The sequence below is a fragment of the Procambarus clarkii genome, chromosome 59 (assembly GCF_040958095.1).
Source record: "Procambarus clarkii isolate CNS0578487 chromosome 59, FALCON_Pclarkii_2.0, whole genome shotgun sequence".
NCBI classification, from domain to species: domain Eukaryota; kingdom Metazoa; phylum Arthropoda; class Malacostraca; order Decapoda; family Cambaridae; genus Procambarus; species Procambarus clarkii.
The window spans coordinates 25,217,756-25,490,531 of record NC_091208.1 but is presented as its reverse complement, the minus strand read 5'-3'; the positions used below and the strand labels follow the sequence as shown (position 1 = coordinate 25,490,531).

General features: G+C 45.8%; 2 protein-coding genes across 5 annotated transcripts; one reads left to right on the top strand and one right to left on the bottom strand.

Moving 5' to 3' along the window:
- Positions 1 to 29,752: 29,752 nt before the first annotated feature.
- On the top strand, positions 29,753 to 176,701 carry LOC123768263 (pentatricopeptide repeat-containing protein 2, mitochondrial). Of its 3 annotated transcripts, none has more exons than XM_069307051.1 (8): positions 29,753 to 29,910; positions 68,535 to 68,766; positions 86,151 to 86,253; positions 110,409 to 110,603; positions 133,276 to 133,461; positions 143,730 to 143,852; positions 158,138 to 158,245; positions 176,207 to 176,701. In XM_069307051.1, the coding sequence occupies exons 1-8, from the start codon at positions 29,805 to 29,807 to the stop codon at positions 176,369 to 176,371; spliced, it is 1,218 nt and encodes a 405-aa protein (XP_069163152.1). In that variant the 5' UTR covers positions 29,753 to 29,804; the 3' UTR covers positions 176,372 to 176,701. The 3 variants fall into 3 exon arrangements, with proteins under 3 accessions (XP_069163152.1, XP_069163154.1, XP_069163153.1); XM_069307052.1 differs by lacking the exon at positions 29,753 to 29,910 and adding an exon at positions 48,518 to 48,724; XM_069307053.1 differs by lacking the exon at positions 68,535 to 68,766 and having other exon boundaries at positions 29,757 to 29,910.
- Positions 176,702 to 183,306: 6,605 nt separating this feature from the next.
- Positions 183,307 to 259,378, bottom strand: Usp7 (Ubiquitin-specific protease 7). 2 transcript variants are annotated; one of them, XM_045758694.2, is made up of 22 exons: positions 258,901 to 259,378; positions 253,217 to 253,480; positions 250,784 to 251,059; positions 250,541 to 250,659; positions 250,241 to 250,384; positions 247,504 to 247,689; positions 236,983 to 237,063; positions 236,713 to 236,803; positions 236,268 to 236,460; positions 233,433 to 233,586; positions 232,863 to 233,144; positions 232,011 to 232,145; positions 217,292 to 217,402; positions 212,751 to 212,934; positions 211,095 to 211,219; positions 207,302 to 207,424; positions 205,508 to 205,653; positions 201,419 to 201,572; positions 195,562 to 195,698; positions 195,172 to 195,460; positions 191,123 to 191,216; positions 183,307 to 186,043 (listed from the first exon to the last, which is right to left on the bottom strand). In XM_045758694.2, the coding sequence occupies exons 1-22, from the start codon at positions 258,962 to 258,964 to the stop codon at positions 185,937 to 185,939; spliced, it is 3,459 nt and encodes a 1,152-aa protein (XP_045614650.2). In that variant the 5' UTR covers positions 258,965 to 259,378; the 3' UTR covers positions 183,307 to 185,936. The 2 variants fall into 2 exon arrangements, with proteins under 2 accessions (XP_045614650.2, XP_045614651.2); XM_045758695.2 differs by having other exon boundaries at positions 183,307 to 186,040; positions 258,901 to 259,377.
- Positions 259,379 to 272,776: the final 13,398 nt, after the last annotated feature.

Here is a 272,776-nt window from a genome sequence, read left to right as displayed (position 1 = left end):
GTGGGAGGAGATGGGAGGGAGGAGGCGGGAGGGAGGAGACGGGAGGGAGGAGGCGGGAGGGAGGAGACGGGAGGGAGGAGGTGGGAGGGAGGAGGCGGGAGGGAGGAGGCGGGAGGGAGGAGGCGGGAGGGAGGAGGTGGGAGGGAGGAGACGGGAGGGAGGAGGCGGGAGGGAGGAGACGGGAGGGAGGAGGCGGGAGGGAGGAGGCGGGAGGGAGGAGGCGGGAGGGAGGAGGTGGGTGGGAGGAGACGGGAGGGAGGAGGCGGGAGGGAGGAGACGGGAGGGAGGAGGTGGGAGGGAAGAGGCGGGAGGGAGGAAGCGGGAGGGAGGAGGTGGGAGGGAGGAGACGGGAGGGAGGAGGCAGGAGGGAGGAGGTGGGTGGGAGGAGACGGGAGGGAGGAGGCGGGAGGGAGGAGACGGGAGGGAGGAGGCGGAAGGGAGGAGGTGGGTGGGAGGAGACGGGAGGGATGAAGCTGGAGGGAGGAGGTGGGAGGGAGGAGGCGGGAGGGAGGAGGCAGGAGGGAGGAGGCAGGAGGGAGGAGGCAGGAGGGAGGAGGTGGGTGGGAGGAGATGGGAGGGAGGAGGCGGGAGGGAGGAGACGGGAGGGAGGAGGTGGGAGGGAGGAGGCGGGAGGGATGAAGCTGGAGGGAGGAGGTGGGAGGGAGGAGGCGGAAGGGAGGAGACGGGAGGGACGAAGCGGGAGGGAGAAGACGGGAGGGAGGAAGCGGGAGGGAGGAGGTGGGAGGGAGGAGGCAGGAGGGAGGAGGCGGGAGGGAGGAGGTGGGTGGGAGGAGACGGGAGGGAGGAGGTGGGAGGGAGGAGACGGGAGGGAGAAGACTGGAAGGAGGAAGCGGGAGGGAGGAGGTGGGAGGGAGGATACAGGAGGGAGGAAGCGGGAGGGAGGAGACGGGAAGGATGAAGCGGGAGGGAGGTTATCTTGAGATGATTTCGGGGCTTTAGTGTCCCCGCGGCCCGGTCCTCAACCAGGCCTCCACCCCCAGGAAGCAGCCCGTGACAGCTGACTAACACCCAGGTACCTATTTACTGCTAGGTAACAGGGGCATAGGGTGAAAGAAACTCTGCCCATTGTTTCTTGCCGGCGTCACAGGATCACAAGTCCAGCGTGCTGTCCGCTCGACCGACCGGCTCCCTCGGAGGAGGCGGGAGGGAGGAGACGGGAGGGAGGAGGCGGGAGGGAGGAGACGGGAGGGAGGAGGCACGAGGGACGAGACGGGAGGGAGGAGGTGGGAGGGAGGAGACGGGAGGGAGGAGATGGGAGGGAGGAGGCGGGACGGAAGAAGCCTGGAGGGAGGAGGCGAGAGGGAGGTGGGAAGGAGGAGACGGGAGGGAGGAGACGGGAGGGAGGAGGCGGGTCGAGGGAGGAGACGGAGGGAGGAGGTGGGTGGGAGGAGGTGGGAGGGAGGAGACGGGAGGGAGGAGACGGGAGGGAGGAGGCGGGTCGAGGGAGAAGACGGGAGGGAGGAGGCGGGAGGGAGGAGGTGGGAGGGAGGAGACGGGAGGGAGGAGACGGGAGGGAGGAGGCGGGAGGGAGGATACGGGAGGGAGGAGGTGGGTGGGAGGAGGTGGGAGGGAGGTGGCGGGAGGGAGGAAGCGGGAGGGAGTTGACGGGAAGGAGGGAGCGAGAGGGAGGAGCCGGGAGGGAGGTGGGAGGGTGGAGACGGGAGGGAGGAGACGGGAGGGAGGACGCGGGAGGGAGGAGGTGGGAGGGAGGAGGTGGGAGGGAGGAAGCGAAAGGGAGGAAGCGGGAGGGAGGAAGCGGGAGGGAGGAGACGGGAAGGAGGGAGCGAGAGGGAGGAGCCGGGAGGGAGGTGGGAGGGAGGAGACGGGAGGGAGGAGACGGGACGGAGGACGCGGGAGGGAGGAGGTGGGAGGGAGGAAGCGGGAGGGAGGAAGCGGAGGAAGGAGATGGGATTGAGGAAGCGGGTGGAGGAGACAGGAGGGAGGAAGCGGGAGGAAGGAGACGGGAGGAAGGAGACGGGAGGGAGGAGGCGGGAGGGAGATGACGGGAAGGAGGAGACAGGAGGGAGGAGACGGGAGGGAGGGAGGCGGGAGGGAGGAAGTGGGAGGGAGGAGGTGGGAGGGAGGAGACAAGAGGGAGGAAGCGGGAGGAAGGAGACGGGAGGGAGGAGGCGGGAGGGAGGAGGCGGGAGGGAGGAGACGGGAAGGAGGAGACGGGAGGGAGGAGACGGGAGAGAGGAGGCGGGACAGAAGAAGCCTGGAGGGAGGAGGCGAGAGGGAGAAGGCGGGAGGGAGGAGGTAGGAGGAAGAGACGGGAGGGAGGAGACGGAGGGAGGAGGCAGGAGGGAGGAGACGGGAGGGACGAGGTGGGAGGGAGGAGGTGGGAGGGACGAGACGGGAGGGAGGAGGTGGGAGGGAGGAGGTGGGAGGGAGGAGGTGGGAGGGAGGTGGCGGGAGGGAGGAAGCGGGAGGAGGAGACGGGAAGGAGGGAGCGAGAGGGAGGAGCCGGGAGGGAGGTGGGAGGGAGGAGACGGGAGGGAGGAGACGGGAGGGAGGACGCGGGAGGGAGGAGGTGGGAGGGAGGAGGTAGGAGGGAGGAGCCGGGAGGGACGAGATGGGAGGGAGGAGGTGGGAGGGAGTAGGTGGGAGGGACGAGACGTAAGGGAAGAGGTGGGAGGGAGGAGGTGGGAGGGAGGAGGTGGGAGGGAGAAGACTGGAGGGAGGAAGCGGGGGGGGAGGAGGTGGGAGGGAGGAGGTGGAGGGAGGAGGCGGGAGGGAGGAAGCGGGAGGGAGGAGACGGGAGGGAGGAGACGGGAGGGAAGAGGCGGGAGGGAGGGAGGAGGCGAGAGGGAGGAGACGGGAGGGAGGAGACGGGAGGGAGGAGACGGGAGGGAGGAGGCGGGAGGGAGGGAGGCGGAGGAAGGAGACGGGAGGGAGGAGACGGGAAGGAGGGAGCGAAAGGGAGGAGCCGGGAGGGAGGTGGGAGGGAGGAGACGGGAGGGAGGAGACGGGAGGGAGGACGCGGGTGGGAGGAGGTGGGAGGGACGAGATGGGAGGGAGGAGGTGGGAGGGAGGAGGTGGGAGGGTCGAGACGGGAGGGAGGAGGTGGGAGGGAGGAGGTGGGAGGGAGTGGCGGGAGGGAGGAAGCGGGAGGGAGGAGACGGGAGGGAGGAGACGGGACGGAAGAAGAATGGAGGGAGGAGGCGAGAGGGAGGAGACGGGAGGGAGGAGACGGGAGGGAGGAGACGGGAGGGAGGAGGCGGGAGGGAGGGAGGCGGAGGAAGGAGACGGGAGGGAGGAGACGGGAAGGAGGGAGCGAAAGGGAGGAGCCGGGAGGGAGGTGGGAGGGAGGAGACGGGAGGGAGGAGACGGGAGGGAGGACGAGGGTGGGAGGAGGTGGGAGGGACGAGATGGGAGGGAGGAGGTGGGAGGGAGGAGGTGGGAGGGACGAGACGGGAGGGAGGAGGTGGGAGGGAGGAGGTGGGAGGGAGGAGGCGGGAGGGAGGAAGCGGGAGGGAGGAGACGGGAGGGAGGAGACGGGAGGGAGGAGGCGGGAAGGAGGAGACGGGAAGGAGGAGACGGGAGGGAGGAGGCGGGACGGAAGAAGAATGGAGGGAGGAGGCGAGAGGGAGGAGACGGGAGGGAGCAGACGGGAGGGAGGAGGCGGGAGGGAGGAAGCGGGAGGGAGGAGACGGGAGGGAGGAGACGGGAGGGAAGAGGCGGGAAGGAGGAGACGGGAAGGAGGAGACGGGAGGGAGGAGGCGGGACGGAAGAAGAACGGAGGGAGGAGGCGAGAGGGAGGAGACGGGAGGGAGGAGACGGGAGGGAGGAGACGGGAGGGAGGAGGCGGGAGGGAGGGAGGCGGAGGAAGGAGACGGGAGGGAGGAGACGGGAAGGAGGGAGCGAAAGGGAGGAGCCGGGAGGGAGGTGGCAGGGAGGAGACGGGAGGGAGGAGACGGGAGGGAGGTACGCGGGTGGGAGGAGGTGGGAGGGAGGAGGTGGGAGGGAGGAGCCGGGAGGGAGGAGGTGGGAGGGAGGAGACGGGAGGGAGGAGACGGGAGGGAGGAGGCGGGAGGGAGGAGGTGGGAGGGAGGAGACGGGAGGGAGGAGACGGGAAGGAGGAGACGGGAGGGAGGAGACGGGAGGGAGGAGACGGGAGGGAGGAGGCGGGACGGAAGAAGACGGGAGAGAGGAGGCGGGAGGGAGGAGGTGGGAGGGAGGAGACGGGAGGGAGGAGACAGGAGGGAGGAAGCGGGAGGAAAAAGACGCGAGGGAGGAAGAGGGAGGGAGGAGACGGGAAGGATGAGACGGGAGGGAGTAGACGGGAGGGAGGAGGCGGGAGGGAGGAGACGGGAGGGAGGAGGCGGGACGGAAGAAGCCTGGAGGGAGGAGGCGAGAGGGAGGAGGCGGGAGGGAGGAGGCGGGAGGGAGGAGGTTGGAGGGAGGAGACGGGAGGGAGGAGACGGGAGGGAGAAGACGAGAGGGAGGAAGCGGGAGGGAGGAGGTGGGAGGGAGGATACGGGAGGGAGGAAGCGGAGGAAGGAGATGGGAGGGAGGAAGCGGGAGGGAGGAGACAGGAGGGAGGAAGCGGGAGGAAGGAGACGGGAGGGAGGAGGCGGGAGGGAGGAGACGGGAAGGAGGAGACGGGAGGGAGGAGACGGGAGGGAGAAGACGGGAGGGAGGAAGCGGGACGGAAGAAGGCTGGAGGGAGGAGGCGAGAGGGAGGAGGCGGGAGGGAGGAGGTGGGACGGAAGAAGCCTGGAGGGAGGAGGCGAGAGGGAGGAGGTGGGAGGGACGATACGGGAGGGAGGAAGCGGAGGAAGGAGACGGGAGGGAGGAGGCGGGAGGGAGGAGGCGGGTCGAAGGAGGAGACGGGAGGGAGAAGACGGGAGAGAGGAGGCGGGAGGGAGGAGGTGGGAGGGAGGAGACGGGAGGGAGGAGGCGGGAGGGAGGAGACGGGAGGGAGGAGACGGGAGGGAGGAGGCGGGAGGGAGGAGGCGGGAGGGAGGATACGGGAGGGAGAAGACTGGAGGGAGGGAGCGGGAGGGAGGAGGTGGGAGGGACGATACGGGATGGAGGAAGCGGAGGAAGGAGACGGGAGGGAGGAAGCGGGAGGGAAGAGACAGGAGGGAGGAAGCGGGAGGAAGGAGACGGGAGGGAGTAAGCGGGAGGGAGGAAGCGGGAGGGAGATCGTGAGAAAAGTCACTAAGAGAGGGAGATCAGGAAGGAGGCGCCGATGGTGGTCCAGGGAGGATTGTAGAGACTTTTGGAGGCGGTGTGTAGGGTCACCTGCACCTGGCACCATCCCTTGTTGCTCCCCTGCTCTCTCTCTGTCCTCCCACTCTCTGTCCTCCCACTCTTTGTCCTCCCACTCTCTGTCCTCCCACTCTTTGTCCTCCCACTCTTTGTCCTCCTTTGGTGACCACCACGGTCACCAGCAAGGTCTGCACCACCACCACCACGGTCACCAGCAAGGTCTGCACCACCACCACCACGGTCACCAGCAAGGTCTGCACCACCAACAACACCACGGTCACCAGCAAGGTCTGCACCACCACCACCACGGTCACCAGCAAGGTCTGCACCACCACCACCACCACGGTCACCAGCAAGGTCTGCACCACCAACAACACCACGGTCACCAGCAAGGTCTGCACCACCACCACCACCACGGTCACCAGCAAGGTCTGCACCACCAACAACACCACGGTCACCAGCAAGGTCTGCACCACCACCACCACCACGGTCACCAGCAAGGTCTGCACCACCACCACCACGGTCACCAGCAAGGTCTGCACCACCACCACCACCACGGTCACCAGCAAGGTCTGCACCACCAACAACACCACGGTCACCAGCAAGGTCTGCACCACCACCACCACCACGGTCACCAGCAAGGTCTGCACCACCAACACCACGGTCACCAGCAAGGTCTGCACCACCACCACCACCACGGTCACCAGCAAGGTCTGCACCACCACCAACACCACGGTCACCAGCAAGGTCTGCACCACCACCACCACCACGGTCACCAGCAAGGTCTGCACCACCACCAACACCACGGTCACCAGCAAGGTCTGCACCACCACCACCACCACGGTCACCAGCAAGGTCTGCACCACCAACACCACGGTCACCAGCAAGGTCTGCACCACCACCACCACGGTCACCAGCAAGGTCTGCACCACCACCAACACCACGGTCACCAGCAAGGTCTGCACCACCACCACCACCACGGTCACCAGCAAGGTCTGCACCACCACCACCACGGTCACCAGCAAGGTCTGCACCACCACCAACACCACGGTCACCAGCAAGGTCTGCACCACCACCACCACCACGGTCACCAGCAAGGTCTGCACCACCACCACCACCACGGTCACCAGCAAGGTCTGCACCACCACCACCACGGTCACCAGCAAGGTCTGCACCACCACCACCACCACGGTCACCAGCAAGGTCTGCACCACCACCACCACGGTCACCAGCAAGGTCTGCACCACCACCACCACGGTCACCAGCAAGGTCTGCACCACCACCACAACCACGGTCACCAGCAAGGTCTGCACCACCACCACCACGGTCACCAGCAAGGACTGCACCACCACCACCACCACCACGGTCACCAGCAAAGTCTGCACCACCACCACCATGGTCACCAGCAAGGTCTGCACCACCACCACCACCATGGTCACCAGCAAGGTCTGCACCACCACCACCACCACGGTCACCAGCAAGGTCTGCACCACCACCACCACCACCCACGGTCACCAGCAAAGTCTGCACCACCACCACCATGGTCACCAGCAAGGTCTGCACCACCACCACCACCATGGTCACCAGCAAGGTCTGCACCACCACCACCACGGTCACCAGCAAGGTCTGCACCACCACCACAACCACGGTCACCAGCAAGGTCTGCACCACCACCACCACGGTCACCAGCAAGGTCTGCACCACCACCACCACGGTCACCAGCAAGGTCTGCACCACCACCACCACCACGGTCACCAGCAAGGTCTGCACCACCACCACCACGGTCACCAGCAAGGACTGCACCACCACCACCATGGTCACCAGCAAGGTCTGCACCACCACCACCACGGTCACCAGCAAAGTCTGCACCACCACCACCATGGTCACCAGCAAGGTCTGCACCACCACCACCACCACGGTCACCAGCAAGGTCTGCACCACCACCACAACCACGGTCACCAGCAAGGTCTGCACCACCACCCACCACGGTCACCAGCAAGGTCTGCACCACCACCACCATGGTCACCAGCAAGGTCTGCACCACCACCACCACCACGGTCACCAGCAAGGTCTGCACCACCACCACCATGGTCACCAGCAAGGTCTGCACCACCACCACCACCACCACGGTCACCAGCAAGGTCTGCACCACCACCACCATGGTCACCAGCAAGGTCTGCACCACCACCACCACCACGGTCACCAGCAAGGTCTGCACCACCACCACCACCACGGTCACCAGCAAGGTCTGCACCACCACCACCACGGTCACCAGCAAGGTCTGCACCACCACCACGGTCACCAGCAAGGTCTGCACCACCAACACCACGGTCACCAGCAAGGACTGCACCACCACCACCATGGTCACCAGCAAGGTCTGCACCACCACCCACCACGGTCACCAGCAAGGTCTGCACCACCACCACCACGGTCACCAGCAAGGTCTGCACCACCACCACCACCACGGTCACCAGCAAGGTCTGCACCACCACCACCACGGTCACCAGCAAGGACTGCACCACCACCACCATGGTCACCAGCAAGGTCTGCACCAGACCACCAGCAAGGTCTGCACCACCACCACAACCACGGTCACCAGCAAGGTCTGCACCACCACCACCACCACGGTCACCAGCAAGGTCTGCACCACCACCACCACGGTCACCAGCAAGGTCTGCACCACCACCACCACCACCACGGTCACCAGCAAGGTCTGCACCACCACCACCATGGTCACCAGCAAGGTCTGCACCACCACCACCACCATGGTCACCAGCAAGGTCTGCACCACCACCACCACGGTCACCAGCAAGGTCTGCACCATCACCACCACGGTCACCAGCAAGGTCTGCACCACCACCACCACCACGGTCACCAGCAAGGTCTGCACCACCACCACCATGGTCACCAGCAAGGTCTGCACCACCACCACCACCACGGTCACCAGCAAGGTCTGCACCACCACCACCACCACGGTCACCAGCAAGGTCTGCACCACCACCACCACCACGGTCACTAGCAAGGTCTGCACCACCACCACCACGGTCACCAGCAAGGTCTGCACCACCACCACCACCACGGTCACCAGCAAGGTCTGCACCACCACCACCACCACGGTCACCAGCAAGGTCTGCACCACCACCACCACGGTCATCAGCAAGGTCTGCACCACCACCACCACCACCACGGTCACCAGCAAGGTCTGCACCACCACCACCATGGTCACCAGCAAGGTCTGCACCACCACCACCACCATGGTCACCAGCAAGGTCTGCACCACCACCACCACCACGGTCACCAGCAAGGTCTGCACCACCACCACCACCACGGTCACCAGCAAGGTCTGCACCACCACCACCACCACGGTCACCAGCTAGGTCTGCACCACCACCACCACCACGGTCACCAGCAAGGTCTGCACCACCACCACCACGGTCACCAGCAAGGTCTGCACCACCAACACCACGGTCACCAGCAAGGTCTGCACCACCAACACCACCACCACGGTCACCAGCAAGGTCTGCACCACCACCACCACCACGGTCACCAGCAAGGTCTGCACCACCACCACCACGGTCACCAGCAAGGTCTGCACCACCAACACCAAGGTCACCAGCAAGGTCTGCACCACCACCAACACCACGGTCACCAGCAAGGTCTGCACCACCAACACCACGGTCACCAGCAAGGTCTGCACCACCACCACCACCACGGTCACCAGCAAGGTCTGCACCACCACCACCACGGTCACCAGCAAGGTCTGCACCACCACCACCACGGTCACCAGCAAAGTCTGCACCACCACCACCACGGTCACCAGCAAGGTCTGCACCACCACCACCATGGTCACCAGCAAGGTCTGCACCACCACCACCACGGTCACCAGCAAGGTCTGCACCACCACCACCACGGTCACCAGCAAGGTCTGCACCACCACCACCACGGTCACCAGCAAGGTCTGCACCACCACCACCACCACGGTCACCAGCAAGGTCTGCACCACCACCACCACGGTCACCAGCAAGGTCTGCACCACCAACACCACCACGGTCACCAGCAAGGTCTGCACCACCAACACCACGGTCACCAGCAAGGTCAGCACCACCACCACCACCACGGTCACCAGCAAGGTCTGCACCACCACCACCACGGTCACCAGCAAGGACTGCACCACCACCACCACCACGGTCACCAGCAAGGTCTGCACCACCACCACCACGGTCACCAGCAAGGTCTCCACCACCACCACCACGGTCACCAGCAAGGACTGCACCACCACCACCACCACGGTCACCAGCAAGGTCTGCACCACCAACACCACGGTCACCAGCAAGGTCTGCACCACCAACACCACGGTCACCAGCAAGGTCTGCACCACCACCACCACCACGGTCACCAGCAAGGTCTGCACCACCACCACCACGGTCACCAGCAAGGTCTGCACCACCAACACCACGGTCACCAGCAAGGTCTGCACCACCACCAACACCACGGTCACCAGCAAGGTCTGCACCACCAACAACACCACGGTCACCAGCAAGGTCTGCACCACCACCAACACTAGCAGCTGGTGTCCTGGATCACACACACTGGCTGATGGTGAACACTCCACCTTCCAACACTTAGGTTGAAGAACACTCCACCTTCCAACACTTAGGTTGAAGAACACTCCACCTTCCAACACTTAGGTTGAAGAACACTCCACCGTCCAACACTTAGGTTGAAGAACACTCCACCTTCCAACACTTAGGTTGAAGAACACTCCACCTTCCAACACTTAGGTTGAAGGACACTCCACCTTCCAACACTTAGGTTGAAGAACACTCCACCTTCCAACACTTAGGTTGAAGAACACTCCACCGTCCAACACTTAGGTTGAAGAACACTCCACCTTCCAACACTTAGGTTGAAGAACACTCCACCTTCCAACACTTAGGTTGAAGGACACTCCACCTTCCAACACTTAGGTTGAAGAACACTCCACCTTCCAACACTTAGGTTGAAGAACACTCCACCTTCCAACACTTAGGTTGAAGAACACTCCACCTTCCAACTCTTATATGGAAGAATGCTCCACCTTTCAACACTTAGATGGAAGAACTCGCACTTTCCTACACTTAGATTTACCTATTTATTTAGCTATTTAAATGCAAAAAGGTACTTTGGGATGGAAGAACACCACTTTCCAACACTTTGAGGATAGAAAATTCTACTTTCCAACACTTGGGGGGGGGGGAAGAACACTCCACTTTCCAACAATTTGAGGGAAGAACACTCCACTTGCCAACACTTGCACTGAAGAACTCCCCACTTTCCAACATGTAGACAGACGCTGATCGGACATGCAAATCTTCTCCCAATTTCTCTTAATCCCCAGATATTCTACTGGAAGAGGACAGGCAATCTTAATTGGATGTTCCCCTTGGGGGATTATGTATTTTTACATTTGGACTTTTTAGACTCTTGATTTTGCGCCGTATTTTACTAACGGGGGAACAAGGAGTTATGGGGAGGCTGCCTAGATGCCTTCACAGTCTTTTAAAATTTATAGGACCTTCCTAATGACGAGACCCTGATCCAGGTGGCTCAGAGAGCTTCAAGCTTATCCTCTGACCCAGGTGGATCAGAGGGCTTCAAGCTTATGCTCTGACCCAGGTGGATCAGAGAGCTTCAAGCTTATGCTCTGACCCAGGTGGATCAGAGAGCTTCAAGCTTATGCTCTGACCCAGGTGGATCAGAGAGCTTCAGGCTTATCCTCTGACCCAGGTGGATCAGAGAGCTTCAGGCTTATGCTCTGACCCAGGTGGATCAGAGAGCTTCAAGCTTATGCTCTCACCCAGGTGGATCAGAGAGCTTCAAGCTTATGCTCTGACCCAGGTGGATCAGAGAGCTTCAAGCTTATGCTCTCACCCAGGTGGATCAGAGAGCTCCAAGCTTATGCTCTGACCCAGGTGGATCAGAGAGCTCGAAGCTTATGCTCTGACCCAGGTGGATCAGAGAGCTTCAAGCTTATGCTCAGCTTCAGGTGGCTCTGTAGAGCTTCAAGCTTATGCTCTGACTCAGGTGGCTCAGTAGAGCTCCAAGCATATGTTCTGAGCCAGATGGATCAGTAGAGCTCCAAGCTTATGCTCAGCTTCAGGTGGCTCTGTAGAGCTTCAAGCTTATGCTCTGATGCAGGTGGATCAATAGAGCTTCAAGCTTATGCTCTGATCCAGGTGGATCAATAGAGCTTCAAGCTTATGCTCTGATTCATGTGGATCAGTAGAGCTTCAAGCTTATGCTCTGATCCAGGTGGATCAATAGAGCTTCAAGCTTATGCTCTGATTCATGTGGATCAGTAGAGTTTCAAGCTTATGCTCTGGTAAATGTGGCTCTGTATAACTTCAAGCTTATGCTCTGATCCAGATGGATCAGTAGAGTGCCAAGCTTATGCTCTTTTCCCCTGAGAAAGGTCATTAGTGGTTTGTTTCGTCTGTGTCAGGGACAAATGGTTCACTAGAGGGGTGTCGTGATAATCCCAGTGGTACCTGCAGCATCCCAATAGTACCGTTGGAACTTGGGTGCTGATGCTGTACCACTGACGGTGCCTTGAATGACGCTGAGGCCGACTCCTGAGGCAAATATTTAAAAGGTGGTTGTTGTTGTTTAAGATTCGCTACTCAGAACAATAAGTTTCAGTAGCACGGGCTATGGTGAGCCCGTACCCATAATTTAAAAGGGGAGCCCTCGGTATCTACCTGTCTGTCCTCTAGTTCACATGACTTTGAGCTCGTTGATGAGCAAGCTTCCATCTGACTGACTGACTCTACCCCTGTAACAATTTCATGGGCCTGATCCATCAATGCATTACTTTGCTTCGGCTCTGAACTCATTCGTCAATGATTTGAAATGGCAATGGGGTCTGCAACTAGTCCTGCTCTGGTGAATTTAATCACAAAATTGCTCAAAGTAATTCACGAAGTAATTATCCTCTTTAAATAAAGTTGGTAATTATGCAGTATTGGAACCCGTGCAACAAGCTCAGAACTGGTACACCTTAAGCAGCGCTGAACACACCGTCTTAATAATTAATCTCTGGAGTGCCTGGTTCCTTGGATGTCGGCGGCGTCAATCTGCGGATAGTGGTACTCGCTCACCATCAAAGGCGGAATGTCGCGCAGGAGGCGGCTCATGTTCCAGCTGGTCACCCGAATACCTTGCCTTAATATACACATCAGTCAAGGGACCTGAGCGGGAGATGCCTTGAGCCAACTGCTCCATTTACCGAAGCCTGACCTAAGAGGCCTTCTGGGTGTCCCCTATACTAAGTGAGGCAAGTATGTGGCACCCTACTCCACAAAGCTGTTCTGTGATGCGTTGGTCAGACCACACCTGGAGGGCGCTCTTCACTTTAGGATACAGAGTAGAACAACTATATTAATTCCATCGTTAAGACAACTCATATGAACATGAACTGATATATTTACATTTATTTTCCTTCAACAAGTGTAGATTATAGTGAGACCAAATATAAATCTTTCAGATAAATAATCTGGATCAACATCAGCGTGAAGAACTTTACGTAATGAAGGCGGGTTTGACTTGGAGAAAGAATGAGGCTCCCCACCCTGGCTGATGGCTCCCCACCCTGGCTGATGGCTCCCCACCCTGGCTGATGGCTCCCCACCCTGGCTGATGGCTCCCCACCCTGGCTGATGGCTCCCCACCCTGGCTGATGGCTCCCCACCCTGGCTGATGGCCCCCCACCCTGGCTGATGGCTCCCCACCCTGACTGATGGCTCCCCATCCTGACTGATGGCTCCCCCACCCTGACTGATGGCTCCCCCCACCCTGGCTGATGGCTCCCCACCCAGCCTGATGGCTCCCCACCCTGGCTGATGGCTCCCCACCCTGGCTGATGGCTCCCCACACAGTCTGATGGCTCCCCACCCTGGCTGATAGCTCCCCACACAGTCTGATGGTTCCCGCACCCTGGCTGATGGCTTCCCACCCTGGCTGATGGCTCCCACCCTGGCTGATGGCTCCCCACACAGTCTGATGGCTCCCCACACAGTCTGATGGCTCCCCACACAGTCTGATGGCTCCTCCCCACACAGCCTGATGGCTCCCCACACAGCCTGATGGCTCCCCACCCAGCCTGATGGCTCCCCACACAGTCTGATGGCGCCCCACACAGTCTGATGGCTCCTCCCCACACAGCCTGATGGCTCCCCACACAGCCTGGTGGCTCCCCACACAGTCTGATGGCTCCCCACACAGACTGAGGGTTCCCCACGCAGCCTGATGGCTCCCCACACAGTCTGATGGCTCCCCACACAGCCTGATGGCTCCCCACCTAGCCTGATGGCTCCCCACCCAGCCTGATGGCTCCCCACCCAGCCTGATGGCTCCCCACCCAGCCTGATGGCTCCCCACCCAGGCTAATGGCTCCCCACACAGCCTGATGGCTCCTCACCCAGTCTTATGGCTCCACACACAGTCTGATGGCTCCCCACACAGGCTGATGGCTGCCCACTTAGCCTGATGGCTCCCCACGCAGCCTGATGGCTCCCCACCCAGGCTGATGGCTCCCTACCTAGTCTGATGGCTCCCCCACCCTGGCTGATGGCTCCCTAGCCTGGCTGATGGTTCCCACCCTGGCTGATGGCTCCCCACCCTGGCTGATGGCTCCCCCACCCTAGCTGATGGCTCTCTACCCTGGCTGATGGCTCCCCACCCTGGCTGATGGCTCCCTACACAGTCTGATGGCTCCCCACACAGCTTGATGGCTCCCCACCCAGCCTGATGGCTCCCCACACATTCTGATGGCTCACCACACATTCTGATGGCTCCCCACACAGCTTGATGGCTCCCCACCCAGCCTGATGGCTCCCCACTCAGCCTGATGGCTCCCCACCCTAGCTGATGGCTCCCCACCCTGGCTGATGGTTCCCGCACCCTGGCTGATGGCTCCGCAAACAGTCTGATGGCTCACCACACATTCTGATGGCTCCCCACACAGCTTGATGGCTCCCCACCCAGCCTGATGGCTCCCCACTCAGCCTGATGGCTCCCCACCCTAGCTGATGGCTCCCCACCCTGGCTGATGGCTCCCCCACCCTGGCTGATGGCTCTCCACACAGTCTGATGGCTCCCCACACAGTCTGATGGCTCCCCACACAGCCTGATGGCTCCCCACACAGCCTGATGGCTCCCCACCCAGCCTGGTGGCTGCCCACACAGTCTGATGGCTCCCCACCCTGGCTGATGGCTCCCCACCCTGGCTGATGGCTCCCCCACCCTGGCTGATGGCTCCCCACCCTGGCTGATGGCTCCCCACACAGTCTGATGCCTCCCCACACAGCTTGATGGCTCCCCACACAGTCTGATGGCTCCCCACCCAGCCTGATGGCTCCCCACCCTGGCTGATGGTTCCCCACCCTGGCTGATGGCTCCCCACAAAGTCTGACGGCTCCCCACCCAGCCTGATGGCTCCCCACCCTGGCTGATGGCTCCCCACCCTGGTTGATGGCTCCCCACACAGTCTGATGGCTCCCCACCCAGCCTGATGGCACCCCACCCTGGCTGATGGCTCCCCACCCTGGCTGATGGCTCCCCACCCAGCCTGATGGCTCCCCACCCTGGCTGATGGCTCCCCAACCTGGCTGATGGCTCCCCACCCTGACTGATGGCTCTCCACCCTGGCTGATGGCTCCTCACACAGTCTGATGGCTCCCCACCCTGGCTGATGGCTCCCCACCCTGGCTGATGGTTCCCGCACCCTGGCTGATGGCTCCCAACCCTGGCTGATGGCTCCCACCCTGGCTGATGGCTCCCCACCCTGGCTGATGGCTCCCACCCTGGCTGATGGCTCCCCACACAGTCTGATGGCTCCCCACACAGTCTGATGGCTCCCCACACAGTCTGATGGCTCCTCCCCACACGGCCTGATGGCTCCCCACACAGCCTGATGGTTCCCCACACAGCCTGGTGGCTCCCTACACAGTCTGATGGCTCCTCCCCACACGGCCTGATGGCTCCCCACACAGCCTGATGGTTCCCCACCCAGCCTGGTGGCTCCCTACACAGTCTGATGGCTCCCCACACAGACTAAGGGTTCCCCACGCAGCCTGATGGCTCCCCACACAGTCTGATGGCTCCCCACACACCCTGATGGCTCCCCACACAGCCTGATGGCTCCCCACCCAGCCTGATGGCTCCCCACCCAACCTGATGGCTCCCCACCCAACCTGATGGCTCCCCACCCAGCCTGATGGCTCCCCACACAGCCTGATGGCTCCCTACCCAGTCTTATGGTTCCCCACACAGTCTCATGGCTCCCCACACAGGCTGATGGCTGCCCACGTAGCCTTATAACACCCCACGCAGCCTGATGGCTCCCCACCCAGGCTGATGGCTCCCTACCTAGTCTGATGGCTCCCCCACCCTGACTGATGGCTCCCCACCCTGGCTGATGGCTCCCCACCCTGGCTGATGGCTCCCCACCCTGGCTGATGGCTCCCCCACCCTGGCAGATGGCTCCCCACCCTGGCTGATGGCTCCCCACCCTGGCTGATGGCTCCCCACACAGTCTGATGGCTCCCCACACAGCTTGATGGCTCCCCATCCAGCCTGATGGCTTCCCACACAGTCTGATGGCTCCCCACACAGTCTGGTGGCTCCCCACCCAGCCTGATGGCTCCCCACCCTGGCTGATGTCTCCCCACCCTGGCTGATGGCTCCCCACACAGTCTGATGGCTCCCCACCCAGCCTGATGGCTCCCCACCCTGGCTGATGGCTCCCCACCCTGGCTGATGGCTCCCCACCAAGCCTGATGGCTCCCCATCCAGCCTGATGGCTCCCCACACAGTCTGATGGCTCCCCACACAGCCTGATGGCTCCCCACCTAGTCTGATGGCTCCCCACCCAGCCTGATGGCTCCCTACACAGCCTGATGGCTCCCCACCCAGCCTGATGACTCCCCACACAGCCTGATGGCTCCCCACACAGTCTGATGGTTCCCCACACAGTCTGATGGCTCCCCACACAGTCTGATGGCTCCCCACACAGTCTTATGGCTCCCACACAGGCTGATGGATGCCCACTTAGCCTGATGGCTCCCCACGCAGCCTGATGGCTCCCCACCCAGGCTGATGGCTCCCTACCTAGTCTGATGGCTCCCCCACCCTGGCTGATGGCTCCCCACCCTGGCTGATGGCTCCCCACCCTGGCTGATGGCTCCCCACCCTGGCTGATGGCTCCCCCACCCTGGCTGATGGCTCCCCACACAGTCTGATGGCTCCCCACACAGTCTGATGGCTCCTCACCCTGGCTGATGGCTCCCCACCCTGGCTGATGGCTCCCCACCCTGGCTGATGGCTCCCCACACTGGCGGATGACTCCCCACCCTGGCTGATGGCTCCCCCACCCTGGCTGATGGCTCTCCACACAGTCTGATGGCTCCCCACACAGTCTGATGGCTCCCCACACAGCCTGATGGCACCCCACACAGCCTGATGGCTCCCCACTTAGCCTGGTGGCTGCCCACACAGTCTGATGGCTCCCCACCCTGGCTGATGGCTCCCCACCCTGGCTGATGGCTCCCCCACCAGGGCTGATGGCTCCCCACCCTGGCTGATGGCTCCCCACACAGTCTGATGGCTCCCCACACAGCTTGATGGCTCCCCACACAGTCTGATGGCTCCCCACCCAGCCTGAAGGCTCCCCACCCTGGCTGATGGCTCCCCACCCTGGCTGATGGCTCCCCACAAAGTCTGACGGCTCCCCACCCAGCCTGATGGCTCCCCACCCTGGCTGATGGCTCCCCACACAGTCTGATGGCTCCCCCACAAAGCTTGATAGCTCCCCACCCTGGCTGAGGCTCCCCACACAGACTGATGGCTCCCCACACAGCTTGATAGCTCCCCACCCAGCCTGATGGCTCCCCACACAGTCTGATGGCTCCCCACACAGTCTGATGGCTCCCCACCCAGCCTGATGGCTCCCCACCTAGCCTGATGGCTCCCCACCCTGGCTGATGGCTCCCCACCCTGGTTGATGGCTCCCCACACAGTCTGATGGCTCCCCACCCAGCCTGATTGCTCCCCACCCTGGCTGATGGCTCCCCACCCAGCCTGATGGCTCCCCACCCTGGCTGATGGCTCCCCAACCTGGCTGATGGCTCCCCACCCTGACTGATGGCTCTCCACCCTGGCTGATGGCTCCTCACACAGTCTGATGGCTCCCCACCCTGGCTGATGGCTCCCCACCCTGGCTGATGGTTCCCGCACCCTGGCTGATGGCTCCCAACCCTGGCTGATGGCTCCCACCCTAGCTGATGGCTCCCCACCCTGGCTGATGGCTCCCACCCTGGCTGATGGCTCCCCACACAGTCTGATGGCTCCCCACACAGTCTGATGGCTCCCCACACAGTCTGATGGCTCCCCACACAGTCTGATGGCTCCTCCCCACACGGCCTGATGGCTCCCCACACAGCCTGATGGTTCCCCACACAGCCTGGTGGCTCCCTACACAGTCTGATGGCTCCTCCCCACACGGCCTGATGGCTCCCCACACAGCCTGATGGTTCCCCACCCAGCCTGGTGGCTCCCTACACAGTCTGATGGCTCCCCACACAGACTAAGGGTTCCCCACGCAGCCTGATGGCTCCCCACACAGTCTGATGGCTCCCCACACACCCTGATGGCTCCCCACACAGCCTGATGGCTCCCCACCCAGCCTGATGGCTCCCCACCCAACCTGATGGCTCCCCACCCAACCTGATGGCTCCCCACCCAGCCTGATGGCTCCCCACACAGCCTGATGGCTCCCTACCCAGTCTTATGGTTCCCCACACAGTCTCATGGCTCCCCACACAGGCTGATGGCTGCCCACGTAGCCTGATAACTCCCCACGCAGCCTGATGGCTCCCCACCCAGGCTGATGGCTCCCTACCTAGTCTGATGGCTCCCCCACCCTGACCGATGGCTCCCCACCCTGGCTAATGGCTCCCCACCCTGGCTGATGGCTCCCCACCCTGGCTGATGGCTCCCCCACCCTGGCAGATGGCTCCCCACCCTGGCTGATGGCTCCCCACCCTGGCTGATGGCTCCCCACACAGTCTGATGGCTCCCCACACAGCTTGATGGCTCCCCATCCAGCCTGATGGCATCCCACACAGTCTGATGGCTCCCCACACTGTCTGATAGCTCCCCACCCAGCCTGATGGCTCCCCACCCTGGCTGATGTCTCCCCACCCTGGCTGATGGCTCCCCACACAGTCTGATGGCTCCCCACCCAGCCTGATGGCTCCCCACCCTGGCTGATGGCTCCCCACCCTGGCTGATGGCTCCCCACCAAGCCTGATGGCTCCCCACCCAGCCTTATGGCTCCCCACACAGTCTGATGGCTCCCCACACCGCCTGATGGCTCCCCACCTAGCCTGATGGCTCCCCACCCAGCCTGATGGCTCCCTACACAGCCTGATGGCTCCCCACCCACCCTGATGACTCCCCACACAGCCTGATGGCTCCCCACACAGTCTGATGGTTCCCCACACAGTCTGATGGCTCCCCACACAGTCTGATGGCTCCCCACACAGTCTTATGGCTCCCCACACAGGCTGATGGATGCCCACTTAGCCTGATGGCTCCCCACGCAGCCTGATGGCTCCCCACCCAGGCTGATGGCTCTCTACCTAGTCTGATGGCTCCCCCACCCTGGCTGATGGCTCCCCACCCTGGCTGATGGCTCCCCACCCTGGCTGATGGCTCCCCACCCTGGCTGATGGCTCCCCCACCCTGGCTGATGGCTCCCCACACAGTCTGATGGCTCCCCACACAGTCTGATGGCTCCTCACCCTGGCTGATGGCTCCCCACCCTGGCTGATGGCTCCCCACCCTGGCTGATGGCTCCCCACACAGTCTGATGGCTCCCCACACAGCTTGATGGCTCCCCACCCAGCCTGATGGCTCCCCACACAGTCTGATGGCTCCCCACACAGTCTGATGGCTCCCCACCCAGCCTGATGGCTCCCCTCACACAGCTTGATGGCTCCCCACCCTGGCTGATGGCTCCCCACACAGTCTGATGGCTCCCCACACAGCTTGATAGCTCCCCACCCAGCCTGATGGCTCCCCACACAGTCTGATGGCTCCCCACACAGTCTGATGGCTCCCCACCCAGCCTGATGGCTCCTCACCCAGCCTGATGGCTCCCCACCCTGGCTGATGGCTCCCCACCCTGGTTGATGGCTCCCCACACAGTCTGATGGCTCCCCACCCAGCCTGATGGCTCCCCACCCTGGCTGATGGCTCCCCACCCTGACTGATGGCTCCCCACCCAGCCTGATTCCTCCCCACCCTGGCTGATGTCTCCCCACCCTGGCTTATGGCTCCCCACACAGTCTGATGGCTCCCCACCCAGCCTGATGGCTCCCCACCCTGGCTGATGGCTCCCCACCCTGGCTGATGGCTCCCCACCAAGCCTGATGGCTCCCCACCCAGCCTGATGGCTCCCCACACAGTCTGATGGCTACCCACACAGCCTGATGGCTCCCCACCTAGCCTGATGGCTCCCCACCCAGCCTGATGGCTCCCAACACAGCCTGATGGCTCCCCACCCAGCCTGATGACTCCCCACACAGCCTGATGGCTCCCCACACAGTCTGATGGCTCCCCACACAGTCTGATGGCTCCCCACACAGTCTGATGGCTCCCAACACAGTCTTATGGTTCCCCACACAGGCTGATGGATGCCCACTTAGCCTGATGGCTCCCCACGCAGCCTGATGGCTCCCCACCCAGGCTGATGGCTCCCTACCTAGTCTGATGGCTCCCCCACCCTGGCTGATGGCTCCCCACCCTGGCTGTTGGCTCCCCACCCAGGCTGATGGCTCCCCACCCTGGCTGATGGCTCCCCCACCCTGGCTGATGGCTCCCCACACAGTCTGATGGCTCCCCACACAGTCTGATGGCTCCTCACCCTGGCTGATGGCTCCCCACCCTGGCTGATCGCTCCCCACCCTGGCTGATGGCTCCCCACACAGTCTGATGGCTCCCCACACAGCTTGATGGCTCCCCACCCTGCCTGATGGCTCCCCACACAGTCTGATGGCTCCCCACACAGTCTGATGGCTCCCCACCCAGCCTGATGGCTCCCCCACACAGCTTGATGGCTCCCCACCCTGGCTGATGGCTCCCCACACAGCTTGATATTCCCCCACCCAGCCTGATGGCTCCGCACACAGTCTGATGGCTCCCCACCCAGCCTGATGGCTCCTCACTCAGCCTGATGGCTCCCCACCCTGGCTGATGGCTCCCCACCCTGGTTGATGGCTCCCCACACAGTCTGATGGCTCCCCACCCAGCCTGATGGCTCCCCACCCTGGCTGATGGCTCCCCACCCGGCTGATGACTCCCCACCCAGCCTGATGGCTCCACACCCTGGCTGATGGCTCCCCACCCTGGCTGATGGCTCCCCATCCTGACTGATGGCTCTCCACCCTGGCTGACGGCTCCTCACACAGTCTGATGGCTCCCCACCCTGGCTGATGGCTCCCCACCCTGGCTGATGGTTCCCGCACCCTGGCTGATGGCTCCCAACCCTGGCTGATGGCTCCCACCCTGGCTGATGGCTCCCCACCCAGCCTGATGGCTCCCCACCCAGCCGGATGGCTCCCCACCCTGGCTGATGGCTCCCCACCCTGGCTGATGGTTCCCGCACCCTGGCTGATGGCTCCCCACACAGTCTGATGGCTCCCCACCCTGGCTCATGGCTCCCCACCCTGACTGATGGCTCCCCCATCCTGGCTGATTGCTCCCCACACAGTCTGATGGCTCCCCACACAGTCTGATGGCTCCCCACACAGCCTGATGGCTCCCCATACAGCCTGATGGCTCCCCACCCAGCCTGGTGGCTCCCCACACAGTCTGATGGCTCCCCACCCTGGCTGATGGTTCCCGCACCCTGGCTGATGGCTCCCCACCCTGGCTGATGGCTCCCCACCCTGGCTGATGGCTCCCCACAGTCTGATGGCTCCTCACCCAGCCTGATGGCTCCCCACCCTGGGTGATGGCTCCCCACCCAGCCTGATGGCTCCCCATCCAGCCTGATGGCTCCCCACCCAGCCTGATGGCTCCCCACCCAGCCTGATGGCTCCCCACCCCCTGCGGATGGCTCCCCACCCTGGCTGATGGCTCCCCACCCTTGCTGATGGCTCCCCACCCAGTCTGATGGCTCCCCATCCTGGCTGATGGCTCCCCCACCCTGGCTGATGGCTCCCCCACCCTGGTTGATGGCTCCCCACCCTGGCTGATGGCTCCCCACCCTTGCTGATGGCTCCCTACCCAGCCTGATGGCTCCCCACCCTGGCTGATGGCTCCCCACCCTGGCTGATGGCTCCCCCACCGTGGCTGATGGCTCCCCACCCTGGCTGATGGCTCCCCCACCCTGGCTGATGGCTCCCCACCCTGGCTGATGGCTCCCCACCCTGGCTGATGGCTCCCTACCCTGGCTGATGGCTCCCCACCCTGGCTAATGGCTCCCCACCCTGGCTGATGGCTCCCCACCCTTGCTGATGGCTCCCTACCCAGCCTGATGGCTCCCCACCCTGGCTGACGGCTCCCCACTCTGGCTGATGGCTCCCCCACCCTGGCTGATGGCTCCCCACCCTGGCTGATGGCTCTCCACCCTGGCTGATGGCTCCCCACCCTGGCTGATGGCTCCCCACCCTGGCTAATGGCTCCCCACCCTGGCTGATGGCTCCCCACCTCTTGAGGGAAGTAAACAGGGTAATGATAATGTATGGACATAAATTACGTGAACAGGAAAAGTCACTTATTGATGGAGGAAGCCTTGTGTTGGTAGAGAGGCGAGCGGCCGCACGCGGCGAGGAGTCGACGGACAACACGCCAAGCGCAGGCAGACCAACACCTGTAGTATTAACAGCAGTTCAACACCTGTAGTATTAACTCTATTCAGTCCAACACCTGTAGTATTAACATCAAGCAGACCAACACCTGTAGTGTTAATAACAGGCAGACCAACACCTGTAGTGTTAATAACAGGCAGTCCAACACCTGTAGTGTTAATAACAGGCAGACCAACACCTGTAGTGTTAATAACAGGCAGTCCAACACCTGTAGTGTTAATAACAGGCAGTCCAACACCTGTAGTGTTAATAACAGGCAGTCCAACACCTGTAGTGTTAATAACAGGCAGACCAACACCTGTAGTGTTAATAACAGGCAGACCAACACCTGTACTGTTAATAACAGGCAGTCCAACACCTGTAGTGTTAATAACAGGCAGTCCAACACCTGTAGTGTTAATAACAGGCAGTCCAACACCTGTAGTGTTAATAACAGGCAGTCCAACACCTGTAGTGTTAATAACAGGCAGTCCAACACCTGTAGTGTTAATAACAGGCAGTCCAACAGCTGTAGTGTTAATAACAGGCAGTCCAACACCTGTAGTGTTAATAACAGGCAGTCCAACACCTGTAGTGTTAATAACAGGCAGTCCAACACCTGTAGTGTTAATAACAGGCAGTCCAACACCTGTAGTGTTAATAACAGGCAGTCCAACACCTGTAGTATTAACAGCAGGCAGTCCAACACCTGTAGTATTAACAACAGGCAGACCAACACCTGTAGTGTTAATAACAGGCAGTCCAACACCTGTAGTATTAACAGCAGGCAGTCCAACACCTGTAGTATTAACAGCAGGCAGTCCAACACCTGTAGTATTAACAACAGGCAGACCAACACCTGTAGTATTAACAACAGGCAGACCAACACCTGTAGTATTAACAGCAGGCAGTCCAACACCTGTAGTATTAACAACAGGCAGACCAACACCTGTAGTATTAACAACAGGCAGTCCAACACCTGTAGTATTAACAGCAGGCAGTCCAACACCTGTAGTATTAACAGCAGGCAGTCCAACACCTGTAGTATTAACAACAGGCAGACCAACACCTGTAGTATTAACAACAGGCAGACCAACACCTGTAGTATTAACAGCAGGCAGTCCAACACCTGTAGTGTTAATAACAGGCAGACCAACACCTGTAGTATTAACAGCAGGCAGTCCAAAACCTGTAGTATTAACAACAGGCAGACCAACACCTGTAGTATTAACAACAGGCAGTCCAACACCTGTAGTATTAACAGCAGGCAGTCCAACACCTGTAGTATTAACAGCAGGCAGTCCAACACCTGTAGTATTAACAACAGGCAGACCAACACCTGTAGTATTAACAACAGGCAGACCAACACCTGTAGTATTAACAGCAGGCAGTCCAACACCTGTAGTATTAACAACAGGCAGACCAACACCTGTAGTATTAACAGCAGGCAGTCCAACACCTGTAGTATTAACAACAGGCAGTCCAACACCTGTAGTATTAACAGCAGTTCAACACTTGTAGTATTAACTATAGGCAGTCCAACACCTGTAGTATTAACAGCAGGCAGTCCAACACCTGTAGTATTAACAGCAGGCAGACCAACAGCTGTAGTATTAACATCAAGCAGTCCAACAGCTGTAGTATTTACAGCGTAACAACAGGCAGTCCAACAGCTGTAGTATTTACAGCGTAACAACAGGCAGTCCAACAGCTGTAGTATTTACAGCGTAACAACAGGCAGTCCAACAGCTGTAGTATTTACAGCGTAACAACAGGCAGTCCAACAGCTGTAGTATTTACAGCGAAACAACAGGCAGTCCAACAGCTGTAGTATTAACAGCGTAACAACAGGCAGTCCAACAGCTGTAGTATTTACAGCATAACAACAGGCGGTCCAACAGCTGTAGTATTAACAGCGTAACAACAGGCAGTCCAACAGCTGTAGTATTAACAGCGTAACAACAGGCAGTCCAACACCTGTAGTATTAACAGCGTAACAACAGGCGGTCCAACAGCTGTAGTATTAACAGCGTAACAACAGGCAGTCCAACAGCTGTAGTATTAACAGCGTAACAACAGGCAGTCCAACACCTGTAGTATTAACAGCGTAACAACAGGCGGTCCAACAGCTGTAGTATTAACAGCATAACAACAGGCGGTCCAACAGCTGTAGTATTAACAGCGTAACAACAGGCGGTCCAACAGCTGTAGTATTAACAGCGTAACAACAGGCGGTCTAACAGCTGTAGTATTAACAGCGTAACAACAGGCAGTCCAACACCTGTAGTATTAACAGCGTAACAACAGGCGGTCCAACACCTGTAGTATTAACAGCGTAACAACAGGCTGTCCAACAGCTGTAGTATTAACAGCGTAACAACAGGCAGTCCAACAGCTGTAGTATTAACAGCGTAACAACAGGCAGTCCAACAGCTGTAGTATTAACAGCGTAACAACAGGCGGTCCAACAGCTGTAGTATTAACAGCGTAACAACAGGCAGTCCAACAGCTGCAGTATTAACAGCGTAACAACAGGCAGTCCAACAGCTGTAGTATTAACAGCGTAACAACAGGCGGTCCAACAGCTGCAGTATTAACAGCGTAACAACAGGCAGTCCAACAGCTGCAGTATTAACAGCGTAACAACAGGCGGTCCAACAGCTGCAGTATTAACAGCATAACAACAGGCGGTCCAACAGCTGTAGTATTAACAGCGTAACAACAGGCGGTCCAACAGCTGTAGTATTAACAGCGTAACAACAGGCGGTCCAACAGCTGTAGTATTAACAGCGTAACAACAGGCGGTCCAACAGCTGTAGTATTAACAGCGTAACAACAGGCGGTCCAACAGCTGTAGTATTAACAGCGTAACAACAGGTGGTCCAACAGCTGTAGTATTAACAGCGTAACAACAGGCGGTCCAACAGCTGTAGTATTAACAGCGTAACAACAGGCGGTCCAACAGCTGTAGTATTAACAGCGTAACAACAGGCGGTCCAACAGCTGTAGTATTAACAGCGTAACAACAGGCAGTCCAACAGCTGCAGTATTAACAGCGTAACAACAGGCGGTCCAACAGCTGTAGTATTAACAGCGTAACAACAGGCGGTCCAACAGCTGTAGTATTAACAGCGTAACAACAGGCAGTCCAACAGCTGTAGTATTAACAGCGTAACAACAGGCGGTCCAACAGCTGTAGTATTAACAGCGTAACAACAGGCGGTCCAACAGCTGTAGTATTAACAGCGTAACAACAGGCGGTCCAACAGCTGTAGTATTAACAGTGTAACAACAGGCAGTCCAACAGCTGTAGTATTAACAGCGTAACAACAGGCGGTCCAAAAGCTGTAGTATTAACAGCGTAACAACAGGCGGTCCAACAGCTGTAGTATTAACAGCGTAACAACAGGCGGTCCAACAGCTGTAGTATTAACAGCGTAACAACAGGCAGTCCAACAGCTGTAGTATTAACAGCGTAACAACAGGCAGTCCAACAGCTGTAGTATTAACAGCGTAACAACAGGCGGTCCAACAGCTGTAGTATTAACAGCGTAACAACAGGCGGTCCAACAGCTGTAGTATTAACAGTGTAACAACAGGCAGTCCAACAGCTGTAGTATTAACAGCGTAACAACAGGCGGTCCAAAAGCTGTAGTATTAACAGCGTAACAACAGGCGGTCCAACAGCTGTAGTATTAACAGCGTAACAACAGGCGGTCCAACAGCTGTAGTATTAACAGCGTAACAACAGGCAGTCCAACAGCTGCAGTATTAACAGCGTAACAACAGGCGGTCCAACAGCTGTAGTATTAACAGCGTAACAACAGGCAGTCCAACAGCTGCAGTATTAACAGCGTAACAACAGGCGGTCCAACAGCTGTAGTATTAACAGCGTAACAACAGGCGGTCCAACAGCTGTAGTATTAACAGCGTAACAACAGGCAGTCCAACAGCTGTAGTATTAACAGCGTAACAACAGGCAGTCCAACAGCTGTAGTATTAACAGCGTAACAACAGGCGGTCCAACAGCTGTAGTATTAACAGCGTAACAACAGGCGGTCCAACAGCTGTAGTATTAACAGCGTAACAACAGGCAGTCCAACAGCTGCAGTATTAACAGCGTAACAACAGGCAGTCCAACACCTGTAGTATTAACAGCGTAACAACAGGCAGTCCAACAGCTGTAGTATTAACAGTGTAACAACAGGCAGTCCAACAGCTGTAGTATTAACAGCGTAACAACAGGCAGTCCAACACCTGTAGTATTAACAGCGTAACAACAGGCAGTCCAACAGCTGTAGTATTAACAGCGTAACAACAGGCAGTCCAACAGCTGTAGTATTAACAGCGTAACAACAGGCAGTCCAACAGCTGTAGTATTAACAGCGTAACAACAGGCAGTCCAACAGCTGTAGTATTAACAGCGTAACAACAGGCGGTCCAACAGCTGTAGTATTAACAGCGTAACAACAGGCAGTCCAACAGCTGCAGTAAATAGCTTATCAAGATTATAACTTGTTTAACTAAATTAATTTTAAGGTTCAGTTCGTGAGCCCATTATGTGCCTCTAACTTTTCCCACTACTGCCCCTGGGATGGGTATGGGGTGCATAATAGATCCTCGGGAACAATGGTCGGATCTTTGACAAGCCGCCGGTTTCCTGTCTCCGTCGAGGCCACTCTTGAGATCGTGGCCCTCAGTAGCACAGTTGGGTTCGTTCCAGACTCACAATCGGGAACCCGGGATTCTGTTTGTATTAACTGTAGTAAGAATCCCTTTAATGAGTCTAGGGATGAGTTATGTTAGTCCAGATGTGGTCAATGGTGGTGGCAGCTGTGTCAGTTGACCAGACCACACACTAGAAGGTGAAGGGACGACTACGTTTCGGTCCGTCCTGGACCATTCACAATCGACTTGAGAATGGTCCAGGACGGACCGAAACGTCGTCGTCCCTTCACCTTCTATAGTGTGTGGTCTGGTCAACATACTTTAGCCACGTTATTATGACTCATCGCCTGCAGCTGTTTCAGTAATTTTCGTTGGGTTAGTAATCACGAGCGAAAACCTACAGGAGTTCATACAGTTGAAGAAGCTGGCAACAAATGAGTTATCAAGTTGATGTAAGTCAGTATTAAAGTATCCAGTTAATATTAGTTGATTTTTATTAACCTTGTCCCTCAGTATTAAGTTTCTAAAATTGGAGTTTCAACTAGTCCAGTGTTATTAATTGTGTAGACTGCTCTCAGAATTAAGTTGGCGTTCAAGCCCTTCATTTTGAACTGGGAAAATATATACCCTTCATGGTTGCACCTAATTTCATCGTCATAGTTTCCTACTTAGTGCTTTAAACTCGCACTGTATCTTGTGCTACCCAATCCCCTTAATATATGTACCTAAACCATACAACTTTATCATTGTAATCATTACTATCACCTTATATCATGGTTGTTATATTGAACGCATATTTTACTGCATTATACCTTGAAATAATACTCAAATTATGATACAATGTATCCGTTGATAAACTTTAAATTTGACTTTAATGTACCTACTAATCTTTGTCAAATTTTCTTACAATGTACCTTTAAACATTTTTTCAATTTTGCTAGAAATTACCTACTTAAAATTATCTGTTAGATTATGGACCTTCCCTATGGTGTTAGTGGCTTTACAAGAATGTAAAAACTTCCATGCTATGTTCTCTCATAAACCCAATGTACCTTCTTGCATATAAATAAATAAATAAATAAATAAATAAATAAATAAATAAATAAATAAATAAATAAATAAATAAATGGTTTACATGCTGAGTGTAGTATAATTTTATATGTTGATTGTAATGTATTGCTTTATATTATTATTATTATTATTTTATTTATATATATACAACAAGGTACATTGGGATTGTGAGGATACATAGCATAATAATTACATTCTTGTAAAGTCACTAATACGCGCAGCGTTTCGGGCAGGTCCTTAATCTAAGAAACTATATTGTATTGTATTGTATTGTATTGACACTGTCAACCACCAAAACCTTCTTCTTAAATTACATCATTATGGAGTCAGAGGACACTCCCTGCAATACCTCAAGTCTTACCTTATTGACAGGCTCCAGTATGTTTCTGTGAATAATTCAATTTCTCCCACCCTACCCATCAACATTGGTGTTCCTCAGGGCAGCATACTTGGCCCTCTCCTCTTTCTCATCTACATTAATGACCTTCCAAATGCCTCCCAACACCTCAAACCAATTTTATTTGCTGACGACACAACCTTCATTTACTCCAGTCCTGACCCCCTTGTTCTAAATGCCACAGTGAATACTGAGCTAAATAAAGTCCATCTTTGGCTAACTGCCAACAAACTCACCCTTAACATTGACAAAACTTTCTATATTCTGTTTGGCAATAAATCCTCTAATCAAATAAATCTCAGGATAAACAATACCCAAATTTGTAACCAAATAGATGGCAAATTCCTACGCGTTCTCATTGACCACAAGCTGAAATTCCAGGGACACATTCTAAATATATCAAAAAAAGTTTCAAAAACTGTTGGCATTCTTTCTAAGATCAGATATTATGTACCTCGCCACACCCTGGTGACGCTCTATTACTCCCTCATCTATCCATATCTCAACTATGGTATTTGTACTTGGGGTTCTACTGCCCAAAATCCTTTACGTCCTCTAATTACTCAACACAAAGCTTCTATTAGGACAATATCCAACTCTGGCCCCAGACATCACTCGGTACCCCTACTCAAATCTCTGAATATGTTAGATATTAAGTCACTGCACATTCTCTCATGTGTATTATACATATATAAAACGCTGAACTGTAATGCCAATCCTGACCTCAAAAGATTCCTAGAAGGTTGTAACAGAACCCATGAGCACCACACCAGAAATAAATACAGTTTTGATATTCCTAGAGTACGACTTAATCAAACTAGAAATGCTCTACAAATCAAGGGACCCAGAATGTGGATTGACCTTCCCAATCATGTTAAAGACTGTACCTCTTTCAACCAGTTTAAGATAAAAACTAATCACTACCTAATAAATTCCCTGTAACCTACCTTACCCCTATATTGTCAACCCAGTCTGTTTTTTTAAACAATGCTGTTTGTCGACCTAATTGTTATTTGTGCTGCTTTTTCTGCCAGGTTCCCCCTTTTTTATTTTTATTTGTTCTCAACACATTTTATACTTTAATCTCAAATAGTATTAAGTTTTAGTCTTTAATGTCTTTCCTGCCCGAAGGGCTTTGCGTAATAGTGGCTTTAGGCATTGTATGTACTAGCTCTATCTATAAATCTATCAATTTTTGTAAAACCTCTTGTATGTATGTACGTTACCGGAATAAACATTTATTTATTTTTTATTTATTTATTTATATTTATATTTGTATTGTATTGTATTGTATTGTATTGTATTGTATTGTATTGTATTGTATTGTATTGTATTGTATTGTATTGCATCTTAGGTTGACCTAGAGTGGCCTCGAAAGGTCTATTAACTGGTTTAATTACTATCCCGACAGTTAGAAACCAATCTAACTAATATTTATCCACCCAAGAATCCGGGTCGCTGTGACGAGTTGAGAATCCGGATTCAGCTGATGAACTCTGTGTCAACAACAACCCGAAGATAGCAGCTCAGTGAAGAAGACCGGGATGGCTGTGTCAGGTGTTTCAGGTGTTTCTAATATATGGCGAGCAATATTGACCGGTACGCCAACGCTATGTGGCTCAAGAGTAGCAAATTTGATCAGACCATCAGGTAAATCTTTGGAATGATTAAGTTGTGACTTATAAGTTAATGTCAGGCTGAGAGATGTGATTAATGAATTATTTTTCTCTTAGTTTTACTTAAAGGAACATGGGCAGGATACAGTGTAAGCATAATAGTACAATTCAAGGTTTCGTATCTAAAATTTCCTGCAGTTTATGTATAATTGTATTTTTATTTTGTATGGCAGGCCTAGATATGCAATGCCTATATGCCTATGGAGGTAAGGAGATAGAACTGGGCCATACAATAATTAATTATATTAATAATTAATTTTGACAGGAACAGGCGACCACTTTATATCTACAGTACATGTTAGGCTTATATCGAGGTCCCCTTCCTTCCCTGGGTCGAATTAATTAATAATAATTTTGTCGGGGGACAGGAATCCAGAAAATACACGTTTGGCTTTTATCATGGTCTCCCCCCCTCCCCCTAAGGATGAATTACTGATCCTGCCCTGGATACAACCCCACAACAAGTTGACTAACTCCTGAGTACCTACTCACTGCTAAGGGAACAGATGCATTAGGTGAAAGGAAATGTACCCATCCATTTCTGTCTCGCCCGGGATTTGAACCCGGAATTTTCTATTGTGTGTTGAGAACGAATCCGACTATACTACCGGGACCCCAGTAATTACTGACCCAGGATGCAACCTCACAACAAGCTGACTAACTCCTGGGTACCCATTTACAGCTAGGTGGACAGGGGGTATTTTGTTTCTCTTTTATTTATAATACAAAAATGCAATATTTATATTACAATAAAGTGAGGAAATATCCTCATCTACAGCTGAGAAAATCCCAAGCACAATTAATCTCAAACAATATTTACATACAATAATTTCAGGGGGTTTAGGTGGTAAGAAATGCACCCCCAACCATTTCTCTCCCGCCTGGGATTCAAACCCGAAATACTCTATTGTGAGTCAAAAAAGAACCCAACTATACTACCAGGACCCTTATGATGGATCCTGGTAGTACAGTGATGGCATTACATGAATACTAAATTACATTTCTTTATATAGATGCTGTGTTTAGGCTTTGATTTGTTATGGGTTAGAGTTGCTGGCACCCTAGGTGAGGTAAGTTTTGTGCCTCACCTGTATCAACCACATTAGAGATACAGTAATGTAAGGTTAGGTTAGCAGTCATTTATGTAGCAGCCATTTAAATTATCCCCAAGCTGTTCAATACTACAAGAAAATCTATCCCAAGCATTTAAAAGTTCCCAACAAACCCCATACAGTAATTGCTAATGAGACATGCAACCATACTCACTATCCAATTAATAAACCTGTAGAAAAAATTTCCATGAAATGTTTAGGACAGCCGAAATTAGCCAACAAGTTTCCCATCAGACCAAATGATGATAAGCCTGCCAAATAAGAAAGAAAACAGGGTACAACACAGTCAGGTGAACAGATATCTTCACAGTCACTGAAGACATAGAATAGTCAGTCTAGTTCCAACTCTTACACCAGATGCTACAAGCCTCTCAACAGAGCAGACAGCCAATCCCAGCCTTAATTGAGCTTTCCACTCTCACCCCCTCATTCGAGCCCTGCACTCTCACCCCTTATCTGAGTTCTCCACTCCCACCCTCGTTCAAGCTCTCTGCTCTTTCCCTCCTTCGAGCCCTCTACCCCAGGGCACTGGAAGCTCTCTGCTTCCAGCAACCTTCAGCACCAACCTGACTCCACCAGCAGCACATAAAAAGCATCTTTGTCTTAAGCTATTTCAACGCTGTTGTACCATTTCTAACATCTAACTGCTGTAATCAAACTACATTAAATATAAGAAAACACCATACTCTTTAGTCACCCAAGATTGTATGGTACATGCCCTAGGACTTAAGTTTGTTTAAATTGAGGTGCCTAATTTCCTTCGAACATTCACTAGTTCTATTGCATCGATGCTATCTGGCCGGTTTTCTCTAGTTTTGTGATTAACTTCAGGTCCCCTTCACCTTGTAGAGTGAGCCATATTCTGGTTGTGGCTCTCTATAGGCACTGGATGGATCTTGGAGGCCTGATTTGTTAAGCTAAGACTGGCTTCGGCTAGAAACATTGCTCGAGAAACCACTGGAGACCCACCAGAAAAAAGGCTTTCATTATTTTAAACACTTTATTGAGGTTTTTACCTTTGATGGTGTATATGATGATGATCATATATCATCATTTACTGTGTGTGTGTGTGTGTGTGTGTGTGTGTGTGTGTAATTACCTAAGTGTAGTTACAGGATGAGAGCTACGCTCGTGGTGTCCCGTCTTCCAAACACTCTTTGTCATATAACGCTTTGAAACTACTGACGGTCTTGGTCTCCACCACCTTCTCACCTAACTTATTCCAACCGTCTACCACTCTGTTTGTGAAAGTGAATTTTCTGATATTTCTTTGGCATCTGTGTTTAGCTAGTTTAAATCTATGACCTCTTGTTCTTGAAGTTCCAGGTCTCGGGAAATCTTCCCGAGACCTTGAAGTCTCGTATACATTGAAGTCTCTATACATTGAAGAAAAAATTGACTTTTTCACATTGTATCTATGTCCTGAAAAATAAAATTTTGTGAAAAAGTCAATTTTTTCTTCAATGTATCTAAGAGCTCTTCGAGTTGTGAGTCCAGAATTCTTAGACGAAGAGTTTAAGAATATTGATTCGATTGGTCTTAAGCTTTGTTACCCACTGAATTTTTTGGAAGTTTGCCGTAACAAAGCACGTCGTACATATTATAATAATGTATGCAGTGAAAGGATTCGCCCAAAGAATGTGTTATGTTTACCATATTTCTCTGGGTTTGAGAATATTGTCAAGGCCTTGAAACTTTTTAATATAGATGTAATGTTTAGCTACGAAAACACTGTTGGTAAGCTATTAGTTAGGAACAGCCCTCGTAGTGATAATTGTGTCATTTATAAAATACCTTGTAAAGAATGTAATAAGTTCTATGTTGGGCAAACATCTAAAGATTTAAAATGTAGAATATCGCAACATAAATACTCTGTAAGACATGGCCAATTGTCTAATGCTTTGTTTGTTCATTTGTTAGAAAATGCTCACCAAATTGATTGGGAGAGTGCTTCTTCAATAACAAATTGTAAAAGCACCTATAACAGAAACATAATTGAATCTGCTTTGATACAGATCACAAAAGAAAGTAATTTGAATATTAGCAGTGGTCTATATAACTTAGATCCATTTTTAATAGATCAGTTAAAGGGCGATTTAAGTAGGATCATTGAAAAACATTTGTCTCACTAATTCATTGTATATATTTACCACTTTATGCTATAATTATCTATGTATTGTGCCTGTGTATGTTTGCTGTATCAGATGGGCCATTGGGCTACATCGGTTGGGCCAATTGGCTGCATCTGATGGGCCAATGGGCCGTCTGCGCTGTCCACGTATTGTACCTCACCTCACTTCACCATTCTCTCCTGCCTATTTATACCCATCTCTCGATCTGTAAAATCACTCCTTCTGAAGATGTATTAATATACGAAAGTACTTAAGGAAATTCCTGTTTCATTTTTCCTCCGTGGTCTGACATTGTCACATTTTTAATCACGTGTTTATTTTCGTGATATACACACACACACACACACACACACACACATATATATATATATATATATATATATATATATATATATATATATATATATATATATATATATATATATATATATATATATATATATATATATATATATGTCGTACCTAGTAGCCAGAACTCACTTCTCAGCCTACTATGCAAGGCCTAATTTGCCTAATAAGCCAAGTTTTCATGAATTAATTGTTTTTCGACTACCTAACCTACCTAACCTAACCTAACTTAACTTTTTCGGCTACCTAACCTAACCTAATCTATAAAGATAGGTTAGGTTAGGTTAGGTAGGGTTGGTTAGGTTCGGTCATATATCTACGTTAATTTTAACTCCAATAAAAAAAAATTGACCTCATACAGTATGAAATGGGTAGCTTTATCATTTCATAAGAAAAAAATTAGAGAAAATATATTAATTCATAAAAACTTGGCTTATTAGGCAAATCGGGCCTTGCATAGTAGGCCGAGAAGTGTGTTCTGGCTACTAGGTACGACATATATATATATATATATATATATATATATATATATATTTTATTAAATATGACCGAAAAAGTAAGATTAATAATTCTAACACGAATTTTCTCAATCTTTCGTACATTATGCTTCACTGTTGGAGGTAAATCAAAAATCACTTCTCCAAAATTCATTTTTATTTCTAGTCTGACGCGACACGGGCGCGTTTCGTAAAACTTATTACATTTTCAAAGACTTCACAAATACACAACTGATTAGAACTTGCGTTTCCCTGATTTTATATCTACATTTGAGTGAGGTGGGAAGGGTGATGTGGCATTACATTTGAGTAAGGTGGGAAGGATGATGTGGCATTAGAGGATATTAATAGGGTATTAAAAGTATCAACACAAGACAGAACACGAAACAATGGATATTGAATAGAAGTGTTTGTAGAAAGCCTATTGGTCCATATTTCTTGATGCTTCTATATTGGAGCGGAGTCTTGAGGTGGGTAGAATATAGTTGTGCAATAATTGGCTGTTGATTGCTGGTGTTGACTTCTTGATGTGTAGTGCCTCGCAAACGTCGAGCCGCCTGCTATCGCTGTATCTATCGATGATTTCTGTGTTGTTTACTAGGATTTCTCTGGCGATGGTTTGGTTATGGGAAGAGATTATATGTTCCTTAATGGAGCCCTGTTGTTTATGCATCGTTAAACGCCTAGAAAGAGATGTTGTTGTCTTGCCTATATACTGGGTTTTTTGGAGCTTACAGTCCCCAAGTGGGCATTTGAAGGCATAGACGACGTTAGTCTCTTTTAAAGCGTTCTGTTTCGTGTCTGGAGAGTTTCTCATGAGTAGGCTGGCCGTTTTTCTGGTTTTATAGTAAATCGTCAGTTGTATCCTCTGATTTTTGTCTGTAGGGATAACGTTTCTATTAACAATATCTTTCAGGACCCTTTCCTCTGTTTTATGAGCTGTGGAAAAGAAGTTCCTGTAAAATAGTCTAATAGGGGGTATAGGTGTTGTGTTAGTTGTCTCTTCGGAGGTTGCATGGCTTTTCACTTTCCTTCTTATGATGTCTTCGATGAAACCATTGGAGAAGCCGTTATTGACTAGAACCTGCCTTACCCTACAGAGTTCTTCGTCGACTTGCTTCCATTCTGAGCTGTGGCTGAGAGCACGGTCGACGTATGCGTTAACAACACTCCTCTTGTACCTGTCAGGGCAGTCGCTGTTGGCATTTAGGCACATTCCTATGTTTGTTTCCTTTGTGTAGACTGCAGTGTGGAAACCTCCGCCCTTTTCCATGACTGTTACATCTAGAAAAGGCAGCTTCCCATCCTTTTCCGTCTCGTAAGTGAAACGCAGCACGGAACTCTGCTCAAATGCCTCCTTCAGCTCCTGCAGATGTCTGACATCAGGTACCTGTGTAAAAATGTCGTCAACATACCTGCAGTATATGGCCGGTTTCAAGTTCATGTCGACTAAGACTTTTTGCTCGATGGTACCCATGTAGAAGTTTGCAAACAGGACACCTAGGGGAGAACCCATAGCGACCCCATCTACTTGCTTATACATGTGCCCATCCGGGCTCAAGAAGGGTGCCTCTTTAGTACAAGCTTGGAGTAGTTTCCTCAGAATACTTTCTGGCATGTCAAGAGGAGTACAGGCTGGATCACGATACACTCTGTCGGCTATCATTCCGATTGTCTCGTCCACAGGTACGTTGGTAAACAGCGATTCTACGTCCAACGAGGCTCTTATCCCTGTGGCCCGTGCGCCCCGCAGTAAGTCCACAAATTCCTTTGGAGACTTCAGGCTGAAGGCGCAAGGAACATAAGGAGTCAGTAGGCCGTTGAGTCGCTTCGCCAATCTGTACGTGGGTGTGGGTATCTGGCTAATGATTGGCCGAAGTGGGTTTCCAGGCTTGTGCGTCTTGACATTTCCATACGCATATCCAGGTTTATATTCCCCAATGATCTTTGGCAGGTGGAGTCCGGATTTCTTGGCGTTCACAGTTTCGATCAGTTTGTTGACCTTTGCTTTTAATTCGGCTGTAGTGTCCTTCGTTACCCTTTGGAACTTAGTTTGGTCAGAGAGTATGATGTTCATTTTCGCCAGATATTCGTCTTTTTTAAGAATGACATATATTGGCGACTTGTCACCTCTCCTGACAACTATCTCCTTGTTCTCACGAAGGCTTTTAGCTGCCGCTCTAAGCTCGGGGGACAGTATGGTGCTTCTGTAGTTGCCTCGATTCTTTCCTCCTTCTACAATAAGTTCTGCTTGTAAGGTATCTTTGGTAGTGACCTTCTTTTGTGTCTCGAGGTCGAATATGTCGTCCAACAGAATTTCCAACTCCACTTTCCGGGCCATTTCACTCGGTCTGGACATAACATGACAGTTTATGCCCAGATTTAGGAGAGTGACTTGGTCCTCAGTGAGGTTAATTCCTGCAAGGTTCAGGAAGCCATCTCTTGGTCGTGGAATTGCCATAGGTCCTCCATATAATGTTGTTAGTTTCTTGATAATCCTTGTTTCAGTGCTGAGGTGATGTTGGTCTGTGAGGATGTCGAGGTGTTGTTCAATGCGGGTACGGATACTATGGTCGATGTTGCTATTTCTCCACTCGTTTGTAGCATGAAGTAGTTGCGTTTTTTTGTCTTTGATTTCATTCTCTGCCTTGTATATCTGATCACGAATCAGATCCTGGCGATATTTTATCGTGAAGGCTTGATTCCTTGCTGCTGGGTCGTGCACTTTAACATTAGTATATTTTGGTAGCAGTCTTTCCTGTAGACATATTTTATTAAATATGACCGAAAAAGTAAGATTAATAATTCTAACACGAATTTTCTCAATCTTTCGTACATTATGCTTCACTGTTGGAGGTAAATCAAAAATCACTTCTCCAAAATTCATTTTTATTTCTAGTCTGACGCGACACGGGCGCGTTTCGTAAAACTTATTACATTTTCAAAGACTTCACAAATACACAACTGATTAGAACTTGCGTTTCCCTGATTTTATATCTACATTTGAGTGAGGTGGGAAGGGTGATGTGGCATTACATTTGAGTAAGGTGGGAAGGATGATGTGGCATTAGAGGATATTAATAGGGTATTAAAAGTATCAACACAAGACAGAACACGAAACAAGAAGGAGGAAAGAATCGAGGCAACTACAGAAGCACCATACTGTCCCCCGAGCTTAGAGCGGCAGCTAAAAGCCTTCGTGAGAACAAGGAGATAGTTGTCAGGAGAGGTGACAAGTCGCCAATATATGTCATTCTTAAAAAAGACGAATATCTGGCGAAAATGAACATCATACTCTCTGACCAAACTAAGTTCCAAAGGGTAACGAAGGACACTACAGCCGAATTAAAAGCAAAGGTCAACAAACTGATCGAAACTGTGAACGCCAAGAAATCCGGACTCCACCTGCCAAAGATCATTGGGGAATATAAACCTGGATATGCGTATGGAAATGTCAAGACGCACAAGCCTGGAAACCCACTTCGGCCAATCATTAGCCAGATACCCACACCCACGTACAGATTGGCGAAGCGACTCAACGGCCTACTGACTCCTTATGTTCCTTGCGCCTTCAGCCTGAAGTCTCCAAAGGAATTTGTGGACTTACTGCGGGGCGCACGGGCCACAGGGATAAGAGCCTCGTTGGACGTAGAATCGCTGTTTACCAACGTACCTGTGGACGAGACAATCGGAATGATAGCCGACAGAGTGTATCGTGATCCAGCCTGTACTCCTCTTGACATGCCAGAAAGTATTCTGAGGAAACTACTCCAAGCTTGTACTAAAGAGGCACCCTTCTTGAGCCCGGATGGGCACATGTATAAGCAAGTAGATGGGGTCGCTATGGGTTCTCCCCTAGGTGTCCTGTTTGCAAACTTCTACATGGGTACCATCGAGCAAAAAGTCTTAGTCGACATGAACTTGAAACCGGCCATATACTGCAGGTATGTTGACGACATTTTTACACAGGTACCTGATGTCAGACATCTGCAGGAGCTGAAGGAGGCATTTGAGCAGAGTTCCGTGCTGCGTTTCACTTACGAGACGGAAAAGGATGGGAAGCTGCCTTTTCTAGATGTAACAGTCATGGAAAAGGGCGGAGGTTTCCACACTGCAGTCTACACAAAGGAAACAAACATAGGAATGTGCCTAAATGCCAACAGCGACTGCCCTGACAGGTACAAGAGGAGTGTTGTTAACGCATACGTCGACCGTGCTCTCAGCCACAGCTCAGAATGGAAGCAAGTCGACGAAGAACTCTGTAGGGTAAGGCAGGTTCTAGTCAATAACGGCTTCTCCAATGGTTTCATCGAAGACATCATAAGAAGGAAAGTGAAAAGCCATGCAACCTCCGAAGAGACAACTAACACAACACCTATACCCCCTATTAGACTATTTTACAGGAACTTCTTTTCCACAGCTCATAAAACAGAGGAAAGGGTCCTGAAAGATATTGTTAATAGAAACGTTATCCCTACAGACAAAAATCAGAGGATACAACTGACGATTTACTATAAAACCAGAAAAACGGCCAGCCTACTCATGAGAAACTCTCCAGACACGAAACAGAACGCTTTAAAAGAGACTAACGTCGTCTATGCCTTCAAATGCCCACTTGGGGACTGTAAGCTCCAAAAAACCCAGTATATAGGCAAGACAACAACATCTCTTTCTAGGCGTTTAACGATGCATAAACAACAGGGCTCCATTAAGGAACATATAATCTCTTCCCATAACCAAACCATCGCCAGAGAAATCCTAGTAAACAACACAGAAATCATCGATAGATACAGCGATAGCAGGCGGCTCGACGTTTGCGAGGCACTACACATCAAGAAGTCAACACCAGCAATCAACAGCCAATTATTGCACAACTATATTCTACCCACCTCAAGACTCCGCTCCAATATAGAAGCATCAAGAAATATGGACCAATAGGCTTTCTACAAACACTTCTATTCAATATCCATTGTTTCGTGTTCTGTCTTGTGTTGATACTTTTAATACCCTATTAATATCCTCTAATGCCACATCATCCTTCCCACCTTACTCAAATGTAATGCCACATCACCCTTCCCACCTCACTCAAATGTAGATATAAAATCAGGGAAACGCAAGTTCTAATCAGTTGTGTATTTGTGAAGTCTTTGAAAATGTAATAAGTTTTACGAAACGCGCCCGTGTCGCGTCAGACTAGAAATAAAAATGAATTTTGGAGAAGTGATTTTTGATTTACCTCCAACAGTGAAGCATAATGTACGAAAGATTGAGAAAATTCGTGTTAGAATTATTAATCTTACTTTTTCGGTCATATTTAATAAAATATGTCTACAGGAAAGACTGCTACCAAAATATACTAATATATATATATATATATATATATATGTATATATATATATATATATATATATATATATATGTATATATAATATACATAATATATACATAATATATATATATATATATATATATATATATATATATATATATATATATATATATATATATGTCGTACCTAGTAGCCAGAACGCACTTCTCAGCCTACTATGCAAGGCCCGATTTGCCTAATAAGCCAAGTTTTCATGAATTAGTTGTTTTTCGACTACCTAACCTACCTAACCTAACCTAACTTTTTTGGTTACCTAACCTAACCTAACCTATAAAGATAGGTTAGGTTAGGTTAGGTAGGGTTGGTTAGGTTCGGTCATATATCTACGTTCATTTTAACTCCAATAAAAAAAATTAACCTCATACATAATGAAATGGGTAGCTTTATCATTCCATAAGAAAAAAAAATAGAGAAAATATATAAATTCAGGAAAACTTGGCTTATTAGGCAAATCGGGCCTTACATAGTAGGCTGAGAAGTGCGTTCTGGCTACTAGGTACGACACATATATATATATATATATATATATATATATATATATATATATATATATATATATATATATATATATATATATATATATATATATAATATATATAATATATGTATGTATGTTGCACCTAGTAGCCAGAACATCATACTTGACCTACTATGCAAGGCCCGATTTGCCTAATAAGCCAATTTTTCTGGAACTTATATATTTTTTTCCAAATTTTTTCTTATGAAATGATAAATCTGTCCATTTCATTATGTATAAGTTAATTTGTTTAAATTTGAGTTTAAACTAACGTAGATATATGACCAAACCTAACCAACCCTACTTAATCTAACCTAACCTAAACTAACACAACTAAGTCAGTAATTTATGTTCTTATTATAACATAATAAAAATAATTCAAATAAACTAATTGGAAACAATATATTGAAAATACTGTAAAGAAAATCACTCGGCCTATTAGGCAAATTGGGCCTTGCATAGTAGGCCGAGAAGTGCGTTCTGGCTACTAGGTACGACATACAGTATCCACTCAATTTAACGGCCTCTTTTATACCGATCTGCCGGTATTAACGACCGGTTTGGGAGATCGGTATCTGGAGCCTGCTATACCGGTCTGCGGTCGATATTACCGACGGTCGGTATTGGGTTTGTTGTGGCATCAGCGTCCCCTCGCATGGCGACCAGGCCACCGACCTGGATCGTCCAGAGTCATATATTACATCTTAATTTTCTTTTAAAATGATTCACTTTAATGAAGAAAATTGTAAATTATTATTAATAAAATATTTTGAAACAGTTTTTATTAAGCAAAAGTCTTTGTTTTCTTATTAAATACCTTTTATAGTATAGGCACTAGGTATTTTTTTTCCCACGGACCTAGAATGTACTCCGCCGGGCCATGCGTTCCTATTGTTTACCGTGAACTCGCGCGGCTAGCTTCAATTGTGAAGGATATTACTGTACTGTAATTGTGATCTTCTTTTTAATTTACAAAATGCCAAAAGTTACCCAAAGGAAGCGCCTGACGGTTGCACAGAAGCTGGAGTTAATTAAGAAACTTGATAAAGGATATTCTCATGCACGAGCAGCAGCAGAGTTTAACATCGGGAAAAGTACAGTAAGTGACATCAAGAAACAGAAGGATACTCTATTAAAATATGTGAGCACAACAGAGTGTGCTACTTCTGGTGCTGCATGTTCGAGAAAAACAGTAAAGTCTGGTCAGTATCCACAATTGGATGCTGCAGTGTATAAGTGGTTTATTCAGCACCACACAATTGGCATGGCAATAAGATTTGAAGAGCTTAAAGTTGCAGCAAGTAAACTTGCCATTCAATTAGGTGTAAAAGATTTCAATGCAAGTGATGGGTGGGTTGGAAGATTTAAGGCTCGGCATAACATTTCAAACACCAAAAAAATTTCTGGTGAGGCGTCAAGTGCTGATCCCACTAATGTTGATTCATTCAAGGCTAAAATAAACGAGTACATTGTCAGTAATAATTTAAGCAAATATCAAGTATATAATGCTGACGAGACTGGGTTTATGTGGCGAGCTGTACCAAGTACATCCTTAACCAGTAGGATGCAGGAAAATATTCCTGGACGAAAGATAAGCAAGGAACGGCTCTCAGTCTTGCTCTGTGCTAATGCTGATGCCTCTCACAGGACAAAATGTGCCGTGGTAGGCAAGTCTAAAAATCCTCGAGCCTTAAAAAATATAATGCAGGCATTACCTGTAATATATTACAATTCTAAAAAATCATGGTTTAATCAAACAATATTTACGGACTGGTTTGAAAACCACTTTTGCAAAGAAGTCAGAGAATTCCAGATCAACAAATGTGGAATAAAGGCCAGTGAGGTTAAGGCATTGTTGCTGCTAGATAATGCTCCTGCTCATCCCATTAACAAGTTAATTTCAAGGGATGGCAGAATAAAATGCATGGCACTTCCACCAAACACAACATCCTTGATCCAGCCCATGGACCAAGGTGTTATCCTTGCTGCTAAACGTATGTACCAAACAGCAATGCTTGAAGATGTTTTAGTTGTTTTACCTAGCGAGGAAGATGAATTGACAGGAAAGGATACAAGGGCTCAAAGAACACTAGAAAATCTAAAAAAAGTATGTTACGGACCCGAATCCAGCGTCCGAGCCTGGAGCAGTGACGACCACACCATCTGTGGGTCAGCTCCCAAAACCCCCTCCAAATGGACGACGACACCTGGTGAGGACGAGGTGTACTGGCCACAAGGGCTAGTTTCCAGTCCTGATTAGCTTGTAACACAGCCGCTGCTGACCTCTGGTGAGGTGGAGCTTAGACAGCAACGCCATCTATGGAATGGATACGTCGGGCGTTTGTGTCTAAGCCGGTAAGTGAGGTGCTTTAGTGTGTCCCTGTTACTGATGACGTGTCTGATTACAGAGTCGACCTGGGACTGCTGTAATGGAAGTTGAGTCAGTCTACCCAAGGCAGTCGTCTCGTCTCCAAGTGTTTGCTGCAGCAGCTGTGAGTCGTCCCCGGATGAACACTGTGGTGTTGACCTGCCTGTGAAGTGGCAGTTGAGGGATTGTCATATCCGGGACTGACTGGAGGAGACGCTTAACCACTGGGGAGTTGTGGCAAGGAGAGTGATCAGTGGTATCACACGAGGCTCCTGACTAAGGGTTCGCGACCTTAGTATCGATCGTGGAGTGGCCTAGCCAGCGTCGCTGATTTGGAACCTGCCAGCTATCTGCTGGACTTGTGGTTGACGGCCTCCACGACGGTGCCCCCAGTGGATCTGTGCTTTGGCTGCCCTGTGGCCGGGGTAGACTCAAGATTCTCGAAGGATTAATCGTGAGGCCACAAGAGCACCAAGAACTTGGCATCGTGAACACCGTGAAGATCCAGAGTCTTCAGAAGAAGACAACAGTGTAGATAATAGTGTTTATACCCCCCCCCCCCGTGTAATCTTTATATTATTTATGGTGATGGTGTTAATTATATTATTAAGTTTTTGCCTTTATTTCCCTTCCCCTTTTATTTTACTTGCGTTACGGATCACATCCCTTGAAAGCCATTACTAGCTTGGGGCCGGATACCCTACCTCTAACAACATCAGAGAAAGAACCCGGTTGCGACCCAAGAGGGCCGTAACATAATTGGCATCCCCAGCGGGATCCGACCCCTTGTCAAGTATGTTTGACAGGGGTGGTGAAGTGGCGTAATCCCTGTAAATAATTCCCCCTGTGTGTGACTATTAGGACGTTATACGTCCTGTGCGGTGCTCGGAGTGACTAAGTGCAATATTGTGTAGTGCGGTGCTCGGTGTGATTCAGTGCAATATTGTAGAGCGAGGTGCTCGCTGTGATTAAGTGCAATATTGTGTAGCGCGGTGCCCGGCGTAATTATGTGCAATATTGGCAAGTGAGGCGCTAGGTGCGATAAAGTGCAATATTGACGTAGAACAGTGCTCGGTGCGTTAAGTGCTAATGTGAAAGTGGTGTGTTAAGTGCTAGTTAAGTGCTTCCATCTCAGTGACAATGGCAGAAATATCGACCGTCGACGATCTGGACAATGTTCAGGCTTTTCTGAACAGGGAGGACTGTCTTGCCAGATTAAAGTATCTGAGCAAACAAGAACTCGTACTGGTGAGTGCCTACCTGGAGATCAAGATCCGTGCCAGTGATTCCCGTGTGGAGATCTTGTCCAAGGTTCACCGGCATTTGAAGGCCGAAGAAAAACAGGAAGATGAGGCACAAGGTATAAAAGAAAGTGAAGAAGTAGCTTCCACTGAAAAGGAAGATAAAGGCAGTGACATTGACAGCGATGCAGGTGAGCTGAATATAAGTTTACTTACCGTAAAAATGCGTGCCTTGGAAATTAATCGTGAGATAGAATGGAAGAAATTAGAAATCGAAAGAGAGAGACAAGATAAAGAATTAGAGATGAGGCATTTAGAATTAGAAGAAAGGAAGGCAGAAAGAGAAAGAGAAGAGAAACGAGAAAGAGAAAGAGAAGAACGAGAAAGAGAAGAGAAACGAGAGAGAGAAGAACGAGAAAGAGAAAGAGAAGAACGAGAAAGAGAAGAGAAACGAGAGAGAGAGAAGAACGAGAGAGAGAAAGAGAAGAGCGAGAAAGGGAAGAGAAACAGCGAGAGAGAGAAGAAAAAGAACGACAGAGACAACATGAACTAGAAGTATTGCGGTTAGGTGGTCGGAGGCCAACAACGGAAACCAGTGGTTTCGATCCGGTGAGGAACATCAAAATGGTCCCAAAATTCAACGAAAAGGAAGTTTCGAAGTTCTTCGCAGCCTTCGAGAAAGTTGCTGCCTCTTTGGAGTGGCCAAGGGAGAATTGGGCCATCATGATACAGTCAGTCTTGACTGGGAAGGCCCAAATCGCCTACTCCACATTATCCCTTGATGACTCTGGCGACTATGACAAGGTGAAGAAGGTCGTGCTCATGGCGTACCAATTGGTACCTGAGGCTTACAGGCAGAAGTTCAGGAACCTGAAAAAGACCTCAGAGCACACTTTCACCGAATTTGCCACTATCAAGGAGCGACTTTTCCAGGAATGGTGTGCCTCTCGGAAGGTGGAGACCAAAGAAGACCTCGAGCAGCTCATACTGTTAGAGGACTTCAAGGACTGTCTGTCTGGAGATCTGAAGACATACCTAGAGGAACAGCAGGTAGAGACCTTGAGTGCGGCAGCCACCATGGCTGAGGAATACATCCTGACGCATAGGCCTTCTGCTAAGTACGTCCCGAGGAATTACCAATGCCGGTTTGACAAACCTCATGACGAAGAGGAGACCCCCGTCCCACGAAGCGCTAAGAAGACGCCCCCAAGCAGCCCTCGAAGGACCAGTCCTAACAGTCCGAAACACCGGAGTCCGAGGAGGAATGTGGTGTGCTGGACTTGTGGGCAGAAAGGGCATGTAGCTGCTATGTGCCGAGGCAGAAGAGGTAGCGGCGCACGTCGGGAGGTGATGTTGATGAGCTGTGTAACACCACCAGCAGGAAGCCACTCTACGATTACTCAGGAAGGACCAAGATTGTTTTCCCCTCACACTTCAAGCGGGTATGTAACGAGTGATCATACTGGTAGATCAGTCGTAGTGCTCAGAGATAGTGGAGCAGCCCAGTCCCTGATCGTGAGAGACTCGTTACCCGAGGGAGTGAGAGTAGACGGGAGACCGAAGGTTGTCCTGGTTGGGTTTCCTAGGACGCAGTATGTTGCCCCCTTAGTGCCGGTACATCTCGACTCGCCTTACTTTAGCGGCACATGTACGTTGGCAGTAGTCGATACCTTGCCTATAGCTGGGATTGACGTGGTACTAGCCAACGACTTGGTGACAGATTGGAGCACCAATCATCCCAAGATTGTGGACGAGTCGGCTGGAACAGCAAGGTCTGAGGTAACAACAGGCAGTGGTAATGTCCAGGTACAGTCAGACCCGGAATCAGATAACATGTTTAATCCTTCCTCTCGCCTACAGATTAACGACAGAGTCTACAACATTCTAGCAGTCTCTCTTGATTCTTCTCCCGATAAGGAACATGAGGTTACGATGGCAGAGGCAACTGAGCAAGAAGAGAGGTCTAGTGTGCAAGCACCCACGGATACCCCAGAGTCTGGAGTGAAGGCGGATGTGTACTTGCGGTATGGCAAGGTACAGCGTTCATTGAACCGGCCAGAGATTCCCCAAACGTCAGAGGTATGTGAGGTATGTTCGAAAGGTCTAGTGCCCTCTTTGGTCCAAACCAGGCTAGTGGATATTGCCGGCTATGGACATGACAGGCTCAGGAAGCTTATCCCTAGGTTAGCCAAATGTTTCTTAGCGGTGTTTTGTTTTGTTCTCGTATGTGTTCTCAGTAAGGACCAGTGGACGATCCGACAGATGATGGCTCCCATGAACATCGTGAAGAGGTCCCAGGGATTGGAGACGTGCACAGTGAGTGTTGCAGTCGAAGAAGGGATCTGGAAGGTGATGGTAGATACAGGAGGTACGAGATATGATATTATGAGTGACTGTTTCCGACAGGTTGACACCCCCCGCGTGCTTGCTGAGCCTAAATGCAGCGTTATACGGAACGTTGGTCGACCTGATGGTGGCAGAGTGAATGCCATCCTCGATGTACGAGCAGCCCTGTTGGAACTAGGTGTGAGCCTAGTAGAGGAGTATGCTGTAAGTACTGTTTTACCCGCTGTCGCTGTCACTCTAAATTATCAGACCCCTGTATTCCAGGTGCCCGTCTCCCTGAAGGACCGCCGGACCGGTACTAGAAATACCGTCTGTGACCAGCCATCATCGGTGCCACGACACAGGGAAGTGTTGAATCGCCCCAGGTCGTGTTTATATCGATCCTTACTCGAGAAATGTGAGATTATGCCCCTGCTTGACATCGCAGTGGAGAGGTGGAAGATTACATCAGACAGATTATCGTCTTCCATCTTAAAGTTTCCTTTGTGCCAGAGTTCCCCAGTAGTACAGTTCTGTGGACAAGACAGCCTCACCATTCCAGTTAATAGTGTACGTGAATCTGTGTGGAGTTGTATCCACGTACTAATTTGGTTTGTCTTTTCTGTTATAGAACCCCAAACCAAATTCTTTTTGGTGGGGAGGTGTTACGGACCCGAATCCAGCGTCCGAGCCTGGAGCAGTGACGACCACGCCATCTGTGGGTCAGCTCCTGAAACCCCCTCCAAATGGACGACGACACCTGGTGAGGACGAGGTGTACTGGCCTCAAGGGCTAGTTTCCAGTCATGATTAGCTCGTAACACAGCCGCTGCTGACCTCTGGTGAGGTGGAGCTTAGACAGCAACGCTATCTATGGAATGGGTACGTCGGGCGTTTGTGTCTAAGCCGGTAAGTGAGGTGCTTTAGTGTGTCCCTGTTACTGATGACGTGTCTGATTACAGAGTCGACCTGGGACTGCTGTAATGGAAGTTGAGTCAGTCTACCCAAGGCAGTCGTCTCGTCTCCAAGTGTTTGCTGCAGCAGCTGTGAGTCGCCCCCGGATGAACACTGTGGTGTTGACCTGCCTGTGAAGTGGCAGTTGAGGGATTGTCATATCCGGGACTGACTGGAGGAGACGCTTAACCACTGGGGAGTTGTGGCAAGGAGAGTGATCTGTGGTATCACACGAGGCTCCTGACTAAGGGTTCGCGACCTTAGTATCGATCGTGGAGTGGCCTAGCCAGCGTCGCTGATTTGGAACCTGCCAGCTATCTGCTGGACTTGTGGTTGACGGCCTCCACGACGGTGCCCCCAGTGGATCTGTGCTTTGGCTGCCCTGTGGCCGGGGTAGACTCAAGATTCTCGAAGGATTAATCGTGAGGCCACAAGAGCACCAAGAACTTGGCATCGTGAACACCGTGAAGATCCAGAGTCTTCAGAAGAAGACAACAGTGTAGATAATAGTGTTTATACCCCCCCCCCCGTGTAATCTTTATATTATTTATGGTGATGGTGTTAATTATATTATTAAGTTTTTGCCTTTATTTCCCTTCCCCTTTTATTTTACTTGCGTTACGGATCACATCCCTTGAAAGCCACTACTAGCTTGGGGCCGGATACCCTACCTCTAACAACATCAGAGAAAGAACCCGGTTGCGACCCGAGAGGACCGTAACAAAGTACACAATCAGGGAAGCAATATTCCACTGGGCTAGGCTTTGGAATAAAGTGAAAGAAACCACACTAACAAATTCATGGAAGAAACTGTTAACAGAGAGGCCTAGATGTGAAGCAGCAGTATCTGATAGTGAATTCGAAGGTTTTGAAAATGAAGCCAATGATTTTGAAGGGTTTGAAGAAACGATCCGAACAATGTTGCTCCAAGCTGGTCAGGGTGTACAAGTGAATGATATCAATGAATGGTTAGAAAATGATTACGATCCTGGTTATGAATTGTTAACTGAAGAACAGATTGCGCAAAGTGTTCTCGGAAATGACTCTGATGACTCTGATGATGACTCGGACGATGTTGGTGAGGCTCTGCCTAGAGGTGTCGGATATCAGAAAAGATTGGAACAAGTTGAGGAACTCATTGAATATTCAATAAAAAGTAAACATGAGGTTATTGGAAATTTTTATGTACACCTTACAGCCTTAAAGCAATGTCTCAGAACGTTAGCCAGAGAAAATCAGATTCAGACAAAAATAGATAAATTCATGATTTCAACGGTTCGTGAAAAATCTTCGTCGACAAGCGATGCTGCACCCGTCGATGCTGAATTACCATCGACAAGTCGTGGAGCATCCGCCAGCAATGAATGCTCTGCAAGCGATGCTGCACCCGCCAATGCTGAATTCCCATCGACAAGACGTGGAGCATCCGCCAGCAATGAATGCTCTGCAAGCGATGCTGCACCCGCCGATGCTGAATTCCCATCGACAAGACGTGGAACATCCGCCAGCAATGAATGCTCTACAAGCCATGCTGCACCCGCCGATGCTGAATTCCCACCAACAAGTCATGACAAGTCATCCACTAACGATATAAAATATGATTGAAAGGCATATAAATTAGTGTAAAAAGTGTTGATAGAGTACAGTATTGTAAGTGTTAATGATTAATTAAGCCTAGACAAAAAGATACTGTACAGTGTAAATATACAGTAGAAATAATTGTCAATAGTGAAGTAGAATTAGAACTCATGTGAATTAGTAGTAAGGCTAGCTGTTGTGTGAAGTGAGTTCCTGAAAATAAGTGTACATACAGTATGTACCCTGTATACAATATAAACAATATAAAACAAGCGCTGCAGAGGATGACGTAATCATCACAGCTTCGTAATCTTCAGCTTCATTAAAAGTAAGTCAATTTACCAATTTTATTATAGTATTACAAGATATTAATTGTTTTTTTTCAACAAAAGCTACATATTAGTCTCTGCAAATGTATATTCTATCGTCAGCAGAGAAAAGGTGAGCTCAAAATATTTCGTCTTGGCTAGCTCTCAGTGACAAGGCTCGATCGCCATTGTTATGGCATGGCCGCCACAGCCTGTGTTGTAACATTAAAAGTAAGTCAATTTACCAATTTTATTATAGTATTACAAGATATTAATTGTTTTTTTTTTCAACAAAAGCTACATATTAGTCTCTGCAAATGTATATTCTATCGTCAGCAGAGAAAAGGTGAGCTCAAAATATTTCGTCTTGGCTAGCTCTCAGTGACAAGGCTCGACCGCCATTGTTATGGCATGGCCGCCATACCCTGTGTCGTAACATTAAAAATACATTACCTGCACTGTTCAGGGTAAATCAAAACACATCTCTAAAATTTTATTAAGACAATATTAACTCACTGATTGATACATGAAATATTTTGCAATACAAAGGAATGAATCAATTTTTTCCCACCCATCTGGACTTGATCAGAGCGTGTTCACACATCATCCATGCAGCAGCCAGCAACTGGCTTAATCGTCGGCCGTGCACTAAATTGGAATGCAATTACACAATGAACTTTATTTAATTTTAGTTATACAGTATAAAATATATCCTACCTGAATGTTACTTGAAAAATTACCCGACCCGACTTCGGAAATAACAGAGCTCCGGAAATAACGACTAGGGTACAGCCCCATATAGGCCGTTAAATTGAGTGGATACTGTATATATATATATATATATATATATATATATATATATATATATATATATATATATATATATGTCGTACCTAGTAGCCAGAACTCACTTTTTAGCCTACTATGCAAGGCCCGATTTGCCTAATAAGCCAAGTTTTCCTGAATTAATATATTTTCTCTAATTTTTTTCTTATGAAATGATAAAGCTACCCATTTCATTATGTATGAGGTCAATTGTTTTTTAATTGGAGATAAAATTAAAGTAGATATATGACCGAACCTAACCAACCCTACCTAACCTAACCTAACCTATCTTTATAGGTTAGGTTAGGTTAGGTAGCCGAAAAAGTTAGGTTAGATTAGGTTAGGTAGGTTAGGTAGTCGAAAAACAATTAATTCATGAAAACTTGGCTTATTAGGGAAATCAGGCCTTGCATAGTAGGCTGAAAAGTGAGTTCTGGCTACTAGGTACGACATATATATATATATATATATATATATATATATATATATATATATATATATATATATATATATATATATATATATATATATATATATTTTGTTATGGTTTTGGTCAGACAATCTTCGTCCACATGGTTTTTATTCTCCGCCAGTAACCACAACAAAACATTATCAGGTACATGAAATATTAACTCCGTAATATTAAAATAATATTAATTATTAACTTAATATTAGCAGTCTCCGTGGTGTAGTGGTAAGACACTCGCCTGGCGTTCCGCGAGCGCTATGTCATGGGTTCGTATCCTGGCCGGGGAGGATTTACTGGGCGCAATTCCTTAACTGTAGCCTCTGTTTAACGCAACAGTAAAATGTGTACTTGGATGAAAAAACGATTCTTCGCGGCAGGGGATCGTATTCCAGGGACCGTAGGATTAAGGACTTGCCCGAAACGCTACGCGTACTAGTGGCTGTACAAGAATGTAACAACTCTTGTATATATCTCAAAAAAAAAAAAAAAAAAAAAAAAAAAAAAAAAAAAAATTATTAACAAGATCATAAACAAAAGAGCATTTGCTCCAAACATGCTACCTCCAACATCTGTAGTACTCAATCCCAACATTCCTCCCCTTTTAAATAAACTATATCCCTACAGGTTAAGTCTATCAGGCGGTCATATGACTCTTCCTGATTTTCTCAACTGGAAGTCCTGACCTGTTACTTCTGGGAAACATTCTTCTGAATTACTCCTTGTAGAGTCCATAGGGTTAACTGTATCCCCATTACCCTCTACTGCCCCTTGCTCTGCCTCCCGGTCTCCTGCAGGTGCTGCTATCCCTTCATTATAAGGATGGATATCACTAGTTGCCCCACCCCCCACCTGAAGGGTCTTCAAAATTCCCTGTGAACCTTGGCATGAGCTGATCGGCATGCCTTTTCCAATTAATGTTCCCAAAACTCTGCACTTGCACAGTGAAGTTCCTGCGGCCCAGGACCTCCCTAATTTTCCCTTCCACCCAGGGCTTTCCACTTCCAAAATTCCTTGCATATACGGCATCCCCCTCATTAAACAACAATTCCTCTCCCTGAGCCAACTGACTGGCCAAGCTAGTTACCGATTTCTCTTTATTGGGATCTGTCTTTACTGCTTCCATGTGCTCTTTAAAGTGTCTATTAAACAGTAATTCAGAAGGAGATTTACCAGTAGTAGAATGAACAGTTTTCCTTTGATTATATAAAAATCTACAAAGTCTTGTATTAATAGTACCTTCCGTAAACTGCTTTAACCCTTCTTTCAAGGATCTCACTGCTCTCTCTGCTAGACCATTTGAAGAAGGATTATAGGGGGCAGGTGTTACATGTTTAATACCATTTTTCCTAAAAAAATCCTCCATTTCCACAGAAACAAAATAAGGAGCATTGTCTGAGACAATTATGTCTGGCAATCCAAAATTACAAAATGTTTTCCTTAGTAATTCACAAGTTACAGATGATGTGGTGGAATTACACACATGCACATCCAGAAATTTGGTGTATGAATCCACCACCACTAGGTAATATTTATTATCCATAGGTCCCGCATAATCTACATGAAGTCTAGACCAGGGTTTTCCAGTGCATGGCCAAGAAAGTACTGGGGCCTGGGGTTTCTGATAATTCTTAAAGCAAATATGACAATTTTTTGTTACCTCAGCAATATCCTGGTCTATTTTTGGCCACCAAACCCAACTTCTAGCTTCTGCTTTCATAGCATTTATGCCATTATGGCCTACATGCAGCTGTTCCAAAATCTTACATCTCAGTTCCCCAGGCACCACCACTCTATTCCTATACAAGAGTACATCCTGGTGAATACTAAGGTCAGCCTTCACTGCAGCATACTCTGACAATAACAAATTATCATTCCAACCATATTTGACATTTTTCAACAACAGACTTAATTTAGGATCTCTACCAGTTGCCTTCCTAATAGTCTGGAATGAAATATCCTCAAAAGACATAGATTCCACCAGGTTAACATACTCCACTGGAATACTGGAATTTAATTCTTCTGTCACAGGCAATCTACTTAATGCATCAGCTACTACATTATCCTTGCCTGGCTTAAACTCTAAATCATACTCAAACTGAGAGAGTAGTAATGCCCATCTTTGAATTCTAGCATTGGCATTAACTGGAATCTGCTTACCTCTGCCAAACAATCCTAGCAGGGGTTTATGATCTGTTCTAGCAAGAAATTTCCTCCCCAGCAGAAAATACCTCAGTTTTCTTACAGCATATACCAAAGCTAAGGCTTCTTTATCTAACTGAGAATAATTCTGTTCCGCAGGAGATAATTTCTTGCTAGCAAAATATACTACTTTATCCTGACCATCTACTTCCTGTAATAATACACACCCCACTCCTACTGGGGAAGCATCTACCTCCAGTTTTAACGGGAGTCTACCTGTAAAATTAGTGAGCACTGGAGAATTGATCAATTCCTGCTTAATATTCCTGAATGCATTTTCCTCTCTTACTGCCCACTTAAATCTAGCCCCTTTTTTCAACAATTCATACAAGGGTGCTAATTTTGTTGAAAAGTTCTTCACGAACTTACAAAAATATTTAACCATCCTATTAGGGAGGTCCTCAGTTGGCTCAGGGAGAGGAATTGTTGTTTAATGAGGGGGATGCAGTATATGCAAGGAATTTTGGAAGTGGAAAGCCCTGGGTAAAAGGGAAAATTAGGGAGGTCCTAGGCCGCAGGAACTTCACTGTGCAAGTGCAGAGTTTTGGGAACATTAATTGGAAAAGGCATGCCGATCAGCTCATGCCAAGGTTCACAGGGAATTTTGAAGACCCTTCAGGTGGGGGTGGGGCAACTAGTGATATCCATCCTTATAATGAAGGGATAGCAGCACCTGCAGGAGACTGGGAGGCAGAGCAAGGGGCAGTAGAGGGTAATGGGGATACAGTTAACCCTATGGACTCTACAAGGAGCAATTCAGAAGAATGTTTCCTGAGTAGAAGTCTTACTTCCAAAAGCCCTTTCCAGGTTCAATATCTTCTCGAGCACCGTCCATGAAGTCATCGATTGTAGATCCAAATTTTCTGCCACCAGGTTAGGGAAATAATTCTCCTTTTCCACTGCCATGAACAACTGGTCCCTAACCCTGCTGTCCAACTGTGCTCCGAAATTGCAGTGGTTAGCCAAAGCCTTCAATTCCGCAAATAAATCCTGTACGGATTCCTGCTGCTTTTTCGTCCTCTTCTGGAAATCCATCAAACTCCTGTGATATGATGGTTTCACCACATACTGACGTTTAAGCAAAGCAATCAAGTCTACATAGGTCTTCGTATGCAGTAGCTCAGGTGCACACAAATTTCCGAGAACACTATATGCTTCAGAACCCAGTGAAACTAAGAGTACCGCTTTCGTGGTGGCGTCCTCCTTAATCTCCCGGTACTGAAAGTTTGCTTCCAGCAGGCTGAGCCACAGGTCCAACAAGATCTTGGCCGTGTTTAACGGCTCGATTGACATGGTAGCCATGGCCACAGTGTAGCACACTCCACTGTTATATGCGAAGCGTCCACTCGTCCACACGACGTACCCTGCACTGTCTTGATCCTCACACCACGTCTCGTACCCAGGCTCTCTGCCAGCGATGTTTAATTCTCGTCGCCACTGTTATGGTTTTGGTCAGACAAACAATCTTCGTCCACATGGTTTTTATTCTCCGCCAGTAACCACAACAAAACATTATCAGGTACATGAAATATTATTAACAAGATCATAAACAAAAGAGCATCTGCTCCAAACATGCTACCTCCAACATCTGTAGTACTCAATCCCAACATATATATATATATATATATATATATATATATATATATATATATATATATATATATATATATATATATATATATATATATATATATATGTCGTACCTAATAGCCAGAACGCACTTCTCAGCCTACTATTCAAGGCCCGATTTGCCTAATAAGCCAAGTTTTCATGAATTAATGTTTTTTCGTCTACCTAACCTACCTAACCTAACCTAACCTAGCTTTTTTTGGCTACCTAGCCTAACCTTACCTATAAATATAGGTTAGGTTAGGTTAGGTAGGGTTGGTTAGGTTCGGTCATATATCTACGTTAATTTTAACTCCAATAAAAAAAAATTGACCTCATACATAGAGAAAAGGGTTGCTTTATCATTTCATAAGAAAAAAATTATAGTAAATATATTAATTCAGGAAAACTTGGCTTATTAGGCAAATCGGGCCTTGAATAGTAGGCTGAGAAGTGAGTTCTGGCTACTAGGTACGACATATATATATATATATATATATATATATATATATAATAAAATATACACACACACACATACCTGTTTGATACCTGTTTGATGGGGTTCTGGAAGTTCTTCTTCTCCCCAAGCCCGGCTTGACTTGTGAGAGTTTGGTCCACCAGGCTGTTGCTTGGAGCGGCCCGCAGGCCCACATACCCACCACAGCCCGGTTGGTCCGGCACTCCTTGGAGGAATAAATCTAGTTTCCTCTTGAAAATGTCCACGGTTGTTCCGGCAATATTTCTTATGCTTGCTGGGAGGACGTTGAACAACCGCGGACCTCTGATGTTTATACAGTGTTCTCTGGCTGTGCCTATGGCACCTCTGCTCTTCACTGGTTCTATTCTACATTTTCTTCCATATCGTTCACTCCAGTACGTTGTTATTTTACTGTGTAGATCTGGTACTTGGCCCTCCAGTATCTTCCAGGTGTATATTATTTGATATCTCTCTCGTCTTCTTTCTAGTGAGTACATTTGGAGGGCTTTGAGACGATCCCAATAATTTAGGTGCTTTATTGCGTCTATGCGTGCCGTATATGTTCTCTGTATTCCCTCTATTTCAGCATACACTCACTCTCTCACTCACTCACTGAGGCAAAACTTGAAGATGTTATTTTAAATAAGGTCATATTCCCAAGGGGCTACTCAATTTGGAGACAGGACAGAAAAATTAAGAATGGCAGTGGCCTTGCTGTGCTGGTGAAAGAACACCTAAAGGTGAACGAAATAATGACTGCCAGTCCACAAGAAGTTGACATAATAGCACTAGAGATCTGCCATGAGGATGATAAACTAATGATCATAAATGCATATTGTCCACCGCTAAGCAGCACATGGTCAAAGGAGGAGCTAGATAGTAAATGAGAAGGTCTTATAACAATAATGAGAGAGATCATAGCGAGAGCGGATAACGATAGTTCACGACTGTTGATAGTCGGCGTCTTCAACTTGAAATCCATAGACTGGGAAGCATATGAAGCTAAAACAGAAGTTTTTTGGACCTATAAATTTGTAGACCTCATCCTGGAAACATTCTTGTATCAACATGTTAAACAAGCTACGAGGATGAGGGAAGGGGACGTTCCCTCCATGCTAGATTTGATATTTACCAGGAAGGAGGAAGAAATATTTGACATTCAGTACCTTCCTCCCTTGGGTAAAAGTGACCATGTCTTTGTAAAGAGAGGTATTCGTAAGCCGAGGTGTCACTGTATACATATATATATATATTATATTTATTTATTTATTTAGTTATTTATCTATATATTTATATACATACAGGTACCTGTATCTATATATAAGAATAAAGGTTGCAGGAACACACAACCTATAAATCACTAAGAATTAATGTGGTCCATGCTGAGTTTACGAATGTGAAGAAAGACTGCAGCCTTTCTTCATATTTGTAGACTCGGCACAGCCCATGCATGTGCCAGGATTTGATGAAAAATGGTACCCAAATGGATCCATGAGTGTCAGTGGTAGTTGGTCAGTCGTGAAGCCTAGTTAATAAGCACCAGGACTGACCAATACTTGTAGACAATCATATGATGTAGTGGTCATGATATCATGTCCGTTTAGGGGTGATCCTGGACATTGCGGGTTTGAATCCTGGTCGGATCATTTAGAGTTCTTAGTGATATTTATATTTATATATATTCAGTATTTATATCTCAAATGATAAACATGAATAGTACACATGCCTTACTTTAACCCTTAACATGCTAGGGGTATAATATCCTTTCTTCCTCACAGGCGCATGTAATTTTGAAAAAAAAAAAAAAAAATTCTTCCTAACCTGTTAATTTGTGTTCACTGATCACGGGAAAAATAATTAAAAAATCGTAAGTGGCATATATTGCCCGCTATAGGGCGGGGAAGTCTGGCAAAAAATAGGCGCTGACTCAGCGTGCGTCCCAGGCGGTCTGTTGATCGCCAGCTGTCTAACCTAATTATTTCAATGTCTCTGATTGATTTTTCATATTTTTTGCTGTAATATTATTCAATAGTGTGTAGTTTGATATATTTATATAATTAAATGAGTGAATCATCGCTGTACTCAAAAATATGGTGTGCATATTGTTGATTCAATTATGGTCATCAATCAGTGAACAAATACTTTGTCGGCTATTACACTATAAGCACAGGTTATATATAAGTATCTGCATGTTTTGTTCACCATAACGAACCACTAAGTAGCTATTATGAGTCAAAAAGTAACGAGGAGTGACCGCCATGTACCAGCCAGCCACTCACGCCCTCCCTCAAGTCATCTGACTCACCCACATTCTCCACCCACCATACTGTTTTTGCTTTTATATGCAGACGTTATATATAAGTATTTACATGTTTTGTTCACCATAACTGTACATCTAAGCTTGAATGCTGAGTAAAGGCACAAAGACGTAGGACCTCACACAGTCAGCTGATGGCTGCCACCCTCAAGGCCAGACGCACTAATATTTCTCCAACAACAATACTGTTTGTGGTGTTATTACGCTATATACACACATTATATATAAATATCTACCTGTTTTATTCACCATACTTGTACAAGTAAACTGGTATGGTGCCCAAAGACCACCGTGGTAACCAGTAAACAACACCGTCTTCTGCACGGTGGCGTTGTGCAGACGACGCCACCGCCCTCACCAAAATGGCGGCTCCCAACCTTCTCCTCTTGCTGTTTATACAATCTATACACACGTTATATATAAGTATCTACATTTGTGTTCACCATAGCGAACCACTAAGCTGGTATGGTGAGTGCAGTCAATAAAAGGTGGCCACACACAGTCAGAAGACATCGCCACCACCCTCCTTCCCACAGCATTATTCCTCCCTCCATGGAGCACAGCGCTAAATATCACCACAATCCTGCTATTATCAGAACCCTGGTCAGTTTTATCAGTCAGGGGTCTTCTGTAATAATATCATCGCTACATAATAGCATGAACAAGTATATTATGGCTTTTCTGGGGGGAGCCCCGTCGGCTCCCCGGAGCTTTACCGGCTGATATGCTAATGTCAGACTTTGGCATCAGTCATGTGTATGGAGTTCTAGGGCCTACCGGGGACCACGGCCAGAACCTGGCCCCCTCAGAGAGGCAAGGGGAGCAGTGGCCTATAGAAACCCCCGTGTGGTTGGAAGCATTCTATGTCTGCCATCGACCGGGTCAAGCATCCAGAAAGGTAAGCATTCCAAAACAAACCCTTATTCTGGTGAAAATTGCTACCTAAAGCCGAACTAGTGGATAGAACTCTTCAACAGAAAACAAGGAAACTAGTATGACGTCATAGGTCACCGCGCCGCTGTCTGCGCAGCTCCCCCCTCCCCGGGAGGGGGAAGGGGGAGCCCCAGACCTCCCACGCCGGCTATCCACCTATCAGTTCTTCGGCTGATGCTATAGGGAACGGTTATGTGCTCCGGCTCCAGTGGTTGTTTCAGCACTGTATGTAGAGTGTGGTGTCTGTTTTCTAGGTGGTGCGTGAGCCGGGAGTGATTCTCCAGTACTCGGGCTGCATGCGCCTAGGGTTCCCTTCCCTAGGTGCCCTGTAAGTACTGCCCTTGGGGCTTGGGGCCACCTTCCACAAGTTCCTTGGGTCCTGTCCCTGCTTGGCCGTTTACTGCTTGGTTTTCGGCCGCTCTTTGTGTGCTCGGGTGTTCTGTCTCCCTTGTTCGCCTTAGAGTAAGGGGCAGTTTTTGCACTGGTGGGGCGCAGGGTACTGTGCAGCTTGTCTTTACCAATCATAGAGGCCGGCTCTGTTCCGCTTGGGTACGCTGTGCTCTTGCGGGGTTTTCTTTTTCTTTTTGCTTATCTACCTGGTGGGTGGGTCTGCCTTCGTTCTTGCCCCTTGTGTCCCTTGTGTTCTGAGTATTTTCTGGTGGTACCCCCTGCTTGGTCCCCGTGAGTGTACACGTCCCGGGGGTTCAGCTCTTAGAAAGTTGTTTGGTAGCTTTGGGTGCCGGTTAGCAGTACCCTGCCTGGGATTACCTGAGCGTGAGTCCTCTTATAGTAAACGCTCGGGACCCTGGGAAACCCCTGGGGGCGCACGGGTCCGATGGATGTGACCCCAGAGTCCCCCCCTCGCTTCCAGCGAGTTTGAGGGTTGCTCTCACCCTTTGTCTCTGGGTGACTCTCTGTTTTGCCTCCGTCTGCTGCCTGTGGGGTCGGTGACACCTTCGACCCGGAGTCCTGCGAGTTTGGTTGCTCGTTGGGCTCGGTTAGCCAGTTGTGCTGACAAAGCGGGTGCAGGCAGCAGGGGCGTTGCGCTTGAGCCTTGGTGGTAATTACCTAAGTGTAATTACCTAAGTGTAGTTACAGGATGAGAGCTACGCTCGTGGTGTCCCATCTTCCCAGCATTCTTTGTCATATAACGCTTTGAAACTACTGACGGTCTTGGCCTCCACCACCTTCTCACTTAACTTGTTCCAACCGTCTACCACTCTATTTGCGAAGGTGAATTTTCTTATATTTCTTCGGCATCTGTGTTTAGCTAGTTTAGATCTATGACCTCTTGTTCTTGAAGTGCCAGGTGTCAGGAAATCTTCCCTGTCGATTTTATCAATTCCTGTTACTATTTTGTATGTAGTGATCATATCACCTCTTTTTCTTCTGTCTTCAAGTTTTGGCATGTTTAATGCTTCTAACCTCTCCTCGTAGCTCTTACCCTTCAGTTCTGGGAGCCACTTAGTAGCATGTCTTTGCACCTTTTCCAGTTTGTTGATGTGCTTCTTAAGATATGGGCACCACACAACAGCTGCATATTCTAGCTTTGGCCTAACAAAAGTCATGAACAATTTCTTTAGTATATCGCCATCCATGTATTTAAATGCAATTCTGAAGTTAGAAAGCATAGCATAGGCTCCTTGCACAATATTCTTTATGTGGTCCTCAGGTGATAGTTTTCTATCTAGAACCACCCCTAAATCTCTTTCTTTATCAGAATTCTTTAAAGATTTCTCACATAATATATAGGTTGTGTGGGGTCTATGTTCTCCTATTCCACATTCCATAACATGACATTTATTAACATTAAATTCCATTTGCCAAGTGGTGCTCCATCTACTTATTTTGTCCAGGTCTCCTTGAGGGCATGACAATCATCTAAATTTCTTATCCTTCCTATTATCTTAGCATCATCAGCAAACATGTTCATATAATTCTGTATACCAACTGGTAGATCATTTATGTACACAATAAACATCACTGGTGCAAGAACTGAACCCTGTGGTACTCCACTTGTGACATTTCTCCATTCCGATACATTGCCTCTGATTACTGCCCTCATTTTTCTATCAGTCAGAAAATTTTTCATCCATGATAGAAGCTTACCTGTCACCCCTCCAATATTTTCCAGTTTCCAGAACAACCTCTTATGTGGAACTCTGTCGAAAGCCTTTTTTAGGTCCAGATAGATGCAGTCAACCCAACCATCTCTTTCCTGTAATATCTCTGTGGCTCGATCATAGAAACTGAGTAAATTCGATACACAGGATCTTCCAGATCGAAAACCATACTGTCTGTCTGATATTATATCATTTCTCTCTAGGTGTTCTACCCATTTAGTTTTGATTAGTTTTTCCAATACTTTCACTATTACACACTTGTCAATGATACAGGTCTATAATTGAGGGGGTCTTCCCTGCTGCCACTTTTGTAGATTGGAACTATGTTAGCCTGTTTCCACCCGTCTGCTACGATTCCTGTACACAGGGATGCCTGAAAGATCAGGTGAAGTGGAATGCTGAGCTCAGATGCACATTCTCTCAGAACCCATGGTGAAACGCCATCTGGGCCAGCTGCTTTGTTGTTTGTTGGTGGCAACGTTCTCGTGGTTTCCTCCCCTTGAGCCCCGGGGCTGCCCCGTTGTAGTTCGTTTTGGGACTTGGGGGTGTTGGTTGCTTCGGTTCCATCCACGCCCCCTTGTCTTTCCCTTCCTGCCTGCATCCGGTTCCTTACCGTCTGTAGGTTCGGGGCGGGGTTTTTGATGGTGTTGAGACTCGGGCAGTCTCGGGGAATTCCCCTTCCGGGGTAGTGACGGGGGTATTTGAGCCTGTTCCTCCAGCCGTGTTGTACGAGTCTGCCAGTGGGCTCCCTTCCTTAGTGTTTTCACGGCTGCCCCGGTTTTCTGGTATGGCCGGGGCTTTGGGGGAACGGCTTGGCCCCGGGGCCTGTCGTGTAGGTTCCCGGGGCTGGGGAGGGGCTGACTTGGGAGGCCTTGGCCCCGTTGGACCCCGTGGGTTTTTTTTATCCCCCTCTAGGCGGGGCTTGTGGTTACGCGGAGTGGGGTCTTTCCTCCCCACTCGCCGTACGTGCTGTTGGGCGTCGGCCCCTCCCCGGGCTCGGTTCCTTGGCCTTTGAGTCGGTTGGTTCCGTACTGTGGGTGGATGTTTCCTCCCACCCCTTTTTGGGACGGTGTTTTTGTCATGTTTCCCCGTTCGATGGGGTTCTGCGTGACTTCTGATCTCGGGTGCGCCAGCACCTTTGTGTGCCTTCGGGACTAGTGTTGGCTTCTGTGTTCTCGAGGGTACGGGAAGGTTTTTCGCTACTTCCCGCATTATTGGAACGTCTGTCGGCTCCTCGTCCTTGTTGCCCTGTTGGGCTACTTGTCGCCCTGTTGGGCTACTTGTCGCCCTGTTGGGCTACTTGTCGCCTTGTTGGGCTACTTGTCACCCTGTTGGGCTACTTGTCGCCCTGTTGGGCTACTTGTCGCCCTGTTGGGCTACTTGTCGCCCGGTTGGGCTACTTGTCGCCCGGTTGGGCTACTTGTCGCCCGGTTGGGCTACTTGTCGCCCGGTTGGGCTACTTGTCGCCCGGTTGGGCTACTTGTCGCCCGGTTGGGCTACTTGTCGCCCGGTTGGGCTACTTGTCGCCCGGTTGGGCTACTTGTCGCCCGGTTGGGCTACTTGTCGCCCGGTTGGGTTCCTTTTTGGGCTCTTTGTTTCTTTGGCCGGTTTTATTGTTCCTGCTTCCTCTTTTGGCTACTTTTCTCGTGCAGTAGTCCTGGCTGGCGCCTTCCCGCGGAGAGGGTGTGCGGTTCGGTCAGCGTGTTATGCGCATGCGCCGTGGAGTTTGTTTTGGTCTGGGCGGTGTTTCAGTGCTGGTGTTTTGCGCCCTTTTTGCTACAGTGCTTCGCCTCTCGTTCTTCTCCCTGGCTGCGGTATGTGCCCCTTCGCGCCGGGGGTGTCCTGGTTCCCGGTTGTGGGGAAGGACACCTTGGTTTTCCCTGTCATGGGTGTGGACCGCCTCCTTCGCCTCTCCCTGCTCTCCTGCGGGTTCGGCAGGGTCCGGCAGGGTCCGGCGCTGGCGTCTTCACTTGGCGGTGCTCCCAGGTTCTTCTGGGCACGGTTGAGTCGTCAAGTTTGTGCCACCGTTCGCCAGGTGAGTTTCTGCGGTCTGGCGTCTTTTGGCCGGGCGCTGGATGCGGAGTTGTTTATATACCTGTCTTTATTTAGGTATATTTTTGTACGACTGAGACCGTTCGCACACCAGTGACTGTCCCTTTTTCAACCCTTCCTGTCCCCCTCATGTGCATGTCCAACCCATGCTGGAGTCATTCAGGGGACCCTCCTTTTTTTAATGTTGTGAGGTGTGGGGGTTGTAGGGTTGGTTCTGTACTCACCTGGTAAGGCTCTTGGCTGTGCTTGCAGGGTTTGAGCTCTGGCTCTTGGGTCCCGCCTATCTGGTAGAACTTGCGGGATAGTACCAGTGGAGTGCAGTGGTGCTATTGGCACAATTGGGGAACACTGTATTACCATCAGAGGTCTGTACTTGTTACACGACCTACTTGCGAGCATAAGCCTTCTTGCTGGTTCGTCCGTGGACTTTCAGGGCGCACTAGCCTGTTTTCGTATGGCAGTTCCGGCCCGTCCTGGTTGTGGGGGTATGTGGGCCGGTAGACTGCTCCTTGCAGCTGCCTGGTGGGCCGCCCTCTGGCCAATCTAGCCTGGCCTTGGGCCGGGCTTGAGGTGTAACAGAGCTCCCAGTACCTCATCCAGCAGGTATCGAGTGGGGTTTCTCCGTCGTCGCCTGGTGCAGGTTTCTGGGCCTGCGGGGTTTTGTCGTGTCTCCGTTGGCCCTGTCTGGGGTCTGCCTGCTCCGTTCTCTGCCTTTGCAGAAGGGAGTTACTATTTACATGTTGCATGTTGCAGTGGTGCCTGTTGCTGCTGCTGCACGTGTGCATTGGTACCGTGTTTCACGGTGGCGTGTCCTTGTTCCTGTGTCCGGTTGTGGAGTGGCACTTTGCTGCCGTTTTGTGCCTGGGGATTGCGTGGTTTTTTTTTCTGTCCCTGCCTGATTGTCCACCCCTGGTTGTTATCCTGGGGTTTTTTGTGCTTCTACTCTTTCTTCCTGCCTCCTCTGCAGCAGGGGTGTTCTGCGTGTGTTCTTAGGCGTTTGTCAGCCTGTGTCCTGTGATGTGCTTCTTTGTCTCGGTCTATTGCAGTTGTTCGTACCCCTTGGTTCGGGTACTGTTCTGGCGGCGACCCTTCCGCCTTCTTTGGTTTCCTAGCTTGCCCTGCCAGTTGGTTTTTTTTTTGGGGTCTTGCGATGTCTCGCGTCGACCCGTCGTTTCTGAACTCCTGGCGGGCTTGCATGCTTTGGGGAGTTTTTCTGTTCGGCAGACGTTCCATCTCCTTGTGCCGCCTGGGTTTCGGTGGTTGCGCCTGAGATCTTCCCGCGGCTCCGCCTTTTCCTGGGCTCGGAGAGGACTAGTCGGGGCTGCTTATGTTCTGCCTCGCGGTCTCGCCTCCGGTTGGTGGTCGGGTGGCTTTGTGGTAAGTGTCCCACCTGTGTGCTTCTCTTGGCAGCAGTATGGGGTATTTTGGCGGTCCTTCCTTTTCCTGTCCCTTCTTAGGTGGTTACTCTTGTTAGCTTGGTTTACTCTCGGCTTGGTTTTCTGGTGGGGGTTGGGGGCCGTCGTCTTGCCACATACTGTCGCCTCTTTTCGTGCGGCGCGGGCGGAGCCGCTTCAGCTTGCTTTCGGTCTTGGTGTTGCTTCTGCACTGTTAGTCAGCTGTCTTGTGCGTCGTTTCACCTCCGGCCTGTTCGTGCGCCGCTTGCACCATCCTGGTCTCTGGTCAGCGTGCTCTGTCTTCTCCTCGGTTGGTAGTGCCCCTTCGGTTCCGGTGTGTTTTTTCGTCGGCTCTTTCCTTTTGGCCTTTGCCTCTGGGGGTCAAGTCGCTGAGTTTTCTTGCTTCTTCGGTTTTAGCGTTTTGGTTGTTTGGTGGCAGCAGTGTCCATCTTTTCTGGCGCGGGGTGGGGCTGCTGCGTTCTGGAGGGGTCCAAGGTTTGTTGGTGCTTCGTTGGTCGGGCCGGGGCTGTGTTGTTCTTTGTGTTCAGTGGCGGCCCTCCGCTGTTGTTTGCATGCCACGGCGTTTGGGTCCGGAGCGCGTTTTGCGTTGATCCGGTTCTGTTCTTCCCGGTTTGCGGGTGATAGTGTCCCGGGTGGTCAGCCGTGTTCTTGCGGCTAAGCTGCCTGTGTTCTTCCCTCATGCCTGTGGCGTTCGTGGCTTCGCTGCTCTCGCTGCCGTCTGGGCGACGTGGCCTTGCGGTCTTTTTGGCATGGATTTTTGGTGTTCGTGCAGGGGCCTTGCTGCTCGTTGTTCTCGTGTTGTTCCCGGGACTTTTCGGGGCTGTGGCGCCTTGGGTTGGCGTTTGCTGCCGGTTGTCTCGCCTCCTTGGGGGGTGAGTGGTGTCCGCCTCCCGGTTCTGTCCCTTTGACCTTCCTCTGTGGGTAATTAGCTCCGGGGAGCCGATGGGGCTCCCCCCAGAAAACCAGCGTTGAATGTAATGAAACGCCATTTTCTGGGTGAGACCCGGAGGCTCCCCGGCAACCCTCCCTCCCTCCGGTCAGCGTTTTTTTCGCGTGTTTTGACATCCAGCCTCAGAACTGATGGGTGGATAGCCGGCGTGGGAGGTCTGGGGCTCCCTCTTTCTCCTCCCTGGGAGGGGGGAGCTGCGCAGACAGCGGCGCGGTGACGTATGACGTCATACTAGTTTCCTTGTTTTCTGTTGAAGAGTTGTATCCACTAGTTCGGCTTTAGGTAGCAATTTTCACCAGAATAGGGGTTTGTTTTGGAATGCTTACCTTTCTGGATGCTTGACCCGGTCGATGGCAGACATAGAATGCTTCCAACCACACAGGGGGTTTCTATAGGCCATTGCTTCCCTTGCCTCTCTGAGGGGGCCAGGTTCTGGCTGTGGTCCCCGGTAGGCCCTAGAACTCCATACACATGACTGATGCCAAAGTCTGACATTAGCATATCAGCCTGGTAAAGCTCCGGGGAGCCTCCGGGTCTCACCCAGAAAATGGCGTTTCATTACATTCAACGCTGGTTTTTTAGGCGATGCTGTGGTCACAAGCTGAACAGCAGTGCTGTTAGCTCATGCTGCGTTCGTCAGGCTTGGTAGCTCACTCAATACTGAGGCCAATAACACCCGGGAGTTTGGCCCACGATTGAAAAAAAAATGGCGTCTGTTTACAAGTGCCCTGATGAAGGTGTGGTGAACCCCGTGTATCCGCGGGCCGTTTAAATCTTGCGTAGTATTCCAACACGTCATATGACGTGATGCGCAGTTGACTGGAACAACGTCATACACGTCATATGACGTGATGCGCACTTTAAGGGTTAAATACTGGAAAGAATGTCTGTCTGTCCGTCTGTTTTTCCAAAGATGGAGGCCAAATGCCTTGACCAAATTTGCAGGGGAAATGGTCTGGGGTATGGGATGGACATGGTCTTGTTTGGTCGAAGTTAAGTGCTTTAACCCTCAAACCGTGCATATCATATATAAATGATATCAGTGACAAAACCGAAACCGCGCACATCATTTATATATGATTTCGTGTCTAGCGCTATAATTTAAACTCCCCGCCTGGGATAGGGGCAGCTATAGTACAGCCACGACCGATAGTTGCCAGATGCCACCTAGAAAAAAAATCCAGGCCAACAATCTTGGGTGTTACAGCGTCAGTATTGAGCAAGCCACCAAGGCTGGCACACGCAGCACGAGCTCACAGCACCGCTGTTCAGCTTGTGACCACAGCATCGCCTACAAATACCATAATATATATGATACTGCTATTATTTAGCAGTGATAGTATTACTGAAGCCCCCTGACTGTGATAAAACTGACCAGGATTCTGATAATAGCAAGATTGTGGTGATATTTAGCGCTGTGCTCCATGGAGGGAGGCGTAAGGCTGTGCGAGGGAGGGCTGTGGCGTTGTCTTCTGACTGTGTGTGGCCACCATTTATTGACTGCACTCACCATACCAGCTTAGTGGTTCGATATGGTGAACACAAATGTAGATACTTATATATAACGTGTGTATAGAGTGTGATAACAGCGAGAGGAGTAGGTTGGGAGCCGCCATTTTGGTGAGGGAAGAGCGTTGTCTGCACGTCTTGGCATGGCGTTTACTGATAGCCACTATGGTCTTTGGGCACCATACCAGCTTATTTCTTCAGGTGTGGTGAATAAAACAGGTAGATACTTATATATAATATGTGTATATAGCGTAATAACACCACAAACAATATTGTTGAAGGACAAATATTAGTGCGTCTGGCCTTGAGGGCGGCCGCCGATCAGCAGACTGTGTGAGTAGCTACGTCTTTGTGGCCTTTACTCACCATACAAGCTTAGATGTACAGTTATGGTGAACAAAACATGTAAATACGTATATATAACGTCTGTGTATAGTGAATAAATACAGAAAGAGTATTGTAGGAGGTGAATGAGGGTGAGTGAGGTGGTGTTGAGGGAGGGAGTGGCAGTGAGTGGCTCGCTGGTGTTTGGCGGTCACTCCTCGTTGCTTTTTGACTCACAAGACCAACTTAGTAGTTCGTTATGGTGTACAAAACATGCAAATACTTATATATAACCTGTGTATATAGTGTAACAACAGCAAAACTATTTGTTTATTGTTTTATGAACATAATAATTGAATCACTAATATGCACACCATAATTTTGAGTACAGCGATAGTTCACACATTTTATAATATAAATATACCACAATTCACTGTATGGAATAATATTACTGCAAAAGAACTAAGAAAAAATCAGAGACATTGAAATAATTAGGTAATAATATATTTGTGGCAACTGCTGTCTGACAGCTCGGGCGGAGTAGACCTCATCTGGCGAAGGCTCTGCCAACGCCCCTTTTTTGCCACACTTCCCTACCCTATTGCGGCTAAAATATGCCACCTACGATTTTTTTGTTATTTTTTCCGTGATCAGGGAACAAAAATGAACACTTCTATAAGACGAAAGAATTTTTTGGATTTTTTTTTTTTGTTGCGCCTGTGGGTGTGAATTCCATTTGGGCCCCTAGCGGTTTGAGGGTTAACCCTTACACTGCTCAGGGGTCCTTGGGACATTTACACCCCTGTGCGCAAGAAAAAAACAAATTCAAAAATTTTTTTTCGTCTTCTAAACATGTTAATTTGTGTCCCCTGAGCACGGAAAAAAAAAAAATCGTAGGTGACATTTTGGGCGCAATTGACCGATGAAGTCTGGCAAAAAGTGGGCGTTGACAGAGCGGTCGTCAGACCTCGTCAGCGTCACCCGCGCTGACAGATGGGAGTTGCCACAAAGATATTATTACCTAATTGTTTCAATGTCTCCGATTGAATTTTTCTTAGTTTTTTTGCAGTAATATTATTCAATAGTGTGTATTGTAATATATTTATATAATAAAAGTGGTGAATAATCGCTATACTCAAAAGTATGATGTGCATATTAGTGATTCAATTATTATGTATATAAAACAATAAACAAATAGTTTTGCTGCTATTTCACTCTATACACAGGTTATATATAAGTATCTGCATGTTTTGGTCACCATAACGAACCACTAAGTTGGTATTGAGAGTCGAAAAGCAACGAAGAGTTACCGCCACACACCAGCCAGCCACTCGCTGCCACTCCCTCAACACACGCACTAAACTTTCTTCCCCAACAATACCATTTGTGGTGTTATTACACTATATACAGACGTTATATATAAGTATGTATATATTTTGTTCACCACAACTGTACAGCTAAGCTGATATAGTTAGTTCAGGCACTAACAGTCGTCGCTATACACAGATGGCGGCTGGCGGCTCCCTCACTCTTTCAAGGTCACACGCACTAAACTTTCTCCCCCAACAATACCTTTTGCAGTGTTATTACCCTATATACACATATTATATATAAATATCTACATGTTTTATGCACCGTAACTGTACACCTAAGCTTGTAGTGCGCCCAAAGAGCATAGTGGCCACCCTCTAAACAGCTAGACAAATCGTGCAGACGACGTCACCTCCGTCACCCATATGGCTCCTCCCAGCATAATCCTTTTGCTGTTATTACACTAATACACACATTATATATAAGTATCTACATTTGTGTTCACCATAGAGAACCACTGAGCTGGTATGGTGAATGCAAACAATAACAGCTAGCCACACAGTCAGTAAACGATGCTGTCTCCCTCCATCTCTCAGCATCACTCCTCCCACAGCCCTAATTATTACAACAATCCTGCTATTATCACAACCCTGGTTATTTATATCACAGTCATGGGTCATCTGTAATATTGTCATCGCTAAATAATAACAATTATATATTTATTTTCACATTTTTCGGCGATGCTGTGGTCACAAGCTGAACCGCAATGCTGTTCGCTCATGCTGCGTGCGCCGGCCTTGGTTGCTCCAACAGTACTGTGCCTCTCACACCTGAGAATATTGCCCACGATTTTTTTTTTAAATGGCATCTGTTTACAAGAGCCCTGAGGAAGCTACTGTGAACCCCGTGTAGCCGCGGGCCATTTGAATGAGGCCTGGCACCCTATTGTGTATATATACGCCATGCGCATCATGGGACATGTTACTCAGGGCGTATATATACGCCATGCGCAGTTTAAGGGTTAAGAAATATTAGCATTTATGCCAAGTTAATTGAAGAACACTGAGTGATCTTCAGTTCTTCTGCAGTCTCAAACCTTGCCTTAATCTTTTTATAATATACTAATACTGTATCTTTATGCATATGATGGGAAGATTTTCTGTTTCTCACACTTCTCCACAAGTAATTTTTCTAATTTTCAAACTGCAATTTGTGCCTAGAAAGTGGGGTTTGATGATAATTATTGGCTTGATAAGAAATTTTTTTGTTTCCCTGTTATTCCATTGATTTGTTTTGCTACATTTTCTTAATTTCTCAGGCTGTTGTCACCTCTTCGCACCATCTGCCTTGGGAATTGATAATTATATATCTGGTAGAGAGAGAACTGCTATTCATTATGAAGATAAGACAGAAAAGTTCAAAAAGCAAATGAGAGAGTCAATGAGTTCGAAAGATAGAGTTATGGTCTTCACAGAAGATCTGAAGAATGCAATACATCTAACAGAAGCCTCGGAGGAGGATCTTTCTCTCGTATCAGAAATGATAAAGAAGTAAGTTAACCTTTGTGTTGCTAAGAGCTATTTGGCCTTTGTCACCCACAGGCACATAACAAAAAAAAAAATCTTAACCTGTTAATTTGTGTTCCCTGATCACAGGAAAAATAATAAAAAAATCGTAAGAGACCTATTTTGGCAGCAACGGGTCTGCATCAATAGGTTGGGGAAGTCTGGCAAAAAAAAGTCGCTGACTCGGCAAGCGTCGGGGAAGTTCTGCTTTGCCGGAGCTGTCAGGGGGGGTTGCCACAAAGATAGAATTACCTAATTATTTCAATGTCTCTGATTTTTTCTCCGTTTTTTTGCTGTAATATTATTCAGTAGTGTGTAATGTGATATATTTATATAATAAGATGTTTGAATCATTGCTGTACTCAAAATTAAGGTGTGCATATTATTAATTCAATTATTATGTTCATAAAACAGTGAACAAATGCTTTGTCGGTTATTACACTATATACACAGGTTATATACAAGTATCTGCATGTTTTGTTTGTTCACCATAACGAACCACTAAGTTGATAATGCCAGTCAAAAAGCAATGAGGAGTGGCCACATCTGCCAGCCAGCCACTCGCCACCACTCCTTCAAAAACTCCTCACTCGCCAAATTCCTCCTCCCACCATACTGTTTTTCTGGGGGGAGCCCTGTTGGCTCCCCGGAGCTTTACCAGGCTGATATGCTAATGTCAGACTTTGGCATCAGTCATGTGTATGGAGTTCTAGGGCCTACCGGAGACCACGGCCAGAACCTGGCCCCCTCAGAGAGGCAAGGGGAGCAATGGCCTATAGAAACCCCCGTGTAGTTGGAAGCATTCTATGTCTGCCATCGACCAGGTCAAGCATCCAGAAAGGTAAGCATTCCAAAACAAACCCCTATTCTGGTGAAAATTGCTACCTAAAGCCGAACTAGTGGATAGAACTCTCCAACAGAAAACAAGCAAACTAGTATGACGTCACACGTCACCGCGCCGCTATCTGCGTAGCTCCTCCCTCCCTGGGAGGGTGAAGGGGGAGCCCCAGACCTCCCACGCTGGCTATCCACCCATCAGTTCTTCGGCTGATGCTATAGGCACCGGTTGTGTGCTCCGGCTCCAGTAGTTGTTTCAGCACTGTACCTAGAGTGTGGTGTCTGTCTTCTAGGTGGTGCGTGAGCCGGGAGTGTGTCTCCAGTACTCGGGCTGCATGCGCCTAGGGTTCCCTTCTCTAGGTGCCCTGTAAGTATTGCCCTTGGGGCTTGAGGCCACCTTCCACAAGTTCCTTGGGTCCTGCCCCTGCTAGGCCATTTACTGCTTGGTTTTCGGCCGCTCTTTGTGTGCTCGGGTGTTCTGTCTCCCTTGTTCGCCTTAGGGTAAGGGGCAGTTTTGCACTGGTGGGGCGCAGGGTACTGTGCAGCTTGTCTTTACCAATCATGGCAGCCGGCTCTGTTCTGCTTGGGTACGTTGTCCTCTTGCGGGGTTTTCTTTTTCTTTTTGTTTATCTACCTGGTGGGGGGGGGGGGTCTGCCTTCGTTCTTGCCCCTTGTGTCCCTTGTGGTCTGAGTATTTTCTGGTGGTACCCCCTGCTTGGTCCCCGTGAGTGTACATGTCCCGGGGGTTCAGCTTTTAGAAAGTTGTTTGGTAGCTTTGGGCGCCGGTTAGCAGTACCCTGCCTGGGATTACCTGAGCGCGAGTCCTCTTATAGTAAACGCTCGGGACCCTGGGAAACCCCTGAAGGCGTGTGGGTCCGATGGATGTGACCCCAGAGTCCCCCCTCGCTTCCAGCGAGTTTGAGGGTTGCTCTCACCCTTTGTCTCTGGGTGACTCTCTGTTTTGCCTCCGTCTGCTGCCTGTGGGGTCGGTGACACCTTCGGCACGGAGTCCTGCGAGTTTTGTTGCTCGTTGTGGCTCAGTTACCCAGTTGTGCTGACTAAGCGGGTGCGGGCAGCAGGGGCGTTGCAAATTGAGCCTTGGTGGTGGCAACGCTCTCGTGGTTTACTCCCCGGGAGCCCCGGGGCTGCTTCGTTTTGGTTCGTGTTGGGACTTGGGGGTGTTGGTTGCTTTGGTTCCTTCCACGCCCCCTTGTCTTTCCCCTGGATCCCCCTTCCTGCCTGCATCCAGTTCCTTACCGTCTGTAGGATCGAGGCGGGGTTTGATGGTGTTGAGACTCGGGCAGTTTCGGGGAATTCCCCTTCTGGGGCAGTGACGGGGGCATTGAGCCTGTTCCTCCAGCCGTGTTGTAAGAGTCTGCCAGTGGGCTCCCTTCCTTAGTGTTTTCGCGGCTGCCCCGGTTTTCTGGTACGGCCAGGGCTTTAGGGGGCGGCTCGGCCCCGGGTCCTGTCGTGTCGGTTCCCGGGGCTGGGGAGGGGCTGACTTGGGGGGCCCTTGGCCCCATAGGACCCCGTGGTTTTTTTTTCTCCCCCTCTAGGTGGGGCTTGTGGTTATGCAGAGTGGAGTCTTTCCTCCCCACTCGTTGTACGTGCTGTTGGGCGTCGGCCTCTCCCCGGGCTCGGTTCCTTGGCCTTTGAGTCGGTTGGTTCCGTCCTGTGGGTGGATGCTTCCCCCCCCCCCTTTTTGGGGCGGTGTCTTCGTCATGTTTCCTTGTTCTTGGGGTTCTACGTGACTTCTGGTCTCGGGTGCGCCTGTGCCTTTGTGTGCCTTCGGGACTAGTGTTGGATTCTGTGTTCTCGAGGGTTCGGGAAGGTTTTCGCTACTTCCCGCATTAATGGAACGTCTGTCGGCTCTTCGTCCGGGTCGCCATTTTGGGCTACTTGTAGCCCGGTTGGGCTGCTTGTGGCCCAGTTGGGCTGCTTGTGGCCCAGTTGGGCTGCTTGTGGCCAGTGGCCCGGTTGGGCTACTTGTGGCCCTGTTGGGCTACTTGTCACCCTGTTGGGCTACTTGTGGCCCTGTTGGGCTACTTGTGGCCCTGTTGGGCTACTTGTGGCCCTGTTGGGCTACTTGTGGGCCGGTTGGGCTACTTGTAGCCCTGTTAGGCTACTTGTGGCCCGGTTGTTTTGTGGTACCTTTTTGGGCTCTGTCTTTGCTTCGTTGGCCGGTTTTGTTGTTCCTGCTTCCTCTTTTGGCTACTTTTCTAGTGCAGTTGTCCTGGTTGGCGCCTTCCCGCAGAGAGGGTTGTGCAGTTCGGCCAGCGTGTCATGTGCACGCGCCGTGGAGTTTGTTTTGGTCTGGGCGGTGTGTTTCAGTGCTGGTATTTTGCGCCGTTTTTTCTCAGGTGCTTTGCCTCTCGCTCTTCTCCCTTGCTGTGGTATGTGCTCCTTCGCTCCGGGGGTGTCCTGGTTTCCAGCTGTGGGGAGAATGCCGAGGTTTTCCTTGTGTCTTGGGTGTGGGCCGCCTCCTTCGCCTCTACCCTGCTCTCCTGCAGGTCCGGCTCTGGCGTCTTCACCTCGCGGTTCTCCCAGGATCTTCTGGGCACTGTTGGGTTGTCACGTTCGTGCCTCCGTTCGACAGGTGAGTTTCTGCGGTCTAGCGTCTTTCGGCCGGGCGCTGGATGCGGAGATGTTTATATACCTGTCTTTATTTAGGTATATTGTACGACTGAGACCGTTTGCACACCAGTGACTGTCCCTTTTTCAACCCTTCCAGTCCCACTCATGTGCATGTCCAACCCATGCTACAGTCATTCCGGGGACCCACCTTTTTTCGTGTTATGAGGTGTGTGGGTTGTGGTGCTGGTTATGTACTCACCTGGTAGGGCTCTCCTGGTTGTGCTTGCAGAGTTTGAGCTCTGGCTCTTGGGTCCTGCCTATCCGGAAGAACTTGCCGGATAGTACCAGTGGAGTGCAGTGGTGCTATAGGCACAACTGGGAAACACTGTATAACCATCAGAGGTCTGCGGTTGTTACACGACCTACTTGCGAGCATACGCCATATTGCCGGTACGTCCGTGGACTTCCAGGGCACACTAGCCTGTTTTCGACTAGAAGTTCCGGCCCATCCTGGTTGTGGGGGGGTATGTAGGCCTGCGGGCCGCTCCAAGCAGCTGCCTGGTGAGCCACCCTCTGGCCGGTCTAGCCTAGCCTCGGGCCGGGCTTGGGGTGTAAATGAGTTTCCAGTACCCCCATCCAGCAGGTATCGAGCGGGGTTCTCCGCCATCGGTCGCCTGGTGTGCAGGTTTCTGGGCCTGCTGGGTTCTGTTGTGTCTCCGTTGGCCCTGTCTGGGGTCTGCCTGCTCCATTCTCTGCCTTTGCAGAAGAGAGTGACTACTTACATGTTGCATGTTGCGGTGGTGCTTGTTGCTGCTGCTGCACGTGTGCATTGGTACCGTGTTTCGCGGTGGCGTGTCCTTGTTCCTGTGTCCGGTTGTGGTGTGGCACTTTGCGGCTGTTTTGTGCCTAGGGTTTGCGTATGGGGGTTTGCTTGTTGTTTTTTTGTGGTCTTCGGGTCCCTGGTTTGGCCCTCTCATGTGCGTGGGGTTTTTCTGTCCCTGCCTGATTGTCCACCCGTGGTTGTTTTCCTGGGGTTTTTGTGCTTCAGCTCTTTCATCCTGCCTCTCCCCAGTCGTTTTCCTGGCATCTCCTTTGGTCGGTTTCCACAGCTTCATTCCCTTGTTTCCTCCTCGGGGTGCTTCTTTGTCTCGGTCTGTTGCAGTTGCTCGTGCCCCTTGGTGCGGGTACTATTCTGGCGGCAACCCTTCTGCCTTCTTTGGTTTCCTAGCTAGCCCTGCCGGTTGGTTTTTCGGGGTCTTGCGATGTCTCACGTCGGACCCGTCGTTTCTGAACTCCTGGCAGGCTTGCTTCCTCTGGGGAGTTTTTTCTGTTCGGCAGATGTTCCATCTCCTTGTGCCGCCTGGGTTTCGGTGGTCGCGCCCGAGATCTTCCGCGGCTCCGCCTTTTCCTGGGCTCGGAGGGGCCTTGTTGGGGCTGCTTACATTCTGCCTCGCGGTCTCGCCTCCGGGTGGTGGTCAGGTGGCTTCGTGGTAAGTGTCCCACCTGCGTCCTTCTCTTGGCAGCAGTATGGGGTATTTTGGCGGTCCTTTCTTTTCCTGTCCCTTCTTAGGTGGCTACTCTTGTTAGTGTCGGCTTGGTTTTCTGGTGGGGGTTGGGGGCCGTCGTCTTGCCGCATACTGTCGCCTCTTTTTGTGCGGCGCTGGCGGAGCCGCTTCGGCTTGCTTTCGGTCTTGGTGTTGCTTTTGCACTGTTGGTAAGCTGTCTCGTGCGTCGTTTCACCTCCGGCCTGTTCGTGCGCTGCTTGCACCATCCTGGTCTCTGGTCAGCGTGCTCTGTCTTCTCCTCGGTTGGTGGTGCCCCTTCGGTTCCGGTTTGTTTTTTCGTCGGCTCTTTTTCCTTTTGGCATTTGCCTCTGGGGGTCGGGTCGCTGAGTTTTCTTGCTCCTTCGGTTTTAGCGTTTTGGTTGTTCGATGGCAGCAGTGTCCATCTTTTCTGGTGCGGGGTGGGGCTGCTGCGTTCTGGAGGGGTCCATGGTTTGTTGGTGCTTGGTGGGTCGGGCTGGGGGTGTGTCGTGTTTTGTGTTCAGTGGCGGCCCTCCGCTGTTGTTTGCTTGCCATGGCATCTGTGTCCGGGGCGCGTTTTGCATTGATCTGGTTCTGTTCTTCCCGGTTCGCGGGTGATGGTGTCCCGGGTTGTCAGCCATGTTCTTGCGGCTCAGCTGCCTGTGTTCTTCCTTCATGCCCGTGGCTTTCGTGGCTTCGCTGCTCTCGCTGCTGTCTGAGTGACGTGTCCTTGCGGTCATTTGGGCATAGATCTTTGGTGTTCGTACGGGGGCCTTGCTGCTCGTTCTCGTGTTGTTCCCGGAACTTTTCAGGGCTGTGACGCCTTGGGTTGGCGTTTGCTGCTGGTTGTCTCGCTTCCGTGGGGGGTGCGTGGTGTCCGCCTCCCGGTTCCGTCCCTTTGACCTTCCTCTGTGGGTAGTTAGCTCCAGGGAGCCGACGGGGCTCCCCCCAGAAAACCAGCGTTGAATGTAATGAAACGCCATTTTCTGGTTGAGACCCGGAGGCTCCCCAGCAACCCTCCCTCCCTCCGGTCGGCGGTTTTTGCGTGTTTTGACATCCAGCCTCAGAACTGATGGGTGGATGATAGCCGGCGTGGCAGGTCTGGGGTTCCCCCTTCCCCCTCCCGGGGAGGGGGGAGCTGCACAGACAGCGGCACTGTGACGTGTGACATCATACTAGTTTGCTTGTTTTCTGTTGGGGAATTCTATCCACTAGTTCGGCTTTAGGTAGCAATTTTCACCAGAATAGGGGTTTGTTTTGGAATGCTTACCTTTCTGAATGCTTGACCCGGTCGATGGCAGACATAGAATGCTTCCAACCACACGGGGGTTTCTATAGGGCATTGCTCCCCTTGCCTCTCTGAGGGGGCTAGGTTCTGACTGTGGTCCCCGGTAGGCCCTAGAACTCCATACACATGACTGATGCCAAAGTCTGACATTAGCATATCAGCCGGTAAAGCTCCGGGGAGCCTCCGGGTCTCGCCCAGAAAATGGCGTTCCATTACATTCGACGCTGTTTTTTTTCTTTTATTTGTTATATACAGACATTATGCAGTATATAAGTATCTACATGTTCTGTTCACCATAACTATTCATCTAAGCTGGTATAGTGCACAAAGAGCATAGTGCCTCACCAAAATGGCTTCTCCCAACACTCCTTTTGCTTGTATTACACTATATATATACACGTTATATGTAAGTATCTACATTTAGTGGTTCGCTATGGTGAACACAATCTTGTATGGTGACGGCAGTGTGTGTGTGTCACCTGTTACTGGTGACAGGTGATGCCACCTCCCTCGAACCATTAAGTTGGTGTTACTGGTCACACACAACTCATGCTTCCTCCTTCCCTCCCACCCTCACTCGTTCAAGGCCAGACGCACTAACATTCCTCTTTCAGGTATACTGTATGTGGTGTTATTACCCTATATACACACATTATATATATCTACATGTTTTGTTTACCATAACTGTTTAACTAAGCTGGTATAGTGCCCAAAGAGCATAGTGGCCTCCCTTACCCAGCATGACAAGTCATGCAGATGTCGCCACCTCCCTCACCAAAATGGCTTCTCCCAACACTCGTTTTGCTGTCATTACACTATAGATACACGTTATGTATAAGTATCTACATTTGTGTTCATCATAATGAACCACTAAGTTGGTATGCTGAGTGGCAGTGGCAGTGGCAGCCGGTGGCAGCCCGCCACTGGCTGCCACTGGCTGCCACTGGCTGCCACTCCCTCCCTCCCTCCCTCATCTCACTTAACTCGCCAACATTCTTCTCCCACCATACTGTTTTTTGCTTTTATTCACTATATGGACATTATATATAAGTATCTGCATGTTTTGTTCAACATAGCAAACCACTAACCTAGTATAGTGAGTCCAGACAGTAAAACGTGGTCACACAGTCAGCAGACAACGCTACCTACCTCCCCACCAAGATTACTCCTCCCACTACAGTGCTAATTATCACAACAATCCTGCTATTATCAGAATCCTGGACATTTTTATCACAGTCAGGGGTCTTCTGTAATACTATCGCTAAATAATAGCATGTACATATATATTTTGACATTTTTAGCGATGCTGTGGTCACAAGCTGAACAGCAGTGCAGTGAGCTTATGCTGCATGCACCAGCCTTGGTGGCTCACTCAGTACTGAGGCCCTAACACCCAGGAATGTTGCCCACGATTTTTTTTTTTAAATGGCGTTTGTTTACTAGAGCCCTGATGAAGGTGAGGTAAACCCCGTGTATCCACAGGCCATTTAAATCTTGCGTAGTACTCTAACACGTCATATGACGTGTTGCGCAGTTTAACCCTTAAACTGTGCATGGTGTATATATACACCATAGGGTGCCAGGCACGATTCAAATGGCCTGCGGCTACATGGGGATCACACCAGCTTCTTCAGGGTTCTTGTAAACAAACGGTGGAACAAATAAACAGACGAGAGGGAGCCGGTGGCTGAGAGGACAGAACACTGGACGTGTGATCCTGTGGTCCCATGTTCGGTCCCGGGCTCCGGCGAGAAACTATGGGCAGAGTTTATTTCACCCTGATGCTCCTGTTACCTAGCAGTAAATAGGTACCTGGGAGTTAGTCAGCTGTCACGGGCTGCTTCCTGGGGGTGGAGGCCTGGTTGAGGACCGAGCAGTGGGGACACTAAGCCCCGAAATCATCTCAAGATAATCTCAAAATAATCAATACGCCATGTTTAAAAAAAAACCTGGGCAATATTCTCCGGTGTAAGAGCCACAGTACTGTGGGAGCAACGAAGGCTGGTGCACGCAGCATGTGCTAACAGCATTGCTGTTCAGCTTGTGACCACAGCATTGCCTAAAAATGTCAAAATAAATATGTAACTGCTATTATTTAGAGATGACAGTATTACAGATGACCCCTGACTGTGATAAAAATGACCAGGATTGTGATGATAGCAGGATTGTTGTGATAATTAGGGCTGTGTGGGAGTAGTAATGCTATGGGACGGAGGGGGAGAGCATCGTTTACTGACTGTGTGGCCACCTGTTATTGTCTGCATTCACCATACCAGCTCGGAAGTTCTCTATGGTGAACACAAATGTAGATACTTATATATAATGTGTGTATTAGTATAATGACAGCAAAAGCCGCCGCCTGCTGACTGTGTGTGTATCGATGTCTCTTAGTGCCTGAACTAACTATATCGGCTGTGTTGTACAGTTGTGGTGAACAAAACATGTAGATATTTATATATAATGTGTGTGTATATAGTGTAATAATATCAAAACTATTTGTTTATTGTTTTATGAACGTAATAATTGAATCACTAATATGAACACCATACTTTTGAGTATAGCGATGGTTCAAACATTTTATTATATAAATCTATCACACTACACACTGTTGAATAATATTACTGCAAAGAAACTAAAAAAATCAATCAGAGACATTGAAATAATTAGGTAATAACATCTTTGTGGCAACTCCCACCTGACAGCTCGGGTGATGCTGACCGCCTCTGACGACTGCTCTGTCAACGTCCACATTTTGTCAGACTTCCTCGGCCTATTGCACCCAAAATATGTCACCTGCGATTTTTTTTTCCCGTGTTCGGGGAACACAAATTAATTAATTACATCATCACTGCCAGGTTCTAGAGGTCCAATTGTCTCCAGAACCTGGAGGCAATCTCCAGAGTCTATTCAGGTGATGTAGTCACTCCATTGCAGTCCCGGTAGCGTAGTGGTAAGACTATCGCGAGTGATTTGGCCTGGGTTCGTATCCTGGCTAGGGAGGATTTACTGGGTGCCAGTCCTTAATTGTAGCCTCTGTTTATCCAAGAGTAAAATGGGTGCCTGGTTGTTAAACGATTTGGCGAATCATATTCCAGGGAATATTAGAATTAAAGACTTGCCCGAAATGCTATGCGTGCTAGTGGCTTTACAAGAATGTAAGTACAGTGGTACCTCGCATAACGATCGCCCCAAAAGACGAACATTTTGGGTAACGAACGGCCCGATCGGCGTCAAATCGTCCCGTATGACGAACGCTGATTTGAGTAACGTCAACACCACATGGTGGGGTCGCGCTGCTTCTTGCACATTCTTAGACGCCTCCGATGATGCACATAAATTATGTTGTTCTTGTTTAAAGATGCTAATGATGCTGGGATATAAAGGGGTGACTGCTGAGATGTTGCAAAGCATTGACGTTTTTGTAGGAAAAAAGAAATGAAATGTCTGATATACAACAAATGTCAAAAAGGTGTGTTCGGTGTTCGGCAGGTAGGCTGCTCCATTATAACAATCTTGCTTTGTTTCAAATGTGTTCCATTTGTTTTGTATTTGTCATTTACGTCGCAATAATGGAGCAGCCTACCTTACATATACACTCAACAAACCATTATGACATTTTCCTTTCTTCAAATGTGTTCAATATTTATTTTTCATTTGTCTTATAGCAAAAGGTTCGTTCGGTGGTCGGCAGGTAGGCTGCTCCATGCTTCTTACATACAAAAAACGTAGATAATAAAAAAATTAAGAATTTTGAAAACCAGTACAAATGTCAAAAAGGTTCGTTCGGTGGTCTACAGGTCGGTTGCTCCATGTTTCTTAAATAAAAAAAATAAAAGAACTGTTGAAACAATTTGAAAAATGGACAAATGCCATAAAGGTTCGTTCAGTGTTTGTCGGGTAGGCTGCTCCATTATTGAGACGTAAGTGACAAATACAAAACAAATGGAACACATTTGAAACAAAGAAAAATTGTCATAATGGAGCAGCCTACCCAACAAACACTGAACGAACCTTTTGCTATAACGAATATGAAAGACTAGGGCTGCTGGCTGGGTTAGTACTGCGTGAGCAACCATTTGTGGCACACGTGCCTCTGGCTCTCAAACACCTGTCCGACACGATGTTGAAAGACTGTGCTCAGTCGGTGAAATTCAGACCCTATTGTTTGAAGAACATATGGGTCATAACATTGGTGAAGCTAGGCGCAATAAGGGCTTAACACAACGGTCGGATGCCAGTGATACAGCACCTATGAGGATAATACAGCGAGCGTCTCCAGTTGTAGCTCTGAGCCCCACCCTTGCCATCTCCAATTTATACAGATGATGCATAGATGAATCGTTTTCTGCGTTCAGTGATGATGCATCTGATACAAGTAGCATACAAGTGATACAAAATGACAGGTTGGATAACAAGAACTTTTCACACTAGAGATGCTATACCGATGATGATACTTTTCAAAACGCTTGTGCTCTCTAGAGCGGAGTACTGCTGCACAATGACAGCCCCTTTCAAAGCTGGAGAAATTGCTGACCTGGAGAGCGTGCAGAGATCCTTTACTGCTAGAATCCACTCAGTAAAGCATCTAAACTATTGGGACCGACTAAAGAGCCTAAAACTGTACTCCCTTGAGCGCAGGCGGGAGAGGTACATAATAATTTACATGTGGAAAATATTAGAGGGGCTGGTCCCAAACCTGCACAGAAATAACATCACATGTTATTCATCTCTCTCATTTATTATTATGAGATTTAAAATTTAAAATTTAAAATAAATTTATTAAATAAATTTAATTTAAAATATTTGATTTAAAATAAATTTATTATTTATTATTTATGGGATGTTATTCACATCTCACGGAGACAAAACTTGAAGATGTAATTTTAAATGAGGTCATATTCCCAAGGGGCTACTCAATTTGGAGACGGGACAGAAAAATTAGGAAAGGCGGTGGCGTTGCTGTGCTGGTAAAAGAACACCTAAAGGTGAAGGAAATAATGACTGCCAATCCACAAGAAGTTGACATAATAGCACTAGAGATCTGCTATGAGGATGATAAACTAATGAAGATAAATGCATATAGTCCACCGCCAAGCAGCACATGGTCAAAGGAGGAGCTAGATAGTAAACGTGAAGGTCTTATAACAATAATGAGAGAGATTATAGCGAGAGCGGATAACGATAGATCACGACTGTTGATAGTCGGTGACTTCAACTTGAAATCCATAGACTGGGAAGCATATGAAGCTAAAACAGAAGATTTTTGGACCTGTAAATTTGTAGACCTCATCCTGGAAACATTCTTGTATCAACATGTTAAACAAGCTACGAGGATGAGGGAAGGGGACGTTCCCTCCATGCTAGATTTGATATTTACCAGGAAGGAGGAAGAGATATTTGACATTCAGTACCTTCCTCCCTTGGGTAAAAGTGACCATGTCTTTTTGGGAATAAAGTATGCAATGCGTTATAAGCTGGAAGAAAATAAGGAGGTTGAAGCAGTTGAAAAACCAGACTTCAGGAGAGGACATTATGGTGACCTTAGAAATTTTTTTAGTGAGTATAATTGGACAGACTTGATGCTAGGCAAGGAAGTGAATGAGATGTATGGCAAGTTTTGTGAAATATATGATAAAGGCACAAAAAAATTTATACCAAAACAGAGATGCAGAACTAGGAAACAGGATTGGTTCAATAGAAATTGCGAGAGGGCTAGAGACCGAAAGACACAAAAATGGAATCAATACAGGAAGAGGCCGAACCCCCAAACATACCAGCGATACAAAGATGCGAGAAACAACTACACGGCAGTGAGGAGAGAGGCAGAAAGAAATTTTGAAAAAGGGATTGCGGACAAATGTAAAACAGAACCAGGTCTATTCTATAAATTCATAAACAACAAATTGCAGGTAAAGGATAATATTCAGAGGTTGAAAATGGGAAATAGATTCACGGAAGATGAAAAGGAAATGTGTGAAACACTAAACGAAAAGTTCCAAAGTGTGTTTGTACAAAATGAAATCTTTAGGGAACCAGATACAATAAGAATTCCAGAGAACAACATAGAACACATAGAGGTGTCTAGAGACGAAGTGGAAAAAATGCTCAAGGAGCTCGGTAAGAACAAAGCAGCTGGCCCAGATGGCGTTTCACCATGGGTTCTGAGAGAATGTGCATCTGAGCTCAGCATTCCACTTCACCTGATCTTTCAGGCATCCCTGTGTACAGGAATCGTAGCAGACGGGTGGAAACAGGCTAACATAGTTCCAATCTACAAAAGTGGCAGCAGGGAAGACCCCCTCAATTATAGACCTGTATCATTGACAAGTATAATAGTGAAAGTATTGGAAAAACTAATCAAAACTAAATGGGTAGAACACCTAGAGAGAAATGATATAATATCAGACAGACAGTATGGTTTTCGATCTGGAAGATCCTGTGTATCGAATTTACTCAGTTTCTATGATCGAGCCACAGAGATATTACAGGAAAGAGATGGTTGGGTTGACTGCATCTATCTGGACCTAAAAAAGGCTTTCGACAGAGTTCCACATAAGAGGTTGTTCTGGAAACTGGAAAATATTGGAGGGGTGACAGGTAAGCTTCTATCATGGATGAAAAATTTTCTGACTGATAGAAAAATGAGGGCAGTAATCAGAGGCAATGTATCAGAATGGAGAAATGTCACAAGTGGAGTACCACAGGGTTCAGTTCTTGCACCAGTGATGTTTATTGTGTACATAAATGATCTACCAGTTGGTATACAGAATTATATGAACATGTTTGCTGATGATGCTAAGATAATAGGAAGGATAAGAAATTTAGATGACTGTCATGCCCTTCAAGAAGACCTGGACAAAATAAGTATATGGAGCACCACTTGGCAAATGGAATTTAATGTTAATAAATGTCATGTTATGGAATGTGGAATAGGAGAACATAGACCCCACACAACCTATATATTATGTGAGAAATCTTTAAAGAATTCTGATAAAGAAAGAGATCTAGGAGTGGTTCTAGATAGAAAACTATCACCTGAGGACCACATAAAGAATATTGTGCAAGGAGCCTATGCTATGCTTTCTAACTTCAGAATTGCATTTAAATACATGGATAGCGATATACTAAAGAAATTGTTCATGACTTTTGTTATGCCAAAGCTAGAATATGCAGCTGTTGTGTGGTGCCCATATCTTAAGAAGCACATCAACAAACTGGAAAAGGTGCAAAGACATGCTACTAAGTGGCTCCCAGAACTGAAGGGCAAGAGCTACGAGGAGAGGTTAGAAGCATTAAATATGCCAAAACTAGAAGACAGAAGAAAAAGAGGTGATATGATCACTACATACAAAATAGTTACAGGAATTGATAAAATCGACAGGGAAGACTTCCTGAGACCTGGAATTTCAAGAACAAGAGGTCATAGATTTAAACTAGCTAAACACAGATGCCGAAGAAATATAAGAAAATTCACCTTCGCAAATAGAGTGGTAGACGGTTGGAACAAGTTAAGTGAGAAGGTGGTGGAGGCCAAGACCGTCAGTAGTTTCAAAGCGTTATATGACAAAGAGTGCTGGGAAGACGGGACACCACGAGCGTAGCTCTCATCCTGTAACTACACTTAGGTAATTACACTTAGGTAATTACATGAGACCAGAAGACATAGGAGGATGTGCAGAATACCCCCGTTGAAAAGCAGAGGTGCAACAGGTACTCTGAGAGAGAACTCAGAGGCCCGAGACTGTTTAACATGCTTCCACTACACATAAGGGGCATAACTGGCCGACCCCTCACAGTGTTCAAGAGAGAACTGGATAAGCACCTCCAAAGGATACCTGATCAACCAGGCTGTGACTCATACGTAGGCTGCGAGCAGCCGCGTCCAACAGCCTGGTTGATCAGTCCGGCAACCAGGAGGCCTGGTCAACGACCGGGCCATGGGGACGCTAAGCCCCGGAAGCACCTCAAGGTAACCTCAAGGTAAGGTAGCATAGATGAACAGTGTTAGCGGCTTCCATGGTAGTGTTGTTCATAGATATTTTCAAGAATACCTGAATCTCTTCCTGACTGATGGACACTCTTTGAGGCTAGCTGAATCTCTTCCAGTGTGGGACCTTACAAAGTGATCTTTTCAAGACTACCTTACAATGTGAGCTTTTCCTATAATCGTTTCAATACTACCTTATGCTTTACAAGCTTGGCTACATACCACCTACAAGTACTAAAGCCAAGGGTGCATGCGAGTGCGTTATTTGCAAGCACACAGAACGATGAAACAGGAAACGAAAATCTATCTGTAGCTGGTGCAAGGAGAGCAAAGTCGCGCTGTGTACCATGGACTACTTCGTTGACTATTCCGCACCTCCAAAGTACTGAGTGTGTAATACCGTGTGTTACTGTGTAAATAGTATGTGAAACTGTACATATTGTAATTTTAGTGAATTTTTACCACATAATATTGTGACAATAAACATTTATTGTGGACACATTACTGACACATGTATCACAGTTCCATGGAAAATTATGAACATTCTACTGTATACATATTGTAAAGGTCACAAATATGCATCATATACAATAAAGGAAACAAATAAAACCGCATTGGAAATGCATAGAAAAAATATTTGAAAATATATTTGTGGCAACACGCGGTGCTTGAATGGCCCGCGCGGCCATCATCTGGGTGCTTCACACACGGGCGACCAGGCCCTGATGACATCACAGCGCACCTTGTCCACGCCCTCACAGCCAAAGTAAGTGGAATTTGGTAATTATTTTTACATAGACATTTTCAGGGACGGTAATTTATCATTTTACAAAGAAAAATTATGTTTTGGGGAACATTTGATGTCATGCACACTGGAGGAATTTCACAATAAACACAGTGCATCACACTGGTTACATGGGGGACACTCGTTTTGTATGACGTCCGTTTCACATGACGAACATGGAACGGATTAAATTCGTTACTCGAGGTACCACTGTACTCTTGTATATATATATAAGTAAAGTAAAGTGAATATTGCCTCAAAAGGATTTTCATTGATACATCATGCCAGTATGATTTCATTGTGCATTATTATTATTATTTAAATGACTCAATTTAATTTTCTATTTTCTATGGTCATTGATGTATTGGGGTGCCATTAATGGTATTTGTTGTTCATATATAAAACATATTGTACTAATGTACTGTGCAGATATATGTTCATTACTGTCTTTATGCACCATTCACTCTACAGTATTTACTTGCATCATAACTTATATGAGTAAGTCTCATAATTGCACTTCACTGTAATATTACAAGCTAATACTGTTTATTCATAAATATCACTTATTTGCTGTCTTTGGGGTTTCTTGAGAGTGGCAGTCTTGGAAACTGCCAGTGATTCACAGCACAACACCACACTCCATACATATGGCAATTCTTGCCAATTTGCATTTCTATTTTCTGCATGGTTACCACAATGAAAGGAAGAGGTGGAAGAACTGCCAAACCAAATCATACTGTGGTGGCAAAGAAAGCTGCAAAAGATGTAAATATGAATCCATGAGACCCACTATCAGACTCCCATACATGTGACTATACACTAGACCTAGAAAGTCCACATACAAAGATTGGTGGAGAGTCTCGAACCATTTATGAAGTTCGTGTTGCCAATCCTGTAGGAGAGTAGTAGTTTTGGAACAGGAAGGGGGGTTGGGATAATATTTGAGAAAAGCCAATAACCAATGCTGAGTAAGCAACATGGGAGCCAACAGAAATTCTGGCTTATGAAAAGGTGTTTGAGGTCCTGTTAAGAAAGCCAAGACCCAGCTGGAACAGGACTGACTGAGGGAGTGAAAGGGAAGTCATCCCAATATCCCATACTAGGCCTAGCCAAGTCAGAACATGTAAAGGCACCAATGAGGATTTCTGCTAGTTGACTAAAATTGGAAGCAAGCCAACTAAGGAAGGAACTAGATCCCTGGCAAGCAGACAATTTGAATGACTTCGAGACCAAACCAGCTAGTCATTATGGCAGGCCAGAATGCAGATTCCTAGAAGACAAAGACAATAAAAAAATATGTTAATCAATCTGGTGATGATCCTGGGAGTCAGCACTACACCGTCGCCAGGACATATCACAAAAGGATGGGAGGGGAAAATCCCAGCCAACTACCAAACCCAAGTTGAATGCTGACATTGAGCCCTACCTATGGTGCTGCCTGGTGTTTGAGGTTTGGCCCGTGTCTAACACAGGCCAAGTTACACACCCCAGGATGGCTAACACCCTTGGATCCCTACCCCAGCCATGCCCACAAGAAGGGTGGACACTGAACTGCCTCAAAGATGGGACCAAAGCTACTAGCCAATAAACCTGGCTGAGCAGCTGAAAGAATGCACCCATGGTCAGTTAAAACCAGTGAAACAACTATTTCATGGAAAAGGAGAGAAGAAAATAGGGTAGAGAACAGGAAGGAGATCCATTAAGCAGATTACTAGAGAGAATCTAACACTGAACAAAAATTGGACACCTAACTGCATAGAAATAGACAACCACATCTTTCAAGGACAGCACAAACAACGGGTAAAACGGCATCCTCAGTCACAGTATGAGAACACAGCATAAGTGGAAAGACTGTAAATGGGACAGAGATAATTTTGGAACTGTTTGGAGAAAATCTCTTGCACTAGAAAAGAGCAGAAGATCTCTGCTAAACTACCACCACCAGTGTCTCAGATTGTAACTGGCAGCTGGTCAGGACTTGGAATGACCTGAGGGTCACCCATAGTAGCAATCAGTTGTTGTATTTGCCTCAGGGTTCATTTCTTTCTTTCAAGTAATTGCTCGTTTTGTTTTGCCTAACTTTTAGATTTGATTCATCTCAGTTTCGGGTAGATCTGTGATGCCCAAGCTGCCCCTCACCTCATCGAGAGTGCTAAATTTTGGTCCTGGCTCAATGGAGGTCAGCATGGGTCTCTGAGGTCTGGTGTGATTCTGAAGGCTTGACTATGCCTGTGCCTAAGTTGCTGGGAGACACTGAGGGGCCCACTTAACAAGGGCACTTCATTATATTATAAGCTTGATTTATGCTTTACCATTTTACACCTGTATTCTTTCACATGTTGCACTAGTGTGTTTAAATGTCCATTTCCTTTTCAGGTTTAATCAGCAGCATCAAGGTCTTCGTTTTGGAGCATTTGTATTTGGGCCAGTGGTAATGCGAATGTATTATTACCTAAACCAACCTGATGCAGCTTTGGCGGTAGGTGTTAAATGATGAAGATTCATTTGTATGTTAGCAAGTTAACACTTTAGCTGTAGCAGTTGTTGATTGTACCAAGATTCATGATATTTTCCTTACTCTTTAGATACATAGTGTATACAGTTTTTATGCATTGAAACAGTCTGGAGAATTGAGCTTTGTGCTATGAGTTGAAAGACAATCCTTATTGTAAAGGTAAAATAAGTGTTGATCACTAATTAATTGGTTAAACTGATAACATGTTTCATCATGTTTTAGATGTTAGTGAGTATTAGATGGCTGTAGTTCAAGGTGCAACTCATTCTTAAAACAGCTCAAATTTATTCAGTGTGGTAGTCATTTTCCTTTTTTCATGTGAAGTGTAGTTCTCATGACACAAGTTAAACAACTACATTCAAGCTTCTCAAAAATAGCTTGTCTTACTTTCAAGTAATCAAAATGTATTCTTCAGAATGATTAACACTTCAGACATGTAATTATGCAGCTTGAAATGAGGCTATGATCAAAGGCACCTCTCTACATGTGTGCAAAAAAAATAACGGCATTGAATGTAATGAAACGCCTCTCTCTGGTAAAGCCAAGATGGCTTCATACTACTGAGTCACATCAGTTGCAGGAGTCCTATTTGGTCTACTGGAGAGCAGAGCCAGAACCTAGCACCCTCAATGGCAAAGAGAAAATCATTATAATAATTATAATATATCATTATTATAATCAGGATTATAATAAACTGGATTATTATAATCAGCCTCACCATGAAAGCATTCAGAAAGTCAGCAAAGCACGACAGACAATCGCAAGATTCATAGAAAACAAAGCATCAGTTTTTAGTCAAAATACTCAACAAACAATTCAAAACAATCTGTTCACTCGAAACTAGCTCAGACTCATTAGTACCAATGACCACCACTTGGCAGCCTAAAGCCATTGACCTACAGCTAACTCCCAGGTAGTTCAGAGCTGATGCATGATGAACCAATGAATCTAATAGGGAGTGAGGGAGTCAAGGAGCCACTGAGGCTCAACCAGAAAGAGGTAATTCATTACATTCAACACGTGTTTTCTGGGCAAGTCCCTTGGTGGTGTAACCCTAAAGCTAACTAACTACAGAAAAGTAGTAAACATGGAACTTACCAGGCATGAGGAGAGAGGCATGTTCTAGATTGAAGAATAGATGGTGGGTCGGGACCGACTGGGACCAAGAACATTAACCACTGTGTTGTGCCGGCTTTAACCCTTAGACTGCGCAATACATATATAGATGATTTGAGTAACATTACTGATACCGCGCAATACATTAATAGCTGTTTTAGTGTCTAGCGATTTAATTTAAACGCCCCGCGAGGTATAGGGGCAGCTATAGTGCAGCCACAACCGATAGTTGGCAGATGCTGCTTAGAAAAAAAATCGTGGCAACATTCCTGGGTGTGAGAGCCTCAGTACTGAGCGAGCCACCAAGGCTGACGCACGCAGCATGAGCTCACAGCACCGCTGTTCAGCTTGTGACCACAGCATCGCCTAAAAAATGTCAAAATATATATGTACATGCTTTTATTTAGCGATGATAGTATTACAGAAGACCCTTGACTGATAAAACTGACCAAGATTCTGATAATAGCAGGATTGTGGTGATATTTAGCACTGTGCTCTATGGTGGGAAGAGTAATGCTGAGGGAGGAAGGGTGGTGGTGTCGTCTTCTGACTGTGCGTGGCCATCTTTTATTGACTGGACTCACCATACCAGCTTAGTGGTTTGCTGTGGTGAACACAAATGTAGATACTTATATATAATGTGTGTATAGTGTAATAACAGCAATAGGAGTATGTTGAGGTGAGGGAGGTGCGTCGTCTGCACAACTTATGTTGTTTACTGGTGGCCTCTATGGTCTTTGGGCACCATATCAGCTTATTTGTACAGGTATGGTGAATAAAACAGGTAGATACTTACATATAATGTGTATATATATAGTGTAATAACACCACAAACAGTATAGTTGGAGGAGAAATATTAGTGCGTCTGGCCTTGAACCAGTGACGGCAACAGCCACAAGCTGACTGTGTGTCTCTTATTGCTTGAATTCGCCATACAAGCTTAGATGTACAGTTATGGTGAACAAAACATGTAGATACTTATATTTAACATCTGTGTATAGTGAATGAAAGCAAAAACAGTATAGTCGGAAGAGTATGTTGGTGAGTGAGGAGGTGAGTGAGGGAGTAATGGCGAGCGGCTGACTGGCTGGTGAGTGCAGGCCACTCTTCATTGCGTTTTGACTCACAATAACAACTTAGTGGTTCGTTATGGTGAACAGAACATGCAGATACGTATATATAACCTATGTATATAGTGTAATAACAGCAAAACTATTTATTTATTGTTTTATGAACATAATTGAATCACTAATATGAACACAATAATTTTGAGTACAGTGATGGTTCACACATTTTATTATATAAATATATCACAATACACACTATTGAATAATATTACTGCAAAAAAAAAACAAAGAAAAAATCAATCAGACCTTGAAATAATTAGGTGATAATATCTTTGTGGGAACCCCCGCCTGACAGCTCGAGCAGAGCAGACCTCGTCTGGCGACTGCTCTGTCAATGCCTCTTTTCTGGGGGGAGACCCCCTACAACTCCCCGGAGCTTACTAAGCTGATATGCTAATGTCAGACTTTGGCATCAGTCATGTGTATGGAGTTCTTAAGGGCCTACCGGAGACCACGAGCCAGAACCTGTCCCCCTCTAGAGAGGCAAGGGGAGCAATGGCCTATAGAAACCCCCGTGTGATTGGAAGCATTCTATGTCTTCCATCGACTGGGTTAGGCACCCAGTCTCGGGCAACCTCGGGGAATGCCCCAGCCAGTGTGGCAACGGAGGCATTAGAGTCTCCTTCCCCTGCCGAAGCCTCTGGGTCTGGCCAGTGGGCCTCATTCTATCCGGCTTCTACGGCTGCGCTGGCCTTGTAATTACCTAAGTGTAGTTACAAGATGAGAGCTACGCTGGTGGTGTCCAGTGCCCCACCAGACAGTGACTGCCGTCACTGTCTGGTGGGGTCGGTGCTTGGGAGGAGGACTTGGCCCAGGGTCCTGCGGAGGAGGACCCTGGGGTTGGGGAGGGGCTGACTTGGTGACCTTGGGCCCAGCTGGACCCCGCCTGGGTTTTTCTGCCCTCTGAGCAGGGCTTACTGTTCTCTAAGCAGGGCTTACTGTTACAAGGAGTGGGGTTTTCTTTTCACCCCTCTGCGTATGAGTTGGACTTGGTGTCTGCCCCTCCCGTGGTTCGGTTCTGTGTTTCCCCCGAGTGCTTTGGTTCCGTCTTTTCGGAGGTTTACGGCTTATCGCATCCAACCTGCTGCGGTGCGGGCGGCCCTTGTGGCAAACCTCCTGCATGAACCAGATTATGCCTCGGCACTGGATCCCTTGGTTTTCAGGTTTGGGACTTCGTTCCCTTTCTCGCTCTGTTACGAGATTCCGGAGTCGTCCTGGCTGGCAGACTGTCCTGTCTTTGCCTTGGATGCTTGGCACTCCTTCTGCCGTTCCCGCACGCTTGAGTGGTTCAAGGCTTCGACGGTGCTTCAGGTTTTCCTGGGGGGCGACCTTGAGCACCTCAATGAGTGCTTGTTTGCTCCTGCCCTTCCCCGGGATGTTGGTGTCATTCAGCTCCATGTGCAGGTTCCTTCCCTTTCGGCGGTGCAGGTGGCGGAGGACTTGCGCGCTCGGGGCCTTTTGGTTGTGGCCTTGCACTTCTTTTCCCTCCTGGAGCTGTCTTTTGAATGGCTCACGGAGATGTGGGGGCGCTTGGGTCTGTTCCTGGGTCTGGCGCCTTGGCCTCGGCAGCTTGCTTGTGGGCTGCCTTGCTGAAGCTTTTAGCGCCGATCTTGCAGGATGCGTTTGCTCTGTTTTATGCTTCCCAGCTCGCGTGTTGGCAGACGGTGCTTGCCTCCTCTGTGGAATCTGCTTGGGCTTTGGCTCTTAGGATGTCTTCCTCTTTTGTCCTGTCTTGTTTGAGGCTTTCGCCGTTGCGCAGTCAGTATCCACTCAATTTAACGGCCTATATGGGGTTGTACCCTGGTCGTTATTTCCGGAGCTCCGTTATTACCGAAGTTAAGTCGGGTCGGGTAATTTTTCAAGTAACATTCAGGTAGGATATATTTTATACTGTATAACTAAAATGAAATAAAGTTCATTGTGTAATTGCGTTCCAATTTAGTGCCACATCGATGATTAAGCCAGCTGGTGGCTGCTGCATGGATGATGTGTGAACATGGTCTGATCAAGTCCAGATGGGTGGGAAAAAATTGATTCATTCCTTTGTATTGCAAAATATTTCATGTATCAATCAGTGATTGTTAATATTTTCTCAATAAAATTTTAGAGATGTGTTTTGTTTTACCCTGAACAGTGCAGGTAATGTATTTTCACAGGCTGTGGCAGCCAGGCCATACAATGGCGATCGAGCCTTGTCACTATGTAACTGAGAGCTAGCCAATATGAAATATTTTGAGCTCACCTTTTCTCTGCTAACGGTAGAATATACATTTGCAGAGACTAATATGTAGCTTCTGTTGAAAAAACAATTAATATGTTGTAATACTATAATAAAATTGGTAAACTGACCTACTTTTAATGAAGCTGAAGATTACGTCATCCTCTGCAGCGCTTGTTTTATATTGTTTATATTGTATACAGGGTACATACAGTATGTACACTTATTTTCAAGCATTCACTTCACACAACAGTTAGGCTTACTACTAATTCACATGAGTTCTAATTCTACTTCACTAGTGAAAATTATTTCTACTGTTTATTTACACTGTACAGTATCTTTTTGTCAAGGCTTAATTAATCATTAACACTTACAATACTGTACTCTATCAACACTTTTTACACTAATTTATATGCCTTTCAATCATATTTTATATCGTTAGTGGATGACTTGTTACGACTTGTCGATGGGAATTCAGCATCGGCGGGTGCAACATGGCTTGTAGAGCATTTGTTGTCGGCGGATGCTCCACGACTTGTCGATGGGAATTCAGCATCGGCGAGTGCAGCATGGCTTGTAGAGCATTCGTTGCGGCGGATGCTCCACGACTTGTCGATGGGAATTTAGTATCGGCGGGTGCAGCATGGCTTGTAGAGCATTCGTTGCGGCGGATGCTCCACGACTTGTCGATGGGAATTTAGTATCGGCGGGTGCAGCATGGCTTGTAGAGCATTCGTTGCCGGCGGAGGCTGCGTGACTTGTTGATGGGAATTGTGCATCGGCGGGTGCAGGATGGCTTGTCGACAAAGATTTTTCACGAACTGTTGAAATCATGAATTTATATATTTTTTATCTGAATCTGATTTTCTCTGGCTAACGTTCTGAGACATTGCTTAAAGGCTGTAAAGTGTACATAAAAATATCCAACAACCTCATGTTTACTTTTTCTTGAATATTCAATGAGTTCCTCAATTTGTTCCAATCTTTTCTGATATCCAACACCTCTAGGCAGAGCCTCACCAACATCGTCTGAGTCATCATTAGAGTCATCATCAGAGTCATCAGAATCATTTCCGAGAACACTTTGCGCAATCTGTTCTTCAGTTAACAATTCATAACCAGGATCGTAATCATTTTCTAACCATTTATTGATATCATTCACTTGTACACCCTGACCAGCTTGGAGCAACATTATACGGATTGTTTCTTCAAACCCTTCAAAATCACTGGCTTCTTTTTCAAAACCTTCGAATTCACTATCAGATACTACTGAGTCACATCTAGGCCTCTCTGTTAACAGTTTCTTCCATGAATTTGTTAGTGTGGTTTCATTCACTTTATTCCAAAGCCTAGCCCAATGAAATATTGCTTCCCTGATTGTGTACTTTTTTAGATTTTTTGTGTTCTTTGAGCCCTTGTATCCTTTCCTGTCAATTCATCTTCCTCGCTAGGTAAACAACTAAAACATATTCAAGTATTGCTGTTTGGTACATACGTTTAGCAGCAAGGATGACACCTTGGTCCATGGGCTGGATCAAGGATGTTGTGTTTGGTGGAAGTGCCATGCATTTTATTCTGCCATCCCTTGAAATCTTGGTCCTGGCTCCGGTTTTTCTTTGTTCCTTTTCCGAAACGGGTGTGTTTGCTTTCCTGCAGTTCACGTCCTGCGTAGTTCTTTTCTTGGATGCCTGAGGGATGCGTGCGTCTTTCTTCCCTGCTGGAGTTGGTTACGTTGCTCCTTTGAGGTTGCGTTTTTTTTGCTGTTCTCTGCGTATCTTGGCCTTTAGGGTCATGGACGTGTTTTGGTTGTTCACGTTCCCTTCTTCTCTCGTTCCTGTTTGGGGGTTTGGGTCTGCAGGGTCTTTGTTTCGTCTGTGGTCTTGGTTTTTTAGGTTAGGGCGCGTGGCATCCGCCTCCTGGAGTCTTCCCTATTTTCCTTATCTGTGGTGAGGTAGCTCCTGGGAGCTGACGGGGCTCCCAACAGAAAACCAGTGTTGAATGTAATGAAATGCCATTTTCTGGGTGAGTCCCGGAGGCTCCCCGGCATCCCTCCCTCCCTCCGGTCGGCGGCGTTTTCTGGGGGGAGCCCCGTCGGCTCCCCGGAGCTATCCCAGGCTGATATGCTAATGTCAGACTTTGGCATCAGTCATGTGTATGGAGTTCTTAGGCCTACCGGGGACCACGGCCAGAACCGGGCCCCCTCAGAGAGGCAAGGGGAGCAATGGCCTATAGAAGCCCCCGTGTAGTTGGAAGCATTCTATGTCTGCCATTGACCGGAACAGGCACCCAGAAAGGTAAGCGCCCCAAAACAAACCCCTATTCTGGTTAAAATTGCTACCTAAAACCGAACTAGTGGATAGAACTCCCCAACCGAAAACAAGCAAACTAGTGTGACGTCACACACTGCCGCGCCGCTGTCTGCGCAGCTCCCCCCTCCCCGGGAGGGGGAAGGGGGAGCCCCAGACCCCCCGCGCCGGCTACCCACACCTTAGTTCTTGAGGCTGATGCTATAGGCGATGGTCGTGTGCTCTGGCTCCGGTGTCGCTACTGCACTGTGCTTTGCGTGTGGTGTTAGTTTTGTGGGTGCGAGAGCCAGGAGTTATCTTCAGTACTCGGGCTGTATGCGCCTAGGGCTGCCTTCCCTAGGTGCCCTGTAAGTACTGCCCTTGGGGCTTGGGGCCACCTTCCACAGGCTCCTCGGGGTCTGCCTCTGCTGGTCCGTTTTACCTTTCGGTTTTTCGGCCGCCTGTTGGGCTCTTGGGTGTTCTGTTCTCCCTTGTTACCGGCAGGTAAGAGGCAGTTTGCACTGGTAGGGGCGCAGGGTGCTGCTCAGCTTGTATTTCCCGACATCGCGGCCGGCTCTGTTCCTTGGGGTTCGCTGTCCTCTTGCGGGGTTTTGTTTTTCTTTTTGTTTTTGCCTGGTGGGGGGTTCTGTCATTTTATTCAGTTTGTTTTTGCCCTTCCACTGTTCTCCTCGATGGCGCCCCCTGCTAGGTCCCCGTGAGTGTACACGTCCCTGGGGTTTAGCTTTAGAAGTTTGCTTGGTAGTTTTGGGCGCCGGTTTGCAGCACCCTGCCTGGGACTACCTGAGCGCGAGTCCTCTTAAAGTAAACGCTCAGGACCCTGGGAATCCCCTAGGGGGCGCGTGGGTCCGATGGATGTGACCCCGGAGTCCCCACTCGTTGTGTGCGAGTTTGAGGGTTGCTCGGTCCCCTTGTCTCAGGGTGACCCTCATTGTTTTTGCCTCTGCCACACTGCCTGTTGGGTCGGTGATACTTTCGACCCTGAGTCCTGTGAGTGTTGCTGCTTGCTTGTGACTCAATTTACCCAATCCTCTGATGATTCTATTCGGGTACGGGCGGCACGTGCGTTGCAGTCTAGGTTTCGTCTGTTGCAACGCGCTCGGTTGGTTGCTTCCCCGGATGCCCCGGGGCTGCCCCGCTTTGCTTTTCGAGACCCGGACTTGGGGGTGGGGCTCGCTTCGATCCTGGTTCAGTCCGCACCTCCTCGTCCTTCCCCTTCTGTTCGTTCTGGTCCCCCGCCCCTGCTTCCGGCCCCGAAGCGTCTGAGGGTTTCGGGGTCGGAGCAGGGGTTACTTGATCTCGAGACTCGGGCAGCTTCGGGGGTTGCCCCTTCCGGGGGGGCGGCAGAGGCATTCGAGTCTTGTCTCCCGGCCGAAGCTTCAGGGTCTGACCAGTGGGCCCACCTTCCTCCAGCTTTTCCGGCTGCTCCGTCCTTGTCTTGTGGGGTCGGGGCTTGGGGAGAGGACTCAGCCTCGGGTCCTGTGGTGACGGACCTCGAGGCTGGGGAGGGGCTGACTTGGGGGCCTTGGGCCCCGCTGGACCCCGCCTGGGTTTTTCTTCCCACTGAGCGGGGCTTATTGTTACAAGGAGTGGGGTTTTCTTTTCCCCCCCTCTGCGTACGAGTTGGATTTGGTGTCGGCCCCTCCCCGGGTTCGGTTCCGTGTTCCCCCGGGTACGTCGGTTCCGTCCTTCCGGAGGTTTTCGGCTTATCGCATCCAACCTGGTGTGGTGCGAGCGACCTTTGCAGCTTACCTCCTGCGTGACCCGGATTATGCCTCGGAAATGGATCCGTCCACGTTCAGGTTTGGGACTTCGTTCCCTTTCTGGCTCCGTTACGAGGTTCCGGAGTCGTCCTGGCTAGCAGACTGCCCCTTGTTTGGTCTGGATTCCTGGCATTCCTTCTGTCGTTCCCGCACGCTGGAGTGGCGGGAAGCTTCCACGGTGCTTCAGGTTTTCCTGGGGGGTGAACTTGAGTACCTGAATGAGTGCTTGTTTGCCCCTGCCCTTCCCCGCGATGTGGGCGTTCTTCAGCTCCATGTGCAGGTTCCCTCCCTTTCGGCGGCGCTCGTTGCGGAGGACTTGCGCGCCCGGGGCCTTTTGTGTTCGGCTTTGCGGTTCTTTTCCCTCCTGGAGCTGTCTTCGGATTGGCTCGTGGAGGATGTGGGGACGCTTGGGTCCGTCCCGGGGTCCGGCACCTTGTCCTCGGCTGCGCGTTCGTCGGCTGCCTTGTTGAAGCTGTTCACGCCGATTTTGCGGGATGCGGTTTCCCTGTTCTATGCTTCCCGTCTCGCGTGTCGGCAGGCGGTGCTGGGTTCCTCCGTGGAATCTGCTTGGGCTCTGGCTCTTAGGCGTTCTTCACCTTTTTGTCCTCTCCTGTTTGGGGAGTCGGCCGTGGCGCAGTTTATTCAGGCTGCGTCGGCGGCTTGTCGTCCGATGTCGGACTTGTTGGTTTTCCGGGGGTCCCGGGGTGGGTCTTCCCGGAAAGGTCGTGCCAGGGCTCGGGGTTCCTCTCGTCGTGGTAGGCCTCTGGTGTCAGGTTTGGGGTTGGCTCCTCCTGCGGACCCTCCCTCGTCTGGTCGGCGCGGTGTTCGCGCTGTGCGGGGTTCTGGGTCTCGTAAGGGTCGCCGGCCCTTTCGCGGTTTGCCCCCTTGACGGGGCGATGGGGGGGCGGCTTGCGCTGTTCGCCCGCGCCTGGTCCCACGATTCGTGGGCCTTTCGGGTCGTGTCTCGCGGCCTGCGGTGGCGTTGGGTGGCCCCTCCCCCCTTTGGGGGGTCGGGGCTGGCAGGGCAGGCTTCTTCCCCTGCGCTCTGTCGAGTCGTCTTGGAGTGGGTACGCTTGGGCGTCGTCGAAACGACGTCGTCCCTCAGATGGGTTTCCCGTCTGTTTCCGGTTCCGAAACGGGACTGCGCGGACCTGCGGTTCATTCTGGACTTGTCCTGTCTGAACCCCTGGGTTCATTGCCCCTCCTTTCGGATGACTACGCTGTCTCAGGTTCAGCTCCTCTTGGAGCCGGGAGCTTGGATGGTGTCCCTGGACCTCCGGGACGCTTATTGGCATGTCCCGATTCATCCGCGGTTCAGGGACTGGCTCGGTTTTGTAGTGGGGCGTCTGAGTTACCGTTTTCGTTGTCTCCCGTTCGGGTTGAACCTGGCACCTCGCGTGTTCACACGCCTTACACGGGTTGTGGTGGCTCGTTGCGTCTCCTAGGTGTTCGGGTGTTGGCCTACCTCGACGACTGGCTGGTTTGGGCTCCCAGCCAGTCAGCTTGCTTGCTAGCCAGGGATTTGGTTCTTTCCCAGCTCGCCGGGTTCGGGTTCTTGGTGAACTGGAGGAAGTCCCATCTGGTTCCCTCTCAGGTTCGGACTTGGCTGGGTCTCGTGTGGGACTCTCGAACCGCCTCCTTGTCTCTCCCTCCGGAGTCTCTCCTGCGGCTGCGGTCCCGCCTTCGTCTGTTTCTGGAGGGCCCTCGGGTCACCCGGCGGTTGCTCGAGGGGCTGTGCGGGAGCCTGAACTTCGCGATGGTGGTCTACCCGCCGGGTCGGGTTTGGCTTCGACGGCTGTTCTGGTTCCTTCGGGGTTCCCCCTTCCGCCTCTCTCGCGATCGCAGAGTTCGACCCCCGGGGGACTTGCGTCGGTTGCTGCGTCACCGGCTTCCTCTTCGGGTTTTTCGGGGTTCAGTGCCTTGGCGCCTACCCGAGCCCTCGCTCGTTGTGTACACGGATGCGTCGTCTCTCGGCTGGGTTTTGTGACCAGTGCTCACCAGGCCGGCCAGGGGCGTTGGGATCCGTCCTTCCGTCGAGCTCACAGTACGGTGCGGGAGTTCGCGGCGGTGTGGTTTGCTCTGGGGAGGATTCGGGTGGCCCGCGGATCGACGATTCGGCTCCATTCGGACTGCTCTCCGGTGGTTCATTGCCTGAACCGCGGGGGTTCGATGCGGTCCTTGTCTCTTTGGGGTTGGTCGCTTTGGGTGACTCGTCTGCTGAGTTCTCGGGGTTTGGCTCTCCTGGCGGTTCACGTACGGGGCGTGTCCAACGTCTTGGCCGACGCCCTGTCTCGCTTCGTTCCCCTCTCCACGGAGTGGACGGTCGACGACGAGTCCTTCCGTTGGCTTTGCCAGACGTTCGGGCGCCTCGAAGTGGACTTCTTCGCGTCGGTGTGGTCACGGCGTCTTCCCGTTTATGCGGCGCCCTTCCCCGATTGCGAGGCTGTCGGGGTCGATGCCTTTCGGCTAGACTGGTCGAGGTGGGGGTTCCTGTACCTCTTTCCCCCGGTTCGGCTGTTGCTCCAGGTCCTGACTCGCTTAGAGACTTACCGGGGGAGAGTTGTCCTTCTGGCCCCTTGGTGGCCGGCCCAGCCTTGGTTTCAGGCGCTGGTTGCTCGGTGTCCGAACCCGAGGGTTTTCCCGCGGCTCCGCCTCTTCCAGCAGATCGGGCCGGTACGTCACGTAGCTGGTTCGATCTTCTCCTCGAGTCTTCGCGTATGGTTTTTTTGACTCGAGTCTATCATCATCTCTGGTGATCAGGTGGCCTCCTTGTTGGTGTCCCACCTGAGGGCTTCTTCTCGGCGGCAGTATGAAGTTTCCTGGCGGTCCTTCCGTTTCTTTTTGCGTCTTCGTCGTGTTAGCTCCTTGTCTGTTCGGGTGGTCTTGTCCTTCCTCTCGTGGTTGTTTCAGGACTGTCATCTTATGCCTAACACTGTCGCTTCGTATCGTGCGGCGCTGGCGGAGCCGCTTCAGCTTGCTTTCGGTATCGGTGTTACGTCTGCGCCGTTTCGCAAGCTGTCTCGTGCATTGTTTCACCTCCGGCCTGCTCATGCGTCGCCTGAGCCGTCCTGGTCTTTGGACAGAGTGCTCGCTTTCCTTTCATCTCCTCGTTTCGTTGTGGCCCCTTCGGTCCAGGATTGTTTTTCCAAGGCACTTTTCTTGTTGGCTTTGGCCTCTGGGGGTCGGGTAGGGGAGCTTCATGCTCTCCTCCGGCGCAGGGGTTTCTGCTCTTTTGGTCGTGGTGATAGTGTTGTTCGTTTGCAGCCGTCTCCTTCTTTTCTGGCGAAGAATGAGACTGCTGCGTTCCGGAGGGGTCCATGGGTGGTTGATGCTTGGTTGGTCAGGCCGGGGGTGCATCATGTTTTGTGTCCGGTTGCGGCGCTTCGCCGTTATTTGCGCGCCACAGCTTCTGTGTCCGGGGACGCGCTGTGGGTTGATCCGGTTTCCCTTCTTCCCTGTTCGCGGGTTCGGGTCTCTCAGGTCGTCCGCAGGGTTATTAGGTCCAGCCAGCCTGCGGTCTATCCCCGTGCCCATGACGTTCGTAAGTTCGCGGCTCTTGCTGCCGTCTTTGGGAATATGTCTTGGTCTGATATTCGGGCGCGGGGATTTTGGCGGTCGACCAGGGTCCTGGCTGCGCGTTACCTTGTGAATGTCCCTGGGCCTCGTCGGGCCTGTGTTGCTTTGGGTCGGCGGTTGCAGCCAGTTGTCTCGGCTTCGAGTTGAGGGGTGTGCGACGACCGCCTCCCGGGTAAGTCCCTCTTTTTCTGTCTGTGGGTAGTTAGCTCCGGGGAGCCGACGGGGCTCCCCCCAGAAAACCAGCGTTGAATGTAATGAAACGCCATTTTCTGGGTGAGTCCCGGAGGCTTCCCGGCATCCCTCCCTCCCTCCGGTCGGCGGTTTTTCGCGTTTTTGACATCCAGCCTCAAGAACTGAGGTGTGGGTAGCCGGCGCGGGGGGTCTGGGGCTCCCCCTTCCCCCTCCCGGGGAGGGGGGAGCTGCGCAGACAGCGGCGCGGCAGTGTGTGACGTCACACTAGTTTGCTTGTTTTCGGTTGGGGAGTTCTATCCACTAGTTCGGTTTTAGGTAGCAATTTTAACCAGAATAGGGGTTTGTTTTGGGGCGCTTACCTTTCTGGGTGCCTGTTCCGGTCGATGGCAGACATAGAATGCTTCCAACTACACGGGGGCTTCTATAGGCCATTGCTCCCCTTGCCTCTCTGAGGGGGCCCGGTTCTGGCCGTGGTCCCCGGTAGGCCTAAGAACTCCATACACATGACTGATGCCAAAGTCTGACATTAGCATATCAGCCTGGGATAGCTCCGGGGAGCCTCCGGGACTCACCCAGAAAATGGCGTTTCATTACATTCAACGCTGGTTTTTTGCGTATTTTGACATCCAGCCTAAGATCTGCCAGTTGGATCGCTGGTACGAAGGGTCTGGGGCTCCCCCTTCCCCCTCCCCGGGAAGGGGTGATTGCGCAGACGGTGGCGCAGCGACGTGATAACGTCATGCTAGTTTGATAATTTTGTTTGGGGAGTTCTGTTCACTCGTTCGGCTTTCGGTAGTAATATTTTCACCAGAATAGGGGTTTGTTTTGGGGCGCCTACTTTTCTGGGTGCCTTTCCTGGTCGATGGCAGACATAGAATGCTCCCAACGACAAAGGGGTTTCTATAGGCCATTGCTCCTCGTGCCTCTCTGAGGGGGCCAGGTTCTGGCTCGTGGTCCCCAGTAGGCAAGAACTCCTAGCACTTTGACTGATGCCAGAAAGTTACACATATCCATTCAGCCTGGATAGCTCTGGGGAGCCTCCGAGATTGACCCAGAAAATGGCGTTTCATTACATTCAATGCTGGTTTTTTATGATCGTATATGATGCATAATTGTGTCCTTTACATTACCTATATAGTAGAACGTTCATAATGTTCCATGGAACTATGATACATGTGTCAGTAATGTGTCCACAATAAATGTTTATTGTTGCAATATTACTTGTTCAAAATTCATTAAAATTATAATATGTATAGTTTCACACACACTTTCTGGGGGATCCCCTTTGGTTCCCCGGAGGTATCTGGGGCTGATATGAATGTATTAAACCCTGGCATCAGTCAAAGTGAATGGAGTTCTTAGGCCTACTGGGGATCACGAGCCAGAACCTGGGCCCCCCCTTCCCCCTCAGAGAGGCACGAGAAACAAATGTTCTATAGAAACTCCTGTGTGGCCCTGGAAAACCCCACTGGGGCTCAGTGGTCCGATAAATACATTCTTCTGGGTACCATCTCTCTTTGTGCGAGTTTGAAGGTTGCTCTGTCCCCTTGTCTAAGGGGTGACGATCACCTGTTTTGCCTCCTGCATGCTGCCTGTTGGGTTGGTGACATCTTCTACCCCTGAGTCCTGCGAGTGGTGTTGCTTGCTTGCTTGTTCTCTAGATCACCCAGTCCACTGATATTGATCTTCGAGTGCTGGCAGCTTCGGCGTTGCATGCATGTTATAAGTTGCTGCAGCGTGCTAGACTGGTTGCTCACCCGGATGCCCCGAGACTGTTCCGTTTTGGTTATAAGGACCAGGACTTGAGTGTGTGTTAGTAGCTTTGTCTGTGGTTTCGTCCGTGCCCTAGGTCCTTTCCATGTTGTTGTTTGTAAGTATTCTTCTGTTTCGAATAGGGTTGTCTTGTCCTTCCTGTCTTGGATGTTTCAGGACTGTCAAGCCGAATACTGTCGCCTCATATTGTGCAACGCTGGCAGAGCCCCTGCAGCTTGCGTTCGGGGTGGAAGTTACTTCTGTTCCATTCCGCAAGCTGTCTTGTGTGTCGTTTCACCTCCGGCCTGCTCATGCGCTGCCTGAGCCGTTCTGGTGTTTAGACCGTTGTTGTCTTTTCTCTCTCCTCCTTGGTTTGTTGTGGCCCCTTCGGTTCAAGATTGTTTTGTGAAGGCTCTTTTTTCCTGTTGGCATTGGCCTCTGGGGGTTGTGTTGGGGAGCTTCATGCTCTCCTCTGGTGCAAGGGTTTCTGATCTTTTGGTCCTGTTAGTAGGCATGCTTGTTTGCATCCATCTCCTCCTTTTCTGGCAAAGAATGAGACTGTTGCTTTCCAGAGGGGTCCTTGGGTTGTAGATGTTTGGCCGAGGGGGCGGGGATCATGTGTTGTGTCCGGTTGCAGCTCTTCGCCTTTACTTGCGCGCCACGGCCTCGGTGGCCAGGGATGAGCTTTGGGTTTCGACCCAGTTTCCCTTTTTCCCTGTTCTAGGGCTCGGGTCTCCCATGTTGCTCGCAGGGTTATTCGGTCCAGCCAGCCTGCGGTCTATCTTTATGCCCTATCCTGCGTAAATTTGCTGCGTTGTTGGCTGTCGTCTTCGGTAAAATGTCTTGAGCTGACAATCGGGCACAGGGTTTTTGGAGGTCGAACAAGGTCATGGCCACTCACTATCTTGTCAACGTTCCTGGCCACTCGCTACCTTTTCAACGTTCCCGGCCGCTCGCTACCTTGTCAACGTTCCTGGCCCTAGTCAGGCATGTGCTGCATTGGGTCGGCAGTTGCAGCCAGTTGTCTCGACTTCGAGTTGAGGAGTGAGTGGGGACCGCCTCCCGGGTAAGTCCCTCTTGTTTTATCTTTGGTTAGGTTGCTCCGGGAAGCCAAAGGGGCTTCCCCCCAGAAAACCAGCGTTGAATGTAATGAAACACCATACCCTATTGCTTTTGGAGGTACTCCACTAGGCCCCCGTGAGTGTACACGTCCCGGGGATGCAGCTTTTAGCAGTTTGATTAGTAATTTTGGGGCGCCGGTTAGCTGTACAGTACAACCTCGATTCAACGTACTATATGGGACCAACCCCAGTACGTTGGATGCGTTGCAAGAGGTGACCTTCAGGAGGCGTTTGCGTCAGTGTCTTTTTCTTGTACATGATAAAAATGCATTATCATATATACTGTACCTATATAATATTACTCTTACTATAAAATACTATGTTACATTTGTTATTTACCTTATTGTTGGAGTTATGTCTATCTTGAAGTCTCATGGAGTTGTGACTGCTGTACAGTAAATACGTACTGCAGTGTATTATACTGTTAACACTGTTGATTAAGTAGTTCTGCTGTATGTTGAGTACTACAATACAGTTTATGAAAACTATTGTACACTAAAATTAGTGCAACTTTAATTTTAACACTATGTACACACTTAAATTTAACACTTGTTCTAACTGTTCACACCACACACGATGTTTTTAGATGTTTGCATCAGCTTTGATGTTGTACCAGTGCTGGGTACAGCTGTGCTCGTACTGGGTACGTCTGTTCTTGTGCTGGGTACGGCTGTGCTCGTGCTGGTTGATTTTCTGCTACAAGTTCTTGCAAAATATTGCTTCATTTTTGGCATTAATAAGGCACTATTAGTAAGCCCCTGAGACATTTTGTTGTACAGGTATAACAATACAGCTGTAGTCAAAAATGGTAAATTCCATAATTATTCTTCCACCGGCGGTTAAATACTGTACGTCAATCACAGACAAAGCTATGGGCACTGGGTGCATACTGTACGAACGCAGACTAGGTCTATACGTACACCCTACAGTAGGCTGGTGTTTAAGCCAGATCCAGTAACATAAATTTCTCTCAAATATTCGATTTATATCAAATTATATAATTTTGGGTTATATATTTAGTTTAGCAACGTTATTAGGATAATAAGAGCTATGAAAAATACTTATTTCAGAACTGATTTATTATTTTTATTACAGTGGCACCTCAACTTACGATTACCCCTACTTACGATAATTTCGAGTTACGATGTAAATTTCATCGAAAAATGCGACTCGACATCCGATGGTGTCGTAGACTTAGGATATTTGTTGGTACACGTTCGGGTCGACCGAGCTCGTGGTTCTCGGTCATGCGGCCGACCTGCCTCAGTTTACTACAGCTGTCCGCTTAGTGACGATCGCGCCTATAAGAAATTTCACTTTTGTGGTGATTTTTTGCATTTTGAACATTAAAGTAATTATTACATATCACGCCATGAGTCCCAGGAAAGTCAGTGGTAAGGCTCAACATATGAGATCCCATGTAAGGATGATCATAGAGCAGAAACAAGAGATCATTCGTAAATATGAAGATGGTGTGCGGGCTGTTGGACTGGCTAGGCAGTACAACAAATCTCAGTCAACGATATCCACCATACTGGCTAAGAAAAAGGACATTATGGGAGCTAAAGTGATGCATCATTACAGACAAATGTTAAAACGAAGGGAAAAACAAATGTCTCTTGACAAATTTGTAGTGAGACAAACAAGCACTGAACCACAACCAGGTCCTAGTGTGGCATTCAGGCAAAACGTAGGAGAGAGAGAGAGTACCCCAGAGAAAACATCACTGCTTGATGTGATAATGGAAGGGGATTCCCCTTCCAAACAGTAACAACTCTCCTTCTCCCCCCTCATCACCATCTTCCATATGCCATCACGAGCCCTCCATAAAGGTAAGATAAACTTAGGTACTGTATTGTAGTTAGAAAAAAACATTGTATTCAGTATAAAATATATTTGTATCTTTATATTTTGGAGGGTGGGGAACGGATTAATTCAAGTTCCTTTATTTCTTATGTGAAAAATCACTTCGACTTACGATCCATCTCTGGGAACGGATTAGCGTTGTAAGTCGAGGCCCCATTGTATTTTGAAGCCATAGGTCACTGAACTGTGGCGACGAAATCGAACAAAACGCGCATGGTGTTGTGTTTAATTTCCAATAACATAAATTTCTCTCAAATATTGGATTTACATCAAATTATATATTTTTGGGTTATATATTTAGTTTAGCAACATTATTACAATAATAAGAGCCATGAAAATACTTATTTTAGAACTGATTTATTAATTTTATTATTTTGAAGCCATAGGTCACTGAACTATGGCGATGAAATCGAACAAAACAAGCATGGTGTTGTGTGCACACGGATTAGACCTGTCCACTCGCGCTGGACTTGTGAGCCGCCAAATACGTGAATAATTTCTCAAATAGCAGATATCAATCATATTACAGTATATTTTTGGTTTTATTTAGTTTGGTTTAATTAGGATAATAAAGAGTTATTAAACACCAGTTTTAGAAATGATTTATTAATCTGAAACATTCAAAGTCATGGGTTACTGAACTATGATGACACAGACGAAAGTGAGTGAAACCTCACTGTAAAGTGAGGCTTACAGTACAGTATTCCCTTATCTGTCCACCCTCACTCATCTTGTTTCATCACAGAAAATTTATATAAGAAGATTTCAACACATTAGCTAGCTATTCACGCTTCAGCCTTTAAATTAATTTACAAAGATACGTGTGCCACAAATCAGTGAACGAAAATCATTGAAACTCAGTCGTTCACTTGTGTGGACCACTCTGGCTGGTGTTTGGTTGATATGCTTTACTTGTTGTGTAGACCATTTGTGTGATCCAGCTTGTCTTATGAAGGAATTATTAATTGTAGATAGAATGAGACAATTTTCCACCACTCTGTGAACTCTGTCCCAACATCATAAGCTTGTGGACCACTTGTGGTCCACTTGAGTGATTCAACTTGTCATATGAAGGAATTATTAATTGTAACCTGTGATGGAATGGAAAAGTTTTTCACCACTCTGTGAACTCTGTCCCAACATCGTAAACTTGTGGACCACTTGTGGACCACTTGTGCAGTCCACTTGTGGACCACTTGTGCAGTCCACTTGTGTGGTCCACTTGTGTAATCGAACTTGTCATATGAGCAAATTATTAAGTGTAATCTGTGATAGAATGGGAAAGTTTTCCACCAGTCTGTGAACTCTGTTTCGACATCGTAAGCAAATCCGAACATCCCCAGCTTCGGCGAACCATTGTTCGTCGAACCGGGTGAGTAAGTCTGGCCTGAAAAGTGTGTGAACTAGCCGGAGATTCGTTGAATTGGGGTACGTTGAATCGAGGTTGTACTGTACTCTGCCTGAGCTTCTCTTTACGTGTTACCAAGGCTAAGGGCCCTGGAAAACCCCGCTGGGGCTCCATGGTCTGATCGATGCGACTCCCTGAGTCCCATCTCGCTTCGTGCAAGGTTGATGGTTGCTCTGTTCCCTTGTCTCAGGATGACAATCTCCAGTTGTGCCTCCGCCATGCTGCCTGTAGTGTTGGTGATTCTTTTGACCCGGAGTCGTGTGACATTTGTTGTTTGTATGTGCTCCACTTCACCCAAGCTACTATATGCAGGTACGGGTAGCTGAGTCATTGCATGCTAGGTTTAAGTTGCTGCAATGCAATAGGTCGGCTTTCCTGGATGCCCCAAGACTGCCTCATTTTCATTATACGGACCCAGACTAGGGGGTGGGAGTCTCTTCGACTTTGGTTCTGTCCATCCCTCCTTGTCCTTCACCTTCGGTGCTTCATCCAGTTCCTCCCCCCTTGCTTCTGGCTCCGAAACATCTGAGGGTTTCGGAGTCGGGGCATGGTCTAGTTGGTGTTGAGACTCGGGTGGTCTTGGGAAAGTCCCCTTCTGGGGTGGCGGTGGAGGTATTCGAGCCTGGTTCTCCAGCTGGAGCTTCTGGATCTGACCAGTGGGCCCCCTTCGTTCCTGCTTTTTTGGCTGCTCCTGCCTTATCTGTAGAGGCAGGGGGGGTGGAGTGGGGGTTGGAAGACGACTCGGCCCCAGTTCCTCGGGGTGAGGTTCTCAGGGCGAGGGAGAGGTTGACTTGGGGGCCTTGGTCCCCATTGGACCCCGCCTGGGTTTTTACACCCTCGGAACAGGACTTGATGTTACAAGGAGAGGTTGTTCTCTTTCGCTCCTTTCTCGTATGAATTGGATTTGGGTTCTACCCCTCCCCGGGTTTGGTTCCATGATCCCGTCTTTCCGGAAGTTTTCGGCTTCCCGTGTCCCATCTCATGTGGTGTGGGAAGTCCTCGCTGCTTGCCTCCTGTGCGACCTGGATTATGCTTTCATAATGGATCCGCGTTCCTTCGTGTATGGCTCTTCGTGTCCTTACTGGGTTTGTTACGAAGTTTCGGAGTCTTCCTGGTTAGCAGACTGCCCTCATTTCTCATTGGAGGTTTGGCATACATTCTGTCGATCTCGCACACTTCCGTTCATTGAGGTCGACCACAGGTGTCAGGTTTGGTGCCGGTGCCGCCTGCAATCCTGCCTGTGCCGGGTCGGCGCGGTGTTCACTCTGCATGCTGGTCGGGTTCTTGTAAGGGGCAGTGGCCCTCTCGCGGTTTGCCCCATTGATGGGGCGGGGGGGGGGGAGGCTTGTTCTGTTCACTCACGCCTGGTCTCATGATTTGTGGGCTTTTCGGGTTATTTCTCTCGGCCTGAGGTGGTATTGGGTGCCTCCTCCTCCTTTGGGGGGTTCGGGGCTGACGGGGCAGGCTTCCTCTCCTGCGCTCTGTCGGGTCATCTTGGAGTGGGTGCGCTTCGGCGTGGTCGAAATGATGACGTCTCTCAGGTGGGTTTCCTGCCTGTTCCCAGTTCTGAAACGGGACTGTGTGGACCTGCGGTTCATTCTAGACTTGTCCCGTCTAAACCCTTGGGTTTCTTGCCCCTCGTTTCGGATGACCACTCTGTCCCAGGTCCGGCTTCTGTTGGAGCTGGGCGCTTGGATGGTGTCCCTGGACCTCAAGGACTCGTATTGGGACGTCCCTATTCATCTGGGGGTTCAGGGACTGGCTCGGTTTTGTTGTGGGGCGTCAGGCTTACTGCTTTTGTTGTCTTCCTTTCGGGTTGAATCTGGCACCTCGGGTGTTTACACGCCTTACCCGGGTCATGGTGGCCCGTCTGCATCTGGTAAGTGTTCGGGTGTTGGCTTACCTCGATGAATGGCTAGTTTGGGCTCCCAGTCAATCTGCGTGTCTGCTATCCAGGGATTTGGTGCTTTCCCAGTTCGCCGGGTTTGGGTTCCTGGTGAACTGGAGGAAGTCCTATCTGGTTCCCTCCCAGGTTCGGGCCTGGCTGGGTCTTGTGTGGGACTCTCGGACCGCTTCCTTATCTCTTCCTCCGGCGTCTCTCCTTTGGCTGTGGTCTCGCCTGTGCTTGTTTCTGAGGGGCTCCCGGGGTCACCTGGTGGTTGCTCGAGGGTCTGTGCGGGAGCTTGAACTTTGCGATGTTGGTCTACCCTCCGGGTCGGGTTTGGCTTCGTCGGCTGTTCTGGTTCCTTCAGGGACGTCCCTTCCGCCTCTCTCAAGATCGCTGTGTTCGTCCCCCGGGGGCTTTGTGTCAGCTGCTGCGTCGCCAGCTTCCTCTAAGGGTTTTTTGGGGTTCTATGCTTTGGTGCCTTCCCGAGCCCTCCCTTGATGTATTCACAGATGCGCCGTCTCTCGCCTGGGACTTTGTGACCGACTCACCAGGCCGGCCAGGGGCGGTGGTGTCTGTTCTTCCGTTGGGTCCACAGCACAGTGTGGGAGTTCGCGACGGTGTGGTTTGCGCTTCGGAGGGTTCGGGTCGCATGTGGATTGACGATCCGGCTCCATTCGGACTGCTCCCTGGTGGTTCATTGCCTAAACCGAGGGGGTTCGATGCGGTCCTTGGCTCTTTGGGGTTGGTAACTTCGGGTGACTCATCTGCTGAGTTCTCGAGGTTTGGCTCTCCTGGTGGTTCATGTCCAGGGGGTGTTCAATGTCCTGGTGGACAACCTATCTCGTTTTCTTTCTTCCCCTTTCCATGGAATAGACGTCGACGCCGACTCCTTCAGTTGGCTCTGCCAGACGTTCGGGCGCCCGGAGGTGGACCTCTTTGCATCGGCATGGTCGAGGCGTCTTCCGGTATATGTGGCGCCCTTCCCCGACTGCGAGGATGTCTGGATCGACTCCTTTCGGCAGGACTGGTCGAGGTGGGGGGGTTCCTGTACCTCTTTCCCCGGTTTGGTTGTTGCTCCAGGTCCTGGCTCGCTTGGAGACCTACCAGGGTAGAGTAGTCTTCTTGGCCCCATGGTGGCCGGCCCAGTCGTGGTTTCAGGCACTGCTTGTCCGATGTTCAAGCCCGTAGATTTTTCCTCGGCTCCGCTTCTTTCAGGAGATTGGCCCGGTTTGGTATGAGACGGGTTCGCTCTTCTCCTCGAGTCTTTGTATTTGGTGTTTTTGACTCGTGTTCTTCATGTGTTGTGTCCGGTTACGGTCCTCCGCCGTTATATGTGCGCTACGGCTACTGTGTCCAGGGACGTGCTTTGGGTTGATCTGGTTTCCCTTCTTCCCTGTTCGTGGGTTTGGGACTCTCAGGTTGTCCGCAGGGTAATTAAATCCAGCCAGCCTGCTGTCTATCCCTGTGCCCATGATGTTTGTAAGTTTGCTGCTCTTGCTACCATCTTTGGCAATATGTCGTGGGCTGACATTCGGGCATGGGGTTTTTGGCGGTCATACAGGGTCCTGGCAGCACGCTACCTTGTGAACGTTCCTGGGCCCAGTCGGGCCTGTGTTGCTTTGGGTCGGTAGTTGCAGCCCGTTGTCTCAACTTCGAGTTGAGGAGTAGAGCACCGACTGCCTCCTGGGTAAGTCCCCTTTTTTCTTTTGTTGTCTTTTGTGAAGTAGCTCCGGGGGGCCGTAGGGGCTCCCCCCAGAAAACCAGCGTTGAATGTAATGAAACATCATTTTCTGGGTGAATCCCAGAGGCTTCCCGGCAACCCTCCCTCCCTGCAGTCGGCGTTTTTTTCATGGGTTTTGATATCCAACCTCTGAACTGGGATGGGGGATTGCCGGCGCGAGGGGTCTGGGGCTTCCCCTTTGAGGGGGAAGCTGCGCAGACATGCGGCGCGGCTCGTGTGATGTCATGCTTGTTTGTTCGTTTTTCTTTTGGGGAGTTCCGTCCACTCGTTTGACGATTTTCGTTGTTAACCAGAATAGGGGTTTGTTTTGTGGCGCTTACCTTTCTGGGTGCCTGTCCCGGTCGATGGCAGATATAGAATGCTCCAAATCACTTGCATTTCTATGGGCCATTGCTCCTCGTGCCTCTGTGAGGCAGCCAGATTCTGGCTCGTGGTCTCCGGTATGCCTAGAACTCCACCCACATCGATTGATGCAAAATAGTTAGGGGTATCCTATCAGCCATGGATAGCTCCGGGGAGTCTCCGGGACGCACCCAGAAAATGGTGTTTCATTACATTAAACGCTGTTTTTTTTCAGTTGGCGCAGTAATGGGCAAACAAGTTTTCTCGGCCGGCGCAGCACAGTGGTTAAGAGGCAACAGTATTAGGCATAAAATGCTGATTCTAAAATAACCAAGAGAAAAATTATGAAACCACTAGAACAAACACTGAAGAGAGAGAGAGAAAATGACAGTAATGGGCAAACGAGTTTTCTCGGCCGGTGCAGCACAGTGGTTAAGAGGCGACAGTATTAGGCATAAAATGCTGATTCTAAAATAACCAAAAGAAAAATTATGGAACCACTAGAACAAACACTGAAGAGAGAGAAAATGACAGAAAGAGGTGAAATGAGTGCCAAGCAACTTCGTTCTGCTGCAGCTGTGAAGTAGGATGCAGGTGGGACACTGATAACCCAGCCACCTGCTCTACGGAAGAGAGAATGGAAAAACATAGAGAATGTAGCGATAAATGGGGAACAAAACCAGACAAAACATTTGCTGAAATAACTTACGAATTAGAGTAAAAGCAAATCATTAAAGCAACAGTAATATTTTGTATAAAAAGCCAGTTGCTGTTAAATGTACAAGTCAGGAGTTGGAGAGGATAATAGCAGTAATCTATAATCAGCTAGAGTCAGAGGGGAAGACATGGCAAATTATTGGGGAATTTGATTCATCATAAAGTCCCCATCACTTGAGAAAAAATGGGGACAAGAAGATTACAGATTTGAGATTACATGAATTCTCTGCTAAATACAGGCTAGTGAGGCAACCAGGGAAATTGAACATTACTGAAGGCTTATGTTCCAAATGGGATGGAATTAACCAGTGAGTTATCTTTCAGAACATTACTCCAGCGAAATATATGCCGGCTGAAAAGTGGAAATTGAACGTGGCCTTTTCAAATATGTCTTGGGCTGATATTCAGGCTCATGGGCTTTGGAGGCCTATCAGGGTCCTATTGGGTCATTTCATGATCCACTAGGGTTTTCGAATAACTTGTTTGTGAGGTCATTCTGTTTTGCCTACTTTCTGGATGTTTCCTTTGCGAGGGTGATCATAACTGTCCGCTGTTCCCTGCAAATCTGTATGAGGGGAAGACCAGGTTTCGACTCTGGTCTCTGGTAAACAATCCAGACTCCTAGGGTTGATGTGACTCATGTTTGTAGAGCTAGCTCAGCAAGCTAGCTTCACGGCAGCCATCGAGGCCCAACCAGAAAGAGGCATTTCATAACATTGAGTGCTGTCAATGTCTGATGTCTGGAAGCCATCTGAGGCTGGATTGAGACATCTTCACTATCTATCTAGCATCAGAATGACTCGGTGACAGTTTGAAGACCTTCCTACTGTGCTGGTGCAAATTGTTAATGCACCATCGCATGCACCAAATCAAATCAATCATCTCAAGATAACCATAACTAAGTCCATAACTAAGTTTAGACCTGTCCTGGGGCCAGGAGGTTCTGTGGCCTTATTGTTTTCCATTAACTGTATTACTATATTTTTCAGGCATTACAAGCCAAGGAAATGGAAGGCTTTTTTGACCAGATGGCATCTTACCAAATTGCAATGAGTCTGTTGTACAAGAATGAGAAATACCAGGAGGTATTGGATGTGTTTGAATTACTACAAGAAAAACGAATTGGAGGAATAAGATACCCCAAGAATTGCTTCACTATTGCCGTAGCCACTTTATACAAGTTGGTAAGTATTTATCAGACATGTGATGCAGTCCTAAATAGAAGGCTAAATATCATTAGTGTAAATTATTCATTGTTTGAAATTTAAAGATCAATGTTGTAAATAAAGCATCATTGAGGTTACTCCCAATCCTGTGTGGGTGTTTATCCAAGTATACCCCCACATAGGTCTGTGCAAAATAGAATCTTCTAGGAAAAATTTAACTCCTTGCTCAATTAAAAATTTGATTGCATGAAAAATATGATATATTTTGTAGAATAAAAATGCTCTCAGCTCTTACCAATACCCTTCATCCACTTGATGTAAAACCAGTGTTGAATGTAATGAAACGCCAATTTCTGGGTGAGCCCCGGAGGCTCCCTGGAGCTATTGAACTGATATACGCTATATTAGTCTGGGGCATCAGTCAATGTAGTTTTGTCTACTGGGGACCACTAGCCAGAACCTGGCCCTCTCAGAGAGACACAGGGAGCAATGGCCTATGGAAACCCCCATGGGTTTGGGAGCATTCCATGTCTGCCATCGACCAGAGTTAAGCACCCAGAAAGGTAGGCATAACAATGCAGACCCCAACTGGTAAGAAATTGCAACCGAAGACCAAACAGACAACTCCCCCCAAAAAAACATAAGGAAAGAAGCAAACAAGCAAACGTCATTCCCTGCTGCAGCTCTCCTTGTCCGTACTGCCCTCCCCTCTCCTGGAAGGGGAGAGGGGATCCCCGGTTCCCCAGCACCGGCTACTCACACCTTCAGTTCGGAGGCTGAGCATCAAAAGCAAAATGAAACCACCGATCGGAAGGTGCCAGGGAGTCAGGGAGCTAGCGGGGCTCAGAAAATGGCATTTTATTACATTCAACAGTGGTTTTCTGTGGGGAGCCCCTTCGGCTCCCTGGAGCTACCTAACCAAAGACAAGTAAAAGAGGGACTCGCCCAGGAGGCGGCTGCCACGCACACATCAACTTCAAAACGAGACAACTGGCTGCAACCTGCGACTCAAAGCCTCACACAAACTAACGAGACCACGAAGAGTGACCAGACAACAGGCAGCCAGTACCCTGTTCGACCTCCAAAACCCCCGTGCCCAAATGTCAGCCCGAGACATGTTGCCAAACACAGCAACCAAAGCAGCAAACTTACGAACATCATGGGCACGAGGGTAGACTGCAGGCTGGCTAGATTTAATAACCCTGCAGACAACCTGGGAGATCCGAGCCATGGAAAAGGGAACGAGGGAAATCGGATCAACACAAAGCGCGCAGATAACGGTGAAGAGCTGCAACCAGACACAACACAATATGCACTCCCTGGCCTGACCAACCAAGCAACAATGACCCAAGGGCCTTTCCAGAAGACCGCCGTCTTGTTCTTTGCCAGAATATGAACTCCCTGGATATGAACCGCACAGTGTGCCAAACCCAGAGAATTCAGTAGACGAGTCACTCAAAGAGACCAGCCCCAAAGAGCCAAGGACCGAAGAGAACACCCATGGTTCAGACAATGAATCACCGCAGAGCAGTCCGACTGCTCTGACGAGGCCGCTTGCAGAAACTGAGTGCCAGAAGGTTCTGCAAACAGCAACGGACAAAAAAGGGGATGAAAACCGAAGAGCCAGGTTCCAAGCGGATTCTAAGGAGAGAGCAAGCACGGCTTGGCAGCACGCGAGGCGAGAAGCAAAGAACAGAGCCACCGCCTCCCTGAGAATAAGCATAAATAGCTTCAACAGGGCGGACGACGCTGCAGCCTCCGAGGCCAGCACCCCAGCCGCCAAGGCCAGTGCTTCAGCCACTGAGGCCAGAGCCCCAGACGAAGGCCCGGTATTCAACACCTCCACATCCTCCACAAGCCAGTCCGAAGACAACTCAAGAAGGGAAAAGAAACGCAAGACCAAGGCCAAATGCCCGCGAGCTCACAAGTCGCCGCCAAGGACGCCAAAAGAGTAAGAACCAGCACATGCAGCTGGACAAGGTCAAAATCCCAAGGAAGCACAGAGGCAGACAAGCACATGTGAAGGCGCTCAAACTTGCCCCCACAGGTAAACCTGCAAAATGGTAGCAGCCTTCCACCAATCAAGCATGTGGGGTCCGACAAAACCCATGCAACGCTTAGGATGCATGCAAGGTGGGATGCGAAAAGCAGGAGGAGGAGCCGAGGAACCCAAGGGAGTTCAGAAATGAACCTAGGGAGTAGCCAACCCGAAATCATACTCATACAGGGAAGGAAGGGGGAGGGGTAAAAACCTCCCCCTGCAACTACAAACCCTGCGAAGAGGGCACCAAAACCCAAGCGGGATCAAAGGAGGCCCAAGCCCCCCTATCTGCATCTGAACAGAGCCAAAGAACTCACCCCAAAAGAAAACAAATAAATAAGCATATTGTCATTCAACTAGCACTCTCGCTCGTTAGTATCCCCCCCCTCCCCCGACAGGGGAAAGAGGGGGCCCGCTCAGGTGAGCTGGCAACTCACCACTCCAGTTCTTGACTGATGTGCACTGGGGGGCACACGTTACCTCTGGCCTCTCTTTCCTGTCTGGATTTTTCCCTGTGTGGTTGTACCAGCTGTGTGGGGTGGTTGTGGTGACCAGGTGTTCTGTATGCAGGGCTGCATGTATCTAGGGCTAGCTTTCCTAGACGCCCTGTAAGTACTACCCTTGCGTATTCAGGATTCTCTTCCCTGGGGCGTTCGAGACTCTCCCGTTGGGTTCTCCATCGCTTCGCAATGACCATGCACTTGGGGTTGAGCTGGGGTTATAGTGCTTTCCATCTTGCCCTGCGTAGGGAATGATTGCTGCTGAGTGGGGCACAGTGTGTGGTCAGCGCAGCCTGCGCACACTCAGCGGATGCGATTCTCTCTGGCTACCGCATTGTTTGTTTGTGGGATTTTGGGGGGTTTGCTTTATTTCTTGTTTGGCTGGAGGAGGTCTGCCTAGCTTCCCATTAGGTCTGCCTAGGATGTGTTTGGTGGTCCTCCTCGGGTGCCCAGGAGGTTTTACGACTGCTACTGGGGGGTCAGTTTGCCTGGTAATAGACAGGGTTCAACCGGCTTTGCTGGCCCCAGTGCCTGGGTTCCCTGTAGGGTTACTGACCTCTGCGGGCCCTGGAAAACCCCTTAGGGCTCAGGGTGACTCAGTGTGTCCCTTCCGAGTCCTCTCTCGCCTTGTGCGAGATTGAAGGTTGCTCGTTGCCCCTGTCTCAGGGTGATTATCATCTGTGCTGCCACTGTCATGTTGCCTGTTGGGTTGATGACACCTTCGATCCAGAGTCTTGTGAGATTTGTTCTCCACTCATGATCCAGTTTACCCATTCTTTGTCTGAATATCTTAGGGGTCAGGTGGCAGCTGCAATTGCATGCTAGGTATTCTTTGTTGCAACGAGCTAGGTAGGTTACCTGGTTGGAAGCCCCAGAACTGCCCGCTTGGGTTTTAGGGACCAGGATTTGGGGGCGTTAGTCGCATCGACTTTTTTGTCTGCGCCTCTGCTGCCGGTTCCCAAACTTCTGAGAGTTTCGGAGTTGGGGCAGGATTTAGCTCAGGATGAGTCTCGGGTGATTTTGGGGAATGCCCCTTCAAATTCGGGTACGGAGCCCAATGTCCCCTGGACTCCGACATTTCTTCAGGGGTGGTGGGCGTGGATGAAGGTTCTGCCCCAGGGCCTGTGTCCGGGATTCCCAGGGCGCATGGGGAGTCCGCTTGGAGCGAGTGGTCTCCTTTTGACCCCGCTTGGGCCTTGGTGCCTTTGGGGCAGGGGTTATTGCTGCAGGGGCGGGGTGTTCTTATCTACCTTCGCTGTATGCATTTGAGTTGGATTCCCCCCCCCCCCCCCAGGTTCGTTTCTGGGTACCTTTGGGTTCTTCGAATTCGTCCTTCCAGAGGTTCTCTGCCTCTTGGATTTTCCCTGCAGAGGTTCGGGAGGCTCTGGGTGCTTACCTCCTGCGAGACCCGGGTTACGCCTCCATAATGAATCCGGCTTTGTTTGATTTCAGTTCTTCTTAACCGTATTGGCTGTGTTATGAGGTTCTGGAGTCTTCCTGGCTAGCAGACTGCCCTTTCTTTTTGCTTGGAGTTTGGCATGGGTTTTGTTGTACCCCACATGCTTGAGTGGAGTGAGGTTACCTCAGTGTTGCAGGTATTCTTGGGGGCTCAATGGAGTTCCTCAATGAGAGAGGTGGGTTTGCTACAATTACATGCTCAGTTTCCCACTCGGTTTCATTGGCAGCAAATGACCATTGAGCTTGCGATCTTTTGGCCTCGGTCTTGTGCTTCTTTAGCCTTCTGGAGCTGTCCTCGGACTGGCTTTCAAAGGATGTGGGGGCACTGAGCTTCGACTGAGGTTCTGGCTTCAGCTACAGAGATGTCAGATGCCATGATAAAGCTGTTTGCGCTGATCCTCTGAGAAGCGGTGTCCGTTTTTTGCCTCTCGGCTCACGTGTCGGCAGGCCATCCTTGCTCTTTCTCTTGATCCCGCTTGGGCTCTGGCTCTTCAGTCTTCATCTCCGTTCTGTAATTTGTTATTTCCTGAGGACTGTATAGCTCAGTTTTTGTTGGGGGCTTCTGCCAGTTGCCACCCCATTTCGGATTTGTTGGTGCTCCAGGAGGGATTGTTCTTGGGGTGGTCGTGCCAGGGCTCGGGTTTCGATTGGTCGAGGTGGGTCGTTGGTGCCAGTTTCTGAGCCTGTGTCTTCTGGGGGCCTTCTTCATCTGGTCGGCGCGGTGGTCGCTCTGTACAGAACTTGGCTTCTCGGTGGTTGCATTGGCCGTTTTGCGGGTTACCCTGTTGACGGGGAGATGGAGGAAGGTGGAGCTGGCTTTCTTTACCAATGCTTGGTCCCACAATTTGTGAGCTAATCAGGTCATCTCTACCAGACTGTGGTGGCATTGGGTGGCTCCTCCTTTGTTGGTCGGTTCGGGGCTGGTAGATCAAGCTTTTTCCTTGTCTCTGTCGAGTCATCTTGGAGTGGGTTCGCTTTGGCATGGTCTAAACGACTTCGTCCCTCAAGTGGGTTTCCTGCTCGATTCCAGTTCTGAAACAGGACTGTGTGGATCTTTGGTTCATTCTGGACTTGTCCCATCTGAACCATGTGATTCCTTGCCCTTCGTTTCGGATGACCACATTGTCCCAGGTCCTGCTTCTTCTCAAGCCAGGTGCTTGGACAATTTCTCTGGACCTCAAGATGCTTATTGGCATGTTGCTATTCACCTGGGGTTCAAGGATTGGTTGGGGTTCGTGGTTGAGCGACAGGCTTACTGCTTTCGTTGCCTTCCATTCGATCTGAATCTGGCATCTCGCATTTTTACACGCTCAACCAGGGTTGTAATTACCTAAGTGAAATTACCTAAGTGTAGTTACAGGATGAGAGCTACGCTCGTGGTGTCCCGTCTTCCCAGCACTCTGTCATATAACGCTTTGAAACTACTGACGGTCTTGGCCTCCACCACCTTCTCACTTAACTTGTTCCAACTGTCTACCACTCTATTTGCGAAGGTGAATTTTCTTATATTTCTTCGGCATCTGTGTTTAGCTAGTTTAAATCTATGATCTCTTGTTCTTGAAGTGCCAGGTCTCAGGAAATCTTCCCTGTCGATTTTATCAATTCCTGTTACTATTTTGTATGTAGTGATCATATCACCTCTTTTTCTTCTGTCTTCTAGTTTTGGCATGTTTAATGCTTCTAACCTCTCCTCGTAGCTCTTACCCTTCAGTTCTGGGAGCCACTTAGTAGCATGTCTTTGCACCTTTTCTAGTTTGTTGATGTGCTTCTTAAGATATGGGCACCACACAACAGCTGCATATTCTAGCTTTGGCCTAACAAAAGTCATGAACAATTTCTTTAGTATATCGCCATCCATGTATTTAAATGCAATTCTGAAGTTAGAAAGCATAGCATAGGCTCCTTGCACAATATTCTTTATGTGGTCCTCAGGTGATAGTTTTCTATCTAGAACCACCCCTAGATCTTTCTTTATCAGATTTTTTTTTTTTTTTTTTTTTTTTTTAGATATATACAAGAGTTGTTACATTCTTGTACAGCCACTAGTACGCGTAGCGTTTCGGGCAAGTCCTTAATCCTATGGTCCCTGGAATACGATCCCCTGCCGCGAAGAATCGTTTTTTCATCCAAGTACACATTTTACTGTTCCGTTAAACAGAGGCTACAGTTAAGGAATTGCGCCCAGTAAATCCTCCCCGGCCAGGATACGAACCCATGACATAGCGCTCGCGGAACGCCAGGCGAGTGTCTTACCACTACACCACGGAGACTGCTAAAGACTGAATTCTTTAAAGATTTCTCACATAATATATAGGTTGTGTGGGGTCTATGTTCTCCTATTCCACATTCAATAACATGACATTTATTAACATTAAATTCCATTTGCCAAGTGGTGCTCCATCTACTTATTTTGTCCAGGTCTTCTTGAAGGGCATGACAATCATCTAAATTTCTTATCCTTCCTATTATCTTAGCATCATCAGCATACATGTTCATATAATTCTGTATACCAACTGGTAGATCATTTATGTAGACAATAAACATCACTGGTGCAAGAACTGAACCCTGTGGTACTCCACTTGTGACATTTCTCCATTCCGATACATTGCCTCTGATTACTGCCCTCATTTTTCTATCCGTCAGAAAATTTTTCATCCATGATAGAAGCTTACCTGTCACCCCTCCAATATTTTCCAGTTTCCAGAACAACCTCTTATGTGGAACTCTGTCGAAAGCCTCTTTTAGGTCCAGATAGATGCAGTCAACCCAACCATCTCTTTCCTGTAATATCTTTGTGGCTCGATCATAGAAACTGAGTAAATTTGATACACAGGATCTTCCAGATCAAAAACCATACTGTCTGTCTGATATTATATCATTTCTCTCTAGGTGTTCTACCCATTTAGTTTTGATTAGTTTTTCCAATACTTTCACTATTACACTTGTCAATGATACAGGTCTTCCCTGAGGGGGTCTTCCCTGCTGCCACTTTTGTAGATTGGAACTATGTTAGCCTGTTTCCACACGTCTGCTACGATTCCTGTACACAGGGATGCCTGAAAGATTAGGTGAAGTGGAATGCTGAGCTCAGATGCACATTCTCTCAGAACCCATGGTGAAACGCCATCTGGGCCAGCTGCTTTGTTCTTACCGAGCTCCTTGAGCATTTTTTTCACTTCGTCTCTAGACACCTTTATGTGCTCTATGTTGTTCTCTGGAATTCTTATTGTATCTGGTTCCCTAAAGATTTCATTTTGTACAAACACACTTTGGAAATTTTCGTTTAGTGTTTCACACATTTCCTTTTCATCTTCCGTGAATCTATTTCCCATTTTCAACCTCTGAATATTATCCTTTACTTGCAATTTGTTGTTTATGAATTTATAGAATAGACCTGGTTCTGTTTTACATTTGTTTGCAATCCCTTGTTCAAAATTTCTTTCTGCCTCTCTCCTGACTGCCGTGTAGTTGTTTCTCGCATCTTTGTATCGCTGGTGTGTTTGGGGGTTCGGCCTCTTCCTGTATTGATTCCATTTTTGTGTCTTTTGGTCTCTAGCCCTCTCGCAATTTCTATTGAACCAATCCTGTTTCCTAGTTCTGCATCTCTGTTTTGGTATAAATATTTTTGTGCCTTTTATCATATATTTCACAAAACTTGATATACATCTCATTCACTTCCTTGCCTAGCATCAAGTCTGTCCAATTATACTCACTAAAAAAATTTCTAAGGTCACCATAATGTCCTCTCCTGAAGTCTGGTTTTTCAACTGCTTCAACCTCCTTATTTTCTTCCAGCTTATAACGCATTGCATACTTTATTCCCAAAAAGACATGGTCACTTTTACCCAAGGGAGGAAGGTACTGAATGTCAAATATCTCTTCCTCCTTCCTGGTAAATATCAAATCTAGCATGGAGGGAACGTCCCCTTCCCTCATCCTCGTAGCTTGTTTAACATGTTGATACAAGAATGTTTCCAGGATGAGGTCTACAAATTTACAGGTCCAAAAATCTTCTGTTTTAGCTTCATATGCTTCCCAGTCTATGGATTTTAAGTTGAAGTCACCGACTATCAACAGTCGTGATCTATCGTTATCCGCTCTCGCTATAATCTCTCTCATTATTGTTATAAGACCTTCACGTTTACTATCTAGCTCCTCCTTTGACCATGTGCTGCTTGGCGGTGGACTATATGCATTTATTATCATTAGTTTATCATCCTCATGGCAGATCTCTAGTGCTATTATGTCAACTTCTTGTGGATTGGCAGTCATTATTTCCTTCACCTTTAGGTGTTCTTTTACCAGCACAGCAACGCCACCGCCTTTCCTAATTTTTCTGTCCCGTCTCCAAATTGAGTAGCCCCTTGGGAATATGACCTCATTTAAAATTACATCTTCAAGTTTTGTCTCCGTGAGTGCAACAATGTCTGGTGTCTGCAGCTGTATTACATCACTTAACTCCAGTATCTTCGATCTCACTCCATCTATGTTGGTGTATGCAATCTTCAGGAACTTGTTCCCCCTCTCCTTATTCTTCACTCCCCCTCTCTCTATTGATTTTGTTAGTTTGCCTTTATGTACCACTTTACTGGTTTGCCTACCCCTATCACTTTGTTGAAAAAAAGAATTTATTTCTTCTTCATTCCTGCTCTCATTTAAATGTTTTGCCTCGGCGAGGTTCAGTTTCAGCTTCTCTCTATCTTCTTTTGAAAGATCTCGTCTTAACGACCACCCTTTCCCATCCTCATCCCTTTGCAATTTTCTAGCATTCCTTAGTACTTCTTCCATCTGTTTGGCACCGTTTAGGGTGATCCTCAAAGGTCGATCTTTCCCTTTTACGTACCTGCCTATTCTCCTGTAGTCGCACACATTCTCTCTGGTTGTAAGACCTTCCACGAGGCCAACAATTTTATCTACTACTTTCGCTTCTTCTACAGCTCTTTCTGACCTAGATGTTATCGCCTTTTCTTTGCAGCCAAAAATGATCAGGGACTTACTCCGATCAACTGTGTTTTGCACCAACTTCGGGTTAGATGCCAATTCTTTTCTCACTTCCAGCCTAATGTTTGTTTTATCTTGGTTGCTGCAGTGTTTGACTTCCTTTACTGCTTCTTCTATATTTTCCTTCTCCTTGGCCACTTGTGCATAAGTGAGTTGCATATCTTTCTTGCACTGTTCTATTCCCTGTGTAACTTCCTCCATCTGTGCTGACAAAAGCTGTTTCTCCTGTTGAATTTCCTTGCCTAACCTATTGTAGTCATTTATGTTTAAATTTACTTTAACTTCTTCCAAAGCTATTTTTAAGAGTTTATTTTCTTCTTCCATGGCTTTGCAATTTGTTTCCAATTGATTCTTATCCTTGCGCAAGTCTTTCACTAAACCTTCAAGACATAAAACTTTGCTATTCAAATGGTGATTACTTTCTTTCAATTTACTAATTATTTCTACATGAGAGTTCACTATAGTATCTAAATTTACCAACTTGTTATGTAGACTGCTAATATCAATGCTTTCTTCATTGAATCCCTCAAAATCAAGCTCTGTTTTGTTTTTCCCCTTGCCAGTGGCCATCTTGAATGTTCTTCTCTGCACTGTAAACACTAGGGCAACTTTTTCTCATCCGATTTTTCACTTCCCTTAGCACTTTCCTGTTGTCTCACCTATTTTTCAAGAGCACTATACCTTTATGTTCTCTGGGACACCACTCACTACCATCAACCTGTACTACAATACTTAGGATTGTTGAAATATGCTGGAGCTCCTCTGCTGCAAGTGTTGACCCTAGGGGTGTCACCTTTTCAATCCCAATCAAGTTGTGGTGAACCATCTTCGTTTGTTAGGTCTTCGGGTTCTGGCCTACCTCGACGACTGGTTGTGTGGGCTCCCATTCGGTCTGCGTGTCTGCTCGCCAGGGATATGTTTCTTTCCTAGCATGCCGGTTTTGGGTTCCTGGTGAATTGGAGGAAGTCCCATTTGGTTCCATCCCAGGTTCGGATTTGGCTGGGCCTCGTGTGAGATTCTCGGATAGTGTCCATCTCTCTTCCCCTACATTTTTGCTAAGCTGCAATCTCGCTTTCTGCCATTTTTGGGGGGAGCCCTGTCGGCTCCCCAGAGCTATCCAAGCTGAATGGATATGTATATCTTCTGGCATCAGTCAATGCATGGAGTTCTTGTCTACCGGGGACTACGAGCCAGAACCTGGCCCCCTCTAGAGAGTCACGGGGAGCAATAGCCTATAGAGATCTCCCTGTAGTTGGGAGCATTCTATGTCTGCCATTTACCGGAACAGGCACCCAGAAAGGTAGGCGCCTCTAAACAAACCCCTATTCTGGTAAAACTATTGCGACCGAAGGCCAAACAAGTGGACAGAACTCCCCAAATAAAAATTAGCAAACTAGCATGACGTCATGTCGCCTCGCCACTGTCTGCACAACCCCCCTTCCCTGGGAGGGGGAAGGGGGACCCTCAGACCCACCCGCCGGCGACCCAACCTTCAGTTCTTGGCTGATGGGAGCCTGGTGCAGTCATGCCTCTGGCTCCACTTTTTGTTTCAGTTCTGTGCCTTGTGGTTTGGGCTGTCTCTTCCGGGGGTGCGTTAGCCAGGAGACGTATTCCACGTTATTCAGGCTGCATGCGCCTATGGTGCCCTTTCTTAGGTGCCCTGTAAGTACTGCCCTTGGGGCTTGGGGCCACCTTCCACAAATCACCTCGGGATCTACCTCCGCTGTACCGCTTACTGCTCGGTATTTGGCCGCCCCTGGGGTCAGCTGGGGTTTTTCTTACTTTTGTTTGTCTCTGGGTAGGGGGTAGCTTTCATCACTGGCAGGGGCACGGGGTACTGCACAGCTAGGTTTCACCCATAACAGCGACCCACTCTATTCCACCTGGGTACGTTGTCCTCTTGCAGGGTTTTCTTTTATTTTTGTTTTTCTGCCTAGGGGGGTCTGCCTTTGTGGTCCCCCATTGCTGTTCTTGGGGTATATATATATATCTATATATCTATATTTCTGTGTTTGGTGGTCCTCCCCACATGGCCCCCGCGAGTGGACACGTCCCGCGGGTTCAGCTTTAGAAATTTGTTTGGTAGACTTGGGCGCCGGTTTGCAATACCCTGCCTGGGCTTCCCATAGCGTGTAACCAAGGCTAAGGACCCTGGGAAACCCCATGAGGGCTAAGTGGTCTGATAGAAGTGATCCCTGAGTCCCCCCCTTCACGTCCTGTGAGTTTGAAGGTTGCTCTGTCCCCTTGTCTCAGGGTGATATTCACCGGTTTTGCTTCCGCCATGCTGCCTGTTGGGTCGATGATTGTTTTGACCCGAAGTCATGCGACGTGTGTTGTCTGTACTGTACATGCTTCAATTCACCCAAGCCACTGATAATGATATGCGGGTACAGGCAGCTACGGTGTTGCATGCTAGATTTAGGTTGCTGCAATGCGCTAGGTTGGTTGTGGTCCCGGATGCCCCAAAATTGCCCAGTTTTGCTTATAGGGACCCGGACTTGGGGGTGGGAGTCATTTCGGCTCTGGTTCCGTCCACCCCTCCTAGTCCTTTCCCCTCTGTTGTTCATCCGGTTCCCCCCCCCCCTCCCCCTTGCTTCAGGCTCCGAAGCGTCTGAGGGTTTTGGAGTCGGGGCAGGGTCTAGTTGGTGTTGAGACTTGGGCGGTCACGGGGGTGCCCCATTCTGGGGTTGTGGTGGAGGCATTCGAGTCTGGTCCTTCAGCCGGAGCTTCTGGGTCTAGCCAGTGGGCCCCCTTTGTTCCTGCTTTTTCAGTGGCTCTCGCTTTTTCTTTGGAAGCGGGGATTTTGGAAGCGGGGATTTTGGAAGCGGGGATTTTGGAAGCTGGCTCGGCCCCGGGTCCTCAGGGAGAGGTTCCCAGGGCTGGGGAGGGGTTGACTTGGGGCCTTGGGCCCCGTTGGACCCCGCCTGGGTTTTTTCTGCCCTCAGAGCAGGGCTTAGTGTTACAAGGAGAAGGGAGTTCTCTTTCTCTCCCTCCGCGTACGAATTGGATTTGGTGGGTTCTGAGATCCCGCGGGTTCCTCGGTTCAGTTTTTCCGGAGGTTTTCGGCTTCCTACATTTTGTCTTCTGAGGTGCAGGAAGCCCTTGTGGCTTACCTCATTATTTTTTTTTTTTTTTTTGTGATATATACAAGAGTTGTTACATTCTTGTACAGCCACTAGTACGCGTAGCGTTTCGGGCAAGTCCTTAATCCTATGGTCCCTGGAATACGATCCCCTGCCGCGAAGAATCGTTTTTTCATCCAATTACACATTTTACTGTTGCGTTAAACAGAGGCTACAGTTAAGGAATTGTGCCCAGTAAATCCTCCCCGGCCAGGATACGAACCCATGACATAGCGCTCGCGGAACGCCAGGCGAGTGTCTTACCACTACACCACGGAGACTGCTTTATTACGATTATGCTTTCGTGATGGAACCTCGTTCCAGTGTGCACGGTTCGTTTTGTCTGTACTGGGTTCGTTTTGAAATTCCCGGACTGTCCTCTTTTTTCGTTGGAGGCTTGGCACACTCAGGCAGGGAGCCGGTGGCCGAGCGGACAGCACGCTGGACACGTGATTCTGTGGTCCCGGGTTTGATCCCGGGCGCCGACGAGAAACGATGGGCAGAGTTTCTTTCATCCTATGCCCCTGTTACCTAGCAGTAAATAGGTACCTGGGAGTTAGTCAACTGTCACGGGCTGCTTCTTGGGGTGTGTGTGTGTAGTGTGGAGAAAAAAATAGTAGTAGTAGAAACAGTTGATTGACAGTTGAGAGGTGGGCCGAAAGAGCAGATCTCAACCCCCGCAAGAACAACTAGGTGAATTCATGTTCTGTCGATCCCACGCGCTTGACTGGTGGGAGACTCAGACGGCATTTCAGGTTTTCCTGCGGGGGCAACTTCGAGCACCTCAATGCTTGTTTGTTCGCCCCTGCCCTTCCACGGGATGTTGGTGTTGTGCAGCTTCACATGCAGCTTCCTTCCCTTTTGGCTGCCTTGGTCGGTTGCAGAGGATTTGCATACTCGTGGCCTGCTTGCTTCGGCCCTGCACTTCTTTTTCTCCTCCTTGAACTGTCCTCGGATTGGCTTGAGTTGGATGTGGCGGAGCTTGGAGCCACTGCTGGGTCTGGGGTGCTGCCCTCTGCGGTGCAGGCGTTGTCTGCTTTGTTGAAGCTCTTCACACCATTCCTGCGGGATGCGATTTCGCGGTTCTATGCTTCTCGCCTCGTGTGTCAACAGGCGGTGCTTGCTTCTTCCTTGGAATCCGCTTGGGCTCTGGCTCTTCGCTTGTCTTCGCCTTTTTGTCCTTTGCTGTTTGCAGAGTCTGCGGTGGTGCAGTACCTCCAGGCGGCTTAAGTTAGTTGTCGACCTATGTCTAACTTGATGGTGCTCCGGGGGGCTCGTGGGGTTCCTTTCCAGAAGGGTCGTGCCAGGGCTCGGGGTTCCGTTTGTTGTGGTAGGCCAATGGTGCCAGATTCTGGGCAGGTGCAGCCATCGGTTCTGTCTGTTTCTGGTCGGCACGGGGTTCACCCTGTCCACCGCTCAGGATCTCGTAAGGTGCATTGGCCCTTTCGCGGTTCGTCCCACTTACGGGGCAATGGGGGGGGGGGAGGCTCGCCCTATTTGCTCGTGTCTGTTCCCATGATTGGTGGGCCTTTGTTTCGTGCAGCCTGTGGTGGCGGTTCAGGGACTGACTTGATTTTGTTGTAGGGCGTCCAGTTTACCCTTTCGTTGTCTTCCTTTCGGGTTGAATCTGGCGCCTCGCATTTTCACGCGCCTTACTCGGGTCGTGGTGTCCTGCCTGCGTCTGTTAGGTGTTTGGGTTCTAGCCTACCTCGACAACTGGCTAGTTTGGGCTCCCAGCCAGTCTGCGTGTCTGCTCGCCAGGGTTTTGGTTCTTTCCCAGCTCGCCGGCTTCCTCCAGTTCTTGGTGAACTGGAGGAAGTCCCATCTGGTTCCCTCTCAGGTTTGGGCTTGGCTGGGTCTGGTTTGGGACGCTCGCACCACTTCCTTGTCTTTGCCTCCGGCGGCTCTGCTCCGTCTGCGTTCCCGCCTTCGTCTGTTCCTGAGGGGCTTCCGGGTCATGAGGCGGTTGCTCGAGAGTTTGTGCAGAAGCCTGAACTTTGCCATGATCGGATGTGGCTTCGTCAGCTGTTCTGGTTCCTTCAGAGACGGCCCTTCCGCCTTTCTCGAGATCATTGGGTTTGGCCTCCGGGGGCTTTGTGTAGGTTGCTGTGTCGCTGTCTTCCTCATCGGGTTTTTCGGGGTTCAATGCCTTGGCGCCTACCCGAGCCCTTGCTTGATGTATACACGGACGTGTCGTCTCTTGGCTGGGGCTTTGTGACCAGTGCTCATCAAGCCGGCCAGGGGCAGTGAGATCCATCCTTCTGTCGGGTGGATCTATCCTTCAGTCCGGATCGTCACAGATCGACGATCCGGACTGCTTCCCAGTTATTCATTGTCTGAACCGAGGGGGGAGTTCATTGCAATCCTTGGCTTTTTCGGGCTGGTCGCTTCGGGTGACTCGTCTGCTGAGTTTTCTGGGTTTGACTCTCCTGGCAATTCACATCTGGGGAGTGTCCAACAGCCTGTCTTATTTCCTTCCCCCTTTCCACGGAATGGACAGTCGACGCTGACTCCTTCAGTTGGCTCTGCCAGACGTTCGGGACTTCGGACGTGGATCTCTTTACATCCAACATCCTAGCAAACAGTCAGTCACACTTCCTTCCTCTTTCCACGAAGTGGACGGTTGATGACGCCTCCTTCCTTTGGCTTTGCCGGACGTTCAGGTGCCCGGAGGTGGACCTCTTTGTGTCAGCGTAGTCCCAGCGTCTCCCATTATACGTGGCGCTGTTCCCCGACTGTGAGGCCGTCATGGGCTCACTAAAGGTACAGGCTCGGGGTTCCTGTACCTTTATCCCCTGGTCCAGCTGTTGCTCCGGGTGTTGGCTTGGCTGGAATAGTAAAGGGAGTGGTGCTTCTCCTGGCCCCATGATGGCTGCCCCAGCCTTGGTTTTAGGCGATGCTTACTCGGTGTCTGAACTTGAGAGTTTTTCTACGGCTCTTTCAGCAGGTTGGGCCGGTAAGGTACTTCACTGGTTTGTTCTACTCTTCTGCTCTTTGCATCCGGTCTTTTTCATGTATGGTGATCAGGTTGTTTCCTTGATAATGTCCCACCTGCGGTCTTCCTCTCAGCGACAGTATGAAGTCTCCTGGCGGTCATTCTGCCATTTCCTTTTCCTTCTTCGGGTCTCGTCGATTTTGGTTCGGGTTGTTTTGTTCTTTCTTCGCTTTTTCAGGATCGGCATCTTATGCTGAATACTGTCACTTTTTATTATGCGGCGTTGGCAGAGCTGCTCCAGCTTGCATTTGGGGTGGATCTCTCTCTTGCTCTGTCCTGTAAGATCTCTCGTGCGTTTTTTCACCTCCAGCCTGCTCATGCAGCGCCGCCTGAGTCTTGTTGGTCATTAGATCGAGTTCTCTCATTTCTCTCCTCTCCTTAGTTTGTTGTGGCCCCTTCAGTCCGTGAATGTTTTATGAAAACTTTGTTTTTGTTGACTTTAGCTTCATGCTCTTCTCCTGCACAGAGGGTTCTGCTCCTTTGGTCCTAGGAATCATTTTGTTCAATTGCAGCCCTCTCCTTCTTTTCTGGCGTAGAATGAGACGGCGGGCTTCCGGAGGGTTCCGTGAGTTGTTGATGCTTAGTTGGGTAGGCCGAGGATGCATCATGTTTTGTGTCCAGTTGCGGCTTTACGTCGCTACCTGCGTTCAGTGACAGTGATACTGGTTCAGTGACAGTGGATGTACTCAGGGTTGATCCGGTTTCCTTGGTTCCCTGTTCCAGGGCTCGTGTCTCTCAGGTTGTCCGCAGGGTCATCAAGTCTACCCTCATGCCCATGATGTGAGGAAATATGCTGCTCTCGTTGCTGTATTTGGGAATGTGTCTTGGCTTGGCATTCGGGCACGGGGGTTTTAGAAATAGAACAGGGTCCTGGCCGCCCATTATCTTGTTGATGTTCCAGGCCCTCTGCGGCCTTATGCTGCTTTGGGACGTCTGTTGTGGCCTGTTGTCTCTTCTTTGTCTTGATACATGCGGTGCTGCTGCCTCCCGGGTAAGTCCCTGTTTTTGCTTCTCTGTGGGTAGATAGCTTTTGGGACCCGACGGGGCTCCTCGCAGAAAACCAGAATTGAATGTAATGAAATGCCATTTTCTGGGCGAGCCCCGGAAGCTCTCTAACACTCTCCCTCCCTCTGGTCGGCAGTTTTCATCATTATACGAACTGGAGTGGTGAGCTGCCGGCTCGCCTGAGTGGGCTTCCCCTTCCCTCTGTAGGGGGGGGGAGAGGGGCACACTAACGGGCAGGCGCACTAGTTGCATGATGATTTGCTTGTTTATTTGTTTTCTTTTTGGGGGAATTGTTTGGCCCTGTTCGGATGTAGGTTGTAATTTTTACCAGTTGGAGGTTTGTATTGTCATGCCTACCTTTCTGGGGGTATTCCCTGGTCGATGGCAGATATGACATACTCTAAATGTAAAGTACTCATATGGTCATTGCTCCCTGCGCCTCTCTGAGGGGGCCAGATTCTGGCTCGTGGTCCCCGGTATGCAAGAACTCCCGTAACTGATGTCCCCAAACTAATATAGCACATGTCAGTCTTCATAGCTTCAGGGAGCTTCTGGGGCTCGCCCAGAAAATGGCATTTCATTACATTTAATGCTGGGTTTTTTTATGCATCAAATATTCCTTCATCCTCTGTAATTTCATCGTGGAATTGTTTTGTTTTCTGTGCAGTTTGTTTCGTATTAATATCACACTTTCCAGCTAACTCGGTTGCTTCATTCTCAATCTATTTGAAATTGAGATTCATACTCATTTCACATGTTTTTCAAATCTTTCTGGGAGGAGCCCCTTCGGCTCCCCGGAGCTTTACCGGCTGATATGCTAATGTCAGACTTTGGCATCAGTCATGTGTATGGAGTTCTAGGGCCTACCGGGGACCACGAGCCAGAACCTGGCCCCCCTCAGAGAGGCAAGGGGAGCAATGGCCTATAGAAACCCCCGTGTGGTTGGAAGCATTCTATGTCTGCCATCGACCGGGTCAAGCATCCAGAAAGGTAAGCATTCCAAAACAAACCCCTATTCTGGTGAAAATTGCTACCTAAGCCGAACTAGTGGATAGAACTCTTCAACAGAAAACAAGGAAACTAGTATGACGTCATACGTCACCGCGCCGCTGTCTGCGCAGCTCCCCCCTCCCCGGGAGGGGGAAGGGGGAGCCCCAGACCTCCCACACCGGCTATCCACCCATCAGTTCTTCGGCTGATGCTATAGGCAAAGGTTATGTGCTCCGGCTCCAGTGGTTGTTTCAGCACTGTACCTAGAGTGTGGTGTCTGTTTTCTAGGTGGTGCGTGAGCCCGGAGTGATTCTTCAGTACTCGGGCTGCATGCGCCTAGGGTTCCCTTCCCTAGGTGCCCTGTAAGTACTGCCCTTGGGGCTTGGGGCCACCTTCCACAAGTTCCTTGGGTCCTGCCCCTGCTTGGCCGTTTACTGCTTGGTTTTCGGCCGCTCTTTGTGTGCTCGGGTGTTCTGTCTCCCTTGTTCGCCTTAGAGTAAGGGGCAGTGTTTGCACTGGTGGGGCGTGGGGTACTGTGCAGCTTGTCTTTACCAATCATAGCGGCCGGCTCTGTTCCGCTTGGGTACGCTGTCCTCTTGCGGGGTTTTCTTTTTCTTTTTGTTTATCTACCTGGTGGGGGGGTCTGCCTTCGTTCTTGCCCCTTGTGTCCCTTGTGTTCTGAGTATTTTCTGGTGGTACCCCCTGCTAGGTCCCCGTGAGTGTACACGTCCCGGGGGTTCAGCTCTTAGAAAGTTGTTTGGTAGCTTTGGGTGCCGGTTAGCAGTACCCTGCCTGGGATTACCTGAGCGCGAGTCCTCTTAAAGTAAACGCTCGGGACCCTGGGAAACCCCTGGGGGCGCGCGGGTCCGATGGATGTGACCCCAGAGTCCCCCCCCTCGCTTCCAGCGAGTTTGAGGGTTGCTCTCACCTTTTGTCTCTGGGTGACTCTGTTTTGCCTCCGTCTGCTGCCTGTGGGTCGGTGACACCTTCGACCCGGAGTCCTGCGAGTTTGGTTGCTCGTTGTGGCTCGGTTACCCAGTTGTGCTAACAAAGCGGGTGCGGGCAGCAGAGGCGTTGCACTTGAGCCTTGGTGGTGGCAACGTTCTCGTGGTTTCATCCCCGGGAGCCCCGGGGCTGCCCCGTGGTAGTTCGTTTTGGGACTTGGGGGTGATGGTTGCTTCGGTTCCATCCACGCCCCCTTGTCTTTCCCCTGGTTCACCCTTCCTGCCTGCATCCAGTTCCTTACCGTCTGTAGGTTCGGGGCGGGGTTTTTGGTGGTGTTGAGACTCGGGCAGTCTCGGGGAATTCCCCTTCCGGGGTAGTGACGGGGGCATTTGGGCCTGTTCCTCCAGCCGTGTTGTATGAGTCTGCCAGTGGGCTCCCTTCCTTAGTGTTTTCACGGCTGCCCCGGTTTTCTGGTACGGCCGGGGCTTTGGGGGAACGGCTCGGCCCCGGGGCCTGTCGTGTAGGTTCCTGGGGCTGGGGAGGGGCTGACTTTGGGGGGCCTTGGCCCCGTTAGACCCCGGGGTTTTTTTTTATCCCCCTCTAGGCGGGGCTTGTGGTTACGCGGAGTGGGGTCTTTCCTCCCCACTCGCCGTACGTGCTGTTGGACGTCGGCCCCTCCCCGGGCTTGGTTCCTTGGCCTTTGAGTCGGTTGGTTCCGTCCTGTGGGTGGATGTTTCCTCCCCCCCCTTTTTGGGACGGTGTTTTTGTCATTTTTCCCCATTCGATGGGGTTCTGCGTGACTTCTGATCTCGGGTGCGCCTGCGCCTTCGTGTGCCTTCGGGACTAGTGTTGGCTTCTGTGTTCTCGAGGGTACGGGAAGGTTTTTCGCTACTTCCCGCATTATTGGAACGTCTGTCGGCTCCTCGTACTTGTCGCTCTGTTGGGCTTCTTGTCGCCCGGTTGGGCTACTTGTTGCCCGGTTGGGCTACTTGTTGCCCGGTTGGGCTACTTGTCGCCCGGTTGGGTTTCTTTTTGGGCTCTTTGCTTCTTTGGCCGGTTTTATTGTTCCTGCTTCCTCTTTTGGCTACTTTTCTCGTGCAGTAGTCCTGGCTGGCGCCTTCCCGCAGGGAGGGTGTGCGGTTCGGCCAGCGTGTTATGCGCGTGCGCCGTGGAGTTTGTTTTGGTCTGGGCGGTGTTTCAGTGCTGGGGTTTTGCGCCCTTTTTTGCTACAGTGCTTCGCTTCTCATTCTTCTCCCTGGCTGCGGTATGTGCCCCTTCGTGCCGGGGGTGTCCTGGTTCCCAGTTGTGGGGAGGACACCGCTGTTTTCCCTGTGTCATGGGTGTGGACCGCCTCCTTCGCCTCTCCCTGTTCTCCTGCGGGTCCGGCAGGGTCCGGCTCTGGCGTCTTCACCTGGCGGTGCTCCCAAGTTCTTCTGGGCACGGTTGAGTCGTGTCAAGTTCGTGCCACCATTCGCCAGGTGAGTTTCTGCGGTCTGGCGTCTTTTGGCCGGGCGCTGGATGCGGCGGTGTTTATATACCTGTCTTTATTTAGGTATATTTTTGTACGACTGAGACCGTTCGCACACCAGTGACTGTCCCTTTATCACCCCTTCCTGTCCCCCTCATGTGCATGTCCAACCCATGCTGGAGTCATTCAGGGGACCCTCCTTTTTTTTTAATGTTGTGAGGTGTGGGGGTTGTAGGGTTGGTTCTGTACTCACCTGGTGAGACTCCTGGCTGTGCTTGCAGGATTTGAGCTCTGGCTCTTGGGTCCCGCCTATCTGGTAGAACTTGCGGGATAGTACCAGTGGAGTGCAGTGGTGCTATTGGCACTTTTGGGGAACACTGTATTACCATCAGTGGTCTGTGCTTGTTACACGACCTACTTGCGAGCATAAGCCTTCTTGCTGGTTCGTCCGTGGACTTCCAGGGCACACTGGCCTGTTTTCGTATGGCAGTTCCGGCCCGTCCTGGTTGTGGGGGTATGTGGGCCGGTGGACTGCTCCTAGCAGCTGCCTGGTGGGCCATCCTCTGGCCGGTCTGGCCTGACCTTGGGCCGGGCTTCAGGTGTAAAAGAGCTCCCAGTACCTCATCCAGCAGGTATCGAGCGGGGTTTCTCCGCCGTCGGTCGCCTGGTGCAGGTTTCTGGGCCTGCAGGGTTTTGCCGTGTCTCCGTTGGCCCTGTCTGGGGCCTGCCTGCTCCGTTCTCTCCTTTCCAGAGGGGAGTTGCTATTTACATGTTGCATGTTGCAGTGGTGCCTGTTGCTGCTGCTGCACGTGTGCATTGGTATCGTGTTTCACGGTGGCGTGTCCTTGTTCCTGTGTCCGGTTGTGGAGTGGCACTTTGCTGCTGTTTTGTGCCTGGGGATTGCGTGGGGTTTTTGTCCCTGCCTGATTGTCCACCCCTGGTTGTTCTCCTGGGGTTTTTTGTGCTTCTGCTCTTTCTTCCTGCCTCCTCTGCAGCAGGGATGTTCTGCGTGTGTTCTTAGGCGTTGGTCAGCCTGTGTCCTGTGATGTGCTTCTTTGTCTCGGTCTATTGCAGTTGTTCGTGCCCCTTGGTTCGGGTCCTGTTCTGGCGGCGACCCTTCCGCCTTCTTTGGTTTTCCTAGCTTGCCCTGCCGGTTGTTGTTTTTTTTTTGGGGGGGGGGGGGGGTTTCTTGCGATGTCTCGCGTCGGACCCGTCGTTTCTGAACTCCTGGCGGGCTTGCATGCTTTGGGGAGTTTTTCTGTTCGGCAGACGTTCCATCTCCTTGTGCCGCCTGGGTTTCGGTGGTTGGCCCCGAGATCTTCTCGCGGCTCCGCCTTTTTCCTGGGCTCGGGGGGGCCTTGTCGGGGCTGCTTATGTTCTGCCTCGTGGTCTCGCCTCCGGTTGGTGGTCGGGTGGCTTCGTGGTAGGTGTCCCACCTGCGTGCTTCTCTTGGCGGCAGTATGGGTATTTTGGCGGTCCTTCCTTTTCCTGTCCCTTCTTAGGTGGTTACTCTTGTTAGCTTGGTTTACTCTCGGCTTGGTTTTCTAGTGGGGGTTGGGGGCCGTCGTCTTGCCACATACTGTCGCCTCTTTTCGTGCGGCGCAGGCGGAGCCGCTTCAGCTTGCTTTCGGTCTTGGTGTTGCTTCTGCACCGTTAGTCAGCTGTCTTGTGCGTCGTTTCACCTCCGGCCTGTTCGTGCGCCGCTTGCACCATCCTGGTCTCTGGTCAGCGTGCTCTATCTTCTCGGTTGGTAGTGCCCCTTCGGTTCCGGTGTGTTTTTTCGTCGGCTCTTTCCTTTGGGCCTTTCCCTCTGGGGGTCGGTTCGCTGAGTTTTCTTGCTCCTTCGGTTTTAGCGTTTTGGTTGTTTGATGGCAGCAGTCTCCATCTTTTCTGGCGCGGGGTGGGCCTGCTGCATTCTGGAGGGGTCCAGGGTTTGTTGGTTCTTCGTTGGTCGGGCCGGGGGGTGTCGTTTTTGTGTTCAGTAGCGGCCCTCCGCTGTTGTTTGCGTGCCACGGCGTTTGGGTCCGGAGCGCGTTTTGCGTTGATCTGGTTCTGTTCTTCCCGGTTCGCGGGTGATGGTGTCCCGGGTGGTCAGCCGTGTTCTTGCGGCTAAGCTGCCTGTGTTCTTCCCTCATGCCTGTGGCGTTCGTGGCTTCGCTGCTCTCGCTGCCGTCTGGGCGACGTGGCGTTGCAGTCTTTCGGGCATGGGTTTTTGGTGTTCGTGCAGGGGCCTTGCTGCTCATGGTTCTCGTGTTGTTCCCGGGATTTTCGGGGCTGTGGCGCCTTGGGTTGGCGTTTGCTGCCGGTTGTCTCGCCTCCTTGGGGGGTGCGTGGTGTCCGCCTCCCGGTTTTGTCCCTTTGACCTTCCTCTGTGGGTAGTTAGCTCCGGGGAGCCGAAGGGGCTCCCCCCAGAAAACTAGCGTTGAATGTAATGAAACGCCATTTTCTGGGTGAGACCCGGAGGCTCCCCGGCAACCCTCCCTCCCTCCGGTCGGCGTTTTTCGCGTGTTTTGACATCCAGCCTCAGAACTGATGGGTGCATAGCCGGCGTGGGAGGTCTGGGGCTCCCCCTTCCCCCTCCCGGGGAGGGGGGAGCTGCGCAGACAGCGGCGCGGTGACGTATGACGTCATACTAGTTTCCTTGTTTTCTGTTGAAGAGTTCTATCCACTAGTTCGGCTTAGGTAGCAATTTTCACCAGAATAGGGGTTTGTTTTGGAATGCTTACCTTTCTGGATGCTTGACCCGGTCGATGGCAGACATAGAATGCTTCCAACCACACGGGGGTTTCTATAGGCCATTGCTCCCCTTGCCTCTCTGAGGGGGCCAGGTTCTGGCTCGTGGTCCCCGGTAGGCCCTAGAACTCCATACACATGACTGATGCCAAAGTCTGACATTAGCATATCAGCCGGTAAAGCTCCGGGGAGCCTCCGGGTCTCACCCAGAAAATGGCGTTTCATTACATTCAACGCTGGTTTTTTAAAAATGTTGAATCAAATGAGAAGCCATTACCAGATCTAGCCTACTTTTTTGTAAACATATACTGTATTGAAAACTAAATGAGCCTTGTCTAGTGCTTTACACTAGAATATAAGCGCAACTAAGAATTCTTAAGTACTGAGTGTTTCCAGTATGCCCACAGAAACCAACAATAATTTCTGTTGCAGAATACACAGGAGAGCCTAACAAAAGTGTTGAAATTGTTCGAACATGCAGAGGAGTATGGTATGTTTATCAACCGCCGCCTCATCATATTCGCAGCAGCACTCGCCCTCAAGCAAAACCATCCTCATATTGCCTTGGAATTGTTATCAAAATCAACTGTTACTCATATATCAGTTTGCTCTATAAAAGTAAGTTGTGCTATAATTGGGCTGCATGATTACTTTGCAGAAGCTGTTATTTTAGACTTATTCACACAATGAATTCTAAATACAATACTGTACCAATGTCTGATGTCCTTTTTTTTCCTGAGAAACCTCTCAAAGCCCTCTCTGTCATAATCTGTATTGTGGTATAGTGACAACTTAAATTATGATTACGCCTACCTACGAATTTTTCAAGTTATGATGTAAATTTCGTCGGAAAATGCGACTTGACTTACGACTGTGTCATCGACTAACGTCATTTGTTGAGACCGAGTGTGTGTTCCTGGTGGCACAGCCGACCCAGCCTCAGCTTACCAGAGCCTCCTGCTTAGTGACAATCTCCCTTGTAAAGAATTTCAGTATTTTTGTGCTTTTCTGTGGAGAGCCACCTTGGCTCCCCGGAGCTATACCGGACTGATGTGTATATATTACACCGTGACAACAGTCAATCAAAGGAGTTCTAAGCCTACCAGGGACCAGAGCCAGAACCTGGCCCCCCTCAAGAGAGGCACGAGGAGCAATGGCCTAAAGACACCCCTCGTGTAATTGGAAGCAGTCTTTGTCAGTCAATCGAAGGAGTTCAAAGCCTACCGGGGACCAGAGCCAGAACCTGGGCCCCCTCAAGAGAGGCACGAGGAGCAATGACCTAAAGACACCCCTCGTGTAATTGGAAGCAGTCTTTGTCTGCCATCTACCAGGTCAGGCACCCAGAAAGGTAGGAATTTCAAAACAAACTACAGTACTGCTGGCCTAAAAATTGCAAACCGAATGCCGAAAAAGTAAACAGAACTCCCCAATCAAAAAAAGGGAGACAAACATGACGTCACCACAACCGCCGTGCATCCGTCTGCGCAACCCGCTCCTCCCCAGGAGGGGGGACAAGGAGGTCCCAGACTTCCACTCCGGCAACTCTCACCAGTTCAAAGGCTGTTGTGATAGTGAACGGTCGATCGCTCTGGCTCCACTCTTTGCAGTGCTGCAGTGCGGTTTTGTTGTTCTGTATTGGTGGTGTGAGAGCCAGGAGTAACACAAGAGTACTGGTGCTGCATGCACCTAGGGCTACCGTCCCTAGGCGCCTCGTAAGTACTTCCTTTGTGGCTTCAGGGTTATCTTCCATGAGCCGTTCAGGAGCAGCTACCTCCATGTGGTTCTGTCGCTGCTCGGTGACTGCCTGCCCTTGGGGGTTCAGCTGGGGAGGTTCTTACTCCTGTTTGTCCTTGGGTAGGAGGTAGTTTCGTCGCTGACTGGGGCGCGAGGTACTGTGCTGCTGCCTGATATACGCATAGCGACCGGTTCTGTTCACCTCGAGACGTTGTGCTTTTGCGGGGTTTTTTTGCGGCTGGCACCACCTTCGGAACCATCTTCATATGGTCGGCTTGGTGTTCGTGGTGCGAAGCTCGGGTTCTCATAAGGGAACGCAGGTGGACATGGTGGATAAGGTGGGAGGCCAGGTGAGAATGCCCCTTCATAAAGTGATGTTGGACTCTGATTATGGCTACAAGACCCTAATGGTAGAGGTTTGTGCCTCACTACTGAGGATGGAAGCTCAAGTGATCTTGGGGAACGACTATTGTGGGGGGGGGTTGTTCATCATCAAGAGTGAAGAGTGCTTGGAGCCCTATAGACGTAGTGGTTAATTGGCAAATACAGAGGGAGATGCAACGGGGATCGAGAGGGTGGCGTTCGCTGTGTGTTTGTCGTTATTGTGGGATGGGGCGTTGAGGACGAATCGAGTGGGTCTCGTCAACAGGAGGGAATATGCCAGTTGACCTGGGCCTCGATTGTCTGTTCGAGGAGGAAACCAGACAACTGAAGGTGTTGGGGAGAGAGGGCCCGGAACAAGGTATCCAGGTGACCCTCATCAATTCTCTCAAAGTGGATCGCACTCAGTTGAGTGAACTGCAGAGTGAGAGAGTTTCCTGAGTTGGTACGAGAGGCCAAAGGGGGGCCCTCGCTGGACCCGAGTCTGATGTACAGTACAGTACTTCTATTTGTACGAAGGAATGCTTATAAGGCATTGGAGACCAGTACATATGGAGATGGATGATGAGTTAGGAGTAAGACACCAAGTGGTGTTGCCATCAAGTTACAGGCATACAGTTATCTTGAGGTTATCTTGAGATGATTTCGGGGCTTTTTTTAGTGTCCCCGCAGCCCAGTCCTCGACCAGGCCTCCACCCCCAGGAAGCAGCCCGTGACAGCTGACTAACACCCAGGTACCTATTTTACTGCTAGGTAACAGGGGCATAGGGTGAAAGAAACTCTGCTCATTGTTTCTCGCCGGCGCCTGGGATCGAACCCAGGACCACTGGATCACAAGTCCAGTGTGCTGTCTGCTCGGCCGACCGGCTCCCCCGGCAGTGCTCAAACTTGTGCACTTGGTGCACACCGCAGGTCACCAAGGGGGGAACCAAGACTCTTAACCAGATCAGGGATCATTTCTGTTGGCTGGGAATGGATGCAGATGCGAGGCATTATTGCAAGACGTGTTTTCCTTCTCAGAGAGCAGGAAAAAACGTTCCGGCTATACCCAAGGCTCCTCTGGTTCCTGTCCCCACTTTCAGACAAGCGTTCAAGCATCTGCTCATAGACGATGTAGACCCTTGCCCCCAGATGTAAAGTACCAGTAGCGAGAGCACTCAGCGTAATATGGAGAAAGAGCCTGGATACAGGGGAGATACCAGCAGCACTTAAATCTGCAGATATAGCTCCGTTGCACAAGGGGGGGAGTAAAGCCTTGGTAAAAAATTATAGGCCAGTTGCACTAACATCACACATAATAAAAGCGTTTGAAAGAGTGATTGGGAATCAAATTTCTAGTTTTATGGAAAACAATGAATTGCACAACCCAGGACAACATGGATTTAGAGCGGGAAGATCCTGTCTGTCACACTTACTCAACCACTATGACAAAATCACAGAAGCCCTAGAAGAAAAGCAAAATGCAGATGTTGTATACACAGACTTTGCAAAGGTGTTCGCCAAATGTGACCATGGGGTGATAGCTCACAAAGTGAGGTCAATGGGAATAACTGGAAAAGTAGGACGCTGGATACTCAATTTCCTGTCGAACAGAACACAAAGAGAAACAGTCAATCAAATAAAATCAAGTCCAAGCGATGTTAAAAGCTCTGTACCTCAAGGTACAGTCCTTGCACTGCTACTGTTCCTTATTCTCATATCAGATATGGACAAAAATACACGTCACAGCTTCGTGTCGTCCTTTGCAGATGACACAAAAATCAGCATGAAAATTACCTCTGCTGAAGACATTGAAAAACTACAAGCAGATGTCAACAAAGTTTTCGATTTGGCAGCAGTAAATAACATGATGTTTAACAGTGATAAATTTCAGGTACTCAGGTACGGCAAAAATGAGGATCTGAAACATAATACAGGGTACAAAACACAATCGAATCTTCCCATAGTAGAAAAATAGCATGTCAAGGATTTGGGAATAACGATGTCCGACGATCTAACGTTTAGGGAGCATAACCAAGCAAATATTGCGTCAGCCAGAAAAATAGTCGGATGGATTACGAGAACTTTCAAATCCAGGGATCCCATCACAATGGTTGTACTCTTCAAGTCACTTGTGTTGTCCCGTCTCGAGTACTGCTCAGTACTCACTCTCCCCTTCAGAGCAGGAGAGAATGCTGAAATAGAGGGAATACAGAGAACATATACTGCACGCATAGACGAGATAAAACACCTAAATTATTGGGATCATCTCAAAGCTCTCCAAATGTACTCTCTAGAAAGGAGACGAGAGAGATACCAAATAATATACACATGGAAAATACTGGAGGGCCAGGTCCCGAATCTACAAAGTAAAATAACAACGTACTGGAGTGAACGATATGGAAGAAAATGCAAGATTGAACCAGTGAAGAGCAGAGGTGCCATAGGCACAATCAGAGAGCACTGTATAAACATCAGAGGTCCGCGGTTGTTCAACGTCCTCCCAGCGACTATAAGAAATATTGCCGGAACAGCCGTGGACATCTTCAAGAGAAAACTGGACTGTTTTCTAAGAGAAGTTCTGGATCAGCCGGGCTGTGGTGGGTATGTAGCCCTGTGGGCCGCTCCAAGCAACAGCCTGGTGGACCAAACTCTCACAAGTCGAGCCTGGCCTCGGGCCGGGCTTGGGGAATAGAAGAACTCCCAGAACCCCATCAAGCAGGATGAAGAAGTGAAACAACTACCTATTAATGATCATGTGCGCTTCTACTAGATTTCCTGAAGCTATTTTGGTGCACCAGTTAACATCAAAAGGAATTCTGAGACACCTGCAGCAGTTTTTCTCTTGGGGTAGGAATTCCCAAGTAGATTTTTGTGTGTGCAGTGCAGGGGTTAAAGATTTTTCTTTGTTTTTTCTGTTCTTCCCAGTCACATGTTTGTATTTACTTTGCTTTGCCGTACAATACTTTAGAACACTGTGTGTATTAATGCGGACTTAGATGGGTGTGATGTAACCTTGTGTTTATATTTTTTGCACCTCTGAAATTTTATTTTACAAACTTTTCTGGGGGGAGCCCCGTCGGCTCCCAGGAGCTTTACCGGCTGATATGCTAATGTCAGACTTTGGCATCAGTCATGTGTATGGAGTTCTAGGGCCTACCGGGGACCACGGCCAGAACCTGGCCCCCTCAGAGAGGCAAGGGGAGCAATGGCCTATAGAAACCCCCGTGTGGTTGGAAGCATTCTATGTCTGCCATCGACCGGGTCAAGCATCCAGAAAGGTAAGCATTCCAAAACAAACCCCTATTCTGGTGAAAATTGCTACCTAAAGCCGAACTAGTGGATAGAACTCTTCAACAGAAAACAAGGAAACTAGTATGACGTCATACGTCACCGCGCCGCTGTCTGCGCAGCTCCCCCCTCCCTGGGAGGGGGGAAGGGGGAGCCCCAGACCTCCCACGCCGGCTATCCACCCACCAGCTCTTCGGCTGATGCTATAGGCAACGGTTATGTGCTCCGGCTCCAGTGGTTGTTTCAGCACTGTACCTAGAGTGTGGTGTCTGTTTTCTAGGTGGTGCGTGAGCCGGGAGTGATTCTCCAGTACTCGGGCTGCATGCGCCTAGGGTTCCCTTCCCTAGGTGCCCTGTAAGTACTGCCCTTGGGGCTTGGGGCCACCTTCCACAAGTTCCTTGGGTCCTGCCCCTGCTTGGCCGTTTACTGCTTGGTTTTCGGCCGCTCTTTGTGTGCTCGGGTGTTCTGTCTCCCTTGTTCGCCTTAGAGTAAGGGGCAGTTTTTGCACTGGTGGGGCGCAGGGTACTGTGCAGCTTGTCTTTACCAATCATAGCGGCCGGCTCTGTTCCGCTTGGGTACGCTGTCCTCTTGCGGGGTTTTCTTTTTCTTTTTGTTTATCTACCTGGTGGGGGGGGTCTGCCTTCGTTCTTGCCCCTTGTGTCCCTTGTGTTCCGAGTATTTTCTGGTGGTACCCCCTGCTAGGTCCCCGTGAGTGTACACGTCCCGGGGGTTCAGCTCTTAGAAAGTTGTTTGGTAGCTTTGGGTGCCGGTTAGCAGTACCCTGCCTGGGATTACCTGAGCGCGAGTCCTCTTATAGTAAACGCTCGGGACCCTGGGAAACCCCTGGGGGCGCGCGGGTCCGATGGATGTGACCCCAGAGTCCCCCCCCCTCGCTTCCAGCGAGTTTGAGGGTTGCTCTCACCCTTTGTCTCTGGGTGACTCTCTGTTTTGCCTCCGTCTGCTGCCTGTGGGGTCGGTGACACCTTCGACCCGGAGTCCTGCGAGTTTGGTTGCTCGTTGTGGCTCGGTTACCCAGTTGTGCTAACAAAGCGGGTGCGGGCAGCAGGGGCGTTGCACTTGAGCCTTGGTGGTGGCAACGTTCTCGTGGTTTCCTCCCCGGCTGCCCCATTGTAGTTCGTTTTGGGACTTGGGGGTGTTGGTTGCTTCGGTTCCATCCACACCCCCTTGTCTTTTCCCTGGATCACCCTGCCTGCACCCGGTTCCTTACCGTCTGTAGGTTCGGGGCGGGGTTTTTGATGGTGTTGAGACTCGGGCAGTCTCGGGGAATTCCCCTTCCGGGGTAGTGACGGGGGCATTTGAGCCTGTTCCTCCAGCCGTGTTGTATGAGTCTGCCAGTGGGCTCCCTTTCTTAGTGTTTTCACGGCTGCCCCAGTTTTCTGGTACGGCCGGGGCTTTGGGGGAACGGCTCGGCCCCGGGGCCTGTCGTGTAGGTTCCCGGGGCTGGGGAGGGGCTGGCTTGGGGGGCCTTGGCCCCGTTGGACCCCGTGGGTTTTTTTATCCCCCTCTAGGCGGAGCTTGTGGTTACGCGGAGTGGGGTCTTTCCTCCCCACTCGCCGTACGTTCTGTTGGGCGTCAGCCCCTCCCCGGGCTCGGTTCCTTGGCCTTTGAGTCGGTTGGTTCCGTCCTGTGGGTGGATGTTTCCTCCCACCCCTTTTTGGGTCGGTGTTTTCGTCATGTTTTCCCGTTCGATGGGGTTCTGCGTGACTTCTGATCTCGGGTGCCCCTGCGCCTTCGTGTGCCTTCGGGACTAGGGTTGGCTTCTGTGTTCTCGAGGGTACGGGAAGGTTTTTCGCTACTTCCCGCATTATTGGAACGTCTGTCGGCTCCTCGTCCTTGTTGTCCTGTTGGGCTACTTGTCGCCCTGTTGGGCAACTTGTCGCCCTATTGGGCTACTTGTTGCCCTGTTGGGCTACTTGTTGCCCTGTTGGGCTACTTGTCGCCGGGTTGGGCTACTTGTCGCCGGGTTGGGCTACTTGTCGCCCGGTTGAGTTCCTTTTTGGGCTCTTTGCTTCTTTGGCCAGTTTTATTGTTCCTGCTTCCTCTTTTGGCTACTTTTCTCGTGCAGTAGTCCTGGCTGGCGCCTTCCCGCAGAGAGGGTGTGCGGTTTGGCCGGCGTGTTATGCACATGCGCCGTGGAGTTTGTTTTGGTCTGGGCGGTGTTTCAGTGCTGGTGTTTTGCACTCTTTTTGCTACAGTGCTTCGCCTCTCGTTCTTCTCCCTGGCTGCGGTATGTGCCCCTTCACGCCGGGGGTGTCCTGGTTCCCAGTTGTGGGGAGGACACCGCGGTTTTCCCTGTGTCATGGGTGTGGACCGCCTCCTTCGCCTCTTCCTGCTCTCCTGCGGGTCCGGCAGGGGTCCGGCTCTGGCGTCTTCACCTGGCGGTGCTCCCAGGTTCTTCTGGGCACGGTTGAGTCGTGTCAAGTTCGTGCCACCGTTCGCCAGGTGAGTTTCTGCGGTCTGGCGTCTATTGGCCGGGCGCTGGATGCGGAGTTGTTTATATACCTGTCTTTATTTAGGTATATTTTTGTACGACTGAGACCGTTCGCACACCAGTGACTGTCCCTTTTTCATCCCTTCCTGTCCCCCTCATGTGCATGTCCAACCCATGCTGGAGTCATTCAGGGGACCCCTCCTTTTTTTAATGTTGTGAGGTGTGGGGGTTGTAGGGTTGGTTCTGTACTCACCTGGTAAGGCTCCTGGCTGTGCTTGCAGGATTTGAGCTCTGGCTCTTGGGTCCCGCCTATCTGGTAGAACTTGCGGGATAGTACCAGTGGAGTGCAGTGGTGCTATTGGCACATTTGGGGAACACTGTATTACCATCAGAGGTCTGTGCTTGTTACACGACCTACTTGCGAGCATAAGCCTTCTTGCTGGTTCGTCCAAGGACTTCCAGGGCGCACTAGCCTGTTTTCGTATGGCAGTTCCGGCCCGTCCTGGTTGTGGGGGTATGTGGGCTGGTGGACTGCTCCTAGCAGCTGCCTGGTGGGCCACCCTCTGGCCGGTCTAGCCTGGCCTTAGGCCAGGCTTGAGGTGTAAAACAGCTCCCAGTACCTCATCCAGCAGGTATCGAGCGGGGTTTCTCCGCCGTCGGTCGCCTGGTGCAGGTTTCTGGGCTTGCGGGGTTTTGTCGTGTCTCCGTTGGCCCTGTCTGGGGTCTGCCTGCTCCATTCTCTGCCTTTGCAGAAGGGAGTTGCTATTCCTGCATGTTACATGTTGCAGTGGTGCCTGTTGCTGCTGCTGCACGTGAGCATTGGTACCGTGTTTCACGGTGGCGTGTCCTGGTTCCTGTGTCCGGTTGTGGAGTGGCACTTTGCTGCCGTTTTGTGCCTGGGGATTGCGTGGGTTTTTTTCTGTCCCTGCCTGATTGTCCACCCCTGGTTGTTATCCTGGGGTTTTTGTGCTTCTGCTCTTTCTTCCTGCCTCCTCTGCAGCAGGGGTGTTCTGCGTGTGTTCTTAGGCGTTTGTCAGCCTGTGTCCTGTGATGTGCTTCTTTGTCTCGGTCTATTGCAGTTGTTCGTACCCCTTGGTTCGGGTACTGTTCTGGCGGCGACCCTTCCGCCTTCTTTGGTTTCCTACCTTGCCCTGCCGGTTGTTTTTTTTTTTTTGGGGGGGGGGGGGGTCTTGCGATGTTACGCGTCGGACCCGTCGTTTTTGAACTCCTGGTGGGCTTGCATGCTTTGGGGAGTTTTTCTGTTCAGCAGATGTTCCATCTCCTTGTGCCGCCTGGGTTTCGGTGGTCGCGCCCGAGATCTTCCCGCGGCTCCGCCTTTTCCTGGGCTCGGAGGGGCCTTGTCGGGGCTGCTTATGTTCTGCCTCGCGGTCTCGCCTCCGGTTGGTGGTCGGGTGGCTTCGTGGTAGGTGTCCTACCTGCGTGCTTCTCTTGGCAGCAGTATGGGGTATTTTGGCGGTCCTTCCTTTTCCTGTCCCTTCTTAGGTGGTTACTCTTGTTACCTTGGTTTACTCTCGGCTTGGTTTTCTGGTGGGGGTTGGGGGCCGTCGTCTTGCCACATACTGTCGCCTCTTTTCGTGCGGCGCTGGCGGAGCCGCTTCAGCTTGCTTTCGGTCTTGGTGTTGCTTCTGCACCGTTAGTCAGCTGTCTTGTGCGTCATTTCACCTCCGGCCTTTTCATGCGCCGCTTGCACCATCCTGATCTCTGGTCAGCGTGCTCTGTCTTCTCCTCGGTTGGTAGTGCCCTTCGGTTCCGGTGTGTTTTTTCGTCGGCTCTTTCCTTTTGGCCTTTGCCTCTGGGGGTTGAGTCGCTGAGTTTTCTTGCTCCTTCGGTTTTAGTGTTTTGGTTGTTCGGCGGCAGCAGTCTCCATCTTTTCTGGCACGGGGTGGGGCTGCTGCGTTCTGGAGGGGTCCAGGGTTTGTTGGTGCTTCGTTGGTCGGGCCGGGGGTGTATCGTTTTTTGTGTTCAGTGGCGGCCCTCCGCTGTTGTTTGCGTGCCACGGCGTTTGGGTCCGGAGCGCGTTTTGCGTTGATCCGGTTCTGTTCTTCCCGGTTCGCGGGTGATAGTGTCCCGGGTGGTCAGCCGTGTTCTTGCGGCTAAGCTGCCTGTGTTCTTCCCTCATGCCTGTGGCGTTCGTGGCTTCGCTGCTCTCGCTGCCATCTGGGCGACGTGGCCTTGTGGTCTTTCGGGCATGGATTTTTGGTGTTCGTGCAGGGGCCTTGCTGCTCGTTGTTCTCGTGTTGTTCCCGGGACTTTTCCGGGCTGTGGCGCCTTGGGTTGGCGTTTGCTGCCGGTTGTCTTGCCTCCTTGGGGGGTGCGTGGTGTCCGCCTCCCGGTTCTGTCCCTTTGACCTTCCTCTGTGGGTAGTTAGCTCCGGGGAGCCGACGGGGCTCCCCCCAGAAAACCAGCGTTGAATGTAATGAAACGCCATTTTCTGGGTGAGACTCGGAGGCTCCCCGGCAACCCTCCCTCCCTCCGGTCGGCGGTTTTTCGCGTGTTTTGACATCCAGGCTCAGAACTGATGGGTGGATAGCCGGCGTGGGTGGTCTGGGGCTCCCCCTTCCCCCTTCTGGGGAGGGGGGAGCTGCGCAGACAGCGGCGCGGTGACATATGACGTCATACTAGTTTCCTTGTTTTCTGTTGAAGAGTTCTATCCACTAGTTCGGCTTTAGGTAGCAATTTTCACCAGAATAGGGGTTTGTTTTGGAATGCTTACCTTTCTGGATGCTTGACCCGGTCAATGGCAGACATAGAATGCTTCCAACCACACGGGGGTTTCTATAGGCCATTGCTCCCCTTGCCTCTTTGAGGGGGCCAGGTTCTGGCCGTGGTCCCCGGTAGGCCCTAGAACTCCATACACATGACTGATGCCAAAGTCTGACATTAGCATATGAGCCTGGTAAAGCTCCGGGGAGCCTCCGGGTCTCACTCAGAAAATGGCGTTTCATTACATTCAACACTGGTTTTTTTTTTATATTTTTTTGTCTTTATAATATTTCATAATACTACTCAAAGTGTTGTTTGTGTACAGGTAATGGCTTTGTGTGAGCAAGATCAAGTTGAGGTTGCACTCCCACTCTTGCGGTCATTGATACAGATAGATCTTCCCAACACAAGCAAGCCAGAGAAGAGTTTTCGCATTCTCTCTGAGGCGGTAAGCTTTCCTATATCATTAACTGTCTATAATAGAGTTTTGTTCTGCACAATTTAATTGATTTTGGGAGAATGTTAGATATTTAGATACTATGGGGTTTTCTGCTTTTTATCCTGCAAATGCTTGCAACCTCACCAATGTGCACATGACAGACGCTTCACAAAGCTGTCGGAATCCAGCAAAATATGAGAGCAAGTGTACAGGGCCTGGGAGCACGATCGAGTAAGAGTCCTGTGTGGTCTTTTCTCAAACTTGTTTCACCTGGTCCTGATCCACGTTGGTCGTGGGAATCTCCTCAATGCAATTTAAGGTACTCCTAGGGTCCTCATCACATTTATAATTTAGTGATTAATAGGCAACTTGGTGTTGAAAACACCTGGGACTGAGGGCTTAATTAAGAGTAATTGCACTACCAGTATTTAGAAATGATTCAACAGAAACACCGAATAATGCTTAACAATAGTTTATTTACACTTAACCACTAATACAATGGGTGCTTGATTTACTTTAGATTGGCATCAGCAAGGCTCTTATTGCATTAGTGAGACGCTTGATGTCTAACTAATCGATTCCGATCCACTTGTGGACAAAACCTAACTTAACACGGCATACCTAACAGTACCGGTGTGCAAAGGGTCACAGGAGTTCCAAACAGGATACTCGGGCAATAATCATGCACAATAAATCAACAATGGGACAGGCAATAATCATGCATAATACAGTGGTACCTCGGTTTAAGAGTTTAATCCGTTTCTGGAGACAGCTCGTATTCCAAAAACTCGTAATCCGAAGCTAATTTCCCCTTTCCGAAGCATTATTTCAAAGAAATAATGGGAAATGAATTAATCCGTTACTGACTACCCAAAAACCTCACTGCAAACTAAATTTTATACCTAATTCATCTAAATAAACCTACAAAACTATGTTCAAGTTATTACTTACCCTTGCTGATGACTGCTGTTGGCATATGGAAGATGGTGAGGAGGAGGGAGGAGGAGAGGTGTTATTGTTTGGAAGGGGTCCTCACTGCCCTCACTGAACCTGTACACCTGTGGTCCTCACTCACAGGTGTACAGGTTCCCGAGCCTATTGGGCTCTATCATATCTACACTTGAAACTGTGTATGGAGTGAGCCTCAACCACATCACTTCCAAAGGCGATGTGTGTGTGTGTGTGTAATTACCTAAGTGTAGTTACAGGATGAGAGCTACACTCTCATCCTGTCCCGTCTTCCCAACACTCTTTGTCATATAACGCTTTGAAACTACTGTACTGACTAAAACTGAAAACTCACACCCCAGAAGTGACTCGAACCCATACTGCCAGGAGCACTATGCATCTGGCATACAGGACACCTTAACACAGGTTAAGACACACAGGTGTGTGTGTGTGTGTGTGTGTGTGTGTGTGTGTGTGTGTGTGTGTGTGTGTGTGTGTGTGTGTGTGTGTGTGTGTGTGTGTGTGTAATTACCTAAGTGTAATTGTGTAATTACCTAAGCGTAGTTACAGGATGAGAGCTACGCTCGTGGTGTCCCGTTTTCCCAGCACTCTTTGTCATATAATGCTTTGAAACTATTGACGGTCTTGGCCTCCACCACCTTCTCACCTAACTTGTTCCAACCCTCTACTACTCTGTTTGTGAAAGTGAATTTTCTTATATTTCTTCGGCATCTGTGTTTAGCTAGTTTAAATCTATGACCTCTTGTTCTTAAAGTTCCAGGTCTCAGGAAATCTTCCCTATCGATTTTATCAATTCCTGTTACTATTTTGTATGTAGTGATCATATCACCTCTTTTCCTTCTGTCTTCTAGTTTTGGCATATTTAATGCCTCTATCTCTCCTTGTAGCTCTTGCCCTTCAGTTCTGGGAGCCACTTAGTAGCATGTCTTTGCACCTTTTCCAGTTTGTTGATGTGCTTCTTAATATATGGGCACCACACAACTGCTGCATATTCTAGCTTTGGCCTAACAAAAGTCGTGAACAATTTCTTTAGTATATCGCCATCCATGTATTTAAAAGCAATTCTGAAGTTAGAAAGCGTGGCATAGGCTCCTCGCACAATATTCTTTATGTGGTCCTCAGGTGATAGTTTTCTATCTAGAACCACCCCTAGATCTCTTTCTTTATCAGAATTCTTTAAAGATTTCTCATATAATATATAGGTTGTGTGGGGTCTGTGTTCTCATATTCCACATTCCATAACATGGCATTTTTTAACATTAAATTCCATTTGCCAAGTGGTGCTCCATATACTTATTTTGTCCAGGTCTTCTTGAAGGGCATGACAGTCATCTAAATTTCTTATCCTTCCTATTATCTTAGCATCATCAGCAAACATGTTCATATAATTCTGTATACCAACTGGTAGATCATTTATGTAGACAATAAACATCATTGGTGCAAGAACTGAACCCTGTGGTACTCCACTTGTGACATTTCTCCAGTCCGATACATTGCCTCTGATTACTGCCTTCATTTTTCTATCAGTCAGAAAATTTTTCATCCATGTTAGAAGCTTACCTGTCACCCCTTTAATATTTTCTAGTTTCCAGAACAACCTCTTATGTGGAACTCTGTCAAAAGCCTTTTTTAGGTCAAGATAGATGCAGTCAACCCAACCATCTCTTTCCTGTAATATCTCTGTGGCTCGATCATAGAAACTGAGTACAGGGATACCTCTGTTTAAGAGTTTAATCCGTTCTTGGAGACAACTCGTATTCCGAAAACTCGTATTCCAAAGCTAATTTCCCCATAAGAAATAATGGGAAATAAATTAATCCGTTCCTGACTACCCCAAAAATCCCACATCAAACTAAATTTTTATACCTAATTCATCTAAATAAACCTACAAAACTATGTTCAAGTTATTACTTACCTTGCTGTTGAATGCTGTAGGCATATGGAAGATGGTGAGGAGGGGGGGAGGAGGGGGGAGGAGGAGAGGAGTTACTGTTTGGAAGGGGAGTCCCCTTTCATTATCACATCAGGCAGTGAAGACCTTTCTGGTGTGCACTCCCTGGCACGTTTTATCTGAGTGCCACTAGGTCCTGGTTGTGGCTCACTGCTCGATTTTCTCACCACAAATCTGTCCATGGAAGCTTGTTTTTCCCTTCTTCGCAAGCTGTCTCTGTAGTAAGGCATCACATTGTCATTGAAAAGATTAAGGCAACGGCCTACTACAGCTTTCTCTGGGTGAGTCTTTTCAATAATTGTTTGAATCTCTTCCCACATCTGACACACCTTCCTAATTTCTGCAGAAGGGACATTCGCTACTGCCTCATCCTCCTCCACTGTAGAATCATCAGCTGCGTTGTCTTGCTGTTCCTGTTGAAGAGCTTGGAGTTCTTCGGTGGTCAGTTCTTCGTTGTGTTCTTCCACCAACTCCTCCACATCATCATCATCCAATTCCAAGCCCATTTGCCGGCCCAGAGTAACAATTTCGTCAACAATAGGCGCATCATTTACAGGCTCAAACTCCTCAAAGTCGTTTTGTCACACATTCAGGTCACAATTTTCTCCAGCCAGAGATCAGGGTTCTTTGAGTCACTTCTTGCCAGGCTTTGTCAACGAGTTTTAAAGCACTACAAATGTTAAAATGGTGTTTCCAGAACTCTTTGAGGGTGAGGTTTGTGGCTTCAGTCACTTCAAAACATTTCCGGAACAGTGTCCTTTCATAAAGTTTCTTAAAATTCGCTATGATTTTCTGGTCCATAGGCTGAATTAGAGGAGTGGTGTTAGGAGGAAGGAATTTAACTGTGAGGAATTTATTGTATCTGGGCAACAAATCATCTTCCAAACCTGGAGGATGAGCAGGAGCATTGCCGAGGAGAAGCACGGCTTTGAGTGGCATATGTTTCTCCTGCAGATATTTTTCTATGGCAGGGCACAGCACTTCATTCACCCACTCCGAAAAAATAAGCCTAGTCACCCATGCTTTTTTATTAGCCTTCCACATCACACACAAATGGGTTTTCTGCACTTTATACTGTTTGAAAACCCTTGGATTTTCAGAATGATACACTAGCAAGGGTTTAATTTTCAAATCACCACTCGCATTTGAACACAGCACAAGCGTAAACCTATCTTTCATAGGCTTGTGTCCGGGCAAGGATTTTTCCTCCTTGGTAATGTATGTCCTCTTAGGCATTCTTTTCCAAAACAGTCCTGTTTCATCACAATTAAACACTTGTTGCAGTAGGTATCCCTCAGCCTCTGCAAACTCTTTAAATTCCTCAATAAATCGTCCAGCGGCTGGTTTGTCTGAGCTGGCTGCCTCCCCATGCCTCACAACACTATGGATACCACTTCTTTTTCTAAATTTTTCAAACCAGCCCCGCTTGCCTTAAACTCTTTCGTATCTGCATCACTCGTTGCAGGGGTTTTCTTTAGAAGGTCTTCGTGCAATACCCTGGCTTTCTCACAAATGATGGCCTCCGAAACACTATCACCCCTATTTCCTTGTCGTGTATACAAATTAATAACAAACTTTTCCACTTCAAGTATTTGTGGTCTTTGTTTCGTCATTGTTCTTACTCCTTTTGCCACTTTAGCACTCATAATCTCAATTTTCTTCTTAAGTATAGTGCATATTGTTGATGTGGCTTTGTTGTACTGCCTACAAAGTTCAACAACACATGTACCATTCTCATGCTTCCGAATGATCTCTTGTTTCTCCTCTATTGTCATCCTCACATGGGCTTTCTTGCCTTGATCCTTACCACTGGCTTTCTTGAGACCCATGGTGAGATATATAATAACAAATTGTATAGTCAAATGACCAAAAATCCAACAAAACACTGAAAATCCGGGTGAAGAATTGATGTGGGATAGTCACTGGGCGCGAGACAAGGGTAAACTGAGGGGCAGAGGGGCGACGATCGCTGTACCACCACGCGCTAGGTCGGCCTGAACGCGTATCAACAAACTCGCGTTCCGAGGAAATCCTGCTCGTATTCCGAAAAACTTGTATACAGGGACACTCGTATTCCGAGGTACCACTGTAAACTCGATACACAGGATCTTCCAGATCGAAAACCATACTGTCTGTCTGATATTATATCATTTCTCTTCAGGTGTTCTACCCATTTAGTTTTGATTAGTTTTTCCAATACTTTCACTATTACTCTTGTCAATGATACAGGTCTATACTGTAATTGAGTGGGTCTTCCCTGCTGCCACTTTTGTAGATTGGAACTATGTTAGCCTGTTTCCACACGTCTGCTACGATTCCTGTATACAGGGATGCCTGAAAGATCAGGTGAAGTGGAATGCTGAGCTCAGATGCACATTCCCTTAGAACCCATGGTGAAACTCCATCTGGGCCAGCTGCTTTGTTCTTACTGAGCTCCTTTAGCATATTTTCCACTTCATCTCTAGACACCTCTATCCGCTCTATGTTGTTCTCTGGAATTCTTATTGTGTCTGGTTCTCTGAAGATTTAATTTTGTACAAACACACTTTGGAACTTTTCATTTAATGTTTCACACATTTCCTTTTCATTTTCCGTGAATCTGTTTCCCATTTTCAACCTCTGGATATTATCCTTTACCTGCAATTTGTTGTTTATGAATTTGTAGAATAGGCCCAGTTCTGTTTTACATTTATCTTGCATCTTTGTATCGCTGGTATGTTTGGGGGTTTGGCCTCTTCCTATACTTATTCCATTTTTGTGTCTTTTGGTCTCTGGCCCTCTCACAATTTCTGTTGAACCAATCCTGTTTCCTAATTCTGCATCTCTGTTTTGGTATAAATTTGTTTGTGCCTTTATCATATATTTCACAAAACTTGACATACATCTCATTCACTTCCTTGCCTAGCAACAAGTCTGTTCAATTATACTCACTAAAAATTTTTCTAAGATTGCCATAATGTCTTCTCCTAAAGTCAGGTTTTTCAATTGCATCAACCTTCATATTTTCTTCCAGATTATAACGCATTATATTATTATATATTATTGTGTTGTGCTAGCTAAGTGTCAGGGGTTGTAATAGTTCGGATGTTACCTCACCCCTCTTGTTACACCTTATTGTGTGGTTTCGTATGTGCTGCTTGACACCTACTGCTGCCTTGCTTCTACCGTGCAGGGTTTCCGGGGCTTGGCGTCCCCATGGCCCAGTCGTCGACAGGGCCTCCTTGTTGTTGGTCTGGTCGCCGCTGCTGAGTGCAGCCTGACGTATTACTTTCTGCCTGGTTGTTCCGTTATCCTTTGGAGGTGTTGCACCAGTTTTCTCTTGGTCACTGTGAGGGGACGGCCTGTTTTGCCCCTTATGTGTCATGGAGGCGTGTTGAACAGTCTCGGGCCTTTGATGTTGCTGGAGTTCTCTCAGAGTTAGGGGCTCGGTTGGACTTTGTCCATATTCTGTTCCCTGCTTTTGCATCGCCCGTGTTTAGTAATTCCCGGCTTGCCAGGTTTAGGTTCCTGTTTTCCTGGCTTACCCTGCCACTTGACATTTTCCGGATCTTGTGGTGTCACTTCTCACAAGTCTCGCATCGGGACCACAGTGTGTCTGATCTCCTGGCGAGCTCGCTGGCATTTGGGAAGTTTTCTGTGTGGTAGACGTTCCTTCTCATTCCTTGCCAGCTTGGGTTCTGGCTCTGCTTGCTCTGTGGTCGCACCCGAGGTTTCCCCGTGGCTCCACTTCTTCCAATACTCGATTGGTCCATGGCGGGACTGGTTCGATTCTGCCTCTGCACCTTCTTTGATGGTGTCCCACCTGCGTGCTTCGTCTTGGTGGCGGTGTAGAGTTTTCCTTGGCAGTCCTTCCTTTTTCTGTCTGTCCCTTCGTCAGTTTGCTATGTTTTCTTGGCATGGTCTTGTCCTTCTCTTATGGAGGTTTGGGGCCGTCATCTTGCCACATGCTGCTGCCTTGTCTCGTGCGGCGCTGGCGGAGCCGCTCCGGGTTGCTTCGGTTTTGGAAGTTGCCTCGGCACCGCTTCGCAAGCTGTCTCTGGCATGGTTTCCCTCCGGCCTGCTCTTGCGCCGCTTGAGCCGTCCTGGTTCTTGGATTGCGTGCTCTTTTCTCTTCTCGGGTTTGTGGGGGCCCTTTCGGTTCCGGGTTGTTTTCCGGGGCTCTTGTTGGAGTTGGCCTCTGAGGGTTGGGTTGGTGTGCTTCATGCCCTCCTCCGGCGCCTGGGTTTTGGCTCTTTTGGTTCTCATGATAGGTTTGTTTGCTTGTGGCCGTCTCCCTTTTTTTCTCCACCTCCCAGTTTAGGTTACTCTTGTTTTCATCTATGGGTAGGTAGCTCCAGGGGGCTGACGGGGCTTCCCCCAGAAAACCAGCGTTGAATGTAATTAAACGCCATTTTCTGGGTGAGACCTGGAGGCTCCCCGGCATCCCTTCCTCCCTCCAGTCGGCATTTTTTTTTCGTGTCTTTTGACATCCAGCCTCAGAACTGAAGGGTGGATAGCCAGCCCGGGGAGCTGCTCAGAGAGCGGAGTGGCGACGTGTGACGTCATTCTCATTTGCTTGTTTCTTTTTGGGGAGTTCTATCCACTTGTTCGGCTTTTGGTAGCAATTTTCAGCAGAATAGGGGTTTGTTTTGGGACGCTTACCTTTCTGGGTGCCTGACCCGGTCGATGGCAGACATAGAATGCTTCCAACCACACTGAGGTTTCTATAGGCCATTGCTTCCCATGCCTCTCTGAGGGGGCCAGGTTCTGGCTTGTGGTCCTTGGTAGGCCCACAGAACTCCATACACATGACTGATGCCAAAGTCTGACATTAGCATATCAGCCTGGATAAGTTCCGTGGAGCCTCCAAATCTCGCCCAGAAAAATGGCGTTTCATTACATTCAACGCTGGTTTTTTTTTTGCAACTTCCCCGACCTATTGCGGCCAAAATATGCCACTTACGATATTTTTTTATGTGATCAGGGAATACAAATTAACAGGTTAACCCTTAAACTGCGCAACACGTCATATGACATGTTGGAGTACTACGCAAGATTTAAACGGCCCGCGGATACACGGGGTTCACCACACCTATAACAGGAACATAACAGGAACAGGAGATAACAGGAAAGTGCTAAGGGAAGTGAAAAATCGGATGAGAAAAAGTTGCCCTAGTGTTTACAATGCAGAGAAGAACATTCAAGATGGCCACTGGCAAGGGGAAAAACAAAACAGAGCTTGATTTTGAGGGATTCAATGAAGAAAGCATTGATATTAGTAGTCTACATAACAAGTTGGTAAATTTAGATACTATAGTGAACTCTCATGTAGAAATAATTAGTAAATTGAAAGAAAGTAATGACCATTTGAATAGCAAAGTTTTATGTCTTGAGGGTTTAGTGAAAGATTTGCGCAAGGATAAGAATCAATTGGAAACAAATTGCAAAGCCATGGAAGAAGAAAATAAACTCTTAAAAATAGCTTTGGAAGAAGTTAAAGTAAATTTAAACATAAATGACTACAATAGGTTAGGCAAGGAAATTCAACAGGAGAAACAGCTTTTGTCAGCACAGATGGAGGAAGTTACACAGGGAATAGAACAGTGCAAGAAAGATATGCAACTCACTTATGCACAAGTGGCCAAGGAGAAGGAAAAAATAGAAGAAGCAGTAAAGGAAGTCAAACACTGCAGCAACCAAGATAAAACAAACATTAGGCTAGAAGTGAGGAAAGAATTGGCATCTAACCCGAAGTTGGTGCAAAACACAGTTGATCGGAGTAAGTCCCTGATCATTTTTGGCTGCAAAGAAAAGGCGATAACATCTAGGTCAGAAAGAGCTGTAGAAGAAGCTAAAGTAGTAGATAAAATTGTTGGCCTCGTGGAAGGTCTTACAAACAGAGAGAATGTGTGCGACTACAGGAGAATAGGCAGGTACGTAAAAGGGAAAGATCGACCTTTGAGGATCACCCTAAACGGTGCCAAACAGATGGAAGAAGTACTAAGGAATGCTAGAAAATTGCAAAGGGATGAGGATGGGAAAGGGTGGTCGTTAAGACGAGATCTTTCAAAAGAAGATAGAGAGAAGCTGAAACTGAACCTCGCCGAGGCAAAACATTTAAATGAGAGCAGCAATGAAGAAGAAATAAATTCTTTTTTCTACAAAGTGATAGGGGTAGGCAAACCAGTAAAGTGGTACATAAAGGCAAACCAACAAAATCAATAGAGAGAGGGGGAGTGAAGAATAAGGAGAGGGGGAACAAGTTCCTGAAGATTGCATACACCAACATAGATGGAGTGAGATCGAAGATACTGGAGTTAAGTGATGTAATACAGCTGCAGACACCAGACATTGTTGCACTCACGGAGACAAAACTTGAAGATGTAATTTTAAATGAGGTCATATTCCCAAGGGGCTACTCAATTTGGAGACGGGACAGAAAAATTAGGAAAGGCGGTGGCGTTGCTGTGCTGGTAAAAGAACACCTAAAGGTGAAGGAAATAATGACTGCCAATCCACAAGAAGTTGACATAATAGCACTAGAGATCTGCTATGAGGATGATAAACTAATGATGATAAATGCATATAGTCCACCGCCAAGCAGAACATGGTCAAAGGAGGAGCTAGATAGTAAACGTGAAGGTCTTATAACAATAATGAGAGAGATTATAGCGAGAGCGGATAACGATAGATCACGACTGTTGATAGTCGGTGACTTCAACTTGAAATCCATAGACTGGGAAGCATATGAAGCTAAAACAGAAGATTTTTGGACCTGTAAATTTGTAGACCTCATCCTGGAAACATTCTTGTATCAACATGTTAAACAAGCTACGAGGATGAGGGAAGGGGACGTTCCCTCCATGCTAGATTTGATATTTACCAGGAAGGAGGAAGAGATATTTGACATTCAGTACCTTCCTCCCTTGGGTAAAAGTGACCATGTCTTTTTGGGAATAAAGTATGCAATGCGTTATAAGCTGGAAGAAAATAAGGAGGTTGAAGCAGTTGAAAAACCAGACTTCAGGAGAGGACATTATGGTGACCTTAGAAATTTTTTTAGTGAGTATAATTGGACAGACTTGATGCTAGGCAAGGAAGTGAATGAGATGTATGGCAAGTTTTGTGAAATATATGATAAAGGCACAAAAAAATTTATACCAAAACAGAGATGCAGAACTAGGAAACAGGATTGGTTCAATAGAAATTGCGAGAGGGCTAGAGACCGAAAGACACAAAAATGGAATCAATACAGGAAGAGGCCGAACCCCCAAACATACCAGCGATACAAAGATACGAGAAACAACTACACGGCAGTGAGGAGAGAGGCAGAAAGAAATTTTGAAAAAGGGATTGCGGACAAATGTAAAACAGAACCAGGTCTATTCTATAAATTCATAAACAACAAATTGCAGGTAAAGGATAATATTCAGAGGTTGAAAATGGGAAATAGATTCACGGAAGATGAAAAGGAAATGTGTGAAACACTAAACGAAAAGTTCCAAAGTGTGTTTGTACAAAATGAAATCTTTAGGGAACCAGATACAATAAGAATTCCAGAGAACAACATAGAACACATAGAGGTGTCTAGAGACGAAGTGGAAAAAATGCTCAAGGAGCTCGGTAAGAACAAAGCAGCTGGCCCAGATGGCGTTTCACCATGGGTTCTGAGAGAATGTGCATCTGAGCTCAGCATTCCACTTCACCTGATCTTTCAGGCATCCCTGTGTACAGGAATCGTAGCAGACGGGTGGAAACAGGCTAACATGGTTCCAATCTACAAAAGTGGCAGCAGGGAAGACCCCCTCAATTATAGACCTGTATCATTGACAAGTGTAATAGTGAAAGTATTGGAAAAACTAATCAAAACTAAATGGGTAGAACACCTAGAGAGAAATGATATAATATCAGACAGACAGTATGGTTTTCGATCTGGAAGATCCTGTGTATCGAATTTACTCAGTTTCTATGATCGAGCCACAGAGATATTACAGGAAAGAGATGGTTGGGTTGACTGCATCTATCTGGACCTAAAAAAGGCTTTCGACAGAGTTCCACATAAGAGGTTGTTCTGGAAACTGGAAAATATTGGAGGGGTGACAGGTAAGCTTCTATCATGGATGAAAAATTTTCTGACTGATAGAAAAATGAGGGCAGTAATCAGAGGCAATGTATCAGAATGGAGAAATGTCACAAGTGGAGTACCACAGGGTTCAGTTCTTGCACCAGTGATGTTTATTGTGTACATAAATGATCTACCAGTTGGTATACAGAATTATATGAACATGTTTGCTGATGATGCTAAGATAATAGGAAGGATAAGAAATTTAGATGACTGTCATGCCCTTCAAGAAGACCTGGACAAAATAAGTATATGGAGCACCACTTGGCAAATGGAATTTAATGTTAATAAATGTCATGTTATGGAATGTGTGGAATAGGAGAACATAGACCCCACACAACCTATATATTATGTGAGAAATCTTTAAAGAATTCTGATAAAGAAAGAGATCTAGGAGTGGTTCTAGATAGAAAACTATCACCTGAGGACCACATAAAGAATATTGTGCAAGGAGCCTATGCTATGCTTTCTAACTTCAGAATTGCATTTAAATACATGGATGGCGATATACTAAAGAAATTGTTCATGACTTTTGTTAGGCCAAAGCTAGAATATGCAGCTGTTGTGTGGTGCCCATATCTTAAGAAGCACATCAACAAACTGGAAAAGGTGCAAAGACATGCTACTAAGTGGCTCCCAGAACTGAAGGGCAAGAGCTACGAGGAGAGGTTAGAAGCATTAAATATGCCAAAACTAGAAGACAGAAGAAAAAGAGGTGATATGATCACTACATACAAAATAGTTACAGGAATTGATAAAATCGACAGGGAAGACTTCCTGAGACCTGGAATTTCAAGAACAAGAGGTCATAGATTTAAACTAGCTAAACACAGATGCCGAAGAAATATAAGAAAATTCACCTTCGCAAACAGAGTGGTAGACGGTTGGAACAAGTTAAGTGAGAAGGTGGTGGAGGCCAAGACCGTCAGTAGTTTCAAAGCGTTATATGACAAAGAGTGCTGGGAAGACGGGACACCACGAGCGTAGCTCTCATCCTGTAACTACACTTAGGTAATTACCTTCATCAGGGCTCTTGTAAACAGACGCCATTTTTTTTAAAAATCGTGGGCCAAATTCCCGGGTGTTAGGAGCCTCAGTATTGAGTGAGCTACCAAGCCTGACGCACGCAGCGAACAGCACTGCTGTTCAGCTTGTGACCACAGCATCGCCTAAAAATGCCACAATATACTTGTTCATGCTATTATGTAGTGATGATATTACAGAAGACCCCTGACTGATAAAACTGACCAGGGTTCTGATAATAGCAGGATTGTGGTGATATTTAGCGCTGTGTGCCATGGAGGGAGGAGTAATGCTGTGGGAGGGAGGGTGGTGGCGATGTCTTCTGACTGTGTGTGGCCACCTTTTATTGACTGCACTCACCATACCAGCTTAGTGGTTCGCTATGGTGAACACAAATGTAGATACTTATATATAACGTGTGTATAGAGGGTATAAACAGCAAGAGAAGGTTTGGAGCCACCATTTTGGTGAGGGCGGTGGCGTCGTCTGCACGACACCACCGTGCAGACGACAGTGTTGTTTACTGGTTACCACGATGGTCTTTGGGCACCATGCCAGTTTAATTGTACAAGTATGGTGAATAAAACAGGTAGATATTTATATATAATGTGTGTATATAGCGTAATAACACCACACAGTATTGTTGGAGGAGAAATATTAGTGCGTCTGGCCTTGAGGGCGGCAGCCATCAGCTGACTGTGTGAGGTCGTACGTCTTTGTGCCTTTACTCACCATACAAGCTTAGATGTACAGTTATGGTGAACAAAACATGTAAATACTTACATATAACGTCTGTATATAAAAGCAAAAACAGTATGGTGGGTGGAGAATGGTGGCAAGTCAGGTGAGGTGAGGGAGGGAGGGAGTGGCAGCCAGTGTCGGGCTGCCACTGCCTGCCACTGCCACTGCCACTCAGCATACCAACTTAGTGGTTCGATATGGTGAACACGAATGTAGATACTTATATATAGCGTCTGTATATAGTGAATAAAAGCAAAAACAGTATTGTGGGAGGAGACTGTGGGTGAGTCAGGTGACTTGAGGGAGGGCGTGATTGGCTGGCTGGTACATGGCGGTCACTCCTCGTTACTTTTTGACTCATAATAGCAACTTAGTGGTTTGTTATGGTGAACAAAACATGCAGATACTTATATATAACCTGTTTATTTAGTGTAATAACCGACAAAGTATTTGTTCACTGTTTGATGAACATAATTGAATCAACAATATGCACACCATATTTTTGAGTACAGCAATGATTCACTCATTTTATTATATAAATATATCAAACTACACACTATTGAATAATATTACAGCAAAACAACTATGAAAAATCAATCAGAGACATTGAAATAATTAGGTAATTATCTCTTTGTGGCAACTCCGGCCTGACAGCTGGCGAGCAACAGACCGCCTGGGACGCATGCTGAGTCAGCGCCTATAATTTGCCAGACTTCCCCGCCCTATAGCGGGCAATATATGCCACTTACGATTTTTGTATTATTTTTCCCGTGATCAGTGAACACAAATTAACAGGTTAGGAAGAAAAAAAATATATTTTTTTTTTTTCAAAATTACATGCGCCTGTGGGGAAGAAAGGATATTATACCCCTAGCATGTTAAGGGTTAACGTACTTGGTACAGCCTGTTTCAAACTAGGCTTAGTTATAAATGCAGACAAATCCAAATATGAGTACAGTATAGGAAATGAAGAAATATAACACCTAATAGTTGAGAATGATCTCGGAGAAATAGCTTTAGGGAATCACTGGGGCTCAACTAGAAGTAAATACAAAAAACTGATAATTGGTATAAACAGTTTATTTACTAGACATTATAATAAGAGATGCAAAATAAAAATATTTCTTTTGTCATTACATTTCTATCCTCACTCGGAACAAAACATTCCAGAGGATGCTGCAGTGAAAAGGTTAAGCAGTTAGGTTCTTGTGCATAGGCAAGTGACAACTGATGATAATTCTTGTACTGTACTCTGTTTTCTTAAGTTTTTCTGGATACAACTGTGATGTAACAAGAATGAATTGTATTGTAAGAATTGGATGTATGCTGTACAAATAGAAATTTTATTATATAGAAAATGTGTTTAATGAGATTCACATGTTTAGTACAGTATCTCATTGGCTGAACCGAGCACCAAAGTGCTGATTAGAATCTAGATAGAAATGTCTACTTTCAACTTTTTTGTCTTTTTATTTTCCTAATTTATCATTGCTTTATTTTTGTTTCCAGGTACTGGCTGCAGAAACTGCATTGGAAAAAACAGGCAAAAAGGATTTAATAGCAGAGTTTGAACGCATCAAAAAAAGTCTTCAGGAAAACAACAACATTTCTGATAAGGAAAGTTCTGTTCTATGCTTTATAGTTGTATCACTTGGAATATTTTAGACTTTATGTATGTATGTACATACAGTATGAAAGAGCTATGTGGTTGTGTGTGTGTGTAATAACCTAAGTGTAATTACCTAAGTGTAGTTACAGGATGAGAGCTACTCTCGTGGTGTCCCGTCTTCCCAGCACTCTTTGTCATATAATGCTTTGAAACTACTGACTGTCTTGGCCTCCACCACCACCTCGCCTAACTTGTTCCAACCATCTACCACTCTGTTTGCGAAAGTGAATTTTCTTATATTTCTTTGGTATCTGTGTTTAGCTAGTTTAAATCTATGACCTCTTGTTCTTAAAGTTCCAGGTCTCGGGAAATCTTCCTTATCGATTTTATCAATTCCTGTTACTATTTTGTATGTAGTGATCATATCACCTCTTTTTCTTCTGTCTTCTAGTTTTGGCATATTTAATGCCTCTAACCTCTCCTCGTAGCTCTTGCCCTTCAGTTCTGGGAGCCACTTAGTAGCATGTCTTTGCACCTTTTCCAGTTTGTTGATGTGCTTCTTAAGATATGGGCACCACACAACCGCTGCATACTCTAGCTTTGGCCTAACAAAAGTCGTGAACAATTTCTTTAGTATATCGCCATCCATGTATTTAAAAGCAATTCTGAAGTTAGAAAGCGTGGCATAGGCTCCTCGCACAATATTCTTTATGTGGTCCTCAGGTGATAGTTTTCTATCTAGAACCACCCCTAGATCTCTTTCTTTATCAGAATTCTTTAAAGATTTCTCACATAATATATAGGTTGTGTGGGGTCTATGTTCTCCTATTCTACATTCCATAACATGGCATTTATTAACATTAAATTCCATTTGCTAAGTGGTGCTCCATATACTTATTTTGTCCAGGTCATCTTGAAGGGCATGACAATCATCTAAGTTTCTTATCCTTCCTATTATCTTAGCATCATCAGCAAACATGTTCATATAATTCTGTATATCAACTGGTAGATCATTTATGTAGACAATAAACATCACTGGTGCAAGAACTGAACCCTGTCCTATCCCACTGAACTCCCGGTACACGGGAGCTATCCAGGCTGATATGACTATCCCTAACTTTGGCATCAGTAGATGTGGGTGGTGTTCTAGGCCTACCGGGGATCACGAGCCAGAACCTGGCCCCCTCAGAGAGGCACGAGGAGCAATGGCCTATAGAAATGCACATGTGATTTGAAGCATTCTATATCTGCCATCGACCGAGACAGGCACTCAGAAAGGTAAGCACCCCAAAACAAACCTCTATTCTGGTTGAAAACAACGAAAATAGACAGACGAGTGGACAGAACTTCCTCAATGAAAACGGGCAAACGAGCATGACATCACACGAGCCTCGCCACATATCTGCACAGCTCTCCCCTCCCAGGGAGAGGGATGGGGGAGCCCCAGACCCCTGCCCTGGCAATCCAAACCCCAGTTTTTCGGCTGGAGTGAGGCATCATGATCGTGTGGCTCCAGCTCCAGACTTGTGTTGTGCTGTGTCTTGGTTCAGTAGTGCTTGTACAGTGGCGTGCGAGCTGGGAGTATTATTCTTGGGTACTCGGGCTGCATGTGCTTAGAGTTCCCTGTCCTAACTGCCCTGTAAGTACTGCCCTAGGGGCATGGGGTTCTCTTCCACAAGTCAACTTGGGTCTACCTCTGTTGGTCTTTTGCTGCTTGGCAATCCATCGCCATGAGTGTTTTAGGGGATTTTCGCCCTTTACTTTGGGGTAAGTGGTAGTTTTTGCACTGGTAGGGGCACGCGGGACTGCACAACTAGTTTTCACCTATAACAGCGGCTGGCTCTGTTCCCTCTGGGTACGCTGTCCTCTTGCGAGGTTTTTCTTTTATTTTTGTTTTTTGCCTGGTGAGTGGGGGGAGGTCTGCCTTGGTGTTTACTCCCCATTATCTGAGGGTTTGCTTTGTTTGGTGGTACCCCCTGCTTCGCCCTCATGAGTGGACACGTCCTGGGGGTTCAGCTTTAGCAGTGCAGGTTAGCAGTACCCTGCCTGGGATTACCCTTAGCAGACCCAGTCTAGGGGCCTTGAGAAACCCCACGGGGGCACTCGGGTCCGATGAATGCGACCTCTGAGTCCCCTCTCGCAGTGTGCGAGTTTGAGGGTTGCTCTGTCCCCTTGTCTCAGAGCGACGCTAATTGTTTTTGCCTCTGTCATGCTGCCTGTTGGGTCAGTGACACATTCGACCCTGAGTCCTGCAAGCTTTGTAGCTTGTGGCTCAATTCACCCAATCTGATGATGACATTGTTCAGGTGCAGGCGGCTCGCACGTTGCAGGATAGGTTTAGGTTGTTGCAACGTGCTCGGTCGGTTGTTTCCCCAGATGCCCCGAGGCTGCCCCGTTTTGTTTACTGTATAGGGACCTGGACTTGGGGCTGTTGGTCGCTTCGACCTTGGTTTCGTCCGTGCCCCCCTCAATCTTCCCCTGCCATCGACTGTTACTGGTTCATTTGGCCCCCCTTCCCCCCCCCCCTTCCTTGCTTCCTGCTCCTAAGCATCCGAGGGCTTCGGGGTCAGGGCAGGGTTTAGAGGTTTCTGAGACTCGGGCAGTTTTGGGAGTTGCCCCTTCCAGGGCGGCAACAGAGGCATTGGAGTCTGTTCCTCCACCCATAGCTCCGGGGTCTGACCAGTGGGCCCATTGTCTTCCTGCTATTTCGGCCGCCCTGGCGTTTTCTTGAGGCCGGGGCTTTGGAGGACGACTCTCCCCCGAAGCTTGACGTGGAGGCTCCCAGGGTTGGGGAGAAGCTGGCTTGGGGGCCTTGGACCCCGCTTGGGTTTTCCGACCCTCCGAGCGGGGCTTACTGTTACAAGGAGTTGGGTTCTCCTTCCCCCCCGTTCCCCCAAAATCCCTCTGTGTACAAGTTGGATTTGGGTTCGGCTCCGTGTCCCTGCAGATCCTTCTGTTCCATCCTTCTGGAGGTTTTCGGTTTCCTGCATCTCGCCTACTGAGGTGTGGGTGGTCATTGCGTCTTACTTCCTGTGCGACCCAGAGTATGCCTCTATAATGGATCCATATTCTTTCAGGTTTGGAACTTCGTTTCCAATACTGGGTTCGTTATGAGGTTCTAGAGTCGTCCAGGCTTGCGGACTGCCTGATACCTGCTTGATGATATCAAGCAGGTATCAAGCAGGTTCTGGGAGTTGTTGTACTCTCCAAGCCCAGCCTGAGGCCAGGATTGACTTGTGAGAGTTTGGTCCACTAGGCTGTTGCTTGCAGCAGTCCGCAGGCCCACATACCCACCACAGCCCGGTTGGTCTGGCACTCCTTGAAGAAAACTCTTGAAGATGTCCACAGTTGTGCTGGCAATATTTCTTATGCTCGCTGGGAGGATGTTGAACAACTGCGGACCTCTGATATTTATACAGTTCTCGCTGATTGTGCATATGGCACCCCTGCTCTTCACTGGTTCTATTCTGCATTTTCTTCCATATCGTTCACTCCAGTATGTTGTGTTGTTATTTTACTGTGCAGATTTGGGACCTGGCCCTCCAGTATTTTCCGCATGTATATTATTTGATATCTCTCTCGTCTCCTTTCTAGTGAGTACATTTGGAGAGCTTTGAGACGATCACAATAATTTGTGATTCTGAGTTGCTTTGTCGCGTCTATGAATGCCATCTATGTTCTCTGTACCCCCTCTATTTTAGCAATCTCTCCTGCTCTAAATGGGGAAGTGAGTTTTGAGCAGTACTCAAGACAGGACAGCACAATTGATTTGAAGAGTACAACCATTGTGATGGGATCCCTGGATTTGAAAGTTCTCGTAATCCATCCTGTCATTCTTCTGGCTGCCGCAATATTTGCTTGGTTATGCTCCCTAAACGTTTGGTCGTCAGACATCATTATTCCCAAATCCTTTACATGTTGCTTTCCTACTATGGGCAAATTTGACTGCTTTGTACCCTGTATTATGTTTAAGGTTCTCGTTTTTTCCGTATCTGAGTACCTGGAATTTATCGCTGTTAAACATCATGTTATTTTCTGCTGTCCAGTTGAAAACTTTACTAATATCTGCTTGTAGGTTTTCAATATCTTCAGCAGAGGTAATTTTCATGCTGATTTTTGTGTCATCTGCAAAGGATGATATGAAGCTGTGCCTTGTATTCAAGTCAATATCTGATATGAGAATAAGGAAAAGCAGTGGTGCAAGGACTGTACCTTGAGGTACCGAGCTTTTAACTGCGCTTGGACTCAATTTTATATGGTTGACTGTTACTCTTTGTGTTCTGCTCGACAGAAAACTGAGTATCCAGCGTCTTACTTTATCAGTTATTCCCATGGACCTCGTTTTGTGTGCTATCACTCCATGATCACATTTATTGAATGCCTTTACGAAATCCGTGTATACCACATCTGCATTCTGTTTTTCTTTTAATGCCTCGGTGATTTTGTCGTAATGGTAAAGTAGCTGTGAGAGGCATGATCTTCCTGCTCTAAATCCATGTTGGCCTGGATTGTGGTGGTCATTGGTTTCCATGAAACTAGTGACCTGACTCCTGATCACTTTCTCAAATACTTTTATTATGTGGGACGTTAGTGAGACTGGTTTATAATTCTTTGCCAATGCTTTGCCCCCTCCCTTGTGTAGAGGGGATATGTCTGCTGCTTTAAGCGCATCTGGTATCTCCACCGTGTCCAAGCTCTTCCTCCACACTATACTGAGTCCTTATGCTACTGGCACTTTGCATTTCTTTATAAATATTGAATGCCATGAGTCTGGATCTGGGGCTGAGTGCATGGGCATATTGTCAATTTCTCTTTCAAAATCTGTCACGCTCCTGGAGGAGCGTGACAGGCCTCAAGGAGGCCTGGTCGACGATCGGGCCGCGGGGATGCTAAGCCCCGGAAGCACCTCAAGGTAAGGTAACCTGTTGATATTTGTTAAATTTACAGGGGTTTGGATATCACGCATAAAGTTGTCCGGATCTTCCACTTTCATGCAGTTTATTGGGGTGCTAAACATGTCTTCATAATGCTTTTTTAGGATTTCACTGATTGCTTCGTTATCCTCAGTGTATGAACCTTCACCAGTATGAAGAGGTCCAATACTGGCAGTGGTTTTGACTTTTGATTTAGCATATGTGAAGAAATATTTTGAGTTTTTCTTTATTTCTTGAATTGCTTTCTTTTCTAGTTGCCTTTCTTCAATCTGATATGAATGCTTCAGTCTCTGTTCAATTTTTTTCAGTCTCCCTGTTTAAATTATTCCTTCTTTGTATGGAAATATCGTGTCTGCTTAAGCATTTCCGTTAATTTTTTCCTTCTTTTGTAGTGTCGTCTGCGTTCTCTTTCTACGTTGGACCTCTTTCTGACTTTCCTCAAAGAACATGTTTTAGACAGACTTCATATGCTACAGAAGTCAGTTTTTCTATTCCTTTTGTAGGATTTGTATTACAGTACTTAGAACATTTTCCCATTGAATGTTTGTAAGTTCCCTTTTTATTTTCTCCCAGTCTTTCCTTTTATTATTAAAATTGAGTTTATTGAATAATCCTTCTCGCTTGTTGTTTCTCTTGGGCCTACTACCGTTATTAATGTTAGTTTGCACTTCGATGGGCTTGTGGTCCGAGTACGTAGTGTCTGAGACAGTAATGTCTCTGATTAGCTCCTCGTTGTTTGTGAATATCAGGTCCAGCATGTTCTCGTTCCTAGTCGGTTCTGTAATCTGCTGACTGAGCGAGAATTTGTCACAGAATCACAGTAGTTCTCTGACCTGAGATTGGTTATTTCCAGGTTGATTTCCTGCTATAATGTTATTGTTTACTATTCTCCATTTTAAACTGGGTAGATTGAAGTTTCCAAGGAAGATAATATCTGGTACTGGGTTTGTTAGGTTATCAAGGATATTCTCTATTTTGTGGATCTGCTCAGTGAATTCCTCAACTGTTGCATCTGGTGGTTTATATATTAGAATAATAATTACATTTATATTTTCTGCCTTGATTCCAAGTACCTATACCACCACATTGGTCGAGTTCAGGAGCTCTGTGCATGCCAGTTCCTCCTTAATGGACAGACCTACTCCTCCACTTAACCTAATTACTCTGTCACAGTATCCACTCAATTTAACGGCCTCTTTTATACCGATTTGCCGGTAATAACGACCGATTTGGGAGACCAGTATCAGGAGCCTCATATACCGGTCTGGCGGTCGATATTACCGAAGGTCGGTACAGTATTGGGTTTGTTTTGGCATCGGCAGCCCCTCATGGGTGTTCTACCCATTTAGTTTTAATTATTTTTTCCAATATTTTGACTATGACACTTGTGAATGATACAGGTCTATAATTAAGGGGGTCGTCCCTGCTGCCACTTTTGTCGATTGGAGCTATGTTAGCCTTTTTCCACACATCAGCTACAACTCCTATAGACAGGGATGCCTGAAAAATCAGTTGAAGTGGAATGCTGAGCTCAGCTGTGAAGTGGAATGTGCTGAGCTGTGCACATTCTCTCGTAACCCATGGGGAAACTTCATCTGGACCAACTGCTTTGTTCTTACTTAGCTCCTTGAGCATTCTTTCCACTTCATCTCTAAACACCTCTATGTGCTCTATGTTGTTTTCTGGAATTCTTAATGTGTCTGGTTCCCTGAAGATTTCATTTTGTACAAAAACATTTTGGAACTTTTTGTTTAATGTTTCACGCATTTCCTTTTAATTTTCCGTGAATCTATTTCCCATTTTTAATCTCTGAATATTATCCTTTACCTGCAATTTGTTGTTTATGAATTTATAGAATAGACCTGGTTCTGTTTTACATTTGTCTACAAGCCCTTTTTCGAAATTCCTTTCTGCCTCTCTCCTCACTGCCGTGTAGTTGTTTCTCGCATCTTTGTATTGCTGGTATGTTTGGGGGTTTGGTCTCTTCCTATATTGATTCCATTTTTGTGTCTTTTGGTCTCTGGCACTCTTGCAATTTCTGTTGAACCAATCCTGTTTCCTAGTTCTGCATCTCTGTTTTGGTAGAAATTTGTTTGTGCCATTATCATATATTACACAAAACTTGACACATCTCATTTACTTCCTTGCCTAGCAACAAGTCTGTCCAATTATACTCACTAAAAAAAATTCTAAGGTCGCCATAATGTCCTCTCCTGAAGTCAGGTTTTTTAACTGCTTCAACCTCCTTTTTTCTTCCAGATAATAACACATTGCATACTTTATTCCCAAAAAGACATGGTCACTTTTACCCAAGGGAGGAAGGTACTGAATGTCAAATATCTCTTCCTCCTTCCTGGTAAATATCAAATCTAGCATGGAGGGAACATCCCCTTCCCTCATCCTCATAGCTTATTTACCATGTTGATACAAGAATGTTTCCAGGATGAGGTCTACAAATCTACAGGTCCAAAAATCCTCTGTTCTAGCTTCATATGCTTCTCAGTCTATGGATTTCAAGTTGAAGTCCCCGACTATCAACAATCGTGATCTATCTTTATCCGCTCTCGCAATAAACTCTCATTATTGTTATAAGACCCTCTCATTTATTATCTAGCTCCACCTTTGTCCATGTGTTGCTTGGCGGTGGAATATATGCATTTATGATCATTAGTTTGTCATCCTCATGGCAGATCTCTAGTGCTATTACGTCAACTTCTTGTGGATTGTCAATCATTATTTCGTTCACCTTTAGGTGTTCTTTCACCAGCACAGCAACGCCACTGCCTTTCCTAATTTTTCTGTCCCGTCTCCATATTGAGTAGCCCTTGGGAATATGACCTCATTTAAAATAACATCTTCAAGTTTTGTCTCCATGAGTGCAACAATGTCTGGTATCTGCAGCTGTATTACATCACTTAACTCCAGTATCTTCGATTTCACTCCATCTACATAGGTGTATACTATTTTCAGGAACATGTTCCCCCCTCTCCTTATTCTTCACTATCCCTCTCTTTAGTAAATTTGTTGGTTTGCCTTTTTGTACCATTTTACTGGCCTGTCTACCCCTATCACTTTGTAGAAAAATTTTGTTATTTCTTCTTCGTTTCTGTTCTCATTTAGACATTTTGCCTCTACGAGGTTTAGTTTCAGCTTCTCTCTGTCTTCTTTTGAAAGATCTTATCTTAACGACCACACTATCCCATCCTCATCACTGCAATTTTCTAGCATTCCTTAGTACTGTACTTCTTCCATCTATTTGGCACCGTTTAGGGTAATCCTCAAAGATCGATCTTTCCCTTTTACGTACCTGTCTATTCTTGTAATCACACACATTCTCTATGGTAGTAAGACCTTCCACGAGGCCAACAATTTTATCTACTACTTTCGCTTCTTCTACAGCACTTTCTGACCTAGATGTTATCTCCTTTTCTTTGCAACCAAAAATTATCAGGACTTACTCCGATAAACTGTGTTTTGCACCAACTTCGGGTTAGATGCCAATTCCTTTGTCACTTCCAGCCTAATGTTTGTTTTATCTTGGTTGCTGCAGTGTTTGGCTTCCTTTACTGCTTCTTCTATTTTTTCCTTCTCCTTGGCCACTTGTGCATAGGTGAGTTGCATATCCTTCTTGCATTGTTCTATTCCCAGTGTAACTTCCTCCATCATTTACCAGTCTCCGTGGTGTAGTGGTAAGACACTCGCCTGGCGTTCCGCGAGCGCTTTGTCATGGGTTCGTATCCTGGCCGGGGAGGATTTACTGGGCGCCAATCCTTAACTGAAGCCTCTGTTTAACTCAACAGTAAAATGGGTACTTGGTTGTAACAACGATTCTTCGTGGGGGTCGTATTCCAGGGACTTGCCCAAAATGCTATGCGTACTAGTGGCTGTACAAGAATGTAGCAACTTGTATATATCTCAAAAAAAAAAAAAAAAAAAATCTGCTGACAAAAGCTGTTTCTCCTGTTGAATTTCCTTACCTAACCTATTGTAGTCATTTATGTTTAAATTTGCTTTAACTTGCTTTGCAATTTGTTTCCAATTGATTCTTGTCCTTGCACAAGTCTTTCACTAAACCCTCAAGACATAAAACTTTGCTACACAAATGGTCATTACTTTCTTTCAATTTACTGATTATTTCTACATGAGAGTTCACTATAGTATCTAATTTTGCCAACTTGCTGTGTAGATTGCTTATATCAATGCTTTCTTCATTGAATTCCCCCAAATCAAGCTTTGTTTTGTTTTTCCTCTTGCCTGCGGCCATCTTGAATGTTCTTGTCTGCCCTGGACACACTAGAGTAATTTTTTCTCATCCAATTTTTTCACTTCCCTTAGCACATTCCTGTTATCTCACCTATTTTTCAAAAGCACCATACCTTTATGTTTCCTGGGGCACCACTCTCTATCATCAGCCTGTACTACAATACTTAGGATTATTGAAATATGCTGGAGCTCCTCTGATGCAAGTGTTGACACTAGGTGTGCCACTTTTTGAATTATAGTAGTGTGTGTTACTTCTGGTGCTGCATGTTCAAGAAAAACAGTAAAGGCTGGTCAATATCCACAATTGGATGCTGCAGTGTATAAGTGGTTTATTCAGCACCGCACAATTGGCATGGCAATACAATTTGAAGAGCTTAAAGTTGCAGCAAGTAAACTTGCCATTCAATTGAATCTTCACCGACAGCTTCACGAAGCTGTCGGAATTAGCAGAGAAAATACGAGAGCAACCGTACAGAGCCTGGGAGCAAGGTCGAGTTAAAGTCCTTGAAGGTCTCTTCTCAGACTAGCCTCACCTGGTCCTGGTCCACGTTGTTTTGTTGGAATCTCCTCAATGATTTAACACTTTAAGGGACTCCTAAGGTCCTCATCACATTTATAGTTTAGTGAATTAGGCAACTCGGTGTTGGAGACACCTGGAGCTGAAGGCTTGAGTAAATAGTTGGCAGTATTCAGAAGTGGTTCAACGGAAACACCGCATAAAGCTTAACAGTAGTTTATTTACTAACTTAACCACTAATACAAAGGGTGCTTGATTTACTTTAGATTGGCGTCAGAAAGGCTATGGTTGCATTAGTGAGACTTTTGACGTCTGGCTAATCGACTCGGATCCACTCGTGGAAAAACACCTAACTTAACACAGTTGACCGCCAATCAACACGGCAACCTAACTGCCGGTATGCAAAGGGATCACAAGAGTTCCAATCATATACTCGGTAATGATGATATGCAATAAATCACAAATACACTTGTCAATGGGACAGGCAATAACATGCTCAATAATAGTATCACACAATACTAAATGTGTGGTGTATGCGAAGCTCACATTCACAGATGAGTGTAATGTCGTGATACCTCACAGATAAACACGCATACACCGTCAGGTGTCTTCACCTATACCTGTGACAGGTATGAGAAGGTGAGAACTGTGGTCGATACCTCAGATCAACACAGACAGACACAATAAAACAATGACAAGATCTTGTACTTACAGGTACTCTTATTCAATCACTCACTCAAGCACATTTATGCAAGAACTCGTTGGTGGCCTGACAGCTGGTTCTGCTTGTCACGACGTGAGACCATTGACGACAGGCTTTCCCACAAACTGTACTTAACATGGGGGTACTTGCAGGAGGGCGCGCTGTATGTCCATAGACACACGCACACACTTTTGATGGCACTGGCAGTGAGTAAAGGTGGTGACGTCACGTGGTACAGTGAGGGCGGCTCGAGGCTACACTCTCGGGATAGAGTGGCGGCTGGTGGCGGCTGACTATATGATACCATGCGGTACACTTGTGGTAAAGTCACACACAGGTTACTTAGGCGGCAGCACTGCCTTAGTTCACTCTAGGTCACTCACAACAATCTTTGTCACCAGGGGTTACCTGATACCAGTCTGTTTCGCTCTGGTGATTTGTCACTAGGCTTCTAAACAATATATTCACAGTCGCGATTCCAGGCGAACATTGGTATATCGAAAAGACGCTGAGTTTAACTTGACGGTGAGGAATGGACGGTGTTCAGTCTATTGGCCGATAGACAGAACAGAATACATCCTCTATGTAAGGGCTTCCTCACGTGAATGCTCTTGCCTGGGGCTCAGGGCTCCTCATGGGACGCAACACAAGGGATTACAATTTGACCAATGACATTGCAGCAAAAGAGCGGGAACCAATCATATTGATCGTTCCCTGATCAGTAGCAGAGGTGACGTCATGAACACATCACAACCACGTCACAGTTGTTATTCTCCATCGCGCCGGTTGAGGCTGACCCCAGAGGTCAGATTGTCCTGTCGCCTCGCTGGCGTCTCATCTGCTCTTTCATGCTTCGCACCTCCTATGTGTACTCTCTGACCCTGTAGCAAGTATGCTTAATTTCCCTGTATCTACTTCCTGCCTGGACATACGGTGGCCTCTGTATTATAAACGTGTTCTGGGTTAAGTGGGCATTCTGTAGATACCCAACATGCCAGATTACCATCCAGGGTTAACAGAGATAGGGCTTGTGCACGAGGATCAGTGCACTGTGCACTGCAATGAGCCATTCAAGTCAGCTGTGGGAGAATCTTGAGAGACATACTCTCACAGAGGCTAAATTAAACGAGTACATTGTCAGTAATAATTTAAGCAAATATCAAGTATATAATGCTGACGAGACAGGGTTAAAGCTGTACCGAGTGCATCCTTAACCAGTAGGATGCAGGAAAATATTCCTGGATGAAAGATAAGCAAGGAACGACTCAAGTCTTGCTCTGTGCTAATGCTGATGCCTCTCACAGGACAAAATGTGCCGTGGTAGGCAAGTCTAAAAATCTTCGAGCCTTAAAAAATATAATGCAGGCACTACCCGTAATATATTACAGTTCAGAGAAATCATGGTTTAATCAAAATATTTACGGACTGGTTTAAAAACCACTTTTGCAAAGACGTTAGAGAATTCCAGATCAACAAATGTAGAATAAAGGCCAGTGAGGTTAAGGCATTGTTGCTGCTAGATAATGCCCCTGCTCATCCCATTAGTAAGTTAATTTCAAAGGATGGCAGAATAAAATGCATGCCACTTCCACCACTTATGGTAGCCGGTCGGCCGAGCGGACAGCACGCTGGACTTGTGATCCTGTGGTCCTGGGTTCGATCTCAGGTGCCGGCGAGAAACAATGGGCAGAGTTTCTTTCACCCTATGCCCCTGTTACCTAGCAGTAAAATAGGTACCTGGGTGTTAGTCAGCTGTCACGGGCTACTTCCTGGGGGTGGAGGCCTGGTTGAGGACCGGGCCGCGGGGACACTAAAAGCCCCGAAATCATCTCAAGATAACCACCAAACACAACATCCTTGATCCAGCCCATGGACTAAGGTGTCATCCTTGCTGCTAAACGTATGTACCAAACAGCAATGCTTGAATATGTTTTAGTTGTTTTACCTGGTGCGGAAGATGAATTGACAGGACAGGATACAAGGGCTCAAAGAACACTAGAAAATCTAAAAAAGTACAGAATTAGTGAAGCAATATTCCACTGGGCTAGGCTTTGGAATAAAGTGAAGGAAACCACACTAACAAATTCATGGAAGAAACTGTTAACAGAGAGGTCTAGATGTGAAGCAGCAGTATCTGATAGTGAATTCGAAGGTTTTGGAAATGAAGCCAGTGATTTTGAAGGGTTTGAAGAAACAATCCGAACAATGTTGCTCCAAGCTGGTCAGGGTGTAAAAGTGAATGATATCAATAAATGGTTAGAAAATGATTACGATCCTGGTTATGAATTGTTAACTGAAGAACAGATTGCTCAAAGTGTTCTCGGAAATGACTCTGATGACTCGGACGATGTTGGTGAAGCTCTTCCTCAAGGTGTTGGATATCAGAAAAGATTGGAACAAATTGAGGAACTCATTGAATATTCAAGAAAAAGTAAACATGAAGTTGTTGGAAATTTTTATGTACACTTTACAGCCTTTAAGCAATGTCTCAGAACGTTAGCCAGAGAAAATCAGATTCAGACAAAAATAGATAAATTCATGATTTCAACGGTTCGTGAAAAATCTTTGTCTACAAGCCATCCTGCACCCGCCGATGCTGAATTCCCATCAACAAGTTGTACAGCCTCCGCCAGCAACGAATGCTCTACAAGCTATGCTGCACCCGCCGATGCTGAATTCCCATCAATAAGTCGTGGAGCATCCACTAACGATATAAAATATGAAATGCATATAAATTTGTGTAAAAAGTGTTGATAGAGTACAGTATTGTAAGTGTTAATTATTAATTATGCCTTGAAAAAAAGATACTGCACAGTATACTGTACACAGTGTAAATATAGAAATAATTTTAAATTGTACAAATGCATTACAGCTCTTAGTAAACTATTTTTTTATTAAAGTGCAGTGTGTTACTCTCATGTGAATTAGTAGTAAGCCTAGCTGTTATGTGAAGTGAATGCTTGAAAGTAAGTGTACATACTGTATGTACCCTGTATACAGTATTGAACAATATAAAATAAGTGCTGCAGAGGATGACGTAATGTTCACAGCTTTGTAAAAAGTAAGTCAATTTACCAATTTGATTATAGTATTACAACATATTAATTGTTTTTACAACAAATGCTACATATTAGTCTCTGTAAATATATATTATATCATTAGCAGAGAAAAGGTGAACTCAAAAGATTTCGTCTTGGTCTTTCATCTTTCATTAGCTCTCAGTTAGTGACAAGGCTCAATCGCCATTGTATGGCCTGGCCGCCACAGCCTGTGTCGTAACATTAAAAATAAATATTTGATACATGAAATATTTTGCAATACAAAGGAATGAACCGATTTTTTCCCACCCATCTAGACTTGATCAGAGCGTGTTCACGCATCATCCATGCAGCAGCCAACAGCTGGCTTAATCGTCGGCGTGGCACTAAATTGGAACGCAATTACACAATGAACTTTATTTAATGTTAGTTATGCAGTATAAAATATATCCTACCTGAAAGTTACTTGAAAAATTACCCGACACTTAACTTTGGAAATACTGTACCGGAATAACGACCAGGGTACACCCCTATATAGGCCGTTAAATTGAGTGGATGCTGTATATAGATTATAATTTGGGATCCAGATTTCATTATCCATGTGGTCTTTTGTGTGGGTTTCTGTAAATGCACCAAATATTGAGTTCGATTCTATTAGAAGGTCATTTATGAACTTAACCTTATCTTGATTTTGATTTTAGGCCTTGTATTTTTGCAAATATGAATGATTTCCCATATTGCGTGTCACTTCTGGTGAGCTTTGGTAGTTCTCTCCCCCCTCTCCACCCAGGTCCAGGGTGTGTTTTGGTAGTGGTTCGTCCAGTTTTGGTAGTAGTGCGGTTGTTGTGTGGTGTAGTATCTGTGTGCTTGTTCATGATTTGTATTCCAGTCTTGTGGGTATCTCCTTTTTCCTCTGTAATCCTGCAGTGGTTCTATCTGCCTGTTTCTCTCTCTTATATGTTTTACTCTGTTTCTGCCTTCCTCTAAAAAAAATTCCAGTAGTATCATATTGATCTTCCCATCTTATAACGCTGTGTACCTCTCACGTGGAATTCCGGGCACTGAAGATTGTAACATTTTTTGTCCTTAATTGAGAATTTACATAGCTTAGGGTGAAAGTATCTACACTCCATTCCAAAACAGCATGTACCTCTCGCCAACATGTTCCTGCATTTTCGAGGATGCAGAAAAGTTCATTTTGCACCTAATTTCCCATTTTGACCCAGGTGAGTGGGGCAAGATCCACTCACCTGGGTCTTTCCCCTCCTTTCGGATGACCACTCTGTTCCAGGTCCGGCTTCTGTTGGAGCCGGGCGCTTGGATGGTGTCCCACGACCTCAAGGAGCATAATGGGGCATCCTGATTCATCCAAGATTCAAAGACTGGCTTGGGTTTGTTGTGAGGCATCAGAGTTACCGCTTTCATTGTCTCCCTTTCGGGTTGAATCTGGCACCTCACATGTTCACACGCCTTACCCGGGTCATGGTGGCCCATCACCATGACCCATCTGCGTCTGTTAGGTATTTGGGTGTTGGCTTACCTTGATGACTGGCTGGTTTGGGCTCCCAGTTGCTCGCCAGGGGTTTGGTGCTTTCCCAGCTCGCAGGGTTTGTGTTCCTGGTGAACTGGCGGAAGTCCCAACTTGTACCCTCTCAGGTTCGGACCTGACTGGGTCTTGGGTGGGACTCTCGGACCGCTTCCTTGTCTCTTCCTCTGGAGTCTCTCCTTCGGCTGTGGTCCCGCATGAGCTTGTTTTTGGAGGGTTCCCGGGTCACCCGACGGTTGCTCGAGGGTCTGTGCAGGAGCCTGAACTTTGCGATGATGGTCTAGGCGCCGGGTCGGGTTTGGCTTCGTCGGCTGTTCTGGTTCCTTTTGGGATGTTCCTTCCACCTCTCTCCCGATCGCTGGATTAGACCACCGGGAGGCCTTATGTCGGCTGTTGCGTCGCCGGCTACCTCTAAGGGGTTTTCGGGGTTTAGTGCCTTGGCGCCTGTCTGAGCCCTCGCTCAATGTGTTCATGGACGTGTCGTCTCTCGGCTGGGGCTTTGTGACCAGTGCTCACCAGGCCGGCCAGGGACAGTGGGACCTCTTAGCGTCGGCATGGTCGAGGTGTCTTCTGGTATATGTAGCGCCCTTCCCCGACCGCAAGGCCTTCCTGCAGGCCTGGTTGAGGTGGGGGTTCCTGTACCTCTCCCCATCTTCCTGATTCAGCTGTTGCTCCAGGTCCTGGCTCGCTTGGAGACTTATCAGGGGCGAGTAGTCCTCTTGGCCCCATGGTGGCTGGCTCAGCCATGGTTTCAGGCACTGCTTGCCCGGTGTCCGAACCTGGAGATTTTTCTGCGGTTCTGCCTCTTTCAATAGATCGGCCCGGTTCGTTATGAGACTGGTTCGCTCTTCTCCTCGCATCTTCGCATTAAGTATTTTTGACTCGAGTGTATCACCATCTATATGGTGATCAGGTGGCTTCTTTGATGATGTCCCAACTGCAGGCTTCGTCTCAGCGGCAATATGAAGTTTCCTGGCGGTCCTTCCATTTCTTTTTGATTCTCCGTCATTGTACTTTGCTTTTGGTTCAGGTGGTGTTGTCCTTTCTCTCATTGTTGTTCCAGGACCATCATCTTATGCCTAATACTGTTGCCTCGAATCATGCGGCGCTGACGGAGCCACTGCAGCTTATTTTTGGTATAGATGTCACTTCTGCACCGTTTCACAAGCTGTCTCATGCGTTGTTTCACTTCCAGCCTGCTCATGCCTGAGCCGTCCCGGTCTTTAGACAGAGTGCTCTCCTACCTCTCTTCTCCTCGGTTTGTTGTGGCCCCATCGGTTTAGTATTTTTTTCTAAGGTTCTTTTCCTGTTGGCATTGTCCTCTGGGGGCGTCGGGTTGCGGAACTTCATGCTCTTATCCGGCACAGGGGTTTCTGCTCTTTTGGTCATGGTGATAGATTTGTTCGTCTGCAGCCGTCTCCTTCTTTTCTGGCGAAGAATGACACTGCTGCTTTCCGGAGGGGTCCTTGGGTTCTTGATGCTTGTTTGGTCAGGCCGGGGATGCATCATGTGTTGTGTCCAGTTGCAGCCCTCCGCCGTTATTTGCGTGCCACGGCTCCTGTGTCCTGGGACACGCTTTGGGTTGATCAGGTTTCCCTTCTTCCCTGTTCATGGGTATGGGTCTCTCAGGTCGTCTGCAGGGTTATTAAGTCTAGCCAACCTGCGGTCTATCCCTGTGTCCATGACATTCGTAAGTTTGCTGCTTTTGCTGCCGTCTTTGGTAACATGTCTTGGTTTGACATTCAGGCACAAGGTTTTTGGCGGTCGAACAGGGTGCTGGCTGCACGCTACATCATGAATGTTCCTGGGCCAAGTCGGGCCTGTGTCGCTTTGGGTCAGCGGTTGCAGCCAGTTGTCTTGACTTCAAGTTGAGATGTGAGCACCAGGGAGCCATAGGGGTTTCCCCCATTAAACCAGCATTAAATGTAATGAAACGCCATTTTCTGGGCGAGTCCCGGAGGCTCCTCGGCAAACCTCCCTCCCTCCCTTCGCTCGGAGTATTTTAACGTATAGATATCCAGCCTCAGAACTGGGATGTGGATCACCGGCACGGGGGTCTTGGGCTTCCACTGCCTCCTCCTGGGGATGGGGGAGCTGGGTAGACGTGCGACGTGGCTCGTGTGACATCATGCTTGTTTGCTTGTTTTCATTTGGGGAATTCTGTCCACTCATTTATCTATTTTTGTCGTTTTCACCAGAATAGGAGTTTGTTTTGGGGCGCTTACCTTTCTGGGTGCCTGGCCCAGTCGATGGCAGATATAGAATGCTCCAAAGTCACAAATGCATTCTATAGGCCATTGCTGCCTCTCTGAGAGGGCTAGGATCTGGCTCGTGGTCCCCGGTAGACCTAGAACTCCACCCACATCGACTGATGCCAAAAGTTGGGGATATCCCTATCAGCCTAGATAGCTCCAGGGAGCCTCTGGGACTCGCCCAGAAAATGGCATTTCATTACATTCAACGCTGTTTTTTTTTGGCAGCATAGGAAGTTTACCCATTATTCCTTCTCATCTTATTTTGGAAACTGTCTTAGAAACCAATCAAGTTTGTTAAACATGATTTTCTCAGATACCATTTTGTGTCTTTGTTATAAAATTTACTCTACTAATGTACAGTACTGTACTACAATCCTTTTCTAGATTACTTTTTTCAGGTGGGTAGCATTTTATTACATTCACCACTGGATTTATATATAAATAAACATGCATAAACATGTATCATTTCCTTTGAAATCACTAAAAAATGATAACTATCCCAAAAAAGGGCAGTGTTTTGGAAGTCAGTATTTGTGTGAATCTAAATTAGGTCCAGGAACAATATGATAGCTTTTGAGGGTTCCACTGTACAGTAAACTTTACCATATCTAAGATACACAGGTTTATCAAAATATGGTTTATGGAAATTTGAGACATGAGATAATACTAAATTGTGGAAGATTATTGACAAGGCTTTTGTTTTATTTTCACAGAAGTTAGATATGATAGTGTTGGAGCCCATTGAAGTGTTCAAGAAACAGGAGTTCAGGAAACAAGATAAGGCTACATTAGCTGCTTCGTTTTATGGCAAACATCAAAGAAGGGAATCAGCATCCTACCATTCGCACAGGAGACAAGGGTTGGCCGACCTGGAGTGATGTTTTATAGTCGGAGCTATGTGTATACTGGTCTAAAATAGTTATAAAACTTTTTACTCTGCATTTGAGCAATAATTAGCCTCTCAATATTTGGTTTGTTAATGAGTATGTAATGAACACTTGGAGGTATGCATATATGGTAGCAATTAAGTGGTTTAGCTACACTATATGACTGAGAATGTGCTGAGCATGTACCGCCTGCATACACAGTACAGCCATTTATACCATATCCACACAAGTTGAGCCCAAGAGCAAATGGATAACTGATTTTTGTGGGTACTATGTGTACATCTAAAAAACTGAATTAATTTAATAAAATAATTTGACTTTGCAGGTCTTTCAATCATCATAAGGTGGTGGCATTGTTGTATATTGTAAGTAGGAAGAAGTGTTACTAGTGAGCTATTAAAAAAAGTACCAGTACTAAGTTCACTAGAGCCCAAGTGTTGAACTTTGTACACCAAGCTGTAGCTTTCTACATAATGCAAATATGGGGTATAATCACAATGTAATAATGTTACTACACTGTAATGCATGTGTTTTAAGCGGCCTTGTGAAGGCATTCTCCAGATATCTCACGGGTACCACAAATGTAAAAATTGCCTGTAAAAATCATAAGGTATCCTTATTGAGAATTCCTGAAAAACCAGCATAGAATGTAATGAAATGCCCCTTTCTGGGTGAGCCTTGGTGGCTCCCTGGAGTTATGTTGACGATAAAGCTTCCCAATACTTAGACACATCAATCACAGGAGTTTCATTGGCCTACCGAAGTCCAGAGCCAGACCCTGGCCGCCTTGAAGAGCCACAGGGAAGAGGGGAAACTTATGATCACCCTCGTCAAGAAAGCAGATGAAGCAACACAAAATAAGTGCTTGGTTCATGAAATCAAAGCATCGAAACAGCCAACACACACTGCAAAAGAATCACTTGACACGAAATGGTTCATGTGAAATCACTACCACAGAGTGCATGCACCAAGTCGCCTGCCAACAGCCAAAATGGTGTCCCCCTACCCCACTTTCAGTCCATTGGTGATGGGCCAGGAACCGTTACACCTGTCGCATGAAGCATTTACGCAAGTACTGTACTTACAAACGTGTACATCTTTCCTCAATTTTTGACAGCTTTAGTTACATTTATTAAACAGTTTACAAGCATGAAAACTTCCCAATCAACTTTTGTTATTGTTATAAACAGCCTCCTGGTGCTTCCAAGCTCATAAACTGTTTAATAATTGTAAACAAAGCTGGCAAAGATTGAGAAAAGATGTACTGGTTCGTAAGTGCTTGCGTAACGGCTTCGTGAATCTGGCCCCCGGGCTCTCCAAGAATGGGACATTTCATTACCTTCAATGCAGGTTTTTCTGGGGAAGCACCTTGGTGCCCTGAAGATAATAACAGAGAAGGAAAGAGGGACTTACAAGGAAGAGGAGGTGGCAGCTACAAGGTTGAAAAAACACCAGGCTGAGAAACCTGGCCCACAACAACAAAAGTCTTACTGGGACCACGAACACTGACCAAATTCCTAGCTGCCAGGTCCTTATTAGATCTCTAATTCCCAAAAGCCTGACTATCAGCACACAACATACCAAAGATGAACATCTTGGACCCGAGAGAAGACTGCAGACTGGCTAGCTTTGATAACACCAAGGACAAACATGCCCAGAACAGGGAACTAAGGCAACCAGATTGACAAACAGCACATCCACCACAGCAGAACTGGTAGTGCACAGGTAGTGACAAACTGCTGTTACTGGACACAACAAATGATGCACATCTGGCCGGAGAAACCAAGCATCATATACCAAGAGACCATCAGTTTAATTTTTTGCCCAAAAAAAAGACAGGGACAGCTACAGGTGAAGAAACTGCTCACCAGGGCCAAAAGAAACCGAATCCATGCCTCCTGAGGAAAGCGTAGTTTCCCCAACCTGACAGATGGAGTCAGGAGACAATAAAAACAATGCCGTAAGAAAAACATCACAGACTGAAGGGGCATCTCTTAACAGACTCAGAGGTAGCACGAGCCAGCTGAACGTGAAAGAAGGCCAATAACAACTTGCAAACTGGGACTGAGGAAAATATTGACACCGAACACCTATGAAAGAAGTTCTGTGAAAACTGCACAAGTGACCATCAGTTTAATTTTTTGCCAAAAAATGACATGAAGTACTGATCAACAAACATCCAGGACATAAGGAAAGACCCACTAGAACTGACAGACAAAACATGATGAAAAAGAATCAAGAGGCAAAATAGAGCATCATGAAATATCATCCTGTTGCCATGATGAAAGATGCAAGTGGAGCACCAACAAATCAGCTACCTGCACACCACAGAAATGGTTGTAAACATGATTCTACAGACAGTCATCAGAGGAGGTTAAACCAGCAAGATAAGTCATTGTGCTGATCTGCTGAAAGAGGTGTAGCCACTGAAAAAAAAAAAAAAACTGGTTTGGGACACTACGCTAGAAGAGCCAGAAACCAAGGGGCTAGAAGGATGACCTTGCCCAAGTACAGCTTCAACCTGGAAAGCACCTAGAGAGAGTGCTTAACCTTACCTTACCTCACCTTAACTGGATGAAAGAGGTAAATGAATACCACCTCAACCAGTTCAGCTGAAATGCATCCACTGTGAGAGCTTCACTATCAAGGAACAGCCACTTTGGAGTGAAGCCACCGGTTCCAAGCCAATGCAAAGAGGTCCACCTTGAGGCAACTGAGTGTCTTGTGGAGTCAACAGAAGGATGCATTGTTGACGGTCCACTCCGGTCTGTCCACTTTTAGACTATTCCTACTCCGTGGGAATAGGGTGAAAGGGCAAAAGCTGTGGCAACTTTGAACAAACCCGATTGATGGGGTTCTGAGAGTTCTATTCCCCAGGCCAGACTAGTGAGAGCTTGATCCAACAGGTTGTTGCTTGGAGTGACTCATAGGCCCACATATCCACCACAGCCTGGTTGGTCTGGCACTTCTTGAAGAAAACAATTCAATTTTCTCTTGATGTCCACGATTTTTCCTGCAATATTTCTTATACTTGCTGGAAGTATGTTGAACAACCGTGGACTATACACATCACGGAACAACTGTGATGTTTATAATGTGTTCTCTGAGTTTGCCTATGGCACCCCTGCTCTTCACTGATTCTATTCTGCATTTTCTTCCATATTGTTCACTCCAATATGTTATTTTACCGTGTAGATCTGGGACCTGGCTCTTCAGTATTTTCAACGTGTATATTATTTGGTATCTTTCAATCTCCTTTCTAGCAAGTACCTTTGGAGAACTTTGAGGCAATCCCAATGATTTAGGTGCTTTATCACATCTATGTATGCTGTATATTTTTTCTGTATTCCCTCTATTTCAGCAATCTCTCCTGCTCTAAAGGTGGGAAGCGAGTACTGCTGAGTACTCAAGACAGGATAGCACAAGTGATTTGAATAGTACAGTACAACCATTGTGATGGGATCCCTGGATAATGTCTTCAGTAAAGGTAATTTTCATGCTGATTTTTGTGTCATCTGCAAAGGATGATATAAAGCTGTAACTTTTAGTTTTGTCCATATCTGATATGAGAATAAGGAAAAGCAGTGGTGTAAGGATTGTACCCCCAAGGTAGAGAGCTTTTAACTGCACTGACTCGCTATTTGGTTGACTGTTACTGTGTTCTGTTCAACTGAAAACTGAGTATTCACTGCCCTACCTTACCAGTTATTCTCATTGACCTCATTTTGTGTGCTATCACTCCATGGTCACATTTATCTAATGCCTTTGCAAAGTCCACATATACCACATCTGCATTCTGTTTTTCTTCTAATGCCAAAAAAAAACACTACAGCAAAATCTGTGATTTTGTCGTAGTGATCAAGTAGCTGTAAGAGGCATGATTTTCCCGCTCTAAAAACACGTTGGCCTGGGTTGTGGTCATTGGTCTCCATGTCCGTGAAGCAAGATACTGTACCAAAAACTAGTAATGATACGCCAGCAATAAAAATAACCCACAAAGGATAAAGTCCTAAAGATAGCCAGAACTTATTTTAAAGCAGAACTTGATTGATTACCAGGCTAGGGGGCCTGGGGCTAGGAAAGGCAAGAAGTTAACCGATGCACATAAGCAACAAGACTGAACATGGGTTAGGGGATGCTGGCTTGGCCATCTTGGGTAGGGAATGCCATTGGCTGAGAACATGTGTGTTGGGGTTTTGTATGAATCTCTCTGTTTTGAGTGATTCTTATTTGGTGTCTATTGGCTATTTTGGTGCATTGTTTTCATAAGCCAAGCAGTTGTTTTGTATGGTTTCGTCTGCTTTCGTGACCAAGGGAACGTCGTTCCCTCTATAGGCGAAGAAAACAAATCGCGGAACAACTTGAGTCACGCCGGTCACGTCACGAGGGAGCCGGTCGGCCGAGCGGACAGCACGCGGGATTTGTGATCCTGTGGTCCTGGGTTCGATCCCAGGCGCCGGCGAGAAACACTGGGCAGAGTTTCTTTCACCCTATGCCCCTGTTACCTAGCAGTAAAATAGGTACCTGGGTGTTAGTCAGCTGTCACGGGCTGCTTCCTGGGGGTGGAGGCCTGGTCGAGGACCGGGCCGCGGGGACACTAAAGCCCCGAAATCATCTCAAGATAACCTCAAGATAACGCCTAATCTCAAGAATGGTGAAGAAGGTTAGGTAGAGAAATAGAAACAATTGAACTAAAGCTACAAGAATCATACGCAACCCAGGAAAGGCAAAGAGAGCAAAAGGCCATCAGTGAAATAGAGAGAAATCTGAAATATTTTTTCTCCTGTGCAAAATCAAGATAAAAAACCACTTCTAGTATCGGGTCCCTGCGAAAGGGAGATGGAACTTTCACAGGCGACAACAAAGAAATGAGCGAAATACTGAGGAATCAGTACGACTCTGTTTTCAGCGAGCCACTAAACACACTGAAGATTGATAACCCTAATGAATTTTTCATGGATATGATACCAACATCAAATCATATATCAGATGTCACCCTATCCCCACTAGATTTTGAAGAAGCTATAGACAGTATGCCTATGCACTCTGCACCAGGCCCTGATTCTTGGAACTCTATAATCATCAAGAACTAAAAAAATTCTATCGCAGGCCCTTCACATTTTTTAAGAGACAAAGCCTAGATACTGGCATTATCCATGACATATTAAAAACGTCAGATAGCGCCACTCCATAACGGGGGAAAATAAGGCAGAGGCAAAAAAAATTACAGACCGATAGCACTAACATCACACCATAAAAATCTTGTGGTAAGTGTGGTAAGAAGTAAGATCACAAAATACATGGAATCGCAGCATCTCCATAATCCCGGACAACATGGTTTCAGAACAGGACGCTGGACCTATCACAGTAGCTGGACCACTATCACTATCATGACCACTATGATATGACATTAGATGCCATGGAAGACAAACAAAATGCTGATGTAATTTACACAGATTTCCCAAATGTGACCATGGTGTTATTGCACATAAAATGCATTCAAAGGGAATTACCGGAAAAATAGGCAGATGGATCTAAAATTTCCTGACTAATAGAACCCAATGTGTAATAGTCAACAAAATAAAATCTGGACCATCATCCATAAAGAGCTGTCCCCCAGGGTACAGTGCTTGCTCCAGTACTTTTTCTCGTCCTCATATTGGACATAGACAAGGACACAATCTGTAGCACTGTATCATCCTTTGCAGATGACACTAGGATTTTTATGGGAGTAGACAACATAGAGGACACGGCAAACCTCCAATCAGATGTAAATCAGGTCTTTCTATGGGCTACAGAAAATAATATGGTGTTTAAGATAAGTTTCAGCTCATGCACTACAGAAAAATTAAAATATAAAAACGGAAACCATGTACAAAATGCAGTCAAATCATAACATAGAACGGAAAGGCAATGTAAAGGATTTGGATGTACTGATGTCGGAAGACCTTACATTTAAAGAACACAATAAAGTAGTCGACACAACTGCAAAAAAAGTGACAGGTTGGATAACAAGAACCTTTCACACAAGAGATGATATACCGATGATGATACTTTTCAAGATGCTAGTGCTCTCTTAGAGTGGAATACCGCTGCACAATGACAGCCCCTTTCAAAGCTGGAGAAATTGCTGACCTGGAGAGCTTGCAGAGATCTTTTACTGCTTGAATAGACTCGGTAAACCATCTAAACTATTGGGACCGACTAAAGAGCCTAAATCTGTATTCTCTTGAGTGCAGGCAGGAGAGATACATAATAATTTACACATGGAAAATAGTAGAGGGGCTGGTCCCAAACCTGCACACAGAAATAATAGCACATGAGACCAGAAGGCATGGCAGGATCTGCAGAATACCCCCATTGAAGAGCAGAGGTGCAACAGGTACTCTGAGAGAGAGAACTCTATCAACATCAGAGGCCCGAGACTGTTCAACACGCTTCCACTACACATAAGGGGCATAACTGGCCGACCCTTCACAGTGTTCAAGAGAGAACTTGACAAACACCTCCAAAGGATACCTGATCAACCAGCCTGTGACTCATACGTCAGGCTGCGAGCAGCCGCGTCCAACAGCCTGGTTGACCAGCCCAGCAACGAGGTGGCCTGGTCGACAACCGGGCCATGGGGTCGCTGAGCTCCGGAATCACCTCAAGGTAACCTCAAGGTAAGGTAATTCTAACAATCCCCAGCTCCCTGTGCCTCTTTGAGGAGACCAGGTTCTGTCTCTGGTTTCCAGTAGGCCAATAAGACTCCTGTAGTTGATGTGGCTAAGTATTAGAAAACATCAGCAACATAGCTTCAGGAAGCCAAGAGGCTTCCCCAGAAGGAGAACCTACTGCAAATTAAGAGAACTGGTAAAGTATACCTTTAAAAACAACAAATGTAATAAAAGTAATAAATGGTTTTTGTGGTTAATCAAACAATATTTCAAGGTGAATCTTTTTACATATTATTACTTATGATTTATTTATTAACAGAAGTACAGATTGTGTCTGGCTAAAAAGTGTCCGTGAAGCAATGGTACTGTTAGACCAAAACACTCACTCATTATCTTGCTCACCTATAGAGGCAATGAAGCATGTTCTGTAAAACTTTTAATATGGACACCCGTAAAATAAAACTAAATATATCAACTGTACAGAATATGAAAGCCTAGAAATATAGGGGAGGATTAAAAGGTAAACTTTACCTAGTGGCAGATCCGTTCCTCGTGGTGGTAGTGCGGTAGTGCCCCTCTGTTCTGGCTCCCCAATACAGCAGTTCGCATGCAGGTAGCTGACAAGAAGCCAGCCTTGCCATTTACAGTATGCCTTTACCTTGACTTACATCATGGGAGGCACCATTAATGTTCTGCCATTTACGCATCCAACAGTTGGAATGCAGCTGTATGTGGGTAAATACAGTGTACTACTTGTATAAAATAATTTTGCATCGAGTGCACCAATAAGGAATTAAATAAAATATTCACAAAGTCAGATGCTTTGTTCATGATGTCCACAGGAGTCAACATCCTTAAATGAGGCAACAGTTACACTTAACCATTCACAGTTGTCACAAATCCTGTAACAGCATGGGTCATGTAAAGTACTGTACAAAATGATTATCTAACAACATCAACTGTAGTAATTTACATACTCACTAAACTTCCAGTTTATAATTAAATACCAAATTTGGAGTAAAATCTAAAATTAAAGAAAATAATAGCGTTTAAGATACTATTTCATTACAAACGTTAAATATGAATTATTTCTGTCTACAACTGTACAATCCTCATGCTGCATAAAATGTGGGTTGAAGTATTACTTGACTGATCCATTAACAGTGAAAACCAAAGTGCAACTGGTGCCTGGTACAGAATGGATCACTGCCGGAGTAGTATCACAGTCACAGTGCAGAGGGAAACTTGTGGGTGGCGGTGGTGGTGGTGGTGTGCTGGTGTGAGGTCCTCCATATTCACTGATGCAGTGCTCCCAGCCCTCTAACCTACCATAAACTGTCTTTCTAATATATATACTCCATATTTATAAGATATACAACTGGACTTTTTTTTTGTTTTTTTTTAGACAAATATAGTAGCGTGCACATTTTATACACATCTTAAAAAAAAACTGAAGCTTATTACAAATAAATAAATTATATATATATCAGTATAATTTTTCTCATTTACTTTACCATGCTTGACCATATACAAAATATAATGTACATAAAACATATTTTGCAACAAATCTCTACCATTTCAAAGATGCACAGGAATTTGTTATAGATAGCAATCATATACTGTACTATAGTAACTCATAAATCAAGCTCACTAAGCATTTGTATTAACTTCTGAGAATAAATAAGGCAACACTACCCCATTCTGAACAAAATTAGTGCAAAACATTATTACTTATCTTAACAAGAATATCATCAAATGTGAAGGTACCAGTACAACATTCTCAACTAAAACATATTTAGCGAGTGAAGCTGTCTCAAGAGTACTGTATAGTATAAAACCTAAATGACATGATAAACTTGATGACTTAGTGGTAGTGCCATTTTGTCACAGAGATCTTGGCAAGTGAGAATACAACAGCTTATTTAATGCCAAATGGCTGGGTATGACAATACACAAGGTCATGAAGGATGCATATAAAGCTTCCCCTAGTATAACACTTGAGAGGGTATAGTAGTATATCTCATAGGCTTTGAAACAAGGTAAGAATATATCCACTCCAGAAAACACACCAAGTACACAAGTCACCAATCAATAAAAGCCCTATGTAAACCACTGCCCCTTAACTTTACTTATGATTCAGGCCACTATTTTTTGGTTACAAACTCAGGTTCTAGAAAAGTTGTGTTTTATCAAAAGTACCTGGTACGACTTGTAACACCAGCTTGGAGTTTGGTGGCAAAGTTGCTGCTCCTTTTAGGGGATCAGTTAAGCTTGTGAGCTGCAGTTTGCATCACACTTGAGCTGTTCACTGCATTGTATCATCTTCAGCCACCTCCTTTGTTACTACTACCTTATCACAGACTTATAAAACAACGTGGCTATAAGTCAAATAATGCCTTCAAGCACATTCAGATACCTAAACAATCTAAAATGTCGGACAACAACCATTAAGAAATGCTTTCATTTTTCAGCGACTAACTGTACAGCAATGCTCCACAATGCATATAATAATGCTCATATTCTTGTCTATTCAGTGTTTCCTCTCTAAAATATAAATAATTAAAAAAAAAACACTTAGCCTCCGACAATGCCCACTTGTACCACTTTTTTGGCAAACAAAGCACTGTTTTGTCTAGCCTCGTTGTCATCCACACTGGTGCTGTACACACACAGACCATTGCAGTCTATCACATGATACCAGTCACATGTGCATATGCCTATCTGGATCACTGTTAAGACCTGCTAATAGAGGATGAAAGTTGAAAGATGACAGACCGACTGTAAGTGGGGCACGGCACAGAGCAGCAGCAACACACACAGGAACAAGGAAGCCACCACCCACTTCCTGCTTTCCTACTGACTCCACATGAAATGCTCTCATTCCAGTAACTTGACTTTCAGTTGTATATCTTGATGGCTTTCTCCAGATAGTTGTACCGGGAGCGTTTTGGAGCCTTGTTGATGTGTTCCAGACCCAACCATGGTTTTGCAGGTGTAGAAGCTGCTAACATTAGTAATATAATTAAAATGGGCATAGCATACATTACACAAATGTGTTTGCCTACAGTATTGAGATAATGAATATAGTTATAACATTTCATTTGAATAATTGGAAGCAAAAAATATTCAAATTATGTAAAAATAACTTAAAAATGTTAAACAAATCTCCAACTTATTGGCTTCAGTGTCGTGAAACTTTCATTAAAATATTTTCAGAAATTGATTTTAGACGAATTTTTGAAAAGTAAGAACGTTTTATTGATAAGGAGAACAGACCCTAATAACTGAAACTGAAGGATTATGCAGTAATAGAGCTGCAAGCACCTGTCCTATGCTCAAAGAAGAAGAATAGCAGTAAGAAGTGTCCACAAAGTGGATATGCAGTTGGTGCCTTTATATCATTGCTGAGTAATACATAATAACACAAATAATAATGAATAACTATGTTAATATGATCTATTTTGTTATATATCATATAAATACATTGTCCAGTGTTAATATGTTACTTTCATCAATGTCCCAAACATATTTTTTTAGGGGATTTTTTTTTTAAGATTTTAATTTTTTCTCCTTTGTTTATTATCTGATTTTGTTGTAACCTTCACATCCTGGAGAACGCATATATGTTTTCATAACTATGTGAAGATAGAATGATATCAGTCAACTCGCAAAACTTGGAACTTTTAATTTTTTTTCTTTGTCTATTTAGGTTTTGATGATTAGGGACCATATTAGGGCTTTTTCACTTATATAAAGTATACCCCTAAATATATTCCCTAAATCATTATATTATAATTATCCCTATATTTTGTGTTTTTTTTGGAGGGGGGTTATTTTTTTCTTCACTTCATTTCAACATACATTGACCTACAACTTTCACATATCCGAGTACGAATGCCAAACAATGTTTATTAAAACATACAAGTAAATTAACGAATTAAAACTACCTTTATTCATTGTTGATAACTTCAACTTCAATTATCTCTGAAACCTGTTTCAACTTTGAGTGGCTTCTAAAATTCCAGTTATTACCCGATTCTCACTATTTTGACATATTGTGTGCTCAGTTGTCTGTTCTACAATCCCATCAAAATTTTTCATAAACTTTATACATTTGGAGTTATAATTTGCTTTGGTCTAAATTTGCCACATATTTCAAATGCCCTATGACAATTTTTTTTACAGTAAACTATAATGAAAACCTATATTCTAATTTGATGAAAATGAAGATCATTTGCTATTCTGAGAGAATAACAACATTTAATGAACAATTAATGATAGATAGTTCATATTTTTTAATCTGAATTGAAAATCTGAAGTTTTCAATATTCAATTTTACAATTAATTTTGATTCTCTTGTTTTTCAAGTTACACTGTGATCATTTAGACAAAGTTGGAGCATTTGCCTAGTTGATTATGCAAAAAAATTGGAAAGTTATTGTGCAAGTTTTAAAAACTTGTTAAATTATTTTTTGTCAAATCATATATGTATGTAATGCGCAGTCTAAGGATTAAACTTTATTATTAAAGATTTTAACATGACATTGAATAACTTTACAATGAATTATACAGGTAAATTAAATAATATAATATCTTCAATTGTTTTATAACATGCCGTTGCAATTGTCTTCATGTCCTATGTACACTTCAATGGACATCAAATTAAAATATATTAAATATCAAAATGTACCCGAGTAAATATCAATTCATGTACCCTGATACAGGGTACATGAATATCTAAAGGAGGTAGGGGTAATTATCAGGAAAAAGTGCCTAACCATTATGGCCGAGACCCTCGGGTTGCCAGGGTGGCCACCAGGTGGCAAGAGAATGATATGTACTAGCGGGTGAACCTAGACAACTAGTGTGTGCACACTTCAGGGGTTGCAAATGTGATCCAAGCAGCTGCTTTTGGTACGTTACATACATTCTGGTGATCTTTTCATTGTTTTGTGATCTTTTATTCCCAACCTCTTCTATGCCTCTAATAAGGCGCCACATTCTTGTCCTGGTCTCCAGTAAGCACCTGTGATTCGATAAAGCCAAGTGTGATACCTAAGGTTTGGGGGAGTTCCAGGGGCAATAACTCTGCAGGCCACCAAGGGTAGCCCTCCCAGACACTAATATGGTGAAGACAAGAGTATTTAAAGTAACAACAAAATTATATAGATGCATCAAATTCAGTGAGACAAGATAAGACATTGCCAGATACTAAAAGAAGCAGCAGGAAATATAGTACTGTAATAAGAATAAAAAGCTACTCAAACTTTAGAATGGGGAGAACTTCCAAAAAGTATATTTAAGTATAAGTGTAAATATTATAAGCATTTATAATACTTGTCTATAAGAAGGGGGCATTAAATAACAAGCCAATATCCAAAATATTTATTCCTGTAAGGTGGTCAAGAAATAAATCTAATCAATAAAACTCTCACGAGAAAAATGAATATACAGTATAAGATACAAACTGGGTTCAGGGAATGATATCCTGCCTTAAAACCCTAATTCTATTTTATCATCTTCCAAGAATGATATATAGCCTCTGGCAAAGTGTCCCACAAAAGAACAAAGAAATGAGCTGGGATAACGAGGAAGGCTCAAAACTACAAACAAAGCTACCTGACAGATAGTCAATACTATCTAGATAGTACTAGGACCTCTATTGGTTTTGATACAAGTGATCTACCAGATCGAGAAGTTTCATTCATGTTACTGTTTGCAAATAATGTTAACACTTTGGCGTACCCCGCGTGCCACCCCTCAACTGTGCAATTTGGGTCCCAGCGTTTCACAGGAGCGCGCGTTAATTCTGAAAAGTGTATACTCTTCAACTTTGTCACCTCAATTCTCGTCCTACGAGATTAAATTTGGTATCATTGTGTTCGCAATAGAATTCTCTACAGCACTAAATGCATATAAACTCCAAAAGCCCGGCTAATTACCCGCAGCAAACAGAGAAAGTGCGAACGAGTTACCCAGGAGCGCGCAGAAGCGATAAAATGTGTTCACTCTTTTCACTCTGGTCATCTCAATTTTCGTCCTAAGTCTTTCATTTTGGTATCAATGGGTTCGCAATAGAATTCTCTAGAGGAATATTAGCAAATAAAATAAAAACCTGGTCACGCTCCACCCGCCAACGAGTTGAAGACGGGCCACCCGTTAGCTGCGAGTGAGCGCCCAGACGCCTTCCAGCTACACTCCCAATTCCTGCCCACAAATGTTTAATATTATTACTTGTTGCTAATCTCAATTTTCGTGTTACAACGCTCATTTAAGTATGAAATTGTTCCTAATAGAATGCTTTAGATGGATATGTGCATATAAGGGCCAATTGAAGAACAATATTGCCAGAACAATATTGCCAGAACAATATTGCCAGTACAATATGCGAAAGTATGTAAAAAAAAATAAACACAATAATACAATTTTTTGTACTTACCACCTTAGTGTTGTGTGTTGAACATGACATAGGCGTGTAGGGAAGACATAGGCGCGCATTTTAAAACCAGTCCCCCAAAAATCGGATAAAAACATGATTTTTGGCGATTATTTTAGTGGACGACGCAGCATTGCGTCGTCCCCGAGATTACAGACAGTAAACTGACGATGCAGCATTGCGTCATGCCCGGACAAAAGTGTTATTAAGCTGCTAAGGGGTTCTGAGGAGATTTACACCCCTGTGCTCAAGAAAAAAATAATCTAAAAAAAATTTTCATCTAAAAATGTTAATTTGTGTTCCCCAAGCACGGGAAAAAAAATCGTAGGTGACATATTTTGGGCGCAATAAGCCGAGGAAGTCTGGCAAAATGTGGGCGTTGACAGAGCGGTCGTCGGAGGCGGTCAGCATCACCCGAGCTGACAGGTGGGAGTTGCCACAAAGATGTTATTACCTAATTATTTCAATGTCTCCGATATATTTTTTCTTAGTTTTTTTGCAGTAATATCATTCAATAGTGTGTAGTGTGATAGATTTATATAATAAAATGTGTGAATTATCGCTATACTCAAAAGTAAGTTCATATTAGTGGTTCAATTATTACGTTCATAAAACAATAAACAAATAGTTTTGCAGTTATTACACTATTACAGACATTAGTATCTACATGTTTTGTTCACCACAACTGTACAACTAAGCTGATATAGTTACTTCAGGACCTAAGAGACATCGCTACACTCAGTCAGCTGCCGGCTGCCTCCCTCACTCATTCAAGGTCAGGCACACTAAATTTCTTCCCCAAACAATACTGTTTGGGGTATTATTACACTATATACACACAATATATATAAGTATCTACATGTTGTATGCACCGTAACTGTACACCTAAGCTTGTAGGGTGCATAGTGGCCACCCTCTACACAGCTAGTCAAGTCACGCAGACGACGCCATCTCCGTCACCCAAATGGCTCCTCCAACATAATCCTTTTGCTGTTATTACACTAATACACACATTATATATATAAGTATCTACATTTGTGTTCACCATAGAGAACCACTGAGCTGGTATGGTGAATACAGACAATAACAGGTGGCCACACAGTCAGTAAACGACGTTATCTCCCTCCGTCCCACAGCATTACTACTCCCACACAGCACTAATTATCACAACAATCCTGCATTATCACAATCCTGGTCATTTTTATAACAGTCAGGGGTCATCTGTAATATTGTCATCACTAAATAATAGCAGTTACATATTTATTTTGACATTTTTAGACAATGCTGTGGTCACAAGCTGAACAACAATGCTGTTAGCACATGCTGCGTGCACCAGCCTTGGTTGCTCCCACAGTACTGTGGCTCTCACACCGGAGAATACTGCCCAGGTTTTTTTTTAAACATGGTGTCTGTTTACAGGAGCCCCGAGGAAGCAGATGTGAACCCCATGTAGCCACGGGCCATTTGAATCGTCCCTGGCACCCTATGGCGTTTATGTATGCCATGCACACCGTGGGACATGTTACTCATGGACAGTTTAAGGGTTAAATACTCGTAGTGCAAGCAATTTCCATTTTAACAAGACTTTTTACACTTTTATACCTCAAAAGTTGCGCCTAAGCAAAATTATGAACAAAATTGACTTACCTTGGTTTGGATGTGGTTTGAAGTCTTGCAGATTCACTATCTCGTCGTCAGTAAGAAACGTCGGCCTTGCCATCACAACAATTGCAAAGCGATACTGAAACAAAATGTGAAGAATAAAAGTGCATATACAGCCAAAGACTTACGAAACACTATTTCATTTGTCACTACGTGCTGACATTTCTCCTAAAAAATAATTTAGTCATCAATATCAATAAGAGAGAATGTCTATCTGTTCAAGGTTAGAGGCCATATAGTTGCAGTTAGCCTCGCACAACTTTTCCCTCTTTCCCTCCAACACCACCACACAGCCATACACCAGGCCTGGGGAACCTGGAATGGGGCTAAAGCGGAGTGTCTAAACTCCTTCACCACTCACACTTACAGTGTCTTCAGCCACTGAGTGCTTATCCTTGATAGGAGCCTTTTCACTAAAGTTTACTGTTTACAGAAAGTCTATGAAAAATTTATCTTATGCTCATTATTTCTCAGGGTACAGATACAATGTGAAAGTCAATTTATTATTCTATGTATCTAAGAGCTCTTTGGGTTGCTAGTCCAGAATTCTTGAATGAGTGTTATCCAATAAGAATATTGATTCAATTGGTCTCAAGCTTTGTTATCCACTGAGTTTTTAGGAAGTTTGCCGTAGTAAAGCATGATATAAATATTATAACTACTTTATACTAACTACCATTCTATGTAAAATTCTATGACCAAGCAACACAAATTAGGCAGGAAAGAGAAGGGTGGGCAGACTGCATTTTCTTGGACTGTCAGAAAGCCTTTGACACAGTACCTCACAAAAGGCTGTTACAAAAGTTGGAGTAGGAGGCAGGAGTAAAAGGTAAGGTGCTCCAGTGGATAAGGGAGTATCTAAGCAATAGGAAACAGCGAGTAACGGTGAGGGGGGAGGCATCAGAGTGGTGAGATGTCACCAGCGGAGTCCCACAGGGCTCTGTACTTGGACTCATCCTGTTTCTAGTATATGTAAACGACCTTCCAGAGGGTATAGACTCATTCCTCTCAATGTTTGCTGATGATGCAAAAATTATGAGAAGAATCAAAACAGATAAGACAGAGACTACAGGACGACCTGGACAAACTGGAGGAATGGTCTAGAAAATTGCTGCTAAAGTTCAACTCAGGAAAGTGTAAAGTAATGAAATTAGGCGAAGGGAGCAGAAGGCTGAACACAAGGTACCATCCGGGAGGTGAAATCCTGTAAGAGTTAAATAGAAAAAGATCTGGGGGTCAATATCACACCGAACCTGTCCCCAGAGGCCCACATCAAAAGGGTATCATCAGTGGCATATGCTAGACTGGCCAATATAAGAACTGCTTTTAGAAACTTGTGTAAGGAATCGTTCAGAACCCTGTATACCACTTATGTAAGACCAATCCTGGAGTATGCAGCTCCAGCCTGGAGTCCATACCTAGTTAAACACAAGACAAAGTTAGAGAAGATTCAGAGGTATGCCACCAGACTGGTCCCGGAACTGAGAGGAATGAGTTACGAGGAAAGGCTATGGGAGCCGAACCTCACTGGTGGACAAAGACAAACTCTTTAGCGCTGGTGGAACAGAAAACCCTCGACAGTGAAGAAAAATGTAAGAAATATTGAGAAGATTCGTGTTAGAATTATTAATCTTATCCTTTCGGTCATATTCAACAACATATGTTTACAAGAAAGACTGCTACCAAAATATACTAATATAAATATCACACACACACACACATCATGGACTACATCACACAGAAGTGTAAGGAGATGGACTGGACATCACACAGGAGGGTAAGGCGGCAGCAGACAAGTTCGTCCCAGTCCGAAAGGAAAAAAATGAAATGCAGATGACCCATGATTTAATCAGAGTTGTAAGCTAGCAAAGCAACTAAGTAAAAGAGCGTGAAGAAACTATAGAAACTATAGAAACAACAGAACACTAGAGAGCAGAGAAAGATACCAGAGCACCAGGAATGAATACATAAGGGTGAGAAGAGAGGTAGAGGCAATATGAAAATGACATAGCGAGCAAGGCAAAGACTCAACCCAAACTGATGCATAGCCACATCAGAAGGAAAACAAGTAAAGGAACAGGTAATGAAACTGAGGATAGGGGCAGAAAGATTCACTACAAACAACAGAGAAGTGTGTGAGGAACTCGATAAGAAATTCCAGGTCTTCACCTCAGAGCAAGGAGAAGTCCCAGAGATAAGAGAGGGAACATCAAACTAGACACCACTAAAGGAGTTTGTGATTACCAGTCGGGAGGTGAGGAAGCATCTGCTAGATTTGGACGTGACAAAGGCTGTAGGCCTGGATGGAATCTCACCATGGATACTAAAGGAAGGAGCAGAGGCTCTGTGCCTGCCACTCTCAATGGTGTACAACAAATCACTGGTAACAGATGAACTGCCAAAAATTTGGAAGACGGCCAATATAACCCCAATATACAAGAAGGGTGATAGGCAGGAGGCACTGAACTACAGGCCAGTGTCCCTAACTTGCATTCCATGCAAGATGATGGAGAGGATTATGCAAAAAAAACCTAGTAGAACATCTGGAGCCAAAGAACTTTGTAACAGAACATCAGCATGGGGCTCAGAGATGGCAAATCATGCCTTACAGGTTTAATTGAGTTCTATGACCAGGCAACAAAAATTAGGCAAGAGAGAAAAGGCTGGGCAGACTGCATATTTCTGGACTGCCAAAAAGCCTTTGACAGTACCACATAAGAGACTGGAGATGCAGGCAGGAGTGAAAGGGAAGGTACTCCACTGGATAAGGGAGCACCTAAGCAACAGGACACAGCGAGTCACTGTGAGAGGTGAGGTCTCGGATTGGCGAGGAGTCACCAGTGGAGACCCACAGGGATCAGTCCTTGGACTTACTGTTTCTGATATATGTAAATGATTTCCCAGAAGGAATAGACTCGTTCCTCTCAATGTTTGCTGATGATGCAAGATTATGAGAAGGATTAAGACGGAGAAAGATAGTACGAGGCTGCAAGATGACCCAGACAAACTGAATGAATGGTCCAACAAATGGCTACTAAAGGTCAACCCAAGTAAATGTAAGGTAACGAAACTAGGAGGAAATAGCAGGCCAGACACTGGATACTGAATGGGAGATGAAGTTCTTCACGAAACAGACAGAGTAAGATCTAGGAGTTGATACCACGCCAAACCTGTCTCCTGAAGCCCACATCAAAAGAATAACATCAGCAGCCTATGTGAGGCTGGCTTACATCAGAACTGCTTTCAGAAACCTGTGTAAGGAATCCTTCAGAACCCTGTATTCCACATATGTAAGGCCAATCCTGGAGTATGCAGCCCCAGCATGAAGCCTGTACCTTATCAAGCACAAAAAGAAGCTGGAAAAAGTTCAGAGGTATGCCACTAGGCTAGTCCCAGAACTATGAGGCATGAGTTATGAGGCAAGGCAATGTGAACTGTACCTCACATCGCTGGAAGACAGAAGAGCTCGGGGAGACATGATCACCACACGTAAAATTCTCAGGGGACGTTACAGGGAAGGCAAGGATGGATTACTTGACAAGGGTGGTACACGCACAAGGGGACACAGGTGGAAGCTGAGTACACAAATGAGCCATACAGACATTAGAAAAAAACTTTTTCAGTGTCAGAGTAGTTAGTAAATGGAATGCACTAGGAAGTGATGTGGTGGAGGCTGACTCCACACACAGTTTCAAATGCAGATATGATAGAGTGCAGTAGGCTCAGGAATCTGTACATCTGTTGATTGACAGTTGAGAGGCGGGACCAAAGAGCCAAAGCTCAACCCCCGCAAGTACAATTAGATGAGTACACACACACACACACACACACACACGTACACACACACACACACACACACACACACACACACACACACACACACACACACACACACACACACACATATATACATACCTTTTCAGTTCAAATGATCATAGCCCTTTATTTTTAATTCATATTGTCATGTAAAGAAATCTAACTAAAAATATTTACATTTGGAAAATATATATAATAATGCATTGTGCAATTCTGACCTTTTCAAATTCCTTGTCTGGCACATCCAACCTCTTCTGTATACGATCTCTAACGTGAGAGAACAGCTCGCCTTGTTTTATTTTGAAGAGGAATGGGACGCCAAAGGTTGAAAATATTTCTTTGTGGAAATGTGCAACTGGTATTAGCATTTCATCATCTGCAATATGGAGCTCCTCTGTTGGAATTTCCTCTATTCGATAAGATCTTGTACCTGCTGTACTGAGGCTTTCCAAGCTCATATTCTCAGGTGGTGTAGAGGCAATTTTATATGACGCAATATCAACAAGCCTGAAAGTTTTATATTGAATTTAGTAACATTTAAATAATATTCAAAATACATATTCCATGATACTCATAAGAAAATATAATTTTAATTCATGAAGGCTTACCTTAATTTACCGGAACCATTTTCTGCTAACGTAACTTGCTTTCTGGCTTCATGTAATAGGTCAGCTACTGTTCCATTTTTATTTGGATAAAGTACTAACTCGAGCTCTTCTTTCATTCTCTCCCCAAGCCACATACTCTGAAAGGTCAAGAATTATGACTATATATAATGTCATAACTATGATTAACAGATAGCCTCAGGCATTGTGGAATAATTTATAATGTAGCCTTAGGTATTATGGCAAAAATATTATATATGGCATACATGGGGGCTAAAGCCAATTCGGTACATGGGATATTTCACTCGATCTGGCAATTTTCCCAAAGGAGACTAGTATAATGAAATTTCTTCTTAAATTAATAACCCTGAAGCACAATTAGGTGCTAAATATATCAACACAAAATACAATGTGAAATAATAGATGCATAATTAATAAATTTTGATTTAGAAAGAACTGGGTAAATCTCTGAATGTAGTGTTTCTCTGAGGGGGCCAGGTTCTGGCTCGTGGTCCCTGGTAGGCCTAGAACTTCATTCACACTGACTGATGGCAAAGTCTAATGATATACATATCAGCCTGGATAGCTCCGGGGAGCTGTAGGGGCTCCCCCCAGAAAATGAAGCTAAAAAAAAAAAATTAAATATTCCAGGGCCTAGTATAGCACACACAAACACGTACTATATTAAGCCTCAGATATCGTGTATTAGGCCTACGAAGGTTAAGTTAGTTTGTCTTTGCAGACAATATATATATATATATATATATATATATATATATATATATATATATATATATATATATATATATATATATATATATATATATATATATATATTTAGAATTTTATAATATATATATAGAATATATATATAGAATATATATATAGAATTTTTATATATATATATAATATATATATATATATATATATATATATATATATATATATATATATATATATATATATATATATATATATATATGCAAACAAGCCTGAATGGTCCCCAGGACTATATACAACTGAAAACTCACACCCCAGAAGTGACTCGAACCCATACTGCCAGGAGCAACGCAACTGGTATGTACAGGGACGCCTTAATCCGCTTGACCATCACGACCGGACATAAGGAAGTGATAGCCGAAGCTATTTGAACCACTTCCCCGCCGGCACTCGGATAAAATGCTATGCCCAAGATTACCATCCGAGTGCCGGCGGGGAAGTGGTTCAAATAGCTTCGGCTATCACTTCCTTATGTCCGGTCGTGATGGTCAAGCGGATTAAGGCGTCCCTGTACATACCAGTTGCGTTGCTCCTGGCAGTATGGGTTCGAGTCACTTCTGGGGTGTGAGTTTTCAGTTATATATATATATATATATATATATATATATATATATATATATATATATATATATATATATATATTATATATATATATTATATATATATATATATATATATATATATATAAAAATTCTGGTTTGTCTAAATTCAATAGTAATGATTTTTACTTGCTAACTGTGTTGTACATCGGTATATTATGGTCCTCATTTACTAAAACAGGAGGATGAGCTGTTGTAAATATATATAGTAATTGTCGTACAAAACGGGAGTAATTAGCTGTCATTGTAATTATAAAGTGGGTGCAGAGTAGTTGTAACTGGATGATATATGGGGATCTGCTTAGTGTGCAAAGCCAAAGATCCCAGCTCTTTACTAGGCCTCCTAGCCATTTATGCTCTCAGCATTAATGTTTTTATCATAGTTCTTCTTAAAATTGTGAATGGAATGGCTTCAATAACCTTTTTCTTTAACGTATTCCCCTTGCCAACCACCCGTACAGGAAACAAGAAGGTCCTTACATTTCTTCGACTCAATTTCAAGTCCAGCTTCCACTGATGTCCCACCTCATCCTTCCTCGTTTTAATTTAAATAGGTTTACTCTTATCCATTATATCTACAGTATTGCCCTCGTGATGTTGTGGACAAGTTGATGGGCCAGGTCCACATACAACATTTTGGGATCATGGCCTTACCTTTAAAAGATAAGATACATGGAAGTGGATTCTGAGAAATATAGTGCAACCTCGGTTTTCAAATGCACCTGTTTTCAAATTTTTCGGTTCTCGAGCTCAATTTCTTAAAAAAATTCTACTCGGTACTCAAGGTTTGCCTCGGTGCTCGAGTTTATTGATATATGTACTTGCAATGAGTGTGGTTCTGTTCTGTTCTGCGGGGAGCGAGATGAAGACTGCTCAGTTTACCAGAAATATACCTGCTTCATGAGGGTTCTGGGAGTTCTTCTACTCCCCAAGCCCGGCCCGAGGCCAGGCTTGACTTGTGAGAGTTTGGTCCACCAGGCTGTTGCTTGGAGCGGCCCGCAGGCCCACATACCCACCACAGCCCGGCTGGTCCGGCACTCCTTGAAGAAAACAATCTAGTTTTCTCTTGAAGATGTCCCCGGTTGTTCCGGCAATATTTCTGATTCTCACTGGTAGGACGTTGAACAACCGCGAACCTCTGATGTTTATACAGTGTTCTCTGATTGTGCCTATGGCACCTCTGCTCTTCACTGGTTCTATTCTGCATTTTCTTCCATATTATTCACTCCAGTACGTTGTTATTTTACTATGTAGATTTGGGACCTGTCCCTCCAGTATTTTCCATGTGTATATTATTTGGTATCTCTCTTGTCTCCTTCTAGTGAGTACATTTGGAGAGCTTTGAGACAATCCCAATAATTTAGGTGCTTTATCTCGTCTATGCGTGCCGTATATGTTCGCTGTATTCCCTTTATTTCAGCAATTTCTTCTGCTCTGAAGGGGGAAGCGAGTACTGAGCAGTACTCAAGACGGGACAACACAAGTGATTTGAAGAGTACAACCATTGTGATGGGATCTCTGGACTTGAAGGTTCTCGTAATCCATCCTATCATTATTCTGGCTGACGCAATACTTGCTTGGTTATGCTCCTTAAACGTTAGGTCGTCGGACATCATTATTCCCAAATCCTTGACATGCTGTTTTCCTACTATGGACAGATTCGATTGTGTTTTGTACAATGTATTATGTTTTAGATCCTCATTTTTACCGTATCTGAGTACCTGGTATTTATCACCGTTAAACATCATGTTATTTTCTGCTCCCCAATTGAAAAATTTGTTAATGTCTGTTTGTAGGTTTTCAATGTCTTCAGTAGAGGTAATTTTCATTCTGATTTTTGTAACATCTGCAAAGGATGACACGAAACTGTGACTTGTATTTTTGTCTATATCTGATATGAGAATAAGGAACAGCAGTGGTGCAAGGACTGTATCTTGAGGTACAGAGCTTTTAACTGCGCTCGGACTCAATTTTACTTGATTGACTGTTACTATGTGTTCTGTTTGATAGGAAATTGAGTATCCAGCGTCCTACTTTACCAGTTATACCCATTGACCTCATTTTGTGTGCAATCACTCCATGGTCACATTTGTCGAATGTCTTTGCAAAATCTGTGTATACAACATCTGCATTCTGTTTTTCTTCTAATGCCTCAGTGATTTTGTCATAATGGTCAATCAAGGGGTATTCAATCATGTAAGTAACAAGTAACGTTTAACAACTAAGTAACTTAGTAAGTAACTAAGTAACAATCATGTAAGGGGAAGAAAGAACACGTGGAAGGCGAGTGGTTGGGGAGGTGAGCGTTGAGTGGATGGATGAGTAGCAGGGTGAGCGGCAAAGTGGGTGGATAGGCGGGCAGTAGTGGTCTGGCAGGTGCCAGTGTGCAGGCGGGCAGAAGTGAGATTTTTGGCCGAGTGAGAATAGTGGGTGGGAGTGCAGGCAGTAGCAGGTGGCAGATGGAAGACTAAGGAGGTGGGTGGCAGATAGAAGACTAAGGAGGTGGGTGGCACGGCAGGCACATAGCGGGTGGTAACAGGGCGGTCAAGAGACAGTGGGTGGCACGGCAGGCACATAGCGGGTGGTAACAGGGCGGTCAAGAGACAGTGGGTGGGTAGATGAGTAGCAGGACAGGTGGTAGAGTGGGTGGGCGAGCTTCCAACTAGGACTAACACAGGAGTTGGTCACCCACAGTTCCTCCCAAAGACCCCCCCATCCCACACCCTCCTCGCTACCTCCATTTCCTCATCCCCCACACTGCCCCCTCCCCCCCCTCCCCGCAACTGTACCCTTTTAATATTATGGACAGTATTAATACAGTGGGATTCCTTGCTACCAGCTGATGGGTCGGAAGGCAGCCTCCCTGAGCGCCTGACATTAATCTCTTATTGCTTACTAATTGACTAGTTGTGACTGTTATAGCCTGATTGACTGTGAATGCCTGATTAACTGTGAATGCGTGACTGACCGTAAATGCCTAACCGGTTGCTACCACAACTGTGAATGCTTGACTGCCTTTGGCTATGACTGCCTGTGACTGGTCTTGACTGTGAATGCCTGAATGACATGATATGACTGACTGACTGGTTCTGACTGGCTGTCACATTACAGAGGCAGTGAAATGTGTGAAAGGAAATTTTGGAACCAGTGATGCAGACATGAAAGTGTTTGAGGCGAGCAGGGGACGGTCCTTCTATCTCTCACCACCTCCTCCCTCCTCCTCCTCCTCCTCCTCCTCCTCCTCCTCCTCCTCTCCTCTCCTCACCCTCCCCATACACCAACAGCACTCCTCCCTCCCTCCTCACCATCTCCCATACACCAACAAGGGTCCTCAGTAAAGGTAAAGTGCAGTTAAATGTTCACTTGTTTTATTTATGGTTTATATTTATACCCGATTGTTTTGTGTATGAAAAATATGAGTAGTATTCTATATAAAATGTATTTTTCAGTTAATATTTTTGGGTGTGTAGAACGGATTAATTTAATCTGCATAATTTCTTATGGGAAAATTTGTTTCAGTTCTCAAATTTTCGGATATCAGACCATCTCTGGGAATGGATTAAATTCGAAAACTGAAGTACCACTGTACTGGAAATGAAGGTGTAATCTCTTTAGTCAGGTTCTCTTAGTAGGTATCTTAACATATGATAGGCTGAAATTAGATTTTTACTCTGTGAAATTTGCCCACAGAACACAGGAAATATTAAGAATATGAATGGTATCTTCTTGAGGTTATCTTGAGATGATTTCGGGGCTTAGTGTCCTTGTGGCCCAGTCGTTGACCAGGCCTCCTTTTTTGTTAAGAAATCTCCAGGAAGCAGCCCATAGCAGCTGTCAAACTCCCAAGTACCTATTTACTGCTAAGTAACAGAGGTATCAGGGTGAAAGAAACTGCCCATTTGGGTTTGCCTCCACCGGGGATCGAACCTGGAACCTCAGAACTACGAATCCACAGTACAATCCACATATTAGGCAAAACAGGCACTGCAATGTATTTTCTTGTGTATTGTTAAAAAATATTACATCATACTAATGCCACCTCGGCATCACTGATTGCAAGGACTTGGGCCTGGTCCCAGATACTAGTATTCTGCTGAATCAAAGTTGCACTGAAAAATTATAACCTTGAATACGTTATTAAAAATACAGCTGCACATTAGAGGAAGGGAACCTTCAGGAGAGAGCACCAAGCTATTGCGACTACACAGCACTGGGAAGGGGAAGGATAAGGATTTTGGGATGAGACGGAGGGAAGGAGTGGTGCCCAACCTCTTGGATGGTCGGGATTGAATGACGACCTGCATGAAGCGAGACCGTCGCTCTACCGTCCAGCCCAAGTGGTTGGATCAGCTGCACATGAGAAGTAGCCACCAAATAAAAACTGCAGTAGAAGAGGTAAAACTCACTCCAGGACTCAATTGTTCTTATCCCTTTAGCAACTTAAATTTCTGCTAAATCACTGACCAAATACGAAAAATTACCTTGAATTGCCTTTTATTTTCAAGTTCATTAATTCTAATACTAAGCTGCTGATAATATATCTTCTTGGGGTGGCGTGGCTTCATGCAGACTAGCATATCTTTGAGGGTTCCTTCATAGGTACATCTCACTGGGTTTCCTGGCCCATCTCGGTAACTGCAAAATTACAAAACATTAGAATTGACTTATTTCCAACATCACTAATAATCAGAAATAAAAACAAGACAAAAAAATGCAAAATCTTGTTAGTATGTATAATGTTGAAGGTTCTCTTACAAAATTTTTGGAAGCCTAAATGATCAAGGAAAAACTATAACTTATAAATACACACATACATCAGTAATTTCAAAGCATTATATAACAGAGTGCTGGTAAGACGCGACACCACGAGCATAGCTCTCGTTCTGTAACTACACTAAGGTAATTACATATTCTTATGGAGGATGGTCACATTACAGACAGCTGAAAGATAACTAATCTCTATCTAGGTGGTAGCACAGGGTGACAGATCAACAAGTGGTGTCCCTGCTATTTTAAGTATTCCTAGATCAAGTTATATTAGATGGAGTGGAGTGTGGCATTAAGTACATATACAAATTTAGGAAGGTTTGTGATGCCTGTCACACTGCAGCGAAGGAACCAAAACAAAGTGGTCGCCTCCATGGACACTGATCAGCCAGCATGCGAGACAAATTTCAAGGGATTTACCGAGGATGAGATAAGAAATGGAGGTCTTATGGACAGGTTAGTGAAAATTGAGGATGATAAATATTCATGAAGGAAATGTCTTACATTTGAAAGAAGCATTTCTCAACAGCAAGAGGAAATTGCCTGCTTGACAGCCAAGGTGAAGGAATAGTAATTGCCTATTAAACAATTTGAGAAAGATAATGAGATACGGAAAATAAAGGGGGTTGAATTTGAAGAAATTAAGAGGAAAATGTATACATATGTTGAGGAACTCGGAAAATCCCTACAGGCTAGAAAAAACATGGAGTCAGGTAAGGACAGCCATAAGGACACTTCATAAACATATAAGTAGAGGAAGTTACTCAGGGATTGCTGAAGTATAGAGGAAATGAAACAAACATATGTACAGGCTGAAAAAAAAAATCGAAGTAGTATGTTTAGAAGTCAAGAACAGGTGTAAGTAGCAAGAATCAAATATTAGGCAAGCAATTAGGAAGGAGCTTACCACAAGCAGTAAATTAATTCAAAACACTGTAGGTAAGTATTTGGTATGTCTGCACTAATTTTTGGGTGCTTGGGGAAGAAGATACTATCTAGGGTGTACAGAGCAGTTGAAGAGATAAAAAATCAATGAGAATATAGTAGGTTTAGGAGAAGGCCTTACATCGAAGGAAAATGTCAGTGATTTTAGAATGAGAAAGACAATAGCCCCTGAAGGGCAACATTTAATGGAGTAAAACATATGACAGTATGACTGACAGAAGTGCTTAGGAATGTCAAGAAATTGCTGGATGAACATGGGAAATTTAAATTGGCATCCACACTTCCGTGGAAATAAGCATTCCATTCACCAGGACTGTGGGGGTCTCGAACCGAACGGTTCTGTAACAACAACGCAGAGCTGTAACAACAAGTCCTGCGAAGAGGGCACCAAAACCCAAGTGGGGTCAAAGGGGGCCAAGATACCCCAGGTCAACTCCTTCATGGTGCGTGCATCAGCCTTGATGGCTTGCTCATTATTGAAGCTCTCACACCCAGGAATGTTGGCCACAAATTTTTTTCTAGATGGCATCTTGTCAACTATCGGGCGTGGCTGCACTATAGCTGCCCCTATCCCACGCGTGGCGTTTAAATTAAGGCGCTAGACACTAAAACAGCTATTAATGTATTGCGCGGTTTTGGTTTTGATACTGAAATCATCTATATATATGTATTGCGCAGTTTAAGGGTTAAACTGCGCAACACGTCATATGAAGGGTTGAGTAACCTGCGATGGAGCACTACGCAAGATTTAAACAGCCTGCGAATACACGGAGTTCACCACACCTTCATCAGGGCTCTTGTAAACATACGCCATTTTAAAAAAAATCATGGACCACATTCCTGGGTGTTAGGGCCTCAGTACTGAGTGAGCCACCAAGGTTGGCACACGTAGCATGAGCTCACAGCACTGCTGTTCAGCTTGTGACCACAGCATCGCTTAAAAATGCTATAATATATATGCTCATGGTATTATTTAGCAATGATAGTATTGATCCCTGACTGTGATAAAAATGACCAGGATTCTGATAATAGCAGGATTGTTGTGATAATTAGCGCTGTAGTGGGAGGAGTAATCTTGGTGGGGAGGGAGGTGGCATTGTCTGCTGACTGTGTGTGACCACCTTCTACTGTCTGGACTCACTATACCAGCTTAGTTGTTCACTATGGTGAACAAAACATGCAGATACTTATATATAATGTCTGTATATAAAAGTAAAAACAGTATGGTGGGAGGAGAATGGTGCAGAGTCAGGTGAGGTGAGGGAGGGCGGAAGTGACAGCTAGTGGAAGACTGCCACTGCCACTCAGCATACCAACTTAGTGGTTCGTTATGGTGAACACAAATGTAAATACTTATATAAATAATGTGTGTATATAGGGTAATAACACCACAAACAGTACTGTTGGGGGAGAAATTTCAGTGTGTTTGACCTTGAATGTGTGAGGGAGGCAGCCGCCAGCTGACTGTGTAGCGACGTCTCTTAGTACCTGAACTAACTATATCAGCTTAGTTGTACAGTTGTGGTGAACAAAACACGTAGATTCTTACATATAACGTCTGTATATAGTAAATTAAAGCAAAAACAGTATGGTGGGAGGAGAATATGGGCGAGTGAGGTGTTGAGGGAGTGAATGGCAGTGAGTGGCTCGCTGGTGGTGTGGCGGTCACTCCTCGTTGCTTTTTGACTCATAATACCAACTTAGTGGTTCGCTATGTGAACAAAACATGCACATACTTAAATATAACCTGTGTATATAGTGTAATAACCGACAAAGTATTTGTTCACTGTTTGATGAACATAATAATTGAATCAACACTATGCACACCATAATTTTGAGTACAGCGATGATTCACACATTTTATTATATAAATATATCACACTACATGCTATTGAATAATATTACAGCAAAAAAAAAAAACAAAGAAAAATCAATCAGAGATATTGAAATAATTAGGTAATTATCTCTTTGTGGCCACTCCTGCCTGACAGCTGGGGCGGAGCAGACTGCCTGGGACACATGATGAGTCAGCGCCTGTTTTTTGCCAGACTTCCCCGCCCTATAGCGGGCAAAATATGCCACTTACGACTTTTTTTTTTTATTTTTCCCATGTGATCAGAGAACACAAATTAACAGGTTTAGAAGAATTTTTGTTTTGTTTTGTTATGCTCCTGTGGGTGACAATGGCCAAATAGCCCTGAGCAACACAAGGGTTAAACAAGAATGGTAGACGGTTGGAACAAGTTAGGTGAGGTGGTGGTGGAGGCCAAAAAGTCAGTAATTTCAAAGCACTATACGACAGAGTTGGAGGAGGGACACCACGAGTATAGCTCTCGTTCTGTAACTACACTTAGGTAGAGTTGTACACCAGGGCCAGATTCACGAAAGCACTTACGCAAGCACTTGCGAATCTGAACATCTTTCCTCAATCTTTGGCGGCTTTGTTTACAATTATTAAACAGTTAATGAGCTCCGAAGCACCAGGAGACTATTTATAACAATAACAACAGTTGATTGGCAAGTTTTCATGCTTGTAAACTGTTTAATAAATGTAACCAAAGCCGTCAAAGATTGAGGAAAGATGTACACGTTCGTAACTGCTTGCGTAAGTGCTTTCGTGAATCTGGCCCCAGTTGATTGACAGTAGAGAGGCAGGACCTAAGAGTTGAAAATCAAGCCCTACAAACACAACTAGGTGAGTGCATCAATATACAAGAGAATGTGTAAACAAGAGGGGGGGGGGGGGGGGGGGATATAAATTTAAGTACCCTGCTCCAGGAAAGAAAGCTAACTTGCAAGAATGCGACAACATTTAAAGAATAACGTGCAAAAAATAAAACATGTACTAAATCACTAACCTCTGTGACTTGAAAAACTGTAATAGATATGGATCCGTATCTAAACGGTGGGCGACTGCTCGAGCCATTTGGTCATAGTTCATCCTTTGAGACAATTCCATAATAAACCCTGGGTCTGTTGGAACTGTCTTATCACAGAAAGTTACCTGTAAGCAACATAAAACTAGTATTAAAAATAATTAAGAGTGCTGACATGAATTCACTCATTAGTTAACTCTTGTGCTATTTCCACTTTCCCAAAATTGTAAGTGAGCACCATGAGTCCATCATCCTGAGATGATGAGCTTCCACAGTGCCAAGACAATTTTGAACACGTCACATAAATAAGACAGTGGGTGTATTTTTTATTGTCGATATCTTAAAGGTTCTGCCAACCATCTACTATATTAGGCAAAATTCCCCAAAGACCAAGTTTCCTTCCTATGCATCAATAGGTAGATGCTCACTATGAAAGAAACAGCCTATTAATGTTGTTGAGCATGCACCACAAGCATGCAATGACCATTTAGGCCACTCAAACCTGCAAAGACTTTACAAGGGCTGGAATATCATTGTCATGATGAAAATATTAAAAGTTAGAAGATTGAATATTATCCATCAGATGAAAAAGTGACAAGGTCCTCCAAGTTCCTCGAGTTGAGCAGTCAATATAACACACTACAAGTGTAGATCTCATCCAGTAACTGCAGTTAGCTAACTTCAGGTACAGCATGTAGTATTTATACATTAACTAAAAATACAAGTACACTGAGTAAATCACTAAAGGGAACAGTAATGAAAATTAAAGAAGGCCCCATATACTGTAGTGCAAGGAATATGGTGTGACTTTACATTGATGATTTACGCATATTCTTCATGATACATATTAAAAAAAAGCATACAAAATGACCAGAAACAAGGCAAAACCAAATACCAGTCCCTACCTCCTGCAAATCATCCATGAATGTCACTAACCAACATTCTCTTGCAACATCAATATGCCAACGCAAACTATGGTTACCTGGAAATTATCTCTGTGGATATTGCAACTACAGCTTTCATTATGGAACAATCTCCTTAGATTAATTCCATAAAGTTTGCAATAATTCTAATATAACTTTTTCATCCATTGAGAACATCATTAACTCCAAAAAGTGTCCGGAGACTGGGAACTTTACCCAACCACTCAAGGTTAACAATCCTCCTCTCCCATACATGATTATTAAACTATATAACTGTAAAATCTACCACTAGGGGAGATGGGGGCTATATGGCCCAGTAACTACAAGAATCTTCTTTGCACCATCATAAGTATTCAAAGTTTTAAGCCAATAACCAAAGTTACTCCCCAGTTATCAAATGGACACTACAAATTGTGCAGTACTATATATACTTAAAAAAAGTCAACAAAATCCTGTATAAACATAAGCTAAAAAATAAACCACTATACCTAATGGCCAGGAGGCCGAGCTGTAAGCCTTACCTCACTCCCTGTGGGGTACAAACACGTTAGGCAGCACAGTTAACCTCAAAACTACTACTTATTAAACACCAACTTTACACTTGCTACCTTCCATTACACAGTGACTTATAGCATTACGTTACAGGTTAACCGAGTCATCTTACGTGCATAACACTATTGTTTCATGACTACAGGACAGAGCAAACAGGCAGAAGAAACTGGTAAAAAAAAAATAGATCCCAGAAGCCTATAACCAGTTGTAATAGTTTGCACTCAAAGCATTGCAAATGCAAATTGCCCACATTAAAGCCCATCAAAGCCTAACAAATTGCAACACAAATTTAACAACAAACCTCAACCCTGAAGAAGAGGTCCCTAAAGTAATCACGGCAGGACGGAAGCTCAAGGCTGGGATCATCAAGAAGGTCGTCACGCTGGAACACAATGATGTCTCCATCCATCAGCTCATCAAGCACCTTACAAGGAAAAAATGTCAACAATTAGCTTACATTTCTAAAATTCACAAATAATTTATCTTTCAATATCACTAATATTGTAAAAATGTAAAACAATTTTCCTGGTATACAACATTTTGCATCCCAGACCCAGTACACTGTATTTGTTTATCTATAACATTCTTGCATGATTAGTACACAATTATCACAGATTTTAATTCATAAACCCTTTATAATATATCATAATATTACAAAAATCCTTGTTGAATGTAAAGAAACACCACTTTATTGGTATCCGGAGTCTCCCTGAAGCTATCTGAACTGATATAGTGCTACATCAGTTTGGAGCCCTTTACCTACCGGGGACCACGAGCCAAAACCTGGACGCCTCAGAGGTGCAGGGAGCAATGGCCTATGAGCACTTTACATTTAAATTATGTCATAATTGCCATCGACTGGGAAATAACCCAGAAAGGTAGGTGAATCAAAACAGACCACTGTCTGGTTACACAATGCAAGCTACATCCTCAAAAGAGCAAAATATCTCCCCTCGAAAGAAAATAAACAAGCAACACGTCATAAAAACTAGCCTCCCCCCTACCTTGCAAGGAGGGGGGAGCTACCCTGGGTAAGCTGGCAGAGTTCTTGAACGATAAAAGCTGCCGACTGAAAGGAAGGAGGGTGTCAGGGTGCCTCCGGGGCTCACCCAGAAATTGCCGTTTCATTACATTCACCACTGGCTTTCTGTGGGGAGCCCCGTCGGCTACAGATAAGGAAAACAGAAACTTACCCGGGAGGCAGCAGCACTGAAAGTCTCAAGACGAGGAAGAGAGATGGCCGTGGCAGGGGTCCCAAGGCCACACAATGACGCAAAGGAACTGGAACATTCACAAGACATGTGAAAGTTCCGGTTTGAAAGGGGTCGGACAGGACCCTGTACGACCCCCAAAACCTCCGCGCCCGAATGTCGACCAAAGACATTGCCAAAGACCGCTGCTAGGGCAGCATATGTTCGAACATCTTGGGCACAAGGGTAAACCGCAGGCTAGCTAGACTTAATGACACTGCGGAAAACCTGCGACACAAGAGCCCTGGAACATGGAACCAGGGAAACCAGATCCACCCAGAGCACGTCAACCATCAGAGAACCAGAAAAGATGGAAAAGGCAGCAAAAACAAGTCTTCCCAAAAACAATCACATACAGAAGGGGCCACAAGAAACCAAGGAGAAGAATGAAAGGAACACTGTCCAAAAGCCTGTCCAAGGCACAGGCGGCACAAGAGCAGGCCTGAGGCGAAAACACTTATGAGAGCTTGTGGAACAAAGCAGAAGAAATATCCACCCTGAATGTAAGCAGCAGCAGCTCCACAAATGCCGCACAATAAGAAGCAGCATTATGAAACATAAGATGCCAATCCAGAAATTGCCAAGAAAGGACAAAATAACCCATTCCAAAATCGGCAAAAACACACGAAGAGAAAGAAAAGGGTGGAAAGCCCGCCAAGAAATGTCATACTGTCGCTGAGAAGAATGCAGGTGGGACACCAACAAAGAAGCCACCTGATCACTATACAAATGGTGATACACCCACATCAGAAAAACCAGTTGTGTAGAGCTGAGGATTAAGTTGAACCAGCAAGGTACCTACCTACCTTGTGTAGCTTCTGGGGATCAATGACCCTGAGGCCCAGTCTCCGACCAGGCCTCCCGGCTGGTCATCTGGTCAACCAGGCCGTTGGACGCGGCTGCTCGCAGCCTGACATATGAATCACAGCCTGGTTGATCAGGTATTCTTTGGAGGGGTTTGTCGAGTTCTTTCTTGAACACTGAGAGGCCAGCCAGTTATGCCCCTTATGTGTAGCAGGAGAGAGTATTGAACAGTCTTCGGCCCTTGATGTAGATAGAGTTCTCCCTCAGCATACTTATTGCACCTCTGCTTTTTAATGGGGGTTCTTTTGCACATCCTGCCCTGCCTGCTGGTTTCATGTGATGTAACTCCGTGTTCAGATTTGGTATCGGTCCTCTAATATCTTCTACATGTAGATTATTATGTATCTAACCTGCGCTCTAGAGAATACAGATTTAGAGCTTTTAATCGGTACAATAATCAAAATGCACTATAAAGTGGATTCTAGCAGTAAAGACTCTGTTCACACTCTCTAGGTCAGCAATTTCTCCAGCTCTGAATGGGGCTGTTAGTGTGCAACAATATTCCACCCTAGAGAATACTAGTGTCTTGAAAAGTATCATCATTGGTATAGCATCCCTTGTTCGGAAGGTCCTTGTTATCCAATCTGTCATTTTTCTTGCAGTTGTGATTGCTACCTTATTGTGTTCTGTAAAGGTAAGGTCTTCCAACATGATTACTCCTAGATCCTTTACATTGTTCGTCCTATAGTGTGATTTGACTGTGTTTTATATATATGGCTTCCATTTTTATATATTTGTCTTTTCCATAATGGTGGAACTTATTTTCATTAAACATCACATTATCTGTGGCCCATTGAAAGACTTGATTTACATCAGATTGGAGGTTTGTCGTGTCCTCTATATTGCCGACTCGCATGAAAATCCTAATGTTATCTACAAATGATGTTAAAGTTTGTATCCCTGTAGTTTGTATCCTTGTGTATGTCTGATATTAGGATGAGAAAAAGTACCAGAGCAGGTACAGTACATTGGAGAAGAACTGAACTTTTCACAGTAGATGATCCAGACTGTACTGTGTTGACTATTACACACTGCCTTCTGTTCATTAGGAAGTTGAAGATCCATCTTCCTAATTTGTCAGTAATTCCTTATGCACGCATTTTGTGAGCAATAACACTAGTCACATTTGTCAAAAGTTTTTGCAAAGTCTATGGATATTACATCGACATTTTGCTTCTCTTCCAAGGCACCTAAGTAACAACTGAGTCCCCACAGCCCAAAGTAAGCGACAGAGGCCCCACAGCCCAAAGTAAGCGACAGAGGCCCCACAGCCCAAAGTAAGCGACTGAGGCCCCACAACCCAAAGTAAGGGACTGAGGCCCCACAGCCCAAAGTAAGCGACCGAGGCCCCACAGCCCAAAGTAAGGGACTGAGGCCCCACAGCCCAAAGTAAGTGACTGAGGCCCCACAGCCCAAAGTAAGCGACTGAGGCCCCACAGCCCAAAGTAAGCGACTGAGGCCCCACAACCCAAAGTAAGCGACAGAGGCCCCACAGCCCAAAGTAAGCGACAGAGGCCCCACAGCCCAAAGTAAGCGACTGAGGCCCCACAACCCAAAGTAAGGGACTGAGGCCCCACAGCCCAAAGTAAGCGACCGAGGCCCCACAGCCCAAAGTAAGGGACTGAGGCCCCACAACCCAAAGTAAGCGACAGAGGCCCCACAGCCCAAAGTAAGCGACTGAGGCCCCACAACCCAAAGTAGAGTAACATGCCTCACAGCCATAAGTAGAGGAACAAGACCTTACAACCCTGGATAGCATACCAATCTTCTTTTAATCCAAAAAAAAATATTTCTTCCAGTTCCACACAGATACTCTTAGCTAAGACCTGACAGGAAGAAATGTTAAACATTGTCTAGTTACACTATTTAATTAATTTTCCTTCTGTGAAAAAAAGTTGAGCTGTAATAAATAATGCTGAGTTTATAGGATACTAATACTGTAATCAAGATTTGGTATAAGAAAAAAAAAAAGTTCCTTACCTTTTCCAATGGCCGGTCAAGATCAGCTAACCGCTCCACAAGATTGGGCTTGATTTCTTCAAATAATGCTAATTCTGTGCCCTGTGGCAGTCCCGCACGCTCATTCAGCAATGGTACCAACTCCTCTGCACAAAATATTGAAAACTGTCAACAAATAATATTCATTGAAACATAAAACTCAAAAATTGTATTTGTTTTTACTAGTGTCACAGGAATTTTTCACAAGGTAGTGGTCATATGTAGTATTCTACATAAACATTTACAACACTGACAATTTCTCACATTTTAAGTGCTACAGCTGACTGGACCAAGGTAGACAAAGAACTCGTATACTGTATAAAGGCAAGGATAGCAGGCAGTGTCTAGATAGTGCAGAATACCTCTAGTGAAACTTCCAGTTCTTACTTTCATTGTCAAATATATTACGATAAAAATCAGCTTAATTTCACAGGATCTGAGCCAGAGGGAAGGTGAACATATTAAAGACTATTTAGAATTTAGTTATTATAATGTATAATAAATAATTGAATAAATGAAAATTAAATGAAAAAGGGGGGGGGGGAAGAGAAGGGGAGTGTGTCAGGAAGACAAGTATCACAAGTCAAGACTCCTTGACAATGCCAAGGAAATGAGAGAAGAGAGCAAGATAAGGAGAGAGGGAGACAATAAGAGGGAGAAAGATGTATGTATCTATAAGAGGAAGTGTGTGTGTGTGTCCGTGTTTGTCCGAGACTAGAGACCAGAGGTTCGCAGTTAATCTCTCTCAATTTTGCATGATGAATTTGTGATTGTATGGCAAGTGTCATAGGGTAGCAGCAGTAAAACCCAATGCTACTACAGTATTTAAGTAGGACTGGCTCTTATTGCAGCAACCAGTGTCTGCTGTGAAGTCTGAGATGTAGGTTTGAGTATCCACACAGTGCCAACAATAGCCTTTCCAGGTGTAATCGACATTCAATCAACGTCAATATAGTTAATTCAACAATGATAACATTGTTTAAACATTACACAAGTATGTTTTGCCCACTATTGAAGAGGGTGGACTTAAAATTTTCAGTCTACATTTCTTAAGTGTTCTCTAAATACTGTTCTATAGTGGGTTATTATTCCGAATGTACATATATATGCGTATGAGTGTGAATATATTACATGTGTATATGTATTACACACACATACATCCACTGTAGAATTTTGATTGGCAATCAAGGTCAACCAGTCAACTACCTATAATTTGTGTAATTAACATATAAGTGGAAGTCTAAAATACTCTCCATAGTGCAAAAGACTCTTAAAATCTGACTCTGATATATCAGCATCTTCAACGCTGCACTATACTGTACTATAATGATTAGTTCAATCACTCTGCTGACTAATTCCATGGCCGGGTGAAAAGTTATGGACATTTATATTGAAGAAAATAATTTTTGTAACATTTTAAAATAAAGCTACATAACAACTGCGGCAGGTTTGAGGGTTTGAATAATATACCAAAAACAAACCGACTGCTCAAAAAAGGTGCCAAAAGAAACTTTGGAGAAAAGGTTGTAGACACATATACAGAGCTCCACAGGTCAACTCTTGCTAATATATTAACAAATATATTAGTAATATTTGATAATGCATTTACAAATTTTGAGATCTAACTACTATACTCACGGACATTAAAGGAGATGTGCATATAATGGTGTCCACAATAGTGTAACCGCTTATGGCGTGGGTCGTAATATTTGAAGAAAAGCAGAACATCTGAATCTTTGTCAAAGGCAGTCAGTGCCTTTAAACCTGAATCAGGAGGCACAGTCTCAATAAACACTGTCCAAGGATTACTGTTGTCACTTATCTGGGAACAAGAAAAGGAAAAATACTTTATAATGAATTGATATGAATACTCTCTATACAGTATATATCTACCAATAGCTTTAATGTACTGCACCCATTACAAAGCCCCTTTCCTTCAGGACAATTTTTAAAATGCTTCAAATGTTACAGGCTTTTGAAGGAACTATTTAAACATCAACCAATAAATTCTACAAGTTGATTTGATATTTTAACCTTAAATGTAAGTGAAGTACTTGCCAGTTGCTGGCAAAATAAAATATTGAAAATTTATAAATGTTTCATTATGAGTGTTCAATTGAAAAATAACAAGAAAACAAGGGAAGGCAAATAAAGCAAAAATCCTGTGCCGAATGTAATGAAATGCCTCTTTCTGGGTGAGCCCCAGTGGCTTCCTGAGACTAACTAGCTATGATGACTCCCAACTACTAAGTCACACCAGCCAAAGAGTACACCTGCCACTGTCCCTGTGGCCACGTCATCCAACACCTGCCACTGTCCCTGTGGCCACGTCATCCAACACCTGCCACTGTCCCTGTGGCCACGTCATCCAACACCTGCCACTGTCCCTGGGGGCCATGTCATCCAACACCTGTCACCCCTCCCAATACCTCACATTTTTCCTGTAAATAAATTATTTAGCTTTTATAGATTCTTATTTTCAATGTGTTTGGTGTGGCCTTGGCCCCCTGTCACAAAAGCACAGAGAGCTGGTGACACTCCACCAAACCACCAGGTAAACACCCAGAGTCAGTGAACAAAACATACCACTGCTCGGTTCAAAAAGACCAAAGCCTTAACACTTTCATACATGTAGGCATGCCTGTGTGTGTATTATTTTTCTCTTGTGTCCGAGCCGGGGACACAGGTCACGTCCCCGGTTAAAATATTTGTTAAAATTCTAATTTTTATCTGATCATTCTGGGACTGGGTTTAAAATGAGCGCCTTTAGATTGCGCACAATTTGATACCATAATGACGACGTAAAAAAAAGTTAGCTAAAAATTTAAATATTGGTTAAAATTCCATTTATTATTCTATTAGTATGGGACTAGTATTAAAGTGTGTGCCTTTAGATTACGAACAATTTGATATCAAAATGAACGACGTTGATTGAAAATTGATGTCAGAACAATGGAAAGATTAAAAATACTTTTGTTGTGTTGAGCGTCCAAAATTAAAATACAGTACTTGTTAAAATTTCATTTATTTTTTTATTATTATGGCACTAGTTTTAAAATGCACACCTTTATATTGAGAACAATTTGATGCCAAAATGAAAGACGTAACATGAAAATTGATGTTATTGAACTGAAGAGTATACACATTAGGGTGCGGGTGTGCCAATTGGTGCTCACTCACAGGTAACAGTTGACCGACTTTAGGCTTTGCTGTGAGGGGTCACGCCGGGCTTTTGGCCCTTATATGCATACATCCATGTAGGGAATTTTATTGCGAACACAATAATACCAAAAGGAACGACGTAGCATGAGAATTAAGGCGAGAAAACTGAAACGAGTCTACACATTTTACTGCTTTTGTGCACTCACGAGTAATGTTCGGCTGACTTTCGGCATTGCAGTGGAGGGTCGTGCCAAGCTTTTGGACTTTATATGCATATATCCCTGTAGGGAATTCTATTGTGAACATGATGATACCAAAAGGAACGACGTAGCACAAAAATTAAGGTGAGAAAACTGAAACGAGTATACACATTTCAGTGTCACCGCACGATCGCCCGAAACATCGGGAGCATTTCGGGGAAGTGTGCGACGCTCACGCGCCGAGCGTGAAAGTGTTAAAATTGCCAAACGAACTCCCCCAACAAAGTAAACAAATGACTGAATTTCTCGAAACAAGTGCAAGTTCATTAGCACTCCTTCCCCTAGTTTGGGTGGGGGATGGGGGTGGAGAAATGATAGTGAAGGGGCAGCACTCAGGGAAGGGTACCCTGAGCCCATACAGTTCTAAACACACTATAAGCCAGGTCCAGTGAACAATAAAATGAACAATAAATGCTCGTCATGCAACAATAAAATCAAAACCACCCCAGAGGAGAAAGTCCAAGGATGGCTGATACTTAGCTGAGAAACAGCATGACTCGCCACAAGAGTGCTGACAACTCGGGAGCCTCACAATGGACGTGTACTACTAACCACATCTGCGACAGACCTGGCTTCACAGCTCAGTGGGCACTGGAGGCTCTACGGCCACCTCAGCAAGGGAAGAGAGGATAGTGCTAATGAGTTTGCACTTGTTTCATTTGATTGTTTCTTTACATTGTTGGTGAAGTTAGCTTGACAGTTTTGAGTCTTTGGTCCCTTTGAACCCAGCAATGGCCTGTATTTGTTTCTCTGACTTTCTGGATGCTTTTCCAGTGGGGTGACTGAGTGCCATCTGCTCTTTGTACCTGGTGTAGGGGGTTACCTTGAGGTTATCTTGAGATAATTTCGGGGCTTAGTGTCCATGCGGCCTGGTCTTCGACCAGGCCTCCTTTTTTGTTACACATCCCCAGGAAGCAGCCCTTAACAGCTGTCTAACACCCAGGTACCTATTTACTGCTAGGTAAACAGGGGCATTAGGGTAAAAGAAATTCTACCTATTTGTTTTCGCCTCAGCCGGGGATCGAACCCGGAACCTTAGGACTACGAATCCCGAGCACTGGCCACTCAGCCGGTGGGGGAGGGGGGGGGGGGGGGGGGCAGGTTCTGGTTCTGGTCTCTAATAGCCCAAACAGAACTCCATGGGTGATACAGTAACTGAAATCCATCTTAGTGAGACAGCTTCAGGGAGCCACAAGCTGTCCCCCTCAAAGATTGTGGAGAGGGAGAAAATAAAGCATGCCATAATGTAGCAGTGCTGTCAGTATAGTCAAACTACTTTATCAAAATGATTATTGCATTTAACTTATTGTGGGGGCCAAACAATGCTATTTTTTGAGTGTCAGTGTCACATCGTTCCAATCTACAAAAAATGGTAGCAGAGACGACTCCTCTAATTTATGGACCCATATCATTAACAAGCATGGTAACCAAAACACACAAAAAAAGTTAAAATCAAATAGATATAATACCTGGAAAGAAATTATATATTAACAGACAGTATGGTTTTTGAACTCGAAGATCCTGTGTAACAACTCTACTTAGCTTTTTATGATAGAGCCACAGAGATTCTAGAGGAAAGAGACGGCGAGTTTATTGTATTTGTCTGGATCTAAACAAAAATAAAAGGCTTTTAACACCCACAAGAGGTTGATTTGGAAACTGGAACATGCTGATGGGTGACATGCAGGCTGCTTACATTGCTGAAAAATATTCTAACTGCCAGAAAGATGAGGGCAGCAATCAGAAGCAATGTTTCAGACAGGAGTAGTATTACTAGCAGAGTACCACAGGTTCACTTCTTGCACCAGTAATGTTCTATATAAATGATTTATCAAAAGGAATACAGAATTATGTAAAGATGTTTGTTGTTGATTACAAGCTACTAGGGAAGGTAAGCTTAGACGATTTGTCGTGTCCTACAAGATAACATGGACAAAGTAAGTGTATGGAGCAACACTGTCAAATGGAATTGAATGTGAATATATGGCATGTTGTGGAATTGAATGTGATATGCCATGTTATGGAATTGAATATGCCATGTTATGGAGAAACCAGGCCACAGACAACCTGCAAATTATGTAGAAAGGCATTAAAGAACTCGGACAAGAGATTCAGGGGTGGTTCCAAATAGTAGACAGTCACCAGAGGAACACATGAAGGACATTATGCCAGGAGCATATGCAACACTTTCCAACTTCAGAATCCCTTTTAAATACATGGATTGTAAAATATTAAACAAACAGTTCAAGACTTTTGTGAGACCAAAACTGGAATAGGCAACAGTTGTATGGTACCCACATCACAGAAACACATCAATAAACTGGAAAAGGGGCAAAGGCATGCTACAAAATGGTTTCCAGAGCTGAAAAACTTGAGCTACAGAGAGAGAGAGTGTAGAGGCATTAAACGTGCCAAAGATAGAAAATGGAATAAAAAAAAAAAGGTGATATGATCACTACATACAAAATAGTAACAGGAACTGACAAAATTGGCAAAGAGGAATTCTTGAAATCTGCAACTTCAAGAACAAGAGGTCATTAAGTCAAGCTAAGGAAACTAAGGAGTTGAAAAAATATTAAAAATTTTTGTTTGCAAACAGAGTCATAGATAGTTGGAACAAGTTAAACAAGAAGGTGACATAGTTTCAAAGCATCATATAACAAAATGCACTCGGAAGATGGGACACCATGACTACAGCTCTCATCCTGTAATTACATTTTGGAAATTACAATTAGGCAATACAGGCATGCAACTAACCTCTAATAGGGGTTTGTGTAGATCAGTTTCAAGGTCTAGAAGCGTGGGTCTGTTTGTCTGATTTGTCCGAAGATTTAGTGGCCAGGGTCGAATTTGTTCCACAGGATATTTCTGAAAATAAACAAGCCACATTTAATGCACGATCTTAGTACCATATTCTACAACTCTTAATCACTCGAATGCAGACTACTAGATAGTAGCCACCCAATCCACACACCTTTAAATAAAGGAATTGGCAAAGTTTTGGTGCATCCTGGATATTATAACCCGATATTATTTGCAATTCACGAATGGATTTTATTCATAAAACAAATGAAATGATCACCTGGAAAAGGTGATTCAATGTTAATTTGGAAGGGGAGGCTTGTCGTTTGATTATTGCCATGAGGCTCTGGCGACCTCTCGGTCAGAAAATAAACTACACCACATACAAAAAGAAGAGCACTTGGAAGTACAGTAATATATACTGTGGCCCATGCAACACAGATGTGTGCTACCTTCAATGGGCCACACAGTAAATGTAACATATAACAATATATCTACTCACCAAGATCTCATTCACCTGGTGGTATTAGCAGAATCCGAAGGACTAGTGAAATGCCATATGATTTTCTACAAAAAAATAATAGCCAGTAAAGCTACCTGGCACTATACATATAACCTTCAGAATTAACTAGACATCACTCATGATGCTCATACGAGAGCAAAACAATGGAGAGGTACAAATGAAAGTTGTATTCACTGAGAAGTCTTGAGATCTTGAAAATCTTGACATTCTACTAGGTGTAGGACTGCAAACAAAACAAGAATTTGGAAAGAAAGGAATAAGTTTAAATTCCATTAACACTTTGGCGTACCCCGCGCGCCACCCCTCAACTGTGCGATTTGGGTCCCAGAGTTTCACGGGAGCGCGCGTTAATTCTGAAAAGTGTATATTCTCTTCAAATTTGTCACCTTAATTCTCGTCCTACGAGATTAAATTTGGTATCATTGTGTTCGCAATGGAATTCTCTACAGCAGTAAATGCATATAAACTCCAAAAGCTCGGCTAATTACCCGCAGCAAACAGAGAAAGTGCAAACGAGTTACCCAGGATCGCGCAAAAGCGATAAAATGTGTTCACTCTTTTCACTCTGGTCACCTCAATTTTCGTCCTAGGTCTTTCATTTTGGTATCAATGGGTTCGCAATAGAATTCTCTAGAGGAACATTAGCATATAAAACAAAAAACCTGGTCACGCTCCACCCGCCGACGAGTTGAAGACGGGCCACGCGTTAACCGCAAGTGAGCACCCATATACATATAATACTTAAATATATGCATATATTATTATAACATCACAAACCCAACATGGAGGTGTGTGGAGGCTGCCTTAAGTCACTTCGGAAGAGTGTTGTAGGCATTGTATGTAACATTTGTAACATAAGGTTTCACCTAAGTTGTACAGGATTACCTACACAATATGCAAACCGGGAAGGTAACTACTGGATCTGTCAAAGAGACAGACAGATGTGGGAAAACATCACCAAACTAATGACTAACATTCCTGAAGAACACAGGCTACAATTCACACAAAAACTACCAGAAATATATGCAGAGTATATAAAGACAGCAACGAACTCTGAACACAACCCAGGGACTGAGAATTTAGAGAGTCAAAGTAGCAATGTAGACGGGTATAGTGTCGAGGTACACAAAAATGAAGGCAATAGTGTAGAGCACACTGGTGATATGAATAAGGAGAGAAAAAATGAGACGAATGAGAACACAAATGAGAAAGACGAAAGCAACAAGGAGAAAGATAAGGGCAATACCGAGAATGAATGCAGAAACGAGAAAGTTGGAACAAAAAACACAGAGGTAGCCAAGTCGTGCACGGGTACAAACAAGAATAATACAATCACAAATGAAAATATTTGCTGGTATTATGCAAAAGGACAGTGTAGATATGGGCCCAGAGGCACGGAATGCTCATTCATGCACCCACGGAAATGCCGAAACTGGTTAGGGAAAGGCAGATGTCGTTTTGATACAGAGTGTATATATTTTCACCCTAAGCTATGCACACTCTCAGTCAATGAGAGGAAATGCTACGATCTTCACTGCCCCGATTTCCACGTCAGAGGTACACAGCGCCATATAAGAGAAGAAGTCCAACATAATAGCCCTGAAAATTTTTTAGAGGCAGGTACAAACAGAGGGAGAAACAGACAGGCAGAAACGTGGCAGGAGTACGGATGGAGAGGGGGAAATGCCCAAGACTGGACTACAGTTCGGCATCAAGCCCACACATACTACACCCCCCAACTACACAGAGACTACCACACTCCCCAGTATCACTTCCAAAACTGGACAAACCATTGCCACAACAACACACCCTGGGTCAGGGTAGAGAGGAGGGAGAACTACCAAAACCTTCCAGAAGTTACACACAACATGGACAATCATTCATATTTGCAAACATTCAAGGTTTAAAGCCAAAGTCAAGAAATAAAGTTAAGTTCATAAATGGCCTTCTATTAGAGTCAAACTCAATATTTGGGGCATTCACGGAAACTCATACAAAAGATTACATGGATGGTGAAATCTGGATTCCAAATTATAATCTATATAGATGTGATAGAAAAACTAGGTCAAATGGAGGAGTAGGTCTGTATATTAAAGAAGACCTGGTATGCACAGAACTACTAAATTCAACTAATGAGGTGGTAGAGGTACTTGGAATGAAGGTAGAGAAACTAAACTTAATTATTATTCTAATATATAAACCGCCAGATACAACGATTGAGGAATTCACAGAGCAGATGCACAAAATAGAGAACATATTTGACAACCTAGCAAACCCAGCTCCAGATATTATCTTTCTTGGAGATTTCAATTTACCGAGTCTAAGATGGAGAACGGCAAACACAAATATCATAGCAGGGAATGACCCGGGAAATAACCAACCACAGGTTAGAGAACTTTTGAGATTCTGTGACAAATTCTCGCTCAATCAACAGATTACAGAACCAACTAGGAACGAAAACACACTAGACTTGTTATTCACAAACAATGATGAACTAATCAGGGATATCACAATCTCAGATACTTCATACTCAGACCATAAGCCCATTGAAGTGCGAACTAGCATAAATAACGGTAGTAGGTCTAAGAGACCAAACAAGCGAGAAGGAATATTCAATCAATTCAATTTCAACAATAAGAGGATTGACTGGGAAAAAATAAATGTAGACCTTGCAACCATTCAATGGGAGACGGTCTTAAGCGACAAAACTCCCACACAGGGAATAGCTCAACTGACAGCTGAAGCTTACAAGGTCTGCTTGAAGCACGTGCCTGTGAGGAGGGGCAGAAAGAGGACCACTCTAGAAAGAGAACGGAGACGACTGTACAGGAGAAGGAAAAAAATAACGGAAATGCTTCGGCAGACACAACTATCACAAGCAAGGAAAACAAGCCTAAGCAGGGAGATTGAGGAAATAGAACAAACGTTGAAGCGATCATATGAGTCTGAGGAAATGGAATTGGAACAGAAAGCTATACAAGAGATAAGGAAAAATCCGAAATATTTTTTCACATACGCAAAATCAAAATCCAAAACCTCGACCAGTATTGGACCGTTAATTACAAATGAAGGTACGTACACAGAGGACAACAAAGAGATTAGTGAAATTCTAAGAAGCCAGTATGAGGCTATGTTTAGCACACCAATAAACAACATGAAAGTTGATGACCCAGACAGCTTCTTTATGAATGACATTCAAGCTGCAGATAATATAACGGATATTACCACAAACTCGGAAGACTTTGAAAGAGAAATTGATAATATGCCTATGCACTCAGCTCCTGGGCCTGACTCATGGAATTCAATATTCATAAAGAAATGTAAAGTACCAGTAGCGAGAGCACTCAGCGTAATATGGAGAAAGAGCCTGGATACAGGGGAGATACCAGCAGCACTTAAATCTGCAGATATAGCTCCGTTGCACAAGGGGGGGAGTAAAGCCTTGGCAAAAAATTATAGGCCAGTTGCACTAACATCACACATAATAAAAGTGTTTGAAAGAGTGATTAGGAATCAAATTTCTAGTTTTATGGAAAACAATGAATTGCACAATCCAGGACAACATGGATTTAGAGCGGGAAGATCCTGTCTGTCACAGTTACTCAACCACTATGACAAAATCACAGAAGCCCTAGAAGAAAAGCAAAATGCAGATGTTGTATACACAGACTTTGCAAAGGCGTTCGACAAATGTGACCATGGGGTGATAGCTCACAAAATGAGGTCAATGGGAATAACTGGAAAAGTAGGACGCTGGATACTCAATTTCCTGTCGAACAGAACACAAAGAGTAACAGTCAATCAGATAAAATCGAGTCCAAGCGATGTTAAAAGCTCTGTACCTCAAGGTACAGTCCTTGCACCGCTACTGTTCCTTATTCTCATATCTGATATAGACAAAAATACACGCCACAGCTTCGTGTCGTCCTTTGCAGATGACACAAAAATCAGCATGAAAATTACCTCTGCTGAAGACATTGAAAAACTACAAGCAGATGTCAACAAAGTTTTTGATTGGGCAGCAGAAAATAACATGATGTTTAACAGTGATAAATTTCAGGTACTCAGGTACGGCAAAAATGAGGATCTGAAACATAATACAGGGTACAAAACACAATCGAATCTTCCCATAGTAGAAAAATAGCATGTCAAGGATTTGGGAATAATGATGTCCGACGATCTAACGTTTAGGGAGCATAACCAAGCAAATATCGCGTCAGCCAGAAAAATGATCGGATGGATTACGAGAACTTTCAAATCCAGGGATCCCATCACAATGGTTGTACTCTTCAAGTCACTTGTGCTGTCCCGTCTCGAGTACTGCTCAGTACTCACTTCCCCCTTCAGAGCAGGAGAGATTGCTGAAATAGAGGGAATACAGAGAACATATACGGCACGCATAGACGAGATAAAACACCTAAATTATTGGGATCGTCTCAAAGCTCTCCAAATGTACTCTCTAGAAAGGAGACAAGAGAGATACCAAATAATATACACATGGAAATTACTGGAGGGTCAGGTCCCAAATCTACACAGTAAAATAACAACGTACTGGAGTGAACGATATGGAAGAAAATGCAAGATTGAACCAGTGAAGAGCAGAGGTGCCATAGGCACAATCAGAGAGCACTGTATAAACATCAGGGGTCCGCGGTTGTTCAACGTCCTCCCAGCGAGCATAAGAAATATTGCCGGAACAACCGTGGACATCTTCAAGAGAAAACTGGACGGTTTTCTAAGAGAAGTTCCGGATCAGCCGGGCTGTGGTGGGTACGTGGCCCTGCGGGCCGCTCCAAGCAACAGCCTGGTGGACCAAACTCTCACAAGTCGAGCCTGGCCTCGGGGCCGGGCTTGGGGAGTAGAAGAACTCCCAGAACCCCATCAACCAGGTATCAACCAGGTATCAACCAGGTAACCCAGACGCCTTCCAGCTACACTCCCAATTCCTGCCCACAAATGTTTAGTATTTAGTATTTTAGTATATGTAGTATTATAGTTTAGTATTTTTTGTGTAGTAGTTGTACATCACATAAGCATTGTAGATAGCATTTGCACAAAATAGATGGTCATTTTCTTCGTCCATTTGTGAGTTTTCCTTATGAAGTGATAATATTTGATCATTTGGTCAAAGTGATCAACACCTTTCATGTTTGTATTGTAGTCACAGATTGCATTCGGCTTGTTGACAGTTACCAAACAGTCCCAAAAAAATCGGATAAAAACCTGATTTTTGGCAATTATTTTAGTGGATGACGCAATGCTGCGTCATCCCCGAGATTACCGACAGTAAACGGATGATGCAATGCTGCGTCATGCCCGGGCAAAAGTGTTAAGTGCATACGAGTTAACATTGTAGTTGATACGTAACTAGGCCTTGGATGCTTCCTCCAATTTCAAATGCAATACAATTATAGGAGAAAGGTCACACTTGATGACACGGTTTATCTAGGATTTATTTTGACATGGAACATTGCTGCATGATTTTAAGAGGAAGTCAGATGACATGGGGGCCCAAAAGATGAATTGGGGCTAAGTTTTAATGGCAGCATTCCAGAAGTGATATGCAAACGAAGGGGTTCTTAGCTAAGCAATCCAGTGAGATTGCAGCTAAGTTTGCCAAGTGACTCAGAATTGAGGAAAGTCTGTAAAAATTGTGTGACCCAGAAAATCATGTGCATTACCAGTGTTAAACAGTTTCCCTCTTGCGAACTGATCATGTTATGAATTACCAACCAGTGAAAAAGTTTGATAAAGTACCACTGAATATCTTGGGATAGAATAAAAGCCCTATAAATATGTACCACAATGAGGTTAATGTTTGCAATTTATCACTTTTAACACTTTTGCTCCCTGATGACGCATTATGCTGCATAAATCCAAAACAAGCAAAATAGGCAATGATGTAAGTCGTCATTAACCCTCAAACCGCTAGGGGCCCAAATGGAATTCACACCCACAGGCGCAACAAAAAAAAAAAATCCAAAAAATTCTTTCGTCTTATAGAAGTGTTCATTTTTGTTCCCTGATCACGGAAAAAATAACAAAAAATCGTAGGTGGCATATTTTAGCCGCAATAGGGTAGGGAAGTGTGGCAAGAAAGGGAGGGGCGTTGGCAGAGCCTTCGCCAGACGAGGTCTACTCCACCCGAGCTGTCAGACGGCAGTTGCCACAAATATATTAGTACCTAATTATTTCAATGTCTCTGATTGATTTTTTCTTAGCTTTTTTGCAATAATATTATTCCATACAGTGAATTGTGGTATATTTATATTATAAAATGTGTGAACCATCGCTGTACTCAAAATTATGGTGTGCATATTAGTGATTCAATTATTATGTTCATAAAACAATAAACAAATAGTTTTGCTGTTGTTACACTATATACACAGGTTATATATAAGTATTTGCATGTTTTGTACACCATAACGAACTACTAAGTTGGTCTTGTGAGTCAAAAAGCAACGAGGAGTGAAACACCAAACACCAGCGAGCCACTCACTGCCACTCCCTCCCTCAACACCACCTCACTCACCCTCATTCACCTCCCACAATACTCTTTTGTATTTATTCACTATACACAGACGTTATACATACGTATTTACATGTTTTGTTCACCATAACTGTACATCTAAGCTTGTATGGTGAGTAAAGGCCATAAGACGTAGCTACTCACACAGTCAGCTGATCGGCGGCCGCCCTCAAGGCCAGACGCACTAATATTTGTCATCCAACAATATTGTTTGTGGTGTTATTACGCTATATACACACATTATATATAAGTATCTACCTGTTTTATTCACTATACCTGAACAAAGAAGCTGGTATGGTGCCCAAAGACCATAGTGGCCATCAGTAAACACCATGCCAAGTCGTGCAGACGACGCTCCTCCCTCACCAAAATGGCGGCTCCCAACCTACTCCTCTCGCTGTTATCTCACACTATACACACGTTATATATAAGTTATATATAAGATTTGTGTTCACCATGGCGAACCACTAAGCTGGTATGGTGAGTGCAGTCAATAAATGGTGGCCACACACAGTCAGAAGACGACGCCACAACCCTCCCTCCCACAGCCTTACTCCTCCCTCCATGGAGCACAGTGCTAAATATCACCACAATCCTGCTATTATCAGAATCCTGGTCAGTTTTATCACAGTCAGGGGGCTTCAGTAATACTATCACTGCTAAATAATAGCAGTATCATTTATATTATGGTATTTGTAGGCGATGCTGTGGTCACAAGCTGAACAGCGATGCTGTGGTCACAAGCTGAACAGCGGTGCTGCGAGCTCGTGCTGTGTGCGCCAGCCTTGGTGGCTTGCTCAATACTGACGCTGTAACACCCAAGAATGTTGGCCTGGATTTTTTTCTAGGTGGCATCTGGCAACTATCGGTCGTGGCTGCACTATAGCTGCCCCTATCCCAGGCGGGGCGTTTAAATTATAGCGCTAGACACGAAATCATATATAAATGATGTGGGCAGTTTCGGTTTTGTCACTGATATCATTTATATATGATATGCGCGGTTTGAGGGTTAATGTAAAAATTTGTAAAAATTCAATTTATTGTCCAAATAATATGGGACATGTTTTAAGATGCGCGCTAACGTCCACCAATTCTCTGTATACCCCACGTGGCATCCCAACCCTGTTGCATGGGCGCCCAACCACGCTGGATGCCCATTTTTCATGATTACGTTCGTGACAACCGCAGCCTCCCCCTCGAGTCTAAAAGTTTATTCATTTTTTAAACATATGATATTGTGGTACAAAAACTTATGAAGGAAGCAACATAAAAACGAATGATACAGGCCATATATAATGTCGGGAATGAATAACAACTGTAAACAATGACGAAAAAGCAGGGTTTTTTCCACATGATATACTTTATCTCATGGTATTGGTAACGTTGTAGTGGTACCTCGGCTTACGAATGCTCCTCTTTACGAACTTTTCGGGTTATGAGCCCAATTTCTTCGGAAAATTTGAATCAGGTTACGAACTTTACCTCGGGAAACGAGTTTGTTGAAACGCGTATGGCCGACCTAGCTCGTGGTGGCACAGCGATCGCGCCTCAGTTTACCAGTGTTTCCCGCCTAGTGACTATCACACCTGAATTTTTTGCAAGGATTTACAGTTTTTTGGATTTTTGGCTATTTGAACATAAAAGTTGTCAAGAGGCAAGAAAACACATGTAAGAATGACCATAGAGGAAAAAACAAGAGATCATTCGTAAACATGAAAATGGTACTCGTGATGTTTAACTAGCTAGGCAGTACAACAAATCCATGTCAACAATATGCACTGTACTTGCCAAGAAAAGGGACATTTTGAGTGCTAAAGTGGCAAAAGGCGTATCAACAATCACGAAACAAAGACGACAAACACTTGACGATGTTCAAAAGTTGTTATTAATTTGGATACACAACAAGGAGTTGGCAGGTGATAGCATTTCAGATGCCATCATTTATGAGAAAGTAAGGGTATTGCAGGAAGACCTTGTAAAGAAAACCCCCTGGAACGAGTGCAAATACGAAAGACTTTAAGGCAAGCAAGGGATGGTTTAAAAAATTTAGAAAAATAAGTGGTATTCATAGTGTTGCGAGGCATGGGGAAGCTGCCAGCTCAGACAAACCAGCGACTGAAAGGTTTATTGAAGAATTTAATGATTTTGTAGAGGTTGAGGGATACCTACCACAACAAGTGTTTAATTGTGATGAGACGGGACTGTTCTGGAAAAGATTGCCTAAGAGGACATACATTACCCAGAAGGAGAAGTCATTGCCCGGACACAAGCCTATGAAAAATAGGTTTACTCTTGTGCTGTGTGGAAATGTGAGTGGCAATTTGAAAATTAAACCCTTGCTTGTGTATCATTCTGAAAATCCAAGGGTTTTCAAAAAATACAATGTGCAGAAAATCCAAATGTGTGTGATGTGGAGGGCTAATAGTAAGGCATGGGTGACTAGGCTATTTTTCACCCACTCCGTAAAAAATGGTGTGTGTGCCCTGCCATACAAAAATATCTGAAGGAGAAAAGTTTGGCACTCAAGATCCTGCTTCTCCAGCCACAAACCTCACCCTGAAAGAGTTCTGGAAAAACTATTTTAACATTTGTAGTGCTTTAAAACTCATTGACAAAGCCTGGCAAAAAGTGACTCAAAGAACCCTGATCTCTGGCTGGAGAAAATTGTGGCCTGAACGTGTTTCAGAACTAGACTTTGAGGGGTTTGAGCCTGCAAATGAAGTGCCTATTGTTGAAGACATTGTTACTCTAGGCCAGAAAATGGACTTGGAGTTGGATGGTGCTGATGTGGAGGAGTTGGAGCAGGAACACAGTGAAGAACTGACCACCAAAGAACTCCAAGCCCTTTAAAAGGAGCAGCAGCAAGTGGCAGCTAAGGATATTTCTTCATGGGAGGGGGAGGCGGTAAAGGATGTCTCTTCCTCAACAATTAGGAAGTGGTGTAGACTGTGGGAGGAAATGCAAACTTTTGTTGAAACGACTCACCAGAGAAAGCTGCAATAGGCCATAGCATTAACCTTTTCAAATGACAATGTGATGGCTCACTACAGACAAGTGTTGCAAAGAAGGGAAAAACAATCTTCAATGGAACGATTTCTAGTGAGAAAATCAAGCAGTGAGCCAGAAGCAGGTCCTAGTGGTATGCAGGCAAAACGTGCCAGTGTGTGTACCCCAGAGAAATCATTACTGCCTGATGTTATAATATAAGGGGGACTCCCCCTTCTAAACAGTAACACCTCTCCTCCTCCCCCCCTCCTCGTCGTCTTCCGTACGCCAACAGGAGTCGTCAACAAAGTAAATAACTTGTACATACTTTTGTAGTGAAGATATGGGTGAATTGGGTATAAAATTTACTTGGAAGTTAATTTTTTTTGGAGTCTGGAACGGATTAATTCATTTCCCATTATTTCTTATGGAGAAATTCACTTCATTTACGAATTTGAGATATGAGCCGTCTCTGGGAATAGATAAAATTCGTAAACTGAGGTACCCTGTACTTATATTTGTTCTGATATGCAAATATTCATTAAGAACATTCTAATGAGAACAATTTGATACCAAATTGAACGACGTAGCATGAAAATTGAGTTGAGAAAGCTGAATGAGTACAGTGGTACCTCGGTTTACGAATGCTCCTGTTTACAAACCCTTCGGGTTACGAGCCCGATTACTTCGGAAAATTAGAATCAGGCTACGAACTTTACCTCGGGATACAAGTTTGTTGATACCCGTATGGCCGACCTAGCATGTGGTGGCACGGCGATCACACCTCAGTTTACCAGTGCTTCCCGCCTAGTGATTATCCCGCCTGAATTCTTTGCAAGGATTTACAGTTTCTTTTCGGATTTTTGGCTACTTGAACATAAAAATTGTTATTATATATTTTGCCATGGGTCCCAAGAAAGCCAGTGGTAAGGTTCGAGGCAAGAAAACACACCTGAGAATGATCATAGAGGAAAAACAAGAGATCATTCGTAAACATGAAAATGGTACGTGTTGTTGAGCTAGCTAGGCAGTATAACAAATTTTCAGGAGGAGGAGGCAGTAGAGGATGTCCTTTCCTCATTAATTAAGAAAATGTGTGCAGTATGGGAAGAACTGCAAAGTTCTGCTGAAAAGAGTCGCCCAGATAAAGCTTTAGCAGGCTGTTGCATTATCGTATTAATGACAATGTCTCTCACTACAGACAAGTGTTACAAACAAGGGAAAAACAATATTCAAGAAAAACAATGAGAAAATCATGCAGTGAGCCAGAAGCTGGTCATAGTGGTATGCAGGCAATATGTTCCAGAGTGTGTACCCCAGAGAAGTCATCACTGCCTGATGTTATAATGGATGGGGACTCCCCTTCCAAACAGTAACATCTCTCCTCCTCCCCCCTCCTCACCATCTTCTATACGCCATAAGGATTCATCAGTATAGGCAAGTAATAACTTGTACATACTTTTGTAGTGAAGATATGATGAATTAGGTATAAAATTGGGGGAGTCAGGAACGGATTAATTCATTTCCCATTATTTCTTATGGGAAAATTTGCTTCGGTTTATGAACCGTCTCCAGGAACGGATTAAATTCGTAAACCGAGGTGCCCCCTGTATAAACATTGGAGTGTGGGGGTGAGCTCACAGGGAACGCTTAGCCAACCTTGTGGAAAGCGACGGGCCGCCCATCAGGCCAGTGAAAGCGTTAAGTAACAATCTCTATATTAGGTTAACACACACTTTATTAAGGCAATGTTAGTTTCTATAAATCTATGGAGTAAACAAATGTTACTCATATTAGAAAGGTATTGCAAGACATCTTTATCTGACCACAGACAATTCATTTTTTTCATGTACTATTGATAATACTGTAAACTTAACTACCCTTCCACTACAAATTATACAGTACCAAGTTATTATTAGTCATGTCTAATATGTATTTATGTCATGTATTTACTGTACTAGCTTATATAAAACCCTATTATATAGAGTTAAAAACTAAGAGCAATGACCCTTTTTATTTGAAGAACTGATACACAGCATGTTAATGGGTTCAGTCAAAATCCTTCCATTTCATTCAAGATATTTCAGGCATCCTAAAGTGTAATTATCAGTGAAAATACATTGGCAATAAATGCAAGGGCTGTTCACATGGGCGAGAAATTACATCGGGGAACGATCATTGTTTCATTCCCCTCTGAAACAGGGAGGGGAGTGGGGGGGGCACACACATGGAACAAGAAGGGAGAGCACCCATTGAAGTTACCACTGTAGTAGGGAGGGGAGACCGTACCATAGCTTCCCACTGTAATAGGATGGAGGAGCACCAATATAAGTTACCACTGTAATAGGATGGAGGAGCACCAATATGAGTTACCACTGTAATAGGATGGAGGAGCACCAGTATTGGTTACCACTGTAATAGGATGGAGGAGCACCAGTATGGGTTACCACTGTAATAGGATGGAGGAGCACCAGTATGGGTTACCACTGTATTAGGATGGAGGAGTACCTGTATGGGTTATCACTGTAATAGGATGGAGGAGCACCAATATGAGTTACCACTGTAATAGGATGGAGGAGCACCTGTATGGGTTATCACTGTAATAGGATGGAGGAGCACCAATATGGGTTACCACTGTAATAGGATGGAGGAGCACCAATGAGTTACCACTGTAATAGGATGGAGGAGCACATGTATGGGTTATCACTGTAATAGGATGGAGGAGCACCAATATGGGTTACCACTGTAATAGGGTGAGGGAGCACCAGCATGGGTTACCACTGTAATAGGGTGAGGGAGCACCAATATGGGTTACCACTGTAATAGGGTGAGGGAGCACCAGCATGGGTTACCACTGTAATAGGGTGAGGGAGCACCAATATGGGTTACCACTGTAATAGGGTGAGGGAGCACCAGCATGGGTTACCATTGTAATAGGATGGAGGAGCACCAGCATGGGTTACCACTGTAATAGGGTGGAGGAGCACCTGTATGGGTTACCACTGTAATAGGGTGAGGGAGCACCAATATGAGTTACCACTGTAATAGGATGGAGGAGCACCAGTATGGGTTACCACTGTAATAGGGTGGAGGAGTACCAGTATGGGTTACCACTGTAATAGGATGGAGCAGCACCAATATGGGTTACCACTGTAATAGGATGGAGGAGCACCAGTATGGGTTACCACTGTAATAGGGTGAGGGAGCACCAGTATTGGTTACCACTGTAATAGGGTGGAGCAGCACCAATATGGGTTACCACTGTAATAGGATGGAGGAGCACCAGCATGGGTTACCACTGTAATAGGATGGAGGAGCACCAGCATGGGTTACCACTGTAATAGGATGGAGGAGCACCAGTATGGGTTACCACTGTAATAGGATGGAGGAGCACCAGCATGGGTTACCACTGTAATAGGGTGAGGGAGCACCAGTATGGGTTACCACTGTAATAGGATGGAGGAGCACCAATATGGGTTACCACTGAAATAGGATGGAGGAGCACCAGCAAGGGTTACCACTGTAATAGGGTGAGGGAGCACCAGTATGGGTTACCACTGTAATAGGATGGAGGAGCACCAATATGGGTTATCACTGTAATAGGATGGAGGAGCACCAATATGGGTTATCACTGTAATAGGATGGAGGAGCACCAATATGGGTTACCACTGTAATAGGATGGAGGAGCACCAGTATGGGTTACCACTGTAATAGGATGGAGGAGCACCAGTATGGGTTACCACTGTAACAGGATGGAGGAGCACCAGTATGGGTTACCACTGTAATAGGATGGAGGAGCACCAATATGAGTTACCACTGTAATAGGATGGAGGAGCACCAGTATGGGTTACCACTGTAATAGGATGGAGGAGCACCAGCATGGGTTACCACTGTAATAGGGTGAGGGAGCACCAATATGGGTTACCACTGTAATAGGATGGAGGAGCACCAGTATGGGTTACCACTGTAATAGGATGGAGGAGCACCAATATGAGTTACCACTGTAATAGGATGGAGGAGCACCAGTATGGGTTACCACTGTAATAGGATGGAGGAGCACCAGCATGGGTTACCACTGTAATAGGGTGAGGGAGCACCAATATGGGTTACCACTGTAATAGGATGGAGGAGCACCTGTATGGGTTATCACTGTAATAGGATGGAGGAGCACCAATATGGGTTACCACTGTAACAGGATGGAGGAGCACCTGTATGGGTTACCACTGTAATAGGATGGAGGAGCACCTGTATGGGTTACCACTGTAATAGGGTGAGGGAGCACCAGTATGGGTTACCACTGTAATAGGATGGAGGAGCACCAATATGGGTTACCACTGAAATAGGATGAAGGAGCACCAATATGAGTTACTACTGTAATAGGATGGAGGAGCACCAATATGAGTTACCACTGTAATAGGATGGAGAAGCACCAATATGGGTTACCACTGTAATAGGATGGAGGAGTACCAATATGGGTTACCACTGTAATAGGATGGAGGAGCACCAATATGAGTTACCACTGTAATAGGGGTGAGGGAGCACCCTCATAGATTACTATTAATAGGGAAGGGGAGCACCCACATTGGTTACTCTTGACAGTTAGAATAATTATCAATAATACAAAATAATAAACTCACAAGGCTCTCTGCAACTTGTTCTAAGAAGTCTTGTAACGTGGCAGATTTTTTGACTTTGAATATTCTATAATTGGCTTTATCTGGATCATAGAGGTCATTGCCCTGGTGACCAGAAAATGAGTCTTCCAGGATAACCTGCAAATAAAATGTCAACATTAATAAATGTACAATTTAAAATCAATGTTTTTAAATCAATATATTTTCAGAAAAAATACTGAAAATACAGAAAACAAAATAATGAGGGTCCCTGACTTACAAATAACCAGCTCACGAACATCGAATCTTACAAATGGCCTCAAAATCCCATTTTAGCCATATGTTCAGTATTTCAATTACTAACAATTAAGAACTTATCTGGATTTATAAAAATAATAAAAATGCCAAGTATTACTGACAGAAAATAAGGCTAACAAGTTAATACAAGCAAGCAAAAGAAATACTAGGTATTAGATAATGTATATAAAAATCCTTGGGAATTCTTGGAAATATTCTACATTCTTGGGAACATATTTGGTATAAGGTAATGTAAAATAAAATGTGCTAAAGCAAGTTAGAGATGTGCTGGACATAAGACAACTGAAAAATGAAGAATTACCTGGCAACAATTCAAATCTTAAAATTGAAAAGAAGGAAAGCCAAAGACAGGAGTAAAAGTTCAGAAAGGGCTTGAAAATCTTAACTAGGCAAACGTGTGATGATATAATGACTAAACATAAGACAATGACAACAAATGAAGAGCTATATTGAACAAGAGCCAAGAACATGATGATAATGAATGGATATGTAAAATCGAAGACAAATGCATATCGAGAGTACATTTATATAAACATGTATATCAATTTGCAGCCTGACCTGAATATTCATATATAAGTGTGCTTCATTTCTCTCCTTGCGACGTATCATTTCAATTCGTTTCTCTTCTTGCAATCGGTCAATAAGTTCTTGGGGAATGTCTTCCTCTGTTACTTCCTGCAGAACAGTCCTCAGGCAAGACTCTCTTATGTACACAAGCATATAGGCATTTGTACAGTGTTTTACAGTCAAGTTGAGATCATCCTCATGCCCACCAAAATTGTGATCAATGGCCTCCTGCTTACTACATCTTGACACAACATCGTCATCAAATTTACACCACTGTAAAGAACACAAAATTAATATAAAATATTAAATTCCACATCTCTCAAACATGCAAATGAAGACAATGGCAAGAATTATCTTTTAATATACATGACCCCTGTGTGCATGCCATGCCGACAGTCCTAATATCACGGCCAGTGGCAGGAGGCTTCCATAATGCATTTAATCACCACACAACCCATTTTATTGACTTTCTAAATAGTTTCAGATAACAAAGAATGTACTGTACAATGAAGGTAGAGACAATACAAATATGTAATGCTGGAGATTAACAAGTGTTCGTACCCGCCCATCGCCTTTAGGGTTGATGAAGACAACATAATGACCGCCATGGTTATCACCAGAGTGAACCAGGACTGCATGGAGAACATATGTGGCTGGTGTTGTGTCAGGCTTCTGTAGGAATTGATCCATGTTTAACTTCTCTGGGAACTCGTATCTGGAAACAAAAAAATTATATTAAATTAAAAATTTGTAGAGATAAATATTACCAGAGCATTATTAAATCTGTCAAAGGTTTGTGGGCCAACATGATTTACACACACACTAGCTGCTATTAGTTTTTAAATTTTGCCAACAATTAGATACACTTTGATTTAAGATGATTGAGGGCAGTGTCCCCTGTACCTACGCCATGCACATCTCACAAATCAATGTTGTGAATATTCTTAATAGGCAGCCAATGCACCAGCATATATAGTTATCCCAACTCATCAACCCACTCTCAGCAATATAATGTGTACAGATATAATTGTGAGATATAAATTTTCCACAGCTAATATGCGAGGTATATTGCAGTACATCCAGCTTTGATTTCACTCTCGCATATACAACAAAGAGTGCAGGGTTCTATTATCTGTCTTGATGGTTATAGACCTGGCATGTGGGACATGTGTGTGTGTACTCACCTAATTGTGCTTGCGGGGGTTGAGCTTTGTCTCTTTGGTCCCGCCTCTCAACTGTCAATCAACTGGTGTACAGATTACTGAGCCTACTGGGCTCTATCATATCTACATTTAAAACTGTGTATGGAGTCAGCCTCCACCACATCGCTGCCTAGTGCATTCCATTTATTAACTACTCTGACACTGAAAAAATTCTTTCTAACGTCTCTGTGGCTCATCTGGGTACTAAGTTTCCACCTGTGTCCCCTTGTTCGTGTCCCACCCGTGCTGAAGAGTTTGTCTTTGTCCACCCTGTCAATTCCCCTGAGAATTTTGTAGGTGGTTATCATGTCTCCCCTTACTCTTCTGTTTTCCAGGGACATGAGGTTCAGCTCCTTTAGCCCTTCCTCGTAGCTCATACCTCATGTGTGTGTGTCTTAATTGCCACAAGCAAAGTGATGACCGTTGTGTGCCCATTGTGTCATCGGCAAGGACAAGCTGAAGCATTTACATAATAAAACAGTGCCAAGGAAGATCAACCATTCTTTGTGCTAGTGTGCATGTTTCCAGTCAAAGGCAGCCCTATGTCAGATAAGGGAATAATCCTCAGGTCAGTTCCCATGGCCACGAGTAGTGACATTCATGACGTCATACCTCATACCACCATACATAGACCTGTGTGATGGGAAAACGCATACAGCCTTTCCCCTCCTTGACTAATTCATAGTCTAACTGCTTGCTCTTATGAGGCCCCTGGTGAGGTGCAAGAGTTGTTATTTCCAGCATTCCAGTCAAGGGTTTTGTACTAAGAAGATATGTGTATCTTGTCTCATGACTAAGAGACTTTATTTATGCCACCAAGTCCTCCGACATGCCAAATTAATGCCATGATATTCATATTTCAATATAACTAATGTAGGCCCTGAATCACAACTGTATTTATACTGAAATCAAGTTATCAATGATAACTCAGACACCACAAGGTATAAAGAAAGAGTGTATGTGTCCAGTGAGCCATTGTGATCTAAAATCAAAGTCATCAGTGATGCTAAATGATGGAAAGTGTATCAGCGAACACTGCACAAACTGTACGAGTGCCACCACATTGTTTGAATGTAGAATTTGCCGCAACACCTGTTTGTGGGAGGCAACTACCACGTGTCACTCATTGTGTCTTGCCACTTCATATCCTGTGTGTACTGATCATCATCGCTTAAATCACCATCCGCCACATTGGCATCAATACGCCACGTGGTGTCATCGGCCACCTCTCCACCTTGCATGATACCACATGCAGTAGTGTTGAGATGATCGCCATACTCCTGTTAACTCCACATGTGCCATGTGCACACTAACATGAGATACCAGTTGCCAGACCACTTGTGGAGCTGTCTATATGATTTTGGCACAAGTGTGTGATGAGGGCCAGTCACTTCAAGTAAAGAAATTTGTTGTTGTTATTCTCTCTCTACACATAGTTCTCAGTGAGCTGCCAATTATTCTTGCCTTTCCAATAACTGGAACAGGTGAAGGCTGAGATTAGAAAGACAGAGGGTGAAGACGTGACTCATCAGTGTGGTAACAAAGTATTGCACTACTTTGTGTATGTGATATTGCACAACACAAATTTAGCTACCCATCTGCTACTGTTATTGACTGTCCCATCGACAGATCTTTGTGTGATATTTTGTGCATGACAATCACCTGTCCCAATGCCAGTTCTATTTGATTTATTGTGCATATACATATGATTACCCAAGCATCCTATTTAGCCCATGTCCTGTTTTGCATACTGGCTGTGACTAGGAAGCCAAGTTAATGATTGGTTTGTCTTACTAGTGTTAAGTGAACTTTTGTTCCCGAAGGAATCATTTAGATGTTCATCAGTTGGATGTTTCATGTCTCTATGGTGCAATTTAGCTTTGCCAACACCTATCCAAAATGATCATTGCTCACTTTTTACTAATGACTATGTACAGCTCTTCCCTCTGGCCTCTGCTCAATTTGTTTAGGTAATCCTAATGCTGTTTGGGTTGCCCAAAGACATAATACAAAACAGAGTTCATCCAGGTTACTATGATTTTTGGGTTACTGGCCTTGAAGTTATCAAGTGTCTACTTTACCTTGAATAAACACTATCATGAAAAGTAATAATAAACAAATATACGAAATTGAAGAAAAAATAGTCGAAATAAAAATAATAATGGTGAATGAGAAGCTGCATGTACGTCCTCACCTGTCATTTATTTTAACATTGGAGTCTGTGATGGGGTCATACTGGAATCTCATCAGATGAAGATGAAGCACAGGTGGAAAGCTCTGGAAAATGACCCCCTTGTCTGCCTCCTGCAGCCCATGCTCCCCAGCATCATATTTGTTGTCACCCTCTAAAGTTTCTACACTCACGTAATCCTTAAAGGATTCGTAGACTGTTGGAAAATAGTCATTGAAAACAATACATTACAATTACAGGAAAAACTGGTACTAAAATTAACCTAAACACAAATAAGCAAATTGTTTTATTCTAACCATGTGTGTTACAATTTTGAAGTGAAGAAATTCAGTGTGGTGAAGCCATATCAACAAGTACAATAACAAACATGACCAATGTTTAGTTTATCATCAGAACTTTATGGGCACAAATGTGCAATATTTTCCTTGTGCTCAAACCCTCTACTTACTGTCTTTCTTTCCTTTTATATTTAGCTGGATATCATAAAAGGTCTCTGTTCTTGAAGAAGTGTAGTCTACATGTTTACACTTGAAGTAAGACTGGAAAAGAAGCAAACAAACACCACTTACTACAACACTTAAACAATTTACGACCACATTTAACAAACTCTTATATTCTCATGAAGCAAATCCAAAAGAATGACTTCAATGAAACATTAGTCAGTCTTACATCAGTATTTTGCATGAGACTTCATCCACATCAAAGTTGCAGTACTTACCAATGTCTTGCCTTCAAATAACCTTGGAATTACTCCTTCAACACACGTCCCTTTCATTTTGGTTTCTAATTTGTCTAGCAGCTGTAAAAAACAAATATAACATGAGCATACAGTGCACTAGCAGACCTGCAGCAGTTTATTAATCTTTGCTTGTACTTATATCAATAGTTCATCTACAGTTTATTTCATCTTTACAAGTCAGAAGAACTAGATCAGTTGTAGATTTACCAACCAATCACGAATGTAACATTAATTAACATACCAAAATGACAATTTGTTCATTCCAAACTGTATTTCTGTACATAATATATTTTAATATTTTCATTATCAACATTTCCTATTTTGATACAGTACTCCAATTTTCTATTTGTTACCTAAATAATTAACCATTTTTATTTTTAATTCCTACTTTCTTTAATTTCTGCAGAGTAATTACACACCAGAGAATGGCAAATACATATACTGTAGCTCCATGTATGTGCTGTATAGTGCAATTTCAGTTTTCCAAAAAAAATCCGAAATTTAAAAATCCAGAAACATTCTAAGAAATACAAATGTAACCATGTGGCTTGTGTAAATAATCATGCTGATGCTGGAAGGGGGTAATGGCCTTATTACCACTTTGCCTTATTACACACAAGGGGCATAATTGGCCGATCACTCACAGTGTTCAAGAGAGAGAACTTGACAAATACCTACAAAGGATGCCTGATCAACCAGGCTGTGACTCATACATCAGGCTGCGAGCAGCCGTGTCCAACAGCCTGGTTGACCAGTCCAGTAACGAGGAGGTCTAGTCGACGACCGGGCCATGGGGTCGCTAAGTCCCGAAAACACCTCAAGGTATGGGAAGATCCCATCTTTTTTTAAGAGTAAACAAACCACAAATTCAACATACTCTCAATTCCAGTAGTTCCAAGTACTCATACAGTATAATACTAATACAAATTTACGTAGTAGTGTAATGGCATAGGTACACGACAACCCCATCGCCCACCACAATGTGGGGGCAAATAGCACTAAATCTCCAGCAATACAGGGATGGGAAGACTGAACTGGTTGACTCACATTCTTAATACTGTACATTGAATCTAGAGCTTACACATGCCCAAGCCCTCGAAAAACAAGGCAGGTTTTGTATGGCTGTGTAAAATGTAAGGAATGAAAGTAATTAAGGAACAAAATAGAGGAAGTGGTTAAATTTTAACAGGAGGGAATGTTTGATGTGCTAGGGTTATATGAGCCAAAGGTTACATAAAGTGAAGCCGAACAGTGAATTTGGGTAAGGATTATAGGAGCAGAAATTAAAGAAAATAAGATTAGGGAGAAAATAGGTCTTTTAATAATTAATAAATAGTACAATGAATATGGCAATGAAAAACTTCTTGAGGTGATAGTATATGCATCATGTGACTGGGATTTTTTTTTTTTTTTTTTTTGGGTAGTTTAGATGAGATTGGAAAGATGCCAATAAGTTACAGAATATTCATTATGGTCAATTGGAATGGCAGTGGGAATGAGCCCTAATAATGACATGATGGATATACATAGTGTGAAAGGTATAAATAATAATGATTGCAGATTAACAATTTGCCTGGCCCGGAGCATGAGCCCCAGCCCACCCCAAGGTCGACATGGCGTTTCCCGTGAGCGCGCAACCACACTAAAATGTATATACTCTTTTCAGTTTTATCACCTTATTGTAGAGTTACATCGTTGATTTTGGTATCAAATTGTTCACAATCGAATTCTCTAAAGGGATACAGTATACGCATATAAGGTTAAAAAGCCTGGCATGCCACCCGCAGCAAACCCGAAAATCGGCCAAGCGTTACCTGTGAGCGCGCAATTGCACTAAAATGTGTATATTCTTTTCAGTTTTCTCACCTCAATTTTTCGTGCTACGTTGTTAACTTTGATATCGAATTGTTCGCAATAGAATTCTCTAAAGGGACACAGTATATGCATATAAGGGGCAAAAAGCCCAGCAGCAAACCAGAAAATCTGCCGAACGTTACCCGTGAGCAAGCGCCCGTCTGCACGCCCACAACAACCGCACTAAAATGCGTATTCTTTTCAGTTTTATCACCTCAATTTTTGTGTTACGTCATTCATCTTTCTTCCCAATAGAATGCCCTAAAGGGATATATGCATGTAAGGGCAAATGGAAGAACAACATTACTAATACCATAAGAGTAAAGTACATCTTCATGTGAAAAAACTGGATTTTCGTCATTATTTATACTCGTTATTCGTTCCCGACATTACTTGTTACACTATTTCATTTGTTTTTGTCTTGCTTGCTTCACATTTGTGTTTGTACCACAATATCATATGTATAATAAAATGAATAAAAATGTCTGTAGTTACAACCCAATGATGTTTGTAGAGCATGAGTTGAGCATTAAGTTGAACCACTCCACCTGCTCCAGGAAAATGTTTCCTGAAGTTTGTTTCTCAATCCATGTTTTATATGTGGAGTGGATGGTGGGTAAGCATTACTGCTTATTCACCCAGTATGTCCTCTTGCGATGGTACAAGCCGGAGCACGGTGCAGCACATAGTGCCACCCCACACAACTTGCAATTAAACCTGCTGTCCTTCCTTAGCAGACACGACACTTCAGACCTTTCTCGATGCGAACTAGGGAATGGTTCAAGTTTCTGTTCAGACGTTCGGGTTTATCCACAATACAAGGTCTTCTAGCAGCAGCACCATTAGGAGTTGTCTGAACCATGTCTTCTGAGTCAGATGATGGTTCATTTCGAGGTGAAGAAGGGAAGAGTGGCTGCCTCACACCTGATGGTCTGGGGGCTGCAACGTTGACGCCAGTAGATCTGCTCTTATTGTCATGTACATCATCAGCATGTATGATGTCATTTTGGATTGCCCAATTCTTATACTCAAAGTTCAACAGTGACCAAATGATTACTTTGTGGAACTGGAGCAATTAGAGTTTCTTTGTATCAGTGGTTTAGTACTTGTATAACACAAAAGCATTATGGATAGCCATTTGCAGAAAGTAGAACGTGATTTTCTTCATCCACTTGTGATATTTCCATGTGAAATTATAATATTTGACCATTTGGTAGAAGTGATCAACACCTTTCATGTGGTTACTGCAGTCACAGATTGCCTTTGGTTTGTTCTCATGACCTGTTGCAATGAAGAGGTTCCGTCAGGTTTGCATGCTCGTTTCCTTCGATCCACTTCATGTGTATCTGCATTGTGCCAAGTTGTGATAAGTGAAACAACTTGCTTATCTTTCCACAGGCTAATAAAAGTACTGTCCTTCTGTCTGAATACAGGTTTATCTACGGCCAGTTTACTCTTTGCTTGTAGCTGAAGATCTTTTGGTGCACCATGCTGCAATTTGAGAGTACCACAGGTGTATACATCTTGTTCAAGCAGCTTCTCACTAAGTTGAACCGAGTTATAGTAGTTATCCATATATAAATGGTAACCCTTGTTCTACAGTGGTTCAATCAAGCCCATAACTGTTTGAATTATTGTCTTTCCAATTCCTGCATACACTTCAAAATCATAGATGTAACCAGTATGCAATTCAGCTAGCAGGTATAGTTTTACTCCATCCTTACCAGGTTTATAAACCTTGAGAGATAAACAGCCCCTCCATGACATTGTGCTTTCGTCCAAACACAGATATTTGAGGAATGTATAGTGTTTTACATTTATGTGTTAGATATTCTAGTATTGTTCTAACTTTAATTAGTCTCTCTTCATTGTCTTTGGGAATGGTATTATTGTTATTAGTATAAAAATACTTTGCAATTGTTACATATCGTTTCACCATCATAATTGCATTGAACGAAGGTGCATGCCACAATTTAGCTGATTGCAAGTACATAGTCATTTCTGGCATCTTCACAATGCCCATCATCATTGTCAGTCCCAAATATCTGGAAAGCTCTTTCACACTCACTTCATCCCACTCATTGTTTGTGTTGCTAGAAGTATTGGACATGCTTTGTGATGAATACAAGTTTATTTCATATACCATTTTTTTTTTCAGCCAATCTAGCAAAATAAATAACTGTAAAAATCCCAGAGGAGTGCTTGGTATTGGTATAGTCAAGCCTGGTGTTCCTGTAAAACTGTCTACAAATGTTGTCAGTAGACCAGGTTTCACCAGCACTGGTGCGTGGGGTATGTGGGGTACATGTGATACGAGTTCTGATAGCAGGGCCTGCAACCAAACAAACTGACCACCAGGATCGAAAGAGCAGAAACCCCTGCACCGGAGGAGAGCATGAAGCTCACTGACCCAACCCCTAAAGTTCATTGCCAACAGAAACAGAGCCTTGGAAAAGCAATCTTGAACCTAAGGAGCCACCACAAACCAAGGAGAGGAAAGATAGGAGAGCACCCTGTCCAAGGACCAGGATGGCTCAGGCAGCGCATGAGCAGGGCGGAGATGAAACAGAGCACGAGAAAGCTTACGGAGCAGGACAGAAGTGACATCCACCCCGAATGCAAACTGGAGTGGCTCCGCCAGTGCCGCACAATATGAGGTGACAGTATTAGGCATCGAATGACAGTCCTGAAAAAAGCCAAGACAGAAAGGACAAGACAACCCGATCTGAAATAGAAGACAACATACGAAAAGAGAGAAAATAGCAGAATGAACGCCAGGAAATGTCATACTGTTGCCGAGATAGAGCTCTCAGGTGAGCTCTCACCATCAACGAAGCCACCTGATCATCATATAAATGGTGATAAACCCGCATCAAAAAGACCAGATGCGAAGAGAGGAGAAGACCGAACCAGCCGTGTACCAGACCAGTCCAAACTGCTGGAAGAGGTGAAGCCACGAAAAACGCCCCAGGTTCGCACACCAAGCAAGTAGAACCTGGAACCAAGGCTGGGCCGGCCACCAAGGGGCCACGAGGCCTACTCTCCATTGGTAGGACTCGAACCAAGCCAGAACCCGAAGCAACAGCTGGACCGGGGGAAAGAGGTACAGGTAACCCCACCTCGACCAGTCCTGCCGAAGGCATCCACTGCGACAGCCTCGCAGTCAGGAGAGGACACCACATAGATCGGGAGATGCCGACGCGAACAGGTCCACATCCCGGAGTCTGAACGTCCGCAGAGCCAACGGAAGGAGTCGGCGTCGACCATCCATTCAGTGGACAGAGGCATGAACTGAGACAGGCCATCTGCAAGGCTGTTGGACACTCCCCGGATATGAACTGCACAGAGCAAACCCCGAGAAGCCAGCAGATGAGCCACTCGAACCACAAGTAATCCAAACCTTCCGAAACGAAAGCTGTACCGCCGCGAACTCCTGCACCATGCTGTGAGCCCGACGGAAGGGCGGACCCCATCGCCCCAGGCCGCCCTGGTGAGCACTGATCACAAAGCCCCAGCTGAGAGATGACACGTCCATGAACACATCGAGCAAGGGCTCGGGTAGGTACCAAGGCACAGATCCCAGAAAACCCCAAAGAGGAAGCAAGCGATGTAGCAACTGACGCAAGGCCCCAGGAGTACGAACCCAGCTATCACGAGAGAAGCGGAAGGGGCATCACCGAAGGAACCAGAACAGACACCAAAGCCAAATGTGACCCAGTGGGGAGACCAGCACAGTGAAGTTCAAACCCTCACAGAACTGCTCAAGCAACCGCCACGTAATCTGGGACCTCCTCCCCACCCCCCAGAAACAGTCAAAGGCAGGAACTGCAGCCTCAGCAACGCCTCCAGAAGGAGACATAAAAGCGATCCAAGAGTCCCAAACAAGATCCAGCCAGGTCCGAACCTGGGACGGAACCAGATGGGACTTCCTCTAGTTCACCAGGAACCCGAACCCAGCGAGCTGGGAAAGAACCACACATCCTGGCGAGCAGACAAGCCTAGGAGCCCACACCACCCAGTAGTCGAAGTAGGCCAGGACCTGAACCTCTAGCAGATGCAGATGGGTCACCACATTCTGAGTAAGACGTGTTGAATATGCAAGGTGCCAGATTCAAGCCCAAAGGAAGGCAATGAAAGCGGTAAGACTGACGCCCCACCACAAATCCTAACCAGTCCCTAACCCCGGATAAATAGGAACGTGCCAATACGCGTCCTCGAGGTCCAGGGACACCATCCAGGCACCCAGCTCCAAAAGAAGCCGGACCTGAGAAAAGTGGTAATCCAAAGGGAAGGGCAAGGAATCCAAGGGTTCAGATGGGACAAGTCCAGAATGAACCTCAGATCCGCATAGTCCCATTTCGGCACTGGAATCAGGCGGGAAACCCACCTGAGGGAAGGGGTTGTTTCGACCACGCCCAAGCACACCCACTCCGAGATGACCTGACGTAGCGCAGAGGAAGAAGCCTGCCCTGCCAGCCCCAAACACCCCAAAGGAGTAGGAGCTGCCCAACGCTACCATAGGCCAGATGACAATACCGAAAATGCCCAAGAATCGTGGAACCTAGTGCGAGCAAACAGAGCAAGCCTCCCCACCATTGTCTTGTCAACAGGGCGAACAGCAAAGGGCCCTTATGAGAAGCCGACCGACAAACAGAGCAATCATCGCACCGACCAGACGACACCGGCTCCGAAAGCAATGTCGACTCAGAAACTGGCACCAATGTCCCTCCTTGACCTACAGATCCCCAAGCCCTGACACAACCCTTCCGAGAACGGCCACGCCAGAGAACCAACAAATCTGACATAAGATGACAACTAGACGAAGCTGCTTGCAGAAACTGTGGGACAGCAGACTCCGCAAACAGCAACAGACAAAATGGAGACGAAAACCTAACAGCCAGGGCCCAAGCAGATTCCAAAGAGAGCGAGCACACCTTGATGGCATGTGAGGCGAGTAGCAAAGAACACACACTGCCTCCTTCAGAATAGGCGCAAACAGCTTCAACAGCTTCAACAGCGCAGCCGACGCCTCAGCCGCTGATGACAGCACACCAGACGAAGGCCTAGCACTCAATGCCTCCACATCCTCCTCGAGCCAGGCCAAAGACAGCTCAAGAAAAGAGAAGAAATGCAAGCCTGAAGCTAAATGCCCACAGGCGTGCAAATCCTCAGCAACCAAGGACACCAAAAGGGTAGGAACCTGCATGTGCAGCTGCACAAGGCCAACATCCCAAGAAAGCACAGCGGGCGAAAAATGCATGCATCAAGCTGCTCAATCTCCCCCCCTCCCCCCCCCAGGTAAACATGCAGAACGGTAGAAGTCTCTTGCCACTCAAGCGTGCGGGTCCAACAGAACCCATGCCACGCTCCCAACGAAAAGAATGGGCAGTCTGTCAGCCAGGAAGACTCCAGAAACTACAAACACACCCAATACGGAGAAGAACCAAACTCAAGTAAGGACGGATCCACGATGGAGGCAGAATCCAGGTCTCACAGGAAGTAACAGGGTCGAGGAAGACCCCCGGGTCAAAGGTGATGTTGACCCAACAGGCAGCATGACGGAGGCAATAAGAGGTGACTGTCACCCTGAGACAAGGGCACACAGCAACACAGGAAGAGCCCGGGCAAGGTGTTGCTAACCAGTTAAGACCCAAAGCTAACAAGGGGGAGATCAAAACACTGAAACCCCTGCGACGTGTACAATCACTGGGGCCTAGCAGAGGGCCACCAAAATATTAAAAGTGGAACTATAGCCACACCAGGCAGACCCCCACCAGGCAATAAAAACAAAACCAAAGATAAACCCCACAAAAGTACAACTCCCCAGAGGAAACATGAACCAGCCGCCACGAAGGCAGGCAGGCAGGCTGCACAACACCTTGATGCCCCAACCAGCACGATACCACTCCCTACCTAAGGTCAAACAAGGGCCATGAAACCCCAGCTGGCCCCAAGGGCGGGGTAAATGCCGAGCATCAAAAACCCCTACGGAAATGGCTCCCAAACGCACCAGGAAAGAGAACCCTAACACACAAGGGCAGTACTCACAGGGCGCTTAGGAAAGAGAACCCTAACACGCAAGGGCAGTACTCACAGGGCGCTTAGGAAAGAGAACCCTAACACGCAAGGGCAGCACTCACAGGGCGCTTAGGAAAGAGAACCCTAACACGCAAGGGCAGTACTCACAGGGCGCTTAGGAAAGAGAACCCTAACACGCAAGGGCAGTACTCACAGGGCGCTTAGGAAAGAGAACCCTAACACGCAAGGGCAGTACTCACAGGGCGCTTAGGAAAGAGAACCCTAACACGCAAGGGCAGTACTCACAGGGCGCTTAGGAAAGAGAACCCTAACACGCAAGGGCAGTACTCACAGGGCGCTTAGGAAAGAGAACCCTAACACGCAAGGGCAGTACTCACAGGGCGCTTTGGGAAGGATGCCCCTAAGCACATTCGGCCCCAGTACTGATGAGGACACCTGGCCACCACACAACAACACTGCAGAGGTCATCACAAAGGAAGTCTAGGCCAGAGACGACGTTTGCCCAGGACCACATTAGCGAACGAACTGGAGTGCTAGGTAGCTGGCACTGGGAGGGGAGGACTGCGAGGACGAGCGACTTAGCAGAGTGTGATGTTTGCTTGTTTCCTTGGATTGGAGGGAGTTCTGCATCTCTCTAAGGTTTTTAGTTGTAATTTTATCATCATGTGGAGTGTGTTTTGTTATGCCTATGTTTCTGGGTGCCTAACCCCAGTTGATGGCAGATAAGAAAAAAAAAAAACACAATGGGGGAGGGGATTTTCCAGGGCTACTACTCCCTGCACCTCTCTGAGCGGGGCCAGGGTCTGGTTCATGGTCCCCGGTAGGCTGAACTCCCAGGTAGGAGCTCCCCACAGACTTATTGTATTACTAATACATATTTTATGTACACAGGAAATTGCTATTGAAAGAGCAATTGATTATGTATGTGTGAGAAGTAGCTCTTTAATAATCACGGTGATACAAATGCCATTACAAAACTATCCGGAAGTTTGATTACATGATAGTGTTATGGATGATAACACTCCCATAACACTTTCATTCCAGCCCTCATTGAAGTTCTTTCACAGTAGGCATTCTGTATTGGCTGCTCAGAAGCCTTTTTTTTTTTTTTTTGGGTGGGGGTCTCACCCACTGTTGGTCAAGGTTAGGCTTTCTTCAGAGCCAGCTCTTAGTACTGTATTGCAGGGAATTTACTGGGTAGTCTCCCAGGGCTTGTGGTGGTGCTTGGCCACCCAACAGAGATTTTACCCACCTCTTCACTGGGTGTCCCAGTTAATCTTAGTCCTCTTGCAGGGCTTGACAGCCTTATGGTTCTCAGGTTTGGTTTTTTCCTTCTGAGTCAAGTCTCTTGCATGATCACTCTAGCCCCAAGTCCGGCTGGTGTTGCAAGAGGTCTTTCTGGTTGGTGTCCCTCAACTTTTGAGACGAGTTCTATTTAAGCGAAGGTTTGGAGACTGATTAGGGATTGTTGTGAACCTTCAGGCTTCTGATTTTGGGTTTTCTTTAGCATTATTCTGGCTTCTTGATTCTTCCCAGATTCACAGTAGTTTTGTACCCAGCTACATCTTTTAGATATCTATGTTTTGGCCTACCTTGAGTGACTGGTTTGGGTTCTCAACCAGTCAGTTTATCTGTAAACAAAAAGTTAGTTATTTTCCCAGCTCAATGGGTTTGGGTTCCTGATGTTCTGGAGAAAATCCAGCTTGGTTCCATCCTGGATTTAGACGTGATTAGGTTTGGTCTAGGATTCTCGGTAGGCTTTCCTTTCCTACCCAGTGACTCTGCTTCGCCTATAGGGTCATCTTTGTCTGGGGTTGGAAAGACCTCAGATTACAGGAAGCCACCATCCAGCCTCTCCAGACTGCAATGAAATACCTCTTTCTGGGTGGGGAAAAGGGAGGGGGGGGGGGGGGGTTTCATTGGCACCCTGAACCCTTCCCTCCCTACCCAATGCACTTGTTGGTTTTTCTTAGGCTCTGAACTGAGGAGTGAAGATATGGGGAGCTGTGGTGCAGCCACTAGTCCACCTGATGTCAGCTGGTACTAGGGGGGGGTGTATGACCTAACTTCTGGATGGATCATTTCCTGCAAGGTTTGTTTACTTTTGATAATCTTGTACTTGTCTGTTTTGCTTCTCTTCCTTTCAGAGGGGTTTGTTTCTTAAGTGAGGGTGATCATGAATCCCCTGCTTCTCTGAGAGGGGAGACCAGGTTTTGGCCTTGTGTATCCAGTTGACTTTTAAGGACTCAACTCATGTGCGGATGTGACTTATAGGTGTAGAGCTACCTCAAATGTGGCTAGTTATAGGGATTCACTGAGAGCCCCCCAAAGAAATAGGTGTTTCTTAACATTCAAAGCAGGTTCATTAAAAAAAAATAATAATAATATTTCAGAGGGTGAAATTCAGTTGGTAGATTTAATTATTCAGAGGAACCTGTTATACAGAGGCTCACATTTTTCCAGTTGAAGTGAATACTGAATCTCTCATAGAATTATTCTTTGAAGATTTCAGCACTGTAGTAATTACAAATAAATTTAGAGAGCACACACAGGATGTAATAAAAAACATTATGAGTTGCAAATTGCCATAAAAGCCTTTCAACTTACCACTCTCAAAAATTCTTGAGCATCATGTTGCATGAATGAATCTAAGGTCTCCCAACCAAAAGATTTTGTCAGTTTCTTAGTGCCGACTGGTTTGTCACTTGTCTGGAGTTCATGGAAAACCCGCTGTAGTGCTAGTGCCACACTCTTTGTCGAGTCATCACTTTCAGTTGGCATTTTGTAAACAGCCTACGGAAAATCATTCGTTGTTAAAACTGCTTTTAATATATTACTATTACTTTACACAGTATTTCATGAATTTTAAAAATAGTAAACACCCATTTATCAGAGGATTTGGACATAACAATTCTAATTAAATCCAGTTAGATGCATGCATCACCAGTTCACCTACATTTATTTCATAAACACACTATTCCAGACTTGCACAATGGCAACAATTTTAAAAACAAATTTAACAGTTTCACTTTAAATTTAATTACTAGATTAAAAATGCACTTTCCAATATAATTTCAGAAGCAAACTAATTATTAATATTAACAAACAATTTTTTACCAAACTATTTTTACATACAAACATCTTAGAATTACCCAGATATTCAGACATAGTGAATAGGATCTGGTGCCAACTGGTCCAGATTAATAGAGGTTTACAGTATATCTACACTATATATGCTACCAAGCTCTGATGGTGTGGACATCCACAATTATCATGAGAAATTTTGTAAAATGGCAAATAATTATTTTAGTAAATAATATCATGTATATATGTTCAAATTATGTAAATGTCTAAACTATAATAGTTTAGCTCATCGTCATTAGTTGATAACTCTTTGCATTAATATAAAACAAGATGAAAATACATGATGAATCAAGTTATGTAGAACAGCTGAATTATTCATCTCTGCCCCTTTGCACATTATGTTCATCTCGATACAGATTTACGATCAATTTACTTAATGCATCATTACATTTACAAGATTTGTGAGTGTGCATAAATTTTGTATTTATGCATGGTTTTTGTTCAAGTGTGTCGAGTTTAACTTGTTTTGAGGATGAACGAGAGGTATTCACAGTAAGGCACCTAATGGAAAACCCACAAGAGAAACAATAACATACATAACGATTTTATTGCTCAGGATAAACAGATGAAAATGAGGGACTACCTGTATTTAAAGTTATAAGGATACAGCGAATGACAAAATGTCAAACAACACGAGATATGCTCATGAATGAACCAGAATGTGTACGAGTTAATTAGTACACAGAGTGACTAGTTTAATACCACAAATGTAGCAGTGCATCAAGATTGCCATTATTATCATACACTCTGTGAATGCATGTGGGGTAAAGGGAAATATAGAGCACTAAACAAAGTTAAGAACTATACAGTTAAAAACTTGAAACATAAAAGAAAAAACGGATTATAAAAAGGTGACGTAGACAGATTACAGTTAATCTGGAAGATAATGAGATGTGTGTGTATAATAATTGCAAGTTTTTTCCCCCAAGAAAATATAGTGGAGAGTATAGGTTAAGACTTGTTACAGGCAGCAGAGAGATTTCTCTGTGAAATAAATGTTAATGTAGAACAACAGTACAGTACATTACTGGAATCTGTCAAGTTTAAACACCTGGGATGTATGACAAAACAGGAACTTGACCAAGTTGAAAGTAATCAATGTTAAAGAATGGTATGACATATGCATGCACAAAATTAAGTACATTATCTAAGAAACACAGACAAAGCCAAAAAAATTGTTAGCGAGATGTTAAAAGCAAAAATTAGTACTACAAAATTGTTTACAAGTCAGTGGTACAGTATAGCAATGAGTAATACAAATAATGGCATGAGAAAAGTCCACATGGGTGAGATTAAAGGAAAGCTGGCCTCATTCACCAATGTAAACTATGATAGGGGGAATATAAAAATAGGAGTTTATTTTTATCTTTGATGGTTCTTTTAGGCTGCCCTAAACTGAACTGCCACCTCTTGATCACCTAATTTTTCCTGAACATCAAATTTTCAAAAACATATAATTTACCTTTGTATTTAAAGTACATCTTTTTTCATTCTCACTTTTAAGTGATAACTCATGGCATTCCTTAACCAAGTGTTTGCCATTTAAATTTTTATACAAAAGCCAAACTAGAATGTTAATTTCTTTGATATATATTTCAGCTGTTCAATAGTCTTTTTTTTTTAATACTTGGACATTATCAGAAATGTCTAGATTCTACACATGGCCACTTGCTGAAGCATGAGGGAGACAGTATATATATACAGTGTACATACACCAATCCACACAGTAACATTTGGCAAGGAACTATCCAAGAAGGAACGAGGGGGGGGGGGAGGACGTGCAGGTCGAAAAGTTAAGACATTAGAAATTATACAACAGATGAGAATACATTAACACAGAAATTAAGACATCATTAGTTATTAAAGCAGCAATAAGTGACAAACTACATTACAGCAGTTCACATGCTACCATGACACATGTACTAAACTTGATACAAAATGATCAAATTTATCATAAACATCTCTTGCCAAAATAAAGATCCCCCAAAACAATCACCAGAGGTAACAGCACCAACAAACAAACAATTCAAACATGTTTTTCAAGTTTGAAAAGAATCTGTTGTGCACCGTTCAAAAATATAAATATTAAAACATTTAAAATACACTTCCCACAGAATACTATAATATATAAAACAAAGGCCTCTCGGCATCCTTTCGGTACCATCCATGCAGCCAGCATTGAAAGTTGCTAGTTGCTTACCATTCTTAGCTGGCTTGTAAAATACAGAACTTGAAGGAGCGAGTTCATGTAGCATGTGGCGCCCTGATTCTTGAGTCCAACATAACCGGTGTGTTTTTTACTGTCCCACGACACACCATGTGGAGCATCCGCAGACACCCACACCTTTAAGCATAAAAACAATAAATAATTAAATTGTCATAATAAAATAAGAATTCAGTAAAGAACAGAAATTCTAATTTACCTGTATTATCTTCTTATATGTTTAAAGTGCAATGGTTACAAAATATATATTAAGTACAACATGCAACATCCACTGACCTCTAATGTAATTGTGTCATCTTTGATGTACCCTTTCTCAAGATCAAGGACTTCATTCCATGCCATGAAGTGTGAAAAGCCCCAATCATTTTCTTTACTGTAAAATAAGTGCTGAATTTCTGAAAAATAGAAAACAAAAATTTCAGAAGAATCATATTAGATACCATTATTTCATTCAAACTTTTCAAATATTAAGAAATATATAAACCTCTTGACATGAAAAACAAATGTTTTCAAACTAACTTCGGGTAAATGGTGTTATTCCTTCTCGTACAGAAAGGAGACGCAATTCAGCCACAGCATTGCAAGACCAAGATGTTGACTCGGACTCTCCATTGCACTGTAAGAAAAATCCAAGGGAACGCTGAGGTTGACGATCTTGAGACTGACTTGTACGTGGCATTACCATAATCTTCCATGGCAAGTTACGAACATAGCACGGATGTGACAGCATTGTGTCTTTCAACTTGCTAAAATCTTTAACTCTGTATTGAAATTTTGCTTCTGATCGTGCATCATCTGTTGAAGAGAACCTTAATTAAGAAAACAGACCAATTTATCACTTATATAATTTTTTTTTAAATTGTGCAATCTACTGTCACATTTTAACCAATACTGGCAAAGTAAAAACTAATTGTTTCTATGAAATTAAGTTATACAATGTATGCATTAACTAAACAATCAGTCTATACATTGTAATTCAAAACCTATGTTAAGTCCACAGAAGACTGAAAAGGCAGATAAGAGCAGAAACAATACAAGTTTCGCATCAACAGGCAGAGAGCACTTTGGTGATGCTTGGGGCATTTTAAGAGCAATTATCATCAAGAGATAAAAGACTGAAAAACTCAAAAACATAAAATCACAGAAACACATACACTCATTAATCACAAAAGGTCATGATGATGAAGATGAAATAACAGCAAAAATGCTACAAGGTGTTAGAAAGTTTAAGAATAGATGAGCAGGCCAAATATGCACTTTTGGTAAATGAGGAAGATATAGGGGAACTGAAAAACAACATAGTAGTACTTATGACTTTCACTGTTTATTTTCATTTGCTCATTTTGACCCTCTTCCCAACCACAATATATTATTTACTAAAAATATTCTAAATTAGAATCAACAGGCCGAGCATTATTCACTAGGTAGCAATTATAAACTTCTTAAGTTGTCTAGTTTTTCTAATCACTGTTGATATTAACAGCCATGCAGCAGTCTTTGCAGCACTAATCTTAATTTTATAATTTATGAAGTGAGCACTATGCCATTTCAGTGCATGAGCATTGCCACTCAAGTCTGGCTCAAATATAATCCCATCTATTCTCCCATTTATATTTAGAGAGGGTATAGTGTCTTAGATTTCAATGTTTACAGACTTCTCTCTCAGAGTACCTAATGCACCCTTACTCTTCAATGGGGCTATCTCAAATTTTCTCAAGTTAGAAGAATAGTTAGAGGACAACAGGCAAGTGCAATACAAAAGGTGAGGGTTGATCATGAAAGATTTTCTCTTGGTTTGTAAAGCACCGCTTTATAAAACTTTCCAAGATGGTCAAATGGAACTTCAGCTCGGGTGGTCTTCAATAACTGCACCAAGAGACAGGTTTGAGGATATTTTAGTTACTATTGTCCAGTTAATTGTTACACTTCACCCCAGGGAATTTCCCCCTCACATCTGTGCAGTATTATACAGCTAGCCATTCTAATATTAAAGGAAAATCTGTATATAAGGTGTTGTTAAGGCTGCTCTAGTCTTTGCCAGTGATATAGTCATATCATAAGCAAACAGTATGATTTTAACCACTGTTGAAGCCTTGCAAATATCATTTATGTATGATGGGAAGAAAATATGTCCTAAATGTAACCCCTCCTGGGACACACCACGGTTATCAATTTTAGCGTTTTAGACTGCATTACTGAAAAATACGAGGCATCTTCTGCCTTTTAGGTAGCACTCAAACCAGTTTAAGATGCTGTATTCAGTAGCAAATTTATTGTACTTTCATCGTAGTATTGCATGATTGGTAAGTCAAATTCTCTACTCAGACTATAAAGATTTCGTAATCAAACCATTTAAAATATCCTTGCAGAATTTCACTATATCTGTATTGTTTTTGTGTTCCTTTCTTTTCAAAAACCATATTGGTGATATTGGATCAACTAGCTTATGGTAGATACCTTTCTCTAATATTTTGCCAAGTGCCGAAAAGATAGATACCAGTCTATAACTGGTTATTAACTGTAGATCCTATAAAATATTGACTATAAATCCTATAAAATATTGACTATAAATCCTATAAAAGACTGACTTTTGCAAATTTGTTTAAATTATGAAACTTGCCTTAAGCATAGATATAATGCAGACAAAAGAAAGTACAGTATTTTGTCGTCTGTTTATATTAAGTTTGAAACAAACAGAATGACTATCAACGTGAGGGGAAAGGGAGACCCCTTCATGTGGATTATAGTATTGCTATATTAAGTCTATGAAATGGATCAAATAATGTTATGAATATTTTGCCAGCATGGTTGTACAAGTTCTGGTAGTGCTAATGACATTTCAAAATAAATATACCTTGACAAACAGTTAACTATTGCATATATAATGTTATACATTATTATTTAAAGTCATTGTCACAATAATGTGATTTAGCGTATCGTTTCATCCAATACCTTCGTCCATCTCGGTGTCGTGTGGTGTTGTTGAGGAAGACACTTCTTGAGTATCTCCATTCATCTGTTCTTCTTCACCGCCCTCAGCTATGGTTACTACTCCACCACCACCACCTCCACCGCCGCCGCCACCACCACCACCACCACCTCCTCCACCACCACCACCACCGACGCCTCCACCAACGCCGCCTCCACCACCACCTCCTCCTCCTCCACCACCACCATCTCCTCCTCCATCCCCTCCACCCTCCTCGGCAACTTCCTCTGTAAATAAAACTTTATATTAAGAGACAGTAATTACTAAATGCATCATTTATTTATTTTTAAAATTGAGAAAAAAATTTAAGCAAAAAATGAAGCTAAATAAAATAATTTTAAGCTTCTAATATTAAATCAAATTTGTATACTGTAGCAAAATTACTCAAGTGTGCTTTTAGCTGAATACAAAATTAGTACATTTCAGTCAAAATATTTTCTAAAACTGAATAAAAATAAAAATACAGGAACTGAACTCAAACACTGATTATCCATAATATCCAGACAAAGAGACACTGCTTTACTAAAATAATCCACAAAGGAAATATAAAGGCGGATGAAATACAAGGCAGATGAAATATAAGGCGGATGAAATTACCAACCTGCAAAATATATTAGAAATATTCATCAACAGTATTCACTCTAAGAAAGGAACTAACCTAGCCCAAGTTATAAGAGGCAAGCCTATATTCAGCCCTAAAGTTGGGCACATTACAAATATTATTATAAATATAAAAGGTGCTTGTTAGTAGACACAAAGATGTCATTGAGAGTCACTTCTCTTGGTACACACCATGGTGGCCCAATGCTGGCTCATACATAAGATGAGTATTACATCACACATTGTGCAATAATGTAATCAGCAACACTTGCATTAAAATTCAGTAGTTGATCAAATGATTGCATGGGTGGTTAAATTACCCTTCTTAAAGCAATTTCACCATTAAAAACATGTGTAGTGTACAAAGGGTGATAGTTTGTTAATTGAGCGAGATATACAAGTTTAATTTGTCTATCGTGTACAGTTTTCCACACCCAACCAGTGGACGGTAGTGGAACGGTTACAGCCACCTGCAGTTACAATGACCTGCAGTTACAACCACCTGCATTCACTACCTACAGTTAACAAACTTGGGATAATTGGTTAAAATTTCTGGTAGTAGATCATTTTGAACAATACACTCACTTCTTTCACATTTATTAACTTATTCATAAATTTTGATAATATTTTCACATTCCAATACATAATGATGCAAGGTGTGCAAATTGTTTTGCTTTCAGTTTACATCTACATTTGAGCGTCTCTATTACAGACACAGGCAGACAGACTTGGAAAAAACACCAAATTTCCTAAAGCAAGAAAAAATGGTGATGGGGGAGTCTGTCACCTGTGCTCTGCTAAACCTAACCAAACCAAAAAACCTAACCAAGGCTACCGGGAGTCTAACCAACCTAACCAGGAGCCGGTCGGCCGAGCAGACAGCACGCTGGACTTGTGATCCTGTGGTCCCGGGTTCGATCCCAGGCGCCGGCGAGAAACAATGGGCAGAGTTTCTTTCACCCTATGCCCCTGTTACCTAGCAGTAAAATAGGTACCTGGGTGTTAGTCAGCTGTCACGGGCTGCTTCCTGGGAGTGGAGGTATCCTCCAAAGGATACCTGATCAACCAGGCTGTGACACATACGTCAGGCTGCGAGCAGCCGCGTCCAACAGCCTGGTTGATCAGTCCAGCAACCAGGAGGCCTGGTCAAGGACTGGGGCCGTGGGGACACTAAAGCCCCAAAATCATCTCAAGATAACCTCAAGATATACCCTAACCAAGCATCATAATTGAGAACACGAGAATTGATAATAAAACAAAAGTACATTTGTTTGGTATATGGGACTGTATAATCTATTGAGTTTTTACTGTCGCCTCAGAAGTGATGTGCTGGGTTTTTTAATTAATTTGTTTACATTTATTTTTTTACATTTATAGAGCTGAAGGCAAAGACCATAATCAATATTAAAGTGAATCCAAATTAAACCAACCTTATTTACAATGGACTGACATTAATTTAATGCAGCAAGCCAGTTGTAATGCATTTTGTAATACTGTACTGTACCAACTTTAACTGTATTTACAATAAGTCTTACTAATGCTTCGTTGATTAAAGATGATTCTAATTTAGCTGTCTACCATATCTCTCTCTTACTGTAAGCATCTAGTCGACGTTCTTTTGTAAGATACAATTCATAAATAAATTTTGTGTACACTACACTATAAGAAAACCAAAAGGTATTGACATGGCCTAATTAATTATATACACACTAACTCACAATCATGCTTGAAGACAGCAATTAATCTTAGAATAATGTCAACACTAAACTAATATAAAAATGGAATTTGATTAATATTTGTACCAAGAAATACTACTCGTTGCAATGAAACGATCCCTTAAATGAAGTCATCGTCACACGTATATACTGTATCATGTACTGTAATATGCCTCATTGGAATAAATAATTCATTATGTATGGTATTTTGCATCTCCCTGAAATACATAAACAGGTGGGATGTTTAAATCACTTCATGTTGGTTTGGGTACTCTGATGGTTAGTGATAGGTAAAACAGATCTCTTCCAGCTGTTGTCATAGGTAAAATTATAAAATACAAAATTTCCTTCCCAACAGTCTAAAATATGTTCACCAATTCAAATGTCACTGTTCATTAAAACACTTTACCACTGTTCCCCTGGCCGACAGCTCCACCCATTCACAGTATCACTATATCAACACATGTAGCAAACTAGAATACAGCATTTGGGTTTATAACCAGAAGCAACAAATGGACAACCATAGGCCTCCAATTATATTTTTGCCCTAGTGATTCCCCACTTAAAACACTGTGCCATTCAATTCTGATAATTGTATAACAGAGTGGACATCAATTTCATTGTGAAAATTTGACATGAGAGGACTAGACTAACTCCTGGCACTTTGGACGACCCATACAAGAGGCTAAGGAAACTCGGCCAACATTCCCTACAGAGCCGCAGTGAGGCAGAGGGGGGCCACTTAACTTAAATTTTATTTACTAAAAAGTAGGCCTTTCTTCATTAAGTATCATCTAAATGTATCTATTATTGCAAAATTGGTTACTCAAGTCATATATATTATCATACTTTTCAAGTGTTTACCCCATTAAATCTTTACATTTTACTAATTTACTCTGTTATGTCCTAGTAGCTTTGCTAAAGTTGTTGTAACTTTGCACCTGTTTATTTCCTTACTTTTATTAATGTTAAAAACCACTTCTGTTCTGTTGCTAGGACTGCAGTTTACAGTGTAATAGTCAATGTTTGTCATCAGTAAGTACCACCTTTTTTAACTATATTGCATATCATTTATATTTCTTATTTATTTACTTTTATATTTCTTATTTATATTTCTGTGTAATAAAACACAGGGTACATGACACAATCAGACCTACTACTCATAAAAGAAAAGCAACATGTAAAAGATCTGCTAATTATGATGTCTGACGAAAACATTTAGTGAACATAACCGATCAAATACAGCAGCGGCCAGGAAAATGAGAGGATGGATTATGAGAACGTTCAAATCCAGAGACCCCACAACAAAGGTAATACTATTTAAATCACTGGTGCTGTCCCATCCTGAGTATTGCTCGGTACTCACTTCACCTTTCAGAGCAGGAGAGATCTCTGAATTAGAGGGAATACAGAGAACATATAAGGTATGCAGAGAAACGATAAACATCTAAATTATTGGGACCATCTTAAAGCTCTCAAAATGTACTCCTTGGAAAGGAGACGAGAAAGAAATCAAATAATATATGCTGTACTTGGAAGATACTTGAAGGCCAGGTCCCAAATTTGCACAGTAGAATAACATACTGGAGCAAAAGGTACGGAAGGAAATGCAGAATAAAACCAGTGATGAGTAGAGGTGCCGTAGGCACTGATGTTCAGTGTTCAGAGAACACTGAACATCAGAGGTCTATGGCTGTTCAACATCCTCCCAGCAAGCATTAGAAATATTGCCGGAATAAAGGTGGATGTATTCAAGAGGCACTTAGATGAGTTTTTGCAAGAGGTGCCAGAACAACCAGGCTGTAATGAAAATGCAGGCCGCTCCAAGCAACAGCCTGCTGGACCAAGTTATCACAAGTCTAGCCTGGCCTCAGGCCGGAATCGGAGAGTAGGAGAACTCCCAGAACCCTCCCCAGGTAAGCTCCAGGTATTCTCACACATGTTAGCATACAGTACTTCACTTTTAGTATTGTTTGTCCCATTATACCTATAATCTTTTACGTAAATTGCTCAAAGTTTTGCCTGAAATGCTTAGTGTAGTAGTGGCTTCACACTTATTTGTAACTTGTACCTACAATTGTCCTTTCATCTTATGTTCTTAATATGCACATGCTTATAATAAATATTATTATTATTATTATTATTAAGCAGTATATTATAATATAATATAATAGAATACAGTATAATATAACAATTCAAAAGTGTCCCATAGTCATGAATCCGAGTAGAGTAATGTCCCGCAGCCATGTTTCCGAGTAAAGCAGTGCCTCATAGCTATGTATTCAAGTAGCTGTGCACCCATAGTCTTGTATCTAATGTATCTTCAATCCTCGGAAAGGTTTTATTATTTGGATAATTCTCACTCTACGTCAAGAGAGCAAAGCACATTTCCCAATATGATTATGAACAATCATACGCTTAAATTTTGCCAAGTTTCAGTAGGTTAAAAGCTTTATTGTCTATGAATATTACTTTTAAGTCATATAACATTTTTATACAATAGTGACTGGTTAGTATATACTTAACTCGGGCATACACGATTACATTTACACGGGATTTTACCCGAGAGCTACAAACACTCTAGTGGCCGCAACGAGGACAGGAAGCCAGTGGCTTGTCAAAAGTCCCCCATTTGTCCTGATGCTTTTTCAATTTGGGTTTTAAAGTTGAGAAGTTTTGGCATTTATGCTTCAGTGAGTAGGTGTTTCTATGGGTTAACAACCCTGGGGGTGAAAAAGCATCACCTGTTCTCAGTCCTACATTGTGGCTTGAGCATAAAAGAAACCGTTGCTCCGTGTTTGTGTTACATCTGACCCTTTGAAGAATTTGTCCAGATCAACATCCTCCAAATTGTTACAAACATAAATATAAACAAACCAAGAGAATTTACGCAAAACTAAGGACTATGGACATGTTGGTTACGGGCACACACAACATTGTCAGTTTATGCTAAATCTTTTAATTAACACAAGTTGACCAGATTCCAATTAGAGGCAAGGCAATTATTAGGATAAAGCGCTAAAGGCAGTACGACTATATAGCACTCGGAAGATATCTGAACAGGAATATAGGGCAAGACGGAGGGAAGTCAAACTACTCGGACCGTCAGGAATCAAAAGCCAACTTGCACGAAGTAAGGCTGTCGCTGTACCCACAACTCCAGGTGGCTGGAGATACCGATTAAAATAAACATAACACCGAAGGCTACAATAACACCACAGCGAAAAGCCAAAAACTTTACGTAGAAGTGCCAAAGAAGTGCTGTGTCCTAAAGAAGTGTGCTCCAAAAATTCCTACAGTATACGAGGATGATGTAGAGTGTAATGACATACCTTCCTGAGTGTCCATTAGCTCGAGGTCCTTGTCAGGGGTGGGGGGCTCTGTGACGTGGTTCATGATGGGTGGTGCTGGTGGGGGGTTGGAGGCTGGCGGGCCTACCAGGTCGGCACGGGGTCCTCCTCCTCCTCCTGCCCCTCCTCCTCCTCCAGAACCCTTATTGGCTCGACGGCCGCCGCGATCACGACTACCAGCACACCCGTTCTTGCCAGACACGGGAACTTTGAGAGCGTGCTTGCTCGCTATGCGCCCAATGTCTGCAGCTTGCCACCACCCCCGTCACCAGGGGCAACCGCACATACATATAGACGCGAGGGTTCCACAACCAACGACAAACTTGTAGGCCAGTTTACAAACCACCCCAGTTCACAATTCCTAGAGGGAATTACATTGGGTACCGGTGGAGAGCTTCATTCACCAAGACTTGTCAACTGCTGCTCCACTGTCTTCACCAGTCTTCTAAAACGACCAATACTAACTCCTCTTTCTCTTATTTTCGCTGTTTTCAAAGTATAATTTGGCAATATTTGCTTTGTTTCTTATTAATGTGGATCTAAATTAATTTTTAAATCTAACAGATTGCATCGTATTTATTAAATGTGGCAAAAACTATTTTCACTTTGCATATCGTGTTGGAACCAATGACGAAGTGCTCCAAACAAATAGGAAAATGGCGCTTGAACTCACCACTTGGTTTACTCGTTCCATTTTTTCTGCTATCCTTATCTAATAATAGATAACTTCTTAGTAAAAAAGATTACTAAATGTTTATAGATTACAGATAAAATAGCCTTTAAGGGATACACGGCAGTAAGAGAGCCCAGCAATAATAGTTAGTAACAAGGATGCAAAGGCGAATATCCTTGACCATGAATTACTGGGGACGCTCCAAGCGGTAAATTTAAATATACATTCCGTCACGCTAGCTATTTCATGGCCGGCTACGCGTGAACAAATGTACCTTAAACATCCTTGTCTATACTAAAATACTAAAGACACTCCTACCCATTAATATATTAAAAATAAAGGCTTTTATTTCGATGGTTTCCCATATTTCATTGTCATTACTGATGGTAGAAACGAGCGTCATTTTGTAATCAATGCAACCACAAATTAACATACAGAGTTTCTTTTGATTTAAAATAAATTGGGGCGGAATGAGTATAAAATTACATCATTCACCAAATCTAGATCTCAATTACCCATTTAAAGAGCACTAGCTCATATTTGATCTATTCCTATTTGATCGAGCTATTGATCTAATAGCTCGATCTATTCCAACAATTCTTACACAATACAAAATGTATTGCATAAACCTCATGTGCAGCTGGTCAATACAATAGTTACAGTTCATTTATTATGCACCCCATACCCATCCTGTTGGCTATTGTGCACCCCATACCCATCCTGTTGGCTATTGTGCACCCCATACCCATCCTGTTGGCTAATGTGCACCCCATACCCATCCTGTTGGCTATTGTGCACCCCATACCCATCCTGTTGGCTAATGTGCACCCCATACCCATCCTGTTGGCTATTATGCACCCCATACCCATCCTGTTGGCTATTGTGCACCCCATACCCATCCTGTTGGCGGTAGTGCACCCTTTACTCATCATGTGCGTGCTAGATAAGATAAGATACGTTGTTTATTCAGGTAAAGGTACATACATTGAACATGAGTTATAAACAATATATTGGATTTATAGATAGAGCTAGTTCATACAATACCTAAAGCCACTAATATGCACAGCGTTTCGGGCAAAATGTGGGGGAAAAAAACTTAGCATAAAACTTAATACTAATTGAGATCAAAGGCATAAATTGAATTTATGGACAAAAAGAAAAGGAGAATGATAATTACATGATGGATGGAACAGCAGAAAATGCAACAAAACATCAGAAGGAATTTTAACAAAATAAACAGATTACAATTTTGTCCTTTAAGTTTATACATGGCAGATATCATCAGTTAAACAAGTTGGTCACTAATTAATATTGTTTGAAAATATCAAGACATGGGTTGACATTTAGGGAGTAAGGTAGGTTACATGGAGTGTATTAGGTAGTACTTAGTTTTTCTCTTAAACTGGTTGAGAGAGGTACAGTCTTTGACATGATTGGGAAGGTCATTCCACATTCTGGGTCCCTTGATTTGCAGAGCATTTCTAGTTTGGTTAAGGCACACTCTTGGAATATCAAATAGGTATTTGTTTCTGGTGTGGTGCCCATGGGTTCTATTACAACCTTCTAGGAAGCGTTCAAAGCCAGGATTGGCATTACAGTTCAGAGTTTTATCTATATAGAGTACACATGTGAGGGTGTGTAGTAACTTAATATCTAACGTATTCAGAGATTTAAGTAAGGGAGCCGAGTGCTGTCTAGGGCCAGAGTTTGTTATAGTTCTAGGCTAGTTTACCCCATACCCATCCTGTGCGTGGTTGTGCACCCCAGTATTTACGTCATGGGTGACTTTAATTTTAGTGGAATAAACTGGTTGAACAAAACAGGGAATAGTGAAGCAGAAGATTTTCTAGAATTAATTGACGATTCCTTTCTTACGCAACACATTAAGGAACCAACACGGGAAAATAATATTTTAGATTTAGTGTTAACTAACAGGGAAACACAAATTATTGACATCGAAATAGGGAGTGAGCTAGGGAACAGTGATCACAAAGAAATCAGATTTAGCATAGAATGGAATAGACCTGTAGGAGAAAATTCTGTTTAAGTGCCAGATTTTCGAAAAGCTGATTTTAATAGCCTAAGAAATTTTTTGGGTCAAATTGATTGGAAAGTCTTGGGTATGGGGTGGGGGCCGGTCTTGGAGCGAGACATGAACCCAGCGATAGGTGACGTAAATGGGGATTTCGATGTGGATTCAATATATAACTTATTTAAGAATATTCTAAACAAAGCACAGGAACGTAGTATACCATACATATTGAATAGATCGAATACTAATGACCCAAAGTGGATAACAAAGAATTTGAAGAACCTTATAGGTAAAAAGAGAGCTTGGTACAAAAGGATTAAAAATGGGGAGGTCACTTTAGAACAGGAATTCGTACAACTGGTTAGAAATGTTAAAAAAGATATAAGGAAAGCAAAAAGAAACTATGAAGTTCGCATAGCAGGGCAGGCAAAGACAAATCCTAAAGGGTTTTTTCAGTTATATCGTACTAAGACTAGGGAAAGGATAGGTCCATTAAAAAGTGAGACAGATCAAATAACAGATAGTGATGAAGAGATGAGTAGTATTTTTAATAAATATTTTGTATCTGTATTTACTAAAGAGGAATATGCCTTCAGCCGAACAAGTCTATGTGGGTGGGGACGAGGACAGGTTGACGAGTTTAGCAGTTACCAGGGAGGATGTTCTTAAACAAATAGTAAAACTCAAACCAAACAAATCCCCAGGGCCGGATGAAGTGTTTGCCAGGGTGCTTAAAGAATGCAAAGAGGAGCTTTGTGACCCACTGTCAACCATATTTAATAAATCAATAGAGTCAGGCAGAGTGCCAGAGTTTTGGAAAGTTGCTAATGTGATACCAGTTTTTAAGAAAGGAGATAGATCACTTGCGTCTAACTATCGACCAATTAGCCTAACGTCTATTGTGGGAAAGTTACTCGAATCTATAATAGCAAATAAAATTCGTCTTCATCTTGAAAAACATAAATTAATAATTGAGTCGCAACATGGTTTTATAAATGGCCGTTCATGTTTAACAAATTTGTTATCTTTTTATTCTAGCATTGTTGAGGCAGTTGATAGTGGTAAGGATTGCGATGTTGTGTACCTTGACTTTAGCAAAGCTTTTGATACAGTGCCACATAAGAACATAAGAACAAAGGTAACTGCAGAAGGCCTATTGGCCCATACGAGGCAGCTCCTATTCTATAACCACCCAATCCCACTCATATACTTGTCCAACCCGTGCTTGAAACAATCGAGGGACCCCACCTCCACAATGTTACGCGGCAATTGGTTCCACAAATCAACAACCCTGTTACTGAACCAGTATTTACCCAAGTCTTTCCTAAATCTAAACTTATCCAATTTATATCCATTGTTTCGTGTTCTGTCCTGTGTTGATACTTTTAATACCCTATTAATATCCCCCCGGTTATGTCCATTCATCCACTTGTAAACCTCTATCATGTCACCCCTAACTCTTCGCCTTTCCAGTGAATGCAACTTAAGCTTTGTTAATCTTTCTTCATATGAAAGATTTCTAATTTGGGGAATTAACTTAGTCATCCTACGCTGGACACGTTCAAGTGAATTTATATCCATTCTATAATATGGCGACCAAAACTGAACTGCATAATCTAAATGGGGCCTAACTAGAGCAAGATGAAAGACTGATTAAAAAGATAGAGTCTCATGGTATTGGGGGTGCTATATTAAGCTGGATTAGGGCATGGCTATACCAAAGGAAACAGAGAGTTAGTATAAATGGAGTCAAGTCAGAGTGGGAAAATGTTGTAAGTGGGGTGCCTCAGGGCTCTGTCCTGGGACCTCTGTTGTTTATAATATATATAAATGATTTAGACTCAGGTTTGAGTAGCAACATTTGCAAATTTGCCGATGATACGAAAATCGGTAAGGAAATTAATTCGGAGGAGGACTCACTATCACTTCAAGTTGATCTAGATAGGGTTTTGAAATGGTCGAAGGATTGGCAGATGCAGTTTAATGCTGATAAATGTAAAGTTCTGAGGTTAGGTAATGATGATAGGGTTACAAGATACGAGCTAGATGGCGTTGAGATTGCGAAGTCGAATTGCGAAAGGGATCTGGGAGTTATGATTAGTAAGAATTTAAAACAAAAGGATCAATGCATGAATGTTCGTAATAAGGCAAATCGGACACTTGGATTTATTAATCGCAGCGTTAGTAACAAGACACCTGGTGTGGTTCTCAAGCTATATCTTGCTCTAGTTAGGCCCCATTTAGATTATGCAGTTCAGTTTTGGTCGCCATATTATAGAATGGATATAAATTCACTTGAACGTGTCCAGTGTAGGATGACTAAGTTAATTCCCCAAATTAGAAATCTTTCATATGAAGAAAGATTAACAAAGCTAAAGTTACATTCACTGGAAAGGCGAAGAGTTAGGGGTGACATGATAGAGGTTTACAAGTGGGTGAATGGACATAACAAATGGGATATTAATAGGGTATTAAAAGTATCAACACAAGACAGAACACGAAACAATGGGTATAAATTGGATAAGTTTCGATTTAGGACAGACTTGGGTGAATATTGGTTCAGTAACAGGGTTGTTGATTTGTGAAACCAATTGCCGCGTAACGTGGTGGATGTGGGGTTCCTCGATTGTTTCAAGCGCGGGTTGGACAAGTATATGAGTGGGATTGGGCGGTTATAGATAGGAGCTGCCTCGTATGGACCAATAGGCCATCTGCAGTTACCTTTGTTCTTATGTTCTTATGTTACCCATCCTGTGCGTGGTTGTGCACCCCATACCCCACCCTGTGGGCGGTTGTGCACCCCATACCCCATCCTATGGGCGGTTGTGCACCCCATACCCATCCTGTGCGTGGTAGTGCACCCCATACCCATCCTGTGCGTACTAGTGCACCCCATACCCATCCTGTGCGTACTAGTGCACCCCATACCCACCCTGTTGGCGGTAGTGCACCCCATACCCCACCCTGTCGGCGGTTGTGCACCCCATACCCATCAAGTTCAAGTATTTTTATTGAGACAAGAAAAAATACATCTCAAAGGGATAGAGTAGCTTAGGCTATTTCTACCCCCCCCCCCCCTCTACTTTAAGTCCCTCAAGGGGCGCACAAAGTCAGTGAGTACAAATACACAAATCACAATGCAAGAATCACATTTATTATTGCAGGTTACTATAGGAAGCTCAACATATAAGTGTTACACTCTTGGGGCAAAATTCTTGTAGCTCCTAAGTATCCTGTCTATTATACCATTATCACACATCCAAACAATTTAATGTGGTACACTACTTATTTTTTTATTTCTATAGTTTTCAATAAGTTGACACTCTAATACATAATGTTCTAAGGTGTGGGCGTACGGCATACTACATAATTTACACTCCTTATCTTTTTCACTAACATCAACACCGTATTGCCAGATATATTTGTATCCTAATCTTAATCTCATGTAACTTGAATCCTTCCAAGTAGACTTTCCTCTACCATAGGTGAAGGACGAATTTGTATTTATTATTTAATAATTCTTAAGTGTTACTACTGTCCACCATTGCCATTCTCTTAACCATTTCTTCACCCTCTTGGATCATCTTGATTCTTGTTTTTATTTGTTTTAGTTAACTGACATACAACATCAACAAGAGTTTTTTCCGTGGCTCTTTTCGCTATCTCATTCAACAGTATTCCCACATGTGAAGGGATCCACATGACGCTTACTTTATACCGTTTTTTCTAATTTCTTAACATTCTCTCTACACTCTTATCACAATATTCTGGTATACTGGGCGTCTGCTATTTAAAGACCCTAACGCTCCTCTGCTGTCAATAAAGAAGCAAGCATTTTTACCACATTTGACTACTTCCTGTAATCCTGCTAATACACCTTGGAGTTCAGCCTGCGTTGAAGAGACATTGCCAGTTAAGCGGCGTCCAATAACAGTATCTACAGTGCCGATGTCAGTGTACTCCCTGATCAAGACTCCACATCCTGCCTTCCCATCCCTAGCTACTGACTGACCCATCACAATATACATGTAGAGTGTTTTTTGTAGGTAATTTTCTAATTATACAATCATATGTTGCCCTCAGCTCTCCTATCTCATACATACTTTTTTTTCTTTTGCAAGGGAATAATTACGTGCGATTATGCACTGTTTATGACAGTGAGAAAGTGTACTTATTACACTTAGTATTAAATCGTACTGTGAATCGCACTTATGGGGCTGTTATATTTACCCAACTCCCTCCCCCCATTGAATTCACCTCGTTTTCTGTTAAGAAACTCAGAATTTTAGGATGAAGTTTTCAATTTCCATTTGTAATACACAAGTTTTAAATATCAAAAATTTCTTGTTCTTGTTTATTAAACAATATAGATTTTATACAAAATTTTAAAATATCCTGAGTTATTTTACAATGTATTGATATATTTTAGCTTTGTTTTACTAGTTTTATAAAACTGTAATATCAAGATAGCTATAGGTTAAGTAGTAATTGTAATTAAGAAGCAATAAAATTATTATCTTTAAAAACTAAGACGGTTAAGTGAGGTTGTGGTTTTCTATTCAATTTTTCAGGTAAACACAAATATTCACAATATATTTGACAGTACGATTTAATACTAAGTGAAAATAAGTACAATTCCTAACTGCTATGAATAGTACATAATTGCACTTATTTGTCTTCTTACATTTACCACCCCATTTTTGGATGACGGGCTGCATAAACAGAGAAGCAAGAGTAAAACTTCATGGCACAGTCTCTGAGTACAAAAGACATGAAAATGGTACACCGCAAGGAGGTATTCTCAGCCCTCTTCTCTTCAACTGTTTAATGGAAAGAATAATGAGGTTGAAACTTTCACATCACTGCAGGCTGCTAAACTACGCGGACGACTTTGTTATCATCATAAAAGGAAGGGATGCGGCGCGCCTTGCACCCAAATGCTTAGACTGCATCAGTAAAGAGGCTAATCAGATTAGTATCAAACTCAACCCCTCAAAGTCAAAGGCCATGCCCATAAAAATAGCAAAGCCCAACATCCAACTCACAGTACAGGGTCAACTAATTGAATGGGTGGACACCTATCAGTATCTTGGAATAATCCTGGACACACAGGAATTTTAATGCTGAGGTCACTTACTTGAGAGATCGAACAGCGGCCCGGACGGCAATCCTCAGGTCGCTAACCTCCCTCTCTGGAGGAGCCAATCTGCAAGTCCCTCGCACATACTATGTACAGGCAGTCAGATCAGTGATCGATTATGCCGCACCTTCACTCAAGTCTATCACACCAACAGTGGAAAAAGCTTGAAGTTGCCCAAAACAATGCAATGAGAGCCGCACTGGGAGCCCCCAAGTGGACCAGGCTTGAAACTCTTAGACTGGAGACGGGTTTGCCCTCTTTTCAAGAAAGAATATCACAAAGAACAGCTACAATTATCAGTAAGATAATTATTTCTCCTGATCCAATCCCAGTATGGCAGGCCTTGGTGGTTGGACTAGGCCAAAACAATGGAAACTCTTGGGTTGCAAAAGCAGGAAAAGTCCTAAACAGACTACATTTAAAAAGCATGACTCTTGATAGAGAGGGTGATCAACCACACCCAAATTGCACTTCTTCCGCACCGTGGGAAGAGACTACTTTCAAAATAGTAATAGAAAGTCTCCCAATGAAAAAGGCTGCCTATGATCCGACAATCCTAAGGCACATAATAGAAGAGCAAATGTATAGCATTGCAGTAGCAGGAGCCACCCACATCTTCACAGACGGATCGGTGGACACAGAATATGAGAGTGTTGGCGCTGCTCTTTGCACGACCAGCGTACAGGCGTACTGGAGACTGGGAGGACTAGTATCATCAACCCAAACTGAGCTGTTTGCCATACAACAGACATTCGCATATGTGATTGCACAAAACACTCAAAATGCAATCATACACACAGACTCAAAAGCTGCACTTCAAATATTAGGACAAAAACAGTGGAAAGATAACGTGGAAATAATTACCACCATTTTGTATCTTAGAGCAGTCGCTAAAGGCAAAGGACTCAACATAACCTTAAACTGGATCCCATCCCATGTTGGAATCCCATTAAATGAGAAAGCTGATGAAATTGCTAAATTGGCAACTCGTCATCCAGTGATACATAAAACAATTCAACCCAGCCTAGAGAACATAAAAAAATCATCACCAAAAAACTCTCACACCTCAACAAAGCCTATCTACACCAGAGAGTAGCTGAAGGTTCGCCCTCTGCAATATGGTATCTTCAGGCAACCAAATTAGAAAGGTTAAATATCCCAAAAGGAATCCACAGGGAAATAGCAGTTAGGCTATATAGACTACGTCTAGGTTACAGATGCAACTGGGAGATTGGTAAACCCCGACAGAGAGAGTGCATCTTCTGCCAAACTGTCACAGAAAAGCCATTACTTCACTATCTTCTGGAATGTGAAGCAACCAACGACCTTAGAAGAGCTTTAAGAGTCCGTGAATCTTGCAGTGGTCACCCTGAAGCCATCAACACAGCCACTCTTCTGGTCAAAAAAGGTGTCCAGCAGTTGGACACCCTCATAAAGACTGAAGCAGTATCCTCTCCCGCGATAACAGCTTGACGATTAAATGCAACCTCAGAATACTGAAAAGAATTACTGAACAAAATTGTTTACCACTTACGGGCTATTCATGCCCGTGCCACCTCTTGGGTGGCTTAATCTTTATCAATCTTATCATCACCTACACTAAGAATACATGAATATACACATATCTGATAATCATATATAATACTAGATACAATAAGGCAATGCCTAACATCTTTATTCCATTTTAAATGCTAATCTACTTCATTTTTTCTATAGAAAGTTACGAGTCAGTTATTCCTTCAACTGGAGATAAGTGTTCGTAACAATGGCTGAGATAGTGATGGCTGTGATGGTGATGGGGGTGGTGGTGATGGGGGTGGTGGTGAGGGAGGGGTGGTGGTGAGGGGGCGGTGATGATGGCGGTGATGGGGGTGGTGGTGAGGGAAGGGTGGTGGTGAGGGAGGGGTGGTGGTGAGGGGGGCGGTGATGATGGCGGTGATGGGGGTGGTGATGGGGCTCGGAGAGGAGCAGCTAGGAGGCGACGAGCTGCCCCATCACCATACACCTCTACCAGCTCATCCATAATTTGGTGAGTCACACTGGCGCTTGTGCTACCCACTCCCTCAACCGTACTACCTAACTCATCCAACTTCACTGGTTTGATCAATACTATTATTATGAAACATAATATTAGTATTGATCATAATTTTTATAAATTATTATGAAACACTACGCGTATTAACGGCTTTGCAAGATTGTAAGACCAATATTATGTATTCTCGCAACCCAATGGACGTTTTTGTATATAAATAAATAATTGGGTGAGAGACGTGAGGCGCCGGGAGGTGGGCAGAGCCAGAGAAGCATCGATATTGTGGTGCAATATCGACGCTTATCCACCTGTGAGGAGCACACCGCGACCCACGCCCATCCCACGCTCCATCCCGACCCACGCCCATCCCACGCTCCATCCCGACCCACGCCCATCCCACGCTCCATCCCGACCCACGCCCATCCCACGCTCCATCCCGTCCCACGGCCATCCCACGCTCCATCCCGACCCACGCCCATCCCACGCTCCATCCCGACCCACGCCCATCCCACGCTCCATCCCGTCCTACGGCCATCCCACGCTCCATCCCGACCCACGCCCATCCCACGCTCCATCCCGACCCACGCCCATCCCACGCTCCATCCCGTCCCACGGCCATCCCACGCTCCATCCCGACCCACGCCCATCCCACGCTCCATCCCGTCCCACGCCCATCCCACGCTCCATCCCGTCCCACGCCCATCCCACGCTCCATCCCGTCCCACGGCCATCCCACGCTCCATCCCGTCCCACGGCCATCCCACGCTCCATCCCGACCCACGCCCATCCCACGCTCCATCCCGACCCACGCCCATGGCTATCGAGACTCATGGCGCATTTAACAAGTCCCTGGACAAATAAGAAAACAAAACTCATAAGAACATAAAAATGAAGGCAGCTGCAGGAGGCCTATTGGCCCATTCCCATACTGACATACAGCCCCGCTCCTGTGCCAGGTAAGTTCACTATGGGCTCACAATAGCCCGTGTTACTTCAAAATTTTGTTCCAGAAACCGGGAGGATGCATTAGGCGATGGGCACGCCGCGCCGCACAACACGCCCACGCAGCCTACCGCCTTCCACACAAGGGAAGGAAATACGCCGGTTAGTACGAATACGAATATATACAGGATAAGACACCCCGAAGGGCGAGCTTGGAAGTGGGGACAGAAGAAGGATAAAGGGGGTGAGTGGAAGGATAAAGGGGGTGAGTGGAAGGATAAAGGGGGTGAGTGGAAGGATAAAGGGGGTGAGTGGAAGGATAAAGGGGGTGAGTGGAAGGATAAAGGGGGTGAGTGGAAGGATAAAGGGGGTGAGTGGAAGGATAAAGGGGTGAGTGGAAGGATAAAGGGGATGAGTGGAAGGATAAAGGGGGGTGAGTGGAAGGATAAAGGGGGTGAGTAGAAGGATAAAGGGGGGTGAGTGGAAGGATAAAGGGGGTGAGTGGAAGGATAAAGGGGGTGAGTGGAAGGATAAAGGGGGGTGAGTGGAAGGATAAAGGGGGTGAGTGGAAGGATAAAGGGGGGTGAGTGGAAGGATAAAGGGGGTGAGTGGAAGGATAAAGGGGGTGAGTGGAAGGATAAAGGGGGTGAGTGGAAGGATAAAGGGGGTGAGTGGAAGTAGATTTGTAGGAGAAAAAGTGCCAGGGCTAAACCCAGCTGCGTGGCGTTAGGTTGCGGTATTTGAGGCAAGTACTCAGTCGGGTGTTTCAGGGGCAACAACAGGGATATCACAAAACTCACACCATCGCAGTGATTGGCTCAAAAGTGTCAGGGCTGAACGTTTACGGATGGTTTGTGCTGGGTGTTGAGAGCTGTATATTTATAGATGGTGGATGCTAGGTGTTAAGAGCTAAAGTTTAACTAAATACAGAGCTAGGAGGAGGATCATGGATGGTAGAGAAGAGATCGTGGGTGTTTCGTGGTAGTCTAAGAGTGTGTAAGAGAAAATCAATGTGTTGTTCGTGATAAGAGAGTAGTCTGGCAAGTTGTTTGTCTAATAAAGTTTTCCAGTAGACATTGAGGCCATTGGTACTTTCATGAAGACTTTCGCTGGTATTGAATTCGTCTCATCGAGTGTTAAGTACCCATCTAAGTGCTTTATTCTTTGAAGTTTTAGTTTATTAGTGGGTGCGGATAAGGAGAGAGCAATTGGAGCATACGTTAGGAGAGGTCTAATGAGTGCTTTGTAGAGGTACATTTTAGTGTCAGGTTTTGCAAATCTAAGTCTGTTCAATTTGTTCATGACCTGGTGAGCTATTGCATGTTTCTGTGCAATGTGTGTGTGAAAGCGTAGTTAATAATAATAATAATAATAATAATTTTTATTTAGGCAAAGGTACATACATAAAGAGATTTTACAAAGTTTGTTGGCTTTATAGATAGAGCTAGTACATACAATGCCTAAAGCCACTATTACGCAAAGCGTTTCGGGCAGAAACCGAAGTTGTCGATCAAGTGTGAGGCCAAGAACTGTGATGGAAGGAGATACAGAGATGTTAGTGGGATTGGGAGAGAGAGAGTGAATAGAGTTGAACACGAATAGGGCATATAGTTCTTTTACAAAAAAAGTATATGATTTTTTATTTGTTGGAGTTGGTTTTAATGCGCCAGTCATACTCCCATTCTGTGACAGTATGGAGTTCTGCTTGTGCTCTGCGTGATAGTATGTCAATGGTGCTGCTGGTGACAAGGTGAGAGACATCATCAGCGTAACATATGGTTAATGAATTGTGATGAACAGGTCAGGAATGTCGTTGATGTATAGGATATAGAGTGTCGGGGCAAGAATAGAGCCTCGGGGAACACCAGCGTGTAAGTTGACGTAGTCAGAGTGTTGTCGGAGGAATTTAATCCTCACAGTCCTATTGTTTATGTAGTTAGAAAGAAGCTTAGTGGTGATGAGGGAAAGATTAAAGTTTTACATAGTTTAAATTTTAGGCCGTCATGCCAAACAGTGTCAAAGGCCTTTTCAACGTCCTTGGTGATTAGTGCAGTCCTAAGTCTTTGGTGCTGATTGATGGTGATGTAATTGTTCATGATGTTTAAAGCGTCATGTGTGGCCTGGTGAGGCCGGAATCCAAACTGTTTATTAGTAAGTCATTGTCTTCTAGGTGGGTTCTAAGTCTCATGTTGACCAGCCTTGAATTTCAAAGACTTTGCCAAGTGTCTCTAGAAGGCTGATGGGTCTATAGTTCTTTGAGTCAGTGTGAAGTTTCCCAGGTTTTGGAATAAGAACAGCAGTGGCAGATTTAAAGGTGAGAGGGAAATATCCAGAGGCAAAGGAGGCGTTGAATAAGTTAGTGATAGCAGCATAGATAGAAACGGGGAGTTGTCTAAGGAGAGTATGTCCAATGCCAGACGCACCAGGGACTCTGCGACGAGTGCCCATGAGAGCTGTCTTGACACCAGCTGGAGTCAGGGGAGTCTGTAGTTCAGTGCCAGAGTTGAAGTTGTCAAGGTGGATGAGGTCGTCAGGTGTGGTTTCATGTCTGTTTTTGGTGTACCCAGTTTTCAACTACTTCAATGTTGGGAAGGGTAGTTGGTTCAGGAGGATGAGGAAGAAAAATGCGTTCCCAGTGGTGTTTAAAAATGTTAAGCACTTCATCAGGTTCAGTGATTTTGTTGTTGTTCTGTAGGAGGTATTTAAATGGTGTGTGAGTTAATCCTTGTAAGCATTTGATTTGTTTCCAAAATTCCTGAGGTGTCAGTTTTCCATGCTTGTTCTGCTTGTTCTATGAAGTGTTTCCAATGTTTTGTGTGGTCTTCGTCTAGGCTGTTGAGGATGTGGTTTTTTTTAATGTTGTAAAGTCCCAGAGTACTTGTCCATAGCGATGTAAGTTATGTAGGAATCGAGAATGATAGGAAGCTAAGAGGCGTTTGGTGCGAATGGAAGGGGTGAAAGAGAAGTATGGTTTGTGTGTTGTTTTAGGAATGGAATTGTTTGCAGCATGGATGATGGTGTATTGTATGTTGAGTGCTT

Coding starts and splice junctions, on each gene's coding strand:
- LOC123768263 (XM_069307051.1), top strand. CDS start 29,805: ATGGCTGTGTCAGGTGTTTCAGGTGTTTCTAATATATGGCGAGCAATA. Junction 86,254..110,408: donor AACCTGATGCAGCTTTGGCG/GTAGGTGTTAAA, acceptor TATATTTTTCAG/GCATTACAAGCCAAGGAAAT. Junction 158,246..176,206: donor ACAACAACATTTCTGATAAG/GAAAGTTCTGTT, acceptor TTATTTTCACAG/AAGTTAGATATGATAGTGTT.
- Usp7 (XM_045758694.2), bottom strand. CDS start 258,964: ATGAACCACGTCACAGAGCCCCCCACCCCTGACAAGGACCTCGAGCTA. Junction 247,690..250,240: donor TTACAAGCCAGCTAAGAATG/GTAAGCAACTAG, acceptor GATTTTCCGTAG/GCTGTTTACAAAATGCCAAC. Junction 201,573..205,507: donor CAGTTTTTCAAGTCACAGAG/GTTAGTGATTTA, acceptor GTAATTTTGCAG/TTACCGAGATGGGCCAGGAA.